This window comes from Acanthopagrus latus, chromosome 16 (genome assembly GCF_904848185.1).
Source record: "Acanthopagrus latus isolate v.2019 chromosome 16, fAcaLat1.1, whole genome shotgun sequence".
NCBI classification, from domain to species: Eukaryota; Metazoa; Chordata; class Actinopteri; order Spariformes; family Sparidae; genus Acanthopagrus; species Acanthopagrus latus.
This window is the reverse complement of record NC_051054.1, coordinates 20,601,408-20,889,765: the sequence shown is the minus strand read 5'-3', so window position 1 is coordinate 20,889,765 and position 288,358 is coordinate 20,601,408. Positions and strand designations below refer to the sequence as shown.

General features: G+C 40.8%; 10 protein-coding genes and 1 long non-coding RNA gene across 27 annotated transcripts; 6 read left to right on the top strand and 5 right to left on the bottom strand.

Annotated features, from left to right (window-relative positions):
• The first annotated feature begins 12,733 nt into the window (after nt 1-12,733).
• Nucleotides 12,734-17,258, top strand: LOC119005154 (glucosamine-6-phosphate isomerase 2). Of its 2 annotated transcripts, none has more exons than XM_037072696.1 (7): nt 12,734-12,841; nt 13,219-13,354; nt 13,506-13,607; nt 14,558-14,740; nt 14,882-15,066; nt 15,268-15,442; nt 15,926-17,258. In XM_037072696.1, exons 2-7 carry the CDS (start codon nt 13,231-13,233, stop codon nt 15,982-15,984), a joined length of 828 nt encoding a protein of 275 aa, XP_036928591.1. In that variant the 5' UTR covers nt 12,734-12,841; nt 13,219-13,230; the 3' UTR covers nt 15,985-17,258. The 2 variants fall into 2 exon arrangements, with proteins under 2 accessions (XP_036928591.1, XP_036928592.1); XM_037072697.1 differs by lacking the exon at nt 12,734-12,841 and adding an exon at nt 12,852-13,046.
• Nucleotides 17,259-54,416: 37,158 nt separating this feature from the next.
• gabrg1 (gamma-aminobutyric acid type A receptor subunit gamma1) lies at nt 54,417-78,969 on the bottom strand. 2 transcript variants are annotated; one of them, XM_037072718.1, is made up of 9 exons: nt 78,028-78,969; nt 70,495-70,655; nt 69,514-69,581; nt 68,043-68,263; nt 67,660-67,742; nt 65,111-65,248; nt 64,773-64,925; nt 62,418-62,617; nt 54,417-61,920 (listed from the first exon to the last, which is right to left on the bottom strand). In XM_037072718.1, exons 1-9 carry the CDS (start codon nt 78,102-78,104, stop codon nt 61,639-61,641), a joined length of 1,383 nt encoding a protein of 460 aa, XP_036928613.1. In that variant the 5' UTR covers nt 78,105-78,969; the 3' UTR covers nt 54,417-61,638. The 2 variants fall into 2 exon arrangements, with proteins under 2 accessions (XP_036928613.1, XP_036928614.1); XM_037072719.1 differs by having other exon boundaries at nt 54,417-61,917.
• A 6,897-nt stretch (nt 78,970-85,866) lies between these two features.
• gabra2a (gamma-aminobutyric acid type A receptor subunit alpha2a) lies at nt 85,867-119,370 on the bottom strand. Its single transcript, XM_037072814.1, has 10 exons — nt 118,824-119,370; nt 118,484-118,560; nt 116,101-116,213; nt 112,286-112,353; nt 102,434-102,654; nt 95,705-95,787; nt 94,220-94,363; nt 92,645-92,797; nt 90,360-90,562; nt 85,867-87,512 (listed from the first exon to the last, which is right to left on the bottom strand). The coding sequence occupies exons 2-10, from the start codon at nt 118,549-118,551 to the stop codon at nt 87,210-87,212; spliced, it is 1,356 nt and encodes a 451-aa protein (XP_036928709.1). The 5' UTR covers nt 118,552-118,560; nt 118,824-119,370; the 3' UTR covers nt 85,867-87,209.
• Nucleotides 119,371-138,329: 18,959 nt separating this feature from the next.
• Nucleotides 138,330-192,954, top strand: gabrb1 (gamma-aminobutyric acid type A receptor subunit beta1). 2 transcript variants are annotated; one of them, XR_005070406.1, is made up of 10 exons: nt 138,330-139,088; nt 139,210-139,301; nt 139,402-139,469; nt 162,149-162,369; nt 172,808-172,890; nt 176,963-177,106; nt 177,846-177,998; nt 179,475-179,728; nt 187,028-187,471; nt 191,261-192,954. XR_005070406.1 is itself a non-coding variant. In XM_037072742.1 (9 exons), the coding sequence occupies exons 1-9, from the start codon at nt 139,009-139,011 to the stop codon at nt 187,367-187,369; spliced, it is 1,437 nt and encodes a 478-aa protein (XP_036928637.1). In that variant the 5' UTR covers nt 138,330-139,008; the 3' UTR covers nt 187,370-192,954. The 2 variants fall into 2 exon arrangements, 1 of the variants encoding a protein (XP_036928637.1); XM_037072742.1 differs by having other exon boundaries at nt 187,028-192,954.
• Nucleotides 192,955-194,633: 1,679 nt separating this feature from the next.
• On the bottom strand, nt 194,634-201,847 carry commd8 (COMM domain containing 8). The gene is made up of 5 exons (XM_037125061.1): nt 201,507-201,847; nt 200,213-200,368; nt 198,936-199,088; nt 197,950-198,105; nt 194,634-194,854 (listed from the first exon to the last, which is right to left on the bottom strand). The coding sequence occupies exons 1-5, from the start codon at nt 201,549-201,551 to the stop codon at nt 194,834-194,836; spliced, it is 531 nt and encodes a 176-aa protein (XP_036980956.1). The 5' UTR covers nt 201,552-201,847; the 3' UTR covers nt 194,634-194,833.
• A 189-nt stretch (nt 201,848-202,036) lies between these two features.
• On the top strand, nt 202,037-229,942 carry atp10d (ATPase phospholipid transporting 10D). Of its 13 annotated transcripts, none has more exons than XM_037125048.1 (27): nt 202,184-205,639; nt 206,062-206,211; nt 206,307-206,414; nt 207,042-207,379; nt 207,582-207,672; nt 207,945-208,139; nt 210,227-210,576; nt 212,454-212,658; nt 213,179-213,264; nt 214,355-214,461; nt 216,896-217,027; nt 217,155-217,267; nt 217,988-218,240; nt 218,712-218,926; nt 220,110-220,301; nt 220,702-221,365; nt 221,457-221,563; nt 222,028-222,154; nt 222,244-222,428; nt 222,944-223,244; nt 223,653-223,729; nt 223,992-224,117; nt 224,905-225,105; nt 226,522-226,602; nt 226,783-226,887; nt 227,261-227,448; nt 227,560-229,942. In XM_037125048.1, the coding sequence occupies exons 3-27, from the start codon at nt 206,343-206,345 to the stop codon at nt 227,753-227,755; spliced, it is 4,707 nt and encodes a 1,568-aa protein (XP_036980943.1). In that variant the 5' UTR covers nt 202,184-205,639; nt 206,062-206,211; nt 206,307-206,342; the 3' UTR covers nt 227,756-229,942. The 13 variants fall into 13 exon arrangements, with proteins under 13 accessions (XP_036980945.1, XP_036980943.1, XP_036980942.1 ...); XM_037125047.1 differs by having other exon boundaries at nt 202,184-205,936; XM_037125046.1 differs by having other exon boundaries at nt 202,184-206,211.
• Nucleotides 229,943-230,051: 109 nt separating this feature from the next.
• On the top strand, nt 230,052-238,057 carry dapp1 (dual adaptor of phosphotyrosine and 3-phosphoinositides). Its single transcript, XM_037125060.1, has 9 exons — nt 230,052-230,388; nt 232,225-232,347; nt 232,766-232,899; nt 233,617-233,747; nt 234,189-234,236; nt 234,388-234,450; nt 234,602-234,687; nt 236,097-236,184; nt 236,883-238,057. The coding sequence occupies exons 1-9, from the start codon at nt 230,330-230,332 to the stop codon at nt 236,904-236,906; spliced, it is 756 nt and encodes a 251-aa protein (XP_036980955.1). The 5' UTR covers nt 230,052-230,329; the 3' UTR covers nt 236,907-238,057.
• Nucleotides 238,058-238,122: 65 nt separating this feature from the next.
• lamtor3 (late endosomal/lysosomal adaptor, MAPK and MTOR activator 3) lies at nt 238,123-240,863 on the bottom strand. Its single transcript, XM_037125062.1, has 7 exons — nt 240,755-240,863; nt 240,453-240,502; nt 240,231-240,265; nt 240,073-240,131; nt 239,739-239,872; nt 239,387-239,450; nt 238,123-238,546 (listed from the first exon to the last, which is right to left on the bottom strand). Exons 2-7 carry the CDS (start codon nt 240,459-240,461, stop codon nt 238,473-238,475), a joined length of 375 nt encoding a protein of 124 aa, XP_036980957.1. The 5' UTR covers nt 240,462-240,502; nt 240,755-240,863; the 3' UTR covers nt 238,123-238,472.
• A 501-nt stretch (nt 240,864-241,364) lies between these two features.
• LOC119004650 (protein YIPF7-like) lies at nt 241,365-245,530 on the top strand. Of its 2 annotated transcripts, XM_037071759.1 has the most exons (7): nt 241,365-241,733; nt 242,423-242,509; nt 242,767-242,889; nt 243,538-243,674; nt 244,034-244,179; nt 244,310-244,491; nt 244,959-245,530. In XM_037071759.1, the coding sequence occupies exons 3-7, from the start codon at nt 242,768-242,770 to the stop codon at nt 245,119-245,121; spliced, it is 750 nt and encodes a 249-aa protein (XP_036927654.1). In that variant the 5' UTR covers nt 241,365-241,733; nt 242,423-242,509; nt 242,767; the 3' UTR covers nt 245,122-245,530. The 2 variants fall into 2 exon arrangements, with proteins under 2 accessions (XP_036927654.1, XP_036927653.1); XM_037071758.1 differs by lacking the exon at nt 242,423-242,509 and having other exon boundaries at nt 241,368-241,733.
• A 7,142-nt stretch (nt 245,531-252,672) lies between these two features.
• Nucleotides 252,673-256,410, bottom strand: LOC119005101 (retinol dehydrogenase 14-like). The gene is made up of 2 exons (XM_037072591.1): nt 255,454-256,410; nt 252,673-254,535 (listed from the first exon to the last, which is right to left on the bottom strand). Exons 1-2 carry the CDS (start codon nt 255,694-255,696, stop codon nt 253,918-253,920), a joined length of 861 nt encoding a protein of 286 aa, XP_036928486.1. The 5' UTR covers nt 255,697-256,410; the 3' UTR covers nt 252,673-253,917.
• On the top strand, nt 255,674-257,569 carry LOC119005102. Its single transcript, XR_005070380.1, has 2 exons — nt 255,674-255,812; nt 256,635-257,569. It is a non-coding gene; the product is annotated as an uncharacterized LOC119005102 (long non-coding RNA).
• Nucleotides 257,570-288,358: the final 30,789 nt, after the last annotated feature.

The following is a 288,358-nucleotide window of genomic DNA, read 5'->3' as shown; positions in this document are numbered from 1 at the left end:
GCAGCACACGCAACACACACTCATATACACACGCGCGCGCGCTCGCCTTCGCCCCCTCTGTCTTATGCACTTGAACGCACCCATACACACATATACGTACAACGATGCACTCATTCACATGCTGTGAGAGAAAGAACCAGCTCAAACCAAGCGCCCATGAAAGTTTAATACACCGGGTGTCCACTAGATTCACAAACAGTCACACCCAAACACACACACACACACACACACAGGGCCACGACTGTGCGCGCACACATACACACAACATCTCTTTCTCTTTCTCTCACAGCCATTAAAGTTTAATCTACAGGATGTCAAGCGGATTTATTTTATTGAGCTGTTTGTAGCACCTGTATTTTTACACTCCTTAAATATTTAAAACATTTTCATACTGTAGGATACAGCCCATGACATCATCATCATCATTATCATCACTGAAGGTGCAGGGCAGCCGTCGGCCCTCTTAGATGGATTCGTTTCCATCAAATGGTAAAGAGGGTGAACAGCAAGCAAGACTTCGTCTTCAGTTCTAAAATTACAACAACGCTTACGTACAAACCGAAACAATTCTACTTCTGTTTAGCGTTTACAACTACAGAGCAGGTTGCCAGATACAGTCAGTGAGCACAGGGCTCAGGCTTTTTACACCTGCCTCCAAGTCCATACCAGAAACACAGACATCAGTCCTCTCACCTCAAACTTGGAAGGAAAGCGTATCATTTATTTTTTATTTTTTATTTTTTTCCAAATGGACGGTTTCCTTTCATTCCTTTTTGCAGTACCATGCAGTAATTTAAGGCCTCCAGTCATTTCAATGGGGTAAGGACAGCAGAGGGAAAGTGGTTTTGACTGCAGTGGTAGGACTTGGAAGCAGTTGGTGCCCATGTGAATACCAAAGATTTTGCTCTTTCATCATCATGTATCATGTGTCTGAAGCAAACATGGAGCGATACAACACAGCACTAACCTCATACAAGGATGGTAAAAAAGTAAAATAAACACTGGGCTTGGGAACATTTCCACTTAGCAAGAGATCACTGGTAAAAGTGCAGTGTTGTAGGACACTAGAAGTGCCTCTCATCCAAGAGGCTTCTTCAGTTCTAACTAACAGGAGGGGAGTTGCAGAATTTTAAACTCTGGGTGGGAGTGTCCTTACAGAGTCGTTATGGACACCTGTTAGCTCTGAGTTTCATAGTCGCCCAAGCGGCCTTCATGTGGGTTGCTAAGGCTAGGTGAGCCCAGGCATGAATTGTAATGCTAAGCTTTCTGAGGAGGGAACTAAGTACTGCACTGTAAAACAGTCATAATTAATTTCTTAGTCCAGCTTCTCTGCTCAAAGACGTTCTAGATCATTCTAGTTTTACATAGGGTTTCGACAATTTTCTGCATCAGCATGTTGTTAGCACTACAAGCTACCACAAGCTGCTTCTTAGCTTCTCAGTGTAGCTGTTCTTAGCTACCCTGATCTCTTTCGTCTGTGAGATCCCAGCGTGATTGTACTGGGCCTGGTCCCCACTACTGCAGGGTTTACTGTTGTTATATGTGCAGAAGGTCTTGGTCTGCGCTCACATATCCTCACAAAACTTGATGTAAGATGTCACAGTGTCAGTGGGTTCATTTAAATCTGAGGCTGCAGCTTCAATAACACCCCAATCAGTGCAGTCAAGCAAGCCTCTTACTCATCCAGCCAGTTTAGACGCATCCCTCCATTTCTTCATGGTCCTCACTACAGGCATAGACATTTTTTTTATTTCTAACTGTAGGTCGGGCTGAGATGGAGCAGACAGTAATCAGAAAGTCCTAAGGCCGTATGGGAGAACAGAGCAGCAAGCATCCTTTAAAACTGTATAGCAATGGTCCAATTTGTTGGTGTCCATGGTGGGACACTTTGTATGCTGTTTATATTTTGGTAGTGGTAGTGAGATTTGTTGAAATCCCCAAGAATGATTCTATTTATTTATTTATTTATTTTTTCTCCATGTCTGTTATCTGATTAGCCGGCTGTTGTAATGCCTCCATTCCACAGGCTTGAGGTGAGATATAAACACCGACCAGGACAAACAAGAAGAACTCCCTCGGAGAATAACAAGGTTTGCAGTTTATGGAAAGAGTCTCCAAATGAGTTCTGCTCGACTTCTCCAACACTGTCACAATCTGTACACCAACTTTAATTTATGTCTGCTCCGCCTGCCTCTCCCACAGAGCCCATGGTGAGCTGCTGCACCTCCAACAAGAATCTTCCTAAAACTGTCCAGTTCAGTGAAAACAGCTGAAAAAGTTTAAGCAGAGGACAGTCCAATGTTTTAGAGGTGCTCTCGTAAATGGGACCAGAGAGGGGTTCAGAAAACTGAACAAATAAACAAAAACACAAAGATGGAAGATGGTTTATGTTATGAGGCGGTGTAAAAAACAGCTATAATAAGGAGTTTTGAAAGCACTATCTACTAGTGCCCATCCTGAAGTGCCCTTGACAAAAACAGTCTTTACTGTTACTTGTGGTGCTGTGTTTTTTTTTTCCAATTGTTGACCTTTCAACTTCCCTCAGGAGGGTGGTGAGCACCTTTTTTCTTCGTGGAATTGAGAGTATCACTTAAGAAGAGGCAGGTTTCAGTGAGCCACTGGTTTTAAGTGGCAGAACACAAAGGCTGTAAATGCAGGATCAAAGTGGAGGAGGAAGTCTGCTTGAAAAGGAGAGGAAAAAGTGGGACAGAGAGAGGGCACGGCAATCAAGGCGAGAGACAGGGGAAGGACGAGGCAAAGAGAGGAAAAATGAAATTACGTGGACTCAGTGAGGTTGTTACAGTGGATTCATTACAGTCTTTCATTAGCACAGCCCTTTTACAGCTATAAGCACGTCAACACAATATTTCATTTATGTTTGACATTAGAAAAAAAACACCAATGGCCTGCTGCAACAGCCTCCACTCTTTAGGTTTAGGCACGAGGCCCCCTTGGTTAGGATCAGAAAAAATATTATTTTGTCTAAAATATATGGTTTTTGTCAGTACAAACACAGTGGGACATTGTCCCGATGTCTAGTTAAAAATAACCGGTTTCGCAGCTGAAAATGTCCTGACTTCCTGTCCAAATTGTCAGTTATTTTTTTTAAACACAAACAAAGAGTCATACCAAAGTTGAAATGCAGTCTTGAGCGTTGGCTGCTGGCGTGGCAGCCTTCTTGCCTGTAACTCCACCGCCATCACCTCCACTTCCAAATCGGTTCATGAACAATGTAATGTGAATATGATATGACATGTTTTGCTGGAATGTGAATGTGTGGTATGTAGTCTATGAAACTTACAAATGTGAACATGTCAGTGGTTTGCAGAACCGACAGTTTATCCTGGTGACTGGGCTGCTAGATGAGTTACTCCAAGCAAAACTGCCTGATCCTTATCCACCCACAATATGATTTCCCATATTTAGTATTGAGGGTCAAAGCATGAAACTATGAAAACCAGCTCCTGTCCAAAGGTTCATTTTTATAATTATCCAATCTTGTTGCTGAGCTGGTGTTTGTGCGGCTGTTCATTTAACAGCCAGCTCTGAAAATTAGTTTGAAGCGACTTTCATTTGTCTTTGGTTTTAACCCACACTGTCCAGATGGAGCAGCCCACAGTAAATGTTTTTACTCTTTACATTTTCAGGACCGATTTCGAACTGTGTGTATATATATATATATATATATATATATATATATATATATATATATATATATATATATATATATATATATATATATATATATATATATATATATATGGGCTTCACCCTTATGCGAATTCAGTAACCTCCTCTTGCGTCACATAAATTGGCTACAGCTGGAAACACCGTTAATCTTGCAGTGCCTTCTCATGTGCTGTTTGTGTCAGTCATAGAGCATTGGAAATAAAAGAAAAGTGCCTCCAGGGCTGTAAACAGACTGAAGTGAAGTGCAGAGGAAAGACGAGAAGTAAAGCGTGCACTCAAAAGTGGTTATAATTATCTTGACCAAATGGCTACAGCAAAACAGAATAATGATAATGCTGGCATCTTTCTAAAAGTACACCATAAGAACATGATATTTTGGCAAAAGCTGCCTCGGAAATGACTCACCAACCTCCTGCTACCGCCAAATAAGTCCAGCTGGTTCAGCACCTTGGACAGCTCTCTCTCTCTCTCTGTCTCTCTCTGCAGAACTCAACCTTTCTTGTGGTTTGTTTTACAAACTCAGACGCATGATGCTGACAAAACACGATGCCAGCTGTTGGCTGATAATCCTTGGTAGAGATAAGATGTTGCTTTGGGGCGGCTGTAGCTCAGTGGGTGGAGAAGTTAGGGTAGTCATCTAAAGGATGCTGGTTTAAATCCCAGCTCTGGGCTGAGCTGAGCTACATGTTGAAGTGTCCTTGAGCATAAATTTGACCAAAAAAAAAAAATACAAAAAATACAAAAAACAAACCTGTATACTGCGCCTTTCTATAAGCTCTGTAGATGTATTTTCCAAACAATTATTTGTCTACACAACAATGCTTTCTAAAAACTCTTTCAGTGTGACCTTTAAAAAGTACAGGTTTACATTTTTGCTAACAATAATAGCATGCCTGTATGCACAGTATACCTACGGAGATAGTGGTCACTGAAATGATTCCACTTGTTGTCTTGACACTGCTTCAAGAATATATGTATTTCTCTCCAAAACACATTCTGTTTGCAGTTAGATAAACAATTATGTAACCATGCTGTCCAGCTCTGCTGTCCGCTGCACCCACAAGAGCTTTAGTGTAGAACTTGGAAGCAGCAATAAGACTTTTCAGCCTTTGTTGGGACCAATTTGGGCTCACTGATTAGTATTGAGCTATTTCAGGCTGTCCATGGTCCCATTTTAAAAACTGTTTTCCGCTCATCAGCCAGCTTGGACGAGACACACAGATGGACACAGACACAGAGTAGCCGTGGGGAAGAGTGCAGGTAGACAGTGTTTGATAGTCTCCCTGCCTTTTTTTTTCCTCTCGTTCTCACATCCCTACCCTCCAAGTCTGCCCTTGTCGCTCCCTTTTTCCTTCCCATTAGTGTCACTGCCTCTTTTCCTCTGTCTCACATTTCCTGTCCTCCACTTAGCAAAGCAAGGAGCGACAACTCCACTACCTTGACATTCCCCCAGGGACCCTGTTGAAAAATAAGAGCTGATGTTGGCCTGATGCTGCTACAAACTTGCTGCTCTAAATACTGATCATTTAGTTGAAATCATAATACAGAAATGTAGAAAAAGCTTCAAATAGAATCCTGTCTGTTCCGGCTGTGTATGAGAAACTCTGTAACGAATACACAAAACATGCCTCAGCATTCCGACCAAGTGAAGCAGTTGATTTCCCTTGTGGCATATTGAGTCTCTGACCTTCCCTGTCTTGGAAACACTGCGGATATTGCATAATATTCCAAAAAGTCAGTGACACATTGGTGCCCTGTTATTAATTCTTAAAGATGCCATAAAAAAGCAGCCATTGGACATGCCTTTATCTAATTAACGTGCTATCCTGAGGGGTTGTTGGAAGCACCAGGGGCCACGGCTGAATAAATTGAACTACAGCCAAACATAAAAAGACCGGCCTTGGACATGCCTGATTAGAATTAGTTTAACATCCACATCCCAGAAGCAAACAGAAGGTGCGCATGGGACCTGAAACACTGTAGTTAGTGACCATAAAATGAAACATGCCGGGGTCGCACAGGTTTGCCCTGCAACATGCCCGAATAAAACTGATGAAATATCCAATGGAGTCATTCTGAAGAGGCCTGGGGTCTTTACGGCCAGGGACATGCACATAATACCCACAGGGAGGGTCATTCTGGGGGTCTTACTGTGCAGAGGCGGTCCCGAGCTGCCTATGGTTATGATTAATGTAACTTCCCTTATATAGCTCCCACAGTGGAGTCAGGGCAGAGAAAGAGAGAGATATAAAATATCTTGAAACTGTCCCCACATCCACATTTTTTCTCTTCCTTTCTCTGTTAAATGGTCAATGGTCTGCTCTCAGAGGTGCTATAGGTGCAGAGATCAGCTTTTTAATATCAGTCAAGTTCTGACTATTAAAATTGATTGAAGTTATCTCTGTAATCTATCATTGATAGAGGGGGAAGGCGTTCTGGGCCTGTACCCTCATTAGCAAGTTGAGGGGATTCGGATGGACAGGCAGGGAAGGAGAGGAGGAGAAAGAGGAGGAGGAGGAGAGTCACACAAAGGAGTCACATGAACAGAGAGGATGAGGGACAGACTTGTGTGAATTTGCTGCAATTGAGGTTATTTTTGCATAATTTAAATGTGTTTGACGAACAGCCGAGTCACAAGAGTGAAATGTCGCCATGTTTCTGTAATATCTCAAAATGCCTCACAGCACCATGTGATATTGCAGTGTCAGTGTTGTTCCTGGAACGTAGTGATAAATGCCACTCCAGGATCATCACTGCATGATTGGTAATGTCACAACATTGCAACTTTGTGAAAAAGACCAGAAAAAAAATCCCTTCTCACACATGTTTAACATTCTATAATTTAACAGCACTTTTTCCTAAACCTGTTTTTTTTTGTTGTTTTTTTTCTAAATCCAACCAAACAGGAACAGAAAAAACTGAACCAAGAAAATTGAATAATAAGTGATGGTGATTTGGTTCCAGGAACGGTGGTGCTGTTAAAGCTGTGTTGGAAAGCTGCCAGGCCAAAGACCACTGTTCAACTTCACCACAAAGTGGTTATTGTCCTAGCTTTTAATTGTATATGTCTACTCGCAACATGTTTTAATGTTCAAATACCACGTTGCGGTAAAAGTTGTGTGGTTTTCTGTCCAATTACGTGTGTTTCTGTGCAGTTGTATGTGTATGTGTGTGTGTTGCTGACTTGACCATTTTGAAAGGCCTTGGCATGATTCCTCAAGAGGCCCAATTTCAGTTCAAATAAATCAGCTGACTTGGTGTGTAAAGCATTATATACTGACTGCAAACATGGTAATATGCAGACCGGACATCTGAACAGCAGGCTTAAGACTGTGTTAGAGAGAACTGCTGACACACAGCTTACATGTCTGTCATTAAAACAGGCATTTTGTACCACACTGTGGTACCTTGGTGGACACACAAACTTGAGCAGATTTGGTTAAATTATATGTTAATTTCACATCAGTGATCCTAGTTGTAAAAAAACAGGAACAATGAAATGCCAGTGACATACAGAAACACTCGGACTCTTTCACTGTTTGAGAAATTGCAAAGTTTTCCATTCAGTACTCAATGTACTGTAAAGACCATATCAGGATGTGAGAGGAGGAAGGTCAGGAAGTCATGTGAGGTGCAATTCTCTCTGCCTGAGTTGTTACAGGAAGGCAGATAGGATGACATTTACTGTCCTAATAAAACATCAGAGGCTCGCTGTCCTGGGAAAGGCAACACAACACAAAACCTCAGGTGGTTATTGTTTTGGGAAGAAATGATCAACAGCTGTCGTAAATAAAAGTATGTGACGCCTTCTCTGTTGTATTTAAGCCGGAAACATTTGGAAGACTGCAGAGAACACTGTGGGTCTTCTCTCCATGCAGCATGTATTAAAGAGATCTCGACTCGCGACACAGATTCTGAAAATCTTCGGAGGATTAGCAACTCTCTACCTCAACAAGGAGCATTTCCCTCACAACTGCAATCTGTTACAAGTCAGAAGCTGATAGTTCGGAGCTGGTATTCTCTACTTCCTGCCCACCGGTTGCCTTAACAGAGTTCTTCTCTCTGTCCCACCTGATTCGGACACCTGCTGACCCGGCTGCCGCTCAATGTCAATTAGCCAGCATGTCTTTCGAGGGGCTAGCTCACACCCAAGTACTATTACAATTCAATGAGGGCAAGATTCATCTTATTATAGATTATTATAGATAGACTGATATGTATTAGCTGCTCCAGTTTCAGCTGCATGAAGGCTTGCTGTCACACTGTCGAGGCTTAATAAGACACTTGAATAGAACAAAGCCATCATTAATCATCAGTAACACCTGTACTTGTCGTGTCTGCTCTGGAAAATGACCTGGACAGCCAAAGCTAAAAAGGAGGAAACTATTCATATCCTGTAGAAGATATGTCTGCTAATGGAAGATACAGCTCTAAAATAATTATTAAGCAGACACCTTTCTGTCCTCAGTATAGATTTGTTGGCCACAGCCTCAGCTTCTTGTCTTCCGCTGTCAATTATAAGTAGTACAAGACTGCCACCTTGTGGTAGCTTGTGAATCCCCCCTCTTAAAAAACACAACCAATAGTCAGATACAGTATGTGCATATCACCAATAATTCGTACTTATTGCCTTTCTGTGTCAAATACAGTTTAAAATATAGGAAAATGTATTACCTTTGTTTTGTTTCTTAATTTCATTTCAACATATAATGGATTTGTGTAGTCAGGATACAAAAAAAGGAAACTTTACTCCACTAAAGTTTGAGAAAAAAAAAAAAAGAAAAAAAAAGAAAAAATCTGTTTCAGTGGCTTTCAGTGGAAAAGGTGAATGCAACATGATTATAATTTTTCAACCATACTCAAGGAGCCTCGCACAACATCCACGTCATCTTATTACAACTAAATAAAAGTCATCTTATTGATTTGTATTTTCACTTATCTCGAATGTTTGGTACTGAGGCAATCCAAAAGTAACAGAAGGTGACATTACTTTAATTTTGCCATACTTTGATTATGTTCCTCTCCCAGACCTCATGGTGAACACAGAGCATAACAGCATCAGTAGCACAAAACTGAATAGATTACAGCTGTGTTTTTCAATCTTGGTCCTCCTTGTCCTGCATGTTTTAGATTGTTTTTTTTTTTTTTTCTTCGCTATTACACACTTGATCTGAATAAAAAAACAGCTTGTTATCAAGCTGAACTGTGATAACAACCCATTTCAAACAGGAGTGTTGGTGCAGGGAAATATTTAAAACATGGATGACCAGGATTGAATCACACTGGGTTACAGCTCACTGGTTACTCTGTTCAAAAATGTAGCAAGTAATACAATCTCTTTACTTACTTTATTAAAGTTATGTAACTAGTTATTTTGATAACATTTGGATTACTTTTCTAACAAATATTTTAAAGAGGCACTATGTAGTTTTGGAGAAGAAATTCAAACTCAAGTGGCAGGGTCTGTCAAATATGAAATACAAAGTAAAACCATAAGAAATTGTGTTGTGTTGGTTACTGACTCATGAAAACAGAGTTTGTTTATTTAGTTTATTTAGGCATTAAAATCAGTCAGTGAAGAATTTTCTGTTCTGATTATCCTCAAAATGACATATTTCCGGGCAAAAAAGTTATTCAGTGGTTGTGAAACAGTATAAATGTCATACTGATGTCTATAGGACCTTTATCAGCAAGTGAGACCATAAATGAGAAGGTCAGCTATTTCTGAATAGTTAATGCAATTATTCTTAATTCCTGTCACCAGGTCGGATTCCAGCTGATGTTGAAAAAGCATACATTATAAGTTATTTTTAATTGTGTTGCGCCCATCCTCCCCTGACGGTGACTTTGCCTTGCACATTCCAGACAGATCAAAATCTTTATGACATGATGTGGTTGTGCTTTATCCAACTTTTGTCCAGAGCAACCGGAATTACAAAAGTCTACAAAATATGAGGCTAAATTACATTTTGAAATGCACATAGATGTAAATCAAATCAGCCAGTCAAATAAATATGGGCAATGCACTTTGATTTTAATGGCAGGCAAGGAATAAAAGTTTGAGTGTATACTGCCCTAGAACAGAGCCTACCTTGATGCTGTTATACTCAAAATGTCTTTGTTGACCCATTTTGTGTGAACATATGAAAAACACTGGCATACTGCATGGGAAACAGATGCGAAGCAACCAATTTAACAACCCACTCTCAAATGAAAATGAATATTAGCTATGTTAGTCCACAGGGCAAAATGTAGTAGATTCACAATAATGCCTCTTAAATTGTAAGATGTCTGCAATTATTTATGTTCACCTAGACTTTCTATTGCCTGCGTCCAGGTCACATGACTATCTGGCTGCAAGAAGAAGAAAAAAACATGGCTGCCATTACTTTTATTTCCAGTGAAAAATGCAACATTTTAAGATCGGTATTACATTAATATGTGTTTTGATCCCATTTTTATGGGATGTTACGTATGATATTGTTGCAATGGTGGTTAGTATAGACGATGCTGTGTGGCTATGGTGGTTGCTTTAGAAGCTGCTACAGCGGAAACCTGAACTTGCGCTTTGTTCATATTGTTTTTTTTGCTTTGTGTAGTTATCTGGGCTGTTCTATTATTTGTGTTCTTTTTAGATGTTTGATCACAATTGCTTATTTTTTCTTCTTCTGTGGATTTCCGATGGCTAGTGTAACCCTGACGTTAATTGCTATTGTCTCGCCAATGCATACATTAAATGTATACATCTCAAACCTTACCTACCACTATGTGAAAGAGAAATGGGTAGTTGGTCAATATGTAGATAGATAGATAGATAGATAGATAGATAGATAGATAGATAGATAGATAGATAGATAGATAGATAGATAGATAGATAGATAGATAGATAGATAGATATCTTTAATATAGTCAGTACAGTAAATATTTTCGGTCAGTCCTGTGGGCAATTCGTTGCCATTAGTATTAAAAAATGCTTCCAAAAGAAATAGCCATTATTCCAGTCACGCCACAGGAGGGAAGCAGACAACAATGGGCACAGGAAGTGAGAGGAAAAAGGAAAAGGACTGAGAAAGAAAGAGAATGACACAGGAGGATAGTAAAGAAAGAGAAAAAAGGGAAAAGCAGCAGACAGCATGAGAGCAGATTGATTCCCCTGAGAACTAATTATACCATCACCACAAAAACAAATGTTGTATCTCCTTCGGCCCGCACTTACTAACAAAACCCACACAGCTTCTTCACATACATCCCATGCTGCCATCTAGTATGGAGCATACATCTTAAAAGACTGATAGACGTGATAAAAGCATGTGTGAAAACCATGATGATGTAGCTCCCAACTCTCCCATCAGAACAACATTTTTTCTGGTTTATAAAATTCATGAATTCACACTGATCAGTCAATTGAATGGTGCCCTGTGCAACATTTGAAGGCAGAAAAAGGCTGCAACACATCACTGTGCTCCTCAGTATCGCAAATGTTTTTTTTTTTGTTTTTTTTCTTTGTGTCAGTTCATCTTGACAGTCAATTTTGGTTTGCATTCTCTTGGTAAAGACCACACAATGATACTCAAAAGTCATGGAGTATTCCACAGCATGCTTTGAGACAATTTGCAAAGCCTACACCAGGCATCAGTCTCTGTTTTATTGCAGTATATTGATGATTTGATGATATGTAGCCCATCATGAATATCTAGCAAACAATGGCCACAAAAACCATCCCATCTGCAATTTGCTCAGACCTGTGTTACATACCTGTGACACCTGATCGCATTTGAGGGCAAATCCAAAATACACTGAAGTTGTTTTATCAGTGCCAAAACCATTATGTCATATGTCATTCAGGACAATGGATCCCAAACAATTCAGAGGGAGGCACCCCTCTCTACCATGATTCATGGTAAAAATCTCAGTGCAGATGACAAAATGTGTTGACTTAGAAACCTCTTCACAGACTGAGCCCACATTAGGACTGCCAAAGCCTGTTTACCAAAAGAGCAGTTTTATGGCATCTCTTCTGACACAATCAGATGGTGGTATTTCTCAACTAAACTTGATCTTGTTGCAGCCGTCTCCCTGTGTCTACGAGCTGTTGCTGTGGCTGATAAAAGCTGGTGGTTACATCACGTGATATATGAGGACATGCCGAACATCAAGGTGAAAAGACGTACTTCTTAACCCTGCTGCTCTTTTTCCTGCCCCTGCAGACAGTGAGCCTTGTGACAGTGTTGATTCCATTACCCACATTTTCACACCTAGACCTGATCTTTCACGTCTCTGGCCTGCTAGACACCATTCTGCTCCCAGCCTCCATCTCTTTCATGAAATGTAATGCTCACTCTAACAGCTCTGAAACATTTCCACGCTTCAGGCTTGCTGAGTGACATGACTGTTTCTCCTATCTCTTTTAAAATTAGAATTGAAATGCATGCAAAGTAGGCAAACAAAGGATGTTTTAGAGATTTAAGTGGGAAATAAAATGGCAATATGAATTACATTAAATATTATACAAGATTTATTTGTTAGTGACAGAAAAGGTGCTGGATCCTATCAAATTGGTGCAAGTCTCAATCTGGTAGATCCTTTCCCGGCAGGATCTGCCATGGCTGTACCCATCATCGCACCTCGCATCTTTTCTCTGTCCCAACAAAACACGATACTATTAAAGAACAAACTGACATTTAAATTCTCTGAACATAAATAGAAAAATAACAAAACAAGACAAAGCATCATAACAATAATTCATAATTGAAATAGTGACAATACCGACAATTCCTTGTAGTGTAATTTTCTTTTGCAGGTGAATAAAAGTATTCAAATGTAAAATGAAAAATTATTTTGCACTTACCAAAGTCACTCAACTTTAAAACAGGAATGGGTGATTATTATTATTATTATTATTATTATTATTATTATTATTATTATTATCGTTGTAATAATAATAATAATAATAATAATAATAATAATGTTATCATTACTGTTATCATCAATGCTTTAGGAGAAATAACATTATCATTGGTGTTAGCATTTTGACCCATACGGCCCTCCATACTTTGGTGACATCACCTGACCAGCAGTTGGCAGATCACGTGACAAGACAGGCTTCGTTTAGCACGTGACTTCTCATCTTCTAAACAGCGAACTCTCGCAGGTAAAAACACATCATATTAGTACTTAATGTAAAAAAAAAAGAAGCAATAACTACTTTTAGTTGAGGTGAGTGGAGAGAGTGACTCGTCAGCAGTAACATGTACACGTAACTCGGAAGAATCTGCGTCTGTTCAAGTCGCTTCGCCTGCTAAAAGTAGCCGCTACAAAACATGCTGCAGTAATGAGGCTGACCTATATTCATCAAGGTATTCTCAATAAGTGAGCATTGTACTGTAGTTACTTTGATAACACGTTCGTCTGCGTCTGAACGGCTGTTTTCTCACACTGCCGGGTGTATCTTCAGACTTCCACGGCGCTGGTAGAACATCTGGTGATGTTTTCTGTGCTTCAAGCCCTTAACTGTTCTTATTCATTCAGTAAACTGATAGGATGAGGCTGGTCATTCTGGACGACTATAACCTGGCCAGCGAGTGGGCAGCAAAATACATCCGCAACAGAATCATCCAGTTCAAGCCGTCTGCTGACAGATACTTCACCCTGGGTTTACCTACAGGTGAGCTCCACACACACACACACACACACACACACACACACACACACACACACACACACACACACACACACAGTAATACTGTGATCAGACTGTTTCTGTCACTGCATCAGTGTTGAGCAGGCTGTGTATTAACAGGTCCCCTTTCTTTCAGGGAGTACTCCTTACGGCTGTTACCAGAAGTTGATTGAATACTACAGAAATGGCGATATTTCTTTCAAATATGTGAAAACGTTCAACATGGATGAGTACGTCGGTGAGTTACACGCAGCCATTCAACCCCAGAACCAAGCAGGACAGATTGGTTAGTCTGCCGTGACGTTTTAAAGAATATGTAAGGAGCTGGCACACTGGAGGCAAGCCAGCACCTCACTCCCTATCATCAGTTGTATGTTGTGTGGTACATGCTGTAGAGAGGATGCATAAGTGAATAAGTACTTTAACCTGCAGCATGTACTCATGCGTAGAAGGCTGTTCTGACCTGGTACCATCTGTTCTCAGTGATCAGATCACAAGTGGAGCTCTGAGTCCCGTCACTTCACACCTGGCAAAAATGATCCTGATTGCATGTCACTGGAACACAGTGATTCAAAGGTTTTTTTTTTTTTTTTTTTGTTCAAATAAAGAAAGAAAGCATTTATATAAAAACTAATGCTGGAATATAAAGGAGGCCCAGAATGATTAAGAATTTACGATAGACAGCATCTCACAAAGTTCAAAAAGCGCCTGTTGTTGTGGCTTCCTCTTGTTTCACAGAGGAGTTCTGTTTAGTAGACCGTCCCTCAGTGGGCCCAGGTCACATTCTGAGGTGTCGGTGTACAGGTGCTCACACGTGGGTTTAGAAGTCTCCACTTGTGATCGGAACGCTCAGGGTGGATGGTAAGATCAGGTCCAAAAAGCCTCAAAGTTTGATGCACTTCCCATAAAGTCACTGTCTAGTTAAACTCCCACAGAGTCACAGCAGGTGAAGTGAAAGCCCTCAGGTGCAGCACTTGACTGTGCAATGATTTAAGACCGCTATACACCTTGGATAGCAGCAGTTTTAGTGGTTTATTTCATCTCAAAATGAGTGAGGTGGTTAAGGAATTAGTGTTTAACATTCCATTAAGTTAGTACAAACACCATCTGTTTTCACAGTTGGTTTCATGGCAATTAGTAAAAGAAAGCCCCTTTTTCTTTCTTTTTTCTTTCTTTTGTTTTGTCCAGGTCTGCCTCGTGCTCATCCAGAGAGCTATCACTCCTACATGTGGAACAACTTCTTCAAGCACATTGACATCGATCCAGCCAATGCTCACATCCTGGACGGAAACGCAGAAGACCTGGAGGCAGAGTGTCAGGCTTACGAGCAGAAGATCGCAGGGGCCGGAGGAATCGAGCTGTTTGTAGGAGGTCAGGCACTTAACTTTGAATATTGTGTTGTCTACCACATCTCGCCATCAGTCAAACAGAGCCTGTTGGAGACGTCGGGGATCATTTCATCTCGTGTGTGCTCAGTCTCTGTTGGTTCCTTCCCATTGTCTCTCTCTATAGGTATCGGTCCTGACGGTCACATAGCGTTCAACGAGCCGGGTTCCAGCCTTGTTTCCAGGACCAGAGTGAAAACCCTGGCAAAGGACACCATCGTTGCCAATGCTCGTTTCTTTGGCAACAACCTCTCCAAAGTTCCCACCATGGCTCTCACTGTGGGGGTGGGAACTGTCATGGATGCCAAGGAGGTCAGGTTGAAAAGCAGCCAATTCATTCCTCCACTGTCCTGCAAAACACGCTCATGAACCATTTAAAGATAATCTGTACTATAGAGTGTATGCACTGTTTGTATTTATGTTAAAACTGGGCTTCAATGAGATCATCTGTTTAAAGACTATACAGTGTGTTTCCTGGGCCTTAACGTGTTGACGCTGCTGTCCTCTGCTCAGGTGATGATTCTGATCACAGGAGCACACAAAGCCTTCGCTCTGTACAAAGCCATAGAGGAGGGAGTGAACCACATGTGGACGGTCTCAGCCTTCCAGCAGCACCCTCGCACCATCTTCGTTTGCGATGAAGACGCCACCCTGGAGCTGCGGGTCAAAACAGTCAAATACTTCAAAGGTGCCAACGACAGCAGCTCCGTCCTTGCTGACTTAACAAGTAGCAAAAACAATTTGAGTGGCTAGCAGGCTCAGCCCAGCAGACTCTTATTTGGTGTCACCCCCTTTCATTTATTACCTCCACAAGCATACATCTTGATTGGGGGTGGAAAATCAGGTGAATTTAGGTGGCTGCTATCTGAGTGAGCACAAAAGGGTGCTGTTGTGTCTTGGCAGAGGTATGCACTCTGCTGCCGTTCTACTTTTTTATTCACTTTAACTCACCTTGCAGATCAGAATGGACAGAGAAACTCGCATTTTATTATCTCTGATTATGTAAAACTGATCTGCAGCAATTCTGAAGGATCAAGTTAAACAAACACTTTCTTATATTTCTGCAAGAGTTGACTGCAGCACACAAACTTAGCGTTGTCATTTCAGTAGCATCCTGCAGTAACTGTGCGTGCATCTAACATACTTTTTATCTTGTTTCTTTTCATTGTAGGTTTAATGCACGTTCATAACAGACTGGTGGACCCAGTGCTCAGCATAAAGGACCAGTAACACACAGATCACAGAGGAAGCGAAGTTGAGACATCAAGGTGGTCAGATCCCTGGATGCCACCTGAATGGACAGCCTTGTTACTCTGGTACCGTCGTATACCTAAGGAACTGTTGCGCCAGTGTTTCCTGTGCATATTGCTCAGTTAAAGACTTGAACTGCCTTTGGATAATGCAAGCTTCAGATCGTTCCCATCGTTAATGAGGGGCAAATACATGATCTGGTGTCTTGAATTTTAAATGTGATTATAAAAATGGCTGCGCTCCTCAACAGAAGAGTTCGTCCCTCTGAGATAGTTTGTTTCACGCTTAACATTTAAGATATTGTGCCATGTTACTGATTTGAATCTGTGCTGGTGGTTCAGGTTGGGGTGTGTAGTGAACCAAGCTTTGGCCAATCGTTGATGAAAAAAACCAAAGGAACCACCTACATGAAACATTATACCACATAGAATCTATTACACCAGTGAGCACTTAATGAACATACTTATCACAAATAAATGTTTGTTTTTTTTGTTTTTTGGTAAAGGTTTTACATTTATGTAGCACATCCACAGTGGGTACATTTCAGTACTTATGTCACAAAATGATTAGAACTGAAGGTCCACTCATTTTTCTTTATTGTCTTTATTTTTCTCAGTTGTCACCATGAAACTTCAGTCACGTGTTGAACACTACCAAGTGGTTGTACATGGTGGGAGGGGGTAACCTCCGTCTCTGTTCAAAGATAGTCTCTGGTGTCAGATGAGGATAATGGCATTAGATCTGTCATTAGATCCTTAATTTGAGTGAGGAAAAGCTGGCTGTACTGAACACAAACGATGGAAGAAATGGAAGCGGAGTGGAATGTGTCCAAATCAGAAAAATAACAGGTTACGAAAGAGTTACTCGTCTTTGGTCCAACCTTTATATCGTGTCATACTCATGTTAAGTAATATCAGACAAAATGGAAAGTAGACCTTGATGACATTATTTACTCCCAGTGACTTTTACTCGCTGTCATAGTTTCCTCTCGTAGGATCTGAATTCAACACTTCACTTGTTAGTCAGAATTCTTTTCAGCCTTTTGCTTATGTCCAGTGCAATAGTGTGACGCGCTCACAGCTGTAGTGTTGGGTTACAACATTCCTACCTGTGTTTACTTTTATCATGATGTCACTCCCTCTCTTTATCAGGTTGTTACAATGACCAGTCAGTGTTTGTGTACTAACAGTATACTGTAGTTTCTACTCTTTATTTTGTAATGACAATAAAAAAAAAAAAAACTTTGCTAAGAATCCTTGGCGTCATATTTATCTTTTATGAGGTACGTATTCAAAGTTGAAGTGGATTTTTGTCTTTTTTCTGACCGATCATTGCAGTCCGTCTGACGACAGTGTCAGAAACCACCTTCATCCGTCGACACTGTGATGCAGTTCCATTGTTCTCCACACTGGGTCAGTCATTCCTAAGACTTGAAACCAGTAGTGATCCATGTGTACTCGTTTTACTTCCTTTTCTTTTTAAATTGCGTTTTCCACAGAGGTTTGCAAGTGTACATCAATAAGTAATCTCGGCCAATAACGTAGTTACTGTTGACTCACAGGCGAATGACTAAAGCACATAATCCTTACTCTTGATGAATTCCTGACTCAATGTTTCAGTCCTGTTAATACAACCATACCATTATGTTGAAGACTGTAAGCAACAGAAAGCATACCCAGATAGCTCCTTAGCTCTGACCTACATCTTATCCCTGGGCCTGTGTTTAATTTCTACCACATATGCTTGATATTTCCCAGCAGTGTGTTGCAAAGTAAGTAAAAGTTAAAATGTATATCATAGTGCTGACTGTATTGGGTGCCTCCCTTTAGGTTTAAGACAAACCTGGCATGAATGGGGCAGTTCATCCTAACAACAGAGCTCCAAACATCTATTAAAGGGTGATTCCGCTGATGAATACAACAAGCGTGCAATGGTTGCCAGCAGTGAAGTGTATTGTGTCAGAGATAGTTGTGTTTGCAGCGACAAATACAGTACTTACAGTACATCTCACAGCATGATTGGTCAACTAAGACCAGCGGATAAACAGTTGAAAAGTGTGACTGTTGTGTAGTGTAGTCCACTTTTGGTTTCAGTCCATTGATTGAAGAGTGTGACAGCAGCAGAGACTGAAGACTGCTTGTCCCTGAAAGAGCAGCCCACGGCACTCAGCATGTCCATGGAAAAAGTGGGAGGTGTTGTTCATGATGGCCAGGAGTTTACTCTGTAGCTTTCTCCTCCTCCTTCTCCACCTCCTCTTTTTTTCCACTCAGACTCCTTTTTGATGGACCACGGGCCCCTGGGACCGCCCACCTCTCATGGCCCCCGTTTCTCACATATTGATGCATAAAGGATCACCATTTCCTGGATGATTGCTCACCTCTGTTTTGCTGTCTCCTTATATCTGCATTTCTGAAAAAAATGTGATGCCTCTTCACTCCGATCTTCTCTGTTTTACTGTGATGTATCTTGTGTGGCCTGCCCTCTTTCCTGTCACCACAGCGGAGAGGAGGTCGTGTGGCTCGGGCACCAGGAGGCCAGCTCAGTCGTCTCCTGAATCCACACACTTTACGTAAATTATTCATTATATCAGATATTCTGTCAGTGCAGTTCACAAATTGTTATTTTGTTGTTCTGTTCTGCACATGAGACATCTGCTGCATGTCTGTCTGTCCTGGGAGAGGGATCCTCATCTGTAGCTCTTCATGAGGTTTCTTCCATCTTGTTTTCCCAGTTAAATGGGTTTTGTTATTTTTTCTCAATATGGAAAATAATTTCCTAACTTGAATTGAGGTTCTAAGGACAGAGGATGTCATTCTCTTTACAGGTTGTAAAGCCCACTGAGGCAATGTGACTGTGATTTGGGGCTACAGTTGAAGTAGTTGGTGAGTTATTGAAGTATCTTTACATATCAACATTGAGGACATCACGAATGCCACTGATCATTTATCTTTTATAGCCATTTTTTTTTAACATCTTTAGGGTTTTATTTGCAATATGTGAGCCGATTGTAACATGACAATATAAATAACTTTATTGCATATACAAGCCTGTAGATGATATTTTGAAGTTGTTTCATGCTGCTGGACTGTGGGTTTCTTTGTGAAGGACTCAGGTCACATGACTGAATAGAGGAGGTGATATAGCATCAGAGGGGCAGCATTTCCATGGCTAAGAGGCTAAAAAAGTTTTATTTTCTGATGACACTTTCTTATACTGCTCTGGGAAAAGTTTGGAATGGCCTCTGGTTAAAGTGGAAAGGGAATTAAATGATTTGATATCGACAAGTTATCGCTGAATTTAACCTATCAGATTATTATGGGCCAACCAACAAGCTATTTATTACCTTACATGCTTTAAAACCTGATCTATCTGATTATAAAACCGCACAGATAATGCACATGTTCTGTTTCGTTTCTATCATGTTTTGTGTATGTACTGTATCTATAGACTATTAAAACACGAGCTGCTTATATGATATGTAAAAAGGGTAACATGAGCTAAATCTTCAGCCTACACCTTTTCAGTCAATATATTTTTGGCTGCTGCTCATTTTTTTTCTGTGAAAAAATCGAGCCCACTGTCAAGACAGAATAGCAGGTGAAAGCGAGGTTTCAAGGGAACCTATACATGGATGGGTAATCCGTATTTACTTGAGAATGAGGAATCAAAGGACAAAATGTATCTATTGCCAGTTGAGGTTGATCACACGCAGGTTCAAGGCAAACAAAGACATGTAAATATTTAGACAAAACTGTTCCTGTCATCAATGACTTAAACGTCTTTTAGACTGTGTCTGAAAGTCAAACCCAGTTTTGAAGTCTGTCCAGTAATACTGCATTGCCCACGAGGCAATCTCACTTAAATCAGATGAATATCCTCTTAAATTGCCGTGCCGTGGTGGTGAAAACGACACCGAAATATGTGTTTCAGTGAGCATAATGTCACATAATGTCGTTATCTAACCCGAACAATTCTTTGGTTGGGTGAACAGCATGCAAGACAGTTGATGTTCCAGTGCAAGCTTGATTAACATCACACCCACTGCGTTTCACTTCCATGCTTAAATAAATGTTTCCATGTGGTGTTTACTCCACTCCTATCATATCATGCAACACTATAAACGGTGATGTTTTTGCACGAAACTTGTTAGATGCCAGGTTACCCAATGTATCGTGACATACGCTGTCTCACTTGTCACTGTCCTTTCTCTTGACATTTTTCTGATTAATCAGGAAGCGGTGAAATGAAAATTATTTGTCAGATTCCCTCCATTTTCTCCCCCTCCCACTTAAACTTCCCACCTTGATTATGACATCAGAGGAAGATGGTCACTGTGTGAGTATGGTCTGTATGAAGCTTTCATTTACTGTTGCAATTACCTGACACATCTGTTGCAGTTCTATTTACCAGATGGTATCTGCGGAACATTGCACCAAAATGTAGTTTTGGTTTTATTGCACCCTACTCTATTAAATTATGGATGTAATAGAGTCGAATTATCACCAGCTACATGTCAAAGCTGTTTTAGATAAGATGACATGATATGATTCTTATTGGAAACAAAATCCCAGTCACAGTCACATTTATGTGTCTTGGGTCTTATCAGTCTTTGCAGTTACAAGACACTTAACTTTACTTCTGAGTACATGTTCTGGAGACACACTGCCACTGGGCTGCCTGGTTGGATCAGGTTCAGGAGTTCAGTGTGGCTCACAGTAGCAGTCTGACACAGTAAACAGTGCTGCATTTGCATTTCAGCACCTCTAAAATTCATGCTGCTGATTAAATATGACATATATAAATACTGACTAATTACTTTATTATGATGCAGTGAGGCCTGATTAAACAGGATGAGATCTACCCTGCCTGTGTTTTAGTTTCTCCTTTAATGGAACAATCAGAGCTTTTTGATTGTCTTATTTGAATGTGCGATAAAGCAAATAAAATACAATTGTTTTTTTGAAGGTTCCTTGTTGGCTTGTTTTTCTTGTGTGTGTGTGTGTGTGTGTGTGTGTGTGTGTGTGTGTGTGTGTGTGTGTGTGTGTGTGTGTGTGTGTGTGTGTGGGTAGGTGGGTGGGTGTGTATGAGTGGATGGTTTCAGTACAAGGTTCTATTACTGATGATTGACTGCCTGGTTGATTCTGGACAGAAAGCAGCCATGTGCTGTAGCAATTATCCAACCGTCAATTTTGGCAATCAACATCTCAGTTGTAGTTTCCAATGCATTCGCCACTGGGAAATCACACAACATGTCCTGTTGAGCAATGTGATTGATATATTTTTCAACTTAACTCACAAAAAAAATAAATGTCCGCACAATTCTGGCCTATCAGCATCACGGACATCAGACACGCCGCAGAAAATGTACATCTAATAGAAAAATGTGTTCACCATCAATGGCTACATCGACTGTGTGAGGCTGCACGTTGTCGGACACAGCATGAGGCAGGTCTCCTGTGGCTTTTCCTGAGACATCACATGGATGCTGTATATTCTATTTAAAGGCTGTGTATGACAGCAGTATGCAGCAGGTCTGTAGATATGCCTGACACAAAGTTAGCAGAAATGTTTTAGTGGCTTTCACAGAATGTAGATTTCAACAAGTATTGGGTTATGAAACAAAAAAAAAAAATTGAATGGTACCTCCACCAATTCCACCACCAACACCAAACTACCCCTGCATCGCTCTCAATGTGGAACCACCCATAACTGCTTTAAAATATCATTGGTGCTGGTGGGGTCTCTGCATTTTGTTTCGATGTCCTTTATGACAATCGGCAGGATAACTGATTTTGACTCAGCCACAAGTACACATTAAAGTCTTCAAAACTAGAACCACAGCATTAGGGTTACCTAACACCTTATTTTTGAAGAATCTTGTAAAACCACATACTCCTGGCGAGGGTTTTCTTTTGTTTCTCAGCACAGGTCATTAATATTCATTTTCCTCAGCTGCCGACACTGCTGGACCACATGGTCCATGCTTGGCACTACTGTCTACAGAATGTTATATTTCATCTGTGCTGACGCTCAAATCATTATCTTTATAGTTACTCTTACGGTGATCATACTTGTGGTGTGGACAGCATTTAAATCCCCTCAAAAGTAAAGGCAAGAGCTGCTTGCTTGTTTGTGTTCTGATTGTTAGCACCCAGATTGGGGTTAAGGTAACTTGTCATTTCAGCATGTAGGTTACTAGCTCAGAGCCTACTGTTGTTTTCTGTAGAGCCTTTGGCTTTTGAAAGGCAGGCAAAGGCAAAAGTCTACATCAGCAGAGTCAGGCTGTAGATAGGTAGTGTAGTTGCTTCTCTGAGTTTCATTTCAGAAAGTTGTGTTGTAAAAAGCATTGCAAAGGGCCTGTACATTGCTAGACATTTAACTCTTTTTGGCCTTTTTTTCGTTGCCTACAGTTATACCAGCAACTCTGTGACACATCTAAATATGATGAATAAAGGATAAGAATGGTAGATTGTAGCATCAGTTGCAGCCCTGTGGAAGCATTCAAGTGCCCTTCAGATGTTAAGTGTTATTGACATGAAACAGCCATAGAAGATGACTTGGATAACAAACCTCAGTTCATTTCCAGGAAACTGTCCACTTGACTGAACCTGGGAAAGTGAGTATTAACTCAGCATGTGGACGGGGACTCTCGGAAGTCTGACTTGCTGTAGAAATTGATCTGTGGTAGTGGGTGGCTGCAGGTGATGAGGGACGGTCAGATGAGTTTTACTTGCATGTCAGACACTGTTAGCATCCTCTCTGATCACTTGTGCAGGAGAACACCGCCACATCTCACTCCGACATCACATGCCAAGAGAAAACGTAGCAGAAACACCACAATACATTCTGATGATACATGTTTTGCAAGAAAGGGGCGGCTGGTGGAGCAGGTTGGCTAGTGATCGGAAGGTCGCTGGTTCAAATCCCAGCTCCGGGCTGAGCTGAGCTGCATGACAAAGTCTCCTTGAGGAAGATACTGAGCCCCAAGTTGCTCCTGATGTGTGGTTGGCACCTTGCATGGCGGCCTCTGCCATCAGTGAGGGCCCTGCGATGAGCTGGCGACTTGTCCAGGGAGCACCCTACCCTCGCCCAGAGACAAGCTGGGATTGGCTCCAGCAAAAACCCCCACGACCCCATTAAAAAAAAGGGATAAAATGGTTACAGACGATGGATGGATGTTTTGCAAGGATACGCTGCAGGGAAATCTTTGTCATCTTGAAAAAGCCACAGGAGTTATTCATCCATACAAATATATATTGCAAACTGCAATAGGTGACTGGGTTTGAACTGAGAAATGAAGTCATAGGGCTGAACAAATGAACAACAGCGCTGCTTCTGGTGAGAAAATGTTAAATTTATTAGCAGGGTGCATGAGCTTATTAACGTGGAACGACTTGATATCAGATTAAAGTTTAAAGATTAAAGATTACTTTATGAATAGTAAACTGACTGGTTTTATCTGTAATGCAACATTCTATACTGACTCGTACACCTGGCATCAACATTCATCCTGAGTGATCTCACCATAATTGTACTAACTTCGTCAGCTCACACCTGGTGATTACAGTGGAGTGACCACTCAGGATCAGATCTCACTTCCCTACTCTATCTTGAATAAACACATACATTACCAGGACAAAAATACTCCTCAATATTAAACTTTCCAGTCTCACATGCTGCACAGTCAGCTCCTGTTAATTCACAAGTAAAACATGACCTTTACCAAAATGAGATCGAAACATTAACAGTACTGACAGAGGGAACACTGCTACATAGGGTGATGCGTTCTCAGAAGAACAAAATAAATGATTAAATGAATGAATAAAACATTGGATGATTGTAACTTAATCATGCTTTAAATATCAAATGAAGAAAAGAAGTCCTTGATTTGTCCTTGGTTTTCTGAAAACTGAATACATTATTAGAGGACACCCAGTGTTGTCTGATTAATTATCTCTTATTGTTCTAAATTATTCCATGTCACATTAAAGACTCGCTTATGGTCAACATTAGAGGTACATACAGATACAGTAGGAGCCCTCTGTCATTACTCTGCAATGATTCTGCCCAAATGCCTGCGTGTGTGTTGGAAAGAGGGATAGAACTTTGAAAACCCTGAGGCTATTGCTGCACATAGAAGCCCTATAGCAATGGTCCTCAATATACGGCCCACCGGCCTCCTTTCTGTGGCTCCCCGAACTGTTATTTCTTTGCTATGTGTTTTGGCTGGGTCAGCACGTGCACACCGGGACTTGTCTCCATGCCAACGATACACAGACAGCCAGGTCGCTCGCTGCTGCAAGCGCAATTTTAACTTTCACTTCCGTTTTTGGAGCAGTTCACATATTGACATTTTGCCGGCTGTAGATTGCTTGAAAACGTGTATTTCTCCCTCCAACCAGCACAAGACCCGTGTGCTTAATATGCCAGGAGACTATAGCTGTGATGAAGATTTCCAATTAGAAACGGCATTATGAGGCGAAGCATAGGAATTTTGAAGAGACATTTCCTCAAAATTCAGAGGTAAGAACAACAAAAATAAATGCACTGAAATTGTCATATCAAGCTGCGAGCAGGGTTCTTGTCACATCTATGACAAAACAACAAAAAGCAACATAGTGCTGCTCACTTAGAGTGGTGTGGTGTTTGGACTAAAGTGATGGACACAATGTCATGACTCTGGATTCATGTTGTTTGTGTGTTCTTGTGTCTGGTTTTGTCTCATGGTATCTGGTATTTGATTTCCATGTCTTTGCATCATGTCTGGTGTCTCATGTTTTGTTTTTCCATGCCCTCACGTGTCCTTTAAGTTCCCCTGTGTACGTTCCTCTGTCTCCCTCTGTCTGTCAGGGTCCTCATCCATGCCTCATTATCTCACCTGTTGGTCCACCTCACCTGTTCCTCGTCTTATCGTTAGTGTCTGTGTATTTAGTCTGTGTCTTCCTTGTCCGGTCATTGTGTTCTGTCGGTCTCTGTCTGCGGCTGCCTTGCTCCATATTCCAGTCCATGTTCTTCCAGCCTCCCTATGTTTTGTTTTTTTTTGTTTTTTTTTTTTTTAATGGCTCTTTAGTTTTTGCATTTTGCATTTGTTTAATTTGAACTTTGGTTTTGATTTGTACTTTACCTTTTTCTTCATGCATTATTGCACTGTTTTCTTTGCTACTTTGGTTTTTGGTCTTTGGACTTATTTTGGTTCTTGCCCCTTGATTTTTTTTTTTTTGTGGAATTCAGCTTTTGTAAAATAAAAGCTTGCCTTTTGTTTCCCCAATCCTGCCTCCCATTCCATGAGTAACTGTATTTGGATCCACCCTCCTCTAGCCATAGTTTTCCCTCTTTGAACTCGTCCTGACACACAATGTTTGAAGGCAAACAAAAAGAGAAAATATTCAACTATGTATCTTAATTCATGTCAAAATGGAAATTACATTTTATTTGAGTTTGTATTTGTGTTGTTTTAAATGAAAAAGGACATTTTGTTTTTGAATATTACAGTATTCTTGAACGTGGCTTGACCGACCTCAATACATGGAACTTTGAGTCATTGAAAAAAAATCGTTGTGGCCCTTTAAGATTTGTATTTGAGTACACCTGCCCTATAGGATGCAAACTTGTGAATTTTCCGAGAGCAACACACTTTGACATTCAACAGTGTTGTCATGTAATCATACTATCTCCCGTCTATGATATCTTGGGGTCAGGGGTATCACTCTCTCCAAGGGGAGGAAATTTAGAGGTTTTACTTAAGAAGGAAAAGCAACTGAAACCTGCTGCCTCATGGATAGATCACTACTTGAAGTGTCTTTTGTAATGTACTCACAACCTGAGTGTTAACTGTGTTGCTTGTCTTGCGTCTCCTGCTTCGTGATGATGATTTGACAGTGCCTGACAAAGATCTCTGTTGGATGGCAGAAGTTCTGTACACAATCTACCTGTGAGAATAGTCAGTGAAAATACTAATGTTTTAGAAAAAATGTTGCTCTAACATGTACCTCATAACATTTAATTTTGTTGTTTAACTTCATGAGGATGCAATGCTGAGCTAGTTGAAATGATTAAAGTCATTAATCATTTTACACTTAAATTTTGGATATTGACTTAACCCTCTCATTACTTTCATCAAGCCAATGTTATGGATGCAATTCTAAATGCTACCCATCGTTGTTATTGAAACTAATAAGATCTTTGGCTGTGTTACAACAGAGTGTCAGGTCGTGGGTATAAAGGAACATTAGAATGTGATCAGATGTGTCGGATGTAAACAGAGCAGTGAGCAGCACCGCACTCCTCACTTATCCCTGTTGTCTGCCAGCGCAGTCTTGTCCACAATTCAAGATCCTGATCCAGCCTCCTTTCTTCCTCTCTCCTCTCTGCATCTCTGTCAGTGATTGTGGATGATGAGGATTCCCTTTGGATGGGGGTTTGGACATCCCCTTGGCAGAGTGTGGGCACTGTCATCATGGCAACTGCCAGCCTTACTGATTGGCTAGTCCTCTGCCAGTGGTTTTACACGCCCTGAGGTCTGTGGAATCTCTCTGTGCTGCGGCTCATCATATTATATCAGCAGGGGAATTACCAATTCAGATCCATGCGTGAATACCAACATAGCAAACCATCGCCTTATGATGGGCAATCACCCTCTTAAAAATAATCTGTGTTTATGTAGAATTTATCCAGATATGAAACACATTATCATTCACACCCCTCAACTCTAATGGTTTAACTCATCCACCAGTAAGCTCCAATATCATTTCATGTGGTCAAATCGTAAGCTCACTCTCTTGTTCTGATTACCGCTATAACGCTATTAGCTCTGGTGCTGGAATGTGAGTGCAGCTGGTGTAACTAGCACTTAAAGGTGCACATTAAAAGAAATCACCAGAATCCACAATTTCAGGCAGTTATCGATGAAAGCCGCTTTAAATGCTTACAATGTGGATTTGCAAGCGAGATGCCAGCGTACAAATGCCGGGTTGTTTCCTTCTGCCTAAAATTAGCCTATAGGACTAAATTGAAGTGATACTTACACCAAAAACAGAGCTGTCAGAAATGAGTGTGTATGGTCATATGACACTTAAATCAACATTGTGAGGCCTGATTCACTCAAATAAATAAATAAATAAATAAATAAATAAATAAATCTGAGGTTTACATTTCACTGCATGTTTGTACAATTACAGCGGTCATGTTCCAGCGCCTCAGGTGGACTGCTCCACTGGCAAAACCTATTTGTTGGTGAGAGTGATGCATTAATCCCGCGCTGCAAATATTTCCTCACCTTGTGTCAACCCGGGCATGATTCATCGCTACCACCGCTGTGAGTCATTATAGCTCCTCTCATAGTGCATGTGTGCAGGCTCCAACCTGATGCTCACAGCACTAGTATGCTATTCATGATCTTTGTGGCTGTCTGCTTCCATGGAAACTGAGCTTCTATGATGTGGAATGGAAAACGAAGGTGACAAGAAGTCATCCAGCACATCCGGCAGGACAGAAGGTTTACTCCAGGACAGACAAGCATTGTGTCCACCTCACATTGTGGCCTTGCTGTGGACTATAATACATTATTTCACACCCATTAGCATACTCTTGAATGTAGCCCTGGCTATCAGCTACAAGCTAATATAGTGCCATAGCCTATTGTTTTTCATCATATTTCCATGAGAATACACTGTGCCTCCTAACTCTGCTTCCATATGGATCTTACCCAATCACATTTTGCATTCGGTCTTAATCTAGAAGATCAATAATGCTATTGTGTGAGTGTTTAGGTAACTGAGGCAGTAAGGATGTGGTTAATTTACCTGTTAATTTCCCACTAGTGTGATGTGATCTGATGAATTGCCACAAAGGAAACATATTCTCATGTGTTCAATCAATGTCAGCTGCAGAGCTGAATCACACAGTGCCTGAATCATTATCCCAAGATCTGTTTCTTGGCATTTGTTGTGTGAATTAGTGCCACTGCTAATTCCAGAATTTTAAATGGTAAACAGACTTGTATTTATAAAGGGCTTTTCTAGTCTACCGACCTGTATTGCTGCACACTTGGCACACTCACCCATTCACACACATTCATACACTGATGCCATGCAAAGTGCACCTGCTCATCACAAGCGATATAGTGCTTCATATCTTAGGTTTCCCACAGAAATTCTATACCCAGCCATTCAAACACCAATGGAAAAGCCATCATGAGCAATTAGGGGTTCAGCACCTTGCCTCCAGGCATGCAGACAGGGAATCTGGGGATAACACCACAGGCCTTCTGATTACTGGGTGACCTGCTTTCCTTTCCTTTTTTTTTTTTTTTTTTTAAACATGTTTTTACTGAAGACATTTCTCATGTATAGTTACAAAAGAGAGACGACAGACAGAAAAACGAACCCTAACAAGCAAACACAGTATCCCATAAGACAAATTATCAAATAACTTCTCTATGGTTACAACCGAAAAATAAAAAAAAATACAAAAAAAATACAATCAGGTAAGGTGTGAGGTCCCAAGTGTTGATAAAACATTCATCACAAACATAAGTTAGACAGAATAATCAGTGAGGTGGGTTGATTTTATACTGACTCACTAGTTAAGTGGATGTAATGATGGTATTAAAGCCAGGATAGGAACCCCATATTTTCTCATATTTTTTCTGGATTCCTCCGCACATTAAATAAGATTTTTTATTTTTTTTTATTTTTATTTTTATTTTTTTTTTATAGGTGTGCTATATGATGTTAATTCATTTAACTATTGTCTCTGCAATGGAGGAAGATTTGATTTTCAATATTTGCATAATACACATTTTACCAGCTGTGCCTGAGATTAATGTGTTTTTTTATTTATTTATTTATTTATTTTTTGTATTCTTATTTATTTATTTCTTAGGATATTACACCAGTAATTGTTGTTATACATACAGTCAAGTTCTGATTCCCATTTATTCTTCCAATTAGGGAAGCCAAGACATTGTTATTAAAAAGGCACTGCCGTCCTCAAGAAGTGCTGTCGTTAGTTCTTCGGTTTTGTAGCATTAGACCTCGAACAAACCACGGTCCGCTGCAAAGTTTGTTTGAAGGCTGGTGCAACTAAAGGCAGCAGGCACCCAGTGATTCAGCCTCTCAAACAGACACATGCATCAGAGTGGGACACTTGTTGTTCACTACAAGATGTACAAGACCGCAGCAGCCTGCTAACACCCACTGTAAAGCAACCAACATTAGTGGAATCATTTAATAATTATGTCACGCATGACAAGAAAGGGGCCCGAGGGACAGCTTTAATGGATACAGTCACGTTGCATATCTTTAAAGACACGGTGCCTGTCTATGCAGTGGAATAGCTGGAGGTTCATCCACATGCTGAATATGTTCGATCCCAGGCTTGTGCTACGAAGCCACAACAGGGCATGATGTCTAAAGCCAGAGGTAGCAGACAGGCTCGTCTTCCTGGCCAAAAATGTGGTAATTAGAAGGCAAGCACACACCTCACGTCCTGTACCTCTACCAACATGAGATGTTTACTATGCAATGCATGCAAATGTTAGTTTACATGTCTTCAGGGATACAAATTACTGTTTGTAAAAAAAAAAAAAAAAAGGCACCTTCTGCAAAAAGAAGTATTTGATGAAAGTTACATTCACACATTTCAATACCAATATCAAAACTGCTCTGTTTTATAAAAAACGTGCAATCTGACATGTTAAATGTATGTTTACAAAAGCCTTTTATCCAAAACGGACACATTTTATATCACGTGAGTTTGAAGGTGCACTGTTTCAAATGGCAGGACAATTTTGTTTACAGTAAAAGCATTAAAATAAAAGCAATGCTTTTAATAATTTCCTTGTCATTTGTAGTTCTTGGCAGGTTGTTTTATCAAAGTAGGGTTATAGAGCTTTTTAGGTTATATTCGTTTTTTCTCAGCGGCTCAGCTAATTAGAATTCCACCAAGGTGACACAAACCACCTGATGGTTCCCTCATGCGTAATTTGTAGTTCAGCTGGATGGGGCAGGGTTTAAATGGTCACCCTCTCCTGTGGCCTTGTCTTGACATCCTTGAAGGGGTCTTTAAGGCATTGCAGACTCGGGCTGCAGTCGTGTAATATATAAATCATGTAGTTCTCATAATGAATCTCTCCCTTTTTTCAGGCCAGATGTGTAAATATTTTTTGTCCTTTCTGTGTGGAGTTTGAGTGTTGCATGTCTCCCTGTGTCTGCGTTGACTCTCTCCAGGTACTCCAGCTTCTTCCCACACTCGAAAGACACACAAAAATTAATCGGTTAGTCTAAATTATGTAACTGTGAGCGTGAATTGTCCCTATGTGTCAGCCCTGTGATGAACCCTTGACTTATCCAGGGTGTACCCCGCTGTTTGCCAGATGTCAGCTGAGATCAGCTCTGGCCCCCTGAAAAGGATAAGCAGTTGGACAGAAGATGGGTGGATGGATGGATGGATGGATGGATGGATGGGTGGTCAGCTAGTGTCAACAACTTTATTTCAGTTTTAGAAAGTGTGGACTGGATGGTCGTGGTTTTTATGTCTATTTGTCTTAAACGTTCACCCTTACTTTCCTGAATGGCCGACATAACTGCCTTAGTTGAGAGTGAGGTTTTCGGTTTTCTCTTTAAGGGGAGACGGTCGCCATTTTGGTTGTATGTGCAGGTCGGGATGTTCATTCAGACAGCGATGGACTATCTTTAATACCCCTGAAGATGTACTATGCCATACAACGCAGCAATGAAGAAATTACTTCAGAGGTGTTAATATTGTGGTTTTGAGAAATATATTGGAAAATAAAGGCAACTGTTGAAAGCTCTGGCTGCAAACTGGAAGTCTCCTGAAGCACATGTTCTACAAGGTGCTACTGTGTACAATTTATGTCACATACATAAGCAATTGAAACCCTCAACAAGAAGACTGACTGTGTTTGTATGCAATTGGTGAAGGGCAAATCTAGTCAAAGTGGCGCATACTTGCCACTTGAGAACACATTTGTCTGTAATAATGGTACATTGTTAAAGTAAAACAGCAGTCCACAACACTTTCTAATTTGGGACAAATTAGACAAAATCAAGCCATCTAAGAAATTGTTACAATGCCAATTCCTTCCATACAGTTCCTTTGAGGTAAATCAATTACCAGAAGAAAAACATTTAGTCTGGAATAAAAAAAACATGATGAGAACGCTGGAGCACAGTGTATTCTCGTACTTGGTATAGAATCAGTAAAATCAGAAGCAATGTCTCTGACTTTTACAAAGAGCGATAGTTTCAGTGGCAGGTTTGTATATGGAGTTATATGCATATTTAAAGTGACATCTGTCCTTGCATGATCTTTACTAACAGTGACACTTTGAGTGGAGTGCATGCAGAGACATCAGTGAGAAGAGTCTGACACATCAGGGGTGAAAGCGGCACTGAGGAGACAAACCAACAGGGATCAAATAATCACACATACGAAAGAGTAGGGCAGGAAAGCACAGCTGAGGCCTTTTTTTCTACTTCACAGAAACCAGAACACAGTGTACCTGACCCACTGAGACCTGTTTACCTCCCCTGACATCTGGGTGCTACACTGAGACCAACAGCGGATGATTTAACAGGAGGTAACACAGGTGAAGAGGAACCTCAGTCACTCTATCAGGGGGGCACTTCAAAAAAAAAACATAACTTTGTATTCACAGCTTTTTAGATATGTTAATTCAGAGCTTAAAGTGGAAACAGCGCTAGTACTCCCCTGACTCACAAGTTGGCACATGTATCAGCCAGTATCAGCACAAGATCAAGTATTACATTCTGAATTTCTCCAGTGAATAAAAGATACAACATTTTCGCAACAAACACTTATTAAACCAAGGAGACAATACTTTGATAATTACAGTACAAAATAACTATATAAATCTATATAAGCTATGATTTTGTTTGGTTAGGTATGATTTTAAACTGTGTAGAACTGGGTACTAAATCTGATTTAGTACCAACCTGCACACCTTTACTGTCAGCAATCAATGCTTACTGGGGAGAATTCCTGCCGGTGTCAGTGTCTTTCAAATCTGCAGATGGTTGTGTTAAGTGTGTATCTCCGTGAAGACACATCAATCTCACATCCCTCCTCTTTATTTACTGCGACATCATTCCTAAAGGTTATTTATGATGCCAATACCCAAGGGCCTCAGCTTCCATTATATCAGGAATAAAGGGGCAGTGCTACACATTGTGTCCTTTAAATAATGAACCCATATGCCTCGTTGCATTAATAAGTCATGAGCCAGCTGCCTGTGAATGTAGGGGAGTGGAGATTGATATGTCATTTGTGCAGCTGCAGGACAATATATTAATTGATCAGTATAACCATATATCAGCTGTCCTTCCAGCTACAAAAGAAATTTAAAAGCTGCTGGAGCTTCTGCATTCTCATCTGAATAATATGGGATAATGAAGCCATGTCCTCATTAACCTGTAAATGCACAAGAACACATGATAACTGCATTCTTGAATATAGGCACGCAAATAATTTTGATTTTCGACGCGTCACATCCTGAGGGGTTAAAAGTTCACTGTGCAGTGTAAACACTGTGAACAGCTGATGGCAAGTCTTCAACCTGCATTTTTTTACCTGAAAAAATAATTTAAATTCCTAGTTTGAAATGTCCAATGAGACCACATATTGTCAGGCCCATTTTTTAGCAAAATAAAAAAAAAGTTTATGTAAAAAATAAAATAAAATAATAATAATAAAAAAAAAAGTCAACTGCAAAAACAGCTTATTAAGACCTATTTTGACGTATTTGGGGGGTGACCAGGACCAGGGTCCACAGACGATTTTTCAGCCATCTCACCAAAATCCCATTCAAAAAACCCTTTGATGGATACAAGGTAACCAGAAGTGAAATTTGCAATACTATGAATACAAAAGAGATCAGCCATGGAGCAGAAAGCTTGCTCAACTGCATATCATGTGGTTCACTAAATATCTTGTCTTTATGAGCATGGTGATTTTTGAAAAAAAGAACATCTCATTGTTCTTTCAACCCAGTGTTTTTGTGGGCTCAGTCTGGAATGCATTGAACAAACTGCTGTGGGCAGGTACCCACTCTGATGAGTGGCACTCACACCTGCAGACAGTGGGCTTATATGGCTTCCCTTTGGGCTGGTGGAGGTTAGACCTTTTTGCCACAACAGAGAACACTCACTGTCCCCAATCATCATCCATGCACGGTCAGCCTCGATCACGAGGGCGATGACTTTTTATGAGACTTCATGCATTCCCTCCATGTCCTCTGGCTGGTTTTCTTCAGGAGGGTGAGGCCACTATGCACTTGCATCACCTGTACATACCTATGTAGCTGAGCCTAACAATTTCTCTCCCATTTGTCTCAAGTTCTCAAAACCCCAACCCCCCAAACCCTTATCAGTGTTCAGCAACTGATGTCATGTTTACAGGGATCATCCCTTGGCTTGCCACATCTCTGTCAATGTGTCCAGCTATCGTCAGAATTGTAGCAGTCTCGAGTGTTGGTTAAGAAATGTTATGATTTGTCCCCAGGTGCATATTCCCTCGATGCAACGTTTTTTCAGAAGGAGTGAGATGGAATCGCCCAGCCTGGAAGCGTCTGGTGCCCTCCTGGGACCTCCAGGTGTCACTCCTATGTCTGCCCCCTTTTGAGCCATTTTACATTTACATTTATTGAAGATGTGTTTGATGCAGCTGCTGGGTTATCCCTGTCTCCGTCAGACTGAACCTGGCTTCATCCACTCTTACCTGGTCTGTTCTTGGGATGGCAGTGGATGACTGAATATTTCATTTGTTACCTGTCTGGGCCCACTTTTGTGTTACATACCAGTTTGCCAGCATTGGCTCACTCGCACTCAATATATATTTATCGTTATTATTTTCTAATATTGGTCATTTAATCGTCTATCAGCTTTTTCCCTTTCCCAACTATCGTCATTATATCTATCCTATAAAAATCCACTATCTGCTGACCTGTACTGCAAAATATGCCTTTAAGTCAGTGCTCAGTGCTAGTATGAGTGATGGTTATATACTAGACAAAGATTTCTAAAAATCAAAGAGCATTTTTTCTATGTAGTCTTTCCCTAATCTATTTGTAATAACAGCCGCTGAGACATGTGTTTGTGATAATGCTCAACTGTCATATATGTCCCACTCACATTTCTGTACAGGCTATTACCTCCAAAGTGCTGGGTCTGAATGCTGTTGAGCTGAGATGGGATGGATGGAGCATTTCATTCCTTCATGCTTTAAAAAAGGAAAGGGCATCTGAGAGAGCACTTCCACTGACATATATGTGTCATACATTGTTTATGAGGCATTCCACTAAAAGAAAGACCTGCTATACTTTTCATCTGTGCGGCACATGGATAAAGACTGAAAGAGGGAGATTTCGGTTGAAATCTTCGGATGGCTCCATAGGCTGCTAAGATTAGCTTTATTATTTATTCAAGCTGATAGATTCTAAATGTCTTCATAAAAATTCTCAGAATCTATCTTTATCTGTGTGTGCGTGTGTGGCTTCTTATACTGCTGGCATTGTGAGGGGAAGATTGAGTTTAGGACCTCTGTAAAGAAGAGACATTTAAAATCCTTATGCTTCAGAGGCCTGAGTTGCCAGTTGACAAACCAACAAATATTGTGTTTAACAAACTGTAATTACTTGAAAATAAAAAAAAGAAAGCATGACGTGTTTTTTATGTTTTATTTTTTCAACTTTTGCATTTAACAGTTGCAATTTTCCTTGCCTCAAGGGTTTTGTTAATCCAGAAACAGATTTTAGTGTTGTGCTTTCTAAATGTGCCTTGATAACAGTGGTAGCAGAAATGATTAAAAAAAAATTATGCATTCACTGAAAAGTGAAAACAGACGTCTGTCTTAAAGGTACAATATGTACAAAATCTAAAGCAACTGGCTGTAAAATCATCCTAATATGCCACAGAGACTCAGGAATGATGTTCATATAACATACTGAACTCACCAGCAACAACAGTACAGCCAAAATAGGGACAGAATGAAGAATGAAGCTCTAAGTGAAATAGCAATGGATGTCACCATCTTACCAGTACCTGAGTCCACCTAGCTTCTGGCTAATCAGAAAAGGCCAAAGAGGCAAAGTGTGGATGGGGCTGAGCGAGAGCGAGGTTACTGAAACAAGAACACCTTGCTCAAAGCTACCAAGCCAGCACTGCCTTACAAGCTAAATGTGTTCACACAGAATAAAATACTAAATCACCTTGTGTCATTAATTTGACACAAGTTTCCAACTTGTCTGGGTTGTTTTTTTACACACTTCTGATTATGAATCAAGTCTCACTGAGGAAAGACTGCTCTGTAGTCTAGTGGTGCAGTTCTAAAACAATGTTTATTCGTTTGTGTAGCATTATGTCTGCTGTGCATCCTGGTTGTTCGTAGTTATTTTTAATCCATCAGTGTGGGCAAATGATCACAAGTAGGACCTGCATCCTAGTAGCATAACAAAATAGCAGCTTATCAGCTGATCAGTCAGGTTTCCCAACACAGGCAGAGCATGGATTAACACTCCAACACCGCTGCACAGGCCTGCAGCGTTTTGTTGTAGCACCTTATTTAGTCTGAATGTACCCTTAAAGGAGCAGTTGCAGAGTCCAGGGAAACCTGCTTGCTAACTGTTATACTGACAGTCAGTCTCTCAGACAGACTCTTTCTTTGTCTCTTCATAATGATTTCACACATGGTTGGTAATCGCGGTGTCAAGTATGTAACACCTCATTAATATGATAATTTTCATTGGTTGTTACCTCGCACACAGCTGCCACAGTCAGTGATTGGGCTGAGGATATCATCCCACTGTGTCATTACTATGCAGTTTATTATTATGGGCCAACATGGCTTTTTGTGTGCAGTGTTCTTGGTCTCTTGTGTGCGTTTGGGGTGTTTATCACCTGCCAGCTGTAAATTGGTATGCATCTGTTTCCCACAACAGACCTGGCCATGCCATGCATGTTATATTCAAGGGCACAGGCTTACAGCCATACACTACAAAGAATGAACACAGATATGGGATGTGCTGTGCACTGAAAACAAAAGCATCTTGGGTACTTTCACATCTGTCCTGTTCGGTTCTATTAATAAGAATCCCTGCTGCATGTGCCAGTTAGTTGACCTTGTGTGAAACCAAGGTGGGAACTAACTGGACCAAGGCAATCTCAATAGGCAGATGTCTCTCCACTGCCATTCAGACTCTAGCCTCTATCAGCAATGTATAATGTTTTGAGATTATTTGACAATCAATTATAACCTAAACCTAAAAAAGATTGTTTTTTTGTTAGCATCTTCAAATAATCTATATGTTCATCAGTAAAATGGGTCTCAATGATGGTTTTGTTTGATACTTTTTCCTTTTTTTTTTTCTTCTTTTTTTTCTTTTTTGTTTTTGCTTTGTTTGGATTTACTAAAACCGACAATTTTTCTCCATAACCTAAATAATTTGTTCTGCATTGAACCACTTGAATAAACAAACATACATCTGTAATATGTGAGAATATAGTGTGCACCAACTAAAGGCCTCTATCTTCCCTGAGCCCAGTGTAATTCACCACTGTGTAAAGTGTGAGGAAGCACCACTGAATCACAGTGTTCTTTTTTTTTTTTTTTTTTTTTTTAAACCACATGTTGTAGTAAAAAAAGCAAATCCTGTCAGCTGAGTTGTGTTGACTCAGTGTGGCAGACGGTGAACACATTTTGTTGGCTTTGCAAAAGCAGACATAGTTATTTTGCTGTGTTGCAGGATCTCCTCACCCTCAAGCTGATGACCGGTACTCTCTGGGCTGCTGATGACACAAGATACTAAGTAACTTTCTACCGAATGACGTACTTACTCCAACTGGACTGTGACTGAACATGCAAAAGTGACGAGAGAGGTATAAGTAGAGCTCCACGTTTGGAGAGAGAGCATGTTGTCCTAGAACTCCCTTTCATAGCAAGGTTATTCCATACTAGATGTATCTGCCATAGATGTAGGCTATATTGTATGAGGTAGAAACAGACAAATGGAATACGCAATTGTAAGTATATCTAACCATGAAATTGTTGGCTTTTTAAATGAATATGATGTGTATATATATTCTTATGGTGAGTGTATGACAGTTTTAACCTTATTCCTTCAGCTGTGAGCCTTGCAGTGTCAAACAGACTCAGGAGCAAAAAAAGAAACAATCTGTAAACACAATTCAAAACAGTATCTTTCCTTTAGCAAGTTCAAGGTCCCTGTGAATCAGTTTCTCTCTGTTGTATCAGTGTAGAAGAACAGAATGAAATGACTTTGCAAGGAAAAAAATGAAGATGACAGGAGGGAGCCTATGACCTGAGCACAAAACAAGCTTCACCTGATTTTCTGTTTCTTTATACATGATGATGCCATTTTCCTGAGAAGTGACCGGGTCAGAGGGCAGTTCTTTTAAATGTGTTGATCTGTTAACTGCATTGTTACAAACATAACAACAAGAGTAACAAGAGTTCAAAATAGTCAAAAAGGGTTTTTCATCAAATGAATCCAAGCTGTGGATGCTGTCATGTGAAGTCCTTCGCTCCCTGTCAACAATCTTAACCTCTCCCATTGTACAATGCCCAGGTGTCTTTCTGCAGTCATTTTGGTAAAGGTAATGCAAAAGTAGTGTAGCACATTATTTGGCACAGATTGTACAGCAATATTGTAAAGAAACATATTGGTCTGAAATGATAGTAACTAGTAATATGCATTACACTTCATTTTTGAAATAACTTGCTCAACAGTGGTTATCTGAGCAGCGGTAAAGGCTCGTTTATGCTCTACGTTAGATATGCATATGGATACAGACAAACCGTCTGCCAAAACTCTGCGTTCATTTCATCTGCATTTCTGCATGTTTTCTGAGAGCACAACCTCACAACCCGCATCATAACACTGAAAGAGCAAAGCGCTGAGAGAAACTGCAGACTTAGTGATAAGTCATCTGGGTTTGTTATTGCGAGCACAACTTTCACATTACACACGAGATTGTTTGATTTATTGTTAATATACAAATACTGATTAATGCAGCTGTATGGTAGTTGAGAGTTTCATATTGGCTGTGCACATTACTGGCTGGGCTCATATTAAATTGGGGCATGCACAAATAAAGAAATGCAGGAGATGAGAAAGAGTGGAGGAGTGGTGGTTGGCAGCTGAGTTGAAGAGTGCAGAGTCTTTACCTATAATGCCTGGCATTATGAAAGTTGTGGTAATGGGGCATGCAGTGTAACCGTTTGGCACATGGCACAGAATGAGGAAACGGTACAGCTGTACTACAGAAGTAGCAGTTCGATGAGACTCTGTGTGGTGGATGTGAGGCCAGAATATTTTGTAGAGAAAATGTGTTGAGGTAGTCTGAATGCAAATCTAATTCAATCAGCAGAGACCAGTTCATAAACTCAAAGCTCCACAGACCCATTTCAGACTAATGAGCCCTTTGTCACATAGCAACAGCTTCCCGGCAGCCATTCTCATCTACTTTTGCTGTTTGAAAAGGTAGAGGCACTGAGGGTGGAGGGGGAACAAACAGTGATTTGATCATTCACTTGGCTGTAGAATTTAAATTGAAAGTGGGGGAAAAGGTGAGGTGTGGCTCAGCAAATGAGTGAAGTAGACTTCTGCTAAGCTCCATTTATTTTGTAATCATACGAGTTATTAACTAATTCCATTAATTAGTGTCTCATTTGTTCCCACTTACATTAGAAAGCAGGAGCCATTGTTTCTAAAAGCACTATGCAAACAGTATATTAGATTACTCTGACAATTATTTTTGACAAGCAGTATTGCTGTCAGTGCAAAGGAATCTATTACAGCAACAACATGCATAACGGCCTCAAAAAATGACTTTGACCTCACTGCCTGGAACACAAAGCAGTGTTTCTTCTAGGATGAAGTTGTAGCTCAGTGGAGATGTCACACCTGCACATTTTTTTTTCTTTCTTTTTTGTACATGCACCCTGCTAGAGAAGACACTGATTAACACTGATATTGCAAACACTGGTAGTTGTGTTTACAGTGAAACACTGGAATGGGAGACCGTCCCCCCCAGGTCAAATACATGTAATGTGAAAGTGATATGATACGCTATGTACAAACATCACATTTGCATAAACCTCAGGTGCTCATGTGTTTTCCTTTTTGATACAGTACACTGATGGATTATTTTGTCGCTGTCACAAGTAATGTATGTAATGCGTTAGTTCTGCAATCCAATTAATCTGTTATTAAGTTATCTTTTCATTAAAACATAATCTGTTACTGGTAAAAAAAAAAAAAAAGAAAAAAAAAAAGGCATGCGTTATAACCACTACTTTGGACTAAAGTAAACAAGTGCGAACAGAACATTGGCTGGGTGAGTCTGTGTGTTTTGGAAATAAAAGGCAATTTTCATTGTGTTTGTACTTTTAAATTTTCTATGTTAGCACTCACTGTTTAGAGGTTCATTAGTTCCTATATTCAATATCATATATTTGGCTAAAAGAGCCTGTGTTGTATTGCCTCTGCCCAGTTTTCAGGTTGTTCGCTGAATAAAGAGCTGTGAATGTTATATTGCCTCTGTCATTTCTATTATTAGGATGCAGAGTTAGTTGACTATGGGTCATAAAAAAGGCTACAACACGATGGTAGAGTCAGTACATTCAAGGGTACCTGTACAGTTGGCTACACACCATCTGGACATTATGACCCAAATGCGCAACAAGTCCTAAAAGGGTTTTATCGCAGTTTTTTGTACTGATCTTGTAACATACTGAGTTACTTTTGAAAACGCTACCCAACACTACAGGGACATACATAAACGAGCCCATCTGTCATAAAATAGAAATGTTCTTTTTGGTGGAGTGCTGAGGATGAAGTGAGGATTCTCACAGGCTGAGGAAAAAAGCCACTCTGCAGTCGGATGGTATAAAATTACAGAAAAGTTTACTTTGTTTCATCATCATTATCTTTGTCCAAAGAGTCAGCCAGAATAAACAAAAAGTGCCTTGTATCAGCTTAAAGATTTATGGCATTCATATTTATTTCAAATTTGTATTTATCATAATTTATGAATCCACCTCGTGATGCAGACACACTGACAAACTGAAACAAAAACAAAAAACATATCCTACTTTGGTGAAGGTACAGTAACACCCAATGCTTTGTTGATGTTTCCCAGCTGAATTTCCTCTATCCATCAGTGTATCTGATTCAAAGAATTTCAACAATTATACTTAGATAATTCAATTGAATTATGACAACTGAACAAGGGATTCCAAGTATACTTCCCATTTTAACCAGCATGTACTGGGGCCTCTGGCTGCAGGGCTGTTATGGCCTCCTTTTTGATATTTTAAACACAGGGATCAACGGGGGTTGGAGGATGTAATATATTAAGGACACCATACTTAACAATTAAACAAGCAGTTATCAAAAGGAAAACTCATGAACAAACAAAAGAGGGCTGCAGACCCCGGCCAAAAAGAACAAAAAGAAGGGAAGATGTGGGACCAGCAGCGCAGTGAGCCGTCACTCCAGCACCTCCTCCTAACCTGCCTACAGGACAGCTAGCTAGATCTAACACAAGAAAACATGACCAAACACCCCAGCACCTTAAGCACCTGGGCTTTTCCAACCTGTCAGGAGCAACAGAGCCAAAAAGGGGTGAAGAGAGGAGCCTCCTCACCAGTGTGCTGCTGCCCGTCTGTGTGTAATCTCCTCTTTCCTTTGTCCCTGCACTCCGGCCATTATAACACCTCCTGCACTCCACCAGGGCACCAATTACCCACAGGTGTTCCCAGGTAGAGAAGTAGGAGGTGCTACCTGAAACAGACCGAACTACTGGGTTAGTTCGACTGTGATCAGATTTTTAAGATGCATGTATACACGGAGGGGGCTCTATTACCACTAGCTGAAATGGGTACAGCGCCACCTATCGTACCGGGGTATGCCATGCTTCGGCCAATAATTTGATTTTCTCACCGGCGTGTGTACTCAGACAATTGCAGTTGTCCGATTGAGTAGCAAAGTCGAACTATGGCTGTAATCCGACTAAGCTGTGCATGTAAACGTACTGATTGAGAGAGAGCGAGCAGAACACACACCAGGCACACGTAGCAAGGGCCAAAAAGGGCTCTGTTATCTGTTAATGCCCAGAATACTACAAACCTTTATGGATGATGACATTTAAATTAATTTGAAGCATTTTTCTCATCTGCATTGCTTTCTAGGAAGACATAAACCCTCAGGAAATAAATCACCTTCCACTTACTAACTGACTAAAGAAAGAAAATATAACTGAATAACAAATAAATGGGTATAATCTAATTTGCATGATAATTAAGTTTACAGTTAATACGTAACATCACAATAGCAATTAACTGGACAGGCTGCCGTGTGTGAGAAAGCTGAAGCTCAGGTAACAATTTTAGGGTAATGAAGAGGCAAAAAGTGACGTGACAGGCAGACTCTATTCTTTCATACCTATGACTGACATGTGGACGAGCAGTTTGATTACTAAAGATGGAAATGGCCTTTATCTATTATTCACATGGATTGTGGCTTTTCCACTGATTTCACTCTGTAAGTGAAGACAGTGAGTGAGTGTTTTTGTAAATTTTGGAAAATAATGTCGATAATAGTCCATGCATGTGTGTGTGTGTGTGTGTGTGTGTGTGTGTGTGTGTGTGTGTGTGTGTGTGTGTGTGTGTGTGTGTGTGTGTGTGTGTGTGTGTGTGTGTGTGTGTGTGTGTGTGTGTGTGTGTGTATTTGTGTGACATGTGTGTGTTCTAGACACATTTGAACCATTCAACACAAAAAGAGGAGAAGACAGGCAGCCCAAGCACATCAGCAAGAGTTATTGTTTTGAATGGTCCCCACCTTTGCATGACATGTGCAGACAGAGTTTGTCCTATTATAAAATGTGACAAAATAATCTTAAAACCTTGATTATTCAATCATATCACTGATAATGAATTGCTTTTCTGTCAGATTACAAGCTATGACATGAGAGGAGTTCAGGAGTTATTTGTAGCCCTTTTCACACAGAGACTCAGCATTATCGCCGCAATAAAGACTTGCCTTTATGCTGCCTTTTGTGGTTCACATTGAAACTGCTGCTGAACTAAAAAAAGGCTAGATCGGTACACATCATTACATTGACATGCGTGTTTTTTTTTTTTGTGTTTCCTCCAGTTTTGACCTGTTAATCTAGACATGTATCAGCTGACTGTTTATACTCATATGAAAGCTGTTACAATGTGTTACGAATTATGTTTTTTACAGGGAGGGATGCTGTTTTCTGTGGAAAAGTACACTGAAGTCTTGGTCCGGAGGGCTGACTGTTGGGGTGATTTATTTCAACACAAATTACAAGAGACAGTAAGTACAACAGCACAAGTGTTGGAGGTGACAAAGACATGGTAAGTTTTTTTATTCTAAATCATGTCATATAATCACTGTTGTTCAACTGCAGGAGCTGCCTGGCTCTGCTGCCAGGGACAGGCCCTGTTTTTTAGGCAGAAATGAGACAGAGTCAATAGGACAGACTGGATGACAGACAGGAGGATAGACAAGATGAGAGACGCTTTATGAATGCCATTTTTTTATCCTCATATAAGACGCTGAAGACACTACCAGTTACCAAATTACTGTTGTTTTGTCCTGTAAAGTTGCTTTCTGGGTTGAAATGTGGGATATTTATATTTCATTCTATTAGTGAAGGATCTGTTCAGCTGTCAGACTGTGAACACCATCAGACCAACACACCCTCATTCAGCTCCTCCAGCTTCTCCACTTACACCAATGCCATTTCTCCTCTACTGCGGCCTCAGATAGGATCAGAGCAGCAGTGAAACTGTCCATCCTATCCACATCTGTAACATTCACACAGACGATGAGGCGGAGTATTGGTGCATGATTCCCACACTGAAAAGACAGTGTGAATGGGGCTAAGGTCTTGAAAACTCTGGTGAGTTGAAGCACATGTTTCCTCTGTTGTTTTGCCATCTACCATGAGAAGAGAATAGACCAGGCATCTTGATGAAGTTCAGATACTTTTCAAAGAAGACCAATCAAATTCATGAGAAGGTTGTCTAATGTTTCCAATGTACTTTAGTGCATATTTTATCTTTGCATTAATGTTGAGAGGAATGCTAATGGTTATCGTGTGCACTAATGTGGGTTGCTAATGCTAATTGTTAACCTAAGTGTTTTTTTTTTTTTTAGTATTACTTTGCAGCAGTTATGCTTAAAGCTAGCAAATGTTAATGTGTTCTCTGAGTTTTGTGAATTCAGTGACAGGCTGCAGAGTTGGAACGCATGGAGCCAAAAAGTCCTCAAAAGTCAAAAGGTTAACTAAATATAAAGGATTACCAAATCAATAATTATTCATATAGCAAATGGAAGGCTTTGCTTGTGGCATTTTGGATTTTTTTTTTTTTTTTTTTGGGGGGGGGGGGGGATTTTGGAAGTGTTGCAGTCTATCTCTTCCGTTCATTCTAGAGCTTTGCTTAACTCTCAGTAAAAAGTAAAAACACCCAAAAAATGCCTGTTGGCCACAAGTTTTCAACCATATTCACTGATTGACTTGAATATGGTGAGCACAGCCCAGCAAGACTCTGGACAGTCATGGATGTGGTGTGGCCTACCGTAGGATCACACAGGACTTTGGATTGCACGATTCACTCATTCTGACCTCAGATATGAACACAATATTTTCCACCTGTGGCAGTAATCCATTTCACACACTTCAGGTAATCTTCTGTACTATTGAAACTCTAAAAAAATCATTATTTTAAAGGAGCATCTGAGGAGGTCAAACTCAGAGGAACTTTTTCTTTCATTATTATTATTTCTGTCCCTGATATAAATTACTTTTTTGAGGGGCTAACCATAATTGAAAAAGCATGAAACTCTGCACAAAATTCCAAACATGAACACATTATCATGCCAGTATTTTCTCACAGTCATAGCACCCCCTAGTAGCAACAGGAAATTACATGTTTTTATACTTCTTTGTACTCCTGCTAGAAAGGCTGACCAAATCCAGCTCAAATACATATACATTCTGAGGAAATCCTTCAAGCCTCGATGAAGGTATATAGTGAAGATACTGAGTTCTCTCTGGATGCCAGTGCAGTTGCAAGGAATTATACAAGGAAAGGAAAATGTGCAAATGGTCTAATCTTTCCTACTTTTAAAATTTCTACACACCAATTAGCAGGTGTGTAGTCACTGTGCCAGCTACTGTCAACAGGAAGTCTTTTCTGACAAGCATTATCTCATTTACATTTGATGGTGACAGTCTCATGGTGACAATGTTCACTATATAGTATTATGCTACATGATAATTCTAGAATTTGAAATACCCTATGTGGCCAGTATGCTAAAATTGCTCACGGCCCAGATCTGCTACTCAGAGGTATAATTTGTGCAGAACAAACTCAAAAACTGAAAGTTGTGTGTTGACCTGAATGCTGTTTTGGGTCACGAGCAAGCAATTAGTGACACTAGGGATTCTTTGTCAGCTTCTGAAGTTGAAACTTCTGATTATGTGGATGTGTTAGCAAAAACTTGAGAAAACCTCTTGCCAAAGGATTGCAGTTCAAATTTAGCCGGATGGCTGATACTTGCATAATTTTACAAATGCTGATTAAAGGGGCTCTGTGGAACTTATGTGTTGTGGTGAAGGCTGGTCATTAGTTTATGTTAGTGAACTCCATTTCTAAACTAACATTAGCTACTGTTGCTTTCTATTAGTGGAGTGAAGAGGAGCCCTGAAATGCGGCAGTCCAGAACATGCATACAGTAACATCCTTTGATCAGCAGCATCAAGCAACTTAAACAAATTAGCCTCAGGCTTGTATAGGCAACCGAGAAGGATGGAGAACGTCTAATGTTCCCTGTTAAAATCCACTCTCTTGTGGTCAAAAAAAGAAAACAATGATACATACATTTGAATTGCTAAAAACTGTTCCATAGAGTAATGTGTATGACATAAATCAAATTCTATGGAAATTCACACAAGAGTTGTTGAGGTGTTTCACAAAAAACACAGATGAAAAAACTCACTGTGAGAGCTCCCACTTGTAAGCGCATCTCAAACTTCTTGACAGATAGGAGGCAGCAGGCGAGGCTGGGGGGAGTATCATCGAGCACCTGAACAATCACCACTGTCACACCCCAGGTATGTGTACTCTGCCCTCAGAGAGGAGATCAGGGGACCCATCTGTTAAACTCCTGAAGTTTTCAGACAACACACCTAGAGCACGACACTTGTGCAGTCTTTGGGGCCGATGTTGAAACCAAATATATCTGCCTATAAAACGTTCATTATGTGTACTGATGGCTCAAATGAGCTTATCAAACAAAAACAACTAATAGGAGCAGGATATTTTACAATACACGTTATTTAAAAAGAGGCTCAAGACCCACCTTTTTAACCAGGCTTTTAATTGAAATTTAAATTCTTCTTAATTCCTTTATGCCGTACTAATTAGAGCACTTTTATTTATTTATTTACTTATTCATTCATTTATTTATTTATTCATATAAATCCTTTTTATTTTATTTTATTTTATTTTATTTTATTTTATTTACCTATTTATTTATTTCTTCTTTTACTGTTTTAATCTCTCATATTTTAACCTTTAGTCCCTCGTGCTTTTAGCCTTTATACTTTTATGTTTTAGTCCCTCGTGTTTTCAGCTTCTATGCTTTTGCTTTATTCTACTGTTTTAGTCTGTCAGTTTTTAATCTCCAGTGTTTCCTCCTGGGGGCCTGCCGGGCTGCGGGTGGTCTCTGGTCTGGCCGCGGGGGGTGCTGTCCCATGGACGGCTCCGGCCCGGGTGACCAGAGGGCTCTGCACCTTGGTGTGGGGCCTCCTGTCTGTCCGGGTTGGGGTGGTCTCTGTGGCGGTGCTCCCTGCGGCCTTGGCCCGAGATCTCTCCCAGTATGGCTGGCTCCTGAAAGGTAGCTTCCTCCATGCACCAAGTCTCGCTGTCCAGCCATGTCTCTTTAGTGACAGCTACTGCATGGGTGTGTATGAGTGTGTGTGTGTCTGTGTGCGTATGTGTGAGTGTGTGTATGAATGTGTATGTCTCTGTCCATGTCTGAAGGGGTGGGAGGGTTGGGTTCTTTTAACTATCTTCTCATTTTATTTTGCTGTTTCTACTCTTCTGCTGTTGTTTGTTTATTTCTGTGAGGCACTTTGAGCTACTTTTTTCTGTATGAAAAGCGCCATATAAATAAAGATTGATTGATTGATTGATATTGTTAAAATGACATCAGTGAACTGACACAGTAGACTTCACTGTGAATGTAATTATCATGAAACACTCCAAGCATCGTTTTCTGCACTGTGTAGCTTCCAGGTAACCCTCTGGTGTAGTGGACAATTGCTGTGTTTTTCCGGCACTGGATCTACTGTGGAAACTTTTGGGTTTCTGGGATCTACTATTCCCTGGGCCTTAAGTAGGCATCCAACATTGGCTCCTCATAGAAAAGGCTTAGTAGACAATGTAATTCCTGCAACTGTGCTGCATTGTGGACACGACCTGTTCCTAAATGTCAGTGGCTCACCAGTTGAGTTATTAGGCCTCTATTGTCTGGGAACACAACTAATAGAGTGCAGCTGTGGATCAGGGGTAGAGCCAGCGTCTTGTTGTTAAAAGGTCGCTGGTTCTATTCCCTTGGTCTGCATGGATAAGATACCAAACCCCAAACTGCTCCTGATGTGCTGGTCGACACCCTGCATGGCAGCCACTGCCATGAATGTATGAATTACTGCAAGTCACTTTGGACAAAAGCATCTAATAAATGCTCTAAATGTTAATGTGAAAATAGTTGTGATATTTATTCAGTTTGGAGACAAGCACATACAGCCTTACTGATATCCTGGCTAATGAAAGTTGATTTTTAAATCAGCACTTGACTCGTGTTGGATATTTCTTGCCTATGCCATTCTTCACTAAATTTAACCAGATTAAATTCAACATCTGTGTGAGTCATGGTTAGTAAGATCAGGCACATAGCTCTGTCCTAAGGCTGCTCGTTACATCCATTACAGATCATAGAGCTCATAATTTGGTGGAACTGGAGGAATAAAAAGAGAGATGTCTTAAAAAGTCACTACACCTAAACCTACAGGGACCGGTCCCTGTCACATTTACTCATTGTAAAAATACACATTACAAATTTACATCAAACATTACATCTTAGTTTCTTTTCATTTGTATTCATAGAGGTTGTTGCTCTCTTTGCCTTCAAGAATACCATGCATTGGATGGGAGACACCATAGACAGGTCACCAGTCCATCATGGTTCATATTTATTATCCCATCTGGTGCCAGGCAAGAGGAAGCCCACATAAACATGCATAGCGCAGGCTGAACATACCTGGACCAGCCATGAGAGACCAAAGCATGGCAACACAAAAGCAATGAGTCACTCAATCTGTACTGCTTGTAGGCTTCAGTGCATTCCTTCAGTGAGTGAAGGCTGCATTTTGGTGTAAATCAAGGAAGAGGCAGAGGGAAGGAAGAGATATTAATATATTACATGACCCTGCATTCAGTAATGTACCGCTCAGCTAATCAGCTATGTGCTGCTGCTCATCAGTGGGTCGACGACAAACCTAATCAAGTGCTACTAAAAGCTCAGTGTAGAGCAGTTCACATTTTAACTGTTAGGCATGACTATAAAACACTAGAAAAATGAATGTGAAGTACATGCCAGGTTCAACGCACCACGGGAAAAACAATCTTGTTTTAGCGTCTCTTCTTTTTTTCCATGTGTTATTTATACATCCCCTTGCACAGCAAGTCACCTTCCAGTGATTGTTTACAGAACTGAGATGAACCGAGGGAATAGCAGCCCACACACTGACCTCATCTCATTCAGGCAGGTGTGAAGTGAAAAGCATCCAGAGGCCATTAGAGCCGCAGTCATTCCTAACTCTCTATAGATTAGTCAGTCATATCTGTACATGACAGGGAGTGAGCTGGAGGGAAACACTCCAACTCGCTACTATAAAGTTCTATCTGACATTTTAGTTAAAATTTTGTTGAAGTAATATCTTTCTTTCACATGCTTTTGGATTCTGCTCATACAACTTTTAAAAAAAGCTGATGTTAGCCAATGTTAGCTAACATTAGTTAGCATTAGCTAGCAGTAACTAGTCTTAGAATGATACAAATCAAGTTGGAAATGATGTTTGGCAAGGAAATGATTGGATATGACTGAATTTCCAATTGCAGTTGCAATGTAACTTTTGGATTTTGCTGAGGACAACTTTTAGAACTAGAACCATGTTAGCTAATGCAAGCTAACGTTAGCTAACACTAACCAGTGCTAGTCTTAGCATAAAAATCTATTTTAGACTGATGTTTGGCAAGGTATTGTTTGGATGGCACTGTATTTGTTGCTCTAATGGTGTTGTAATGTGTTTGTAGAGAGGAAAACGGCAGGCGGATAGGGGAAAAAAAGAAAGATCACCTGCAAGAGGGACTGAAGCAAGTAAAAAGGTAACCATCTTGTCTGTGTGTGTGTGTCTGTTTGTGTGTTGGGGTGTGTTGTGGGGGGCACGGTGAACTGATAATGGAGGAATACATGGGCCTAAAAGGATTTTAATATTATACTTGATTTTCATTTATTCTCTATTGTGCTATATAATTACAGCAATGGTATAATATCAGTAATTTTCCCACAGACTGGTGATATTGATCCAGATGCTGAGCCAGCTAAAGATGGAGTGAGAGCAAAATTTGCAACACCGGACCACGAACCTACATGTGAGCTGGGGACTGCGGAGGACATTTCTGGGATGGTGTCGATGGATGTGCTGATGAATAAGTGGATAGCATATGATGTATGCGAATAGTAAGTGATACTGTGTATATTTTTATTGCATTGAATTATTTTCATTGCAAGTAACAGCATCTCAAATGAGCTCCGTTTTAAGTAACCAGTCTTGGGTTTGAATGCCTTGTTTATAAGCAAAACATTTCTGATTAGTTTTATCTGAATCAGTACTTGTGTCCTTCTGTCAGTATTGCTATGCGCAATGTTGTATGAAGCGCTTTGCATTTAAATTGTTTAAAATGATTTGATAAACTATCAAAATAAAGACCGATTTTTGATATTTGTTCAACTTGTTTTGCTTTTCTACCGAAAATACTTTGATAAATTGAAGGACCTGACCTGCATCAGACCATATATTTTTAAAATCATTCATTTACATTTAACTTTCTGTTATCTTGAAGAAAGATGAAAGGAAAAGTGGCACACTGGAGAAATATTGTTTTATGGCAGTAAGTGCATGAATGCATGAAGATTTAACATGTTAACAAATAAAAAGACACTTTTTATTATATAAATTGAACATTCCAACAGTATGTATAAGTAAATTGTTAAAATTATTTGATAATCATTGTTCCTTTTTCTGTTTTTGAAGATAGAACCTTGAGGATAATTCCAACACGACTGGTTTTAGTCTATAAGGTTCTATCTACAATTGACCTGTTTCAAAAACCCTAATTTACAATTCATGTAGAATTTTAATATCTTAGATGTAAAACATATTTATGCTGTATGTAACTCTGGTGCTATAAAAAATGTGCTCCATTTATCACTTTTGCTATTTCAATGCTAAAACTTTAAAACTCAGTATCTCAAAACTGATCTGAACGCAGATAGAACCTTATAATTCTAAGTAGCGAACTGTTCAAGACCAAGTCTGGCTGCTAAGACTCCTTCATGGGTAAACCAATTATAAAACACATTTTTTTTTTTTTTTTAATGAGTTGTCATGAAGCTGTACATGTTCCAGCTTTCAAAGATTGAAAGCACCAAATGGGCACTGATACCAGTTCAGGGGCACTTGATCTTGTTCCTATGCAACAGTAAAGTGTGCTGACTTGCTAAAACAGATCTAAGTATGTCACCTAAAATACTGAATATGTAATGTACAACCAATAACTTTTACACAGTTGAATTTAATGGTCAGTGGTTAATACTGAAATGATGCTTGTGCTTGGCACTATGTTTTACATGTTGCAGTATAGTCATTCATCACTTTAATTATCGACTAAGTGCATAAAACAGCCACTTTATATTACCTGTCACGGTTAAACACAAGCACAGACCATGTTCTGTGTTTGCACAGGGACCTACTAGCAGCACAGTGTTTCTCTTCATGTATCTAATCCAAAGGTTTCTCACTACGCTGTCATTTGCCAGCCAGGAGGTGGGAGCTTTTCAACTTCTCACATCTTTATACCCCATAATCACGTCGCACCGGGAGACGACAGTTGGCTTTATTTTCATCCCCTCGTCATCAACCTCATTCAGGCACCACTGACTTCCCCCATTCAGCCTACATGGTAATTGGTACCTTCCAGCAAGAAGAGAAGAAGAGAGACAGGCACAACTTAAGGGATGTGGGACCTAAACAATGAAAGAAATCTCAGAGGTTCTTTGGATAACTCACAGCCTTAAAATAGCCTTTGTAATATTGTCCCCGCCATCTGAGATGTAGAAAATTTCCCTGGAACCCAATGTTTAATAATTGAATTTAAATTAAAAACAAATCAAGAAAGAACAGTTATGAAATACTAAACAGTTTGGCAAAGCGATGTTTGTCGAGAGCTCTGACAATATGATCAGGCTCCTGGGATAATACTCAGAAAAGAATGAGTGTTTTTATATCTCTCTTCAGAGATGTGCCAGAAATCTCACTTTTTGAAAGCTCCTTAATCAAGTACTTTTTTTTCTTTTACAGTTTAACTTGGCCAACCTTTTACAAAAACAAAGTTGACAATTTAATGGCATAACAATGTTTTGATTTGTAACTTTACTAATAAAGCTAATGGCACCAGTAAGATGGTGGAGGACAGTGTGCACAGGTGCAGAAGCCCCAAAGGGCCATGTATTCATACATTTTATTTCCTCCGTTTTCCCGTGATAACAAGTTAATCTCATTTGTTTACCCAAGATAACATGATCATTTTCTCGAGATCTCAAGAAAACAAAACAATATAATTAATTTGAGATCTTGAGAAAACAAAACAATAGTGTAGTATATTAAATCATTACAGGAATGATCATTCAGTGCACCTATGTCAGAGGAGCAGGCGTATATCAATCACGGTGTCACGTACCTTTACACTTTAGCGTGTGTAATCTAATAAAAAATCTAAAAAAAAACTATCCCGTTATCTCAGGAAAACAAATGAAATTAACTCGTTAGCATAGGAAAACGGAGGAAATAAAATGCATGAATGCATGGCCTTTTAGGGCTTCTGTACACAGGGACTTTGGAGATGTGTCATTACTTTTGAGGCTAGTACCAGACATGGCATGAAATAATTTTGAGCCCATTAATCTCTATCCATGTCTAAGGTGTTAATGGTAGTCATAAGTTAGAAGGCAGAATTGACAGCCAGGAAATTAAAACTGCGTAAATGTAGTCCAGTTTGTCTGTGTTTTTAATCTTGAGCACATTCACCTTGTTAATTGATTGAACTTTATTTTCCCCAAGGAGAGAGTGATTTGTTGTGCACTCAACGAAAGAAGCTGAAGAAACAAATTAAAAACGCATGTTCACAGACACATTAGGGAGATACATTCTACACATAAAAACAGAGGAAAGTGAATGACAGGAACTGTACAGCACCAATGTGCAGCAGTTATCCAAGTACTATCACAGGCAAATGTTAACAGAAGATTCATTTATTTTGACATTTGACATTTTTACAACATAAGGTTGTATAATGAAATGAAGCTTGTTGTCCCTTAATACTACTATCAAAATTGATATTATATACATTAATTCAATAATAATAACTCTGGTGGTAGGGCAGTGGATACTTCTGTATCTTTTACCAGATAGCAGCAGGGTGAACAGACTTGCTTTTAGTTTTTGTTGGGCACTATGCAGACATCTCAGTTCACAGATATCACTGTTACTTAGTTGGATAGCAATGGTGTGCTCTGCAGTTTTAATCACCCTCTGCGTAGTCTCCCTACCCTGCTCTGTGCACAGTCCATGCCAGTTTGCAATGGACCCAGTCAGAATTTCTACTGCTCCTCTGGAAATGTTGTCAGCTTGATGCAAGACTTCTGCTTTCTGAAGTTGGACTGAGGTATAAAGCTGTTTCTGGCCATCTTTTTTTAGCCAAGGTGGGCTATTTTTACATGCAGCAGATGTGATGAAAGAATTCCTGACACTGTCACATTTGGAATGCCATATTTAATTTGCAAATGAAAGCTAAATCTAATGTTTTGTGTTGTTATTGTTTTTCTTTTCTTCATTTGCAACACACATGTGTGACTGAATAGGCATTAAACTTGCATATACAATCCATTCTGTCCTCTCCATAGAAGAGTAGACAACGTACTTACACTTGAATAGCTGTTGGAGGGTTCATTGGGGTTTGACATTCCAGTCATGTGTTTTACGGTCATGGAGCTGGGCTGTTGCAACTAGCAATCCAGTCTTAAATATAACCTGTATTTCAGTGAGGGTCTCTGTCAAGGTTGCTCAAGGTTCCTGATCCTGTTTGCAATATTCACCCAAGGAATTTAAAGGCACAGATGGGGTAAAGTGTGTTCAGTTTTTGGAAGCACAGAATCTGCTTTTTGCAGATCACTTGGTACTTATAGGATGGCTGAGCTCAGCCTTAGATATAAGGTGAGGAGCTCAGACATCCGGAAGGAGCTTGGAGCAGAGTTGCTGCTCCTTTGTGTTGAAAGGAACCAGTGTAGGTGTCCCGCGCATCTGATTAGGATGCCTCCTGGGTGCCTACCTTTTGAGACTTTCTGGGCATGCTCAATTTAGAGAATACCCAAGGGTAGCCCCAGAGGAATTACAGATCTCATTTGGCCTGGGAATGCCTCATGATCCCCCAGGAGGAACTAAAATGTGGCTGGGGAGAGGGACATCTAAAAATTCTTTGCTCAGCCTGCTGCCACCATGACCTGACCCCAGATAAGCAGACAAACATGAATGGATGGGTGAATATAGTAACCATATCATTTTGTGTGTCTAAGTTGTAGCTTTGATGCTTTGTCTTTGGTAGATGTACATTTCCATTCAGTTTTTACTACATTATTATTTTAATGGTCTGATTTTGCTCACTTATTACATGACACACCCTGCAAGTGGATCCCCCATCTGTTGCATTTTTTTTTTTTTTTTTTTGTTTCACTAATGATCGTTCCTTTTTCTTCATCTTCCTCAGGATTATGTCAGTAAATCTGGCTGAAATGAATCTGGAAGTGTGGAATGGAATTCCAGAGGTGGAAGGCCACCTTTTAAATCACAGAGGCTCCCCACTGCTCATGAGCCAAAGACACACATTAGAACAAAACTAGGTAGTGACATTGGAAACATTTCATGATTTTATGTTTCTAGAGGGGAGGATGTTAGTCAGTAAACCTGAATGGAGTCATATCTGACCATAGAACATATTGCAGGTTAATGGTCAAGTAAGTAGGATTTAGAGGCACCCAGAGGTGTGATTCTCAACGTCATAGGGGACAGATGTAAAAACCATGAATCATGTGTGACATTGCACATTCCTTGAAATATAAATTAAATAAAAGGCCCATTCTGAGGTGACAAAAACAAAAACATTCTTAGTTTCAGGTGATAATTTTCAAAGGATAAACAAAAAAAACATACAATATATGTAATACAAATATATCAGCTCAGTAAAAATGACTCCATCATCCTCACCAATTATGAGTAATAACTTTATGTATACTGTATACAACAGCACTTTTTTAAAAACTACATAGTAAAGTGCCTGACATTGTAGAATTAAAACCATGCATAAGAGCATCATATTAGAGGTATGCTCTTCAATATGAAAAGACCATTGAATGGCCATTGCATAATACTGAGGTGTAAGAAGACATTTAAAAGATGACATTGATTTTGCAAGCCTCAACTATGATGACAATCATGTACAGTTCCCCCGTTACATCACTAAAATAGCTGAATAATGTACTTTGTGTCTGTTTACTTAGTGATAATGTTCCACCACACAGACAGGATACATACTTTGAGACAAGCTATCATAAGAAACTTATGGCCTGTCTGAAGGCGTGGCTGGCCTGTAATGTTGAGTCTATTAAAGCTAATATGACTACACTGTAAAACGTCAACAAGTGCATGTGCTGATCCATTACTTAGCCTGAGTAGTTAGTATTAATAATTATATTCAAGTAGTATAACAATATGAAGTGCACTTTTATGTTTTGGAAAGCTAAATTATAGACTATGAATTCTATTTCAATTAAACATATGCCTAAAATCATTTCTGCTAAGCTTTGTGATTACTAATCATCAGTAATCAGCAAACATTGAGTCTCAGAATAACACTTTTTCCAGGCACTGCTTTATTTTCTCACAGTGTATTGAGTTAATAGTCACGATACAATATGAGCAACATTTACAGAGAATGACATACACAGATGAGAGATGGGTTTATATGGCTTGAGTTGAATGCAATACATAGTATTATGCCAATCATTAATAACTAGTACAGCAAACAACCTTGCTCTCATGTTCACCTATCTATTGAACATGTTTTTCGAGGTTGTTGGGCTGAAAAATACAGCATTCGATTTTTAAGTCATTAACTACTTAACAAGAAGGCAATACAATATGTATGAAATGTTACAGAGCAACTTTGGAATACACTAATATGTAAATGAAATACACACAAGTTGAAAAGCCATATAAACTTACATTTTACTTTTAACACAGATCATGAAAACAATCATTTTTTTGAAAGCCAAGACATAGGAGTGTTGAAGCTGAGGGAACTGAAGGCCCAATGAGACCACACTGCACTATCCTACAATGTGTAGGCAGAAGCCATCAGTGCTAAAGCTAAGACACAGCTTTGTCAAAACGTGCAAAATTCTTGGAATTATACTCTGCAATTAAATATAGTCAGCAATGTAGCTACAATATGTGGGCAAAGAAGCTCTGGAAAACAAATGGTGCTTGCATTTATTATGCTGTAAATAACTTGTATTGTAACTGTTGAGCATATTCAGTTTGTAATTTGGAAATGCACTGAGTAAACAAAATTATCCTTTGGAGGGATATATTTGACCGTCACTACTTTAAAATGCAGTCTGTTATATTTAAAAGCATCGTAATGATAAGAATCGGAATCATCAAAACATTTTTGCAAACCACGTATCGATAGAATTTCCTTTTTGGTACAGTCTCACCGGGTCTATCGAGCCTGTTATAAATTTTACATGTCTGATCAGTTCTAAGAGTAATGTGAGTGGAGGAAGGAAATCATAATTAAGGGTTTCCCCTCTGCTGAGGTTGGGACAGGAACTGGAAAGGTGCGTGTTTTGGCAGTAAAGCTAAACCACACTGTGTTGGAGCAAAACACTGATGTGTGGCGATTATTGTTCTCTATAGTTTCTGGTTAAATTTAAGATAGGCTTGCAGTGTGTGGAGAGTTTAAACCTTAAACTCAATATATTTAAACTGGCATGCCTCTCAATTTGAAAATATGACACAAACAAAAAAATCATAAAAGCTGGTTTGAAAAAAAACATTGAAGTGCGGCTGAATTACCTATACTATAATGGGTTACATAAATTCAGAATTCCACTCATAATGTACTGTACATTTCCACAGCACTAATTCCATCAGTTCAACGACAAAGCAGGGCTCCAGAACAACCTTTTTTCCACTAGAGCATGATTCCTTTCAGTAGGGCAAAGGAGCACCAGCCCAAAATTTAGGAGGACCACTTAAATTGTCACTTGGACAACAAATGGGAAGCAGAACACCTCCAATATTTATTGAAGGCAACACATTAACATTAATTCCACTGTAACTTTTATGTGTTTATTAATGTATAAGTGCATTATTAAATGTCTTGTAAACCTGGCACTTATGCAGAAAAAAACATACTGCAGGTGTTTTAGAGGACATTTTCAAGTGTCACATCAGAGTCAGAAAGACCCCTGAAGAGAGTTCATAACTGTTACTACTGCTGTGTACAGTGACTCTTGTGGGTAATTTGAAGGAGCATGCAACTTTATATAAAACATTTATTTACATAGAATATTACTCTACAGTTTTCTGGTGTGTCAGTTAAGTAAATTAACTGCAGACTGGACTCTCTTTAACAAACAGTGTGACAGTGGAGCAGGTCTAGCCTGCATTGAATAACCATCTTACTTCTTACAAGCCTCATATGAGAAATGGCTGTATCCTCTATGCTGCATTTTTATAAACTATGATAATCTGGTCATCCATCACCTCTCGCACATGTTCAGGCATCTCACTCCCTCTTCCTGTCTTTGGGTGAGAGGCCTGGTGGGTAATGAACGCACACCACAGCACAGCGTGTCATGCTTTGGTGTGCATAAAACATTGTGTTCAATTTAATTTCCTTTTATATTTTTGTAAATGTAAATGAATGTCTGTGTTTTTATGCTTTTTTTTGTTATATTAAAATGTGTGTGTATATTGGAATTGGGTCTTATTGATAATCAAGCAGAAATAGTGTCCATTCTATTAAGAAAGGTAGGTATTATGCAATCTTGAGCTGCTACAAAACTTTTCATGACAAATAACAGTGCAGGTACTGAGTTTCATTGACAGTAGTTTAACAATGACAAAAAACAGTAAAGTACAATAGAACTGCTTACAATGAGTAAGTGAGTGGGGGTAGTATTTGTCTAAGGAATAGGCTGATGGATGCAGAGTGGTGAGTACTGATAGAATTGGTGCTGTGGAATTGTTCTTTATGATAAATCTATCAACACAACACGTAATCAACAGTTTTTACCGAAATATGATCAAATCTACTTTTTGTATTTTTCACCATGAGAATACTCTCATATAGTTGCAACATTGGTGCAAGCTGCATCAATATTGCCGAAATACATGCAAACATTTCTCCCACCTATTATAAGAAAAGTCTAAGCGGTAAGAGAGATACGTTTCAAATAAAAAGTCAAATTGTAATTGGGAAGTGAACTAAGTTTGTGAAGTAGAAAATACTGTAACTCAATTTGGTTTAAACAAAGGACGTACAGACATGTCAGTCATGTCAAGCCTTCCTCATTACTCGGTGCAATCCAGACAATGTACTATGTCTTTAACATTGTTTATCAATTAAAACATTATATTGATGTACATCCCTTGTTCAGACCAAACCTAGTAAACTACCAGTTGTCACTCTAGGAGAACAATTGCAACAATGTTCATGTTTGCATAGATTAATGTTGCTTTAGGTACATTCCTTTTTAGATACTTGCATGGTTGAAAACTACTTGTGTACAGAAACCTTCTGCCATAAACATGGCATCTTGTCCACTGCAGATGCTCTTTAAGACTGTTTTTTTTTTTTTTTTATCTGATGTTTAACATATGGAAACGTGATTCAATCAGAACATATGTGCATCATGACATTTTTACGGGAGATGCAATTAAATTGTATCAAACAGTTTCTTTGGTGTTAAGTGGTAAATTCAAGAACCGCTTGTCTGCAGTTACTGAAGTGGAACATGGTGTAGTATTTTTTCTCTCTTGGTATCAGCATTGTCTGTATGTGTTACATTTCCATTCCTACATGTTAGTGTGAAATATACCTGAAGTAGTGTTCACCTTTGTTTTCTCTCTTTATCTTTTCAAATGTCATGAAAAAGCCAAGGATGTAGCAATCTATATCGATGCACAGCATAACTAGTGGATAACTAACGGGTAACTAGTGGATAAAAAAAAAAAAAAAAAAAAGAGTACAGCTGTTTAGGGCTGAAGGCTCAATATTTTTCATAGTACTATGTACATGAAATGCTAAATAACTGATTTACTTGAGTAATGGTGTGGGCTCATGACGACAATTTAACAATGTCTGGTTTGTTTAAAAGAGGCAAAGAATGTGTGTAATCCATAATATGCTTGTGTTACAAAGCTTATATACTTTCTGTACTGACCAGCAGAGACAATAATTATGATGTTTAGAGAAACATCACCAAACAAAATGTTACAGTCCGTCAGTAGCATTGGCTGATATTACCTAGACTGGGGGGTTTGTGGGGTTGACTAATTTTTGGCCTGGCCAATCATCGGGTCCTAGCAGATCGGCTTTAACAGTATTTCCTGCACTTACCTGGGCCGGTCATATTCTCAGTCTAAACAAGTTAACTCTAGTGATGTTAAAGTGTGTCTTGAAGCTGTTGTAATAGACTCTAGGAAAGACTATTTCCTAGAATGTTAGAGAGCTGCAGTTCTGTAGGATATTGTTGTTAGACACTTAAGAGTTAATGGAACTGCATCTAAGGTCTCTGTTTTTTTTAAAATCCAGTGGTGAGATAATTAGGTACATTTCCTTGAGTAGTACAATTTTACTTAAGTTGAATGCTTACATTTTGATACTTTACTTTTTTAAGATCATTACATTTTACCCCACAATCAACATATGAATTGGTGTGCTGTCATATATTGATCCATTCAGCAGTATCAAAGCAATTAATATGAGTTCTCCCTTAACCAGTTGAATTGATGACACTAGTGAGCAATGCATAAGTAACTATATTCCAGTAGTATATTATTCTGAAGTGCATTTTTTATGTTTTGGAACACTAAATGATAGACTATAAGTTCTATTTTATTGAATTGTATGCTTAAATGCACTTCTGCTGAGCTTAGTATTGGATTGTGTGGCATATCACATTCAAAATGATGACACCAAGAGTTTTATTTTGACTGTAAATGTATATTGGTTACAAATGCCAGTTATCAGTCTCAATGACTGATAACCGGTATCTATCCTGATCATTTCAGATATCTACATGTGAATGCAGATAGAAAAATATAAAAGGCTGATTGAAGTGACAAGCTCGGAAAGATGGATTCTGAGATTGCACATATGCCAATCTTTCCATCTCTTTTGCTCTTCACACGGACTGCATTTACCTGCATGCAACCAAAGCCCACTCAAACATAATCTGTCAAGACTAAAAACTGACTACAACCGGAAAGCAGATTTCTTCCAATACCAAAACCTGTCCCTTGCCCACGGATTCTACTTTCATATGTGGATAGGTGATTATAGAGAATTTATACCGTCAAACTATTTAACAACTTCAGCTTTCAGCTTTGAGTCGATCATAATTTTCCATTCCTTTATGAGATCTTCATGACTCTATGCTCTTGACAGCTGCCATTCAGACAATATAGATAAAATGCTGTGCAGAGTATTTCTTCAAAGATGCTGCTGGAAATATGATTATTTTACATGCAATAGAACTGTATAAAAGGAAATACAAGTAATTTATGACCTGTATAGTAAAGGACATTGTTTTTTCGAATCTGTTCATGGAGGAAATGCACAATTAGAGCTGGAAACTTTAAATTCAGAACACGAGTGTTTTTAAGAGTGTACGCACATTTTTTTGAACAGTGCATCAATGACAATTCTTGCACTTTGTGTAAGTTATGATACTTTAGAGTATAAAATGTGGCTGCTCGAAAATCAACCATCATTGTTTATGACAATTCACTGTTTGACAGAGGTTACAAATGAATCCCATGCACTACCATCTGAGCGAGGCTGGTCCAGTTTGACCTCACTGACCATTAAATTTGTGAGGCGCTGCCTAGAAAAATAGAACTGTACGAACAATGGAGTTTTTCAGCTATATAATGATATGCTCCATGGTTGTAATATAGTGACCAATAGTCACACACAACTGTTAATTTTTTAAATCTCAAGTGATTTTTGTAACCCAGCTGAGTTTACATAATAAGAACAACTGATCATTTTAAGAAAATCTGGGAATATACCTTTAAGAGAGGAAACAATACCCATTTATTCCACATTATAGCTACAAAGTGCAACGCACCTTTTTCGCTCTCTTTCGTTTCTTAACAATGTCAATAGCACGGTGGCAAAGAGTAAACAAACATTGGGCTTTTTTTTTTTTTTTTTCTTTGATGGCAATATCTCCTCTGTAGACTGGAGTTTTACTTCCTGCAAACATTTCTGGGGTCAGAGCTGCTATGGGTAGGGTGAGGGTTTGACAGCTTGCTAACAAATCAAATCTAATCTGTTAATTGGGTCAAAATACTTTCAACTCCTCCTTTAATCTAATGAGGTTTATATTCCACCACTGCAAAATCATTTTGTTTGTTGAAATCAACATTTCTTAGCCTCCGCTGATATTCTCCCACTGCTTACGTCTGCCATTTTAACTGCCAGATGCAATGGCATGCTGGATGAAAACGTGGACCAGATGTACCAAAACGTTTTTCACACAACCTGATACCATGGCAAATCATGTAATAAACCCACCAATCCACAGTCTATTTTTGTTAGGCCTCACCTTCTCATTCTGTGGTCAAGTTAGCAATAAAAAGACATGCCAATTTAGACAACGCAACTAGTTGGTTATGGTTAGGATAATGTTTCAGGTCATGGTTTGGAATAACAGAAAACTCTTCAATGAAGTAATCACTATTGACTATGTGCTTTACACAGGAAGCAAAGTCCTAACTCCGTGCTACACAGACATTCTGGCTCTTTATACCGTGTTCATCATTTTCTCCCTTTATTATCACCCCCTGTTTGGTACTGCATCCTCACATAAGCATGTACTTTCGCACCTAGGTGAGGCAAATCTTCACACTCACAAGCTGTCCTCAGGTAGACTGGCGGGTCTATGACACACTGTGACATGACACTGGGCTGAAGAGACACAATGAGAGTTGTCAGCTCAGTGAATCAGGGTATGTTGTCAACCTTGAACAAGATCCAAATTAGAAATTATCAACCCAACATTTACTGGTTGAGATCAACTTAAAAAACAGAGAAAAAAGGAGACTGAGGGAAAGGAAATATGAGTCGAGTTAACAATTATCATCAAGCCTTTTTGTTGTAGCTATATTCTGTAATTGAGATTACTGCAGTCATTCCTGATGTCAAGATCCCCCCTTTAACTCTGCACAAGATAAAAATATAAACCTTTAGACAAATCTGGATTTGGAGTGGTGGACAATGGATAGACGGGTAGACTGTATTATGCAGGATTTGTAAAAGTGGAAAAAAAAATCTGAGTGGCATATTTGAGATGTTTTCTTGTTGGGTATAAAAATACTCAAGGAGCGCATTTCAAAGTTGAGAGAATACCACTTTGCTGCAGCACTGTCAATTTAAGGGTCATAAAAAGGAATCAACCTTGCAACCATGAAAGTCCTCAACACATTTCATAGAAATACAGCCATTTATTTTTCTTTTTTTTTTTGATTCCTTGCTATGTTAAGTCATATCCATACTGTTCTCAATGGCATACTAGCCAGTAGCTGTTGACCAATATTGCTCTGGAACAAGGAGTTGGACAGATTGACAAACTAACTGACAGCTCTCTTTTGCATTTTGCCTCATCACTAGTATGAAAAAAAAAACAAGGCACTGCCATTCATAATTCATCTCCAGATTTCAGTTTCGTTCTTTTTTTTGCCATACATGTTTGCTGAGTAGCAATTATGTTATGCTACAAGAGCAGCTTCGCTTTAGTGAAATGTTTGCAGATGTTAAACTCCAGCTGTCCTTCTTTTGGTACTGGTTTTATAGATACAGGTAACCTATCCAATATACCAGGTTGAAAAGGCCAAAAGCCGTAGGGAAGAATATTCGTGAGTATGAATCGATCTTGGAAACCCGCACATGCATCCTGTTCTCACGCCAGGCACCTGAGCGGCAGTCGTCAAAGCAGCAGAAGAAGCTGGCACAGTCTTTACCATCCAAACACTCGTAAGCATAGTCAGGCTCCTCATGGTATGGCACAATGTTGTTCATCTGCAGCAGGGATGTGCCAGGTCGGATGTGCACCATGCTGGATGCTTTCTGCTGAGGAGGAAAACACAAATGCAGGTATTTCAGTGTGTTACTTGTTCATATAAATAAATATATATATATATATATATATATATATATATATATATATATATATATATATATACACACACACACAAACACACACACACACAAAAGTTAAGGACATTTGTGTCAGGTAGATTATTTCATTATTATAACAATGCTTCTTGGCAATAAATCTTATACAATTGGAAAGCCTGTTTATTTGCCTTTGAAATGGTGGCACATAGATTTGTAAGCAACATGCATTTGTGTGATGAGCAGTATGTGGTTGCGTCCATGAAAAAAATTGCCAAATCGATGGAGGCTGCGCAGCCATTGGCAGCTATCAGAGCCAAGTCCAGCCAACTACACCAATAGTTTGTGAAAGGACCTATCAGCGGCAATTAATCGGCTGACCTCTACTTTTTTGGTCTCAAAAGAAAATGACACATTGAAAAGAAAGAGACAAAGTAATGAGTGCCAGGTACCTGTGTGTTGTTGGCTTTTGCCTTTTTGGTCTGTCTGTTGCTGGTGAAGTAGTGCAGAGTGCCGTACTCCATGAGGGCAGCGAAGGTGAAGATGAAGCAGACAGAAACGAACAGGTCCATTGCAGTCACATAGGAAACCTTGGGCAGGGACTTCCTGGAGATGGTGCTTAGAGTTGTCATTGTGAGCACTGTGGTGATACCTAATTGGATTGTCACAAATACACATTTTTATGTAGAATATGATATGATAATTTTCCTCTATATTAATTTGAATGCTGGTGTAAATAAATACAATTACTAATGAAATTAACAGAATATGTAACATCCAAAGTGCAAAATCAATTAAATTCCATAACAATCAGGGGTATTGCATCAAAGTTGGACTGTTAAATATGTTGCTTTGTGTTTCTGAGTGTTTCTAGAATAACTGCTGCAGCTTTCATGGAACTGGTGTAGGGAGCCCTGCATAACCCACAGACCAGGCACAGCTCCAGGATTTCAGTTTCAGTCACGGTAGTGGCAGTTTTGGCTGGGCCTCATATTTACACAGCTATGTTAACAATGTTTGCCTTTCTTTGAAAGCTTCCAGTCTGTTATAACAGAGATGATATGCACTAGAGGGCAACTAGCAAATCTAGTTGATTTTGACACTATTCAACTTAAATGAGCTAGTCGGACTTTAAACAAGGGAGGGAGCTGTCATTGCTGTCAATTGATAAAGTTATCCCAATAGAAATGCTTTATGCTTTCAAAGCAACACTGAAAAAATAGAGTTGGGCAGGAATCCTCTACCTCCCGTCTTTCCTACATTGTTTTCTTAGTTTATCGAGTCTCTAGAGAAGAGCGATCAAAAGAGATTATCTAAATTTCACATCACAAAAAATAATTGTTGTGAGAGAGTGTGTAAGACCCAGAATCAGAGGGAGGAATAATGGTGCAGGACTACTGTTTGCAGAGTGGAGGCAAGAGGACAAGCAAGTTCTCATCTTTAGATTTAAATGCATTATGTTGTTACTATTGTACACAGTATTTAGTATATTGGTGAAATATATATATATATATATATATATATATATATATATATATATATATATATATATATATATATATATATATATATATATATATATATATATATATATATATATAAGATTGAGAAAGACAAATAGAATTGTACTTGATCTAATTGTACAGTCAGTTGCTGACAGCATGCAGACATTGATACAACTACTAGGCTACTTCTGTACGCCCTGCACTGAAATGTAATGCAAATTACACATTATGAGGTTCAGGACCTTTGCTCGAGGACATTCTCACTAACTCTTATAATTTTTTGTCAAATTCACTCTGCTATACAGCATAGAGCAACACAAGTTTGACCTCAAAAGATTTCTGCATTTCAAGGTTCAACAATTTCTGCATAGCTGTGGGGCAATTGTATGAAACACTCATAGCACAACTTTAAAGCCTTTGAAAATGTGGCTTCAACTGTTAGGCTTCAGAGTTTGGGTTGGCAAGTTATCCTAGAAACCCTATTTACTATATTTGTAGAACATGTCTTAACATCCCCACAACAATAAATAATTCAAATGCTCTGACAGTTAAAAGAAAAAAATCCATTATCTGCCTCTGATGCAGGCCTCTAATAAGCCCATCAAACCATTTCATTTGGCCCATATGACAAGATTGGATAGGCTACATATCTACCTATGCACCTGCCTGCCCAAGCAAGCTGGGTAAAAGAATGCAAGCGAGTCAGGCAGTGTGCAGCTGTGTTTTGGTCGCTCTGGAGGGAGGGTTACAGAAAGGGGGTGGGATTTTTTTTCTGTTGGACACTTTCAAAATTTAGCCTGCTCTTACTGGTTTCTCCAATATAAACAAACCCAGCTTTAAGTGATTCTCTACAGCGTTAGTTTTCATGACTAAATAGCAAAAATCAAATTAACAACTGGTCTGTGGGTTTTTTAAGAAGATTCATGCAAGACTCATAACCATAATTTGATCAGATTTGTGGCCAAACAACCTGCCATCTGTTTTCATTCAAATGTTGCTGAATCCTGATTGGTCCAAGGAAGTATGTTACATCACCTGTTTTCTAATCTTCTTTCTAATTCTCATTTTTAACCTTTGACATGAGGAGATAAATTACTTCACTTTCATATTTTGTCTGCTTTGGATCCCATCACTCATAGTAAGAAATGACTAAGAAAGATTGATGGTAAATTGTGTATGCTTTCAGGCCCTTACAGCCTTTATTTTGTTATGCTTTGAATATTGATGGCCGGTACACTGATTTACGGAGCAAGGCATATTTGAACTCTCTTCGACTTGGTATAAAATAATAAGATGTCAAACCTAGAGATGTGCGGGCTGGGACAGCATCCTTGTTGATCCAGAAGGATACCCAGGACAAAACCACAATCATACTGCAGGGTATGTAGGTCTGGATGGTGAAGTATCCCATTCTCCGACTCAGGTCAAAAAAGATCGTCATGATTACATATTCGCCTGAAAGTTTAAAAAAAAGACTGAATAGGAAATAAAAAAAACAAGACTGAACAGACATTTTCAAGACGTTATCTAAGGAAGTGTTAAATAGAGAACAGGCTGGGATTCCTGGGACCCAGTGCAGGCTACCCATGTTAGATGATTATGCACTCAGCATGTAACACTGCCTGCTTACAATACCTTACCTGACTGTGTGTGTGCCACATCAGAAGTATTCCTCAACCCTACAAAGGCAAACTGGTAGAGTCTCCAGTACCGCTGGTCTGCCACCTCCACTGCCCGTCTTTGCCATCGGTACATGATCTCATTCTTGGGATAACCATCTACAAAAACCACGCAACACAGACACATGACACTAAGTCTTGCTAATACCTATTACTTCCAACACGAAGCTCAGATATGTCATTCAGTGTAATGTACAGCACAAGGGAACATTGCACCATAGCAAGCCAAAGGGGAGCATTAATGATGGGTCTGACCTGCACAGTCTCATGAAATTTCTTCAAATGAGCAAGATGTCTTCAAATGCAAATAATAGGCTGTGCATTGTGGCATGTGGTAGGCAAACATGAGCTTTAATAGACATTTCTGTAACAGTCAGTGGGACATAGGTAGTTTGCACAGACGCAAGCTGGTGCTTAGTCCGAGACAATTCAGATTGGAAGCAGTTGCTCTATGTGAGGTTTACGATGATAGAAAAGAGAAATCCCCTTTGTCATTTTACTACAGGTAGACAGATTATTGGCCCTGGCCAATTTCCCACCCACAACAATATCTGATTGGTAATGCATCACAATTAATAACCTATAAACAATGAATAATATAAATGTTTCAAATAAGTGTAGTGGAGAAAAAGTCTAACTGTACTTTGGATACAAACTTGAGTAAATAGTACTTAAGTTTATTCCATCACTAGCTCAAAAATCGTCTTTTAGCTCCATAAAATCCATTTCTGTCGATGCCTAATTAAAACATTGAAGTTTGTTGATGCCGCAATACTGATTTGTCTCAAGCTTGTAGAGCTCTTAAATTTGATTATTTCACACAAAGAAGGCTCATGTCTTCCTGGCTTTATATAACAAAATCTGAAATATCCATTTTTTGGATCAATAAGCTCTCATACATTGCCTTCCGCAGTGACCTGTAAAATGCTTATTGTAAAGGTAGTCTGACATGGCACACTTAGGGTCAAGATCCTAACAAGAAAACCAATTGATTCAGGGGATATTGTGTTGTAGTTGAAGCTATGGGGAAGATTACCTCAGCAATTAAGAAATTATTCTTCCAATAAACACAAAAGAGGTTTGCTGCCTGACTGGCTCTAGGATTACTGTCCAAAAAAAAAACCAAAGAAACAAACAAAAAAACTGTATAAAATGTAGAAAAACACAACTTTATAACTCATTCAATCACACAACTTAACTGCTTTATTCACTGATTTGTTTAAGACTGGGACTATTTCCCTGGGTTTTTCCACTGTTGTCCAGCTTGTCCAGACTTAACTGTGGCTTATTTAAGCAGCACATCAAAACCCCTGTTTTGCCAGTTTTTTAACAGGTGTGTAGTTTGGTTGCACCATCACCATGTGACTGACAACAACAAATGCTGGATCCCAGCGCAGTTCTCACAAGACCGGCTCTAGTTTGCCTGTAGTAGCTCTGTCTGCTTTTCTTGCGGTCTTATAGGGGGTTCTCTGAGCCTCAGCTCCATTGGCAGACACACTGACCGTGTCGGCCTCTGTCCCAGTCTTCTGCTGCTCCTCTCAGGTTCACTCATTCTCCAGTGCGGCTCTTCACTGCAGGAGTGTCTCTGGCTCATGAGGTTGAGCAAACAGGACGGCCGTCTGCTGCTGCTGGCTGCCCTGTCACTGCTTCGCCACCTGGTCTGTTGGCTCTACCTACAAGCTAAGAGACACTGCTGCTGCGACAGCCAAGTGGTTGGTGTTTTATCGGAGTAACTACAGCTCAGAATTTGCTAAATAAGCAAACACGCAAATCAAAAAATCCAACTGTCCTTGATAAAGTGATTTAACCTCTTAGAAAAAATAAGTCCAAGAGGTTTTGCCTGGTTTTTACAGTTGTTAAAAATAGGACAGGTCATTAAAACCTGCAGCCCACAAGCCGTTTCATGAGAACTTTGAGCGTTGTGTGTTGGTCTAACAACGGATTACTCCCTGCCAGTGACAGCATCACAACTGCTGAAGGAGGCTCGTTTGTAAGCAAAATAAATGACGAGTGCTGCTCAGATTTCGTTGGCTGTTTAGTGGTTCTTGTTGGTAAAATTGCAACTGGTATGTGCTCATTTGATGACATTTAGTGCGACTGTTTTGGTCCTGATATTTGTCCTCCACACCATGAAATGGTTTTCAAAATTTTCACTCGCGTGTGGAAGATTAAAATCATGACAAGACATGAGAGGCTAAAGCACAATGCAAGAGACGAATGAAGGATGACACAGACAGCATGAATCAGACTGGGAGAGGGTGCATAATTCATTAAGTCTGTCAGAGAAAATGGGGCTGGGTGACCTCCTCTCTCCGCTGGTGAAGCATATGATAGATTGGTACAGGCTGAGAGAGGGCAGCCACAAGCAGATGGGCCTGTCGGCAAGGAGAAGGAACAAGGGCTTAGCCACTATGCTAGCCCACACAGACGCCCCACTCTGGGTGAGTAACGGAAGTTGAAGTCGAGATGGCGGGTTCGAAAATGGGAGGGGAAAGCGTTTGACCACCTACAGCTTGAAAACTCCAGTGGACACGAGTGTTCATCCATTGGAAAGTTATGCAGCTTAAGGTAACACTCCGCATTAATAGTCAACCTAACAAAAACAGAATTGTGACAGAGAAAAAGGCAGGTCTCAGCATTGACTTTTTCCCTCCTAGGTGTGACTGCACATAATAAATGTACTTCATGTTCTCTCTGTAACCATACCAGCAAATGCAGAAAACATAATGATCATTATATCATGCTTTTTATACATTTGGATCACCTAAAAGAGAACTACAAAATATAAATACAGATGCACACACTAAAGCTGCACAAACAACAAAGAGTTGATACTTAAACGTTAAAAATGGCTACCGAGTACGTCAGCAAACCAGGTGCATAACTGTCCTACCTCAGTGTGTACATGACTCTCCCATTGCTCCACAGCCTCAGCAGGCGGTTGGGAGTGGTGATCCAGTGGGCGTCTGACTTGCGGGAATTTCTGAAGAATGTGTCGGGAATCCAGATTTTGCCTACCATGTTACTATTGAGCATGAGCAGCTTCATTGAGCTGTTAAACTTGAGTCGGCTGTCATACCACGTCTGGGCAAAGAAGATGTCGATGGTGTATTCCTGCAACAGAGTTAAGAAATGAACTGATGATCATTAACTTGAGCTAAGTTTTAAAATACCAGTAAGGCTATTTAGGAGCAGTTAGAAGTTACTTTAACAACAAAGCTACCGTACTGTCCGTCAGCACTCCATAAATCACACTGGTACTGTAATTGGCCTCCATCATTCTTACAGGCTGTGTACTGCCACAGTCTGGAGGTCTTAATTGAGTGGCCACTGGTTAGAAGTAGTCGGCAAATGCTTTCACAATAGGCAGATTAAAGCTGAGGCAGAGCAGCCGGAGGACATCATAAAATATTATCTAGTTTCACCAAAATCAGTGACTAAAGGCACAAAGTTGTCTTCTGTACAGTTATGTGGTAGGCCCAGTCCCCAGAGACATTCTGCACTGACAGCATCTGTCTTTTTTTAAACATCCAGTGCAAGGTCATACATTTTAAGAGAGTATTTGTGGAATGAAAAATTTGGATATGCCCCCGAGAACAGGATCAACAATCATCATTTATTTACCGTTTTCAAGGAGATAACAAACTGTAAAATGTCTTACGAATATGAAAGTGCCTGTCTGAGCTACAAGATATGAAATTCCCTTTATCTTTAGACAAAACACACAGCCATTGTTGGGCTTGATCCTAGCGTATAAAAGATATATAGAGAAAGACACAAAGACAGTAAAACATTGATCTGACTTCATTTTAACTTTGAAGGGGTCATATTATGTTAATTTTCAGGTTCATACTTTTATTTGGAGGCCATAGTAGAACATGTTTTAATTTTCAAAAAAACACATTATTCTCATACGGTGCATTGCTGCAGCACCCATTTAGACACTGTGTTTTGAATGCGACATTTTAGCTACGGAGTGAGACATCTCACCTCTGAGCAATCTTTGGTGAGAGTTGCATATGCACATTAATTAATGGACAGGATGTAGCTAATCAGAGGCAGAGCAAGGAAAGTCATGTTGAGCAAGGTAGTGTGATCCAAAATAAAGCGCTAAAGCTGATAAGCCTGATTCTGATACTGAAACACAGGCAGAACAAACCGAACCACCTTCGCAACCAAGACAGTAGTAGCAGGACATTTCAGAGTGGTAAGTTATTATGTTTTAAGTATCTTTTATTTCAAATAAAACCTTTTAACTTTGCAATTTATCTACATCACAGTAGCAACCGTATGTCTGCTGACTGACTGGAGTGTATATATTTTATAATATATACAGAGAGATCAGAAGAAGCACCAAGTCTTACCATGTTGATAGGGTCCACTGGTCCAATGCTGTTCACATATACAGCTGTTTCAATTATTGTTGGCCTCACTGAAACATAACAGAAGACATACCACACTCAGGCAGTGACTCAGGCAGCATCAACTTTACATTGGATGTTAGCTGACATCCAGCATTCTAGCCCTGAAACTGCAGATCCCAGTGTTTACCTAAGTAAAGGCTAAGTTAGGTTAGGCCAGAAATATATTAAAGGTTTGTTACTGTTTTACATTTCCAAGTTACTTTAATATCTGAGGTCAAGTGTTGTCAGTTTGGTGCAATGTTGGTGCCAAGTGATACCACGTAAAATTTATGTAAGCATTATTGTCATTTTAGCTAACTTGCTGTCAGTTTTACAGTTAGAAATCCCCTCCCTCCTTTCTGTGTCACCACATAAATACAAAGCAGTAGTTGCCAGACATACCAGCAAACAGATGGGTGCACAGAGCAGTGTTCACTGTCCTGATTGGATAACATGGGATTGGGATACCAAAAATAATGATTTTCTCTTGTATTGCTTGAACAGAGGGAGGACAGACATGGCTTATTGACCAAACGCCATGTTTAAGTGATCAGACTGTAAGACAGTTGACATGAGTATCAATGCTAGCAGCATGATGACAGTAATAATATGCTTTGCATCCTGTGTTTTTTCAAACTGTCAATGTGGTCAAGCAATCACTTGTAGGACCAGCATGCTGGTAGCAGACCAACAGCAGTTTCTCCTTTGGTATATAATGGTCATTGGCAAACGGCTTTTAGATGCATTATGCCACCTTCTGGATAGGTGGGTTAAAGTTCTGGCATTAAGTAGGACAAACAAGCGATGAATTGAATCTCCTACACAGCTGGTAACCCAGCTGGTCTATTTGCATCTTTTTTAATTTCTTTTAACTTTTTTATGTTGTGTTTTGTGGTTACAGTTAAAACAAATGCACTTTTCCAGAGGATGAACTTCACTTGCCTCCAATGTCGGGCCGCAGTTTGTTGTCGTAACCCAGCAGCAGTTTATTTAAGATCAAAGTCACATCGCTCTCGTAGACCTTTGGTGATAGGACCCAGGTCTTATTTATGGGAACGTCTTCATAGTCCTCCTCTTCCTGTTTACTAGGGCCAAATGCTGCACTGTGTGAGGAAAGAAAAGAAACATTGTAGGAGTTACAGGTACTTACAGTATAGTGCATATAATCCAGTGGAAGCTTGGGAGTTCATCCAGATATGGGTTGGCTTTGGAGGAGGTTTTCAGCAATTTGATGGTTTTAGGGTTATTGTACTGGTTTTCAAAACTCAAAACATTTTACTCCATTTGGGGTTGAAAAACCTCGTACACAGTACTTAAGAAACCAGTACTGACTGCAGAACTGGCTGAAAGACTATTTCCTGTGATTTGTAGCTAAAGTCAACAGCCTCACAATCCCAACACCTGCATTTAGGGAAAGCCTACACCTGCGGGAAACTACCTCTGCACTCAGACAGAAATAGTCTCCCTGGCCTCTATTTACCATCCAGTCAGAAGGGAGAAGCACTGCCTGAGACAAGATCATGTCCGATGCTTTACATGGCAATGCTTGATTTAGTTCAAGATACCAGCAACAAGTCCTACACCCTTCAGAACATTGCCAATAGACCTAAATTTAAATTTATACTAATTTCTCCATCCATTTTCTGCCATTTATCTTGCTCCAAACATACTCATCAGCTTAGCCCCAAATGTCCCTTTCTCTAGACACATCCTCTAGAGGGATTCTGAAGGATACCCATGCAAGATGGCATACTTAATCCCCCGACCAGTACTCCCACTTTGAAGTGACAAGAAAACCTCCAGTCTTAAGGAATTTAAAACGGTTTTAGAATATGCACACCTGACTTGACAATTTCTATTCACTACAGCTGTCTATATTATTACTAATGGCTACATGCAAAGCTTCAACCTCACCATACTCTGTGTTTATACTCTGATGTCTTCTGACTTTTTAAATCAATTCATCCTTGAGTTCCTCAGATCTCGCTCGCAGTATTTTCTGTCAGCAACCAGCCACAGTTTATCCAGTCCGGTTCCTAATGACAACAACAGTTGTTGCCCAGTGTACCTTAATGGCCAAGTGTTTCTTCAGTTGTGTTAGTATAGACAAAGATTATTTCTGAAAATGTGTTACAACCCTTGTCTGAACAGAGGTTTTTTTTTTTTTTTTTTTTTTTAAAAAGAATAGAATAGAATATATCTTTATCATCATTGCACACTGTACAACAACATTGAGATGCAACCATTTATTAGTATGGAAGCCCTAAAGGGCCATGAGTTCATACACTTTATTTCCTCCATTTTCCCATGATAACAAGTTACTTTCCCAAGATAATGGGATACTTTTCTCAAGATAACAAAACGTTGTTTTCCTGAGATAACAGTATAATTAATTCAAGATCTTTAGAAGAAAAAAAAAAAATAAAATAAAAAAAATAAAAAAAAACGATAGTGGAGTATATCGAATTGTGTCATGTCATTAAAACAGTAGTAAAGTAACAGGCTACAGTTAAAACAAGTAGTCTATTGTCAATATCACAATAATAACAAAGAAGAAGAAAGCAACAAACAACAAATATGCATGTCCGCTGATATGTGTGTCTCTCCCTGTCTCTCAGTCTATGGCAGGCTCTCTTAGAATGCATGTCACTGTGCAAAATAAGAATATTGCCGCAGCGCAATCTAAGTGAGCCTGATGTCGATGTTAACTACATAGCTGACCAGCTACGTGGTCCGGACATTCAGTATCCATGGAGACGACTGAGACCTCGTAGCTGGTTCAGCTATGTAGTTAACATCGACACCAGACTCACTTTGATTGCACAACTGATATAGCTGACCATCTTTTTAGATTACGCACACTTACGTGTAAAAGATACGTGACACAGTGATCGACATGCTCCTGCTCCTCTGACATTGCTAAACCAAATGATGTTTCCTGCACTGTTTCCAAAAGTGCCAGTGTTCGTGTAGACTGCACTGACATTGGTAGATTGTTAATTTGTGGGCGTGCTGTGCAGATGACCATTAATGAGCTGATGACAAAATGATGTCTGGTCATCTTGAAAGTAGAAAAAAATCATTGGAAACCATCTCATACCTGAGCCTTTTGCTCACAGCAATTTTATATATAGATTCACTAGGATTATGGTTGCTATGTTGAATGTTTTTAGTCTCAATATTGACTAGAGTACATAGAGACAGAACTTTTTCAAAGTAGTAGTTAGCTCATGTTTCTCTTCTCTGTTGGTTATCTATTTGATTGAACAGCGCCCGTTAGCCCTTTCCTCACCTCACCTTTTTATTTGTGACCATTTTCTTAACTCCTGCTAATAGGTTTAATGAAGTTCACTTTAACCATTAACATCCTTTTTTTTTCATGTTGCCTCCATCTCCCTAGCGAGCTAGGTCATAACATTGTTTTGCAAAATATCATTGTGCCATAGCACTCTCCAAGGACAGAAGCAAGGTTTTGCTTATAAAGCATGTATTTGTTCTATGCTTACTTCAGCAAACAACACAGCATAAAACTGTCACTGAAAGCTATTCATTTTGTGATCACACCAAAACATTTCAATATTGCCAATTATCCTCTCTTGGGAAGCAATACATTTGTGAAGCTATAAAAAAAAATGTATAACCTGAAAAGCTATAGAGGAGTAGAATGCGTCATGAATCCCATGAAACAAGGATAGGGTTAAAGTGATTTTAGGATGTAACCTAGGAATGACACACAGCTGTAGGCAGTGTCGTGTGTTTTTTGCTGCCCTGCCATGCTGTGTCTATTACAGACAGTTCTGTGCCAAGGTGTGCCACTGCTGTTCCCTCTTAATGAACATGGACCTGATACTGTAAAGAGACCCGAGGACTTGGCATTCAGCCCAGACTTCTAATAAAAAAAGAACATGACCGCAACCTCAGCATAATAACCCAGTGCAGAAGAAATTATCCTTACTACTCTGGCCAGAAAACCGAAAGAAAAAAAAAAAAAAAATTCATAAGACTTGTCCATGTCTACTGTATGTGAATTGTCTTAAGAAAATAGCAACATTTTCAGAATTTTGGTCACTGCAAATTTAGAATTGATGTTTTGTCATTTCCCCATTATAAGTGGGGTTTAATAATAGTAGTTGTAGTCGATAATTATTTCTGCTGTCCATCCGAACAACTTGGTTGGTACCAAATGCATACTAAGGAGCAATTTCAAGTTCAGCTTGAGGACACTAACATAGGGACAAAAGGAGTCTGGGTTCAACATAGGAATATAGGATGGTCCAATCTACATCATCAACCATCCAAATACATACACATACACAGTGACTGGAACACTGGATATGCAGATTCATTGGCTATATTGCCATAGCCCACCACTTAAAATCTTCTAAGGTGTGGCTAACTATATTCAAATGTGTTTCACAAGGCGTTTTTTTTCTCCTTTAGCACTGATGGCGTTGCCATTTTTAGACTTGTATAGTCTAGGATCTTTTTTTTTTTTTTTTTTTTTTTTTTTATGCAGTGATAACTCATTAAATGTTTTAAATCTTATGTCTAAAGATGGTATAAGTGGTATCCTGAGTGAGATAATCTCCATTATTTTTTTTTGTAAAGTATCACATCAGGCCTTATTGTTAAATTTAAATAATTGATTAATAATAAAAATGTTACAACTTGTTTTACCAATGAATTAGAAATTAACTGTAAAGAAAATAAGTCACAGGGCATAACTGCCATCTCGTAACTCCTTTTGTCACTGCGGTGTGCATTCTACACAGCGGATGCCATTCAAGTTCACAACAACAAAGCATCCAATATATTGTGTTGCCTGTACATGTATATGCACGCGCATAGCAAGCAGACGGTGGTGCAGCAAAACGCCGGAGGTTGGTGCAGCGGTGTGGGAATGTTACTCCATGGTCCGTGTTTGAACCCCCTGCTGATCACTTTGCCTAAAGGGCCAACCTGCTATGTGGTTCTGCGCTTAGCATGCTGGTCTTACTAGTAACTGTTTGTCCTCAACAGATTAGAAATAACAGCTAGGTCATTACTGTCATTACTGTGTGTTTTAAACTGGGGGACAAGACTGAACCGAGGTGAAAGTGAAAATGTATCCATTCTTAATAACATACCCCGCTACTGACCGGGTGATTGTTGGCCTCCACAGATGTGTTTTAAAATGGTGAAGTAAGCAAAACTGAGTGAATACATATGACAAATGACTTTATACTCTGCTGGGGCTTCAGTTATAGTGTGATTGCCAGCCTATGATTGGCCCCTGCAACATGACTCTGTGAGGTTGACTCTGTCTCATTTTATTTGGCAAGATCTGCCAGAGCCAAAATGGACTACCCTCATTAAAATGAATGGGAAAACCTGTGTCTTTGAAAAGCCGGATCCAATGTGAACCCAATTGCAGCACTACGACATGCTCTCTGTGTTGTTTTTTCTCTCTTGGCTCACTTGTCGGACGTGACACTAGGGGTGATACTCAAACTTTGAATCAACCTTTGATTTCGAAGGTTAACACACGTCTATATCTGACTGTGACACCTCTACCTCTTAGTACTGACGTTCCTTACCATTTTCTACTTCACATAATATGGAAAAGGACATAAAAAAACGGAGCTAAAATCAATTATCACCAGCAACAGCTCCAAAATCCTACAATAGAACAAGGACTTGAATAAAATATTTAGTTTTTCAGTCTTTAGCACTGAGCCATGGTGACTGCTGTTTGAGTTGATCTGAAGTTTAAAGTCACACTGAAAGTTGGTGAAGCAGACTTCCACTGAATCTTCTCACTTTGATTCTTGATTCAACTGGAGCCCTGGAGACTTTTAAACACGAGTCACTGATTCCGTGCCAGTTCAGCCTGTCTTAGCATGTTCTTCTCAGGGACTTTTCTCCACTATTATATGTTCCAGCGGTTGCTTGGCATGCTAAAACCAACGAAGCCTGTGCTGCCACCACTTTCACACTGGACAAAGGCACACACCCACTAACATCTGGCTTCTGTGTGCAATGTGAATGTACATTGTCTGGATTTACCTCCTGGTCAATCGTTGCTATGACGTGCTGCTGGATTTTCTATATCTTTTCCTCCATCTCTGTCAAACAGAAAATTGTTCAGTGGGCACTGAGTTTGAAAGACAGGCTCAAGTCAAATATACTAAAAAAGTAACCATTGTCAGTATTTTCTGTGTGACCTGAGGCTGCCTGATCCGTACTGTGCATGTGCAACTCTCTCAACCGAGATCTGAAAGAAGTTCCTTATTTTCTTCCTAAAAGAGGATCTGTGGGTACTGACATCATCTGAGTGAAATAATTCACTACAGAGTTCACACTGTATATATCTCCACCTGATCATATCACTGTTCACTCTGTATAGTTAACTAGTCCTAACATGTTCTAATCGAAACGATGTGTCTGAACCTAACTAATTGCCTGCCACACCTTAGATTTTTAGGACTAGAATTCCATCCCCGGTGATGAATTACCACCCTCCCATTTACTCTCATCTGCAGCTGGTCTCACAGGATATTGCTTGTGTTGCGTCGAAGTCTGTTCCCTCGTTCATGTGTTCGTCCCCTTACTAGCGGCATTTGAGACAGTTCATAAACTGCATTCTTTCTACTAGATCAGTGAATAACAAAACCTGTCAATGCATTAATAAAACTGGGTGTTCACTATTCATAGCATAGAGATCATAGAGTTTTTTTTGCTTTGGACCGTAGCCACTCTGTTAGTGGTGGGTATATTACTAAAGCCATCCTTGCGACAGCAACCACAGTGTTAACAACATGTCTGTACCACAGGGAAATGCTGGGAGTGGCGAAAGTTGAAAGGTTGCTGCTGCAACTAATTCTTTAAATTACATCTACCCCTCTCCCTCACTGAAAAATACAGGAATACTTATGCAACTTTTCTTAATTTTCCATGTCATGCTCAACACAAGATGTCTCCCACATTACAGACGAGGCAATTCTCACTGTATATTTAGATATGGGAATTGCATATTAGAACAGGATTGGCATCAGCGCTTGTTATATCACAAATCATGCTGGTAGGTGCTACATGATTCAGCTGATGGTAATGAATTCAACCTCGTTTTCACATACATTATTCTGCACAGTGACGCTCAAGCTTCACAGTGAAGAGGAAAAAAAAAAAAACTACACCTATTGTTCTGTGGAGGGTGTCAGCTTTTTCGTAAAAGACATCCGAGTATCATCATCATTTTAGAGGATAAGAACCTGTCACACAGTTAGGGTTTGAGGGTTAACGCCCCCACCCCCACCAAAATGTTACATGTTAGTTTCCTAATCCCTCTCTGCCTGAGGGAACAGGTTCATAATCTCCTGTGTGCTTCTGGAGGAGTTGTGTCGAGGCTGGGAAAGTAACCTGGATGATGCCCAGTGGCCATCTCAGCCCTGGCCTCAGACTACACAGGCAACAGAAAGCTTCAGAAATAAAAACTAGGAAGAACACAGTTTGAAAGGCACAGGCAACTACTGGGCAGAGGGGGGCCTAGTAGAAAGGCAATATCAAGGTGCATTGTGGGAAATGTGCAGGAGTTTGACCTCTAGAGATTACAGATATCTCAACCTCTGCTGCTGCAATTGTGAACACAGTTCCTAGAATGACGGCAGTAGAAGCTCTGATTGGCTGTGATGGCTCTTAATGTTCAGCACTGACTACACACAGATCCCTTCATTAGAACTGTAGATAATAAAGCCAGAGACAGAGCAGTTGTGAAATGGAACAGACACACTAGTTAATACACAAGATGCCAATTTTAAGACCTCCCAGGCCCAAGTGTAACTTTTTTTTGGAAATGAGTTTGTTGGGTAAAGAAATGTGATGTCTACTCGGCTGATCTGGAGCTTTCTACATCACACCGTTACATGTTCCATCCGGAGCAGTTAGGCCTGCCCACACTTCACACCTCTGTGATCAAGTGACCCACAGAGGTTTTCCTCTGGGGCTGGTAAGTGAAGATCTGTGTCTTCCAAGCAGCAACATCACCCACCATCCCTCCATCAGCCTGCAGGACATGTTCCTGCTTTACTCAGACAGACAGAGGCTCGAGGTTTAACACAGACCCGCTGCTGAAACTACAGAACTCAGATGCCGGTGTATTAAAGCCATGCTTTTCATTCGTTTCTGTGCGCCAAAAATCACGCACAGATTTTAAAAAAATAAATAGATAAAAAAAAAAAATATGCAGACACATCACTCAAGGTTTGTTCATTTTAAGAACGTTTTCCGATGATGTGGAGGATAGTCTTTCCCTCCGCGGCCCCAGCGAACACAATGACCCTTTGTACTGCGATCAGAGACACAAGATGCAGAACGCAGCGATTCCTCACACGAAACCCCGCAGGAGGCGGCAACATCTGCAGCCGTTTCACTGTGACAAGGCGTCCTCCTCTCATCATGGAGGCACCCTGCTCCTCCACAGCAGCGCCGCACACTTACCACAGTCCGAGGAGAGCGAAGAGCAGCCAGGGATTCATGGCTCTGCGCTGCACAGCTCTGACAACCAGCCGCTTCATTCTCTCCTCCGCAGCTGGAAAAACGACCTCGGCGGCGTCCTCGGGAGCGCAGAAGGAGATCCGGACTTGGCGTCTTCGGGTTCGCCTCTAACCGCAGCCGATGAGCGTTAAATGTAGCGAGTGAAGGACGTGAGAGATGCGTCCATGATGTGCGTGTGTGTGTGTGTGTGTGTGTGTGTGTGTGTGTGTAGGTGCTGTGAGCGTGTGGGGGGGGGATGTGGCAGAGAGAGTGAGGCTGCCGGCAGAGCTGACTCTGCTCCAGTCCATCTGCAGTGCCGCTAACAGGCTGCTGACAGACTGCTCATCCAGCGGTGTCTCTGAAAAATCCCTTTATTTTTTTATTTTTTTCTCGCCATATAATGTCGTTCCCTGTTATCCACACTGATTCTTTTCTCTTTTTTATTAGCCTATATGAACATTTTTAAACAGATCTGTATGCAGATGAAGGCACCTGCTGCTGCTGCTGCTGGCCGCTCTGTACAGCCACTTCATGCATTGCATGGTGGCCGCATGGGACAATCACAGGCTGTCAGCTTCTGAGCTGCTTGACCAGTTTGGGATTGGATTAAGCGCCCTTGCTCAGGGGCACCTTGACACATGTGAGAGGAAAGCGCCACATTCAGTCCATTCTTCCATATAAGGGGTCCCTCAGTCATCCAGCAGGAGGTGAAAGTCATGAAGGCTTCACATGCAGCCTCACACCAGTTGTATGGGCACTGGATGTTGGCGCTTGATGTGTATCATGAAGCAGTCAATTGTCCATTCTTGACATAATTCCAAATGGCACTGCCCACACTTCCCTCTGAATATTGTCTTTCATCATAATGAGATGCAGTATCATATATTCAGAATGTGGGAGAGGAGATTACAGACAGGGAATAATACTTTTCAACTAAATGAGGTGTTAGAAATACTTTTTATAAAGGTTTATAAAGGTTTCGTCGCCACTTCTTGTGTCTATTGTCTTTTTTTTTTTTTTTTTTTGACTAAAAATTAATCTGACCACTCCAGTCGACATTGAAGGAGTTGCACTGCTTATTTAGGTTCAAGCTTATTTTGCACGTTTTATTTAACATTATGATTCAATCTACAGTCTCGGGGGTGGCTGTGGCTCAGGGGTCACACATTCCACCAACTCTTAGTTTGTTTTCCTCTGGTTTTGTTCACATGCCATATTATTAACTCCCCATGTCGGTTCAGATCCTGCCACGTCCTGTTGCCATGCAATCAAGTCATTCCCCTCACCTGGGTTTCCCTGCCCATCTCCTCACCTGCAGGCCACTCCCTCATTAGTTCCTCAGTATTTATACTGGTCCACTTCCACTTGTTCCCTGCCAGATTGTCTTGAGTGTTTTCACCAAGCTCTCCGGCATTCCTTATCCTGTTTTTTTTTGCCTGGTCTGCCTGTTATGTACTGGCTTACCTGTTTTTTGGACCTTGGATACCCAGCCTGCCCTGCTTCAGATTTCAGGATATCGCTGGTTAAGTTCCCCTGGTCTGCATGTCAAAGTGTCCTTGCATGACAGCCACCATCATCAGTGTATGCATGTAATTACTGTAAGTTGCTTTGGACATAAGTGTCTGATAAATGCCCTAAATGTAAATGTAGTTTTCAGATTTGATCTAAATATATGCCCATTTTATATAAATATAGACCTAATAGGCAGAATATAGTCACATCCACTGGAGTGGACAGGTATTTTCAGTTACAGTAAAGAATGTAGGCCTACATGAAAAGTCTGATTGCATTTTCTTTTTTTAACGGATGTATTTGTCAATGATTTAACAGTTCCAAAATCACTTTATATACTGCTGACAACTGCATTGGACAGATATGTCACTCCTTTAAAATAACCTATACTGAAAACAAAAGTTACTGAGATGATTTTTCACTTGTTGAAGAGCAGGACAAACTAGATGTCCTCAAACTAAGTTCTACCTACACTAAAGACAGATGTTGGATGTATTGGATAACATATGACCAGGAAGACATTACTTATACACCTGGCAGATGAAATTCATGTGTAGGCTGTAAGTATTGCAGGCAGTATGTGCTCTGGGATAATGTACATGCACTTGGAAACAGATTATAATTGCACAGGTGATCACAAATTGCAAGACAATTATAATCTAGCATAATCACTGAGATATCTTATAGAATTGCATGAAGATGAAACATTTAAGTAATAAGATGTTCATTTCTTCTGAAAGGTCCTTTCAGATGTTTGACTTATCTTCCCCAGAATAAAGACGGGGAATCACGCAGTAATATAGTTTACTGTAGCCAACGTGGTCTAGTGAAGTTCTGTAAGATGAAGGCAAAGCGTTGGCAGTCATGCACGTGCGCCATAGCTTAATTAAATTTCTCTTTGTCAATTGGTTTCACTGTCAGCAGAGAGTATGAGCTGATGAGATTAATATTTATCACGACAAGATCAAACTGTCTCTGCATCCGAACGCTCATTAGTGTTCATCCCCACATGAAAGAAAATGGAGGGAACCTCAGCACATGGTAGGGTTGTATTTTGACTGGAAAACGTAAATTGCCTCTCTAAGAAGATATATATTCAACATTATCCTTGCGTCTGCTTGATGGATCTGTGGAAGACATCACTGAAGGGATGGTTTGAAGGCTGGAGTTTGGCCTCTCACAGGAAAATGTCCACTTGCTGAATGATGAAGGCCTCCTGTTTGTCTAGTCGTCCACAAGCACTTTGGTGTTGCTGATAATGCATTTCAAGTGATTGTTGGGACACTATGTGAAGAAGCCTTCTATCTGTCCAGAAGGAGCTCTGGGCGTCTGCGACATAGTTGGAGTTGGAGGCCTGGAGTTTGGCTTTACCACCGCCAGAAAAAATAATCTGAACTGAGGAGAAAGGCGAGGTGATGATTGGATGAAGCTGATGTGGGACAGAACTGCTGCAGCAGTGTGACAGTTGGAGACAATTGTCAATAAAGTAAATGCACCAAAATGCATTCACTTTGTCTGAAGCTCAGTCTCGCTTCTTTTTGATCGAGAAAGTCATTAAAAGACATCAAATTAACTACTTTGACCTAAACTTCCTGTAGCGAGAACATGTTTCTGTTGCTAAGCAACTGTATCAACTAATTGTTCATGCCTAAATGGCATGAAAGAGATGACAGAAACCAATTTCAAGAAATCCCACTTGCTTTTATCTTTTCATCAAATGTTCCTCTCTATAGCATCAGCACTTCTGTTATAAGACCACGCAGAATCACTTTTTATTTCCAATTCTCATTCAACAAACACTAATTCAAGCATGTTGCTCATGTACATAGTGCTGTATTATTTTGGTAGGCCTGAAGCTCAGGGGATTATCATTTTCCCCTCAAATGATCTGGTTCATCCCACAATACTTTACAGGGGCAATTTGTAAAAATAGCAAGAAACTTTTACAAACATTTAAAAGTATCCTGTCGTAAACTGCGTTTACTGTTTGTAATGAACTCTTACCATTTCTTCCAAATTACACCTTTTGAACCTTTAAAAAAAACAAAAAAAAACCAAAACAAAAGTAACAATGTAGTAGTCCATCTTGGCCCATTGGTTGCTAACGAAGATTTAGACCTTGAAAAATATCCCAAAACAGCTGATGACCATTGCAGTTTCTAGCAAATGTTAATCTGTGTATTCATACCACAGCTGATCTAGCATGCACTCTCTTCCCCAGCTCCTGCATACAGAAAACAGTTCCATCTCCCCCATTAAGTTATCCAACATGGAGTTGGATTTGGCTCTGTCATACGCTCCATGCAAAGCAAAGCAGCTCAAGTGTCATTACTAGTTTTAGATCAGCGCAGCTACTCACACCCATGATTGATTTATGATTTATAAAACACACCCATGACTAATGCAGAGTCTAAATACCACCACTTTGTTCCATGCAGGGCACTTTGCGCCCAGATCTTCCGTCATTTAACTAGCAAAATAGACTTGTGCAGGCCCTGAATGTCCTAGCTCCCATGTTTTATAGACCATCTAAATAGGATAATTCGTCTTTATGTCTCTGTGTGTTCCCGACCTGTTCTTATGTAAAATGTACATGTGGCCATGAATCTTTGGGTGTAGAGCATTCAGTTAAAAACACTCACAAATTTATTGATGATTGGTTGGTAACAAGCTAAAAGACTGATTAGACATTACTCACTCATGTTCCCATCAGTTTACACTGTAAGATAGCAGCGTGTTTGTGTTTGTGGGTGCAGGGCTAAGTCCCTTGTTGCTGACTGAGGCGGCAGACAGCCCAGCGGTGAGAGAGGAAGCAGAGAGGTAAATTATTCACACATGATAAAACCATTGTGAACAGCATTGCCATCCCTGGGGCCGATGCTGTAGCTGTAATTATTTTTTAGATCTGAGTGGTGCTGCCGGGCATACACAAGGCTTCTCAGTGGCATTTTACTTTACACCAAGAAGCTGATTGTGTCAAAGGTACGGAATGTGATAAGAGCAAGCTATTAGTGCTAATTACTTAGTTGGGTTCAGAAACAATAGCCAGGTAATTAACGGCGATGTGATCCAGTGATGTGATATGAAATAACATATTCAATCTGACATTTTTAATTCTAATTAGCCACCGCCTGCAACGATCCATATCTGATTTGTATGACCTCAGTCTGCCAGATCTCACGTACATTTTCTCCAAAGACAATGGGCGCAATCTTTCGCCCAGCGTCAGGCATGGCGCAACTGTCAGTGGTAGTTCCAGAAGAAGGCGGCTGCCATTTTCAAGTCAAGTGCCCACGTTGTGTAAACAGAAAATGTGCTTGCGAACACCTCGGCACCCCTGGGCAAGTTGGTCTTAAAGTGAGGTGTGTTCAGTCGCGTTGATGGCACACTACTCTCTTGAGGCAGCCGGAAGCGACTGAGCCATAGACCAACAACAAGCCGGTCTAAAGTTATTGCATAGTATTTTTCTTGCTATTCAAAAGGCACATTATTCAGATTGTAAGATGCACAATATGCATACTTTTGCTTCAGTGTTTTTTTTCCATGAATGCAACAATGTCATGCTAACAAATACAGTGGCACATTTAAGCAGAGAATACATCTCTAGTTATTATTGTAGTGTATTGGATGGAGGTAGATACTTTTTCCATAGAGAAGTGATGCATAAGTACATTTTTTCATTGTGCAGTACATGTGTTGATTTCCAGTTCATGGGATAGTTTCCTTGGCCACAGAGCCATGATACGTAAATTTTTGTTTGTTTGTTCTGGTTAGTTTTTGATTTCGAACAAACAAACCTTGGAACAGTTTTACCTAAATTCCATCAGCATCTCCAGATCCCCACCAGAGGAAGTAATATCCTGGACCATGTGTATGCAAATATTCCTGGCAGCTACAAAGTCCTCCCAAATCCGCACTTTGGACTGTCAAATCATAATTATCTGCTTCTTCTTCCTACTTACTCTCAGTTGATAAAGCAGGTCAAACATCAGTTAAAACTGTCAAAGAGGTCATATTATGCTAATTGTCCAGTCCATACTTTTGTTTGGGGTTCCTGGTAGAATAGGTTTACATAGGTACATGAAAAGTGTGGGGAGATGAAGCAACAGCAGCCCTAAAGGAATGTTTTGGGTGCAAAATGGTGAACAGGAAAGGAGAGAGTGGGCATCCTTACCTAGTCCTGCTGTGCAATGTGAAGCTTTGTGATGTTAGCCCTTTGGTGATTACACAGGCTGCAGTGTATATCATTTTAATCCAGTTATCAAATGAGTCCCCAAAGACACATTTTTGCTTTGTGTATATGAAAAATGACCAGTTTACTCTGTGGAAGGCCTTTTTCTACTGTTACTGAATCAGTGTCTACTTTTGATTAAAAAAAAAACTGATTTGATCTGGGTGGATTATGAGACGATGCTTATTTTTATTTTCATTTTTTTTTTTCCCTATTCTGTGAGTGAGTGTGTGTTGTTGTGATTTTAATGTCCACATAGGAAGCAGGACACAGCCATCAGTGCTTTATTGTTTGCCATGAGCTTGAGGGCAGTGTAAAATGCAATCTCTGTTATCACTGAGTCAATCATGTCAATTTGTTTCTTTCTGAATGTGGTAAATTAATGTTGTTAAGTAATGAGTGCATGTCAGCCATGTTCTCACAGATTGAGGGGGTGGTGGTGGTATGACAGCTGCAAAGTGAGAGACCACTGTTTGAGACAGCATTTCAACATTAATAGGTGTGAAAACACTGGCAATTTTGAATGAGACTTTGGGTTATTGGCAACAACATCAGACAGTGTTGCCAAGACTTGAGGACAGTTTCCAGTTTGTGGTGACAGCACCCGTGAATCCAAAACATGATCTTTTCATAATCCTAATGGCTTTTGTGCAAAAACCAAAACATTGTCACAACATCAAATTCAAAAATAAACTTTAAAAAACTTAAAGTTTGAACGTAAAGTAATGCAAAGTTACAACATATCTTTGCAATATTAATTCTGGTGATTGGGTTGGGTATACGGGATGAAATGATGTGATCACACATACTCTGCGTCAGTTTTACATTTTTGTCAATAGCTGACATGTGCAGAGCTTGTGGGGTTTGAGTTTTTGTGTGAGTGGGCAGATGACGCCCAGTGAAAAGCTAGCAAGCAGTAGGGATAAGGTGATGCTGGTGCAGATCAAAGGCAGGTGGTCAAGTGCAGAGAACAGGGAAAATGTGCTGATGTGCTGTGGATGCTGCACTGGACCTGATTATAGCCCGTTCAGCAACACTCACCATTCAGCAGAACTCCTCTCTCAGCAATGCTGTGGATCTAAACACTGTTAGGATTTGGACACCTTGTGTGTGTGTGTGTGTGTGTGTGTGTGTGTGTGTGTGTGTGTGTGTGTGTGTGTGTGTGTGTGTGTGTGTATTAAGGATATATCGTCACCTTTGTGTGAAGTAACCTGCACAGTGCAAGAATTTAGCCCGAGTAGCAGTAAAGTGAAATGATGTTCAGTGTTCAGAGCCTGCAGCGTGCTGGCCATAAGCCATGCCTTCATGAAACGTTCATATATTTACATTCCCAGGAGACTGCATCTTAACACTTCTGCTAATCGTTCTTTTAATGCTGGCATCACGCTGAAATTCCCAGCTGCCAAAACTCAGCTGATGAAAATACAGATAACCTTATCCTGTGGCTTTACTAATGCAGGCGTTCAATGCAAAATTGTTGCAACCCTTCTCCACACTGTTCACCTTCACTTCATCATATCCAACGCGAGAATGAGAGAAAATATCAGAAGATAAGATAATAGCTTAGAATGAAAAACTGTGACTTGACAAAATAAGCCCAACTCAACTTCTTAACATTTTCCCATTCTTACAACTGTATCTCAAATCTTATCAAGTAACCTAATGATGGATTTTCAACCATAAGTTCAGAAACTAAAACCTAATGTCTCAGATATGAATGTCCACCTTACTCTTCCCAGTGTATGCTTTAAGGGGTTTCACTCTGGTGTAAACGAACATAGTCTAATGTGCTTATTCTTTTCTTGCTAACTAACCTATATGGTTCACAACTGTCAGATCTGAATTTATGGTCTTATAAACAGAACCTAAAATTGTGCTATCACCCTCATCCATGGCTGGTTTTCTTTTTTCTTTTTGTCAGGTTTTTTTTTTTTTTTTTTTCTTTTCGCACATGTTGGATCTGATGGTGCACCTTAGATTTGCCTAGCTAAAAACAGGAAGACACTAGGAATTTTTCACAAGTTTGTATTAGTGTTGATATGAATCAGGAGGGACTTCTCCACTCAAACATTTAAAGAAACACAAACAGGGTCAAGTGTGCAAGAAGGAAAAATATTGATCTCTAGAACAACATTCATCTAAAAGACATCTACATTGAAAAGTGTATTTAACAAAGCACGGGGTTTATATACATATATTTGTATAAGAAATGTATTTAACAAATGTGCAAGAAAAAATTAAAAAAAAAACTTTTACACAAATTGAATACACAAAATTCAATAATGCAGTATTATTGACATGGTAATGTCTTCTAATGGAGCACATTGGATGCGATTATTAAATGTGTCTAGGTCCATTGTTCCTGCTACATTGTATATAAAAAGATTACAATTCAACAAAAAAATCATTTAAATAGACACAAAGACACTGTTACAAAACACATAAAAACATATATATTTTACACACACAGACGCAGTTTCTCAGACATTTTTATCCATTCAGATTTATCTTCCACAGTGTGACACAGTCCATGTGAGGAGGCAAAGTGGAAAAAATTCTAAAAAGCTGTACAAAAGCTACAGAGTGAGCAGCAGAGCACCATGTAGCCCACAGTGAGAGAGTGGTGAAGCTGTAGTGTGCGAGAAGCAAATATTCTGATGTTAATGTGACAACCTGCAATTGTCCCAGAGAGCTAGACTACTTCCCGCAGAATCAGTTTTTGCCCAGAGATAGCTGTTCTTGTAAATCTACTGAGGAGCAATCAGGTAACAGTGGGGAGGGTACAGTTGACAATTAGTGGTGTATTTTCAAGTGCTGACTTGCTGCTGCTGCTGCCCAACTCCCTACTGCCTAGTGAACAGAGAAGTTTATTAATGACAGAAATGTCAAGAGAGCATAAAACTCATCTTAGTGCAATAAAATAGATGCAGAAAAACAAAAATCAATAAGTGTTTGGCACAGTAGGAGACATTTTCTTGTAATTATGACTTCCGTAAGACATCAGTATTACATTTCACGATTATGACGGTTACAAAAAAAGGATGACTGACATTAATTGAGAGCTGTTTCATGGACCATGTGGATGGAAATTACATTTCTTGAAATGCCCACCTTTCAGTTTAGGATCTTGTTGCAATTTTACATTTCTTTCTGTTGCAATTTTACATTTCTTTGGGTTCCATTTTACATTTTATGTCATGACAACACTGTGCTCATGGTCTGATTCAGTTTGGACATAAAGAAACACCTGATTATGGTTAGGAAAATATCATGTTTTATCTTAAAATACCTGGGATTAGGAGGGCTTTTTTCATGCATCTGAACAGCTTCTCGCAGATGAAACGAATACCAACAAATGTTTCATTCCTGAATGGGCTGTATGTTTAAATTGAGCCCTCATAGTTCATTTGGCGGGATTGAGGTCTTTAATGACTGGTTCTCTGTTCAGATAGGTGGCCCAGTAGACCAGGTTAAAGCTCCCGAACAGCACAGGGAACATGATGCGGGATATGCGGTCGATCTTACTGACGCTGTTGAAGGTTTTCTTGTTCTGCTCAGGCTTTGTCTCTGCTGTAGTCTTGTTGGCATCACTGAGAGCACACTTGGAGATGGTGGGCAGCGTGGAGTCTTTTGTGATGTTGGGAGCATAGTTAGCCACAGCAACAGCATAAGCATTGTTCTTCTTCATGATGGCCACTTCCTTTTTCTGCAAGGAGAATAGTTCAGGGTTAGAGACCTTTAGAAATAATCATTACCACTGTAATATCGTGGTGCACAAAAAAATGTGAGCATGTTAATGATTTTCTTCTTTAATTGTATTTTTTACATGGATGATGTGCGCTTGTCAGTATGGTATATTATTACCAAAAGGCTACTTTATAATCTATTTAAATAAACTAGATAACACTCACTCCTACATAGCTATTTTTTGAGTAAGTCTAAAGCTACTGTCAACAAAACTTCAAACGTCCTGCAGAATTTGACATAAAATGCCTACCAGAAAAGGATTAGTCTATGCACTGAGCTTCTGAAAGACTTTTAATGTGACACATACAGTCAGCCGGTTCTCAATCCAAACATGTTACACAGCAGCCTGAAGTTCTACACCCCTCTACCATTGCTTGTTGAAGCTCCCCTCTGGTGGAGTAGTATAAAGAATGAAAAATGTCTGAGTTGGGGTATGGATGGAATGGTTGGAGGGGTCATACATATGTCTTACCCTTGTGCGTGACCAAGTGTCAAGTCTGATTTGTTTTTTAAGTAATATAACTTATGTAACATAGTTATTTTAAGTCAAAGAATTTTTTTTTTTTTTTTTTTTTTTCCCGAAACTTAACCTCTCTTTTTTCACAACTTAATAACAGTCCAAAGATCATTATATGTTATCTGTTTGTTGGCAAGCTTTATCTTGAAAGTCTAACCAGATGTAGAATATTACATATTATTACTTGACCGTGGAGGCTGTCACGTCCAAAAGTGACACTTTGAGGTAGGTAGAGCGTCATAGTTTAAGGCTGAAATTGAAGCTGAAAGCCTGTGACTATGCTGTGTTTGAAGTGTCGGAAGTGAAAGCATGTTCCATACCGTATGTGCAGGGACTGCATCAAGCCTAACAAAGATACTGTATCAAAGCTTTTAAAAAGGCAAGTTTTCTCCCGTACTGGGCAGCCATTAGGCAAAAGACCAACATGACAGTACTGTATATTGTACATAGAGAGTGAGTGAGGAAATCGTTTCTGTCAAAAAGAGAAACTGGGAGTTGCAAAAAGATAGGTATAACCTGACTATATTGGTGTACAAATGGAATTTGTGATGCGGAAACATATATGCCACTATGTGAGAATTAATAGTGAAACTCAGGATCTCAAAGAATCCTGCTGCATCTTAACCGCTGCATCTTGGCTGAATTGAAATATGTCTCTCAAAAAACTGTGACTGCTACCAAAAAACATTAGAAATGAAATGACATTTGATTGCTGAGGCGCTTCCAGCATGCCACATACATCATCCTCTCTCTCATCTCTCCCAAGTCTCTGATAGTAACCACTTCCAGTCTCTTGCGCTTAATGCTAATGGTAGCTCAAGTGGTACTGAAATGTGCTGGCCGTCTACCTGTTTCCTGCATTGCTTTCTGGATGAATCATACTAACCTTATAGCATGTTAGTGATTAGTGCACTGTTATGTCTCTGTTCCCAAATGAATGAGAGCCGCAATTCTCTGCTGTAAAGCAGGAAATGCATCGATGGCAGGTAATAACATAAATTATGGGTAAAAACAGGCAATTACCACTGCAGTTGTTGAGTAATGTAATTGGTGACACCTGTGTTTTACAAGTCAAATGATCTGAGTGAAAAAGCTCTATTCTTTAGTACTGCTCGGTCAGACACAAGTGAGACGGAAAATCAAGGCTACAACATTTTGTCTGTAGGTGGGTGGTATTCATCCTCTGTTTTCAAGTCATAGCTCATGACATTCGTTCATTAATTCATTCAACCTTTGTTTAAATCTCAAGAAAACATTTAGGGTGAACCAGAAATCCTTTCAATATTGTGTTAGATTGGTACCATGCAGAGCAATTTCTGCAATATATCTGGCTCTTAAGAATATCATGAATTTAGTTTTGTTTGCATTCAGGACTAATTTCAGGTTAAAAATGCGGTCCTGCAGTTTGCCAAAAGCTGGAGAACTGTAATGGCTTTAGGTGCAGTCTTAGCAAAGCAGTGCAGGATTGTATCATCAAGATAATTGTGGGCCTTACAATTTGTTGTAGAGGATGTACTAGTGTTGATACTGTACATGTTGTGAATAAGGCAGGACCTAGTATATAACCTTGTGAAACCCCTGTAGACAATGGGAAAAACACAGAGTGATCATTTCCTACAGTCACACACTGTTGTCTGTGAGTAGCTCTTGAACCAGTTACAAAAACCAACATAACTTAACCTCTGTATGAGCAAAGCATGGCCAGCAGTATCAAACGCTTTTGCTGGATTCACAGAGCGGGCAGCACAGTATTTCCCTTCCAACAGCAGATATAACAACCTATCTGAGGTGATAGCAGGAACAGGACTGTGCTTAGCTCTGAAACCAGACTGGTGAGGACACAAAACAGGATATATTTCGAAGAATGAGTTGAGCTGATTGTTGACAAATAGACTCCAGGACTTTAGCAAGACAAAGCTGTTTAGAAATCAGTCTATAGTTGTTAATATTAGCTTCATCATCGCCTTTATGCAGTGGGACAACATGTGCAGTTCTCCAGATCAGAGGTATAACCCCATAAGCAATAGAGAGATTAAAAGTAATTTCATCATAAATAAATGGAGCACATAGCTTTAAAAAAAAACATGGGTCTAGTTGATCCTCCCCACAGCTCGCAGATCGAGATCTCATGATAGTACACGTATTTTCAGACTGGAGGTGTCTTACCTTTCCTCAGGATATCAATATCTATGACGGCCATTACATTAAGCATCTATAAATTCACTAGAAATCATGGGAAAATTACACTCCTGAAGAGCAATGTTCCCTCTATTTGTGTTAATGCTTTACCTTGTCATTGACAATACTCTTTCCATCCCAGGCCCAGCCTCGCTTGGTGAAGTAGTTTACGGTAGCGAATTCAATGAGTGCAGAGAAGACAAAGGCATAGCAGACAGCGATGAACCAGTCCATAGCAGTGGCGTAGGCCACCTTGGGCAGTGAATTACGGGCACTAATACTCAAGGTTGTCATCGTCAGAACTGTAGTGACACCTGGAAATAGAGGACAACATACAAATGATAAAAAAAAAAAAATCAGTATTTTTAGTAAAATTCAGGCCACATGTAACAGTGCAAGTCTATCTTGGGGCCACTACCTCAACCCAACAGGAAGTCAACCATTTTTAATTATTCTGCTAATTTTCTTGTCTTTGGGACTACATTCCCTCAACCGTACAGCCGCTGTATTCCTGTGCACAGGCACAAATGTGCAAGCCCCATACTGTATTACGCTGCTGTAAAGCACAATAAATGTTGAAAATATACAGTCCACTTAAACACACATATATATATATATATATATATATATATATATATATATATATATATATATATATATATATATATATATATATATATATATATATATATATATATATATATATTTTTTAGGTGGGCCTTCTTTTAGATGGCTAAAACATGACTTGCTGTGTGTGCTGTTTGGCAGAACAATGCTCTGCTTCTCTGTTGGTGCTACACACTGCTTGTCCACACAGGGGGAGAGCTGACGGTCACACTGTCATTATTCATCCAAATGGCAACCAAAAGTAAGTCTCATCTGTCGTTATTTTATTCACATAATATTTTCATGGTCTATCCTCGTAATTCTTAAAGTAAAGTTTATAACTCAGTGTTTATTTAGACCCTTATCCTGGGAGCCCCTGTGCCATGAATGTTTGATATTTCCCTGCTCCAACACACCTTATGGATGGGTCATTATCAGGCTTCAGCAGAGCTTGGTGATGATCTGATCATTTGAATCAGCTGTGGTGGAGCAGAGGACATCTTACGTATGCAGGGCAGGGGGCCCCATGACCAGCGTTGAAAAACTGGCACTACACATCAACATATAATAATAAACTTGTATAACTCTATAGCAGGTTGCAAAAAGTTACAAGGTGCTTTGCAGCATGTAAGAATGTGAGCTTATTAATGGCGATTTTACTCATGATGCACATCATGAATCATGAAGCAGATGTCTCTGTTACTGAGAATAAAACACAAAATGCCCTTCAACACAACCTTTCATTCCTGCCCTGTTTGTCACAACGGATAATGACCGGGCTTATTATTGTGTTTCATATTTCAGTGGATAAATGGAGAGGGAGCATTACGTTGTCCCCAGACAGGTCCCTGACATTTTAGAAAAGGGGAAATCAGAGTGTGGGTGTGGGTCCACTGTCCTTTGGCAGATAAGCAGGGTGAGGCCTCATTGGGACCCTCATCTGGTGGCCTGCCTGCAGCGTCCTGATAAAATGTTCACGTGACAGCATGAGCACAGTTTACAGTGAGGGCTGCAAACATGGGCAGGTTGAGGTGAGGATAGGATGAGTTACTGATCATGACGCACTGTTTAGCTTTATGTGCTTCTCGGTTTCATCACAATTGTGGATAAATACAACACCTACAGGTATTTCTACATAAAAGCCACAGACATAAATCAAGGTTCTCTTTTCTACCAAACACTGTGCGTTTGTAGACATAATGAACTTTTTAAAAACTTTTTATTTAACATTGTTGGTTTAAAATTCGACTCTATGCAGATAAAATGTCTAGCCTTGAGCTGAATGAATGCTTTTTTGGCATAAAATGTCTGACACAATTGACATGATCTACAGCAGAACAGGCTGTTCATCAGTAAAAGTTGGTTGACAGCTCAGCACCAAGTTAACTTGTTTACAATCACACAAACCCCTTTTTTTTCACATCCAATGATTCGTTATTCTTCCAATGTATGTCATCATGCGATCATATCATTTGATTTCGGCTTGGTCAAAAGCCTAAGACACAACTTCAAAACTAAGATTACATACAATACTAATGCAGACATTACATGACGGCCAAGGTATAAGCCTGTGTGTCTATTTGTAGCTCAGATCGTCCTACAAGGGAGAGAGGTACACCCCTACTTACACCTAATTGAACTAGTTAAACTAGAAGTTTTAAATACAATTGGGGATCATGTAAAGGTGATATGGCTGGAGAAATTCAAAACCGCCATGTGTTGGATAAATCTGCTCTCTTTCTCTGTGGAAAATGTGAATAGAGTTTGAAATGTTAAAATGAAAACCTCACCAAAGACAGTTCTGGCTGGCACTGACTCGCGATTGAGCCAGAAGGACACCTGTGAGAGGATGACCGTCATGATACAGGGCAGATATGTCTGGATCACAAAGTAGCCGATCTTCCTCTTCAGATGGAAGTGAGCTGTCATGACTGTGTATTCACCTGAAGACAAGAAGTACAATGAGAAGGAAGTCCAGAGGAGTCCAGCTGAGTGAGGATGGTCACACACAGTGGGGGAATGTAATTACAGATGTGGAAATTAAACGGTACATAAGATATATGAAGAAAAGCTTCTTATAGTTCAGTGTGGAGAATAGTCATTTGTGGTTATTGACCATTCTAACTGTTCGCTGATGGGAAATCTAAGTATACAGCGAGCAAAAAGAGTGTGTTCCTGTCGAAAGCTGCTTTGATCACTCAGCTCAGCTGCCGTTGGTGGAAGTCTTCAGCAGTCTGGTTTATGTAAAGTTCACTAGGCTATTTTCTGGCCCTGTGATGCCCTGCGACGCTGTAAACTTTGGGAGCTGCTGCAGCTGCCATCTTTCATTTCCATCCTTCACTTCCTCCAGGCTGAGAATAAAACAACTTCAAAGAGCTATGAAGAGGGTGGACTTGATGCTACACAAAACTGATAAAAAGAGGACTGTGGAACTGTGAGAACAATCTGTTTGCTCACTGGACAACAAACAATGTCATTCTCCAAGTGATGGAGATGTTAAAGGGCCCTAACTTCATGTTAGAACAAATTAACTACAACATTCTATTATAAACGGTCATTTTTAGAACATACCATAGCAGGAGCCAGATGCAGAAAACTGAGCGTAGATGCACAACTATAGCTGTGTGTATGCACAAAGACTGAAGTAGAAGGTACAACATTTTTCTCTGAAATTTAATGGAGTCAAAGTATATAGTACCATAAAACAGACATATTCAAGACCATCAGTCAAAATTGTACTTAATTACAGTACCTGAGTAGATCTCTATTACTAATGTACGTCTAGTATTTAAGTGTGCAAAGTAAGGTGTATACTGAAGGAGAAAAAGTTCAAAAATGGAACTGACCCACAAAATGGTCATAAACCATTTTCAGATGATCTATAAGTTAAAGTTTCATAGTGCGAATTGCTGCAGCTCAGTACAGAAATGCCAGAGATTTTCTGAGATGAGGAGCAATCGAATGTACTCCTACAGAGATCAGTTAATGTTAGAATGATCGAGTATTAAAAAAAAAAAAAAATTATGCTTCATACCACAATCTGAACAACAAATCGTTAAAATAGGTGATGACAGGGACTAGTGTGCTCTAAAAGGTGATAAGGTGAGTGAAGCTGAATAAAGTAACAAATAATCAAACATTACAATGTAAACATATTAACTCTCATACAATATTATAATGAAAACCAAGGGCACCACTGGCTTTCTACACTGGGGTTCCAGACATAATGTATTCTAACCATATATCATTTGTGGCTGTATAATCACTTACTTTTATCTATCTTTGGCAACCAGCATGGTTTTAGTCTCACAACTTTGGGTCAGCAGGCAATCTAAAATGGAAGTCAAACTTTTGTCAGTGCTCACCAGTGCTGGATTTAATGGTCTCTTTCCCCACAGTCTGGCCAACCAAGTCATACTGGTTGAGTCTGGATCCATCAGCCGCTACGTCCACTGATTGGGAGGCATTACGCGTCCAGATGTAAGTAACCTCTGTCTTAGTGTAGGCATCTGATGCAGAGAACACACAGACACACTGATCAAAAAAAGAAATCCTACAAATGCCTCTTCATCGTATTCAATACACAATTACCTAATTAAAGCTCTTGGCTCAAATTAAAGAGATCAAATGGTATAATTATTAAAGAGGTCTAAATAATCTTACACTAAGTGTAACAGCAAAGTGTTGATTCCATGAAGAGTAGGCGTGTAGCCCTCTATAACTATTTTTACTATAACTACACTTTAAGTGTCTGATAATTAAAATTTTCGATTATAACATTTTCGATTATAACATTTGGTCTATTTCATACTTGTTCAAACCAAATGCTAAAATTGACACTTGGATTTTATGCTTCTATCAACTTTGACAATGAAAAGAACAATAAAAACAACATTTTAGTAATCAGAGATCCAAATTAATGATGCAAGAAACACTTTAAGGTCCCTGTTATAATCATTACCTAATAGGTAGTTAAGTCCTTGTAAGATGCCTAGGTGACTTATAAGGATTATCTAGGTGTTAAAACCAGTGAAGTCATTTAAAAACAAACACAAAAGAAAGTTTGGTTCAATTTAAAAAATGTTTTTTTTCCCTTCTTGATCGGAGAGTATAGTTGTCTTGTGTTTATATTTATGTTTAGTAATATAAAAAAAAGGTTTGAAAATGTTTTGTTCCTTTTATGGATAAGAAAGGACCTTTACTTCCAATCCAATTTGGAATTTAGCAAAGTTGATATAGTTCAGCGTGCCCTGGCTGTCAGCCTTTCAGTCACATTTCCATGTTGCTCCTCATCAATCAAATATCCTTTGGGGTTTCCATTTTTGCACTTTAATTTTCACATAATTCCAACAATGTTGAGTAACAAATAAGTGTTGGGTGATCTCCAGATATAGTTAATTTAGGTAAATGTTGCAACCTATATTGATTTCATATTTTCTTTCATTTAAGGCTGAAATTGAAGCAACAGTCTGATATACAGCCTTCAAACTTTCCAACAATCTTTCTGACCTTTCTCCTCTGCTTATTTTATGTAGTATTTCATGTGTTTCTTTGCTAGCATTCTTTTTTTTAATTTACAGAACAGTGCATCTTCAGAATAACTGTTGCAATTAAAAATGGTATGTAAGCTACGTGATGCAGAGGTCTTTTACCCACAAGTTATTATAATCAAATATTGTGATTCAGCCTGTATGTGACTGATATTTGACAAGACAGACAGTTTCCAAGAACGTTTTTGACACAAAGGTGTTCATGGGGTAAAAAAAAACAATGAGCATATTATTTCAAGTCAAAATTAGGCCAAGTTTTATGCTGTACAGTATAGTTGAAGTGAAACTGTTCACACTTACAGCTGCCAAACTTGAGAGGGCAGGAGTGAGAGTCCATCGGGAAGTCTTCCAGGTGCATAGGGCACTCAGCTTGAACTGTTAACCTGGCAACACACACACACACACACACACACACACACACACTGTTTAATTAAATCCTTAGAAAGAACAAAATGCATTTCTCATCCTGCATAGTAAAATTTTAACATTTAAACATTATTTAGATGAATATGATGTGTCATTAAAGGCACAAGCCTTTCAAGCAAGGAAGAGAGCAACATAAAAGTTCACCAGGAAAATGCTTTGTTGAGCATAAAATACCTTTTGTTCTGACAGACAGCAGCACATTGAAGAGACAGACATACAACATATAATATTACGGACAATAAGAAGATCCCGCCATGACAAAGAGTTTGTTCATTGTGTCCTTGATTACATAGGGAACATAGCTCTGTCAAAGCACTGACAGCCAGATGTGCCTTCCTCCAACATCGTCAGTCTATTTCTGAAAAATACACTGTCATAAAATGTTAGGTAAGAACCTTACTGTGCTTGATTGATTTTGAGTATGAAGGTGTATTCGTTTGATGGTCCCTGATAGGCCAATACTGCTTTGTTTCTTTGTCCCCCTCATTATCAAAGTGACTTTGTCAAGGAGGCAGTCATGCTATGTGGAGTCGAGGTGAAGTCTTAACAAATGAGTCTTGAGTCTTTTGTGTTAGATAGCGAGTGATTCCGCTGTTCTGACATTTGTCAGAAGTTCGTTCCACAACTGAGGTGCCAAGACAAGAGTCAGGACTTTGCTGAGTGGGCTTTGTTTGCTCTCAGCAATGGCGGTATTAGCTGGCCAGCTGATGTAGTAAAATGAAGTACTTGTGCAAGGGCCTGTTCTGATCAGTATTTGGAGGCAGATGGGTGAAGTTCTGCTCTGGTGACGGCCTTGAAGACCAGCATCACCATCTTGAATTGGACAAAAGGGAGTAGAGGTTTTGGAGGAGGGGGGTCACGAGAATTTGGGTAGGTTGAAAATGAGGCTACCAGACATTCTGAGATGCGCTTCATGGATTTTGATGTAAACTGCAATCACATCTGTTGCTTCTCTGTGAATGAAGCGTTTGATCTCCTTTGACCGAACTCACAGTAAAGGTAGGCTAATATTGTGGTTTAATCAGAGACAGAGATGGGGCGGGTCTTTCATTCTGATTGGCTGTGGCCCAGATATGCCTGCCAGCTGGCCGGTAAACAGATAAAGAAATTGGATGATGAAAAATGAAGAAGGTTAGACACAAAGATAGCTTTTTCATCAAGGAAAGTAAGCAACAGGCAGAAACCCTGAGGAACCCAATCGTGTACTCAGATGGATGTTCTTACCAGAACAGAAACAAAGTTCTTGCCAATGGACTGCATGACTTCTGCTGCAAGACCATGAAAACATTTTTCAAAAAATTCACTCAGCTGCCTGTGAAAGAGTACTCAGGGTCAAAAAAATCGATGTCCCCAGCAACAACAAAACGTAGATAAAGAAAACCCGTCCAAAGCAGCCATACAAGTACCTGAAGCATGACTTCTTCAAAACATACAAGGATCAAACATACCATTCTACAATCCACCCTGGTCATAAGGTTGGTGATCCAATTGTCACTGACATCCATCAATTGAGATACAAAGACAGGCCTCTTGAGTACAAATTTGACAACTGTGAATCATATTTTTTTTTCCTTTGCCTAGGAGGTGTAAAGAAAACAATGGTTTGGTCAGGAAGAGATATGCAGAAACACCAAAAAATAAAAAAGTAAAAATATGATGACTTACAAGATCTGAAGGCTGTGCTTCCTGCCATGCATTCTACGATGGTTTACCTCACTACACTGCTTAAAGGAGCCATAGCATTGGACAGTACTTAAATTGACACAGTGTGAGCATGTAAGACTCTACTTGCACACACTGATTAGAGAAGATTGTTTTATGGAACCAGATTTAATCTGGGAGGCATTTTTACCTGGTGATATCCAAAACTGATGTTAATAGTTAGGAATTGCGATTTTATGCTATTCTGTTTGTTCAAAGTTCAGGGTTTAATACTTCCATGTCATACTGTAAATTGGTTAAATTCAGTGTGGCTTTAACTCAGCATTTTTTTTCTAGAAGCACACTTACTGCAGTACTGCAGGATGACTATGTCTTGCCATTGGTTACATCACTCTTTTTTTTTCATCATTGAATCTTTGAACACAATACTGTTCACTAGATGGCTCAATTTGCTCAGTATTATTGAAGGTTTTTGAATAAAATAATTAAAATAATATTACATGTACTCTTTGTCATTATTTAGTTTGCAATCACTGAACATTATGGGAAACACAGCCACATTCATTTCCAGTGGACAAGGAAGCAAATACACTGAATTTAAGGAATTTCCTATTTAAGGAATTCTGACCCCAGCATACTGCACAGTGTAGTATCTATTACATTTACTACACTGGCCAATATTTTTACTTGAAAAAATAAAAAGTTTTATTTTAAATTCAATTTTAATTGTTAACTTAATTTAGAGCATCACTTGGTAGAACCTCTTCCATCTTGCACCAAATGCAGAAGCTCCTATCTACAAAATGATCCAGGAAAAGTGGGGACTCTGCACTTTGCAAGCCACCAATACCTAGTCGGTATTGTTAACACATAATATAGTAATATAGTCCAAAAACTGTGTATTGTGTATTTGGTAACCTTAGAATTTTTTTCTTTTCTTTGTGGTTTCTCAAAAAAGTGCATTTTTTTCAGATAGGAGGTTTTGCTCTTTGACCATCGCATAGCTGGAGTAGCTGTGGACTCAGCAAGGTCTTTAATTATTGCTATTTGTCAAACTTCCACACACTTACAGTTACTAACAGGACATCATACTGAAATTGAAATAGGTTCTAAGAACCACCCACAGCAGCTGCTCAGTCAAATTACCATAACGAACACTTCCTGTGACATCCACCCATCCACCAAGAATTCAGCTGCTGTCCTACTTGGTGATGACACCTTTACCTGGTCGAGATCAGCCAGGACCACGAGGGAACCGATCCCTGGCCCTGAATGATGACATCCGGCCCACCCTTGGGGCTAAATCCAAGATGCACGCCTGCTCCACTTGATGCAACTCTGAGCTGTGGGTCCAAGTCAGGAGCAGCAAAGGTCGGGCTAAAGGCTCCCTCCAGCTGTGCACTTCTGACACGCTGCCACTGAGCAAAAAACTGTCACTGAGGATGGACTGCAATCTTCGCAACTGGATGACCATCCATCCTCCACATCAAGGCCAGTTGGTGGCTCCACTGGTTGCTGGCTTGGGTGGCTGTCACCACAGGGGCTTGAATCTTGGCTCTGTCACTCTCCTCCCTTTTGTTAGGACAACTCCCCCAGCTGAAGCTGTGTTAGTTTACTGGCCAGCTGTATATCGATTTCTTCCTCCTGACATTTTCCTTTCTTGTGGTTCTCCCCATGATGAATACCACCCAGTCCATTTCAATCTGGCCCATAAGGTTGTCTAGTCTATTTTGCAATTCTCCTGGCATGGCTTTCTTCATCTCCAGTGAAAAGGCTCTGAACAGTGGTATTGGAATTCTAGGACAGCCTCATCTGTCAGTCTTTGCTGCTGTTTGGAGGGGCACTTGTCATCCTTTGGTACCTCTGCCTCCAGCTGTGATAGATCCATTTTTTGCCTGTGTGGTGTCTTCCGAGTTCAGCTGTGTCCACCAAATCCCACACCCTCAACTGTATACCCAATCAACAGAACTGGTAATTGTGCTACATGGAAATATATTCAGTGGTGTGCTTACCAGTCTAAACATGTATGTAGTAGAGCTTTTACATCTCCTAGCACCAGTCTTAACCCTACCATGCCTCCAGTGACTTTATCCACTTGTTCGCTCCATCTGTAAGGGCAGGCAATCTTCCTGCCAGGCCTATCATCTCCATGATTGACCACAGTAAATACCAAGTTTTGCCTGGGCCCATAATTTTGAGTGAATATATGCCATCTCCTCTTCTGACCCTGTGGTGTCATCTCTTATGTCGAGCCTTCCCCAGAATAGAACTTTATTGAGAACTCCTGCTCAGGGCTCCTGCTTTTATACCATTGAAGATTCTTAGGAGTCTCCACGTCTTTTATTTAAACTCTTTCTCTTAGATGTGTTTTTAATAGTGTCTTACTTATCCTGGGATCTCCTAGTATGTCCTAACCGTGGAATGTCTGGGCATGCCTGATTTCATTATTTATGGTCCTTTCCACAATGTATTTTTAAGAAAATGTCACAGACTTAGATCTCACAGAAATGCATGAGTGCCAATATTATCCTTTTACATGCATTACATGCATTTTTTAACATCAATATTCTGTCTTCACACAAGATACATAATTCAGATTTCCCTTCACTATACTTGTTTTACAGCAGTCAACCTATTTTTAACCAATTTTTCTCCCGTGCTTAAATTGGGTAATTTCTCCCATTAATCCCCCAATTTTATAGTGAGTGAAGATTAAATGGGGGTGTCTTATTGTCTGTGTGGTATGTGTTGTAGTACTTGGCAACCCAACCCAGAGGCAGAGGTGAGCATGCAAAAATAACACTGTTGTCAGTCATCCCTAAACTTGCTAAGACACTCAACTACACTCAGTTTGCCACCGAAAATGAATGAAACCAGTGCCAAGAAGAAGAAACAGGTTTAAAATTTTCAAATTTAATTTAACTCGGTGAAAGACGTTCCTCTTCAGTGTCTCCTATCTCACTTCTGCAGTGCACATAGTAGAGGCAAGTGCTGCAGGGCACTGTCCACTTTCTTTGAGTACCCAACCAGGTACGAGTAGCAGCAATCAAAATATCCCAAAAAATTGTCCAAAATGAACTTGGATAATTTTACAGGACCCTTATATGTTATCTGTTGTTGATGATGGTGTTTATGTAAACTGACAAGACCAGACCATATTCCATCTTCAGCTGCAATGATTTCTCTTGCGTTACCGTGGCGATGTTGGTATTATCACAATACCATTCTTATGGGGACAGAAAAGCGTGGATGCTTGCAGTTCATTCACAACCTCATGCTTTTAAATAAGTCATCATATAAAGAAGAACACTGTTTCATTCCTGGGTGCTAACATTAGAACATAGGGTCAAGGCTTGGGTGTATTAGGATTGGGCTCTCATAGCTCTCATTATTATCTTGGTTGGTCATGTATCTTAGGTCACTACTTTTCATTCAAATACTACCACAACTGACGCAGACACTGCCTAGATGGTAAATGGCAATCATTTTCAGTGGTGTTCAGATCGGATACAAGTGAGTCCACAGTAATATCAAATATCTTGGATGGACCAAACATCACCAAAATATGGACTGGTTTAAGCCTTTTAAGTTAAAACAGACACAAACACTCCAGTCTGCCTCGTGTTGAAAGAAGGTGTGTCTAAAAGCCACGACCCCACTGTGGTCAGCATGTCACCTTCTCTGGAGATACAAAGCCCCTGTAAGATTTACAAGTTGTAAGTTTGACCCATGCTAATGGAAGCACTCTGTAGAGTTAGAAGTGGAAAAAAAATGCAGACACTTGCAGGTGCTCCCAATCTGGTGATTCAGGCTGCAAAATACAGACCGTTCTCCCTCTCGCTTTCTCAGTTTTTAACTGCTCCCATGGTGCAAGAAGAGACACATGAAGCTCAATATCAGCTAGCAACAAAGAGCTGGGGGTCAACTACTGGACAGAAGAGGAGTTCCTGTCGTTGTTATCATCCAGGGAGACAATGTGGAGTGGGTGGACTCATGTAAGTACCTCAGGCTCCAAATCAATACAAAAAAAAACCAAAAAACAAAAAACAGACTATTCAGGCTGGGACAAAGAACACTGTTCTTCCTGAGGGATCGCAGAAGATCTTCTGTAGCCTTTTGCACATTAATGTCAATCAATATGTACTGCAGGTGCACTGATCTTTCATGTGCTGTGCTGGAGTGGTAGAGTCATGGCCACACCCACAGATGTAATCAACAAATGGCGATTGATAGACCCTCTCAATCTCTCCATAATGGGTTAGGGTTGGGGTTTGCCTCACTGCAAAATATGTCACGTTAAAAACATTTTTTGGGGACAACTGAAGATGTTTTAATTATATTTTCTGTGAAAAAAAAAAATCATCAGATTAAACATGTGCATGAAAATGTCAGTCAGTGTTTTATCTGTGATGATTACATTACAAGATTACTGCCATTAAAAAGCACTTGTTACAGAGCAATCCAGATAGAGAAATGTTTTGCTTTTTTGTTTGTAATTTTCACAGACTGAGGTCCAGATATTGAAAACCTGTAGTATGATTATTGAAAGAACTTTCTGAATAAACGAGAATTTAAATAACAAAAAAGTAGTCAAGTGCAGTAATAAAGATTATCCAGAATGCCATAGACTGAGGTGTATCGTATGCATTGCACTGAGAAACAAATTGAATTTGAATTGTTGGCAGTTGAATAGTAATTGAAACAAATTGTGAGGCCAATGAAGATTTGCACCTCCAGTAACAGATTATGTTTATGAAAAACTAATGAAATGACATATATTATTTCCTAAATAGCAGAACCAACGTGTTGTGTTAATAGTTACAACAAAAAAGATGTAAGCACAATACAAGTGACACTGAATAGGAATTAAGTATGCAGCTATAAAACCTGGATGAATGAACATTTCATGTCATCAGTTGTAATAATGATACAACCAGCTACCTCATGGTGTAGAGCAGGGTTCCGTCCTCCATAATCCTCAGCAGCTTGTTGGGCATGGTCATGTTGTGGGCCACAGATTTCTTGCCGTTATGGAAGAAGGTGTCAGGGGTCCAGATCTTACTGGCCATCAGGTTGTTGAGAGGCAGAATGTTCATTGGTCCATGGAACTTCAACCGCTCATCCTTCCAACTCTGACGGAAGAAAACATCTACAGTGTACTCCTGAAAGAGACACAGAGGAGGGAACACAATGTAGAAGAGAGCCATGTTTGTGTATAACGACGTGTCAAAAACACAGGTGTAACTGATCAACTTGAGTTCATGATCAATGAATGTGTCAACATCAAGCAGCATCTCAATCTCTCTTCTTCCTCTCCTTTCTGTGACTTTGAGAAAAATCAAACAATATAAACACGTACAAAATATTATATGGAATATGAGGTGTAATGACGAATCACAAAACATTATTTATATAGTATTTGCACAGTCCTCTGTACAGCCACTTGTTAAAGGTATAAGTTGTAAGGAATGGCCAAAAAGGTAGGTCCAAAACTGGGCAGCAACTTCTAACTGCTGGTCTCACTACTCTTAGCCATAGTTGTCTTTGACTGTAGTGACACTAGTTTGCCTGGGTCGCGACCCTGGTTCACTGGGGTAGTCACCACACTGTGTGGTGCCCAGGAAACTTGAATTCATGTGTCAAACAGTTGGAACTCAAAACTGCCGACACGTTCTCCAGAAATCATGTTTGTTTCGTTCGGGCCCCAACAAATGTCACAGGGAAAATTTAATTTGTGATGCAAAAATTATCCTCACGAATCATGAATCATATCTCAATTATATTATCTGTCAAACTAATTCCAACATGATACGTGTAGCCTACAAATAAATCACACAAGATTCCCCAAGAGATACCGTGTCTCTGAATGTTGTCTATTCTATCCATCATAAGTGGGTCCAACAAACAGTGACAGATTTAGTCTTGTTCAGTCAAGAAATATTTATGGGCAGAGTCGCCCAAACCAACCTCACCCTTATTTGTGTTTAGTTATGCAGATACAGTTTTAGTGACCAGTCTGTTAATACATGTGATTTATGCAACTATTCCAAAACAATGAGGTAAATGTGTGATGCTCACACTATTAAAAAAAAGATAATAAAAAACCTAAACTAAAAAATAATATTAACATTAATTTTCACAAAACTGTCTCTCCATGCTGTGTTTAAACTGCTTTCTATGGGAAACATACCAACTAAACCTGTCTTACTATATAGTTGAGCAGGATCATCTCACTAACATTATACTAACATATAATAGATGTATAATAAAAGGATCCATCTGTGTTTTCTTTGAAAACATCCGTGTGTAGTACACTGTGTTTTCAAATCATTCATGTCTTGGTATCCTGGTGTGTCCTTAGCCTCTGACAGAGTTGACTGCGTGTTCGTGACCTGGCCAAGCAGCACCTGGCCGGGCGCAGACCTGTTGGTCACAGATCCAGCTGGTCCCTGAGGCAAAGTGTCAGCCACAGTTTACATCAACGTCAATCCCTCCAGCCGAGTGGAAACATCACTCCCTCGTTCTGTCTCTCTCATTACAGTATATCAGTCCAGTATTTCACTGGGCTGCACAGGAGGCTCCAGCAGTGTGTCAGCAAATCTGTGCCAGAACCAACTCCTGTGAGTTGGGTGTCCTGTCACATCTTTGATTTTGGTGCTGCAAGCAGCAATGTTTAAATGATGGCTTCTGAGGAAACAAAGGGAACACTTCATTATAATATCCACTGGTAATTTCAATGGTATCATGCGCCAAAAATTAACTTAAATTATCTGCTCATGATTTTGCATGTCTTGACAAACAATGTGTAAGTCTGAGCAGTAAGGTTCACCATCCCTTCTGTCTTCAGTAGGTATCAACACACAATTAATCCTCTTAAAGACAACCATTTTCTTGAAGTTCCAAAAACAAAATGAAACATTCAGATGACTATTCAAATGAGAACATACACACTGTTCAATTGGAGCATAACAGTACATGTATTTGTCCTGAACCATCACATCTGTCACACTATGGCAAGTCCACAATCCAATCCAGGGTGTTGGTACTGCACCTGAAAGCTGTGTTCAAACTATTAAACCAAAAAAAAAAAAAAACAGGAGACTTCACAATGAAACTACTCAAAGAACTGTGTGGAGTGTTGGAACTGATGAGGACAACGAGATTTGTCTGTGTTGTTCCACATGTCATGGGAAACAACTTCTCTGTGCTGTCTTAAGCAGCCTCGACACTTAGGAGGAACAATGTGTGACTTCTGTCTATTTAATGTTAATGTTTTTATTTCTGTAACTCTGGGAATATGATATTGCTGTAGTGAGCGGGTTAGGCGTCTTTTGGAGTTTCCTTGAAAACAAACAAAAGACAATGTTTACATTCAGTATTACTCACCAAAATGCACTATGTGTACCCTTGAGATCTAATAAATGTGTTAAGTGATGTAATACATGCATATAAAATCATTCAACAGGTTTCAAATGGCACACAGTGTCAAATAATGGGGCCTGATGGAATTTATGAAGACCAGAAAATAAAAGAATTAGGGCTGAGCAGAATAGAAACACAGAGTAACTCCGTTGTCACTGGGCAGACTGTCGGGCAAAGACTGGAACACTAAATTATTTAATGTTCTATAACATCCTTGTAGGTCAAGTCTCCATACCCTTCTGCTCAGCATCATGTGTGGTGCTCCTCTGACTGTTAAAGACCATACTTGGGGCAGCAGTTGCTGGTAAGATTCCTTGATTGCTCACCATGCAATCTCGCCATCGCTTTCATTTATTTCTGTCAAACAATGTCTTTATTATATGTATATTCATAATTTCTTCATTTGTCCTCTTCATTATTAGATCTCTATTTTCTATTGACTGTGTGTTTGTGATCTCCCTTGTATTGCACTGCACATTTGTACCTTGTGCAGGTACTAAATAAAGTAAAACAAACAAAAATGCGAGATAAACACAAGCATAGCCCAGGCAACCACTGAACATACGGTTAGGGAATAGCATGCTGGATAGCTAATTCTCGGATCTTTTGCACTCTGATTTAACAGTAAATATGTTGGGGCTCACTGATATCTCTCCCTCTCTGTACACCAGACTACCAGGTCACTTAGGGTGGTTTGGGCACAGAAGGACAGCCAGGAACAGGCACTCAGCAGTGGGCATCGGTCCCACTGATCTTCTATAACCCTTATTTGTTTTCTAACTGTACGTTCAGCGGCTGTCCGGTGTCAATGGGCTGTGCTTGGGATTTTCTTGCAGATGTTTAAAATCTACCAGCGGTCGTGGGGCTGATGCAGTGGACTGTGAGCTGTAGTTGCCCTGTTAAACTCACCACCACGGCCGGCTGTCACAGTTGCAGTGTCTTCACTTCTGTACTGCAACTAAAAGGCAAATTTAAGAAAACATTTAAAGCCAAGTCTCTCCAAGATTTTCAGTAGCCCCCTCTGGGTCCACCATTAAAAATCTCTGGGGACAACCCTGTTAGTGTGTACAGGTTTAATCCTTTTCAAGACAGAAAAATGTTCATTTCCATCTGAAAATGTAATAGAGGGCTGATGTTGCTTCCTAACAGCAAATTCTAATGGCCTCATCAGAAAAAAGGTCTCCATTTACATAAACAAATAATTAACCTTATTCCACTATGTATTTTGAATTAGTGCAAAATCGGCGGGATGTCATCAAAAAATATCAATATACATATATTATGATTGTGTTCTTCAAGAAGCAGTATGATGTAGCACAGAAAAATGCTGTTTAATTTCAGTTTCAGTTGCAGACTAATAAATGTCAACATTTTTTGTTACGCACCAGTATCATTAAAAGTAAAGGGCTTTGGAATGCAGTCATCTGCCAATCAGAATGGAGAATCCAGCACACAAAACAGGCAGGTGTATTAAGCTCCTGAACCATCTCACTGTATTTTTGCTTTCACAGTATTTGTGTGAGAAGCACATACGGGGCATTATAATCCAGAAATGAGAAACCCTCACAAACAACGAGGCAGAGGGAGCAGCAGGGGGGTCGTCCAATCTATCAGGAAAAGGGAAGAGGTGTGTGTGTGCGTGTGTGTGCGCGTGTGCGTGTGTGCGTGTGTGCGTGTTCTTGCGTGGGAGATGTATGTGTGTGTATCAGAGACGAGCTATCAAAGGCAGGGAAAAGATAGACACTGTGGTGGAGTGAAATTATCTGTTGCAAGTTTGATGGAGACATGGCATGAATTAAACATGAGACCATCTCTCTTATTTCTTTCTTTTGAAGGTGCTGTCTCAATCATCACCACTTCCATCCCTCTGCCCCGTGCTTCTGTGCCTCTTAAATATTTGAAGAAGGTCCAGGTGGGGTGAGGAGGGGGTTGGGTGGCTGTGATTGTAATGGGAAGACTGAGGGAAGCTTTTAAGGCAGGACATTGTGTTTGTGTCTTTAAATGTGCATGTGCATGACAAACTGGATGTTGATATCAAACCTACCATTTTGACATGGTTTCATGGAAAAGATCAGTAAACGATAAAGTTTGATGACAACAAAGTTTGGTCCTTGGACTTTCACAAGGTTATCTTACAACACAATGGAGGAGGCTGTCTTAAGTAGGGTTGTGGACTCACATGGCCCACACCGCATTAAAAAATCCCATCAAACACAAGGGGACCAAACAAATCTATCCAACTGAATGAAAACCCTTCAAAACATCATAACAGGTAATGTTCATATATGTTCAATGCATCTATGTTCACATTAGAGACAGTATAACAGTATAAATGTATTACAAAAGTAGGTTAGAGCTTAAGGTGTCTTCTGTCCTTGTCCAGGGCAAGGATTTCATATACAGTATGTGTAAACAAGACTTTCATTCATAAATGTGCATGTTTTTCCAATATTTAAGGACATAAAAAATCCACCCATGTCAGTGCAACCTAGACTCCATAAACTCTGGAATTATTCCTCCTGTAAATTATGACAAAGTGGGAATCCATGACAACTATGCCATAAAAGATATGGGACAAAATCCACAGCCCTTGTTCCATAAAAGAAAATGGGTATATATAGTTGTGGCAGACCGAACACAGGCAAATACGAAAAAAAAAAAAAAAAAATACTTTCATCACATTTTGATTGGTTTAATTGAACGGCTCTTTTTGCCTGTGCTGGAGTGAACGAAGACACACACACAGACCCAATGACCTCTGACCTCTTTACGGAGGAAAGATGTCAAGACCTACATGCCCCAATTTGGTGATGATACCCAACTTTAAATCAGAAAGATCCATCTGTCCACCTCACCCCCATCGTCTCCGGATGACGTCTGATCGCCTCAAATTGCACACCAATAAAACTGAGCTCATGTTTGTGGCTCCCAAGGTGCTGCTCCAGAAGGTCGGTGATTTGCTCCTCAGTGCGGATGGTTCTTGAATCTCACCATCCTCTGTCCGCATACTGGGTGTGACCCTGGACTCTTTGACTTTTGAGGACTTTTTGGCTCCATGTATTCCCACTCTGCAGCCTGTCACTGAACACAGCAAGACAGGAGAACACATGCTGTGTCTCTCCTATGTGGCCTTAGGCCTTAATTATCCTAAATAAGTGAGACCAGCTGCTTCAGTGAACCAACTGTTGTTTTACTGATCTTATTAAAGTATTCTCCTTGTTTGCTTTTTGAATGGTTTTGCTAACATTAATTAATTAATTAATTAATTAATTAATTAATTAATTATATGGGAAGTAGTTTAATACCTACATTTACAGTTCATTTATGCCTTATCATTTATCCACTCTAGTTGTATCTCAGTACAAACGTATATATGTTATTCATTATCCATGTTCCTTAGTGGTACAATAAATATCTTAAATTAAGTCATAATTATTTTTTTTTCCTTTCTGACAGTAATGGAGGTTAATGTAATCATAATTCACAACTTTCAGATATAACATTGATTCATATAATATGGTAAATTTTCCTCCAAACTATTTAATCAATTGATTCATTTATCAATGGAGGTGTTGCCCCTTCTAACGAGTGCTCAATAATATCTCATATGTGGTGGGAAGGCTCATAGTTGCATGTGTATGAAGGAGGTAATTATAAAGCAGGGCTGCCTCCTAAAAGCTGATAATTTCAAATGATTAGTCCAGGAGGGAACTATTATTTTGTCAGTGAAATCAAGCCAATCCGGCTGCTTGTACTACTTGTTATATACTGTCAGATAGGTTAGCTAAATTCCTTTCAAATCAGTCAGTGTTAAAAGCCATTCTATAGCCATCCAACATTTACTCTTTATTACTGAGTGATGAGCATGAGAATAATTGATAATTGAATCTGATGTTTGCACATCAAAGATGATGAGCAAAACCTGTAGTGTGGGACATTTGTAAGTGAATGTCAAGTCCTACAAGAGAGTCTACACAGTGCTGATTATGACAGATTTCTCTTTCCGCATTTAACAGTACAGCAGAGTTTTAAAATCTTGATGTTTTTTGTGCGGCAGTTGCACACAGTGATACGTTTCACATCAACCAGCAAATATTGGTTTGTCAGAACTGAAGGGGCAGCAACTGTAGTGATTAGGAAGACTACAGCATGGAGAGGATGGATAGAAACAGAGGCTTACTGAGAATCATGCCTCGCACAAGCTTTCAGCACTTGTAGTTTTAACATAACACCTGATACATCAGCCTTAACCTATACCTCTGACTTCACCACAATTTCAATGTCTATTGAAGGATGAAGGAGCGGGTGTTCTATCCAGATCATTGTGTGAGGTAAGTCATTAAAAGGTGAGCTAAGACAGACTCCCTGCATTCACAATCACTGGGGGGCTATGTCCATCTCTATGTTTATTTTTGTATATTATGTTTTCGATTATCAATTATCAATTATCTTAAAAAGAGAAACACATGGCCGATTATGGTCTTGGTGATATTATGTGACTAAAACCCCTCCACTAAACGAGAATAAACATATTAATCAGCCCATCCCAATTATCTCTCCCAAACTGAAAACTTCCTCTCTAGCAACTCAATCATAGCAGAGATATAAGAAACAAAAAGCCACCGTATTACCATCTCCAACCACACTACGATAAGCATTAGTTTTTATTAAGCAAACCAACTTTAAACCATCCACACGATGGTATTTTAACACATCAGTACCTGTAAATCTGTCTTCTGTCTTCAGTACATACTTGAGTAGAGAGTTGACATCATCTATTAGAACCAAATGACTCTCCAACAACCTCTCCTTATAGAATATAATATCCCTTATAATATAATATAATATAATATAATATAATATAATATAATATAATATAATATAATATAATATAATATAATATAATATAATATAATAAGAAGAAGCACCATTCTTATCCAAAAGCAACAAAAGACATCATACAATTTGTTGCAATTTCTGTAGCTGAGTGCTTTATACACCCCAAAGGATATATCAAAAACATTTCAAACCTTCTACAGCAATCTCCACACACCAGATTGTACCGCTGACTCAACTAAAGTAAACACATTATTTATAACATTCATTTACCCAAACCAGAAAATCATGCAAATCATGGGGATCCATAATGCTAGATGACTGCTTTACAAGCACTTTTGGACCACCCTATCACCACTATTTATCAACAGGTAACAGAAATGTAGAAACCCTCCAGCATCTCACCACATGTGAATTTAGCACTCATCTCAGTTCACCTCAAACTTAACAAGGATCCTACTTGCTGCACAAGCTACCACCCTACATCACTTATCAGCGAAGACATTGAATCATTTGTAAAGTTCCATCTATCTATTAGAAAAGGTCATCCATATCCTAACTCACATAGCTCAAACTGGTTTTATTAAAAGGCACTCATCAAACAACAGTTTATTCAACTGAATACATATATATTGACTTAAATATATAACAACAAGAGATTGATTCATCAAATCATAAGTTTCAGAAAAAAGAATTTGATCATGTAAACTAGACTAACAATAGACAGGTTTGGTTTTGGAGAGTCACTCATCAAATGCATCTTCCACTATTACTTAGCTAATCAATGACAGCCCAACTGCTCCAGTGGAGCTGCTCTGTGGTCAACAGATCAGGCTGTGGTTTTACTGGTCAGCTACCAGGTGTGTATATGTATATGTTTCCTGGAAAAGAGAGCAACCCGCTCAGTGAACCGACCTTAAATAAACAAAGGTTAAAATAAAACACATTCCAGAACCTGAAAGACTGGATGGGGTCAATTGCCAGTTATTCCCAATACAAAACGTATCACTGTTCCTAAAGCAATACGACCAATATTACCAGGTTGGTTAGATTTAGACTAAATTACACTAGATTAGATTTAAACACTAGGATGTTTTGGATGGTTTCAGCATTGAAAATGCTTGGAATGGTGGGGTTCCTGCTGTGCATACAAACATGTATCAATGACAACAATCAAGTGACTTTGATTTGTGGCCTCTGATCTCACTAATTTGGGGTAGGTAGGTGTCAAGTCTAGATCTTATAGTAGCCTTTGTGTAAGTACGGTATGGAAATATGAAATATAACAGGATATGAGTGGGATCAACAGAGGATAGTCAATACATGATAATGATCATTAATATGTTTAATATGTATAAAACATCAAACCTCGCCATATCAGTGCTGCATGACAATGAATGATCTGATCTTATTTTTAATAACACAGCCAACCCCTTGCCATGTCATCGCTCTCCTGGTTGGAGTGGCTGGGTTTCCAATAGCAACAGGACAAGCAGAGCTGACAGGGTCTCCGTCTGGAAGATTTTATCTGCTGGATGTGTGTAATTACATCTAAGCTGGTCCAGTAAGTCAACATGTCCACATATATCCAATATCCACAGCATATTTAATCATTAAGCCTTATCGAACACAGAGTGCTTAGTTGTTTGTAAAATTGTTTTTGAAAGTGGCACCAGAGAATCAGTTGTGGATGACATGGAAACCACTGTATCAGCTGATACTTTTATAATGTATTTTACTTCAGTCTCTCTCTCTCGAACTCAGCACCGACTGAATAATGTCTGAGCACTGCTTGAACAGAGATGGATGGAAACGTGTGAACAAGTCAGCAGCTGTAAGTCCAACCTGCATCACAGCATCGTGCCAGGCAAGGTTAGTGTGTCCACCCAGTTGATGTATTCCCACGTCATAAACACCCATAACTGTAGAGTCATTCGACTGAGAGTGAATGGCAATTGTACCCATTAACATGAAAGACAAGAGTCAGATTCTAGTGAATGTTAGTGGGGATTTTGTCTGGTGATAAAGGGCTATAAGTTGTGATACTGACACTCAAATATCAGATCAGTACCATGTGGGATGTATTAGGCTGTATGCCTTGCAGGTAGTTGGCATGTTTGTAATACAAAAGTAGAAAAAACTGCTGTTGTTGTTTTGTTCAAGAGCTGAAGCAGCACATCTTGTATGTTATGCATGAGCAAGCAATAAAGTGATTATAAAGATGGTCTTCCTGTATCATTAATATGACACCATGAATTACTCATTGATCAACCTACTCTCACTGATATTCAACTGAACCTTCAGCCATGGTGACTAATCTGCTATTGACATCTGTCCTTAACTAGGCCCGCTTTTAATCCTTATAAGTAGCATGATGACGCTTCCAACTCACTTGTGATTACTTGTGTTTTTATTTTGATTGCTTGAAACGTGCATTAGAGGCTCTCAAGGACACTGACATTTTCATTTCTCACTTTGTGTATTGTCTTGTGTCCCGAAAAGATGATGCACTATGAGACGGGGTGTGAGACTTACCATATCTGTGTCAGACACTGGACCAAAACTGGTCACATAGATGTCGGTTTTCACTTCTGTTACTCTGTCTGCAAACACAAAAAAAAAAAGAAATTCATTGCAGAAAGTTAGCTGTAATTGCAACTCTCCTATTCAGTTTTATACTCCTAAAAGGCAGGGGACTTGCTAGAAATAGATTCATAAAAGATCTGTCAAAATGTAAGTAGCAATGGCTGAGAGTTCCTGACTTTCAGAGCGTAATGTGTGTGACGCTCTAAAATTTGAGTTGGGCTCTTTAGAATGTGTGTAAAACTGCAAAGAAAATAACCGGCACCTAATGGGATTGCCATTGGTCAGTTTGGTTCTGTATTTGTAATATATTTGCTTGGGTGGATGATGCACATCAAGTGGCATCCACATGAATGCCAGGACCCAAAGTTTCCCAGCAGAGCATTGTGTTGCAACAAAATCATCAATGTTGTTCACTTCAACTGTCAATCCTTTCAGTGCTATGGCTGTTCAGTGTATATGGATGCATGTTTAGTGGGTAATTTTAGCATGAGTGAATGTACCCCAAATTAGGTCTATGGAACTGCACATACACAGGTGGGCTAAAATCAGTGAAGTCATCAAAACAGTAATACAGAAATACAGAAAATTGAAGAAATTCAAAGAAGTTGTGGATGGCTCAAACAAAAGTCTTTCACAGAGAAGACTGCACTCAAGGAGGGGAAGGTTCCTGTGAGTTTATGTGACACACTTACAAATGCATTGAAAAGCTGTGTGCATGTTTTATGAATCAGGGAGCATGCTTTATACACTGGATTTGTAAAATGAGAGTAGAGATCAAAATGACTTTTTTTTTTCTCATCTGATCTGAAGAGGGTGCTGTGTACCCCATTACATTTTGTCTTGTGCGGAGGGACCGTTCAGGCACCAAACCTAAATTAGACGTTGAGTGATTGCTGCATATGCAGGCACATACAGCAGGAATGTTGCGGTAATCAGTCAGTCTCGCATTATAGTGCCTGGGGTGTTGAACAAGGCACTGACATCATTTACTCTGCATCGCCCACAAAAAAGATGAACTCCACAAGATGTTTTATTTATTCATTTATTTGTGAAGACCACCGCATCTATCAAACACACACCAACACTCTTAGCAAAACGTTAATCCTGGAACAACTCTTAATATTACTGATACCTACAACACCAGTTTGGCTTCCTACTTTCCATTTTGAATGACTGAGTAGAGAGACCAAATGCTAAATGAGATGTAAAACTACCAAAATTCAACAGGATAAGAAATACGAAAAAAAAAAAAAAAAAATGTATTTGAAGAGGTTGAAGAGCAACATATTCTCACTGCCAGCCCATCAATTATAGCAGCGTGGTTGGTGGTCTTCAGTCTAAAACTGTGATGCTCCACCACCCCTACGGTGTCAGTTTTGTATGTGAAGATTCCAAGGTTACAGGGCACATGTATTATCTTTTTTTTTTTTAAAACAAGGGTTTAAAAAATAGAACTACGTTCTTTGTGCTGGATCTGTTTTAGAAAATAACTGTTGATTGAGAAAGTTGATTGGAAATTGATGAGTCTCAAAGTACAAAAAAAACAAAGCAGGTCTGCGTATCACTTGTTTAATTGATTTTTAATTGAGAATCCAAAATCAGAAAATGAAAAAAGTAATTTGTTATGTCATCATGAATGTGATACAAAAAAAATCATATCATGCATTGTTTTCCATTCTTTTGCCTTAATGCCCAAATCAAACATGGGGTAACACGCAAAAAAAAAAAAAAAAAAAAAAAACGGATCACAGGACATATTTGATTTTAATATTAAAATTATCTGATTTTTGTCACACAGAAGTTATTTATTTTGGTTTTAGTGACTCACACAGTAGGTCTACCCTATTACTGTCTTGTAATATGATGAATGGTGTGACCCCATGCACCCCTATCACTTGTTTCGGCATCATGTAACTTCAGTGATAGGCTAGGATCATAGCGTTGCGTACGTGTTTACTTCAAGATACAAGTTTCAAGATATAAAATTGTTTTGATTTCATTATTTTTATTTCTTCTTATTAAAAAAATCATTCTTTAAAAATGATGTGATAGGCAGTTATAGAAGAACACGTCTGTGTGGTAATTCATCACATCACAATAGCAATGAAACACCGGCGGAACTCCAGACAAATGGGAACAATGAAGCTACAACTGTCTCTCATGGACCACACATAAAATAAGAATTTCTCTGGTGACCTCTATTGTTCAGCAAACAGCTCCCATTTGTCCATGTTTGTTTGCTGCTGTTTTGCTTGTTGCCAAGGCACCAAGCTTTGATGTCAAGTCCAACCAAACAGGACAAGCCAAGCCCATCCAGCCTTACCAAACCATGGTCCCAATCACCATGATCTGCTAGCAACAGCCAATGTTATATTCCTAATGTTGAGTAAATATACTGTATATACTGTATCACTGTTTGAAAAAGAAAATACTGTTTTTAGATACCTGTGTTCATGTGATGGCTGACTGGAGTACAGACGCCACCTTGTACAACAAACCCACACACAGACACAGAATATGCAATTTGGACTGTGACTACAACTCAGCATTAAGACCCTCCTAGACAGAGTGAGGAGGAGGATAGAGAGGGAGGGGCAGCAGCAGGTCAAGTTGTGCAGTTTGTGCCATCAGGTACATGGAGTGGATGGTGAGTCAGCACTTACTACCATCATTTAACACTCCTCAACCCCCATCACCCATTAGCTTACACACAATTCAACTGTCTTTTTTTATGAAGGTATCTTAAAGGGTATACAACTTATTCATCTAAAATGCATGTTTGATGCTTTTTTTTTTTTTTTTTTTTTTCTAATTGATAACTTTCACTTTCACAAGATTCATTTACCTTTAGTTCAAAAGCCAAGAAAAGGAAAACTTGAGTTTTACCCAAAACTAGCAGTTGGTCTGTGGAATAGCTGTTGGGTTTATCAAAGATGCAAGCAAAGCAATACAGCAAATAGAATAATTACAGCAGAAGGTGTTTAACGATTCATTTTTAAATGTTACAGTTACAGCTGAAAATGACGACATGAAAAAACACCTTTGATGGTTTCACGAACCTCTGAAACGCAAATTAATCACCAGTCGTCTACTCAGAAGTGACAGCTGTTTCTAGCGCATGGTGAGAATAGTAGGCTACTTTGCAGATTCCACAGTCAAGAATAAACTTGACATAATCTGCATGCACAGAGATCCAAACGATGAGCACACCGGCTTCTACTCCATATTAGATTTGTCAAGCTTTGATTTTAAAACTCAGGACAACATTCCTTGGTCTTAATTATTGCCACTAACTATGACATTTTTTTTTATTTTTTTTTAACTCTTGTTCACCTCCATTATCTGTCCATGGCATTTCTATACATTCATGCCTTAACCAAAGTCAATTTACACATCAAAATCTGATTACTAGTCAGTTCTATTCTGCCTCTGGAAACAGCTGTATACTGGCCTCTGGGGATTGAGGTGAGCTTTGTCAATACTGAGAAAATAAGCCTGACCCGGGTTATATCAACTTGGGTTAGTACAATTTCTAACGGACAGTCTGACTTAAGACTGCAGGTTATACCAGGCAGGAGGAGTCTAATGACTGGCTCATAGGGAGGTAATGTCAAGATAAGTATATCATTCTCTGCTGGTACGATGTTTCCCTTTTTATTATTCTTATGAGCTCCCCAACATTATGAATGTGTAATAGTAAATCACCAGAGAACTCTTTTGCTGGTGCACATACACAAGTATATGTGTAGACTTCACTGTCTTACCTCCCAGGCCTGGTCTCAGTCTGTTGTCGTATCCATCCAGCAGACTGTCCAGGATCTTGGTGAAGGTTGTGATGTCTTTGGAGTTCTGTGTTGAATTGGAATCTGCTTTTGACCTAAATAAAAGACAAATGTATGATTCTCGACGAAGAGAAAGAACAATACAGACTTCGCTTAACTACCACTGAGAACTGTGGGGGTTGATACCTCTTAGTAATCCCCACCTACATAATTAAATCCATTTAACCTAGATTATTCTGCACTAAATGGATTGGATATGTTGTAGTTTTGCATTTACTGCATGTCGAATGTTGATACACATTTCAAATCAAAATATGCAAAATATTTGAAAATGCTTGAAATTTAAACCCTTCAGAACAAAGCTGATGTATTGTCATTCCAAAAAACCTTGAAGCAACAAATCATTACAGTTCTTACTGTAAGCAAGACACAATCACATTTTTTTTTTCTTCAGAATTATAGATTCCGCAGTGTTACAGTGTATTTATAAAGAATAGTTCAAGATTTTTGCAAATATGCTTATTTGCTCTGTGAGTGTTAAAAGTGGGCTCCACCAGGCTGTTGTTAGCCTAGCTTAGCACAACACATGTGTCCAAAGATGAGACACATGTGCTGGAACTATTTCTTGACAAACTATGTTGAAAATGTTAACTTAAAATTCAAATATGTAAGAAAGTTGATTTTTGAGTTTCATTCCCATCTCAATAACTACTGATGCGTTGGGATTGGAGGTTGGGCCAGCCACCATCTCAAAGCATCAGTATTTGACAGGTTCGGAATTCTTACAAATTGGACCTTTAAAAGATAAAACAGATCTACCAAACACAACATGAGAAAGTGGCACCTTCATAAAAGTTAGAAGACATGTGCAGCGTTTGAGAGTAATGAAGTTAACTGAGTTTCTCAGTGACTGTTATAATCATGTATGTTGCTGTTGATGCCGTTTACACTGTGGCAGGACAGAAAATCGGTCATCTCCTCCAACTGTCCTCAGGTTTTCACTTTTCAGACAAGAGCATCAGGTCAAAGATACCTATAGTGTAAATGATTCCTCTTGTGTATGTTAGTGCACACTGTACTGATACATCCTCAGTATGAAAATGGACACTGTAGATTGGAAAGAATAAAGATGTGCATTTCATTGTGTGCATTCCATAGTCTGAAGTGTTGCCATTGTTTTTAACAGTGATTGTGATCAACCTCATGAGTTAATTCACCCACTGTAGCTAATAGGGCAGCTTGTTACAGATCGTCCACTGAATCCACTTTAACGCTGCGACTAATGATTATTTCCTTTGTCGGTCAAACTCTTGATCAGTGTTTCCAGATCATGCCCTCAAATGTCAGCAAATCAGCAAATATTCACATTTCACAACCTTGAATTACTTCTGACTTAAACATTTTTAAAAATCACAAAAAGTAATCCATCTATTAGCAGAACAGTTGGTGATACGTTAATGGTTCACCACTACAAGATTACTACTCTTTAAAAGTGAGACATTTAATCTCATATTAAAAATTAAAGAATTGTGGTTCTCTGAGGCAGAAGATAGTCAGTGAATGAAGCCCTGCTCCTCTATTGCAGCTCTTTACTCTGCTGCAGCTTTTAAAACACACAAGTCAGAGTTGGAATTTCCTTTATTCCATTCTTTATATCTGAGTAATAAATGACCAGGACAATGAATGTCTGTAGCACGTTGGTCCTCTTTTCTATTTGATGGTTGATAAACCGAATAGATTTAATTGATCGCATTATGATTTGCATTTGCTGTTCTGTTCATGTGGAACGCAGTTTCTACGTTGTACGTGTAAAAATGTAATTCAGCACTACAGCGTTGAAGACGAATGGGGATGCAGTTCGGATTAATGTGGGTTAAAAAATAAACTTTTTAGAGGAGATTTGCTCGTTAGTCTAGAAGCAGCCCTCTCCGTCTAATTGGAACACTGACTGCCAATTCCAAAAGTTGAGATCTGTTCAAATAAATACATGTTTGGTCTAAGATACGTTTGAGATTTGTTCTCCACAAATAATCTTGTAATTGTTCGATGTTTTATTATTTTTTTTTTTAACGAGGTCTGAAATTGCGCTTTCTAGGTGGACGGAGCCGAGCGCACAGCCCGGCCGGCCGCCGGGAGGGACGTCTTATTAAAGATTCTCATATTAAAGCGCTTTATTAACAGTATTAATGAAGCGGCGGTGTCAGCACAGCTGCTCACCCAAACGCTCCGTGATCAGCCTTCAGGTCTGAACAGCCCCCGAGCCGGGTACGCTGCTGCGCGCACGGTGACAGTATTCTCTGCGTTAATGTGGAAATAAAATAAAATTAAAATAAAATAAAACACAAATCACTGATATGAAACTTACCGTGTCTGCCACAGTACGATCAAAGACACAAACACAGACATGGAACGTGAGCTCCATCGTCCTCTCATAGCTGAAGCCTGCGAACAAGACGGAGAAGGCTTTCAGTGCGCGTAATTTCATGGTAGAGCGGCACAAAGCACCTTACAGCTGTTACCGCCGCACAGACATCTCCATAAAGACAGACATTTCACCGATTTAGTTTCCTCACACCGGTGTTCTCCTCAGTTCAGTGAATCCAACACTCTGCGGAACAACTCTCTACCCAAACACCGCCTGAACAAAGAGCTTTCCTCACAACGTCCAAATAAGTGAAATCTGTCGAACGATAAACGCTGCCCACCTGAAACGCGACAGGTGTCCGCGGGGTTCGCCTGGTCGGTGGCTGGAGAGATGAACGAGCCTTCCACGCCAAAAAAAAATAAATAAATAAATAAAAAGGAGTCGTAACCCAGAGAGATGAGCGCAGTTACTGTCCGTCCATCATGTCAGCTCCTCCGACAGGGAAGTCCCCACAGCTCACCCACAGCTAACCTCAGAGTCAACTGTACAGAGAGCAGCGCCCTACTGTAGCACTGCGCGCCCACAGAGACAAACGTCTCAGGCGGAGTTGTCCGCCTGCAGGGAAGCCTTCATTTCACGGTGATGAGGTATTCGTGCGTACTGCTGCCGCTCACCGCGAGGATCAGCCGTTCAAGTTCAACCTGGAATGTGCGAACGTCACACACGGTTATTAACCGCTGTTGTGGTTACTAGAATTCCATCTCAGTTGATTGGTGTAGAAACAGGGAGAAACAAGAGGCACGGCAACATGTGGAAAACTTACAGTGGTCAAAAACAACCACTGAGAAATCCAGAGAGGGCCAGCTATGGCGTTCAGTAGAGAGTATACCTCCGCGGAGGCCCAGCAATCCCTTTTTAATACCATCAAACCTGATCGACAAACAGACTTGACGGCTCTGCATCACTCTGAATTTAAAACCACTCATTACTGCTCAGGATTAACATCAAAGTGTATTCATTCATAGATACCAGCATTACTGAGAGATGAATGAAGATGTTGAATACGTGTTTTATGTTAAAGAAAGATATTCCTGGATCCAGATCCACACCATCAGTTAATGGGGTCTGGTCTGGGCCACCCATTCTGCATCCAAATTTCACGTAAACCACTTTCGTAGTTTTGTTTTATCTAATCCTGCTGGCCATCCACCAAATCAACCAACAAGTCAGCATCAGTGAAAACACAATCTACTGGTGGAGATCATAAGAAACATTCATTACAAGGAAAACAAAAACTGTGACTGTTCTGTTATTACGAGTATTTCAACTGTTCCCCAGTGTTGTTACCATGTGTTACAAAATGAAAATGTGTTGTGCATTCAGCTTCAGGACAGATAAAGCCCTGACACCAAGGCTTAGCCCAGAACTAGCCAGTATTGGCCCACTCGTGTAACCATATTGATGGGCGGAAGCTGGCCCAGCACTGGACGGGACCAGATGCTACTAACTGGAGCAAACTCTCAGGGCAGTCTGACCATCAACAAAGCCAAATCAGACAACATGCTCACGAGCCAACTTACATCAGGCTTCTCCAATGGCTGAAATGCATTCAGCAGAGCTCAGCTGCATAAAGAATTGCAGCACTCATTTCCTAATATATAATATATATAAAATATAATATAATATAGGTCTAAATGTATGCTACAGTGACCCTGATCTCACAGTATATTTGCAAAAGGACATATTTTGTAGAGGACTCCCAAGTGTGTCAGTCGACCACACCGAGACATCACTTTCTGTTGGGTGACGGTGGAACGGAGGACAGCTCTGACATACGCATCAGGGATGCTACGAATAAGATTTTTAAGTATAAAACATCAGACATGTTTTTTTTTTTTTTTGTTTGGCATAATAAACCATGGCATTATAGATTATAGATGTTCATAAATAAATGAATAACACATGGCAAACACTTTTAGCACAGGAATATGAAATTAAAAAAAAAAAAACAGAATAAAGCTTGCTTTTGATCCCCATTTCCTGCCTCCTGTGTGCGTGTGTGTGTGTGTGTGTGTGTGTGTGTGTGTGTGTGTGTGTGTGTGTGTGTGTGTGTGTGTGTGTGTATGTAGGCAGAAATCACTGGTTAGGAGGTTATCTGAGGAGATGCTGGTGGTCCACTGTGCCTTTTTACGTGAGTGTCAAAGGACGACAGTCACAAGTGGAACGAAGGGCATAATTTCCAGAATGAAAGCTGGATTTTGTGAACACACTTTGAGAAAAAAGGAAGGAAAAGAAAAGCAGGAGATGAGCTGCAGAGGCAAAGAAAGCTGAAAGGTCGTAAATGTCTCAAGTAATAGTCCCTGATGGCAGCAACCTTCACAAACCCCCCCCCAAAAAAGGGACAGTACTAACTATTCACAACCACACAGAGAATACATTTGGGTGCGCAGCTCTCTCCTGCGAGCAGGGTTTTGGTGTCAGTAAAGGTGCTCCACGATTTGATGTCAGGGGGCGGCTGCAAGGAAGGAACAAAACACGTATATCAGATCAAAACAATGTACCTGCAAAAGGTCAAGTGCTCCAGTAATTAGGGAGGTAGCCATCTTCAGGGAAACAGTCTTGTGTCTTTGACATTTAAGATAATCCAGGGTTATAAGCTTTGTCTCATTTACAATGAACCACATAAGCCTCCAAATAAACAAGACTAAACGCCAAAAGCCCTGCTACACAGTCCTAACTGATGCAACACAAGGACAGAGGGACAAAGGTGTAAAGTTTGTGGCTGCAGAAAAGAGTCTGCAAGGTCTCAGTCTCAGTATTCCTCAAGCAAACTTTCGATACAGACATTGAGGCCCGCTTGATGCAGCAGTCGGCCAGGTGTATGGAGGAGGAGACCACCAAGTTTAACACTGAATGAGGAGGGACTGTGTATCTCCATGTGTAAATTCTGGCACTAAGAGAGCAAAGGCATTCATAAGAAGCACAGTTTGTGGAGAGATATTGGCTTTTAGTTTTGCCTTTAAACGGCCCATTCAGAAGCGTTAACATCATGGGTTGAACTGAACAGCACGCAGGAGTGAGAGTGAAGCTTGGCTCAAGTTCAATCAAGACGATCTCGCATAGATGCTGTTGTATTATGTTTGTGCAATCAGGTGATCATGAAAAGTTTCTTTTAGTTCGGTTGAATACGTTACTAGGAACAAAAATGATGTCATGCAAATTTCTCAGTCAATATCGGAACAAGGAGGATGCTGAAGCCTGAGTCTTATTTTCACCCACTCTATGATAAAATAACCAAGAACATCAGCAGTCCCAAAGAGAGAAAAATATACTATACATTATTCTTGAAATCAAAATCCTTAATTATTTTACATTTTAAAAAAATTGGATACTATGTTAGCAGCAGCAGTGTCTGTGTGGACACCTGTGTTCCCACCCTCACTGTGAGCCCAACCACCGTGCACAGGAAACTAACTGTGTCTGCTTGTAATTGCTATATCAGTCCTTCAGTTAATACCCAAAGCACAAGACCAGCAGTGATGGTTTTACCATCATTGATCGCAGAACAAATCTTGAGCTGATCTAGCAGCATGGCCATTCTCTTGCCAGCGCTGATGACTGCTCGTGATGTGGGCCGCGCATTTCCTGGCTTTGTTAGGGCAGAGCTTCTGAAAGGGTCATAGAGTGGATCCAGGCATTAAGTGCAAATGCTTAGTCATAGGCACAGTCACAGTGGCGTGAACATGGTTACAAAAGGCACAGCAGCCACACAGGCTAATGTGTGTGTGTGTGTGTGTGTGTGTGAAAGATGAGAGAAGTGATTTTGGCAGAATAAAGGAGTCTAGTGACAAGGAAGCGTACTTTGTCATGGATACTACTAACAGTCATGTTTGATTGGCAGGTGGGTATCTGTTAAAAAAACACATTCATGTGGTATGATTACTTCTTACAGTTATAGAGAAAAAACTACATTTACTCAAATTGCATACAACTAACTGACATACTGGTGTGGCTTTAAAAGATCATCGGTCCTCTATAAGGACATTTGGTACTGAAGTTCTCCCTCCTGGTTTCCAGCTACAGCAGTAAAAGTTCATACAATTTTTGAGACTAGCATAGTGGAGCAACGAAAACGAAACGAAACGAAACGAAACGAAACGAAACGAAACGAAACGAAACGAAACGAAACGAAGCATAGTGGAGCATTTGGCAGCAGGAGATGGAGCCCAAACCAGAGCTAAACGCAGTACAACAAACCAACGACCCTCTCTCAACAATGAGCAATGCTCAAACAACAAGAACACACAAGGTTTGTGAGATTGTGAGGACCAGAACAGGGATCATGTGTCTGGTTTCACCACTGTCTTCCTCAGTCTTCTTTTTTTGTCCTTTCCACTTTTGATGTTCCCCTCAGCACAAGAGATACATACATCCAACTCTGGACTGGAAGCGTGCCATCCCTCATTCAACTCCACAGTAGTTCTCATATACGTTTTATCTGTAAATGTTTTTTCAGTCAACTCCATCAAATATGTATCAAGCTCTTAGGTAACCATTTCACAGATGGCAACAACATGAACCATGATGCTCTGCTTATAGTTGAACTTGACAGCTGGATGAGTCATGACAGGTTCAGTCCAGTATGAAGAATTCTGCCTAAGGCTATCTGAAGAGCTCCATCTTGGGATCATCCTGACCCTAGAAGCTTCCAAACCGGAGGGTTAGTGACACAAAACCAGTGGAGATTTCCATTCATTCACATCTAATCCTCCACTCAGAATTTGATACAGTGGTTTTTGGTAAAGGAGCTGGATAACCCACCAAAATCATGTCATCTGCTGTAATCACAGCAACTCATTATTCATCATTTGAAAGACTCCCTCCCCTCTGGATTTACTGGACTCTGTTGTGCTGTCTTTGTGGAAGATGAAGTGAGGATCATTTTAGATCGCTTGATCCTCATCCATGATCTGATCACTACCTGACAACACAGTGGTAACATGATGCTCACACGCTGATGCTTCAGTAATAACATCCAATCATGTCATATATCATGATATATCTGTCAGTGGGATCAAACCAGTACTTTAACTTTACTGCTTTAACTACATTTTGGCTATGTTGTGGCTCAGGTGCTATTATTGGCTTCGTTTCCCCATCAGCAGCTTTAGATAATAATATAACACCCAGTGGTTACATATACTCCTCTTCTCTCTTCAGATGCACTTTTGAAATATTGTGTTCCCACACCTACAAATCCTGCAGACACCTCCACCACAAAAGAAACATTTTTTTCTTAACAGTAAAGCCATTCATTGTATTTTCTTTCTGGATTACCACTTCATATAGTGGTTTGTTATTCCTGGAAAGGACTGTCTCTGGGCAGGATTCAGCTGCATGCCCATGCACAGCTGATCAGTCTCCGCACACAAGGAGTGCACGCGCTGGACATGGAAGACACAAGCTGACCCATTCATGCATGTAATGCAGAAGACAACAGCTGTTGCCGAGCATTTGTCATGTTCTTTCCAAACTCTTGGTTCTGTGCGCACAGTCCTCAAAAGTTAACGTGTCCGTGCTCACACAGTTCACGCTTGAAGTCTTGCAGGATTTGGCCATTACTCACTGACACTGTAGTCAGTGCTATGGTGCTATGGCTTTTTGATGATGTAGCCCTTGTAAAGCACTTTACTGCTGTTTAGAAATCCATTGGGCTGCAGGTATGTGTTTCTGAAGAGGATGTGGGGGGGGTGTGAGAGACCAATGAGTCTGTCTCAATGAGCCAGATCACAGAAGGTTTGCAAGACTGTGAGGACCATTACAAGGATTATGTTCAGTTTAACGTGTTGGGTAATGGTTTTCTTCAATACAACACTGCGACACAGGAATCCTTTCAGTTTAGGCGTTTTCTAGCTGGGCTGTAACAACATACAGCAGTTTGCATTTTTGTTGTTGTATTTCTGACAAAAGAGGGGCTCAGGTAGGTTTAGAGGGTCATTCCAAACTAAAATCTGGGACTTGCGTTATCAAAATTGTACAACATATGTGGTTTACACCAGGTGTCCTAAAATCAACCAGGACTAAAACCTTAAGGTGAAGAGTCAAGAGTTCAACAATAGACTTGACTTTTTTTTTGTTGTTGTTTTGCTTTTACTAGTCATAATGAAATAAATAGTGATTGCGCAGTGTAATGGCTATAGAAAAACAACACCAACCATATATAGACTGGTTATACACCTTGCTTTCACGATGCCATGCAGTCTGCCAATTTCTCCTCGAAAAATTTAGATTGCGTTACGGCACAAAGGACGTGCTTCTGCCATTGTGCAGCCAAAACAGGAAGAGGCTTTGAGGCAAAGAACATGAAGAGGGAGAGAGATAGAAACTGAGGTAAAACAAGGGTGAACAGATGGAAATTAACTTGATGGTTTGCTCCCCAGTGTAGTGTCAAAGTCTGCTCCCTTGTTGATGGTAGTCTTGTGACAGTCACGCCAACAGTAATACCACAGGGAAACACAAAGAGGGGGGGAGTTGGAAAGTTGCACTACAAGAGGAGTCGATGTTATCAGCATCGTAGGATAGGAAAAATCACTGACCTGGGGTCTCATTTGTACAGCTTGCGCACACACAAAATGGGGCCTGAAATGGGTATTTTCTTTCTTGTTGTGGCCATGATTCGCTGCAAGCACCATCGATCAGCGGCTCATTTCCTGGCATTAACATTCATGAGGCACTTTGCATTGACCATTTATGGTTGAATGTGGGTGTGGAGAGGGCGGTATATGAGGCAGATCCATTTCCCAGTTGATTTGGGATTTCTAAAAGGAAACTCTGCATCTGTTTGCATCTGTTACGATTCTGAACCAAAGTTGCAAAGCATTTGATTTCTCAAATTAAGTCATCTAGAAAAATATTCGTGTCAGAAAATTGCCTCTATTTAATTTGTTCGATGCAATCTTTGTTTTCCCTTCAGTTCCACTGTACCTTAAGGGTAAATAATAAGGTTTGAATGTGGATGGTAAGAAGTAGATGCAGCTTTGTTTAACTTGGACACATTATCACTATGCTGTAGGCTGGCATTTATTGACATTAATGGCTTAGAATATTTACGGCATAGTATTGCATGCATCCTCTGTGGACAAGTGACTGTGATACTGAGGGATGATGACAGCTACACAAAGCTGGCTTGCATATGCGTGTGTGTGTGTGTCTGTGCGCATATATGTGTGTGTGGCGGTTGGGGGAGGGTGTTCATGGGAAAACAAGGTAGGTGGTCTTGACAGTTCGTGTTTGTGAAAATGCAGTGTTCCTGACAGTGAGCAGGAAGCAGGGAAGTTTTCACGGCTTCCTTCCTGTCTGTGCTCCACAGCATGGAGGTGCTTTATAGAACAGACTAAAGCTCGGTCCCAGTGACATATAGCTGTCTATTTTGACTTACATTATGTCTTTACAAGTAAATTAAAATAATGAGTCATTATCAGCGCGGGGAGTTATACAGTTGCATATGTTATGTAATTATGATACATGATTACATTATTACAATTTTACAATACATTTTGAAGAAAATACTAATACAAGATCATACACGTGCACACCTAACAAGTCCCACAAACCATTCTTGTCTCAGGTGAAGTTATAGTTAATCTTGCAGTTTTAATAATCATTCATAATCATGACCTCTGGTGTTAAAATGCTTTCACTGGGTTGGAATCCTTGCCATTATTTCAACAGAAAAGTGGAACAACTTTAGGGTACAGTAAAACATCGTCATCAACACTGTCATTCAAGTTTTCGGCGTCTGACTTTGAGACAGTCACAGGTAAAAACCAACCTCTAACGTTAGCTTTGAAAACAAACCATTCAAAGTTGGCCAGTTCGAATGAGAGCTGCGGCCACCAAGAAAGCTGTTGAGTGCATATGGCAGGAGTGAGATGGCAAGAACACAGCGGTGAATTAGGAGAATAAAAAAAAGATTTGTGTTCTGTGGCTGCAGATGTTTTGTTCTTCTGTTTGAACAGAATCCGTGAGTGGTGCCTTAGTGCTGCAAAGATAAATTCCCCTTCCGCCTTTTATACTCCAACCATCAAATTACATTCTGTTACCATCAAGTGGATTCTCCCATGTGAGCTAAAATGAGCTGTTTGGCAGATCCCAGAGTGTATGGAGGATGAACAACTTTCAGCCAGGAGAGACTCTTTAAGAGCGAACAAGTATTTATTGACATGTGCACAATAAAGATGGGAAATGTGAATAGTATTTGGCAATTAGACCCTATCATGATGCCACTGTATTCTATGGGGGAAATGACACAGAGTTTGCCATAGGATACCCCCCTGATTGAATCTAGACACAGGTGGTGGTGGCGACGGGATGATGAGAATGGCTGAGATCTAAAAAAAAAAAAAAAAATCATTATCAAGAGAATGTGAAGAAACAACTGGGGTGATTTAAGATGCCTATCAGAAAAATCTACTGAAGTTGGCATGGTGGCCCAGGTGACAGTATGACAGTCCCTCGCAGTTTCGGTTGGTAAATGTAAAAGCATTGAATTGTCCTTCCGAAAGCACCCCTGGTTCTCTCAAAATGGCTAAGAGAATATTCACAAAATAATTTGGCTGTACTGTATCCCCCGTCCTCAAAACAGGATCTGTCAGTCTCAGAGGTGCCCCAGTAAAGATCAGTATAGTGAGCAGCAGTAAGTGGATTTGCTGCCCCCTACAATTTTGGAGCTACCTTCGAATTCCTGCAAATAACAAATTTGAAAACCATTTGGTTCCATACCTCAGACTGTGACTTGAATGGAAGCACATCTATCAGTTTTCTTTTAACACTGTACGTCTGACATCACAACATCTGTCTCTGGTTTATACTCACCTTGGGTCTTTTTTCATGGCTGGTCACAGTTCACCAGTGAACAAATACATTTTCTTTAGAGTTTATTTGCAGGTAGTGTTGTCACGTGCCATTTTCAACGCCCTCTTGTGGTGTCTTTTCAAACAGACAGTTCTGGTGTTACCTAACCAAATATTCAGGTATCGTCACTGAGATTTATGACACTTTTTCAATACACTGAAAGAGAATTAAGGTATAATTTATTTCTCAGATTATATTTACAGCATTCAAAAATCAGCATCCCATATCAGGCTTAATGCTCCATGTAAGACTGTTCAGTTCTTTAGATTTTGAAAATAAAACTAATTTTTAAGAGTAGTCTTGGTCTCAGCTTCTTAGGGAAAGAAGACATGTTGAGACACATAGACTGATGGTAATGAGATCAGACTGTGATGTATGTGTCACATAAGGGTAAGGTCAAGTGTAAATTAGACATCCTTATGAGGTGACTTTGCATTAATGAGACCAGGCCTTTGAGTTGTATCGGTTATATAAGTTGTGAAATAGGCAGGATGGTTTTATTCTAGGACTGACTTTACCACATGGACAGCAGTATAGCAGAGAGACCATTTCTGACTTTCTGTTGTTTAAATGAACAGTTCATTGTTTAGAGGGAGCACATGTGGGATACAGGTTTTGGAAGGGACAGAGCTAACCTTCTAAAAAGAAAGGAGAGAAGGAGATATTAAAAACCTTGCATAGACAGGCTTACTGGGATAATATCTTGGTTGCCATGCCACCAAATGTTATGAATAACTTAATTAAAAAAAGTCAGCTGTTAGGCCTTGGCAGAGGTATGCACTCCACCATTTACCATTTTAATTTCTGTTTTTTTGTTGGATATTTTAATATTTTTTTTGCGTTTTTTTGGTGTTTCATTTTTTTCATGCCATCCTGTAAAGCATGTGTGAACATATGTAAAAGGTGCTGTATAGACACCTGTATAGATACACATACAGTTTGAAGTCAAGTTTGTGATGTTTTAAACAGCCCTTAAGATTATTTCATCAAGACTTATCTGCTATAGTAACAGACAAATCTCCAGGTGGAGGGCATATAGAAAGATGCATAGCGTTAGGACGCCATCTTCTGGTCAAATATGTTAGAACAACCCTCAACATTGGGGTGACATCAAAAACCTTTATTGATGCATATACTATATCTGTAGTGGGTTACCCTCTGCACAAAGCTTGTATCACACTTTTCATTCTGAAAATGTTTTATTTACTTAAAAAAAACTATATGATCAAGTGGTTTGTATAAATGTGTTAAATAATACTTCCTTACCCGACAAACCCACATTTCTGGGAATAGGAACAGCTTTTTTTTCCCTTTTTTTTTTTTTTTTTTTTTTTTGATTTAGTATGATTCAGATGGAGAAAAATGTCATTTAAGAAGGCCTTGGCCTTCTCTCAACACATGTAAAAAAAGCACATAGCACACAGCACATAATGTATGATTACAGTCACTCATCATCTACAGTGTGACAGCAAGTTCAACTGGTGATAAATGCCACACACACACACACACACACACACACACACACACACACACACACACACGTATGTAATATTTATATTGAGGGTTACCAACTAACTTCTGTGAGAAAAATTCAGTTTGACATAACGAAGAAAAGACAAACATTTGCGGCATGGAGTAATTGTGCTGTAACTTTATTTTCATTCCACAAGGGAACTGTTTATAGCACTAGATGGCACCAGAGCATTGACTAAAGTAAATGTATAGTGGAACAGCCCAGTGCTTTTGTGGATTGTTCCCTGAAGATGCATGTAAACATATGCTGAATTGGAGGTTGGAGACCTTGGCCTCACTTGAGCAGCTAAAACACCTGAACAAACAGAAGACATACAATGACACATAACTTCAGCTTGGGACATTAAAGACTGCAGCCATAAAACCTGGTTTAATACAATGGAATTTAATCAGTACTGTGTACACAGCTCTAAACATCTTAAACACCAAATTAGTTAATTCAGTTCAATTACCTCAAAAGGCTTTATTGGTTACAGTTGTGAAAAAATAAGGAAGGGTATTAACATGTATGTATAATATTAATGAATGATATACAATTATATGAATGTATATGAGGGGACAATGTCTCTTGTGGAGCACTCCCACTGGGTGTGACAATCTTGGAAGCCACAAAAGGGTAGGTCCAAAGTTGACAACCACAACTTTTGGCCTTGGTGCACTGGCTGTTGGAATCCTCAGAATGCTGATTGGCCGAGCGTGAGTCGAGTGAGAATTGTTCTGGCTTGGTTCAGGGTCCGATGGCAGCGGTGGATGAAGGCCTGAACAGACCGGCAAGTCACCTCCCTCTCAAAAGCCGGGAACACTGGAGGCTGGAACTGAAAGGAGCACTAGAACAGGGATAGTCCAGAGGCAGAGCTGGTCGTGGTATTCTGGGCGTATTCCTGATGATAGGCTGACTATGGCCCCAATGAGTGTACAAAACTCCCTCCAGAATCCAGAAGTGATCTGAAGACCCCGATTGGAGACCACATCAGTGGGGAGACAATGAAGTCTAAAGATGTGGACCAGAACCAGCTTGGCAGTCTCCTTGGCTGTAGAGAGTTTGGGCAGGGGAACAAAGCCATCTTGCTGAACTGATCCCCTACCATGGTGGTATGTCCAACAGATAGTGGCAGACAAGTGGTAGAAGATGTGAGACCAAATATGATGGGGCACAAGCAGAGGTTATAAGAGACCAGCAGGAGCCTGGTGGCATGGCCTATGCTGGTTGCAGACAGGACAGGCACTGACAAACTCCTGGGTGTCTTCCTCCACAGTGGCCCACCAGAACCTGTGCTGCAAGCCCTCCCCAGTCCACTGGATACCTTGGTGCCAGGTAAGTCTGGAGAACATCAGGCCTAAGCATTGGTGGAACAAACAGGTGATCAGTAAGGCAGGAGATAGGACCCGGCTGACCCTGTAGAGTGACCCTAACATGTTCTTCGATCTCCCAGGTGAGTGAGGTGAGGAGAAATATTTGATCCCCTTAAGTCAGGGGTCAAGTTGATGAACCCCAGAAACTGTTGCAGCTGCTTCAGTGATTCAGGGGTCGGCCAGGACATGACAGCTGACACCTTGGCAGTGTTCATCTGGATAATACACTGACCCATCATGTCTCCCATGAAGGAGACAGATGATGAGTGGAACTTTTACTTTTCAGCCTTCATATACGGGAGGCGTGGAAGGATTGTTGGGAAGTTGTGGACATGTTCCTCAAGGGACTTGGAAAAGATTAAGATATTGCTATCTTCAACTCCTGTAATCAATAAAGGGACTTGATGACCCAGTGACCAGGTTACAGTCTGCGGGGCTCTCCAGTATAGAGCTCCAGGGTCCCCACCCAGGACTCAGGGGTGGGTGCAGGAATAAGGAGAAATGGAACCTTAGCAGCTAGTGTAATTAGCGACTGGCATTGGACTGACATGTCTCCGGAGAGGTGATCAGACTGTGGTGAAGAGTGGGCTGGGTCCATGTCTGGCCAGATTGTATTGTAATATGTGGTGTTAAGAGCTAATCACAGCACTCGGTGAAACCAGGAATAGTTTGTAAGCAGCTTTAATATCTCTTAACAAAGTCTCTTGAAGCATTGTAGAAAAGGAGGGCTGGATCTGGACGTAACGCCAGGATGTATGTAGCAGAAACAGTCCAAACACTCCTGTAGATCAGTACAACGTTTGCCGCAGTTCCAGTGAGTGAGTGAGTTGGCAACAAGGTCGTGAAGGCAGAAGTCAACCGATGGATATCTACATGGCAAAGACACACCAGCAAGCATAGCAACGCTGTGAGAGCTTCCGTGCCACAGAGAACCACAGAGGAGCAGAAGGGGAGACTCATTCTGTAGCAAGGTGGAGGAAATGCTTTGCTGGACAGCTGCAGTCAACAGAGTATCCACAGAAGCAGCGGATAATCTCAAACCCAGGGACAGAAGGAGTTTACCATAGATCAGGTGAGATGGGTTGGTCAGAGACAGGCAGGGTCGGCATCAGGGGAGGTCCAAGGAGAAGTGCGGGAGAGTCTTGCATAGTTATGAGTGACGAACAAACTGGCAGTGAGTGTCTGTGAGACTGGAATATACAGTATATACCAGGTATGTAGTGATGAGGCACAGCTGTGTTCTGAGGTGAGTGGAGCTAGCTGATTATACGAGAGAGGCAGGTGACACAGCAGGCAGGAGTAAGCTGATGACCAGATTGCCAAACTGTGACACATTGTATAATGTATCCTGACCAGCTCTTCACTCCTCTTTTGATGATTTAGTCATGAATGTCTAGCTATGATAGCTACCTCTGATATTTGAAGAACCAGCTAAATCCTACATTACTTCATACATACTAAAAACACAAAGTAAGTCTGCAAAGTCTGCAAGTCTGTATTTTGCCTGCATAAATGTAGATGAATGTCTAAATTTGAAATGGCATGCATGTAACTTATACACATCTAAATCCATGTTCACACAGTGTTTTTACCTCTTCTACCTGTGTGTCATGCAGCAAACGTTTTCTTGACAGCATACCACTAAAATACAGTGACCAAATCTAAAAGATGATCTCTGGATAAACCTTGGTCTTAATGAATCGGCATGCTGAGGCAAGATGAGCGTACTGATTTTGCACCTAAAATGCAATCAAACATTCATTATAATTTCCTCCATTATAACAACCGCGATTATTTGCAGGACTTTTACAGATTACAGCCACGGAAGGTTTGCATGAGGTTAAGAGCACAGAGAATCTATGCAGTACTATTGAATCACATTAGGAACAAGGGAAGGCACGTTTGAATATACTTTGAGCCTGAATTTGTGTCAAGATAAAGCTGAAGGTGAATGAAGAAATGTTACAGTGGGAATGAGTCAGATACTCTGAATGAGACTGAAAAGTTCTGTGAAAAGAATCTGTGTCATAGCTTCGAATTGTTTGTTTATTTTCATCTCACTGTATTTTTTCTGTCTGACTGAATTTCTTACCAAACGTGCCTGATGTCCAAGAGAAAAAAGGTATAAAAACGTACCTACTATAGCAGACAGGACTGTTATGTAAGTCACCATATTATGTATCCTCAGAACCAGCAAATAAGAAACAGTGATCTTAATATGTTTGCACACCGGCTTTCTTGCTAGATTAGATAGATAGGTTATTCTAGCTAGCTAGCTTTGTGTGTAACTAATCAGGTCAACTCTGATGTTTCTATAGATCTTTGAAAGGTCACTACATTTGTGTTTATTCAAATAAATTTAATATGACAGAGTTTCATTTTAAAAAAAATGTGGAGAAAAGTAAAGGAGATGAGGATAACATTTTCCTAGGGAAAATTATTACATTAAAACATAAAATCATCATGATACAAGTAAAACATGGAACTATGATTACACATTACATTAAAGTTGTATATGTATAGGTTATTATGTAAGTATAAGTTTATAAATAGCAGTACATATTGTCTTGTTTGAAATTATTATATTTTAGTTCATATTTGTATATAGATAAATGGGGTCAGTGTAGCTCAAGAGGTGGAGCAGGTCATCCAGTAGTTGGAAGAATCAGGGGAATCGAACCAGGATTTGGGGAATCCTCCAGTTTCATGTCAAAGTATCTTTCAGAAAGATATCAAACCCCAAATTACTCCTGATAAGCAGCCTCTGCCAGCATCTGCCATCAGTGTGTGAATGTCAGTATGAATGGGCGAATGTGACAAGTGTTTTACCATTAAAAGGTTTATTGTATGTGTAGCAGGAGGCTACAATTGATATGTCATTGTACAACCCTGTGCTGTTAAAATACTAATAAATACTTATCTTAGTATTCATTTAGATTGGCTCTTATGTCAAAATTCCACTTTAGTAACTCATTGACTTTCACTGTTAGTTTCATAAAATGTGTAGCCCCACAGCAGGTTTATCTGGACCTGTAAGTAGCGAGTGGATATCATCAATTATAGATGTATTGGCATTGGCTGAGACTTCCTGTTTTGTTCTCGTGTAACTACATTACCTCAACCCATAATTGTTTTATAAGTGCCCCATAATTGCCCAATAATTGGAGCAGAATTAGCCCTTTACTCTAAGAAGACTGTAATCTAAAGGCTTGCTGAGTGAGTCTGGCTTCTCTGTCACCTCATACTGCATTGCAATGGCAATAATGCAATAAACTGCATAATTGACAAGCAGTATTTTTTTTTTTTTAGATCCGGAGTCAGGAGCAGGAAGTTATATCAGGAACACTTTAACACAGTGTTCATACAGAGGGAGGAGCAGGAGGAGAGGAGGCAGATGGAGGCAAAGTAGGAGCAGAAGGAGGAGCAGTGGGGGGGCAGGGGGACAGGAGGAGCAGCAGCTGGTGTTATCTGCTCATGTGGGTGACACCTCTGGGTGTCCCGCAGGGATATGGAGGAGAGAATGGAAGGAGTGTGTGTGTGTGTGGGGGGGGGCATCTTATACTGTAAGATACAATGCACAACACACACTGGAATCATAGAATGAATTTGCATGTCACAGAAATATGAAATTTAGACTGAATGGCAGAGAATATGATGCTGGGCTTTAGGAGTGTTCACCAAAATAAGGAGCAATTCGCCATGTTTTATGTGGATATCCCAATCAGTGTTGAGGGTAAATGTAATTAACTGAAGCAATACAATTCCCTGTTCATAGCGTCTTGACAGAGAAAGTTGGGTTGTATGTATTTTCCTGCTTGTACCGCCTGTATGTCCCAGGATGCATTGTATGCACCCCTCCTGATGCCCCACCCCCTAATACTTTGAAACCTGCCCATCATGTGGAGGTGGGCGTTTCAAACAGGGTTGTGTACAAAACGGCATCTGAAATGAAGTAGAGGGGAAGAAGAAGAAATTAAGCTTTTGATCTAAGTCTAGTCCTGCAGCTAGAATAATCATAGACCTGGGGGTTTGATATGGGAGGACAACTGAGAACTGGCACTAGACCAGGGGTCTCAATTGGCACATTATTATTTCCTAAGTGAATTTTCAGTGTTTTTTTTGTTTTTTTTGTATTAATGGGCTGACATGTTTTTCTCGCAGTTGGTTTGTAAAAACAAATAGCCAGTGGCCAAGCTGATACAGCAGATTGTGAGCTGCAGCTTCCCTGCCGGTAAATGGACCAACTGACTGTCGCAGCTGCAGGGTCTCTAGGCTTGTTAGGACAGTCCGGGTGGCTTAGCAGCAGGTCTGATTGTTAAGACAGCCATTACACCACACCATAGCTATTGTGGGGGTTAACAATTTTAAAATGAAAACTGAGGTGAAGTGCTCCCCACAAGACTGACTATTGACTATTTTTGGGTTTTTGACAACTGAGTTTTGGAATGGACACTGGACAATCTGTTGAGACCACCAGTTTGACTCCTGCCTAATTTAAGTCTACGATTTTTGGACTGAAACTGCACAAGCTAGTTGCCGGCGAGCTAACTAGCGGCAAGGCTAACAGCTGAAAACACATAACCATAATGGGGCAAAAGAGGAACCGGACAGCAGAAGAAGTCGATGACAATAACAAAGTCAGTAGGTAGGTCAAAAGAGTATTCTGGAACGGATGGAGGAGGTAACTTACCTAAATAACTGAGACTACAGAATGTGAAGAAAGACAGTCGACTTGTGTACCTGGAGAGCAGAGTGGATGACTGTAAAGACAAGATGCCTAATGAAATAGAAATGTGTGTGTAATATGTAGATATGTATGTTTAGGGGGTAAGTGGATGCTGGAGAATACATACTAAAATATAATTAATTATGGGTAGAAGTTTATAGAACACAAAAGAAATCAGTATAAAAGCTGTAATACACAAAATAATGTTAAAATAGATAATTTGCAGGATATATTTGGTTATAAATTATACATATTTGTATGTTTGTATGTTTGTGTAGCAGTCCCATTTTCAGCATTTACCAAAAAGACATCAGTATTCTCAAAGTTATGTGACTGTTGCTGCTTATCAGTGACACATGTATCGTACAGTTTGGTTAGAGTTAAGCACTTCAAATTATTTGTAGGGTCTAGGAGAACATTGTGGTTGAGTTAAAACCATTACATTACATCTGTAGCTTCCATATAAACTTACAAAATCAAAGTTGTAACCTATGTAACCGTATGTACAGTATGTGACATTACTTCACCACGTTTGTAAGCTAAAGGAACTCACTGTCGACGCTTTTATACCCTGAATGTCCAAGCCAAACCTCTTCCCTATACAGACTTTCACTATTGCACTACTTCTCCTCACTTCTTCCTTTTAGGCTGTAATAATCACTACTGCCACTAGAGGCGGCTGCTTATAAATAAAATAATAAGAATAAAACATGCTATGCTACGACAGCTAATCACACACGGACATACAAAAAATCATGCACGTACGATAATATTAAACTAACTTAAACTAACTCAACAACTTTTACTGCAGTTCTGTGTGTGGTTTGTCCAAGTCATCACTGTCCAAGATGGCAGACTTACTGTCGCATGCGCAACTCACATTGGATCAGGACACAGCTGCTCACGCCGTACCAATATGCCTCAGTACACCATCTGGGATTCACCGTGTCAGATGAATTGCTGATTCTTAACAAAAGTGCCCCTGAACACATGGAATGTAAAACATAAGTTATCCTCATTCAGTTGAAGCAGTTATAAGTGTTAGTACACAGTAATCACTGCGTTTGGTCAGTACCCAACGTTGCCCCTCCCCCTGCACATGCAGTGAAATAAAAAAATATATATATATATCTCTGCCAAACTTATCCAGACCAGAAAGAGAACTCTGTTTCCTGCTGTGTCTGACAATTACTGCTGCAAGTTCATGTTATGACATAGAAAAGAGGAAGGGGATTGCTAACTGCAAAATGGACAGGAAGTTTGCTAAAACAATTGACAAGCATGTATGTGCTAATTTCAGTAATTATTTTATTCTTCAGACATGCGCAGGAAATGAAAACTGCTGCACTGTTTCTACATTCTGCTTCTAGGAAACCCAAACCCCAATATTTTCTTCCAGTATGATAAACAGCAGATGTGGTGAAAAGTTGCTGTTTATTTTAGCATGCGCGACTTTACAACCAACTTTAGGGATTAACTGAATGAAAGCTGTTCAGCAGTTCAAATGTTAGTCAACTACAATAGACAGTGATAAGGGAAAACCTTATGCATTACTGCGACATACTGTAGGCTAGTGGTAGCCTGCTTACTGCCCACTGCCTTCTGGGAATCTACTGCTGCTAAGGCTGCTTCATCTCAATACCGATAGCCTCCCAACATCCAGGAGCTAATCAGGTTTCTTCTGTGCAGCTTCACACACTCATCTGAGCAGAGCCTGTGTGCTACGGCAGTGCAACGTATGAACACCACCAAAGACAACAACATGGCCAAACTACTGCGAAGAAAGCCTGTGATGCCTCCAATCATATAAGCAATTGACAAACTAGTTCTCAACTGCAGCACAAAACACTCTGATACTTGATTTAAACTTTCTGTCTGAATGTGTGTGGTTTGAACACATCCTCTCAGATGTGTTTAATCCAGTTGAAGACAAGTTAACGTCAGCACACAGAGTAGCTGGGGCCAGGCAGTGTTTTGCAGGATATGAGTAGTGGTTAATTTATGGGTCTCTGGACATACACTGATCAGCCACAGTATTAAAACCTGGCTCTGATACTCAGAGTCATGGACAAAGGACCTCTGGGGTGTCTTGTGGTCTTGTGGTACCAGGGTGTTGGAGGTCAACCCTTTAAGTCCTGTGGGTAGTGCAGTGTGGCCTCCATGGATCAGACTTTTTTTTTTTTTTTCTCCCCAGCACATCCCACAGCTGCTTGATTGCAGTGTTTACTGAACTTTTCTTTCCTGAGGTTCCACTTTTTTAAACAAGTCCATTCACAAAGAGCACATATTTGCATAAATGAACATTCCTGACCATTTGTCCTGTCATTTCCACATTGTCTTATGTTACCAGCCATTTCAAAGGGATCATTTGATAAATCACAACTGTGCGTGGTATTAAAACATAAATACATGTTTAATGCTTTAAAAGATCAAGGAAAATTAATTTAGGTGGAGTTAAAAATATATATATTATGTCCTCTGAAATGAAATGATGAAATGATGTCTGTCTGTAATCTGGTCTTTAGCTGGCCCTGTCTTTTTTTTTTCTTTTTTTTTTCAGCCAAGCAATAAGTTCAAGAAGCACACTTCAGAGAAGGTTAGCTGTCTGTTACTTGTGGCTGGCTGCAGAATCGTGGAAACCATGATGTAGTAGATATACCAATGAGCTCATTAATGTGGCTCAAAGTGTAGTGCAGGTATACATCTTACATATAAAGAAGACAGAAGGAAATCAACTGGGAATTTGGAGGCCAGGTCATCACCCTGAGCATCACATTCCTCAGGTCATTTCTGAACTGCGGAGTGTTGTGGCAGAGCACAATGTCCTGCCACCGGTGATGCCAGGAGGGAGTTCACTTTGTTTGCAGCTGTGTTTGGGCAGGTGGCGTGTGTCAAGTGGCATCCATGTGAAAGCCAAGACCCAGTGTTTCCCAGTATAATAACCACCATATAACGTATGCTTATTGGGAACTTTAAAGTTGCAGTGCATGTGCCACAGGGGACATATATGAGTTGGGAAGTCAATAGTTCCCCAACAGCAGAGGTGTCAGGGTTCAGAAGTTCCTGAAGAAGCTGCATTGCTCCTTCAGGTGATTCCAGAAGCCTTTCTTGTAAGATAGATGTTCCCAGGAGTGGCTCAAGAGTGTGCGAATCATGTTTGAGTGCTATAATAATAATAATTATCATTATTTTTATCAGAAGAAGAAGAAAACGAAGAAGAAGTGCGACCAGAGTTAAAATGCAGAATAGTTCTTCTCCACTACCTTCACGCCCTGCAGTCAGAGCAGAAGACATTTCAGCTTCCATACAGCGCATCTTATCTCCTCTCTCATCAGTTAGTCGTGCGTTTCGTTTTCTAATGCATTTTCGAGGACTTTAAACAATTAATTAAGCCTGGGTGACGCGAGCAGAATGGATTCGGCTGCCTGGCGGAGCCCGGAAAATGCGCAGCTCCTCAGATGTACTCGTGTTGCATGAAGCCTCTCTCTCTCTCTCTCTCTCTCTCTCTCTCTCTCTCTCTCTCTCTCTCTCTCTCTCTCTCTCTCTCTCCATCGCTCCGTCTCTCTCTGTCCCTCTCTCTCACCAAAGGTGACCGAGGAGCCGCGCACACTGCTCATTATTTAACGTCTTCAAATTGAGCGGCGGCGGGACGACGAGCTCGACGCGGCGGTGACTGCCGGAATAAGCTGAGAGGGCTGCCGGAGGGGGGGCGGTGGGTCGGTGCTGACATCCCCGAGGTGCAGCCTGGGAGACTTCTATGTGCCGCTTCATGCGCCAGACTCCACTCTTCAGGTGAAGCCTCCACACCTAGCTGTTATTTATTTTTTTTATTTTTTTTCTTTTCCTCACCGCGGCTCATCCAAATTCGTCTTGTCTCCTCGCCGCTGACGCTTGGATGTTGGTAAAACGGTGCGCATGCGTTGCTCTTGGAATAATTTTGCAGCCTAAGTTGCATCCGTGAGATCTTGTGTCAAAGTCGTTGGCAGGATCCGAGTTAGTGATGTGGAGTACTCTGGACCGCGGATGCTGGGGGGTCTGCTGCTTGTCCCTGCTGGCGACTGTAGTCTGCGGGGCGCAGAGGTGAGATCTGATAACAACACCATTTGTCATGTCTTATTCTGGCCAGGCCGGGTAAGACGTCCTTATGTCTGAATTAAAATGTGTTTTCTTTTCTTTTCTTTTTTTTTTTTTTTTTTCGCAGTGCCAACGAGCCTAGCAACATGTCATATGTGAAAGCCACCGTGGACAAGCTGCTGAAGGGCTATGACATCCGTCTGCGGCCTGACTTTGGAGGTAACAGCCACCGCTGTCCACTCTGTTCATGTAACCTACATGTGAAGCCCAGCGGGCTGCTGTAATGCTTACTAATACCCCGCTGTCATATTTTCCATAGGCGCCCCCGTCGATGTGGGCATGAGCATAGACATCGCCAGCATTGACATGGTGTCTGAAGTCAACATGGTAAGTTGCGCCGTGCGCATTCTCACTGGGCGCGCTGCGGGATGAGGTGACAGGCTGCGTCCGCGCCGCGGCTGCCGGCCGAGTTTCTTCTTCTGCCTTTTTTTTTTTAATTTTTTTTTTCCTCCTTTTTTTTTCACGCACGGACGAGATGGAGAGGCGAGAGATCCGTGTCAGTCCGGTTTGCCTCTGTAGGCTACTTGGTGCAGCGCCGCTCCTGAAGCAAACTAAAAAAGATTCCCCTCCTCCTCCTCCTCCTCCTCCTCCTCCTCCCCCCCGCTCCCCTTTCAGCACCATGGAGAGATCCGCAATGTGTCAAAGCCAATCCGTATGCATCAAGTACTTCCCCGCGGTGTCACAACCGGCGAGGGCTGCGAATTAACAAGACAGAGACCATCAGACATAGGGGGTGAGATGAGAAGGGGGGAGAGAGGGAGAGAAGCAGCGAGAGGAGAGGAGAGGAGAGGGGGGTGAGAGAGCCAGAGAGAGGCTGTTTAGTAATTCCGTACACGCATCTGCGGCCCCAGCATGCGTGGAGAGGCCGGTGTGTCAGAGAGGCTTCACCGAGCGGTGCGGGGAAAACGGACGCAAGGAGGAAAAGACGTTAGAAATAAGACGTCTGTGTGCAGGTTTTGGCCGTTTTTTTTGTGGGGGGGCCTGAGTGCAGTAATTACATAAGGACCACCAGTGAGTCAACATGAGCAAGGAGGCCCAGCAAAGCAGCGTGTCTGCAGAATATCATTTGACCACTTAATAACAAGGTGTCAATGCAGCCGCCAAGGTGCCCAGGGAATCCACACCGTGCTGTATGGCAGTGCTGCATGTGCAGAGGAAGTGAGTGTCTGCAGGAGAGTCAGACCTGACATCAGTAAGATATACAGTTTGTCGCTCACTGACCGCTGCTTATGTAGCACGATCTCTTTATTTTGAGTGTTCTTGCTTCATCTACCCGTTTGAGTCTTTCAGTTTACGTTCCCGTTTTTGCAGTTCATTGTATATGAATATTTGTAAATGCAGGAATGTGATGTAATTACACAGCCACAGTCAATCCTTCAATGGAACACTGAACTGTATATGCTGAGATGAACTTCTGTGAGAAAAATCCAGTTAGGTCACAAAATCGCGGTCAACAGTTAGTGCACAGCGGTACGACAGGCCATGAAAGTATCTGGAACTTCCGATTTAGAACCAGCTCCTGAGCAGCGCCCAAATATAGTTCAGTGAGCTCGTCCTCGAAGTGGGAGCACGGTGGTGGAAACAAAAGCAGAACCTGTGAGAATGTATACATATAGGTTCCGTCGGTTCCTCAGTCACCTACATATAGTAGGTGATGTAATGGGAGACTAAGGCCATTGCTGATTGGTTGTGTGAATTATGTTTTGTAATCCACCTATGCAGCGCATTCACTTTCTTGGTAAGGCATGGGATGATACGATGACTGATGCATTGAAATGTCTGAAAACGATGAGACCTTCCATTGGACGTTCAGTTGCGTTGTGTACTTACATGATCCCAGATGTTTCCAACAATGTTCGAACAAGAAGAATCCACAAGTTTACTCAGGTGACAGTGGGTTTTATTTGGCCGTCTGTCACCGTAACATCCAGGAGAGGGTGCGAAAGGGAGTCGGCGAACAGCTAGACACAAGAGGAATAAAACTTGAATACTTTACACCATGAACCCTCGTGAGTGAGTCACATCAGATAGATTCCGTCATTAGTGGTGGTTGTTCAATTGTGTGTTCACCACCAGCGACTCCTGCGTGTTTGACCGTGCTTGTGTTTATTCTCATATACAAAAAAAAGTTGTTTGAGTTAATTTCCCGCACTTGAGATCCCACATCCTGCAATGTGACTTCTGCATGTGCACACTGAGATGCTAAAATGACTGTGCAACCCTAATATTCACAATTCCACGTCATGCTGACGATGGAGATTCCCCACAAGGAATGAAGGAGTTGCTAGTTGCTTTTATTGTGATAAAAAATAAAAAATAAAAACTTTACTGTCCCATCTCTACTTGGCACTCAGATTCAATGTGGAATTCTCTCGCCTTGAGCATTGGATAACTGTTCCACCGCTGGAGTCGTTTATTCTTCTTTCACATTCTGAAAAAGGCTGTTCAATTGTGTCTCAGAATCTAGGGCAGGTGTCCTTTATTATGAGGCCAGAATGATGCCTAGTTGTTCTTCACTTTCAGTTCATGGATGTGGCTGCTTCTCAAACAGGAGCACAAGTTTAGGTGTGGCTCATATGGACAGCTGAAGGCTGACAGAGATACCAATCGTTCTGTTTGAAGCTACGATAATTACTGCCGACTTTTCATCGGCCTGAGGTGGAGCAGATAACGATCCAAATTGCATTCTTGTTAGAACTGCTCCTTTAAAACCTATCAAGTTCAACTAAGGCAGCATTTAACTATAAGAATGGAAAATAAACAGAACAAATTCAATACAGCAGACAGTAATGTTGCTGAAGTTGTTGCCTGCGTTGTCTGTGTCACCATTGGACAAGATGGGTCCTCTAACTTGTCCAGGGAGGCAGTTGGTTGGACGTCTGCTTATAGCAACTCTAACAGGCACTTGTGGAAATACCTAAGTCTGGAAATGGTGGAGTGGGTTTTTAGATTTCTCATTAATTCTACCAAAACTGCCCATATTTGAAATCTTTGCCATGAAATAGTATGAAAACTGTAAATAAAACTGTATCGTGGTAAAACTGTACCATCTGACTTGCAATCTGAAGCGACCCAGTGCATTCTGGGTTGGCTGAGTGTGTGCTTGAGCTGACGGGGCGATACCGTGCAATTAAAGGGCAATACGTGCTCAGTTGGACATCATGATTAGTATGATTAATACGTTGATGTCTCAGATTTCCTGTGCAGTTATCAACATTTCAGGTGTGCACACTTTAAGGTTTAGTGTCAGGTAAAGTGGTTTAATGATCATGATGGCGATGTCACCAGTCGTCACAATATTCACTCCAGCAAAACTAAAAAAGTAAGACTTCACTTGTAATAAACTAGGAATATCTGAAGAGGCTTCATGCATCCACAGAGGTTTGGTTTGTGAAAGCGCTCTAAGAGAGTTTGTTTGTTGGGGGGGGGGGGGGTGTAGGGTTCTGCTCACCTCTCCCTCCTCTTCATCTGCTGATCCTCTCAGTTTCTGCTTTGTCTGTCACCTCGCTCGCAGCTTCCAGCCACCATTTCTCAGTCACCTCTCATCTGGGGGGGGGGGACGTACTGCAATTCTTCAAATAACTTTCCTCACACTTCTCCATGGCGGGGCACACTTCATTGTTCTCACCTCTGAAAGGAGAAAATGTGTTTCCATCACCATCACACGATCGCAGTGCATCTGGTCGCACATTTATCATACACAGTAAAACATGATTTACCTGACAAAGCCGACTCTGCCTCGCTCCTCTCACTCATTTTCCTTCAGAGGACCTTTCTCACTCATGCTCACAGGGCACCCTTGTGTTTCTGATAGTAAGCTGACTTAAAGGTCAGACACCTTTGTCAGTTACACAGCTTCACCAGTCTAAATTCCGCGATCCTGTACAGGTGACTGAATGCACTATCGTCCTGCATACAAAGAGTTTAGAAGGAAAAGTGTCTCAGGAATATCATTGGAATTGACATCAGATGTCAACCAGCATAACATAACTAAAAACTAACTCTGCTGCTCATAACCGGCAATTATCAGAGAACAGCAGAGAGCAGCAGCTCATATACCTCATCAGACTACATCCAGTCTTAACTTCAACACATGTTATACCATCCGGCCTGCAAAGGAGAGTAAATTATTGTGTCAACCCTGGTGTTGTGTTCACATCACAGCCGAGCCGGAGCCAATAAATACATGTGACTACTGCAAGTTCAATTGACCCACGAGTAAATCACAATAATATACATTCACACTGCACACAAAAGCCAGAATTTAGTGGGTGTAAGTGCGTGTTTTGGGCAGCGTAAAAAGGGGTATCGATGAGATGCTGATTGAACCTAAAGGAAGTCCATTCAGCAATTGAACTGATTCTCAACCCAAGTGTAGGGAGATGGCCGCCACCATTGAGTCTGGTTCTGTTCAAGGTTTCTGCTCTTTAAAAGGATTGTTTGTTTTTTTTTAGTTTGTTTTTTTTACCTCACCACTGTCACCAAGTTCACTGAGAATGCTTTAGACTAGGCTCTGACTAGAAGGTTGTCATGATTGCTTTGGTTGAATAAATCCTACCGATTATACAACTACTACCTTTTATAATAGCTATATTGATATATTTGTAAAATGCATAGTTCCAAAGTGCAACAGGATAAGATATGCACAAAAAAAATAAAATAAAATCCATAAAACATACAAGTGAACAACCATACTGACATTCATTAATACAGACCAACGTACAAAACCACATACACACAGAACATACACCTGTGCATACATATGTATAATAGAGAAACATTAGAGCACAGGTCCAAAATCAACTAAACTAAAGGCAAAAAGAGTATTAATGGAAAAGGCTAACTCGTAGAAATCAGTTTTCAGCAGCCGCTTGAAAATATCAAATGTAAGATTTCTGCATTGAAATCTCTAAAAACAACTAGACTGTTAGTTATTATCCCAAATGTTTCCAATAATGTTCAGACTCAGAGAAATCCACACATTTACTGAAAGTAATTATACATTTAATTTCATTTTAGGTTATAATTTCCGGGAGAGAGCCCGCAAAAGGGACTAAACATGAAGTGAAATCATTTTGTGCATCTCCATTACTCACACAAGTCCACTGTGGGTCGCACTGAAAGATTGTGCGTCTGTGTTTGACTTCGGTTCAACCTCTGATTAAAGCCAGCACTCACCAGAGAGGCCAGTACCCAGTTTAGAGTTTTGGAGATAAAGGATGTATAAAAATAAAGGTGCATTATATGATGATGAACTATTTTTTTCATGTTTTTCTAATAAAGAAGACAAGCAGGAAATATGAAACACTATATTACTGCTCAGACATGAAGGTATTTCCCCCAGCCCAGTCATAACTTTATTTCCATCATTCTCCGACAGCCCTCTGCAGTCAGCAGGGGAACATGACTGTCCAGTTGCACTTGAACAAAATTAATGAGTTTAACAAAGGTCTGACAGGTTCAGTCATTTTACACTTATTTAATAAGTGAATATAAGACAGCAAGAATGTTTAAATCATATAGGTTTACTTCCCTCACCTTGCCTCAGCATGTACACAGTTTTTAGTTTGATGTGTTTTCAGTCAGATACAGTGTACATTAAACTAACAATTTAACTCCATGAGAAATAATATTACCCACATATATGCACATCAACATTTGCATGAGCCAGCCATTACAGACTTGTGATGTGCAGCCAAGGTCATGCATTTTGGGAAAATGCGAGTGCTCACTGCATTCCAAGGCAATCTTCAGTCATTCCCCGGGGACCATGAATATCCACAGCAGATTTCATGGGGTTGCGTCCTGTAGAATACTTTTGTTTTTCTGGGACACAGTTTTGGATCGATGGATGGACCACCTTGGCTGATTCCTGGGAGTGTTACTTTTCTCCTTGTTTATATATGGACAGTCAGTTTGAAGAAGAAGCCTCCTTCAGATTTCCTTGAGGACATTTCTAATGTCACATTGGCACAAATCAAGCGACCTTGCGCCTGACATTGACACGAGACCAGCAGACAGGGCCTGTATGCTCGTGAAGCTCTACTGAACTTGGCAGTTAGTGAACATATTACAGGGAGATTTCAGATCATTGTCAGGCCCGTACTGGCCTTAGTCATCAGACATGCTGTGCTGTCAGAAGCGAGAGCAGCTGGTGAGGTAAAGCGACAGTGACATGAGGTTTTGCTGCTCGCTCGCCGAGGTCCAGCTACTTCTCTCAGGATGCAGACTGATCGGCTGTGGCATCGTTTCTGCCTGGATGATGCACAGCGCTCTCGGTATTCATGTCTAGAGATACATTGTTATTTGTCCCGTGAATGTCAAACACGGGCATTGCAGCTCGAGCTCTAGACCATTTGCCCTCCCAGAGTTTCCTGCAAAAACACAGGGGTTCTCTGCACAGTATGGGACAGAGCTCATCTGAAGATGGACACAACTCGCGGTGGTTCCTTGCAAATAGTTTGCTTTAAATAGTGATGTTTGATGAATTTGTTGTCCATTAGCTGAACAGACCTGACACATTTTTTGGCTATCTCACTTCAAGGGGCAGTATATTGCTATTTGAATTGCCTGAGACCCTTGTAACATCAAATCACCAAGTTGGAGCTTCAGGTTACTCAACTTCTTCCACTTCAGCAAAAAACGTGTGCTTCCCAACAGAATTGAACTTTAACAAGAACATTTTAGAAATGCTGTAAGTTTAGCTCGAGTTGAAGGCAGAACTCAGTTGTGATGGTAACACTCTATAGATTATACTATATTTTTTAAGTGCTACAACTAAAAATAGTATTAACCCCCCAATTTGGGGACCTTGGGGTTTTTAACCCTGAACCTCTACCTAACCCTAGAAAATTGACTTAGGGCTTAAAATGTTTATTGTTTTGCTGGAGTATCAGGAATGTCAGAGTTCTAAAGTTATAACAAATCACCACAGAGTGTCCTAGGGAGGGTCCCTTACCTTTTAGGCATGTCCAAAATGATTCCCTTTTAATATAATTAAACAATACAGCCTGTCCTCATCAGACAAATTACCATATTTGGTGAGGGTTCGCATATGTAGGAGGTTGGGGTGGTTGGTTCATATTTATTTTGATTTACTAGCGTAGATAAGTCTGGAAATCTGGATACAGCATTGGAGGCAGATCCCTGTTCATTCCTATGAAATCTGCTCAGTAGAGCATGAAGCCAAAAAAGCTGCTTCATGTTATGGGGTCCATAGAGCATGCCTACTGGAGACTTCTGCAAGTCAAGCTGGCTAGCTGTGCCTTTGGCCACTGGCTAACTCGAGTAGGGATGAATTGACCAAATTTTGTCTGTGAAACAAGTTATTTGCTGGGCTTTTGGACATTTACCTAAAGCTAACCAACAGATTTTAGTGCTTAAACCTAACTAAGTGTTTTTCTTGCCTAACCTCAACCAAACTGCAAGTGTGCAATGGGTACAGTGGGTAATTTTGTATGGGAGTCAATGGCAAATGACTTTTTTCATCATTTAGGTATGAGGATGTTCCGCAAAGATTCCCACATTGGAAAAGAAATGGCGTCCAAAGTCCAGCAAGGAAGTTGCTGCAGTTGGTGCCGCTCTCCTTATATCAGTGCAGACTGGCAGGGTAGGAGCACAGGTTGCTTATAGTAGCCTATAAATTACCCCTAGTGGTCAGGTAATGAAGCAGTGTGTGTTTTTATTTGTTGACTGGATTGATAGTGTGAATTTGTGATCAAGAGTCCATGCGTTTCTATCCCCATCTGTTTACATGAACAGCATCGACAACAAATACTATATGAGGGTGTAGAATTAGATAGGGGGACATTTCAACCATTAACCCATTGAAAAGAAAAAAAAAGAAGGAAAGGCAGGAGTAAAACTGGAGATGGAAATAAGTGTAAGGCTGCCATTAGGTGACTTTTAGGCTGCATTCCTTCTTCCTTCTGCTATATGCTTGTTACTGTTTTGTTACATAATATCTACTGCTAAGCAAAACATAGACATTCTCCTAGCTAGCAACCTACACACTGAAAATGACAAGTTAGCCTAATGTCACCATCCTGTCAGAGCAGTCTCCCCTAGCAGAGTGATAATGGGGGCAATCAGACCCTTCTCCAGCGCTAACAAAGGTCTCGCTATGCAAGATTACTAAGCGCTAAACTCTCCAAGACATTCCTGACCCAGCTGACCAGACAAACATATCTTTACACAACCATGATGAATTTGTCTCAACTTTCACCTTCCACTTGAGGGTGGTTCTCCCAACATCAGAAAGAACGAAGGAACCCTACGTTCTGCTTTATTTTTCATTGGCTTCACTGTGCTTGAGAGAAAATATCAGGTCATTCCACCCTGGACTTTGGGTCTCTTGACACAGGAATGAAGTGGTCTCTTTATTTCTGCAGCACAGCCTTGCCCTGATCCACACGCCATTGGAACCTCTTTGCAGCTGAATTGTAGTGAAGCTGTTTGAGTTGTGTGTTTCTTTCTTTTTTTTTTTTTTTATTTTGCTGAGGAGGTAAATTAGATATGTTATCGGGGCAACCACTATGTCTGACTCATTAGTGCCATGTACTTCCTTGGTGATTTTTGAGCACATCTTTACATGAATTCTGAGTGCTGTGTGTTTTGAGGACACACCTTCTAAAAAAAAACTAAAAAAAAAAACACCGTCCCCAAGCGTGTAAACGCTTGCCACTGCCAAAATCCATCAGCAGCATCAAGCAGCTCATCCGCTTTTAATGAAAATGTTCACATTGCCTTCAGTCCCATCAGCGTCTATGTGTGCAGTACACTGACAGAGCTCTAATACAGTTACATAGTAGTCTGGATCTGATATCTTTGTCTATTAGTTGTTATTTAATCCATCTAAATATCAGCTGATGACTGGTCTGTGATTGCTTTGGTGTGGTTTTACATACAGACATGGTATGACTGCAATCTAATGAACTCATATCTGGTATAAACTAACATGAGACAGATTAATACAGTTCAATCCTACAGTATACATTTAGGAACCTGACCAGGCATAAGCAATCTGTCTTTAATTAGAATAGGTGATGATCTGTTTACAGATCTGTTTCTCTATTTAACTGACTTGGTTATTCAAAAAAAAAGACTGCCAGAAAAACCCTCCCACAGGACTGTGCATTTAGAGAGAGTCATGTGTTGTCAGTGTATGTCCTCCTAGCAGTTTTATCGATCGGCCTGGTGGAGTGATGTGTCCAGCACCACCTCAGGATTAGGATTTATGAGAAGCTCGACAGACAAGTACTTCATCTCCCCACTGAGAAGATATCAAGGTGCCAGGATGTGTCCTGCTTTCCAGCAGCTAATTCAAACCTGGTCACACAGCTTGAGTAAGGGCAGTTTCACTTTATAGAGGCATGTAAATTCAATAAGTGCTTATGACTGAAAAATGCCAGTTATATAATAATACTAACAACACTACAACATAACATATAGTAATATAATAGTACAATATTAAAGACTTGGGTCACACAAACTTCCACCACTTTACCAATGCAGGAGAATGGGATTTTATTTGTGGTGTTAGGAGCTGGTTGAGAAAAGTGACATTTGAAAAGTCCACATGAAACATTTATTTTGTGTTTATTCAACTCTGGATAAACCATAGATGACACTGTCAACAGTTTTCATTGGGAGCTTGTGTGATCAGTGAAACATGTTACCGTGTCACACATGAATTCTTCCATCTGGGAATAAAAAGGTTTTTGTTTTTTTTTTCTGATCCCATGAACAACTCTTACTTTGACTTGTTAGCCTTTCCAGAGAGCTATAAGACAAGAGGTTAATGGAGCTCCATTTGATCACATGGTCAGAGATGGCATATCGGGAAAAAAAGAAGGATGAAGAGAAGGACTGACCTAAACTGGGCAGGGAGATCAGCCAGCTGGGCAGCAGTGAAATATGTGGCTTTGGACAACACAAGGCTGCTGCTGATATATGAGCCTGTGGGTTTTACGATAAATGTTATCCTGCTCTGTATGCAAATCACACAATGGAGAAGAGATCTGTTGCACCTAACAGCTCCTCCAAAGTGTTTTTATCAAGAAAGGAAAAAAAAAAGTGGTGAGGAGCCCAGCATCCCTGAGGATTATGGTTATATTGGATGTTTCTGTACCTCTGTATGTACTCTGTATATAGTTAGGTGGACAGTATAGACAGACCATTGGTGGCAAAAGTTTGACACACATTTAGTCCCAGAATCTTCTGATATTCGCTAGTTGCTTGCAGCATAAAGTCATTAAGGGCATATATTTGTATATGAACGCTAGGGGCATGTCCACGACAGAATTGCCCCTACCAGTATCTGAGTAAACTGGCTTTCATCTTGCACAGTCTGATTTGAACTTCTTGTTACAACACTGTTAGGGTTCAGGCACACAAACCACTTGGTTAGGGTTAGGTAAAGATCATGGTTTGGCTTACCTGGTTCTGTGGCGACAAACACAGCTGGAAATTGTACTGATATCTCATTGAAAATATCCAGTTGTTTTATGATTGCATGCGCAGTTGTGTAAAAGCAGGTCAGAAATTAATTAATGGGTTTAGGTTTTTTCAGGTGAGAAAAAAAAAAAAAAACTTAAGAGATGTTTTTTGTTTATGTACCTTCATATTTTCAATACTAAGTGCATATTAAATGTGTTTTTTGGAACAACTTTATGTATTTAAAGTGCTCTTTAAGAAATGTGTGTATATATATACTCCCCAATGCTGAACGCAGTAAAAAATACCTTTCAATATATTTACATTTCAATTTTATATTACAGACCAACCATTTGTACTAACTTTAAATATATATAAAAAAAAGTTTGCTAACATGTTGATTTTACAAATTTTGACAATAAAACATTGAAGACGATTAAAAGTAATTGTACTGTAGTAAACTTTATGGTGATACACTGAATTAAGAGCAATAACATTTTTTAGACCTAACATGGTTGTAATTTGTATCAAAACAAAATACAATAAAATCATAAAGTCGTCACCACACGCAATGCTCTTGTTCATTATTCCACCTCAAGTGGATGTACAGTAGTCTACTCCACATGACAATACAGGTTTCAGGACGACATGTGCGTTTGAGTTATGATGAGCTGCTTCTGTAATCAGCTCCAGAAAATGTATAATATTAACATTATTGCTTTAACGTTTGAACTGTAAACTTTAAACGTCTACTGTTCTGTGTTCTTTTGGCATGTTTGTGATGATGAACATGACCGCACATCCTTCTCCAGTCTTGCACATGGTTACGGTATGGCATTTAATACAGTAGCCTTCGCACTGGGCCAGGAAAGCTGCGGTTCAATATTTGAATCCGTGTCTCAAGATACATATGAGATTTCCCTCATAATCAGATACTTTCTATTTGGTGACAACCTGCAGCATGTTTACCTACCATCTGTAGAGGGAGAATGTGGAGCCAAAACCGGTCGAGCCCAAGAAAAATAAAAACAGCAGAGGGAGCAGATGTTGTGCATGGACTCCACGCTCATCTGAGGAAACTTAACGATGCTTTTGTTTCTCACCTTATATCAGCACCAGTATTAAGGTCCTTAAAAAGGCCTTAGAAAGTCTTCACACGACATAAAAGCTCCCTGCAAACATGCTTGCCAACCTTAAACCGGATCGACAGTGTGAAACCTTTTAAAACGGGGCCACACACAACAACCGCCTGCCTGCCTGACTAGCTGTCTGTGCTTCATTCTACAGACCAACTTCTTACACCACAAACCCACCCAAGAAATACAGTTCAACTCTGCTGCTCAATACAGTGTGCTGCCTATATAACACTAACAAGCTTACGTTAGCACTAGCATAAGCTGCGAATGGAAAGCTGACTTCTTCAGCTGACTTAACTACACGAAACCTGTAGCTGTTTTGACTGAATTCAGACTGACCAATCACTCTGAACAAGCCACTCTGTACTGCCATCAGCCAGAGTTCACATCCTATGGTTGTATGTGCGGTTAGTGTGTGTGTGTGTGTGTGTGTGTGTGTGTGTGTGTGTGTGTGTGTGTGTGTGTGTGTGTGTGTGTGTGTTTTTGTCATGAGTATTTGCAATTTAGTATAGTTCTTAAAAGTACACTTGTGCATAGTGTCCTATTTATTATACGCTTACAAAATTATAGTTTTTATAGTTTTTCAGTACAATGAAATTGACGGCATCTATTTTGAAGTATACTTATATACTTATACTGAAGTATATACTATTATTATTATTATTATTATTATTATTATTATTATTATTATTATTATTATTAAGTAAAGTATTCATCCTCATCACACTACTCCATTCATTCTGTTACTTCCATACCAACAATACTGTACAATAACACACCAACACTAACACTCATACTACAAAAGAAAACACTAATTGTAATACAGAAAAAAGTTTAATACCTCTCAGTGTAAATTATTCACAGTACAACATGTGGAAATTTAAACTCTATGCAGCCAAAACTTCCAAATGAAGGTTTGACACCTAAGTCAGTAAGTCTCATTAACAAAGCAGTCAGACCTTCTTTCTGTCTTGTTTCTTGGTGGTGAGAGTCGTTCCTTCCGTCGTTGTGTTCACTCCTGCCAGAACCTTGACTTGTATTGAATTGTCACTTTCTACCTGTATGCGAGTGCAGGGGTTGGCATGGAAACAAGGAGAGGGAAAGGAGCATGCTGGCCGGATTGGCAACAGCAAAAGGCTTGATTCAGACACAGAGTGTTAACATCTGCGTTTTTATGGATCTGTGTTATTATTATTATTGTTGGATTTAACGCTGGAAATGTGTCCATTCTTATAAGCAGTAATTGTTTAAAAAAAAACATAGACTGTGTCTTCAGAGTGGATACAGTTTTCTGCTGAGTCAGAGGAACATGTTGTTCCATATTATGACATAACATCCAATCATCGCAGCCAACGCAATTTTATTTTGTTCTTTTAACATTATTTTTGGACAAAGCTGAGCTCTACGGCACACAGGAATAACAATATAATGATTTCAATACACACACAACTTGTAGTATCAGTTTATTGGTGGTTCAAGTCTGCACATGGAATTTGATTGCAAAAGCAGTGAATATCCTTGAATGTGTCAAAACTCTAGTAACACCTGGACCATTAAAGCTGCGTTCAGTTATGTTTGACCACTAGGGGCAGAACAACAACAACATGGTGCAAGTTAAACTCTAAAAGAGCTAGTTTAAAGTTCAGTTTATGTATATCAAAATAAAATGTTATGATCATGGTTAACAAGTTGGAATTTCGATCGCATATCACATTCCCCAAAGATGAGCTAATCCATAAATGAAGATTTTGGTAAAGTTATTACATTTCTTTTGTCATGTTACAAGTTACTGCTCAACCTCATCATCTGGGGCCCACAATGTCCTTAATAACATCAACATATGTTGTATATGACATACTAAAAGTCTCCAGGATGTTGCAAGTTATAGACTAACTTTTTATTTTAAGGATACCATTGTGCTAAGGAAGGCTCTGGTTCATCCCTTTCAGCAGCTTTCTAGACCAGCATTAAGCTGCAGTGTCTTTTGGAAACATAAAATAAATCCATAATGATAAATCCAGTGTGTTGGAGGGAGACTTGCTGCTGTTAGCAAGGTTGCAGGCAGTCCACTGGCAATGTCATGATGCCTTGAGTTGGTCTTTAAACCAATTAGAAGCTGTCTTTATGATTGTCAACAATCAAAGGCAGTGTGGGACGGTTCTTCAAGAGAAGCAATTGGATTCATGATCACCCTGCTACACAGTAAAACAGTGCATGGGCGGAGTGATTTCAGCTGCACGTCCATCAGCTGCAAACGAATGTGTTTGGTTCACTGTTCAATGAACCTGCTCTTTAACGTTTATGCACAACAGTTGTACAACACAATATTAAAGTCATGATTTTAGAAACTTGTTATGGTGTCTTGGCAAACTGTTGCATGTTGCTATTATTAGCATGTTTTTGTGCGTTTGGGTGTATGAACTGTAATTACAGTATTCCCTTTTCTGTTATTTCTGGTTGGGCTCCACTGATTCTGTAGAAATAAAAGATCTGGTTAGCTGCACCCACTATGTTCACCAGCTTGCCACTAACTGTGTCTTTTTTTTGCAAGCCACGGACACGATGAAACTTAACATTTCTTTATTTTGCAGCGTTGTGTTTCTTTAATTTCAACTTTCAATTTTATGTTGTGATGACTGTATTTACGCTCTGATTAGGTTTAGGCCCAAAAACATGACTTGACTATGACAAAAACGACTTGGTTTGGGTTAGGAAAAGATCACGTTCTGACTTAATAATACCAGGATTTGCTGCTCCAAACACAGCCGCAGATCTACCGAGGTCCCGTATAAAAATACCTGTTATTTGCTGGCGATATCCACACCTACAGATGTTGCCATGCAGTCTTGAAGAGCGGTCACTGGCCGTATCGCTGAGTTGAAACTCCACCACGATGACCTCCATCTCATGGAATGAGAGTCAGCTCATTTACATGTAATCTGAGGTATCTATGCAGGCTGCAGAAAGACTGCATTCCTCCCCCACCACCCAACTCACCCCCTTTCCTTATGATGTCTTCCGGGCTGCACCCAGAGATGGCTGTGGGAAGGGAAGAATTAGGTCAGGCAGGAGCACACTGCAGTAGGTGCCCATGTTCTGCTGTTTCTTTGCTCGCTGCTGTAAAATATTGACTCGGAGAGGTAAACAGATATGTAGACATGCAGAGAAAAGAACGAGAGGAAGTGTAGCAGCAGAGGAGAGATTGCTTTTATTACATCAATGCAGATTATTGGAGGGAAACAAACCAAGGGCATTTGTTGGCCCTGTTCTCCTGTCTGCCTTGTGCACTGCAGTGTGGTGCAGCAGCAGTAGAGCTCTGCCTCTCCCTGCCTGTGCTTTAGCACAGCTCATATGAATAACAGTATTCAGCTCACGTTAAGGCCACCGCTCTGCCGTGGAAACACCGAGGTGCCATAACGATGATGGCGAAGCGGGTGCTGGGGGGAACAGCTGTTTCTAATAATAGTCTCTTAGAAAGTTTTCATCTCCAAAGGGACTGTAACCCCCACCCACATCCAACATCAAACACACACACACACACACACACACACACACACAGGTTGTCCTCCTTCTTAATCTGTGTTCCCAGGCTTATGAGGCAGCAGAGAGAAACTGCTGCCTCATGAGAGGTGATGTCATCTCCAGTTTATTATTGGCCACTAACAGTTCCAGTGGCTGGCTAAATGGCTAATCCCTCTGTCTTATTACTCAGTGCTCTACTGGTGCGCTACACAGAGCAGGACACTTGTTCCTAACTATCTGATTTGGGCCCTGACAGTGATTTTCTGATGTCATGGAGATTCACAGGTGAATGAAATGAGACTTGCGGCACATTTACTGTGCCTTCTGCAAATTAATGTCTGGGTCGAGAGAGTGTGCATCATTGCAAATTTTGAGTCGGTGGGCTGTTTACAAAAACCACAGACAAAATGATTCCTGCCACAACCTTGAAACTTACGCTGGATTGTTTGAATCATACTCATCCGCAATCATGCAAGTCACAGAGAGATATGACATTACTAAACATGTATTCTCAGTCTGAAGAACCAGTGTGAAGTAGTGCGCAGCTGAGAAGTGTTTTTTTTTTTTTTTTCTCCCCTTCCTTCACTCAAAGAGACAAGTGCAATATCTGTTAACAGCAGACAGGACAGGAAAAGTAGATTAACGACATTAATAGAAAAATAAGAACTGAGCATGATAAAAGTACAAAAACAAGATTTTTTGGGAAACTGAAGAGAAGAAGTCAAATGCATAGCAGCCCTGGGGCAGTCGACCCTGTGTAGGTGGAGCTATATTTCATATAGTCTGTTGCCAGCTGGGCAATTTAGCACTGTGATGCTAACATTGTATCAAGATTTTGCTTTATTCCCAATATAAATGATTTTCTAATAATTTATGGCTGATTTAATAGAATAAGAGAATAACTTTGGACCATTACGACTGAATCTAATTTTATTAATTTTCTTTATCATTACCAGAGTCAGCCCATGCGTAATGCTTCTCTGGAGCTGGGCACCCTCATATCCTCTCTGACAACACATATTATTACGTAGCACCAAGTTGGCCAAATCAACATAATTCAACACACCCAGGACCATACTGACTATACTTCCATCTTTAACAACAAGATAACTTGCTTTGACAACCCCAAAATATGAAGGCTTAAGCAGCACGATGATAATACAGAGACACTTTTCAGGGGCAGAGTGCTGCTCCAGTGCCACTGACATCTTCTTCCTGCTTTTCTCATAAGAGTCACTTTGCTAAATTCATTATACGGAATAAGCTAAAAACACGATTTAATTGAAAGCATTGACTGAATATTTAACTTATGGTGAGCTAACTAAAGTTTGGACATGGTTTTCTGCTCAAGATGTTATGATTACATACTGTCACTGGGCATATAGCTAACTCTTGACTTCAGTCAGTTAGTCTATACATTGTATTTGTATTCCATGATGTTAGGCTTTGATCACTGTGGTTAGAAAATTAACAGTGGTTGTCTTTATCCTTAAACCATCAGCCTATTTGTATTTGTTGTTCCTTGACCACCCACAGAAAAAAAAAAGAAAAAGAAAAGAAAGTTTCTATATGTGCCTCAAGTACTGTACATGCTTGCCTTTTTTCACAAAGTTTGCTTCCCTCCAGCTTGTTGGGAAATGCATGCATAAGCATCTTTACAAACTGCAACGAATGCTGGAAAGCCGCGAGAGCTGAGTGGAATCTTAACTGCAGCTTTGCACCTCAGATTAGCTCGATAGAGGGGCAGTGATGCAACATTCTCCTAGCAGCGTCCTGCAAAGGTTACCTGCAGTCAACTGAAGCATTCTGATGAGTGGTTCATCAGAACACCTGCAAGGCATTTAGGAGCTAATCTAAATTACTTAAATGAAGCCTCTTTTCACAGTATTCTTGTGCCTTGTTTCTGCCTGCTTTATAACCTCTGTCATGTCTTTTTCTCAGTGACCCCATAATTGCACAGCTCCCAACTAATTATCAGCCTTGTTCTATTCATTCTGTGCATGTCTCCTGCTCGATCCTCAGAAACAATCAATATGCAAGTGAAGGTGACCAGTGATCATAGATCGGATGTTTATAAATCTGTGCATGGGTCACGTAAAAGAATATATGTCAGTGGAACTTGTAAAAGTTACAATTTCTGGAACAGCTTCTTATGAACGAAATCATGTCATGCAATTGAAAATTGTTGTGTTTTTTTTTCTTTGTTTGGCCTGTACATCTGCATCTTTAAAGTGCCAATTTGTAAGATCAGTCCATCAACTTAGTTGAAATGTTAAAAAAATATTTAAAATATATCAAAAAAAAAATAGAGTTTGACACAGCAATTATTTTCCTTCCTTTCTAAACAAACCTCAAATATTCAGGTTAACTGCCTTGTTAACTCGTCGTAAAATACATTTCATTTCAATGACAAAAAAGTCACTACAGCAGCCTTGGTTTGTGTTTCCACAATCACCTCTGGTTTGGGTGAAATAAATCTTCGACTCATCGAATAAGATGTGAAAATATCCTGAAATGCTGCTGATGCCGGACTCTCTCTCTCTCTCTCTGCTGCTTCACGCCTCTTCTGTCCGGCCTTCTCGTCCTCAAGAGTCATAGTTCTGGTCAGAGCTGCTGTAAATCACTAGGACCGTGTCTTCAGAGTGACCTCTGACAGTCACAGAGGCTGCATTAAGTTCCACTGTGTTAAGTCCAGCCGCGTTCGCTGGGTGGCAGCTGAACCCGGTCAAGCTGAGCGCTGTCGCCCGCTAGGTTGCAGCGCAGGCAGACTCCAGACAGTTAGTGGTGAGGCGCGTAGAACCGCAGCTAACTGAGCAACTCACTTATTTGGTTGCTATACAGCGAGAGGTAGCCACAGCAAAGAGTGCAGTGAGCATCTGTTAGCAGTCATGCTGCCCCTTATAGGTTTGAGCTACCGTTGGATTCTGGCCATTTCTTGCAATTTACTACTTTACTTCACCGCCCACAAACTGTTGTGCATGAACTGATTCGGGAGAGTGTCAGTGTTGCAGTGACATATGAGCCATGTTGATGGAACACTGTTAGCCTTGTTTTTGTAAAACATGTTTTGACAGTGTAAAAAGAGAAAAATTTAATGGATATTTGTCACTTGAGATCAGAATCGCAGGGTGGGTGGTTTGATATACAGTACACACAGTATGTATATGCTATAATTTGACTATGCAATTGTGTAAATCAATGCAGTTTGATAAATATGGAGAGCCATTATACTACTACAGAATAAAAAAAAAAAAAAATTCACATGATTTCTTCTTTGAAAGACAGTGCACAGTTGAAAATGTATGGGAAGAGAGAGCGCGAGTGCTGTGCCCCTGTGATGCTGAATATGTGCAGGTCATCTGAATGTTCTGTGACACAATGCATTTCACACGCTGTACAGTGTTATTGTTGAAATGCGGTGTGAGAGCGAGGGACAGCAGCAGAAACACATGTTCCCTGAGGCTCAGACATCACACATCAGCCTGCAGAGCAGCAAAACAACAACACTACAAAGAGACAATTCAGCATGTCAAAGCTCCCGAAAATCCTCTTTTTACCCTTGTTTTGTCTCCATGTTTGGAGCAGAGCGCAGGAGGAATTTTACCCTGCACTCCCTGACACCGGCATTCAGTTCAAGTCCAGTGCAAACCGGGTTTGTACCACAGCTGTGCACTGTCCTCCAAGAAGAACAACACTGTGGAGGGCTTCAAGAGACGGTTTTCATTTTGTTTAGCACCAATTCAAGTTTTAGATCTTAACTGTTTAAAGATCAAATTCCCCTCCCTGGGAGAGCCTCACTGTGTCGAACGAGTTTGTGCATGGAGCAATGAGCAGGATTTAGCAGTATTTGTGGATAAACAATAACAGACTGAAATTATGTTTAAAGAACATTGTTTATGCATCTTAAAACATAAGCAGAAGGGCTACTTATAATACAAATAGCAGAGCCCGACTCATAGTGAATCTGGGGTTGATACGATATTGATTTTTGACGGTAGCATCATGTAGTAATTTGTATTTTGTGTGATTTGGCACCCTCCACCGTTTCTGAGTGCAACAGAAATGTAGTAAATACAAATCCTAGGTCTCTGTAACAATTTGTAAACGTTATGTCTTGGAGTAAATGTAAAAATGCATGTTCAGGCATTTTTTTTGCCATGTGGCTGTAAACATTTCGCAGCGTTGTAAACAACTCAGCACAGTAACAACATGGCGGTGACACGCTACCAGTTAAATCTCTTGTTGAGGTGAGCGGATTGACTTTAGGATCAAAAACTAGTGACTTGACAGCTTTGCTGACACAGCCAAACATCAAGCAAGTGCAACAACTCAAGACATATAACTTAGCAAGCCAGCGAATATTACTTAATTTCAACAGCAACAAGTCCAGCTCTGCATGATTTAAAGAAATCACTGCTGATTCTAAGTCACCTATGGCACACAAACCATGGTGTATGACCTATCCAACCACAGGGCTCTCCATTCTACTAAACGAGGGGGGCGCCTCAACAAGTGACAGTACGTTAGAAGTGAGAATGGTCTGCAAAAACATAATGCTTTGTGTTTGTTCTACAATTTCTCCTGCATCTACACCACTGCAGTGCCTGGACTGTGAGTGAGGGGAACAGAGCTCCCATCAGTGCAGCTACAGATGATGTGAATCAATACGTCTCGTGCTTCTATTTTTAAATGTGATGAGTCCATCAGATGTCAAACTTGTATTGACATCTAACAGGTCATTGTAAAGAATAATTGGGTGTGCTGGGATATAGCACGAGGTGTAGGAGACAGCTGTCAGATGATTTGACTCAGAAAAGCAGAAGACACGAGGGCTGGCAACACTGGCTGGAGAACAGATACTTGCATTAAATCCGAGGGGCTGTCATGACTTTATGGTGGGATGAGGATGTTGGAGAGCGGCAGTGCTTCCGAGTGGAGTTTGGCAGTGGGTGAAAGAGCTGACCACAGGGCTGCGGCAAGGAACAGCTGAAGAGTTCGGGGCTGATGTGGTGACAGGAGCCACAGAAGGGCAGGTGAAGGAGGGAGCTCCGGCTCTCTAAGGAGTAGTGGAGAGAATTGGAGCGAGCAGGCCGGTGACTGTTCCTGCTGCTTAATAAGAACTGACGTTACACAACATAATCCACCTCAGCAGTTTGTGCTGCGGCTGGAACAAGTTATTTTTGAAAAGAAGGTACAGGCTGCATGTGAGGCTGCGGCACTCTGCCCTATGACAGCCCGGCCTGTGAATCATGGCGCACACCTCAGCTGTGCACACACTTCCCCTCACGTGCAAGCGCTCCGCTACTGAGGGACTGTTGCAAATTATCACATGCACACACACATTGTTACAATGCTTGTGTTATTTCAGATTGATCTAGAGCTTTCCGAAGCAAACCTGGATTCTGGTTTTACAGTAGGCTGGTATGTTAGTGGGCCGGCAGAACAGAACAGTGGTGTGATGAATCAGTGGGAGGGACCAAAACAAAAAGGAGCCATGTTCACAGCTAAGATTCAAGCCTATCTGTACAGAGCTGTTTCACTAAAAGTGAATCAAGAACATTTGTAAATTGAAAGACTTCTAACCTTCGACCATACAGTAGAATACAGTACAGAATAGAGGGATGCCAAACCAAGTTTTTCTTTCCTCTAATCTGCTGATGGTGAATCCAATCCAATACTTATATTTACCTACATAGGGGCTGGATAATATGAGTTGCTTGATAACAAGTGAAAATTGAACTACTATAGTCTGTAAAGTGTTTGTCTGTACTCGAGCCAGAGAAAACCTTTGAGGGAAGACGCTGTTATTCTAATGTGTCAAAGACATATTTTGTATTTAACACATTTAAATAACAGCTGTAGGCTATAAATCTGACAGGCCTTATTCTAACACTGAAGGTCCCTATAAGAAATAATAATAATAACTTAAATTATTGATGTTCTCTCTCTCTCTCTCTCTCTGTGTCTTCTGATATGACCAGAAGACATTTCACTCTAGACAACTACAGTTCACTCATGATTATAAAGTGGTTTTACGTAGTGGAGCGTCTTCCCTCATAGGCTATCTTTGGCTGGAGCGCAGACAAACATTTGACTTCACTACAGACTGCAGTAGTTCAGTGTTCACCTGTTATCAAGGAACTCATGGAAATAACTTCATCACTCACACACTGTAGACCCTCAGGTTCAAGGACCCTTCGGGGGTCCTCAGAGTTACTACTGAAAATGAGAAAATAAAAAGTAACATGAATTTAAGGTAGGAATTAGCATATATTCATTTGTAAAGAAAAAAACATTTTATTCACACGACGTACATTATAGTCTACCCTTCATTTCGTAATTGTGAGAAGCAAACCTAACCTTACGGTAAATTACGGTGCAGGGCCTTTCCATAAGTGCAAACTGGTCATCTGACTCAAATTATGAAAGATACTGGCCAGATATCTGTATTCTTATCCCAAGTGTGCAGCTGTTCTTCTGAGCTACAGTGGATTGATCTCTAACTTATCGGGTAAAAGGCTCAGCCTCAGACACCACAGGCTCCGAGCGTCAGCCATGATACAACTGTATGCCAACTCCATCAGCTAAAGGGTCCTTGGCCTGAAACAACTTCTAAGACCCCCGCTGAAGATTAAATTTACAGTACATCAACTTAATGCATCCATCCATACAACCACTGTGACCAACAGCAGATTCTGCTGCTGCCACAACATTCTATTAACTTTCAACTATTCAAACTATCAGTGGCAGGCATTTATTTAGTAACAACCTTTTTAATGTTATTGCACTCTATAATTGCCTTCCCATATAACATTTTTTGTTTGTTTGTTTTTTTGTCCACCTTTTTCATATGTGATTCATACTGCACACTACTCACAAGGGAGTCACAAGAAACGAGGCGTGCACTGACGTGACATGTTGAAAAAAAAGCAGCTCCCATTTCACTTCATTTGATAAAGAATAGTTCTGTATCATCATAAGCGACAACACTGTAGGCTCTTCTTTTGAGTGTTCCTTATTAAAATGTGACACAGTTAATCCTCTGACTGACAAAAACATCATTTTGACAAACATCAAGCTAAAATTCAGCAACTCTGATGGATTTCTAATTTTACTGGACTGAAACAAAGACAAAAGTGTATTAAAACTATATTATATAACTAGAAGTTCTTTTATATCATGTCTTGCCATTAATCATCTAATTCTTGGTGTGGCAGGACGCAGACCTTGCTGTTGAGTTTATCGCTGATTCAGGGTTTAACATTTCATTTCTAACATTCTGTTTTCGTCAGTGATGTGTCCTGACTCTCAACTGTTCTTATTTTGCAAATATAGGCAGTTATTTCAGTTTGGTCTGAGTTCAGCTGAAGGACTCAGGCATATGTTTAGTCTACTACAGATTTGACAGTATTTACACAGTGGCAGAATAAGGTGCATTTTAGAGTTTTGTTTTTTTTTTCCATAATTCTGAGAATTGATTTCATTGTTTACTATAATTTGCCAAATTATGTAAATGACAATTAAAGAGACCCACGGATTGAGCCTTGGGGAACTCCATAATTCCTGCCATTCGTTAGTCCGCTCAGGAGCATAGTAATTGATTGAGACCAAATAGTTCCTCTCATGGAGATCTAAACTACTTTTGGACCAACGTTTTACCTAGATTTCTAGATGATTAGTCAAAGTAATACTTTTAAAAGTTACATGATTGTCACAACAACTGGCAATAATTTTACTGACAAAAGTAAAGTTTTATGTTTGTCTGTATTTGCTACTCCCAGATGTCACAACCTGGAGGTCTGAAGGTCAAATTCAGCAAAAAGAAAAGTGCACAGGGCAGGAGAGATGAGATGAGTCACTGGTCCGTTCACATTGATGTGCTAACCTTCCTCTCCCCCTGTGACATTCCCGCAGGACTACACCATCACCATGTACTTCCAGCAGTCCTGGAGAGACAAGCGCCTCTCCTACACTGGCATCCCTCTCAACCTCACCCTGGACAACCGGGTGGCAGACCAGCTGTGGGTCCCTGACACCTACTTCATTAATGACAAGAAGTCCTTCGTCCACGGGGTGACAGTGAAGAACCGGATGATCAGACTGCACCCTGATGGAACCGTGCTCTATGGTCTCAGGTGGGAGCTGTTTCCATTTTTCACTTCATAGCACTTACTGCAGATAATTCATTACATATAAATTGGGGTTTCCCAAAATCTGAACAGAACTGTGGTATGAGGATCCTTATGATATTTCCTACCATTCACCATACATAATACATTATTTCTATTTGCTATTTGGAGAGCGAGAGCAGTTGAAGAAGTGGCCCGGATGGAACTGAGTTAATGTCACATTAATGTGGACATTATATTCAAATGAGAACCCAGGTCCCTGCTTGAGCCTGTATACGATACTAAGCGGCCCAGTGCATTTATTATTGTTTTTTTTTGTTGGTTTTTTGTTTTTGTTTTTCCATTTTGTGCACCTAAAATACACCTGTGTACATGCATGCAACGGACACATTATTGCTCGTGTCGAAGGTCAAGCGTTCCTACAGTGGCAAATTTGCTTACATAAGTCAGTTATAACTGACCCCGTGATTATATGTCATACCGAAATCATGTTGAGACGATAGGACGGCAATCACACGAGACATCTGTTTTGAATCATACTTTCAAAATTAAGTTTTTTTTTAATTTTCTTCAATGTTTGCATTTTCTTTCGATCTATGAACAGCGACAGATCTTTCCGTCACTTGCTCGGACAGTTCTCACTGCTTGTGTCTGCACAAGTGCGTGCTGGAGTGTGTGTGGCTTCGCTATGGCAACAGGAGAACATGAGCCGTCGCGTCAGCAGTCTTCGCTGTGACATAACTGCATAATTAGCCGGCCTTTGTAGTACTATCATTAATGTGAGTGTAACGTTGCCTTAGTTTTATGTAGTGCGATGTACAATGAAAAACACAACATGAGCACATCTTGCAGCAGCCCATCCTCGGGGCATGTGTGTGCCCAAGTATATCATGAGTAATTGGCACTCTTGGCATTTCCGGGCCTGTCAGCCAATCACAGAGCATAGCTGCAGCTAAGTGTTGTGTAATGAACAGTAAATTAAAAAGTCTAGTTCTGAAGCGAAAAGACTGCCCAGCGACTCTGGTTAATAATAACTCAGGCAGTAATATAGCTTTATTTCACACACAGCCTATATGCACAGAACAACCGCAGAACTGGGTTGGTAGCGGGCGATTAGAATGGCGTGCACTCCTCAAAGGCCTCTATCAGCAGCTAAGTGTTGCTATGCCGGTGTCTCCTCTGGAGCTTGGAGGGAGAACCAGCTGGTAAATCATTTATGAAGCCTCTCCTGGTGCAGTGTACACATGGCCGTGCCCTCTGCAGCAGAGCATAGTTACGATGAAGTGAGCTGCATGGAGTTAACTGAAGGAACAGTGGGCCGGTCACTGTCAATAATTCAGTCATCTGAGTTCAAAGGTATGCTGTGCTTCAGAGGAATGATGACTTGACAGTTTTCAGCTGAGAGGTTTTTTTTTTTTTTTTTTTTTTTTCCGCTTTGAGGCAAAGCTGCACATTTTAATAAGGTATTTTGGTGTACGTCAAGGCCTGTCCTGGATAAGATTCTAGTTCTGATATTTCAAATCATTTTACATACAGTGGGTGCCGGTGTTTACAGTGATTCAGTATGGTGGTTCGGTGGCTGATGTGGTGGGGTGGGGTCTCTCTGCGTGGAGGACTTTTTCCACATTACGTCAAAACCCCTGACACACAATGTATAAGAAACACATTTGATAGCATTTGGAACACACATAATAACCGTTTATCTTTCTCTCATTACTTTGGCTTTGTGCATTGAAAAAAAAAACTTTACACAAGTGCACAGTGTCTCATTACAGTTGTAATTTCATCAACATATGATCATCCTTTGCATTTGTGAATACTCATGTTTGGTTGATATGAACAGTGTGTGTCGATGGTTTTGGCTCACTTTGGTCAGCACCATCATGATGCACAGGAATTGGTGATGGTGTGGCAGGTGGCTGAGCAGCAGGCCTCTGACGCTGAGCAGCACAGGAAAAGAACCAACGTGGTTATCATGGCAACACTTCATTGAGAGGAAGACACTATAGTGACTGTAAATCCCGGGGCAGAGCTACAGAGCACATGTCACAGCACCAACACCAGATATAAAATAAGATACGGTGCAATAATTTACTGTTAGGATTGTGTATTAGTCAGCCTGGGCTACGATGTCTTTCGCTTTCCAGCCACAATCCAAATGAGAGAAGCACCAAATAAAATATGGTTGATAAAAAAAAAAAGATAAATAAGCATAAAATAAATCTGTTGCTATTTTATTTCTACCCAACTATACCAACCGTATCACCAGGCAGTGTCAAGCATCTAGACATGAGGTTCATGGTTATGGAAGGGTGGGATTTAAACATTAATGGCGGCCTCATCAGCAGGAGCCGTAACATCCTCATATGGACAATATGGGCAGCATTTGGAGAGAGGCATGAGCACCCGCAAAAAAAAAACAGTAAACAAAAGGTGAAGTCGAGGTTTGCCAAGGGGCATCATGCGAGTTAGGACCGCCACTGCAAACGCCAGCTCTCAGCCCAGTTGGCCTGGCTCATTGTTTGTGGGTAATACGTTAATTTTAACCTGCTGCACATCTGTAAAAAAAATAATAAAATCAGGTGCATCACCTTGCAGGAACTCCCTTTTGAAAGCTAGTTTTTCGCACACACGCGAAGAGTGGGAGACAATGACAAAGAGGGGGGGAGAGAGTGCCGGAGTGCTTTCCATTTAGGCCCAAACAGGAAAGAGCATGTTGAAAAGGACAGAGAGCAGTAGCTTGATTTGTCCAAAAACAACACTGGCTGGCCCTGGCTTCATGGCTCAGTGAACACAGGCCTTGTGGGCTGTCCTCAACATTCCCCTCTCCTCCAAAGTAAACACTCCTCTCTGTGTCCAGATAAGCTCGGCTTGACTCCCCCTGAGTCAGTTCACACACAACATATCCCTTCTTCCTCACCCAAACCTCCTTCCACTTTTCTCTCCTTTTTTTTTTTTTTTTTTCTCTGTCCATGTTGCTTATTTGACCTCAGCTGAATTTTTATTCCAGTGAGGAGGCTGTTTCCAGATTGACAGAAAAGCACGGCATTATCAATCCCGGTGATATTATCAGCTTGATGGCACAGTGTCCATCTGCAGCTCTGCCAGAAAACTCATATGCTACTATCCCATCAGTTCATTTATTTTTTTGTCTAAATGACAAAAAGTTGCTTCTCAGCAGCCAACATGGACCAAATGGTTGTTTAAAAAAAAAGGAACTATTCATATGCAGGGGTGTTTCTTGGAGTTGACAAGGTCTGGTGCTAAGCCCAGTCCATCTGGGACTGAGGCCAGAGTGTGTGCCAGCACAGAGAGCACACCAAATTTCTTTTGGGGATCCCTGCTGTTCTGCCTGGGACACTACTGCCTGAATTTCATTTCATTTTACTGCATTGTATGAGCATTTTATACATTACCTCCCGTTTGACTTGGAATGTTTAAGACAACTGCTCCAGAAACACTGACATCTGCAGGGGAAAGGAGAATTCTCAGCCTATCTCAACCTATCTAGTATTCAATTGCTGCTGTGCTTCTTTATTCTGTCTTCACATTTTTTATTTGACTGCCGTAATGTTAATTACTGTGTTTTTGTACAAATCCAAAAAAACAGCAGCCGGATGACAATAGACTGAATTTCATGACGTGTTTATTTGTACAATCATTTAGGGAAAATTCGGTGTTTTGACCGTCTCACGTTTAAACCAACTGCTCAAGTGTCCTTTTAAGCAGCATGTTGAAATTAGTATTTTACCTATTTACATGAGCAAAACACTAATGTCATAAACAAAAATCCCAGGTCTGTCACAATTCGTCTGATGTGATGTAACGTAACATGCTAACTACAAACAAAACTTTGGACGTCATAAAAATGTTACGCCTTGAAAACCTGACAAACTGCATGATGTATAATCAGCACAACTACGTTATCTACTTGTCTGGCTCCTGTGCCTTGACATCACTTTTTCAGATACTGGGTGGACATGTCTCTTCCCTCTCCCACTCTGGGCTCAGCTTTTCACATTTTCTGAAGGAGCACGGAAGATTTCTTTCACACTGGTGTGCTACAGAATCATTATCCCCTCCAGGCTCCCACAATTATTCATCCAGTGTGCTCGCTGCTGACACAAGGGCTAAATTTAGATTTGCCAAATGCCCTCACCACTGACTGGCACATACACATTTTGGTTGTTAGTGGTTCATCACCTTGGTTTGGCTAAGAAAACATATAACCACATGGTGTTTGTGTTTATTCTCCGCGCCCGAGCGCCATTAGACCTGTTTAGCTGTGACTGATGGAGGACGCCTGTCCTCAATAGCCAAACAAAGATGAAAGACGGACAGAGCGGCCAAGTTTAGTCTGCGCTGCTGGGCCTGTGCTGGCGGACTGTTTACAAAGCTGCTTGTCCTGGTGGTCATACATTACCGCCGCACACACTGTTAGGAAATAATAACGCATCAGTAGTCTGCGAACAAGAGGGAGGGAGATCGCTGGGAAATTTGTGATCTTCCTGAATGATGCATACGCACAGCATGAAAAGGAAGGCTCTGACTGGGTGTCCACATGGACTGACAAGGAGGGAATTTCATTGTGCGTCCATGACTACTCGAGGCTCAACATAGGCTAAAATCTAACTTTTAAACTCGCTGTGTAATCATGTCTGTCAGTGGGCTCAACACAGCCAGTGCAGAAGTGCCTTGAACTGCATTACTTCCGCAGGCTGCCAGACACTGCCGCCAACCAAACCCTGACTGAACAAATCATCGCTAAGAAGTTCTGAGAAGTTTTTTCTTTTTTTTTTTTCTTTTTCTAGTCTTTTGGCGGCATCCTGTGGTAGTTATTAGGTCTTTGATCAATGTATGCAAATCTAAATGCCAGGGAACAGGAGGTGACAGCGTGCTCAAGTCGCAATTCAAACAACAGCATTGTTGCTGGCATCACCGCCGGCTCGGGTGATAACTCTTCAACAGAAACAAAACAGCTGCCACGCCAGCCGTCTGCTAGCTTTAGACTGTGTTGACTGGCAGATGCTGTCAACTGATGCAGCAGTCATCTTTACTGAGGCTACAGTTCTGCACGACTTTGGTGTAAAAATCCTGAATGCTTAAGACTAGATCTGTTTTCAGTAGCGCAAGTTCTATTTGTTCCACCTAGCGTCCACCTGAGATAGTCGATAGAGGCTGTATTTACACATGTAAATGTGAAGTAAATGCCAGTTTATTCAGTAATATATGTGTCCCTGTCTGCCTTCAGAACTAGAGGCTGCTTAAAAAAAACAGCATGGAGAAGTTGTTGGACTCCTGTTGGGTTTTGTTTGCTATGTTTGATCAGTTGACACAGAAGCCATCTATTGTGTCTTTCCACTCACATACAGTTGTCAAACAACACTGTCCTCATCTGATCCGCGACTTACTCTCCAAGGTTTTCTCTATCTACAGTTAGTCGCGTTGTCTTCTTCTTTTTTCCTCATCTTGTTTTGTCGCTTCTTCTTCTGCTTTTGTTGTTTAACGGCCGCAAGAGAACAGCTTTTAGGTTCATTACTGCCACTTAGTAGATTAGGGTGTAGAACAGAATGGTTACAATTTCGCCAGATGATATATGCCCGACTGACTGCAAACGCAGAGCCGTGATGTCTGCGCCGCGAAGGCTTCAGCAGTGCAATACATGCTCAAATAAAACATGAACCGTGTCTTCATCTTCAGACAAACCAGACTGGCAGTTTTGATCTTAATATTTGGTTGACATCAGTGCTTCTGGTGAATTGCAGTATTGCTGCAGGGACAAAATCACATACTAACGTACTGCCGACGAAATACTCAGTCATTAAATTCCTAAATGCATGTTCTACTATGGTATTAGGTATTAGTTTAATACAAGTTTAGCAGCTACTGTCGTTATGTTTTAACTAGCGGAAGCGCAGGATGCTGAGCTAAGAGCTGGCAGCAGGATGAGGAGGTAGACTTGTATCTCTGGCACTGTGGGCTACGTCTCAGGCCGTAAAGTTCACCAAAAGCAGAAACATAACTGTAATAATGACCAATAAACAAAATAAATGCCATACAGTTTACGGAATTGTTGCTACCCACGTGGACAAAAACTTGTGGAGTTACACAACTCCAAAAACACACTTTTTTTTTTTTGTAAAACTGCTCATGTTTGAAACCCATGCTGTTGATTTCTTGTGTAAAATATTGTCAGAAGTGAAGTTAGTGATGAAATGAATATGCAAAAATGTCCTATAAAAAATGAGGGGGTTGAACTCTTTGCCTCGCATCAGATAGTCAGTCTGAACAGCTGCATACTCAATCATTTCTTGCCAATGTCGTATACATCTTGGTATATCTGATGCACACAAAATCTGTATACTGGCATGTTGGTCATTTGAAACACACTGTTTGACATAAGATAACCATGGAGGTTGACTGGCCTGTAATCTTAGGAGCTCAAGAGACGATCTCTATTCTTGTCTTGTCTTCGTGTCTTTAAAACCAAAAAAAAAAAAAAAAAAAATCAAACGTGTGAATTAAATTAAATAAAACACACATTTTTGATAAATTTAATACATATTTAACATATGTACAATTAGTTTGTCATTGTCATTTCAACTTTTATTTCACAACGAATAAAAGACGATTCGGGAATGAGAAAGCAGTGTGTGGCTACTTCATGGTCTTCCAAGTAACTGTAAAGAATTCATGGATATGTGAGCATGTGATGTTTTTTTTTTTGGTTGGTTCAAACAAAACATGTAACCAGAAAGGTCCGGTGGAGACGTAAGGACTGCGCTTATGGAATGGGTGAAGTGCTAGTGCTGAATCCTAGCAGTCCGTCCTTGACAGGTTACAGAGGTGACACTCTCTATTTTTACTGTCCATCCGCACTCTCTACACCTGCTTTATAATTAATCTAGCGCTTCCTAATGCATTCGCTGTGTCCACGATATGGATCGACAGCCCCGGAATATTCAACGAGGTAAGAAAATAATGAATATTCATGACCTGAGGGGCTTTTTGCGTCCTGACACTGTAACAGCTGAATATGTGGAGATGTGTGTGAAGCTCGACTCTCAGCAGAGTGAAGAGAGGTGACCAAGGAGTAGCATTAGTGGATCATTTTTGGCTTCCTGAGCCTTTATTTATTTGTTTATTTTTTTTTTTACCAGTGAGAGACAACTTATTTTACAATCAATGAAAGAACATTTTAATTTCAGCTTCAACTGTATTACATTTCTGCAGCTCTCAGCTCTCACCGGGACAGCCTCCTTCTGAAACATGTAGATCATACAGACACGCGCCAAGTACATTGCCAGCTGTACTTTTGTCAAGCCTACATAAAAACCATCCACCTGACCTTGAGAAGCTCTCATCAGTCTCCAAGTGAATGTGCTGTACATCATCATGCTGCTCCTGCAGTGGTTGTTCACTAATTGTCCATCCCAGCATCATGCCAAATTGTGTTATGGACCCACCGGTCCACCGGCATCGCTGTTGTATTCGGCCTAAAAAAAAAATATATGAAAGTCCGACTATTATCGGACTACGTAGGTTTCAAACCCAGATCTCCTGACTGAAAGTAGTGTGGGTGATGCAACCGTTCACCCCCGACCTCCTCCTGTTAGGGACTCTCTGGGTTTCTACGCTACGTTCATCCTTTGGCCCTGTCAACATTACCCCCTGCTGGCGCTGGACCTTTACACATTTGTATGCTTTTTTTGCACGTAGGTGAGACAAACAGTGAGAACGATCCCTCTGACTGGCAGTTCAGTGTTTAGCTAAGCAAACCGGTGCATTAAAAGTGAAACAGAAATGGACAGGTAGAGCCTGTTGCTATAGTAGCCATCATTTTACCCATTTATTGTTGTCCCACTGCATTTTTCTCTTCCCCCTGTTCACAATTGTGATTTGCAATTTTTTTTTATTCAACATGTTCTTGATTATATTAGGAACAGTAGGGAGAAAACACATTGCTTTTTCATACCTTATATAATGCTTGATCATACTGTATATCCGCAGTCCTGAGTCCTCTGGTTTCCCTTTGTGAATGACAAATACAGACGGCAGTACTATTTTTTATATTGTGCAACGTTTTACCACATCATGTCAGTAGATACCTGAATTCTCTCGCAGGGGAAAACCAATAGAGGTGTTTCTTATCCTAAATTATCTTATAATTGTCTTTATTTATAATTATCACCCCATGACTTTACCTGTATCGTCACTGCTATTACATAGTAAATAGAGAGCAGACTGACCACCCCTCGTTCTCGTTGGGCTGGCTGCTCAGATTGAGCACAGCCAGGGAGAAGTCGTCGCCACCTTCACTGCTGTCTCGCTTGTCAGCAGACCCTGGAATGGGCCCTGAGCCCGCCTTTGTTTCCAGTGATGGCATCTATGATCCTTGATGAGAACCCAGTCTTCAGGCTGCATATGGCAGGGCACTTTTTCACCTGTGAATGCAACGCTGACACAGTAGCAGACAGGTTGGCACAGTATCTTAGCATCTCATTCTCTCTTTGCCCAGATGATCTCTCCTGTGAGCTCATTTAGTTTAACAATGGAAGAAAGAGTGTGGCGAACATGGTTTACCGTCAGGACCAATCCACACTGAATTACTAAATCTAGCACCAGATTCTGACCCCAGTCCACATTCCTGGGGAGCAGAGATTGATTGAAGAACAGAAACATCATACCTCAGAGTCCAACATCAAACAGCATGGAATTAATTTGAAACCAGAGGTATCTGCAGACTTTTTAGCTGCATCAGGTGCAGCATTTCTGATAGAAATAAGGTTCAGAGCTGTTAGTGTGAGCATCATATACAATGACAGAGACTGAGGCTGGGAGCAGAATGGCGTATAGTAGGCCAGACAGGAAAAAGAGCAGGTGTAGTTGTGCAAAACTGGCCATTGGGCGCCACACAGTCATGAGTAGAAAACGGTTGCAGGCTTAAGAACAGTTCATCTTTTCACCGAGATGTCTGTCACTTCCACACGTGTCACATGATGCAACCACAGCTCCTGTGGCTGCAACAACAGCTCTTGGTCACAGAGGTGGCTGGCTGTTACAGGACCAGTCTTTGTTTGCCACCATGTGATTGTGTCAAAATAGACGTGATAAAACTTTTGGTAAAAAAAAGTGGAACATTTTTTTTTTTTCCATGAATCATGGAAGAGAGGGGTCCCTCTCCAACTGAATTGTTTGGATCGATAGTGGGCAGTATGACATCATTCATAGTAAACTCACCATTTACTATTTTGAGGTTGGTCTTGGCACAGGCTTTAATACATTTGCAAGAGATGGATTTGTGTTCATTTTTGAATGTATTTATGTATCTGTTTCTATATTTTTCCTCCTTTGCATTTTACAGCAATATATTTCCACAAACATTTGCCTTTCCAAACTATCCCTTTACAGTCCTTGTTTGAAGTCTCAGACATTGCTTGACATGCTGCCAAAATTTGGGCTGCATGAAAAAAGAGAGGTTATAAGACTGCAGTTACTGTGTGCTTATTGAGTACACTGGTGAACCCACAGCATTCATGTCCCTTACTAAAGTACAGAATGTGTTGCAGCAATCATTTGTCATGTGTATCCACTGTGCTGCCAGATTTTCAGTTGTGACTGCATGCCAACAGGAATATTGCTTGTCCATTAGCCCTGTAATATATTTCCCCATTACAGCATATTAAATGTTAAATGCTTAAATGGTTTTAGTGGTTAGCTAGGATGAGGTTTAATTGTGTTTGCTGTTTTAAACAAATGATCACGATGACTGACCCTGTCACTACACGGAAAGCAGCGGTATGAGGCTGTAAACAGGACCTGTTAATGTTCCCGGTGAATGGGACTACCACAAGGTCACCGTGAACTGTCAACAGAGCTCTGAATTTAAACAAAATACAAAACAAAATAACTCGATCACAAATGATCTCACAAACCGTCAGACTGAAGCGCGTCCTCCTCGAGATGTAAGACTTCAAACGGGGGGAAAGTCACGGGTTTCACCTGATTGCCTGGATTTTAGTATTAATTCTTAATTACTCATAGTTGTAATTAAGATTGAACACAAGGCTTTTCTCCCCTGCAGTCGTGACTTCCGCGGTGCAAAGGCAATTACGGGAGAGAAACAGATTCCGTTCCAGTCGAGATGTAAAAGGATTTGTGTGATTGAAGGCTGAGTAGGTACGAAGTGTACTGATGGATTGAACTTGTAGGAGTAAACTGTATTGTTCATTGTTTCATGGAGTGTTTTCCCACAGGCAGCAGGAAATGAAATGTTTTCCTCTTTTGAAACTTGAATGCTGATGATGCGGATGGTGTGGACCACATCCTATTATCAAGGAGTTCTAGTTTTGGAAATGCTACCATTTAATGTCACAGTGCATTAAAGATCATGATAGATTTTTCATTCGATTTCTGTATATGACATAGATCCCTCTTGTTTTAGGATCACGACAACAGCTGCCTGCATGATGGACCTGCGCAGATACCCACTGGATGAACAGAACTGCACCTTGGAGATTGAGAGCTGTAAGTGGCTGAGATTGTGTGTGCGTGTGTGTGTGTGTGTGTGTGCATAAATGTTATAGCCATGCTCAGGTGGTACGAATGCTTAACGTCTCTTTCCCACCTGTGGTTTCGTCCAGTTTGTTTCATTCATGTTCAGGGGCAGCTGTTCATGAGCGGGAGGTGGAGCACCACCCTCCTTGAACCCCCCAAAAAAGGAAAATTATTAATTTATTGTCATCTTATTATCATCATTATTACAACTTCTATTCATAATTTATTGAACGATACAAAGTGTGTCTTGTTTTCTGAATAGCCTAGAAAAGAGACTTCCATGGTAAGGCCTTTCTTTTTCTAGCTTCAGGCACAGTAAGGCAGTCTCTGTGGGTTCCGGGTGGGCTTGCACTAATACCTTTTCATCATGCCTAACCTAGTGGCATTCACATGCTCCTCAGATGGTTTTATTTCCCAACCTGGAAAGTTGTTCTTCCTTAAGAACCTTCTCCCTCCTAACTATAACAGGGAGGGTCCCACATTTTTGCATGATCTGCGTCTAGTAGATACCAATTTTACTTACGGAGGACCACTGTCACATCAGCCTGAACAGACCGAACACGGCAATGTATGATATTTAAACATAACTTGTGTAATTGGTCGCATTATTTGTACTATTCTTTGAGCAAATGTTTACTCACAACCTGAAGGGGGAATTTACCTTAAAATAGAAGGTTGTAAGTTTTGTCAGAACGTGTCAGAAAAGGCCACACTAACAACCTCCAGAAGGGTCTCTCCAATCCTCACTTGCTAGGGAATCTATAAATACACTACTTCAGGCAGAGCTTCAGCAATAGCATGACGTGAAGAGGTGTATTCATGTAGGTTGTCAGGGACATTCTAAATATACAGTTCAATAGCAAGGATCTGGATTGTGCTGCAGGGCTAGTTTGAGAAATATCTATTGTTGATTTGACATATTTTACATTGACTGAATTGCCCACATACAAGCAAAATGTCCACATATTCCATATTTTAGGCATTTTAGGCCTAAGGTGGAAGGCATTCCTTGATAATGGACAATAACCCTGAGGTCTGTCCGGAATGTGCTGATGTTCATTTTGACCAAGCTGCTGTCGCCATCACATTGTAGCTTCCGCACACAGTGACAATACATGACTCACACTGATTTGTCCCTTCTGTGGTTAAATAGGATTACTAATTAACACGCAGCTTAAGTACACAGATTTATCAGCAACAATGGGGTTGTTACATTTCATATTGCTTTAAATAGCTTGAAATGCTCCACAGATCTCTCCACCTCTTATTACACTGTACCTCAGGCCAGAAAGTCTCCTTTGCAGGGCTTTAAATGGCTCACCTATACAGTTCTATGTATTTGTCATTATACAGTGCATTATTGTATGGTGACATGTTTGCTGTACTCCTTAACCAACACACACAAAGAAAAAAATAAATATGGACCAGTTATTAAGTTACAAAGTGTTGATGGTGGGGTGTTCAGGATCGAGTCGAGTCTCACAGCCTGAAAGAAGAAGCTGCTTTGTAGTCTGGTGGTATGGCAGTGGATTGTTCTGGTTCTTTAGCCAGATTACAGCAGGGTGAACAGACCGCTGCTGGTGTGGGTGATCTCTTTCAGAGATATAAAAGGACTATGGTTTCTTGGGTTAGGGTTACTGTTAAAAGTGTGTTTTTTAAGAACAAATTTGTGATGAAATTTGTAAAAAACAGACACTATCAGGGACATTCAACTAACCAAATCATGTCAAGGTGTTGGCATTTTTTAAATAATGTAATCATGATGGTAAAGTGTTTCGTCTCACATACATACAAAAAAAATAAAAATAAAAAAATAAAACAGGGCACAATCATACCGAAGCCCCTGCAGTAATGAGAAGTAGCTAATTCCCTGAAATCCTGCAGCTGGCATTAGATAAGATGGAGAATCTAAAGACAGAGACTAGCTGGCCCAATTAAATTGGTCTAATTACTGAGAGGGCACTCTGGTTCAGGCTGTAGACATAGCCCAGAGACCTTGCGGAAAAAAGTGAAGGAGAGGTTTTATTGTTGTTCAAGTTCAGCCTGTGGGAAGCTGGAAGATGTTCAGCAGTTAAGTAGAAAATGAGAGGCCTACTTTCTGCTTTATCAGCCTCACACTAATGAATTAACAATGATTTATTGTTTCTTCAATTCCTCTTCTGGAGGACATAATGTGACATTTACTGTGGAGAGTGGATGCTGTTGGGTCTAGTTCAGTACCAGTTTTTCACTATTATCATTTGAGAGACTTGTTAATCGAGTGACTAATTGGAGTAGCTTTCAACCACCTTGACACTAGTTTTTGCCCTACCTGCCACCCTCCTATTTTGACCCTTCGATGGTGTCACCTGTGTGCCCCCCCTGCAGGATCAAATGTAAATGTCCCCCTTCCTTCCCTTCTGTTTCTTGGAATTTCATTATGTCTGATCAAGCAGATGCTACTTTTTTGTTTTGTCTATATTGGCATTAAGACTGTTCAGCACATTCCTTTTATTGAGCATTAACCACTGGTTATATATATATATATATATATATATATATATATATATATATATATATATATATATATATATATATATATATATATATGTATATGTATATATATATATATATATATATATATATATATATATATATATATATATATATATATATATATATATATACATATATACAGCAGACTTCTAATAAAGCTCACAAACTACAGCAAACCTCTGTAGATGGACTAGATGGATTATTCTTTCCTTAATGCATTTTAAGACAGTTTTTTTTTTCTCAAAATAATAAAATAATATTATAAGATATTGTTTTTGTTATCACAGTGACTCACTCCTTATGAACACAGAACCTTTTTGAGACTTTTCCTGTTCATCTTAATAGTCAAGAATTAAAATAGGCTTTCCAGTTTGATAACTGCAGTGAAACATTACATGCAATAATTTATGGAATGGGGGGGATGTGTATTAATTGTGATTTCTATTTATATGACTGTCAATTGATTCATCCATCTATTTTCTGGACCCACTCATGGTGTTCAGAGTCAAAGTCTGATGTCTTTGTCCCAGCACAATGGGCCAGAGCCATGGCACACCTAGCAACATGTAACTGTAGTTGCTCTGGTTACTCTAACACTAACCTGGTTGCTAACAGTACAAACCTATGATGACCATGAACACCAGAAACAGGAATTAGTTGATAAGATCAAGGAGGACAATTTACAGTTGATACCAGAAACTATCTTTGAGTGACTGAGGTTACAATTTTCAGTCATATAGTGCCACCTATCACCATGTGGCAATTTCCACACCGCCAAATAATGACAAAACCACCTTTAGTTACAGTCGGCTGTAGTTTAAAAACTCAAACTATAAAATTGCTTCTTTTGAGTGTCTTGACTTCTGTTTTGACTGAAAAAAAGAATTTTACCCATCAAGTTTGTAAATGGACTTGTATTTCTAAAGTGCTTCTCCAGCCTTCTGATTGCTCAAAGAACTTTCCAGCACTTGTCACATTCACCCATTCACACACACATTCATACACTGATGGCAGAGGCTGCCATGCGAGGTGCCAATCTGCTCATTAGGAGCAATTTGGGATTCAGAATCTTACTCCTGGATACGTTGATAAGCAGCCTGGGGAGCCAGGGAACTGAACCAGTAATAGTCTGACTATTTGATGACCTGCTTCACCTTCTGAGCTACAGTTCAGCTCCAGTTTGTGAATCACATTTGTATCTGAAAGACTAAGTTTGTCTCTGTCATACTGCTCGCTCCTTTTGGAGGTTCCTCAGTTTATGAATGGTTCAAGACTCTTCAAGAACATTTTTACCTCTCTACTTCCTGACATAGACTAATTTGTACATCCTATATGTACAGAGAGGAGGGGAGTGTTGTGCCTTTGTTCATTATGACGGGCTCCTGATCTCAGTAGTCAGTTTGTAATAGCACTCTGTTCATATTTACTACATTGCTCCTGAAACCTAACACGCCTGTCCTTGTTCTTCGTGGAGGTTTAACTTGTTGTGTTCTTCTGCCTCTCTCAGATGGATACACCACTGATGACATTGAGTTCTACTGGCAGGGAGGAAGCAACAGAGGCTCAGTCACCGGGGTGGAGAACATCGAGTTGCCCCAGTTCTCCATCATAGACTACCAAACCCTCTCCAAGAAAGCTGTGTTTGCCACAGGTAATACAGTAGTCACACAGTACAGTTTACCCACATTGTTTCGACGTTGCTCAAACTGTTTACATCTGCATACATTGTAAACACTGAAAAGTCATGACTGTATGATACTATCAGTTATGGTTGGAATAACGTCTTGTTTGTGAGTTTTGTACTCTCTATGTCTTTAGTTTAAAAGAACATGAAACATGATTGATACAATATGGAGCTGGAGAATTAAAAAATGTTTTCCCCTTTAGAGTTACTTGTGGTTTACTTCAGTAGAGACTTGGTGAACTTCTTGTTTTGTATATGTCGTTCGTTCTTACATATGAAACTTAACAATATAGATACAACATTATTATTGATATAAAGTGAAATATAGTGTCTGTTAGTTTCAGATATGAGCTCTGTCTTATGATAATCATCTGGTTGCAGAGTATGAATGGATGTGTTGTATATGATATACCGTGCCATGAAAATTAATGTGAATGAATACAGGTAAGGAGTTCATCCAGAAGGTGGTTGGTGAAGGTTGAAATGTATAAGAAGTCTAATTTGTATCACAAGGTAGATGTTGAGATGATTGGAATAATGCTTTATTGTTTTGGGTTATCACAAAACTGTAAGGTGGCTCAAACTCAAGTTGTTCTAACCTGCTAGTTGACATAGTTACACAAAACAAACTAAGGTCATATCATCCCATGGACCTGTTTACTGTAAAAATCAAGGAAAAAGCAATCCTGTCTTTTGTCTTACACAGGTTCTTATCCACGTCTGTCCCTAAGCTTTAAGCTGAAGAGGAACATCGGCTATTTCATCCTGCAAACATACATGCCGTCCACCCTGATCACCATCCTGTCCTGGGTCTCTTTCTGGATCAACTATGATGCCTCGGCTGCCAGAGTAGCATTAGGTCAGTGATTTAATATGTTTTAGTTTTACATTAAATGGTTTGTTGTGGTGGCAATTTTATGTTTGCTAACATAATTTTCATTCATGTTACTGTCATGGCTCTAAGTAACAGAGTGTTTCTGATGACTGGTCGATTGGTTCACCACTTTGGTCCAGACAGAATTATCTCTACATCAATCATTATGAGTATGCTATCGTTCAACCTTTTGCTCAAAACACTGTTGTGCCTATTTTTTTCATTTTGTTTCCAGTGCATGTAACAGTGGACCAGCATTGTGTCAGTTTTGATTCCTTGGTCTCTCTGCCCCAGTTTCCCAAATTTCTTAAAACATGAGCATCATGGGCTAAAGACCAAAAATTATCTGCAGGAATAATTACAATTTTATGATTTTTGATGGGAGAAAGATTGTTGCGCGCAAAACCAAGTGCCTGTTCTTGACTTTTCTAAGCTGTCCACACCCCCAGGGGTGACTGCCTGATTTACAACAAGAGAGGGAGCTCAGTGGGCTGCAAAATATTTACTGCTTAAGCAGACTACAAAACAGACAAGAACTAGCTATCTAGCGTGCTATATCCAAATGGAATGTTCAGTGGTGGCCTGCTGTTAATGGTTATGTTTTTTCTTTGCAGTTGCTTAAAACAAACAGCCAGGGGCAGTGTCAATGCTTTTTTATGAGCTGTAGTTGCCTCAGTAAAAACACAACAGCACAATGAGCTGTTACAGGTGCATCTTCTCTGAGCTCATTAGGTAAAGTGGACAGGCTGGGTGGCAGAGCAGCAGCAGGACAGCCCAGCAGCAGCCCCACCTAACGTGCCCAGAGACACAGGCGTGTTTACCGGTGGAGCAACTCTGCCACTGGCAATTTTTTACTAACCAACTGGAAGGAAATCACAAGCTCAACCCGTTAACACCAGATAGCCACGGAAAATACATTGAATAAATAGCACGACGGCAAATTCTGGTCTTGTTTGTGGTGTGATTAAACAGTGTTCATCCTGGGCCACAACTCCCCCCCTCCCTCTGGTTGTAGAGTCAAACTACCCAGGGGGAGGACAGCCATGATCAGGCCGTGTCACACCATTCTCCCTACCAGTGCAACGCAATTCTCTTTCAGTGTAGCTGATGTAATCTTATTTTCATGCTGACAGAAACCAAGACTCTCAGGGGGATGCAGACTCTGTGTTTAGCATGTTGACCATTAAAAACTTTAAAAAAGTTTTAATCATGTTGTACATGTAAAAGCCCATCTAAGGGGAAGAGTTAAATTAACAATAGCTATAAGCTATCTGTGTTGCACATCAGTTGCTTTCTCTGTATTGGAACTATGTCCACAAGGTTTGTCATGGTGATTGCCATTGTTTTGAAAGCAGCGCTGCATAGAAGAGTGTACATGACTTTTTGTGGTCCCTCAGTATGCAGTGTTGCGGGTAGATCCCCATCTAACTGTGACCTCCCTCTACGTCTGTTCATCTGCAGGCATAACCACGGTGCTGACTATGACCACCATCAACACCCACCTTAGAGAGACTCTACCCAAGATCCCCTATGTCAAAGCCATCGACATTTACCTCATGGGTTGCTTTGTCTTTGTCTTTCTGGCTTTGCTGGAGTACGCTTTCGTCAACTATATCTTTTTTGGTCGGGGACCTCACCTGCAAAAGAAGGTGGCAGAAAAGGCAGCCAAGTCAAATAATGAGAATAAAAGCAGACTGGAGAGCAACAAAGTGCAGGTGGGATGTATGTCTGTGTGTGTGTGTGTGTGTCTATATATATGCTATAAACAGTGTCTTGTTAATGATGCCAACATTTGCCTCAAGGCTGCTGGACCATTGTTACATTGCAGAATAACATATAGAGCTGCTCTATTTATAGGCAAGTTTCATTGACAAAAATGTCACGGATGAGTAAAAAGAAAATATTATATATCTTATCTGTACCTGCTAATATAATTGGTTCTTGCATTAATCTCACTGAGTGAAAGATGGCTATGCAACCTCGCAAATCAGCAGTTCACTAATTTGGCTGGTATCTTCTCACCTTTCACTTCTACAACACCTTATAATCAGGCATATTCTTCATTAGTATTATAAGCATATGATTTGAACAGAGTCAGTATTGTGTGAAAATGCTAACTTGTTTTCAACTTGGCTTGTCTTTCAATTCTTTGAGAGTAAATGGTTTGTAGTCATTTCTCCTTACAGATTTTGCATGTCAGCCATGTGAAATGCATGTGGACATAGAGTAGGCAGTGTAAAGCAGTTGACCAGTTGATCCTTGTTGGCAATAGGTCTCTGACTCAGATGTGTTGGTGCCCTTCAGGTGCTAAGTTCTTGCACACCAGAGATCCAAAAAACCAAAACTTTTTGTCAAGTTTAAACCCTACCCACAGGGTACACCACTGTACATGTGGCCTATCTATGCATAAAGTGTACATGATTGTCAGTTTCGAAAAGTCGCAAAAACTTATGCAGACATATGCAGATGTGGATGGAGGGTATTTAAAGGGTAATTCTAGTAATTTTAAACCTAGGCCTTATATTTCCATGTTTGGGTGTGTAAGTGACTCACACGTAAAAGGCTTTTGGGACTCTTCCAGTTGATCGCCTCGCGACACAGCAGCAATGGCTGCAACGTAACCTTTATAAGGCAACGCTGACCATCAAAGTTACATCCACTAAAATTGTTTTTTTTGTCTCTGAAAGACTGGTGTAGTAATTTGATATTGTTTGTGTCTTAATATTATTCCTACTGAGAGTCCGGGTCCGGGTCTGAAATTTCGGAAGCTAGATTGTCATAATCAGTTCGAAATACGTTCTTGCTGGCTCTTCCTCTATGTAGATTCCAAACAATTTACACAGGAAATTCTAAAATATAAAACAGCATACAACAGCAACATCAGTAACAACCATGAATAACATTACAACCATCATGTAACACACAGACACAAAGAAAGCTTTAAATAATACAGTCTTTTTTGTTTTGGCTTAGTTTGTGTGTATTGTTGGGTTTGTTTTCAATAGGTGTGTATGTAATTTATGATTGGTTTACAAGTGAAAGAAAAGAAAAGACAAAGTTAATTGGATGGAGGCAGATAAGTTTTTCCCCAGAGATTTAATCCATAAGTATTTTTTTGATTATGAAATACTTGTGTTGTTCTTTGATTTCCAGGTCATGAGGATAGTTTCCGTGGTGATAAGGCTATGATGAGTAATTTACCATTTGCTTGTTTCAGGTTAGTTGATGTGTCAACTAGTAAATGCAGTTAGGGGGACAGTGGGATGTGGCAGCCCAGGAAGACAGAAAGTGACTTTTTCTCCAAAATTGCTGAACAGGTGTCAGTGCCAGATGGCCTGAATGTAACTGTCAGTGTTGTTGCGAGTGCTGTTAGTACACATTTCTGATGTGACTCCCATTTTAAGTGAGTTCTGTGGAGTATCTTGTATTAGTTGTAGATTTGTATTTTTTGCCAGATTTTGTTCCAGAAGTTGGCATCAGGAGAAACAGACAGGTCTTCTCCTGGTCTGATGGTATGCTAGTGTTCAGTCTGGCTGTGATACTATTCTGTATGGTTTGTTTTTCTCTTTTCAGAATGGATGATAACTTTGAACTTAAGGAAAGGACCACATATACCATTACAGTATCTTTTTAACTTACTCTAAATTATTGAAGTTATCTTTTTAAACACCTCATTACTTGACAGATGAATCATGATACAGTAACTGTCACATCTTTTCAATATATATCCAAGTGTTTTCTGATTGGTGGGGTAAACCCATTTGAATATGTATTGAAGTTGGTTTGCTACGGACTGATGACAGTCATCCATGTCATTTTGTTTTTTTTTAAAGTTGATAATTTAATTCTTGGTGCTTTGTTTTTCAGATATAATTTGGAGATTATTGAGTCTAGAGATTTGAACCAGGTGAGGGTGGGTTGAGTATCGTCATTTCAATGATCCCTATTCTGGAGGGTTGTTCATGTAAGATGTAGTAAGCTGTATTTTTTGTCAAATTTAAGAAATAATAGAAATAGAAAATAATATTTAGAAATTGGAAATAATATGGTCTGTATTAGACAGTGAATATACACGTTATACAGTAAACTAATAAACACATTATAAGCCATCATTTGTACCAAATAAGGCAAAAACTAGAAATACTATGGCGTTATTAGATAGTGAACAAAGACGTTTAAAAGCTAAGTACACTATTCAAACATGAAAATCAATAATTTGTATTAAGATAGGCAAAAACTAGAAATATATTCTTTTTTAGAAAATAATAATAATAGTGTTGAATCCTAACTTAGTCGCAACAAGCTGAATTTACATTAAATTAGACAAAAACTACAAAATATGTAGATATTTTATGTCCTCATTATACACCATACACCTAAAAACTGGGAGTGTGTAAACTCTGCATTTACACCCGGGTCAGTTGACCCTTCAGTAGACACAAGTTTTTTTCACCTCAGCTCAGCTCAGCTTTGATGCATAGTGCATAGTGATGACGCGTTATCAAACACTTTGTCAACATCCGCAGGTGGCAAGTAAATAGAAAATGAATTTGGGATGCATCTATCCAAGGACTAGAGTTAAAAAACCTATGTAGACCTGTGCTCATTTTGGTGGAAAAGCAGTAATAATGACACATTACAAGAAAATTGTAATCTAAAATAAAGCAGAAACGTGGTTGGTCCTACCTGGGGGACCCATACAATACATTCTTAGGGGTTAATTATTGACACATTACAAGAAAATCATACTTATAAATAAAGCAGAGGACACCATAATTCCTGTTAGACCCTTATTCATTTCCAGAGGTAGAATAGTGTACAATTCTATACTTCCACTTCTATACAAACATTTCCAGCAACATGTAGTTTTAAAAGGTGGTAACAGGATGAATCATTAACTGTCCCCTTCTCCACATGTGAGGTCTCCAGCCTGGTGCGCCATCATCTCACCTTGCAGTGTGCACCCACTTACTTTGGCCAGCAGTGTGCAGTGACTGTGGGCCCAGACTAATATCTGGGTTGGGGTCAGTCTCCACCATCTCCTGTGCAGGTTGATCTGCAATGACATGAAATGCTTTTGTAGCTAAATCCTCAAGGAGAGCAAAACAAATTCATGTTCTACGTACCAGCCTACCTCTCATACTCACACAGGCCTATGTCATCCTTTGTTGTTATCTTGAGAATTAATTGTCCGACAGAGTCCGTTTTATTCCACCATGACACCTACCGGGTCATTAGCTTAACATTAGCTTGTAGCAGGAGCGGCCCACAGCAAAAAGAGGATTGAAACAGGCCAGTTTTCACACATGCAGTTTGCTCATTTAGCCTTTCCCTTTCAGAAGTACATTGTGCAGCCACCAAACAGATGGTCTGATGTGATGTGTCTAGTCCACCCCCAAAATAATAAGGGTCAAGGCATAACATGTTCTCTGCTATATTTTAATGTACGGTCTTCTTGTAATATATCACTAATTAACCTTTAAGAATATCGTATAAGGGTCCCACAGGTAGGAACTAAGATGTTCTCTGCTTTATTGTAGAGTGCAATGTTCTTGTAAAGTTCATCAATTTACACCTAAGAATGTCTAATAAGCATTTAACAAGGTTGTAATTAGTCAGACATGACCCTGTTATAAAGGGAAACTATATTGAATAAAGCCCAAATAAAGGCATTGTGCTCTGAGCACTGTTCTTTGACTGACCATTGTTAATATGGTGCTGCATTTGTCAAATTAAAGCCTGTAAATACCTATTAGGTATGTAGCTGTGTGGTTTATTATGAGGATATAAAATATCCCCTCAAAATTATTTCTATATTTAACATAAAATTCAGTTTTTTGTGACGTGGAAATAATAGTTTTGTTTTTTTTTATTTTATAGTAAACACTGAAATTGTTTTATGCCGGGAAGAAAAAAGAGGACAATTGTAGGCCTATATAGGTGGTTACTCTCTAGGCTAAATACATCCTAGAGGTGCTGATGGTGTCATTACACCTTACAGCAGAGTCCTGCATCCAACCTGTTTTCCGACAGTAGCACAAATTACATTCCGCACCTGAGAAGACACACTATAAATTGATACCAACGTCCGACCTTATCATTTTGAAATGCAGGCATATTTTTGTAGATGTGTCACTAATAATGTTTTTTTGTTTCTTTTGTTTTGTTCTTTTTGCATGTGACACCTTGAAAATCCATCCATCCAAATGGTGCGGGTCACCCACTGGGTGAGAGTGAATAAACTTGTGAAACAGAGAAGTGCCGTCATGTAATCCATTGATTTCAACAAAGTAACTGTATTCTGAGTACTAAATATTTAAATTGTAACTGTAATGGAATACAGTCACTGTTAATGCCGGTATATGTATTCCGTTACTCCCCAGCACTGTCCACAGAACATCACTTTCTTGGCTCTCTTTAAACCACAATAACTCATTTTAAGCATCTGGCCCTGATGAGACATATGTACAGTGAAGTGCAGACTCTGTCATCGGGGTCTCTGTCTGTGAGTCAGCCTGCTGTGGCTGTGCATAGGCTTGAGCCTGTTGCAACAAAGATCTGTTAATAGAACCTGGCCCTGTGCATGTGAACCTCCACTCATAAACCTACACCAACCTGACCTGACCTGTACTGCACTAACTGTGGTATATCTCGCATATGTCTCACAATTTCTATTCCTGCATTACTGGCAGCACAAAGTGAGTCCCAAAGCACACATAGGGTTGTGATAATCCAATACATCTTACTGGAAAACAGGATGAGACAATAAAGTAACGCTTAAAGGTATTGCGTATATCATCACAGACTTTTAAATTAACTGCATCATTTTGTATCCCAGTTGCTCCAATTGCTCTCATAAACCTCCCACTCATGTTTGGTTCTGGAACCGATTCCTTTTTTCCCCCTATTACTGATTTTGTTGCCCCAGAATCCACCAAAAGTTGATAGGTTGACTTGCGACGTTTGCTTGGGCATCACTTTGTATGCATCAAGTTATAACACAACATAAGGACTCTTTTTTTTTTTGCTGTTGTTGCTGGTTGCTAAATGTTTTTGCATCAGTTAGAGCACTGATGTTCTCATGAATTAATGAGTTGACGGGATCACTCACTTTTCCCGTCTTTTGTTGTGGACCGTCTCTGGCCCAGTGACTAAATGCTCCACATTTAAAGCAACCATCACTGTATCCTCTGCCCCCCTCCCCATCACCCTCCTCTTCCTTGTCCTCTGCCATGTCTTTTGCCTCTACGTTGCCATCTCTCATAAATTTGGAGTTTAGCCAGCAGAAGCCTGGTTTTAACATCTTCTTTCTTCTTTTTTTTCTCCATTTTCCTGCTTGTCCTTCATTGTCTTTTCAGCATGTTTCTCCACATACAGTGTTCTTTGACATGCTCTAGCATATCAGCAGCCACTGAATAAATCTGTCTCTCGGGTGTGTCACATGGGCTTATAGGAATCGCATTGTTATCATCAGGCTGTGATCGCAATATACCGCTATTTCTTCATAGACTTTAGTCATCCGAGTCAGATAATTACTACTGACTCATCAGACAAGTGTTTAAAAGCATCAATGTTTTCCCCAAATCCATTCTGCGCTTAAATTTGGTGTTCATCATGGCAATCAGAGCCTCAATCACAGCTCTGAGGGGAGTGCCTTGACTCAGTTATAATTATTGTAACCGACAGCCGATTCAGCTTCAACAAGACTCGATTTCAAGCACATTTGGGACCCCAGCAAAAGTTGTGGTTGGCTTGAATTGTCCAATTAATCCTCGAAGTTGAGCTCCATACTCCTCTGCCCCACCTCAGTCACTTGTGGAAGACTCCATGCTTCCTCCATATTTACCTGCGACCTCCACCAATGGCTGCTGCGGCAAACTGTCAGGAGCGTGAAGAACCACCACCTGCTCTCCTCCGTCTCTCTGGAGCATCGGCCAACATTGTCGTATGCTACTGACGCTGTCCTGAATCTCTTGTAGTATCTGGCTGTCATTCAAAGCATCGCCTGCTCCCACGGGAGCACTGGTCTGTTTTGCTTCTGCTAGCCATTCACAGTGTGTCTTCCAAACTCCCCTTAAGGGTGCACACTGTCTTATACGACACTGCATTATATTTAGCTTGATCTAACATCTCTTTACCCTTCTTCCTCTTTTAGTTCACTTAACTGTCTCATAATCGTTCTAGTGCTGAATCCAGTCGTCTCATGTCAAGTGAATCCCACTTCTGACACCAAGCTGTTGTGGTAATTTCAGATGACTGACCATAAGTGAGAATTTTCTGTAATCAGACACTTGTAAGTGTACAAATCAAACCATCATTATGAAATGCTCTGGATGAAGGCACGAAACTTCTTCTGGTTTACTCACGTGAACCTAAACCAGCCTAAACTTGCACAAATGCCTGTAGTTCATACATTACCTTGGCTCCAAGATGAGAATAAGACAAGTGGGGTTGTAACATAAAAAACAAGGAAACAACCCAAACAAACTCCTTTCCACCAGTGTCTTCCTGCAGCAAGTCACCTCTCATGAGATTCCAGAGTTCTGGTTTCAAAACAATTTCATTATTCAACACAAAGGTTTATCTTTTATGAATCAGTAATGTAATGTTGTCAGACACTTGGAATTACAACTTCAGCCTGTCAGTGGCAAAAACATTATGTTGCAGTCACTGCTGCTGAGTCGCAGCTGTGCAGCAGCTGCCATCAGAGGTGATCATCTGGAAAGGTCCTTAAACTTTTAGTAAATATGAATCATTTACAAACCCAAACATGTAAATACAGGTTTATTCACCAGAATTGTCCGTTGACATTTTGCTTCGATTGCTCTTGCTCACATACTTAAGGTTCCCAGGGACTCCAGTCTTAGCCAATGAATAGATTCGGGTTGGATTGCCTCTAGATGATTGGACACACACTTATTTTTCAAGCATTGTGATACCTGGAGTTTTGTCATTTGTCACTTTTGCCATTTAATTTTGATAAATGAATAACATCTGATGACCTCCTTCCGCAGGTTGATGCGCATGGCAACATTCTCCTAACCAACCTAACCAGTGAGATGGGTGGAGCCGACATGATGGGTGCTCTCAATGACCCTCGCGCTACCATGTTCTCCTATGATAGCGCTAGCATACAATACCGCAAGCCCATGACCAGCCGGGACCTGTACGGACGACCGGCCATCGACCGGCCAATGGGGCACAAGAAGGGCCGCTTGCGGAGGAGGGCCTCTCAGCTCAAAGTCAAGATCCCCGACCTCACGGATGTCAACGCCATAGACAAGTGGTCCCGTGTCGTTTTCCCAATCGCATTCACCTTCTTCAACCTGGTCTACTGGCTTTACTATGTCCACTAGGATGGCAGTGGCAGGCCTGTGTGGCTTCACCATTGCTCCTGATATGTTAGAAAAAACTACCTAGGTCTTGTACAGCGATGGAAATAGAGGATCATTCAGTCGGTTTGTATAAATCCTGTTTTGGAATGAGAAGTACTGGATGTCTTTTCAATGTAAATACAATTTAATATATAATATATAAATATATATATATATAAATCAGAGGTATACTTTATTAAAGATCCTATCACTTTTGCTGTACTCATCCATACAAAATAGATATAGATAAATAATATGAAAACAAAGACAGTAAAGGTATGGTACTGTATGGTATTTGCCCAAACTTGCCAAAAAGTCTTTGGTGACTCCAACATTAAGGGCAACGATCTTTCCTTTGGTCTATCTTTTGTTTCTTAATCTTCTTTTATCTCACTTCTTGCATGTGAATGGAACACAACTTTTGTTTGCTTATAAAGTCAAAAAAACAAGAGAAAAGGAAGCCCAGTGCAAAACAAGTAGATAACTGAAACAGTTTTTACATGAACTTTAAAGTTCATTCGGTGTATAAACAGAAGAAGTTTGGTTGAATTCTGTCATAATAAGGTAATTTTTATTTGGTTTAAGCTCAGTGCTCTGACTGAGGTTGTATAATTGTGTTGAACTCCTTTTGCACTGTAAACCAAACTCATTTTCCTTTCATTTCTGTACAAAAAAAAGCTTTGCATGGCTCTAATGAGCCACTCTGTACTATAATCATTATACTGTATGCTTTTGAACAATCATTGCATTTAAGGTAAGTACAGGACCGATGTTAATTGGAACTCCACTAATTTCTGAATTACAATGTAGTCAAATTTGTACGTATGATATTCTCACAATGTCTGTGAGCATGTACAATGTAATTTTCTTCAAAAGAAATCAGGTAAAAAATGACAAATGATGTCACCACTTTCAAAATCATATTAAAAACGTCAAGCCCTGATAAAACACGCTGCTGGTGTTGAAACACCTGGTGTTACAGATTATTGAAAGTTTTTTTGGTCAGATACATAAAGTTATACTGTTCATAACTGTCAGAATTGCAGACAGCTTCATCCACCTCAGTGTGGTAAATTAAGGGGGAACTATGAAATCAGTGCTACTCTAATGTATTTTCCAGTGCATTGCCTTTCAGTTTATTATCAAGGCTGATAGTAGTAGTCAGGGTTACAGATCAGTTGTGAAGACCCAAATTATAATAATTAATTATAATAATAATTAATAGGAATAAATGTATACATGTCAAGCTGCAGCTGTGCCCCTTGTATTGTGATTAGGGAAAGATCATGGTTACAGTAACTCAAAGGTTATTGTTAATTGCATGAAAGCTGAGCACACTACATGCTCATATATGGGCATGTTAAATTTATAACCTCTATAATTTACACCCGACTTCCTGCATTGACATTAACTTGAAATTGAACCTAAGTATTGACATGCAAAATTGTCCAGTTTTTGGTCTAATTTCCAGGGATTTTTAGCCTAAACATTTATAGCAGTTTACCACTGACAGGAGTGGAACCCTTTGTGGGAGTCTGCTGTCACAACCCCACAGGTAGATCGAGGCACATGAGACCCTGTTTAAATGATCTAAGGCACCTAGTCTGAAGCAAATGGCACAAGTACTTTAAGGGAATGTCCAACTCCCTTTTGGTCATTAAACAGATGGTAATCTGGGTGCATAGTGAGGCTCTCAGAAGTTGTCCTGAGACCCTGAATTAGGATGTGAGCTGTGGCTCTTGTCTTGTCTCTGCTGTTTCACAATCATCAGTCCTACCAGTAACTCTTTTTGCCTCCATTTGTGAAAATACACTGATTTTTAAGTTAGGACAGGTTACTCGCAGGGATCCTCCAGCAGCAGGAGGTGAATCTATGCCATGACGTGCTCATTTGTGCACAAAGAACAGCAGATAAACCTCACCGACAGATTCCATAGGTGTTTTATGTTAATTCATGTCCTGTGGTCTTCTACAAATGTCTTATTAATTCATTTCAGAAGATGAAAGCTGAATTATTTTACCTCTGACCAGTTTATAACTACAGCTCTCAGTTTTGCTAAATGTGCCATGATATGTGTTAGAGTGACATTACTGCACAGACATGAATGTTTAAAATAAGTGAAAGCAGACTCTCGAATCATTAAATCAGAGATTATGCACGTTTTGAACCCACCTGTGTAGGCACATCTTAACAATCTGCGTAATGCTCCTATAGATAGCAGGGAGAGCAGCTAGTCTACAGTGTAGCCGCTCTCTGCTCATCAAGACAGCAATGCGCCATCACCGCGCCTGACCACACGTCATTTTAAGACCAACATGCCTAGAGGCGCACAAGTGGGCCCAAGTACATTTGCTATCCACACAACATGAAGGCGCTGGGCATTTAAAACTGCGTTGGTCTGAGACAGCAGTGACACGTGTGCTGTGTGCCGGCCTGCGTCAGATTAGAGCCCATCGTGTGTTTGTATCATCCTTTGTATGATAACCTCCCATTTGCCGGATGGGCTTTAAGCTTTCAGCATTGAAACACACACAGATGTTAAAGGATGACTTCTTTGGTTGTGGCAGGGTTTCTATTTTGGTCATAGTTCATTGAGTGTGGATGTTCACAGTCTGAATGTTGGTGGATCAACAGCTGAATTCTCTTAAAGGATAATTCCAGTTTATTCCAACCTGGACCTTATTTTCATACCTTTGGCAATCAATCTATGATCTATGCTAGCAATTTTTCAATTTAATTCTCAAATTGGTTGCTGCAATTTTTGACCGCAGCCACAAACATGCAAGGGGTCAGAACACACTTCATTCAGTCATGCTGTCACCAAGCAGCCCGTTCTCAGTCCCAATACATCAAATACAGCAACCTGGTCAGCAGCCTTAGGCATCAAGGTTTGAAGTAGTTACCCTTGTAGCTTCAGAGTGAGAAAGTCCATGTAAGGAGGTGGATGCGTGTTTAAATGGGTTTTTAAAAATATATGTTCCCTCCAGAGACTGGAGTTTGCATCTTGTATGTGACACGAGTGATTTGTTTTAATTTTTGTAACATAAGCATGTAAGTGATGTCATGCACATTAAGTCAGTAGTGTCACAAACATAACGTTATGTGTGTTACATCACTTACAGTACGTAACTATGTTAATCATTTAAACCCAAAAAATGATATTTCCCCAACCTAACCAGGTACTTTATTTTGCCTAACCCTTTTTACAAGAAGCTAACCACACTGCATTCAGTGCGCTTACTTTTGAAAGTGTAGCGTGCTGAACATTTTAAATAACACATTGTTGCAAACTTAACCACAGAGCCGTTATTTTGAAAGTCTAACCGGAGGTCACATAACGTACATAACATTAGTGTTTAACTTTGAAGCTTAAGGCCACTGACCAAGCTGCTGAATTTGACAAATTAGAAGGGAGAATGTATTGCCACAAACTGACTGCGATGCAGATTATGGACAAAATTAAGTGGTTTATTTCTCAGTGTTAGCTTTAGGAAACCTGTCCTTTAAAACCTGTCTCCTCAAATGTTCCCACCAACCTGAGTAGTTTTACAGATACAAATATTAATGTCAAATATAAGAATAATCAAATACCAAATCTTTGTTATTTACTTCTTTAAGATTCCCCAGCTGCAGACAAACTGTGACAGTATGGTGATGGTAACTGAATGGTTAGGACAAATATGAACTGCTTGTCTTATCAGGGCTTTAAACAAAAAAACAACAAAACCAGACAGGACACAATAGTAGCAGTGTGCTCTTTCCTCATGGCTGAATATTGTGCCTTTACCAAGAATCTCAATATTTTCACAGGGTTTAACTTATCTTCTATCTAGTGAGTAGAATTTAAAACAAATCATCTTGTACTTTTTTTAGATTAAGAAGAACAAGGAGAACCAGAAACAGAAGTGGACTCTTTACAATCTCTTCTGAGGCTCTAAAGTACCATTATCGAAGCATAGAGTATAGTAAGACATTCCAGCATTACGATGACAATCTTTTGAATTCAATGCTGAAAAAAATCTCCTGCGAGGCAGGTTTCCATGCTGTCAGTGCTGCTGTTTCTGGGCGCAGCAGTGCGGACGAACAGGAGGTGAAAAAATAAAGAATAGAGAAAAAAAAAAAAATAACGTGGCTTTCTTCACAACAAAGGACCCAGAGCAGATGGACACATGTTTTCTGTGGAGGGACGAGCTAATGGACGTCCCGAACAACTGGTCTGCCCGCAGGCTGTGGAGGGGGAGGACATGTTTTGGACTCTTATTGTGTAAAATTACTGTACAATTTTCTCTCATGCTCTATATGTGCTCTCAAGGGGAATGGGGTGTGGGTGTGTTCGCGTGTGTGTGTGTGTGCGTGTGTGTGTGTCTCTCTGCTTGTTCACAGGCCAACATAAAGACACTGAGCAGGAATGGTCTTTGTGTTTGTGTGTACGTTCGCGTGGCTGTCACGGAGAGAGCGAGCGACGGAGTGAGAGGGAGCATATGGATGCATGTGAAAGGAAGAAAAAACACAAAATATTTATTTGTGTCAACTTATAGAGACTTCAAAGAATAGAGTTTAAATAAAATGCTGACATCTATACCATATATAGTGTATTTTTGCCGGCGTATCAGAACATATGTATCGGATTATCTAAGTATGTTTTATTTTGTTTTGTTATTTTTCTTTCTCAAAACCAATAAACACACTGAAGATGGCCAATGGGTTGATAATAGGAGCCTTACAAAGTGGCGTGGCCCCACAGGCTCCCTACCACATGACAATATGAACCTCATCAAGACAACATTAAATGCAGAGGTAATACCAAGCTAATCTGTGTACAAGGACATGAAAACAATCTACGCAGCCAGTCCAATTTTAATATGCCATTCAATATGTGCTCAAGTTATTGGTACATCATATGCAACCACATTTTGCAATGTATATTTCTGCAAACCATGAATATGTTGAACTATACATTTCTTTTTGATTCAGCTTTAGGCCTTCTTCAGTCATATTCTCTGTTTGTTGTGACAACGCTGTGCTGTTGGTCTGGTTAGGTTTGGGACACAATCACAATTCAGTTAGGGTTTGGGAAAGATCACGTTTTGGCTTAAAGCGAAACTCTCGCCAAAATGCAACCTGGGCATTTTTTTGTGAATGTAATCGAGTCAAACCTTTGTGTACATGCATAATTACGAAGGAAGAGGCACATTTGAGGTTTACCCCATTTTTGTTTTCGGGTCAAACTCATTTTCAATGGGAATGCTATGGGCACTTTTACGCTAGCATCAAAATCGCTATTTTTAAAACACTAAGAAGGCTCAAGAGGGCTCACGTTAGCAGTTACTTGTTCCGCTAGCCGCCATCCTGCCAGCTGAGAAGTATCGATCTCCAAATGCAATGTAACATGGCGGACAGTTAAGGTGGAACACTACTTTCTTCCGGCAACAACGCGACGCGATATCTCACGTGACTTTTGCGGCTTTTTATTTTAGTATTGTTTCTTTTATGAGGCTCTTTTTTCAACTTCAAGGTCAATATTGTTTTTCGCTAACGACAAAACAACAAATTATCCATGCAATTACATGGAACTAAGCTTTAGGAGCGGTCCACATTTACATATTAAACATTAACAGTGAAAATGAGTTTGACCCAAAAACAAAAATACAGTAAATCTTAAAAGTGCCGCTTTGATCGTATATATGCTTTTACACAAAGGTCTGACTCGGGTACATTCACAAAAAAAGCCTAGGTTGCATTTTGGCGAGAGCTTCGCTTTAAAATACCTGACGAAAATGTCCCAAACTCTCATTAAAATCACGTGGTTTTGTTGCCACCTCTGATTGTGGTCTGAGTGATCAGATCTCAGAGGCTCCCTCAATGCTTCTTGGGGTGTACTTAGAGCTGTGCAGGTGTGATCGGATCACTCAGGATGGATGTTGAGATCAAGTCTTAACAGTTTCACCATGTGCCACAGCCAGCCGTTTGAAATTCTCACTACACTGAATATACGTGTACATGTAGCTCTTGACTGGCTCAGTTCAGCTGGGAAAAGTGTATTAATTCCTGTTAAAGCATAAGTTACTGTGAGATCATTTCGCTGAGAACAGAAAAAAATGCACAGATTCTTTAACATAACTACTTGATTCAGCTCTGACTCTGCATCTTTTATATCCAGCTGCACACTGCTGACTTGCAGGACCATTGTCTTTATAGAGACTGAAGGTCTGGAGGGAAGCTGCTATGGCTGGAGGAGAATGCCATTAGTCCAGTTATCATGTCTGCTTTTGACAGCAGTGCGCATTCTCATGATTAACGTGAACCTCTGGAGTGAAGACGAATGCCATTAGCACATTTAGCATGACTGTGTCTGTCAGCAGTTGTGCCATTCTCATTATTAATCAGGGCGGCTGTCTAATCGTCTGGAAGGCCACAGCCTGGACACAAATGTCACCACACTGTGACCTCTCTGGCTTCTCTAAGATCTAATTATTTTAGTTCTCAGTTATTTATACCCGAGGTAAAGATGGCTGCAAATAGTGTCTCTGTCTTAAAATGCTGACATGAAACACGTTTAATCCTGATCATACCAGCCATTCACAGATCCCATCGATGTGCTTCTAATGTAAGCCATGGGGCAGAGACTCCAATACTCCAGTACTCTTTCTGTTGAAAAAAAAATATAGTCCAAAGTTAATCTTAAATTACATAAAGGTTTTAGCAGTGTGAGTCAATCAAATAAAGTGTGGATCTTCTAAAGTTAGTTTTCTCAGAGTCATTTCCCTTGTGTTTCCCTGCTGAGCTGCAGTTGAAGAAAATGGCTGGTACTCATACTCTCACGACTAACTTTGTGAGAGACCTGCTCACAGGGCAACATTAAGGTGTGTTTACAGCTCTTAGGGAGTAACACTGAATATGTGGAAAAAAAGGACCTTTAAACCATCTGTGATCTTCAGACGAAGCTGCGTGTAATCTGATAAATTGTAGTAATGTAGATGTTGGGCTTTGAAAAGCTTTTTCGTGAAGTTTATGAGGAGCCAGACTGAAGCAAATTGTTAAAGAAAATGATGATTACCAAACATCAATTATTACTTTAGATGAGAGGAGGGGCTTATTTACTGGACTATAGAACTAACATCTGGTAGGTAGAAACTGACAAAATTGCACTAAACAGAGTTTACTGTATTAATATTAATCTGCCCATAACAGTTTTTACGGGTGCAGAACTGAACGTCTGTAACTTTGTAAAAATGAACACAAGCAATGAAAAAGCAAAGAAGTGTTTACTTCCACATGTTCATGGTACAACAACGCATTACAAAAAAACAAAACTGAGTGTTCAACTGCACATGCACATGACTGAATTCCAAAGGACATGACTCATCAAATCATCATTATGTTTGAGAAAGACATCCATCCACTCGTTGCCAGCTTGACTGAGATCAGTCCTGCACAATCTGCCCATCACTTCAACTGCAGCACCACCTGCGTGACAGAAACACATCAACAGCACCTCAGTTTGACTGATAAAGTGAAGTCTTACTGCTCACATAAATAAAAACAAGAACAAAATGGAGGTCATAGCTTAAATGTTTGCATATGGTTTAACATTTGTGCCTGAGTCACATCAGACAGATCATCATCAGCAATGGAGGCTGTTTAACATTAAAAACAACAACTCCTATGATCCCACGCTGCATGTATCTGCAGTGTTATTTCAACTGAGAGACCCCCAGTGGCAGAATAAAATGATGTGTTCGGTAAAATGCTGCAAAATTGGACCTTTATTGTGAAGGCCTGTACCATTATGCTTTGACTGAATGACTCAGAGCCTTATGACATATTTTAATGTGGTTTAATTCATCCATGAGGATATTTAAAATTCCACTATTAAATGATTTATATTAGAAACAAATCAAGTGGCCACGCATTGGGAAAGGTATCGCTCGCACTGACGAGCTCACACAGTCTTATCAGCTCATCAGCCGATTGACTATCATTGCACGTTTACTACTTCACAGTTTTGGATTTATGCCCTCCTACAGCAGCAGCAGGCAGAACCAGAACCTGCTCAGCACCACACAGCAGATAGAGCATAGTGGAGCACTGAGGAGTGAAAGAGGCAGATATTTCTCAGCGACCAATCGCTGAGCCAAAAGGAGAGGTGAATTGGACTTCCATTTATCAGGTGGACACACAACGTGAAATGTAATGTAGTGGCATGTCAAATGTCTGGCTTTAACCCACAGCTTTAAAAAGGGATGTGATGGAGCTTTTAGATATTTTCTATTATTTTTATTTATTTATTTATTAAATAGCATGAAAGTCCAAAACCAGCAATACTCTGCGACCCCCCTACCGCGTCTACGGCCCTCATCTCCATGGAAATGCTTACCAAATATATAGTTTCTCCCTTTTTTCTTTTTAAAAACTGCAAAAGCTGCAATAACTTGATTTAAAGCATAATGTAGTTTTTTTAGTGCACCTGTACAGTCATGTTGTTTGACCAAAAGCTGACAATATCACAGATTCATTCATTTCTATATGCCTTGATCATACTGCAGAGCTCTGTGTTTACACTTGGAACAATGCCACCACCTAGTGTTCATCCTCTGTGAATGTGGGACATTTAGATGGCGGCCGTGTTTCTCATATACATTCTAATACCTTCAGGCAAGGCTGCACCAACAGAATGAACTTCTAAACCTGATTAAACCATGGTTTGAATTCTGTTGCACCAAACTTTAAAACTATCCTAAAATGAATAATGATTAAATTCAAACTTCTCTTTAAACCTGTTTATTTTTTCTCTAAACCTGGATTAAATTTATTCTGTTGCACCAAACCTTCAAACTCAATTTCAAACTGTGATCCAATATTAACTTTAAACTTACACTTGAGGGGGTTTCACTGTAAACATGGCTGTCTTATTCAAATGAACTTATCAAAATAATCAAGTGACTAAAGTGGAATAAAATGAAGAGTCAGACTCAAACCAAATGAGTTTTATGATGCTGCTGGATTTTTATCAAGGCACCAGTTCAGTAATTCTGGAGTGGGACAGGACGACAGTGAGAGAGATGCACCTGGTTAACTAGTAGTACATTTCCACATGGCTGGACACAGTTTAGCTGCAGTTAGGATTTACATCTCCATTTCAACAGGACTACCACTTAACAGGTGTGTGTTTTGGATCTGCACTAACAAATACCCAGTGATACTGTAAAACACACATTTGATTTCCTACAAATGTCCTGTGTCATATTGTTATTTACAAGCTTTTAATACAAAGCAGCAGAATATTGATAAATGTTGAGCTTTCACCAGCAGAATCATAACTTCTGAAATAGTTGAAAACCAGCATGATGTAATGAACAGTTAAACTAATATTTTAGCTAAAAAAATGTGACACTTTATTAAGAAATTGAGAGCAGTTGATTTGAGTAGCATCTCCACGTTGATTAAACTCTAGCGCTTTACAAAGCAGAGATCAATTTTTAACATTGAAACAGAGCGCTGCTTAATCTTTAATCTGATTCATACATTTGCTTCCCTTAGCTGAATCAACCTTGACCTTGTTGGTCTAACACAGAGGTTCGCAACTTTGGCCAGGGCCCTCTTCAAGGGCCACTCAATCTGCACGCAGAATAGCTGCAGAATACTAAAACTCATAGACTGATATTTGATTTTCATACATTTGTGTAGTTGTAAATATTTTGAAAACAGCCTCAAGAGAGAGGTGGGTGATGTCATCAGAAATAAATGTATGCGAGGATACCTAGATACATCCTAGGTACATCCTTGACTCCTTTCATCATAGTCCCCCACCCTCTATATGTTATAAGTTATATGAGGGTGCAATATCATTAAAGACTGTGGACAGAACACTTCCTCTGAATGCGCTGCACAGACTAAACAGCAGAAATTTAGATCACACTTTTGGTCATGTTAAATAAATATTATGACAATAATATAGATCCTCCCAGTCATGTTGAGCACTTAATGGTCACTTTCTGTAAGTCTGCATTCTTGCAGAATTACCCACAGTTCATAGATTTGTGGCATTCAACATGGAGTCACCAGGGGAAGACCAAAGAAGAAAGATAATCCAGATGATGGTGCTCTTGAATGTACGACTAATTTCCATCATTTTAAATTCAGTTCTGCACTCAGTTTTTCTGACATAACACTTACCAGGCCACTAGGTCTGTGAGGGTTCAGGGCTGACGGCCTCAGGAGGGACACTGGGCCCAAAAAATTTAACAGTTTAAAATCTGTTGTGTGTTGTTACAAAAAGCTGAGTGAACCAGATCTCTGCAGCTCAGTTCTCATCTCTGTTTTAGGCAGATGCTCTGGCTAGCAGCTACATTAGCGTATTTTAATTCTTTCTTTGATACTGTGGTAGAATTTAAAGATCTTTTAGCTACAGAAAACCAAAAGAATCAAACATGTTATTACACTAATCCACTCATTAACTAAATAAAAACTTATCAAACAGGATTGGTTTGTTTAACACTCTGTGCTAAATTCATGAGAACCAGCCAAATCTCATTTTGCTGCAGTATTTAGTGTGTGTCTACCTTATTAGCCGCCTCTAGTGAACTGACAAGTGTGTTCAACTCCTCTCTGTTCATTTCCATGGTGAAAGACCGCAGGGCACTGTTCTCTTTCACATCCAGACTGAGACTAAGCAGAGGAGTGTGGAGAGATGAGATCTTATCACTGGACAGAGCTACCTGGAGGGAGAGGATGGCAGACAGGAACAGGAAGTAGAAGAGGTGAAATTTAGACATCGCAGCAGCACAGGAGCAGCCTGGGGGACAGCGTTTCACAATACCAATACATTTTTTTTTTTTTTTTTTTTTACAACACCAGCGTTTAAAAAAATTAACTAGATTTGAGTCCTATTATTGCCTTTTTACAACAGTGTCATAGCGTGCTGAGGGTTTCTGACAGGGTTGCAGTCCGTCCACATTGACAGCTTTCAGCGAGCAACAGAATTAACTAATTCTGGGCTGCAAAACCCAACATTTTCAGCTCATGTTACTCCAGAACAAGAGACCAGTGTCTCTAGACCATCTGAGGTTTATCGTAGGTCCTTTCGCAAAATGCTATACATTCTACACGAGTATCAAACGTGGAGACTCGAATGAGCAATGTCATGCACAACAGTCGTACTGATATTTGGTATCTTCTTTGATACATGTTAATCAGTCTGGACCAGTCAAAAATGATTAACATAACTGTCGCTTGACTAGACAAAATGACATCATCGCTTTTAGTAGTCAAAATGACATCATAAATATCTTGAATAAAATCTGACCAGTCACAATGTGTTAAAGACTAGTCAATATGACGTTGTTATCAATAATCGTCAATCCAGATCATCAGACTTAGATAACAAATGTAAACAGGCTTGCCATAAACGCTACTCGACTGCCTTGACCATTCTTGTAGCTTTGTTGCTCAATCAATCATTGACAAACACATTTGCCGGGCTGGTCCTGCCGTTCCAACCAACAATAAGTAAGCCAATCAAACACTAAAGAATAAAGCATCGAGTGACCTTAAGCTGCCAGTCAAAGTCCTGCAGAGTAGCAGAGGAGATGGAGTTGGTTCTGTCCAGCAGAGAGCGGCGGATCTCCTCTCGTCGGGCTCTCATCACACTCAGCACCGCCTCTGCATGGCTGTTGCCCACCCCCGACAGCCCGGCCAGCACCTGCACACAGCCAGCAGGGGGAAAGCTGAGATTTTGACCCAAGGGCAGCCACCATACACCCTGCTGTTACAGATGCAGCGTGCCAGAGATTCCAACCTGGTTGTGAAATCAGTCTAAAAGAACCGAGTCGTCTACTGTATCAAAGGCTGCACTTAAATCAAGTAGTACTAAAACAGATGGCTTCATCCTGTTCAAATTCAACCTGAGATCAGTTTACAACTTTTACCATCATTTTGAAATATATTATCTTTAAAAGAGTTATAACATGTTTTAATAAAGGAAGTGGGAATGGGATCTAAAGTGCAGGTTGCTGGTTTTAATTGGGAAGATACTTTGCCAAGCATCTCAGCGTCAACCAGGACAAACTTCTCTAGTGTTTCCTCATGGAAAAACAGGTTCTGTAGAGATACAATCGAGATTCTGATATTTGGATGAAAGCAATCTAATATAATCTATTTGACCTCTGAAGTGATCTGCAAAATCTTAAGATTAAGTAATGAACGACTTGCTACTAGACTTCATAAAAACAGCGTTAATAAGATGGTCAATTGTTGTGAATAGGATTTTGAGGTTGTTGCGGTTGTCAGCTATCAGTTTTGAAAAAAAAGATTCTTGCATCTTAAATTGATTGTCAAATTGTTCACGGAAAATTTGGTAGTTCACTATTTATCTGTCTCTTCTCCACCTTCTTTCGGCTCTTTCTGTCATCCTGTCTGTCCTAACGACTTTATGCCACCTGAAAACAGTGAGTGTCCCCGGCAGCTCCTACTGTTGACTGGTGATTATTGCGTGACATGATTTCCAGCATTTTCAAGCCCTAGCGAACAAGTCTTCAGCAAACTGTCCCTGGAAAACAGCATTCCTCTCCCAAGTGAGAGCCAGACCAGGTACAATATTTACTGATGGCAATTATGTGACGTGATGTGCTTTTCAGCAAAAAACGTATCTTTGTCACATTCCACGACATGTAGTTCTGCAATGCTGACATGCTGTATGAAATGACATTGTGGAGCGGCTTTATGCCGGTGCTGCTTGGTCAGTTTGAACAAACGAAAGGAGGATAAAGACGAGCCTTCGGTTCTGTGATATTGCGGAAACTCTGAGTGAAAAAGCTGCTGACTCACCTCTTCATCCGAGCTGTTGTTCCCCACCGCCAGGCGGCAGACGGCAGTCAGGGAGTTGAGCAGGTCCAGCCACTCCTCTGGGCTCCAAATGGTACTGTAATCTCCCCTGGTGGGACACTCCCGCCCACACAGTCCATCCACCACCCTGTGACAAAGCTGAAACAAACACCAACCAACTTAAAAAACAAATCTAATGTTTTTAATACTTTTAAAGCTAGACCTTACAAATGTATATCATCGGCATGGAGGTGAGTAATGACTGTCTTTTCATGTTGGGTTGAACTTCATCTTTAAGACTGAACACGTCATAATATGTTCAATGAAAATTTCAATTTGAGTTTTTTATGCATACTACAAAGTGACAGTTAAATGAACCTACACATAATTGCTTCTTGAATGAAATGTATAATACGAATACAATAAAATATTATACACCGGCATCCATTTTATTTTGGTGGCACACTCAGGACAACCTGGATCGCATAAAGACACACTGAGCTGGAGATAGCGCAGGTCTAACGCCGGAAATAACACATTTACCGTTTAAACATTTTAACATTCAGCCAGATTATGCAAAGCGCTGAGTTGGCTGGCACACTTTGAACACAGGCTGGACTCTTCTTATCGGCAAAGCTCTTCGAGTACATTATGTGACACCTGCACAGGTAGAGCATCGTCCTGCCGGCCCCTCTGTGAGGCTGACACACTCAGAACAACTAAAAGAAGTAACCAGCAGTTAGAGCAGCAGCTGCCAGCAAACTGTTAACATCTAATCATTTAAAATGGGACACATCCAGGCTGTGTGCAGACTCAGTTAGTGAGTTTCTGCTCCATAGTAAAGTCACAGTGAGCAGTCAGTCAGCCCACCTGCTGTCTGACGTCACCTGCTGCACGAGCGACCCGTGCCAGGCTGTGCGCGAGCTTCTTGGTGACTGGTAAACATGGACGCCCAGTAAAGAAACGGTTGACATCAACTGGGCTTGATGAAGAAATACTCTCATGGTGCGTCATAATTATGAGATAAAACATTATGAGACGAAAGTCACGCAAGTATGGCTTGGAGTCGTAATTGTGAGATGCAAATGACATAATTATGACTTTCCAACACATTATTCTGACTTTTGACGTCATATTAACAGATCCGGAGGATGGGAACACTTCCTGCAGGCTCGCTGAATGATGGACCGAGCCTCGCCGCGGTACTCGGCTGTGAGCAGCCCCGCTGTCCCACGACACACACACTCGGACCCGCTTCATCATGAACCACGACACACGAACAAGGCTCAGTACTTACTTTGACACAGTCTGTGACGGGGACCCTGCTCAGTGTGTCCACCATGTTTCCGTCTGTTTCCGCCTGCCGGTCAGCTGACGGGAGTCACGTGGTCGAATCAGCTGCGCCCACATGACCTGGAATAAACGTCACCGTCTCCGGAGTTCTTCTGCTCACACCGTTACTAGATGCTAAGTATGTGCCGAACTCAGTAGGGGATTTATCCGAGCCTTTTCTGTTCATTCACACACAGAGACCGGGTGACAACCTGCATGTCGACATCTGTGGTCTCAGTGTGACCTTGGTATTTGGCGACAGGCACAGTGAAAACGTCTAAAAGTTATTTTCTTTTTTGCAGTTGTTCACGATGAATCCCACGGATGCCGAATGGATTACAAAAATCCACTGAACCATTACCCGCGATCGGCTTCTGCGTGCTTTGCCAATGACCGCTGATGCGAGTACAAATCTTTAAATTCATACATTTGTCAGAGATGTGTTGACGTCGCTCCACGGGGAAACGGAAGGTGCTGCTGCAGCAGAGGGGGACTCAAACCAGACTTTCACATCCTGCTTCGCACCTCAGGGTGGCAGTTCGAGAGGCGCCTCACGGTGATCAGGAGGCTCAGCGATGTGACGGGAGGCTGTTGTTCCGACGGGCAGCGTCTGGGAAACAAAGAGAAGGTACGTGTTGTGTGTGTGTGTGTGTGTGTGTGTGTGTGTGTGTGTGTGTGTGTGTGTGTGTGCGCGCGCGCTCCTCTGCTGTGTATTGACTGTATTTAGTAATGGAGAGCTGTACTCAGGAACAATAGTGTGCCGCATCCACTGCTCACTGTGGAGCAGAAATTAGAAGTTCAGAAAACTGCGATCAAGCCCATTCTCCTCATCATAATTATTATTTTAGCCTGTTTTTCTAAGCTTGGATTACATTTATAAGTGGGTCGAAGTCCTGCCAGACTCTTCCAATCAGAAACGCCAATTAATTAAACACGATGGTTAGACAGGCGTGGTTCACGCTCACAGTCCCTCTGAGTCCAGTTAAACCTTCGAGGAAGTGAATTTTATCACATCTGGTTTTGTGATGAAGAGCGTGTTGTGTTTCTCTGTCAGGCAGTGAAGCACATATCGTTTACACTTAATGTAGCTGTGAGAGGAGATGGTCTGACGCCGGTCAGGTGGACTGTGACTGTGAGGGGGATCCAGCCTCTCCGCAGATGAGCTGAGACAGCTCAGGTTGACACAAACGTGCAGCTCTTCAGTTAAATGAAGGCAAGATGCCACAGAACTCAGTGGGAGATTCATTAGATACATGCAAAAACTAAAGCAGTCCAAATACTGCAACATATTAACTTTCTATACAATAAAACATATGTCTTTTTAAAGTAGACAGGCACTGGACTGTAGAAACATTTATATGTGGTATTATTTGAGATCTTTATTTAATATCCAGAGCTAAAGTGATGATGTCAACTGACATTTGAAAACACTTGTATAATAAAGAAAAACTCAACATTTTTCAAGGAAATATAGTTAATGTTTTAATTTATTTTGCAGTACAAAGCCAACACACATTGAATTAATGAATTATATGAATCAAAAGCTTTTTTGTGGTTTATTCCAGATGAAAAACCTTTAAGTTAGTCTGGGCGACTTAAAGCACAGAGAACCACTCTGATAATATTCGGCCTATCCTTACTTACATACTCTGTGTTTGAAAGGGGTGGGTAAAATATTAACAGTTCCAACAAAAACGGAGAATAGCCCTTCAGTAACAAAGGCAAGGCAAGTTTATTTGTATTGCACAGTTCAGACACAAGGCAACTCAAAGTGCTTTACAGGGGCGTGAAATTACATTAAAAACAAGTAAGAAGGCATTGTCAAACCAAACATTAAAACAGGTGAAGAAATAGGAGTTCTAAAATAGAAAAGGTTTAAAAGAGACACAACTAAAGAATATAAGTCACAGTGCAGCTCAAAGCCTTGACATGTCTTCAGTGAAAGGCTGTGGCAAACAGAAAGATCTTCAGTCTTGATTTAAAAGAGGTGAGAGTTGGAGCAGACCTGCAGTTTTCAGGGAGTTTGTTCCAGATATGTGGCTCATAATAACTGAACGCTGCTCCTCCATGTTTAGCTCTGACTGAAAGCAGACCTGAACCTGACCACCTCAGAGGTCTGGATGGTTCAGAACGTGGCAGCAGATCACACATGTATTTTGACCCAAAACCATTAGGTCCTTTATAAACCAACAGCAGGATGTTGAAATCTGCTCTTTGACAGGCAGGAAGTGTAAAGATCTGATAACCAGAGTGATGAGATCTACTTGTTGGTTCTTCTTAGAACTTGAGCAGCAGTGTTCTGAATCAGCTGCAGTCTGATGGAGTTTTTAGAGAGTCCTGTAAAGACACTGTTATAGTAGTCAAATCTGCTGAGGGCAAACATTAAGTGCTGTATCTTAGGCAGCTAGATTTGTTTCATTTCCTTGTTCCTAGAATTACTATGACCTGGATGACTGAGAACCTTCATCAACAACCATCCTGTTTACATGCAGGGCTGGTGCTGCATTTCTCTGAACTTGTGGCTGGTTTTCAAGCTAATAACCTAATGTGATCTAAATGGAATGTGGAATCCTCCCTTGAACTCTAAGTTTCTGTTTTGGATTGAAATGGGAAGAGACAAAGCTACTCTCCTCAGTAAAACTGTGGACATCACTTGTAATTTTGTGGAGGCTTCTGTCTCTACTCTTCTGAACTTTGGGCCCAGTAGTGCTTGGTGATGACACCATCCCACCTAAAGTTCTAACAACACCAGTGAGGAAGATGTCAGTGTGGCTCAAGTGTGAGAATTGTCGGCCAGAGCCCACAACAACACAGGCAGGCCAGTGCTCAGAGTTTGGCACATACAGCTACAGCACATTACAGTCACATTTTATATATCATGATGATGTAGTGAATATGTTTCAAACCTTTATCACCTTACTTGTGGCGTAAATAAATCTAAATGGGATAAATATGTTCATAACAGAAGGTGATACAGATCAAGTGCAGTGTTGTCTCCTTCCAGTGTAAGTCACTATGTCACCCATGTGCTGAGAATGATGGTTAGCAGGTTAGACATGTCACAGAGCTCACCACTTAATGAGGTGCGCTTCTGGCTTCACTACATTCTACATGTTGTCTGGTAAAAACGTTTGTCCTACTACTGCTAAATGTAGCTACCGTGCGAATATCAGAGGAGATGCCACCGGCCTTGGCAGCATATTCAACGTGTCGTATACTTTCACTTTCACGTTAGAAACATGTTTCTTCTTGGAAAGAAAAGATTATCTTGATCCTTTTTGAGTCAGCAGTGAGAGAGTAGCTTTCGGGCTGGGTGAGATGATCCAGAGTAATGAAAGCCTGATTTAATGCATGACAGATTCTTCCAAATCCACCCCATGTCCATTTGACCCTGCATGTTGTGCCTTTTAACAGCATCACTGCCCAGAGTTGTATTCACCAAATGCAGGGCTTGACAGTGCACGCATTTCACTTGCATTTAACTGCGAGTTAAATCAAAGTTGATGCGTGCAAACTGTAAATTGCAATTAGGAGCATGTGTACACATGGAAAAGTCAGCCAAACGAGCCATTACTTTTTTCACACAACAACAAGTGACACAAAATAATGTCACTGTGCCGGAACAATGCTGTTCTGAGTCTCAGTTTCCAGTTTTCGTCCCACGCTTCCTCCTTTTGAACAACATTGTGTGAACACCGAATCAGACATTTAAAAAAAAACAACTTGTAAAGTTTCACTTGTTACTATCTCCTCATATTCCTTTTATTAGTGTAAAACATATAATTACACACTTTTTCATTGTACCCAAAAGTTTTTTGTGTTCCTATGGTGTTCTTTAACTTAGGAGTGCTGGTCCTGGTTGAGGCTCTCGACTACTGAGGACTGTACCAGTGTGAAATCCTGGGGATAACGGCTCGCCTTGCTGAGGCCTAAGAATGGTCTAAGAATGAATAAACATTCTAAGAATGTTTTTAGTCCTGGTCTGACTGCAGTGTGAAGAGACTTAGGCCTTGATCACAACAAGACTGGTTGCTTTTGTAAATTTAAGTTAGGTTTTCGCTTTGAGATGACCAAGCCAGTGTAAAAAGGAGCCGGCAGGTAGTGTGCCTGCTTTTCTCTGTGTGTAATGTTAGACTGCGCATCAGAATGAAGCATGTTGGGGCAGATGTCTCTGTCAGGCCAGCTGCTGTAGACTGTGTGTGGCTCACATGTCCTGTTGGTACAGTGCTGAGGGCATTGTCAAGATGACCTCAGTATGTGTAGAAATGTGTCAGAAAAGGAGACCTGCTGTTTCATCTGCTCATAGAGTAGTCTATTTAGCTATTTGATATTGTGCATAGCCTGCATTCCTTTGTTGTAAAGAGGGCGGTGTTTATCACGACACCGATATGTACAGTGAGTCATCTGAAAGCATTTCACACTTTCTCTCACACTCATACTGTTAGGTCATGATCACCTTTAGGTTTTTGCACCATATCAGCAGGTACATCATTTATAACAGACAATTGTATCATCAATAGATCACTAGATAAACTGCAAACTGCGGCTGACTGTAGCTGCAGTTAGTCGTGCAGGTAGTGGTTTGGACTGGGAGCTCAGGGACCAGGGGAGCGTTAGTGTTTACACTACTAGCACAGGAGTGCTGGCCCGTGATAGGCCCAGACTTGCAGGTTAGCATGCTGACTTTAGTAGACATGTCTGCCACACAATACACGGACATCAAAATGTTAAAATTCTCCTTTCTTCTTTCTGATGATCATTTCAGAAAATCGTTGGGTGTTTATTGACTGAAACACTCTACATGGTTACGTGTTGCTACATTTCCGCTCAACACCCTGACCTCTTCACCCTTACTTTAAACATCGCTACCAAGGCAAAAGTCAAACACACAAGCAAACAAACAAAGAAAAAGACCAACCTCTGTCCTTTATTGACTTTTCACCCTTTGTACTATTAAAGACGTTTATGACAGAACAGCCCGTTAAAATCAAGGTTGTCTTTTGTTGAAGCTATCAGTATTGTCACTGAACTGATGAAAGATAATTTAATGGTTCTAATACAGGAAACATTATGGCTTAGAGAGTGATAAACATTACTATACATGATTGTTTCAATGTGATTTTCCACTCAATTGTAATGAAAATTCTGTTAATATAACACATTGTGTCATCATCATCAGATCCCATGTGAAGACCAAAGCCAACAATGAAAGTGTCCTTCTAACACGGTTCTAGATTCACATAGGAATCTAGAATCTGATTTCCTGTGATCCAGAATTAATTCACAAATGTCAAAAAAATGGATTGTTTAAATGTTAATTAAAAGTGCCATCTGAAAGGGAACTAAAAAAGGCAGAACTGAACTGTGTGGGTACTGCAGAACCAGTTTGTTGACGAGTAGAGACATGCAGAATAACACTAGACTGACCCTTTAAACTGGTGGACAGCCTGGATAAGAACGACCTGATGAAAAATATGACTCTGTGGTATTCTCTCTGCAGGATGATTATGATGTGAACTCTCACAGCTCAGCTACAGCCTCTGCTGCATCGATGGAGCGGCTCCACTGGGTGCAGCATCGCTGTCGGCAGCTGCTGGCAAGAGACTCAGAGCGAGGCTGGTACTCTACCCCCAATGGCCTGCCCGCCAAAAGCTCCCAGGATGCCCACAGCTCCCCGCAGAGAGTCAGTGGGAAGCGGAGAAGGGTGTTTGCCCGCAATGGGCCCCACCAACAGGAGTATGAAGCTGTCTCCAAAGGTTACAAGGGGAACGCCATCCGCACTACCAAGTACAGCTTGTTGACTTTCATCCCCATGAACCTGTTCCAGCAGTTCCACAGGTCAGATTTCTACTTGTGCAAGCACCACAAAAGAAATGGATGAAAGAATTACATTTTTTTCGGGGGGGGGGCTAGTGAAAAACAGTCTTTCTGGTAATTGGTAGTCTGTCTGAAACCATGTTGTTGTTCCTAGAACATCATAATTATTGTTGTTCCAAGACCATCATTGAAACTGATGTATCGCACTGTTTTGATGTCATAGATTTTTGACACTTGTGTTGTTCCTGGAGCATCATGATCAAATATTGCTTAAGGACACATCTTCTGTGACAGTTTCATTTGGAGCAAACCAGGTTGGCATCATGGGTTAAGGCAGGACATTCACCAAGGAGACCAACATTTATAGTCCGGTTTGAGCATATGATTGTATATATTGTGAGTTTCAAAACCTGTGACATTACAAAAACATGATTGGTCAGTTGCAGTGATGTTCCTTGAGCAAAATGAAATATGTTGTTCCAGGTCTAGAAGTACACCTTTCAAAATGGTCTGGTAGCACATTTTGCTCTTTTGTACATTTGTAGGTTCTACACACTAATTTGCGGTACTGGGCTTTGCTTCGCAGGGCTGCCAACCTCTATTTCCTGTTCCTGGCCTTGCTAAACTGGGTGCCAGTTGTCGAGGCCTTTCAGAAAGAAATAACCATGATTCCTCTGCTGGTGGTTCTCACTGTCATCGCCATCAAAGATGCCCTGGAGGACTACAGGCGCTACTTGTCCGACAAGAAGGTCAACAACAATGTAGTGCAAGTGTTCTGTGGGTGAGTCAACCTCTATGAGCTCAACGGCCAGTTCCAGTTATCTGCCGTGAATTGTGCACAGGTGTTTCACCTACCTGTCAAACTTGGGTCTGCAGACATTGCATCATTTCATCCATGTTTGTTATGAACTGACCTCTTCAGTTTTCTGATATAACACCTTTCATATACTATTACACAAAACTGAATTAGTTTTGATACCGTTGTACTTATGTATCATAGATGGTGAAGGTCATTAACCTCCAGAAATAAAAAAAATAAAATAATTTGATTTGAGTTGAAGAATTAATCTATCCTTAGACTGAAACCTGTGACTCTAAACAAAGGGATGATCTCTTGTGGTCTTCAGGTGATTGCAAAAAGAGTGCAAAATCAAATACTCTGGCTGAAATCTGAAACTGTCTAACCACTAATCAGCAAAGTAAGTAATTATATGTCCAGAGGCCACCCTGCCACCCAGCTTCACAGAGCTGACCGGTCAGGGTTGAGCCTCAAGACTGCAACCAGCTTGTGTCTCATTCATTCAGACAGCAAACAAGCACTGGTTGTGTTGGTGTTTGAGATGGGAATTTCAGTTATGCTGTTTCAGTTATGTCGTGAAGCAAACTTTTAGCTTTATTATTTTGGATGCAACCACCTTCACTTTCTTTCTGGCGTTCTCAGCCACCCTTTCCACCTCAGGTTAAACTACAAACATATTTATGTGTATAATGTTGATTTAATGTCTTTCAGAACACTTTTTTTAGCTAAATAAAACAGTACAGGTATTTTGGGACTTTGTTCCAAAATAACCCGCATGAGCTGTTTCTTATCTTGATCCCTTAGAACCAGGACATTGTGTCAGTGGCCTCCAAAACTGTTTCAAATTCACACGATTGTTGTCTGATCTGTCACCACACAGATATATTATTGTCACAATGACTATGTTAAGGTTTGGCTGTGGTCATGGTTACAACTGGTGACACTGAGAGTTTATGGTCTGTAAACAGGAAACAGTGGTCTCCTGTCAGATACTTTGTTAACCCAAATATTACAGCAACCCATATCTTTTCCCTTCACGGTTTTGAACAGAGGTCTTTTTAGATTTATCCACAAACAACTAATTCACTCTTTTCTTCTTAGAGTCAACATTCATTTTTAGTGATTGTACCTCCAGTGTCACAGCATGGTCACACTGATATTATCTGTAAATGATGTATAACTTATAATTGATGTCAATTCTTGAATATTTTGTATTGCTTTGTTTAGGATTCTCATTTAGTTCAAGAAAAAGTTCACCCAAAAATGATAATTAATTATCAACTTACCTCCATGCTGGTGGAAAGTCGGGTGAAGTTCAGCGTAGCCAGCTGTTAAATCAAACTCGAGCAGAGGTAAATAGTTTCCATCAAGAAAATCTTCTTTGCTCTTCTTTCGATGAAATATACTCCCCAGTTCTGATATTTCTTCACCGCTTGTACCTCCTGTGCCTCGGTATAACTGTGTCCTGCTGTGGTCATGTCTGTAGCGTTACAAGTTGGAAGAGCCATCATTTCAATATGTTTGAATAGACAGTGATATGACAAAATCAGGAAGACTTCTTTCGACTGAAAGGTTTCTCAAACCATGCTGTCTAATGACTTGTGGCTACATTTGAATCCCTCTGCTGATCTGATCTCGGAGGATCGTCAGGAAATCAATAGCGGCACAATTCCCGTTGCTGCTCTCTGTCACTCCTTTCTCCTTTATCTGACACAGTCTCTTGAGGCCGTTGTAAAACTTGAACCTTGAGTTTGTTTACGCATGAGGTAGAGGAGTGGCAATGAATTCCGTCACTAAAGTAGTTAACCACCCACTCATCCCTCCCATTCCCACGTTGACTGCCATGTCTTTGCCTTTACTAAAGAGGGATAGGCAGACAGTTTCCGCGTCAGTCTGGTCTGTTGGAATCAGGGAACATCATGAAAGAGGGAGTAAAAGTACAGCTGGAGAACAGTTGCAGGTAGCAGGGGCTTTCTAAATGGAGGCGAACCGGGCGTTGGATCTGAAACCACTGGAACACTTTAATCATGTATAGCTCGAAACGTCTGTATCCTTTTCGTTTTACCAAGGAGCGCCTGCGGAAGAAGAGGACAGTAGTATCTTCCTCCACAGAGGATGAGGACCTGAGCCAACTCCTCAAGTTGTATAGTAACAACAAGATCCGGACCACAAAGTATTCTGTCCTCTCCTTCCTGCCCAAGAATCTGTTTGAACAGCTCCATCGCCTTGCCAATGTCTATTTCATCTTCCTTGCCGCGCTCAACTTTGTCCCTGTGGTGGAGGCATTTCAGCCAGAGATCGCTCTGGTGCCTGTCATACTGGTGCTGTCGGCGACGGCTGTCAAGGATATCTGGGAAGACTACCGCAGGTTTAAGTCAGATCGCTTGATCAACAGGCTTCTCTGCCATGTTTACAGCAGGTAGGCTTTTAGTCAGTGTGATGTGACCACAACAACTTCTGACATGTCTTATTCCTGTGGACCTGTATATTCCCCTTTGACATGAAAAAAAGTTCAGTCTCTTTTTTTTGTCTTTTTAGCTTTCTCTCATAGCTGTAGTTTCACAGGTGGTATTACTGATAGAAGGTGATTGAATTAACTGAAATGGATACAAAACCTATTGCCAAAAAAAAGAAAATCTAGGTTTGGAAGACATTTGATAAGTGGACCTTGAGTTTATCTTTTACCGTAATTTCCAATGTCAACAATAAACCTTCAAGCTCAATATGCAAACGACTCTGTTAAATAAAATGCAAATACAGTTATCGAGAACATTACTCTGTTGTGGTGCTATAGCATAAGTGGTCAATGGTAGCTGTTTGAAGAAACTTAGGTCAAGACGTCCAGTAAGGAAACAACAGGGAAGTTCAACAACCAGTCAGCCAGTGACCTTTTTCAAAGGATTACAAAGGACGGTCGTATACGTAGCCTACTTCTGCTAGACAAACCCTGCCCTACAAACTTATATGTGGAGTAATGTCCACTGTCCATGGTTAAAAAAGAAAATAAACTTACATGGCAGCTGTTTGTCCAGGCTATCAATAATACATAATTGTAGCTAAATGTTGATTTTAAATTACAAACAAAAAGGAGAAAATACACATCATATCAGTGCTATATTTAGATTACAGGAGCAGTTGGACTTGGACTACCTACTGACCTTACAGTGTCAATAATTGTTCACTGATGGTAATTCACCAGCTCTTCCCTGCTGCATTTCAGTCATTGTGTTGATGATTAACCACTGGTTGTATCACATTACATGTGACAAATACCTGCCAATCATAAGCGGGTTCACTAAGAGGAATGCAGACCTCATGTACTCTATAGTAAAAAAAGACCAGCACTGTTTCTGTGGTCAAAAGCCAGATAAAAGGTTCAACAGTGTAGTTAAGCAGTATCAGCCTTAACATATTGTTCAAACTAATGTTCATTATTCACATTGATTGACTTGTGAATTAGTTTTACATAGTGGACCTCCAAATTGTTGGCCATGGAGAAGTCTACGTGATATCCTAATTATATTCTGAGGACAAACAAATGTTGTCCATGGTAACCCTATATAGCTGTTCTTGATATTGCATCTTAACCTCACTCCTCAAGTGGGTTGTCAGAGCCATCTGGGAAGTTTTCCTTGGAAACTGTCTGGAAAATGGCAGATACTTTCCAAAAATACTAGCAGACTGGTTGGACAATATGTCTGTTTGCTGTCCATCTATCACTGGCTAACTTAAACCAACCAGATCAACAGGATAGGTTTTTGTGCTGCTCTTGGCTCCTCTTTCAATTGAATATACTCTCCAGTTCTGATATAACTGATGCTATTAAGCTAACTTCTTGAGGAACCACCATTGTTGTTTTTTTTTCCACTGTCACTCTTCTCACTTACCATCACTCCAAAACCACGCCGGTTTAATTTGTTTTGCAATAAATGTAAGTTTCAGTTATAACTGAATGATTATTATCATCAGTTGCTACACTGCTGGTGACAGTACTCTTTTAAACCAGGTGAAGAACATAATCTTCAGACACTTTCAAACTGTGCTGAGGATGTCAAACAGGGGATAACCAAAGATCCCTCTTATTGGTCTCAATATTTTTAGCCTTGCCTATTATAAAATAATAATGCAATAAATCTACAATGTGTCTTTATTACCTTATGTCTTAACTTTATGTGACAGCCACTGTGCCCTACCTTGGTTGCAGCTTTTTTAAGACTAAGCTGCAAGAAACATTCTGTGGTCACTTGCTCAAGATTGTGTTAATATTATTTTGTATCTACTCATATTGTCCCATAGCAAGCAGAAGGCCTACATCGACAAGTGCTGGAAGGACGTGCGAGTCGGAGACTTCATCCGTCTGTCCTGCAATGAAATCATCCCTGCTGACATGCTGTTGCTGTATTCATCTGACCCTCGTGGGGTTTGTTATATTGAGACCGCCAACCTGGACGGAGAGACCAACCTGAAACAAAGACAGGTGGTTTTGGACCTTCCATTTCAGGTAATACACGAAGGAGATTGATGAATATGAATAAGAGTGTGGCTTCCATTTGGAATGCTCTTTTTAATCTTTTAAGTCTTGCTCTATATGCCAAACTGGTTTCCATCTCCTCAGAGGCTGTGTTCACTGCAAGCTGCTTTTTTTAGAATTCCAATTACAAAATTTTCTCAACTGGGATTCTTATAGATAATGCAACAATATGTTCAACTATCCTATTAGTGGTAAAACAAATACCAACACTTTTGGTTGGTAGGCCTGCCCCCTAAACAAAGTGCCATTACAAGATGAACTTGAAATGAGTTTCAACAATCAACTCTTACAAATATGAGAAATGTGATTCATATGCTTGTGGAGTATAGACGAATACAGCTTAGTGTTAGATCCGCAGGCACTGCCCTAAAAGTTGGCGTAGACAAAAACAGGTAGTGGCAAGAAATTCCTGTGTCATGTCCCAGTTGTGGTTTGCCTTATCACGTGTGTTATCTGCAGGTTTGATGGCATTTGGTTGTGTGTGTTCCAGGGAGGAGAGATAACCCTTGAGGACTTTCACAGTCGTATCGAGTGTGAGAACCCCAACAATGATCTCAGCAGGTTCAGAGGTTACATGTGAGTTTCTTTTTTGTTTTATCTTTAGCCAGACACATGGTCCATGCCAGTAGGACAATACAAATGGAACACAAAAACTAGCAGTAGTAACACAACACAAGCACAAGCTGGACTTGCAATGTAGCCTGCTGGCACTACAGCATGATCAATGAAGCTCTCTAGCTGAACATGTCCATATGTTTCGGCATGTATATGGAACCTCTGTTCTCCTTTCTTTGTGTATTTCTTTATATCTTCCTTCTGTGCAGTAGGAACAGCAGTGAACACTCCTCCACTCATGTCATGCAGTCGTCTAGATAAGGACTGCTCTTTGTTATCTCCACCTGTGCGTTAAAGCACATATTGAGTAGGTTCACTAAGGAGGCCTGTCGTACTTGCGTCGGCCATGTTTATGACCTTAGAGTGACTGAACACATCTGGCATGCACGTGGTCTGAGTTCTGGCTGTTATTCAGTGCTATAGCTCAGGAAGAGCAACTTGACTGGTGCACGGAGGCATAAAGCTGTGAGGCAGTAATTCTAGTTTGGCTGCTATGTTGATATCTGTTTATCATTTACCAGAGCCTGACAAATGTACCAGTGCAAATGTACTGTATTGGTAACAGGGACTTTTTAAAAAAAAAAATGTTTTAACTGATAATGCAAAAAGATGTTTGAGGTAATTTGAAATGATTACATTTCCAGTGAAGTTTGCACAGTCATTTTAGATGAAAGAGTTCATTGTTAAAGTGTAACATAGGCCGCCTGTGCAAGAAAAGTGTTAATCAGCTGATGAACACAAAAATAATGTCTTCATAAAAATGTTGCCATGAAAAGATCACAGTACTGTACACTGTACAGAAACTTACAACTTGGTTGCTGACCATTTGTAATTGCTCTTATCCATGTCCTTTGAGACATCATATACGGAGGGCTCATTTATTTATGTATTCATTGATGTTTTCTTGGTATAGTAAAGGAAATGTTTATGACAAGCGTCGCTACATGTGGCTTCCACCAAACAGTGCAGTAAGGCCTGCTTTAAACCATCACCCTGCCTCAAGCGCACTTTTAGTTGACTTCCAAACATACATATGCATGTTGTTCCACAGGGAGCACCCCAATGGGGTTCGTGTTGGCCTCCACAACAGCAACCTCCTGCTTAGGAGCTGCACCATCCGCAACACTGAGACTGTAGTGGGCATCGTAGTCTACGCTGGTAAGAGCACTGAATCACTCATAAACACCTGATTACTAGTAATAACAGAGCTCTCAAATTAAAGTGTGTATTTTTATTCTCATAAATCCCGAACATGTCCTCTTATAGTGATCATCCGTTTGTACTGTAATCTGAACAACCACATACTCATTGTGTGTCCATAAGGGCATCTTGGGTATCAGTGGTGCGAATTGCCACACCTTACTAAACTCCTTGTCACAGTGAAGTTTCCACACAGAATATGAGGCGCTGGCCACGATACTTAAACCAGTGATCTGTGTAAGGCATATTTGGTAGGCCCAGCAAGGCAAGAACGGTGTGCACTTTTTTAGAAAACAAAAAAAAAAAAAAAAGAAGGAAACATCAGCCAACGGGGTCCTTTATAACCATGGAGTCCAGTACGGAGAGGAAAATCCCTCCCCCCCCGACATGTTATCAGAGGCCTCTACTTTCCTCAATTTTAGTGGAAGGTCTTGTTTGCATTTTACACACATTTGAATCTGGAGCAACATATAAACACAGTTCTTCGGATTTGCACCTGGCAATACGCCTTAATACACACTGTTATTGTCTTTATTGCGCGTGCAATCAGATTGGATCAAAATATGCAAATAAGTTAGGGATACTGCTTCATTCATTCGTTCAGTTAGTTAGTTCTCTGTGGCCTTTTAACATTTGAGGAAGGGAGATGACCTGCTGATCGATCACACAGCAGTTTGTGCAACATACTGATTTTTTTTTTAGTATCCACAGATAGATTACCGGTTTGAGATGAGATCTGTGAGTTTGAGTGAGACTTCATCTTCTGATCTCAACTGGTACACTTTATTATTTTCTGTCTGATGCTTTTTTTTTCTAAACACGGATATAATACATGAAATGCCACAAGTGCAAAGTTCATCATTATGCACAGTGTGTGACCTCCGACTCTAATGAACCCAAAAATCTCCTGTGTCTCCTTCTCCTATGTTAAATGTTGCTGTCTGTCGCTCGTCTCCCCCCTCCCATCAAATTTGTAATTAGCAAAGCAGAGCTTCTCCCAAGCAGAGATCATCTCCCTGTCACATCAATTCTTAACATTGCACATGTGAGCAGCTTGATCCCACCTCCCGCACAGAGCCCTATAGAGTATATATGGCAGGCTTTATCTCAACTTATGGAATCCCTATGTAATGCAGTGTGACCAAAAGAATACCCCAGCTGCTATGTGTCTGTTCAGAGTAGAGCTTAAACAAGTGGAACCAGTCAGGTGAGTGGGAGCAGGCATCCACCAGTACTACCAACACTGCATTGCATGCAGGTCCTGTTACAGTACTCATGTTTCATTCTCCCATCATGTAAGCAATATACTCTCTTGTGCCGCTTGTTCTAAATATAAATGGCTGCAGGTAAGTCAGAGGCCATCTTGGCATTGATCGTGTTTTAGAAAAAGGGTTAAACACAGTTGTTCCACAGTATGAAATCGTGTCTGTTTTAACAGACTGGAAACTGTCAGAAGACGGCCAACATTATTAACATAGCAAAGTAAGTATGAGGCTCAGCTGAAACTGAAATCCTGGCACCATGCCTGACACAGACTGGAGACTGATATCCATCTTCTTATCTAACTCTCTGAAATAATGAGCATGAGCTATTTCAAAAAAAATGTCAAACTGTTCGTATTAATATTGGGTTTACTGCAGACCTGTAAATTATAAATAGTATGTATATCATCGTGTATGCTCAAACCACCCCAAATGTATTGATACAGAAAATATAAATGCACAAATTGATATGCTCCAGCAGGTAGCCTCCCTTCAGAGAAGCATCATGAGGGTCATATAATGCTGCTTAACTGATTAGTAGTCTGCTGAAGTAGCAATAACCTCAGAAAGTGTGCCGATATTTCAATGCTGGGTAGAGTAGTATAGCTCCCTTTATACTTTATTGTTAAACCAGTCCCTCTAAGTTGCTACCAAGATTATCTTTATCATTCGATCATGTGTATAGTATATGAAATATACAGTAAGTTTTTTTTTGTTTGTTTGTTTTGATTTTTTCATCAACCTGCTGCGTCTTCGTTCTCTGTGCCACAGAGCCCCATTTTTATCCCAAAAAAACTATCCGGAACACATTAGTGTTGCACTGGTGACTTGTTCCTTCATTACCATAAACACACACACTCTGTTTTTTTTTTTTTTTTTTTTTAATGGCCATTATTTCCTGGCTTCCATATCCCAATGCTTGAACTACTTTGTGTGGTTGTTTGTCGTGCACTTGAATGTGATTGCCAGCTTTCACACCTGAACAAACTGCCAAGAAAGATGAAACCACGGTGAACGTCCCTGCCACGTAAAACCCCTGCGAAAGGAAGTTTGGCAGATGTACTTCCCTCAGTATGATGGTCTGTATAACTGAGCATGTCGTCTGTTCTCTTCACTGCTGTGTGCCTCAGGTCACGAGACTAAAGCCATGATGAACAACAGTGGGCCGAGGTACAAGCGGAGCCAGCTGGAGAAGCGTCTGAACACAGACGTGCTGTGGTGTGTGCTGCTGCTCATCATCATGTGTCTGACTGGTGCTGTAGGTGTGTATCCGCCCTGACTAACAAACCCACTGCTCTTACTTCACAATATCAGGGTTTCAAACTTGCCCATCTTTAATCATCCAATACTGAGAGTGATGAGCTACTCTGGTGTCTCTGTGTTTTTCAGGTCACGGCCTCTGGGTGAAGAACCTCAAGAACCCGATCTTTGAGACCGATACAGAGACGTCTCCCGCCCTTGCTGGATTCTATGTCTTCTGGACTATGATCATTGTGCTGCAGGTAGATTGTTAACCGTTTTCAGCCAAGGAAGAAATCACCATCGATAAAGTCAGAAAGAAAAAATAGAAACTATTGTCAAGCCCTCGTACATTAGTGTAAAAAAAAAAAAAAATGTAGTGTGATCACAGTTTCCCAGAAAACACTGCTGATATTGTGCGTGACTTTTGTTGCAAACTGTCTGTTTTATCTAATGTGTCACTTTTGTTTGCACTAAACATATCTCACACTGATTATTTAGAAAAAAAGAAAAATGTGTTGCATTGACGTGTTGCTTCAGGTATTGATAAGATAATGTACATTAACATTATATGTCACAGATTCAGAAGTTTGAAGACGTGATAACACTGCAAAGCGGTCTATGATATGTTGATGCTATTCAGAGTTACCACAGTGACATATTTTGAAATGAATAGAACAAATTTACACTGAGAGTGATCTGTGAGAAATGTTTGCTAGCACGTGCTTGATTGGCCGACACAGTGTCTTGCCTGAAGATGTCACATTGCATTGTGGCTAAAGCTGAGCCCGGTTCCTCTTTTTTTGTCACACGACCAGCTCCTGCATTGGCATACCAGCCATTTAGTTCAATTTATTTTGTATTACAGTATATTTTCTTTTTTACACACAGAATATAGTAGTTGTTTAATTTACTGTTTCAGAAGCACTGCTCATGTCAATAAATGCATCATGCAGATGGTGTAATCAGTTTCTGTCCAACAGGTGCTGATCCCCATTTCCCTCTACGTGTCCATTGAGATTGTGAAGCTGGGCCAGATCTACTTCATCCACAACGACTTGGCCCTGTATAACGAGCAGCTGGACTCCAGGATCCAATGCCGGGCTCTAAACATCACTGAGGACCTGGGTCAAATCCAGTATCTGTTCTCTGATAAGACGGGAACTCTGACAGAGAACAAGATGGTGTTCCGCCGTTGCAGTATATATGGGGTGGAATATCCTCATAAAGAAAATGGTAGGTATCTATCTATCTATACTGCAAATTTGAGTTTCATGCGAGCACAGATATAGTTGTGACAATGAGGCTTTTAATACAAACAAATGCGGCCAATATGGTGGGCAGACTGAAAAAAAGGGGCTGCACTGGGATTGCAATGTGTGCAGGCCAGTTGTTTGTGCGTCCATGCATATTTTAATGGGTTAGTATCAGCATTAAACATGGCTGCCATATTTGTGTATGAATAAGTGAATATAGATCTTAGAAATTATTATTGCTTATATTTGTATGTACTGACAACTGTCACTGGATTACACTGATAACTGAATGAAATGTGATGATTCCCTGGCAAGTCTTTTATCCAAATGGATTTATGGACACTTGTTGTTGATGGACATCAGAGACGGTGATATTCTCACTGGTAGTTGTATACACTTAACAAACCCGATGTGACGGACTCTGTAGTGACGTAAGTGCTCTGTGTGTCAGCTCAGAGGCTGGAGGTGTACGAGGCGGAGGAGAATGAGGCGGCCGGTCGCTCTGTGACTCTCAAATCGGGCTGCAGCCGTAAATCTCTGAGCTGTCGCTCCCTCAGCTGCAACCGCAGCTCCGTGTCTCTACACACACTCACCGCCGAGTCAGAGGAAGAGGACAGACTGTCCAATCACATCCAGTCCAGGACCAGCGCCTTCTGCAGCCGCGTGGTCAGAGACACACACACACACACACACACACACACACACACACACACACACACACAGACACCACTGACACATTATTTGTGTCTCATCCTCAATTTGAAATCTGTTGCAACTTGTGCAGCTGTATTTTGTACAGCAAGCTGATAAACCATAAAGCATTTTTATTTATTTTTGAGAATGATTTATCTCTGCTCATCTTAAATGTCAAAAAAAAAATAAATAAATAAAAAACAGGTGGAAGTCATATAAATAGATAAATACGGAGAGGATGTGAAAATGTGAAGTGTTTTGTTCATTTGTTGACTCTGGTGTACAATCAACAGTTAATTTGCATTTCTTCCACCTTTTTCTAGATTGTCATAGTTGTAAGGATGTTTATCACCTCTGATTTCCTGTAAACTGCCATACTCAGAGAACACTTCTGTGTTTTTGTTAGATTAAAATCTGTTTGAGTTAATGTGTTCCCTCCAGAGAAATCAGCAAAACCGTAAATGGGGCGTATGTATAAGTAATTTGTTCTAAATGAGCTAAAACCAACAGATACACTGGTGTGGGCCTTTCCACCGTACAGTCAATATGAAGGTATCTTAGCTTCTTTTACACTTAAGAAGTGTGGAGATGAAAATAATTGTCTGTTTAAGAGACAGGTACTATTTGATAAGAATACACTATTAGTTGCATGGTGGGAAATGTAGAACCAGTGTTTTTGGAGCTTGACCTATGCTACAAACTTGAAGTTGGGACATTTTGACCCATATATGAAGGTGCAGTACTAAATCACTGGAGTAGCTTTGAAATACCTTATTCATCTCACTCAGGAGATCAGATTTCTCATGGAATTAGTTCATCCAATAATTAAAAAAAACTCAGCCATCATCTCCTCCCTCCATGATGATAGAAAGTCAGGTGTAGTGTCATTGTCTCCACAGAAAATTTCTGGAGCTTCAGAGTAAAACAGTGTTGCAGACTTCACCTGACTTTCATCAGCACGGAGGGAGGAGATGATGATGACTGAGTTTTCATTTTTGGCTTTTGCTTTGAGCGCAATGTAAACATGTTCGGTGAGCTCTGGGTTCCCATCCATGGGTAGTCGATAATGGGTAGTTACACTTCCCCAAACTCCGCAATGCATTCATGCTCCAGCCGTGATGGATAACCTCTGCTGTTCCTGCCTCTGTGCGTCCAGGCGAGGGAGGTGGTGCCAGACCCCGAGCTGGTGAGGAAGCTGAGCTGGCTTTGTTCTCCCGCGCAGCCTCTGAGTGACGGTTCCTCTGGGACTCCATGCAGCCTGGAGCTCACCTACATCACCGACTTCTTCCTCGCCCTGGCCATCTGTAACAGCGTGGTGGTGTCGTCACCCAGCCAGCCGCGACATGTTGTGAGTAGATAACGTCTGTCGAGTGTGTTCGGGTTAGGGCTGGACTTGGATCTCCACAACTGATCAAGGTTGTATTTGTCCTTGTACAGCGTGGTCAGTTGTTTACACCATTTTTGAAGTGGTTTGTTGCAGAGACGTGTGATGCTCCTGTCAGTCGTCATGGTGATAGAGCAGAGCTGACATACATAAACGGCCTTCAGCTGAGACTAGACCAAGAATATTGAGGTTACACCTAAATTACAACGGCATCAATTATATAAAAAAGAAAGAGAGACGACATATGCCATTTATATTTCAGAATTTCACTTGAAGCTAGCATATTTTAATAGAAAAATGATTACTGAACAGCTCATCTTAGGAGATTCCTACAGGAAATGATTCCGTGTTGCTTTTTTTGCAGGTGCCTGAAGCACGAACACCTCTCAAGTCCCTGGAGGAGATCAAGCTGATGTTCCAGCGCTTCAGCTTCTCTCCTTTCTCCGCCCTCTCCACCCCTCAGATCCGAGGCAGCTTCACCAGCAGGCTGTTTTCTCGAGGGAAGACTGGCTCCTTCACTTTCTCCACTCCCCCCAACAGCACCACAGACGGGTCAGAAACAGGCCAAGAAAACAACCTGGAATCCTCCAACCTGAGGCGTAAACTGGACTTATCGTCCAGAGAGGACGGAGGAGGTGCTGGACAGACAGAGACAGAGGATGGTATTGATGATGCAAGGATAGACCCAGACGGGTTCGGGCAGAAGGTGGAGGACCTGAGCAAAGAAGATGACTGTGAAAGCGACACTGATGATGAGCTGCTGTATGAGGCGGAGAGTCCGGACGAGGCGGCTCTGGTGCATGCAGCACAGGCGTACCGCTGCACCCTGAGGGGACGCTCTCCAGAGAGCCTGCTGGTGGATCTGCCAGGAATCGGCTCTCTGGCTGTCCAGCTGCTCCACATCCTGCCCTTTGACTCCAACAGGAAGAGGATGTCAGTGGTGGTGCGCCACCCGCTCTCTGGGCAGTTAGTGGTTTACACCAAGGGAGCCGACTCTGTCATCATGGACTTAACTGAGACATCTAAAGGTAATACACAGAAGGAATGTGGGGGACAAAACTGAGATTGCGATGGTCGTCCATAACACTGTCATACTGTGCATCCCTCTGTTGTGTTCAGGTGCAGAGCAGGCTCAGGAGATCTACTCTCATGTCAGAGAACAAACACAGAAACATTTAGACAGCTATGCCAGAGAAGGACTCCGTACACTCTGCATCGCTAAAAAGGTAACTTTTCATTCCGTGGAACACATGTTTCCATCACGTTATCACTATCATGAAGGTGTGTGGTTCTAAAGAAAAAAGGAAAGGTCATTAAAGCAAATCCACCCATCCCTTTCCACCTATCACTGTCTGTCCTCAATGATCCAATCACAGTCCACCAGACTACACCTGGCAGTGCTGTGGTTGGGTCTCACATCCACCCTCTGCTTATATTTGTTATTGATTGTCTGTAGTTGAGAGGGAAAGACTGTGCTGGAGGAAGCTGTGCAAACAGTGGCAAATGTTGACAGCTAACAGTAGCTGTAACAACACACAGACGGTGGCCTCGGCTGAATCCATAGATTCATAAAACTAAAATGGACTTTGATGACCTCTATAGCCTGTACTTCTTAATATCTCCGTACTGTGATGGGGGAGCATGTTTGCTCAGGAGTGAATCCAGCCCGGTGGGTATGTGTGTGGAGCAGGTTCTGGAGGAGGAGGAGTACGAGGTATGGCTGAAGAGACACCTGCTGGCGGAGAGCAGCATAGAGAACAGAGAGGAGCTGCTGATGGACTCAGCCGAGAGACTGGAGACCAACCTCACCCTGCTGGGTAAGAGAACTGCAGCTCGCTCAGACAACTTTTGTATATGAGATCTGGGAGCAGCGGCACTTAAAGTCTATGTGACTATGTGTGTCCAGGTACCACAGGGATTTTAGACAGACTGCAGGAGGAGGTCCCGGAGACCATTGAGGCTCTGCAGAGGGCTGGGATCAAAGTGTGGGTCCTCACTGGAGACAAGAAGGAGACCGCCATCAACATTGCCTACGCCTGCAAACTCCTCCGTCCTGACGACGAGCTGCTGACAGTCAGCTGTGGAAGCAAGGTGAGCAGCTATTAAAAACCTGTTTTATTATTACGATAAAAAATATGAATGAATGGCTTATATTAACAGTATAGGCCACAAGAAGCAAGTCATTTTCAGTTTGTTTTGACTGAAAATTCCATATTGTGCATCCCAAGTGTGCGCTGATGTTAACGTTTTCTGACTCCAAGCTATCAGGCCTGGTGGTGCTGTGAGGAGGTAGGTCGAGGGCCATTTTCTGAGGAGAATGAATATCCATATCTAGTTTCATGGAAGCTGAGCCATTAGTTCAAATTAAATATCCTATTATATGTCAACTTGTTAGTCAGGGAGAAATTTCTATCTGACCGTTCAAAGACAGGTCAGAGGGTGTCGAGTAAAAGTACAGACTCATCCTGTAGTTGTCGCGCTCTATATGTTTATAACAAATTCTCTCTGTCTGACCCAACTGCTTCCTGGGAAAAATTGCAACAAAAAATGATTTCGTGCATTTATACTTTGAAAGTATGTGACATTATGGATTTCTTTTTCATCAGGATGCGTGCGCAGTTTTACTTCAGGAGCTAAAACTGGAAGTGCAGCACGGTGGAGACCGCCTGATGGAACCGTCTGCGGTGGAGAGCCGTTCGGAGTCTTCCTTGAGCAGCCCGGCCGACTTCATTTTGGTCATAGATGGCTGCACGCTGGAGTGGGCCCTGCAGGAGGAGCTGAAGAGCGATTTCCTGGAGCTGAGCTGCAGGTGCAAGGCTGTGATCTGCTGCAGGTCTACCCCGCTGCAGAAGAGCCAGGTGGTCCGGCTGGTCCGGGACCAGCTTGGTGCTATGACCCTGGCTGTGGGTAAGGACTCAGTTTTTTCACATCTTACTTGTTCTGAGCATCTTTTTTATCCTGTAGGTCCTGGAGCTACATCACATGGGAGCAGTAGTTTATGTTGGAGCTGTTAATAACTATTGGATAAGACAAAACAAAGACATGACAGTATACAGTCGAGGTCAAAACTAGCATACACTTGCAAAGAGTGTGTGACAATATGTATGTTACATGCTAAACTATAAGGATATAAAGCTCTGATCGGTGTTTATGCTTCTGCAGAGGTGTTGTAGGCTCTCATATTGGATGTCTATGGTTATGTGCCTAGACATAGAATAACTTGTGTTTAGTATTTTGTGTTATATTTGTATATATATAAAAAAAAGCCAATAGGAATTATTAAGAGGTACAGCAAACAAGTTGTTTTCCTTTAAGGTGATGGAGCCAACGATGTGAGCATGATTCAAGTGGCCGATGTGGGAATCGGGATATCTGGTCAGGAGGGAATGCAGGTGAATGACCACCAGATTGCATAAGTCGTTATTAGTATTTATTAGAACATGTTCTATTCAGCTGTTCGTTCGTGTCATGTTAAATCTAAAACTGCCACAGTGAGTGAGAGGGAACTGAAAGTTTGAAAGAAGTCCGGGGACATCGGGTAGTATGATATTATTACAGGCAGAATTAGTATGGTTTGACTTGTCAGACTGTAATTACCAAAGTGTTCATGTCTGAATCTATTCCTAAATATGTCTCATGTCCACCGTCCCCCAGGCTGTCATGTCCAGCGACTTTGCCATCTCCAGGTTTAAACACCTCAGTAAGCTGCTGCTGGTCCACGGCCGCTGGTGCTACTCTCGCCTCGCCAACATGATCCTCTACTTCTTCTACAAGAATGTGGTGAGAGCTCTTCACCAATTTTACCGAGTCTGTGGATGAAATGGCTGTAAAACAGCTTGTTTTACAGAGTCGTGTGATGCTGGGGATCACCCCCAACCACTCACTGTGGTTCTATGTAATGCTTACTGTGAACAACGCTTCTTGCTAACATGATCTCTGTTGTTTATGTATTGCTGTGTGAGCTGTTAAGACTGATCACAGTGTAAAACATGTGATTAGATATCAAACACAGCACAACTGCTCTGCAGCTCTCTCCTAAACAACTGAAGTAGATGGGCATTTGTTAGAAAATGTAAAAAAAAAAAACAACAAAACAACAGGTCTTCTGAAACCCAGAAATCCCAAATTTATTTGAAAAGACGTTATTACACCCTGGATCTGTGGTCCAGCTTGTGCACTCATGAGCCACAGTGGATTTCAGCTTTTAAGAGGGTGTAAATAACATCTTTTCAAATGCATATGGTATCTCAGGGCTTCCAGAGACTTTATTTTGTGTGATTGTTTTTCCAGTTCTTGTTTTTGTCCTTTTTGAAACGAGTCTCCAGCGACTTCAGTTGTTCAGGAGAACGCTGCACTGCAGTTTTACTGTGAAGCTCCGAAAATGTTTTGTGGACTACGAACTTAACCTAACTTAACTGTTCCTTCAAGGCCTTTTCCCTATAAGTAGAAACGTGTATTAACAAAAGAAAAGAGACGTTCATCTCAAGCAACGCTCTGTACCCAATTTAGCTGCAGTCGCTGGCGGACACAAGGACCGATCCTCACTGCTGCTTTTCTGTGTCTGCAGATGTATGTGAATCTGCTGTTCTGGTATCAGTTCTTCTGTGGTTTCTCGGGGGGCCTCATGTCCAACTCCTGGGTGCTCATCCTCTTCAACCTGCTCTTCACGTCTGTCCCTCCTATCATCTACGGTGTCCTGGACCGGGACATACCTGCAGACACTCTGATGGAGCTGCCTGAGCTCTACCGGGCTGCACAGACCTCCAAGGTGCCTCCACACCACCAAGACACCTTTCAGTCCTCCGTTTGCACTATTATTCTATTATATAACATACTACTTAAGTTATATTGGATTGTGATACTATACCGTTGAGCTGAGCAACAAATGATATTATATTGTTACCGGGATACGAGACTATATATAGTATTAGATTTCAGATATTGTTACAAAATGACAGAAGTGTTTTCTGGTTTCAAAGGGTGCATTTCAGTAAACTGATGTGCTTTGCTGAACCTACCAGACTTTACCCACTTAGTCTGTACACGTCATATTTTTTATTCTTTATTATTGTTCCAGTCATCTTTTTCTTGTTTTTTATTATCATAATTGTATTATAGAGTATTTACCGTGACATTGTCATTATATCCCTTGAAAGCGTCAGTAGTCAGCCCTACAATACTGTCAAAATATCAACATTTTGGTCACGGTATTTGGTCATAATATTGGGATCAGATGAGAAGAGCCGTCAGATAAACGCGAGACAGTTTCCTCATGCACTGCTAAAAGTGTGACAGACAGACAGACACACACACACACACACCACAGAACAGCTCGCCAGCTCTCATCCTTCAATATCAATGCACATTTTAAATGCCCTCTTGGTTTGACCAGCGCAACACATTTGCGAGGTCCTGCCAGCCAGTGTGTGCTGACAGAGCAGTGCAGAGAGAGCTAACAGTGATAACAGAGTGAGCGTTCACGCTCCGTCATGGTCAGAAGCAGTCTGCTCAGATCATCACATGGGACTGTCTGTACATTCACTGAAGTACACTTCAGTACAGTACATCCTCTGCTCAGAGGAACATGGACGTGTTAACCACTGAACTGCAGTTTAATGTGACAACACAACAAGTTTACACTGAATACATGCTCTGATGTACATGTACACTTTACATCAGTGCACATGTTATCAAACTATATAGGATGGGTAGATATAGACTGATAGCCTTAGCCCACCATTGGCGATAAAGCCTGAAAAATATTGTAATAATATGTGAAGGCCATGGTGCCGAGCTCTGCCTTCCGGACTAAAGGAGGCTATGTTGTGCCCCCTCCAGGTCTACATCAGGCAAAACGATAGCATGACTAAAGGGCAAGGTGTAGTATTTTGACCTAAAACTGATTACAATATGTTAATGTCATGGTCCACCAAATGAATAAATAAATAAATTGGTAAACACTTTGGAGAAGATCCTCAAAAAAGTTGTTACAAAAGACTCAAAGTGCTCAACAGCTCAAACTCCTTTTCTAGCTTCATATGTGGGAAAAGAAAGGCAACAGGAAACTTCATCTATTGGAGATGGCATGCATGAAGTCAGTGGTACTGATGTCTGTCTGATGATACGTCTGTTGACCCTGTTGTGTTAAGAACGACTAACAGATGAATCACGTTTTCCCCTTCAGATTTATGTTCCCTCCATGTTCTGGATCAATATCCTGGATGCGTTTTACCAAAGCCTTGTCTGCTTCTTCGTGCCTTATTTTGTAAGTATGCTTTGCCAAATCTGTCAAATAATGTGCCGTTTCTGAACCAACACAGGCCTGTTTTTTCTGACAGCCTAGACCTTATCAGATGGCATCCTATTTAATAATGCATAGTAATAAACGCTGGTAGTACAGTTCTGGTCCTATCCTAATGTATGATTGTTGTGATATGTGTTTCAGGCGCTGGCAGGATCAGACGTTGGGGATCTGTCCTTTGGCTCTCCAATCAATGCCTCAGCTCTCCTGATCATCCTGCTGCACCAAGTCATCGAGAGTCACACTCTGGTCAGACACACTGATGCACTCAAAGCTGTTATGATGTCTTTACTGAACGTGTAGCAAATTTTTGCCTTGCGTTATTCGCCTCAGCTGGTCTGCAGGATCTTTTTTTTTTCTTTATGCTACTCATACAAGTGTTCATCTGCCCCGACCAGCCAGGCGCTGAGGGTGTGTTTGTGTCAGTGGGTTTTTTTTTTTTGTTTTAATTCAGGTCACTAACTGACCTCTGCACTCAGAGGAGACTCTAAGAGTTTCTCTCTCATTGCACAACTTTGCATTGACTTTTGTAATATCAATAATATATATATGTCATCCATGGATATCAGAGCATATGTGACCAGTGGTGGTGTGGAGTCTGATCCTGTGTGTTGTTTTGCAGACGTGGATTCATGTGCTGGTGTTGGCGTTCAGTGCCGCCTCCTACTTTGGCTTTGTGCTGCTCTTCAGTTTGTTCTGCGTGACCTGCAGCCCTCCCACCAACCCTCTGGGGGTGGAGACTCTCCAGATGTCCCAGCCTCTCTTCTACATCATATGCACTCTCACTACTGTGATGGCCCTGTTACCAAGGTACACACACACACACACACACACACCCACACATACTACACCATGTATTTTCACACACGACACATATTCTTCAACCCTAACTCGCACTTTCCCACGTGGTGTCCTCTGCAGGCTGTTGGTCCGAGCCCTGCACGACACCTTGAACCCAGCCACCGCTCTGAGAACGGCTCAGATGGACAAAGTTGATTCAGAGAGGTACTGCAAAAGAATGCGCCGCTGGAACCAGAATCACTCCAGAGTCAACAGGCTGCCAGTGTCTGCTGACAACCCTGGCCTGGAGCCCAGTACAGACACAGTGGTTTCCTGACCTCCTTCTACAGAAACACACACACATGCAGAGGCAGAGGGCTGCAGACCAGACAGAGTCGTATCACTGTATCACCTGGCAGGGAAAGACCTGGTAGTTCAGAAATACCGTGGATGTTGCGATGCTGGATTCAGTGCATGTTACAGATCGTATGGATTCTTTGTACACATGTTCCACTCACCAGCTGACCAGTCTCTGGCTGTGGACAGTAGTCTTTCAGCAGCAAAGAACTCTTGGAGAGACTGATTTGCTATTGAGAAAACTGTTTGACTCGGTTCTGCTTAAGCTGGGCTCACTTTAAAGAGCTCAGAAATCCTAACCGACTGTGAAATCAGGTTGCATTATGCACATAATGAGAATCTTCACAGATTTTTTTTATTTTTTTAATCTCTAATCTCAAACCTTCCCATGCTACAAGACTTGAAAATAATGATTCATCACATACTTGAGGATATTGAACACCGTGTTTGTGATGAGCCGGCACACCTTCTCCGCCCTGTCAGTGTCGCGACAGCATGAGCTAACGCTGCTGGTGAATGAGGTTGAGATCGCCTGTTATCCCTCTCCACTAACCCTCACTCGGTCGTACAACAGCAAGTTAATATCAGGCATGCATCGAGCCAACTCACTTGAAAGAAAGCTGCAGTGTGGGTGAAGCCAAACACGGATGGAACAAAACGGGACGGTGCTCTTCTTCCAACACAAAAAAGGCAGGCGGGAACAGGAAGCAGCAATCTGATTATTATTTCCAGCCATTTAGAGCCATAGCAGTTCTGTCTGGAGGTGTCTGGCTCATGGTCTCGTTTGTGTTTACTGCAATATACTAGACTGATTTTTAAATTTTTTTTTTTTAGTAGTTCACACTGCTTGATGATGAACAAACACGCTGGCATGCCTACAAGCGCTGGGATATGTTTACAGTCTGTGGATGAAAACGAATTTGACAGCGATGTTACGATGAGCAGCCTGTTTCTGTTCGACCACCAGAGCAGGGCCGAGGGTTAATCACTGAGCCGCGCCGACATGACAATACTACATTAGAAATCAAAGAGGCTGAAGCTGAGCTGTTCTGAGTTTGGACTGACACATTTGCAAAGATAACTCTTGTGCTGAGCTGCACTAACGAGGAGAAACACGGATCAGATCAAATTAAGGTTTAAAGGATTTTGCACCCAGGAGCCCCCAGCTGGTTATACCCTCCACTTCACTGTTCACTTTATATACAAAACACTTTGAACACATGATCGAACCAAATGAAATTGAAATGTGTTTAGTCCGATCTATATTAGATTAGATTACATCATTTGACGAATGTGCAACACTCCCTTCCAAAGGCCTGTTTAAGATTAAGATGTTTTATTATTTTATTTTATTAAATTATTTGTACAGGGAACTCCAAAGATGCTCCTCCACAAGATTCACTTTGGTTTTTTTTTGTGTTTGTGGTATAAAAAATATTTTAGAATCCCTCATTATCATTTTCATAATCTGAGCATGCTGTGCAGAGTGATAATTGAGCAGGAAGTCGGTCAATGAACAGAATTTGGGATCCTTATACCATTTTGCATCTTCGCAATATAACACGTCATGTGTTTGCCTGTGGCCCAACATTCATTTTCAGTTGTGGCCCACTTAGAGGAAAAAAAGTTTGGGCGCCCCAGTTCTTGCACATCGGGGCCATGCAATAGCGCATTAAATTATTAAAACAATTCCGTTCATAGCAGACAAATAAGTTGTGTGTAGTGTTTATTGTGGATCTTGGATTTAATGACATTGTGATTAATTTTTAAATAAATACCATAATAGACCCAATCATCATCTGAGATTAGTGAGGAAATTAAAATGAAGGAGGATGGAACGTGGATCAACTAATTCTGTATGATTCCTGAGCTCATTACATTTGGTCCTTCTTGGTGCAGCCCGGCAGTGAATGCAAACCTGAGTGCAGTTCGGCCAGTGAAGAATACTGACAGTCTGAAGTGACCTTTACTGACCTGTGTGGCAGTGACCCGTCTGATCACACGACAATGTTCTTTCAGCCTTAACTGGGATTCAGATCTCATCTTTTCTACCGAAGCCTTAACGACTGCAGTGCGGTCGAACAGTCATGGATGAGCCTTTTTCATATTGTGTTATGACTGTAAATCCAACTGTTGTTATTGCAATAAACAGATAGTTGTTCACATCTGTAGAGTCGGTGCACTTCATATGCTGAAATTACTTACATTATGTCAATCTTGCACAAAAAATATATATATACACACACATTACAAGTATAATGAATTATTACACTTGGTTTATTTTTATATATGTACAAAACATTGAAATGTGATTCATAGTTACACTTACACCATGCTTTTAAAATACAACACACAGATACACAGTGAGTCAGTCAGTACAAAGCAGGTGCTGGTTCCCTCTGTATGTCTGCTGGTAGAGCTGACTGTGTGCTGACAGCCTCAGCAGACTGTTTCCTCCTGGGCGTGCCTGGCTTTCACTTCTGTCTGCTTTGCTGAACTCTTCGGCCATCGTCCAAACTTTGTGGCTTGACTGTTTGGTGACTGGATCCTCCTCATGAGTTTCTACAGCGATGCGTCCGCTGAGGACATGAGTGACGAGCTGGAGACTTTGGGGTAAGACTGTTCATCTTGTCAGACTGACCTGAGGCTGTCTGTCTGTCTGTCTGTCTGTCTGTCTGCTGCCTCTCACCTGGAACACACCGCGAGATTCTGCTCGAGGCGAACGAGTCACGAGCCCCCATGGACACAACCACGCAATCCCAGTTGTTAACGACTGCGCTTTACGGAACCTATTTTAATAGCATTTGAGCTAAATGTAGACTGTCTTGGCAAATTATAGATTAATAGGATAATAACAGGTGTAGCGGGACATATCTAGTGGTAACATACCGGGCTGAGGTTAGTTTCAGGTCGGATATTCACTCGGGTCCAGCCGCGACTTCGCTGAGGTTCGTCCCGTGTCAGCAGCAGCAGGACGGTCAGCTCACCTCCAGAGCCTCGCGCTGAACCGCTGGAGACTGATTCAGGGACCGTCAGTAAATTACGTAGCAAAATAATTGCAGTTTTTTTTCCTTTCAATATCTTACATATCATGTGACTGGAGAACTGGAGAAATAAGACACCCTTTTTGTTTTTTAAATTGTACTTGAGTGCTTCCTCTATTTTATAGTTATATTGATATGCAGAGATTGTGACTTTATTTTCTCAGTAGCTTCTCTGTCATGTGGCCCAGTGACTCCAAACCAGCATCAAATTGTATTGCTAAACTGGACGCACGGTTTTGGAGATGACACTTGCACTGTGATGTGCGCCGCTTTGCCATAAGATAGAGATTAATGTTAACCAGGCTTTGGAACCTTTTCACTGTTAATGCATTTATCCTCGTGCCCCAGAGAATGCAGCCAGTCCCCCATGTATGTATATGTATGTATGTATGTATGTATGTATGTATGTATATGTATGTATGTATGTATGTATGTATGTATTGATTTATTTAACTCCTGCTCCTCAGATAGCATCCCACCACAAAAGTGCTTTGAGTAGCAACAGTTAGTCATTTGAAAGAAAAGTTATTGACAGCTACTGTGATAACTGATTCATTGTTTCAGTCATTTTTCAAGCAAAAATGTCAAATATTTGCTGGTTCGAGCTTTGTAAATGTGAGGATTTTGGTTTCTGATCCACTCTGTTTGTTTCTGAAGATACATTTCATTACGATATTAACTCCCATCGCCACATGAATTCATGGCAGGTCTGGTTACGCTGCATTCCAGACTTCGATCTGTGGTGACACTGCACAAGTATAACCGATTAACAAAGAGCAGACTCACTGAAACACTGCAGCTGGGGCACACAGGTGACACCACAGGCAGTGAACTGATCACATCTGAAGCTGTTTTCAAAATGTGGACGGAAACGGATCCTGTTCGTATTTCTCGAGCTAAAGGCATGAATGGGTTTCAGCTCATAACGCAAATTATGGACTTTCACTTCCTTTTTACTAGTTTCCTTTACATCTGTTTTACAGTCTGAGACTAGTATTAATCTGAACATGTTTTCCACACACGTGTTACCAGTTTACATACAAATAGCATCTAGCTGCTGCGTGTCACACCTCAGCGTTCAGGTGATTCACGTGGAATAGTGTGCATTCCATACGGTGTTACAGAAACTCAAGAAAAGCAATTATATACAGCACATCTCTCACAGAAAATGAACGATGGAAGAGGTGGGGAAAGCAGAGGTGCCGCTTGACTGAGCTTCTAGAGACAAACTGTTAGATCATCCTCCTCTAGTGGCTTCATGTCATTATCGGTTATGTTTTTCCTGAACGTGGACATTTAGATTCATCTTTTTTTTTTTTTAACCATACATTTAATAGATCAACTCTGGTTCTTAGTTTACTAAAATTTGTAACTTCCAGGTTGTTTCATCTCACCTTTGTTGCAGGTGGTACCACTACGACCTGTCCCGCCATGCTGCAGAGGCCCTCCTCTTGTCCAATGGCAGTGATGGAAGTTACCTCCTGCGAAACAGTAATGAGGGACCAGGCTGCTTCGCACTGTCTGTCAGGTCAGTCTGTCTACAACACACTTGCTCTCAATGAAAATAACAGTTCTGCTTTTTGATCATTGTAACTATTAAGTGGTGGCACCATAAGCATCTCTTGTCACAGTAAATTACTGGTGTTGAAACTTCAGGCAGATCTGCCTCCCAGTCGGTTTACTATTTAATTGCTAGGTTGCACACAAAGTACACGGCTGCTTTTCACAATCATGCACTGTTTAAAGTAAACCCGTCACCAAGGGAGAAAACGATCTCAAATCAAAATACTTGTCATCTTCCTTTGAGCTGTGTCTGTGTCACTCAGATCGCTGGCTTGACCGCAAAGTGTAATGTTGTAATGTTTACTTTGATGACTGCATCTTTATCAGTGTGAACTACTTTAAAAGTGCGACATTACGTGTTGTTTGATTGTCGTGCGACACAGGGCGAAGGATTCCGTCAAGCATTTCCACGTGACACGCAAAGACCGCGGCTACGTGTTCGGCTTCAACGAGTTCACCACCCTCCACGATTTTGTCAACCATTTCGCCAACCAGCCTCTGCTGGGCAGTGACACAGGTACGCAGGACTTCAGATCTTATCCAGCAAGCACTGCATTTTTTTTTGGTGTACATACATTTTCCTCATTTGTACATACACAAAGATTTGGTATGGTTCTTACAAATGAGACCTATACTGTATATCAGTGATGACTTCCGGCTGAGACCTGGATGATTTCCTGTCTGAGCCTGATTAAAAGAAACCACATCTACATTTGTTTTCATTCTTGGCAATATCGCAAATTCCAGTGAAATATGGCCTAGATATACACATTTAATAGTGTCCAACCTGTCAGAGGCAGGGCAGACGTTGCCATTTAAATCAGTTTAATGACTTTAATTCTCTGATTTATTTCAAAATATCAGGTGGAAGAAGCAACGTGAAGAAAATGTCATTCGCTGCATCTGTTTATCAGAAAAGTCAGCACACAAACCAAGGAAGATATACAATGTTTGCATCTACACAAATAAAAAATGGTGGTACACGATTAAGAGACAAGTCTCGGCCGAGCTGTCGACTGGGCTATTACAGGATTACCACACGATATTTCACTATGTTGCGTACTACACACATGACACAATGCAGATGAAACTTTACAACACTTCCCTGCACTGGTAGAAAATCTCTGTTCCATATTCTCCATTTTACAAGAAGACGGTCCCACATGTGTGCGTTGCATTGTTGATGCTGTGTGATCCCAGTCGGGCTGTAACCTCCTCACTGCCTCTGAACCAGGAACCCTCATTGTGCTGAAGTGTCCGTATCCGTGGCGTGTGGAGGAGCCGTCCATCTACGAATCCGTGCGGGTTCACTCGGCCATACAGACGGGCCGCACGGAACACGATCTGGTGCCGAGCGCTCCATCGGTACTGTACACCCACTGTACTGCACACACCTGCGAGCAGCTGATACCAGGATGTAACCAAATACCTCCGTGATGTACAGGAGGGTTCAAATTAAGCTCATCTGCACAGCCAGCCTTAAGAGATAATTCTGTATAATTACAACATGCGTGTTATATTTTAGTTTTCAGCCATTGTTTCTCTTTTTTTTTTACCAAAGTAACTGATGGAATGTTCTGCAGTGTTCTGTTAGGAACACTTGTGTACTGGCATTTGTGTGGATGACTCATACTGACGCATAGTTTTGATCCATAGTTGATAAACCAGGAGATGTGGCTGAGAGCTCCAGCATAAAAAAAAAAAAAAAACCTTGTCATTGGACCTTGAGTTAAGGTGAATTTGCCCCAGAATCATGTCCAACACAATTTTTTGCCCACAACTAAAAAAAAAGGCTTGTCTTTTCAGCTGGGCACAAAGGAAGGCTATCTGGTGAAACAAGGAGCACTTGTAAAGGTAAGAGCGGAGGAACTGTAGAGGAGTGACACCTCACTGTGTCTGAATACAAATCCATTTATACCAGGAATGTGATGGTGGTAGATGGAGGTGATATTGAACACATCCAAACTTTTTCTTTTTCTTTTTTTTTTTTTTTTCCTTTTGGCAGAACTGGAAGCAGAGGTGGTTCACACTGAACAGATATGAGCTCAAGTACTTCAAAGACAAAACGGTGAGTCCGTCCTGGCCTTGTGCGCCAAATGTGCTACTTCACTTTCACTTGACTTTTACGATTAGATTTCACCTCCTTCAATTCACACCCGACAAACGACAAGAGGGTCTGAGCTGGTGGCCTGTAAGATGCAGAGTGTCTTCTGTTGCAGTGCGAGGAGCCAATCCGAACCCTGGACCTGAGAGCCTGCTCTGCAGTCCAGTTCGACTACTCTCAGGACAGAGTTAACTGTTTCTGGTAAGTGACGGTCAGTCAGTCTTCAGCACCGGGAGGCTGTGCTGTACCCGATGTGAAAATATCACATCAAAACACAAGAATTTCAGTTTGGTTTGGATAACTGCCAGCAGGCGTGACGTGTCCCGATCAGCTTGTTTTAGGAATGTGCAGAAGGCTGAAGGAAGGAAGTACAGACAGTCAGGTTTCATCTCCAACTCGATAAAACCTTCTTTTGTGGCGAACAGCTTTCATTTCAGTTCAGAGTTCGACAGTTAATGGTCGTTAGGTTTAACTTCCTCAGCATGCGTGCGTCCATGACCAATGAATTATTTTGTGTATACAAAAACATATTTAGTTGCTGTCTATGATGTGTACATTACTGTCTAGTTTCCCCACAGGTTTGTATTGAGTGATAGCCTTAATCAGTCTGTCATTGTAGCTTTTATTCTAGTTTATAATCTGAAGTGTGAGTCTTCTGTCCCACTCGTAAGGGTTTGGGTTGGTTAGAGAGTAAGTTTAAATATTTGTTTTCAATCATTTCAATCAAGTAATTCTTTCAATATTTTTTAAGCATAAGCATAAAGAATGACAACGTAATGTGAAAAAACCACACAAAAAGTGTAAGTGTGTGTGTGACATAATGAACAAACATGAATATGCAATAAAGACACAAACAGAGCAGCATGTGTGAAGCATGTGTCGGGTGACATCACCACAATGAAAGAAACGGCAAAGCAAAGTCCGTTCGGGTCAGGCCACAGTCACACTTCCCCATGGCAGCAAAATCTGACATCTGTTTTGTTTCAATAAGGGGAAGTTCGAAGAGCTAAATAAGAGAAGGAAAGAGGGGGAGGGAAGGAGAAGTGCGCCCATGCTGAAAGGCAGCGGTGATGTTTTAGAGGTTAGAACCACCATTTATCTTCTCACTTACTGCCCGCTGCTGCACGGGAACTGCTGATCTGGATTTAAAAAAAAGATTTCTGTTTCCTTCTTGAATTGTGGTCATTTATTTTTTTTTTACCACCAGTTACGTTTATGTTTGAATAGAAGCAGATTTTATCATCTGATTTCTTGTATTTTCTGCAGCAGTAACTGTTCAGGCTCACGATTGATGTGCAGTGCCTGAAATGCAACTGAAAGGGGAAAAAAGTTAAAAGAGCAAGCAGAAATGAGTGAACCTGTCCTTTAAACTTGAGAAACAGATCTTAACTAAACAATAACCACTTCACTATGACATTAACAAAGGTTTGTGGGAAATGACTAGCCAGTGCTGCGACACACTTTGTTCCAGATGCTGTTGTGGACAGCTGATGCTGTTATCTTGAGAGTGTGGTCACTTCTTAGCATTCAGACGACAAAACGGCACAAGCGCGTGGTGAGATTACGCACTGTACTTACGCACGGCTCTTCATATCTGTGTGCGTCCACAGCCTGGTGTTTCCAGAGAGAACATTTTATCTCTGCACAAAGACGGGCGTGGAGGCGGACGAATGGATCAAGATCCTGAGGTGGAAACTGGTGAGTGTGTTCAGACTGCGATATGGGATGGTTTTCTTTTTTCTTTTTGACCGGAAACTCAAACTCCAAGTCCTTCGCTCTTCACTCCATGTCACAGAGGGGCTACACTTAAAAGCAATATTTATAATCGATATAGACGTATAGCACATTCTAGACTTTATTACCAAATAGCATTCTGGGGGAGGAGGAAATTGTCTGGCGAGGCTGAGACGATGATGAGGCAGGTTTAGGGAAATTTGATAGAAAAGTGCAACAAAGGATTTTTTTTCTTGTGTAATATGAACCCACTTCCTTGTTACTGGAAAGTTCTCTCCTACACACTTCTGTATTTATTACAGTGTGTAGCTTAAGATCCTAACTAGAATCTTTTTGACCTGAACAAAAGGTTTGTGCTGTAAAACAATGGGAGCGAATGAAGTGCCCTCAATGTTAAGACAGCTGCATTTTAACTAAAGTCGTGTTGAATTATATATAGTTCATTAAAAGACAGATGTCTAATACGAATACTTTAATGTCATTTCTATCTTCCTCTTTCCAAGCCAGACTTGGGATCATGTTTTCGGGTCTTAACCGTAACAGTTCATAAAGAAGAATGTGAAAATGTAAATGACAGTTTGTCAGGGCTTGAAGCCAACGATCTGTTGATTGTTACGGTCAGTGCTGCAGCTGACAGTGACACTTCTGTCTCTTGTTTCCAGTCACAGATCAGAAAAGGTCAATGACCGCTGTCAGAGACACTGGAGATGGAGAAGAGGCCCGACCCCTTGTAGAGGACATCCCATTGGCTGGATGAACAATGAGCAGCAGCACCGTTCAAAAGGAGGCGTAAACTTGAACATGATTAACAACAGGGCGTTTCCCTGACTGGACTGACCAGAGGATAATGACTTGGATGTGACTCCACTCTGCTTTGTGATATATTTAATGAGTATAAAGACGCTTAATTTATCAAAATCTCTTGTTAGCAGACTTGTGCTGTTCTTTTCAACAGGATGCTTTTTACTAGCATGTTGAACATGATCATTTGCTTTTAGAACTGCTCAAGGACATTGCTTGCAATATTGTAAAACACCCAAACCAATAATGTGTCAGTCGGTCTCTTGATACTTTCTGATCTCCCTACCTGGTCTAATGGCTCCCAGCCCGAGCCCTCTGGTTTCTGCTGGTGAGGAACAGGTCAAAGACGAGCTCTTTCAAACATACACCGATCAGCCACAACATTAAAACCAGCTGCTTTATAACTTCTGGGTTCCCCTTCTGCAACCAAAGCAGTTCTCACCCATCGAGGTGTCACTCGTCCTCTGAGGAGTCCGCTGGTGTCTGGCATCGGGACGTTTGCAGTGGATCCTGTATGTCTGTCCGTGGATGTCCAGCGGATACTTAATCGAATTTGGATGTGGCTAATTTGGAGGCCGGGTCTTTGACACGTCCTTTGAGCCGTTCCTGAGCAGTTTCTGTGACGTGGAAGGGTTCATTGTCCTGCTATTGGAGGGCCATTGCCAGGCGGGGGTGTACTTGGCCCTCACAGTGTTTGAATGGGTGGTGTCCACATGAATGCCAGGATCCAGCATTTCCCAGTAGAACATTGCCTTATAATGAGAAGAGCAATGTTACTCACATCGCCTGTCAGTGGTTTTAACGTTGTGGCTGATCTGCAGTCACCGTACTGCAGTCATGCGGTTACCTGTGTTCTTGCACATGCTGTATGTCACATGTCTGAAAGGAGAGACAGACTCCTCAGCTATGGGTGATGAGTGATGCATGAGACTTTACTGAGGACATTAATGACTGTATTGATTTTAAATAAAAACAACAAAGTGAAGGATTATCACTCAGTCCTTCATGGGGTGAGTGGATAATGACTGCATACTCATTTTTGGATGCCCTGTTCCTTTAACAATGTAAAAAAAAAAGAAGAAAAAACACAGGGAAAACACGTTAGGTGCAAAAACTTAACATTTATTCAGACTTCATGACATTTGATTCGACATATAAACTCTGTCTTAGCTGTGAAAATGCTGATGAGGAGCACCTAAAGTCTATAGAAAATGGCAGAAAGCAAAGTCAACAGAAATAAATGTGTACAGGAAAATTGAATCATAACGTAAACAGGTCAGGAGATGCTAACACTTCCAAGAAATTATTTGGAAGTGTGAAGACCTCGGGACAGGTTTTCCCCACAGGACATGAATGCACCCTTTTAGAGACAGAGATTCCATGGGCAGGACGCGATCCAGACGAGTGATTTTGCTGTGGGTCCTGCAAAGCGTCGGTCTGTCCGTTGGAGCTTATGTCACCTCCACCACCTGCCTCAGCTCCTCTATTAGAGGAGCCAGCTCCTTCTCCAGGCTCATGATGAGACCTGAGGACACACAGAGCAGACTGTTCTTACCTACGCAGTCAAGGAGATGCTCAACAAAGGAGAGGAGCACATGTGAGAGATCACACATGTTCAACACAAGGTGATGTGCCACGTCTGTGTTGAACACCTGATCTCTCTGATGACACCAGCAGCAGCACAAGCTAACAGCTCCACACAGATCGCTGACTACAGCAGGCAGATATAACTTAATGAGCTTATTGTCCCTCAGAAATTTAAACCCTCTAACTCCACAACCTTTCCACTACAGTACTAAACTTAGGTCCTACTGATCGGCAGCTAAAACATCATTATTGTGTTCATTTTGTTTTACAATTTAATGCAGATCTGTTCTCTGACATCTGGAGAGCTTCTGTGCAGGGTGCAGTTCTAATTCTATACTAGGTAACTGCTGAGTAGCTAAAAGAAAGTGTAACACCAGCAGTAGGCTGAGACCAAGCACTCCTCCTTTTCAAGTTTTTTTTTTTTTTTTTTTCACAATGTCATACTTTAAATTCTCCCCTCTGGTGTGAGTTCCCCTCACCCACAAATATCTGAACAACTGTGTTGCTCAGTTAGCAAGTCTCACCATTTTTTTTGCACAAAATGTCACAAAAGGGAAAGAGATGATCTACAAGAGTTTTACAGGTCCGGTTATCTTACCAACTTGGATCCAAAATAGAACCAGCTATCTGATCACATACTTATATTTATTCCTAAGAGTATCTCTGCTTCCTGGTTTTTAGTATGTGCGGCTTTTAGACAAACAACAGAAACTAAGTGCTCTTACAGCAGACTGAGGGGAACAACATTCAGTGATTATCGACAGATGTGGTTGGTTACCTGTGTTGGCGCTGCTGCTGGCAATGAAACTGATGACCAGAGGTAACCGATTGAACTGCACAATCTGTTCAGCACACAGACACAACAGACATGTTGGACATAAACATGAAAAGGGGATCACATCCACAGCTCACCACGTGTTGGGTGGTGGGGTGGGGCTCTATATGAAACAGATCTAAAGCGGAGTAGAGCTTCTGCAGAAACAGGCTATGTAGTATTTATAGTTGTGACGAAATGTTCAATCATCATTATACATCATTTTGGTGGGTGGAGCTGACTTGAAAAAGCAAAGACTTTGCATCGTTTATCAGACAAATCTATCACATGTGATCGTTGGAATCTGTTGTCCCACCTGGTAAGTATTGTAGTAGCAGATGATGCTCTTGTTCTTGGAGAGGCCCAGCTTGCTGCCCTGATCTGTGGCCAGAGCGAACGTGGACAGGAAGCCAGGTCTCAGCGCGTGGACCGGGGCGTTATCATTGGCAACTACAGGGACACAGAAACAATGACAGCGATGACTCTCAAGCGAGTGACCCAACAGGACCACCATGGATCAGTGTGGTTCCCCCTTTGGCGTGGGGTTGTAGTGGAAATGCAGACAAGTATGGTATGACATAAAGGGTGCGTATGAATAATTTGGCCTGACATACCAATGAGGATAGATGGATTCAGGGACAGTGCCTTACCTTTGATAACCGGAACACCGTCCCTGTCTGTCACTACAATAGCATGAAGACCTTCAACACTGAAGGAGAAAAAACAGTATCTGTTAACAAATGACTCAACACTAATATTATGAACTAATTCCACAACCTCACCAGCCTGTCACATCACATGTACACACCTCTGCAGCTGTTTATACAGGTATCTCTTCAAATCCTGCAAAGAAGACAATGTTATAGAGGTTTTCCCGCAAGCTGTGTGTTGCTAGAACATTGTATACACCACACATGTGCCACTTTTTATTTGTTTTTTTCAATATAAATATTCCATAATGTGTTTCTCTCTCTGTGACAGAGAAGGGCAGGGCTGACCAGAAGACGAGAGACGGACAGGCCACACTCACATCAGCCATGGCGGCCAGTCTTCTATCGTGTTCTCCAGACCGCTGAGCTACTGTGGAGAGAAAACAGGCTCCATTAAGAGAAACTCCACCGGCTGTCAATGAACAAACGTAGGGCTCCTCAAAGTGAATTAAAGCCTGCTAACATGGCAGCTAGTAAGCTAGATAACTGACGGTACTTAGGAAGTTGTTACTTCCTGTATTCTGTTAAAGGCCAACTCTACCCCTGCCCGCCGAGCGACTCTATAAAGACAGAGTGACAGATAAACGTGGATACACACACAACAAGTCAAAGGCTCACGAACCTTCTCTGAATCAGTTAACATCGAGCAGCAACATAACAGCCAGGAGCTAACAGCAGGAATCACATGACACGCTTGTTTTGTTTCCGGCTCGCGAGGAAGTGTTGAGGACGGTCAGCGCTGCGCGGCATTCCTGCACCGCGTGACGTACTGCGCACTGACGCAGCACACAGCAACAGCTAGACCTCTCTTTTTTTTCTTTCTTTCTTTCTTTCTTTCTTTCTTTCTTTCTTTCTTTCTTTCTTTCTTTCTTTCTTTCTTTTTTAATAATGGTAGCTTCTTCTATCTCGACACACTCGATAGGAGACAATTCTTTTTGTTTTTTTTTTAGGTGAGGATTTTTTATTTTTTTTCCTAATTATGAATGGAGACTTTTAACTTCTGTATGACTGCTGATCAGCCCTGTACACAAGCAATACATGCTGAAACTGTTAAACGGGTGCTTTTCTTTTGGCTTTGTACAACAATAGGTACCACTGTTTGCATTATAATCACCTGGAGTCAATCATTTTGATAGATCCAAAAACTTCTATTCTGTCTTTTCAATTATTCCACAAGCAAAATCATGAATATAAACTAGAAACTGGAATTCAGATAGTTCACCAAGCCACTGAATCCAAATCGTGTAAGAAGGCTTTGGCAGTTGTTCAGCTATGTGTTCTACAAATACAATGTAAATACAGGGTGAAGGAGTGGTCTGGGAACCTATTATACATGGTGTTTTGACAAGGTTTGTTGTTTGGAGTAAATACAAGACATATCAAACATGGACGGGGATAGGAGAGCTGCTCAGTGCCTCTTGATTCTGTTTCAACTAGTAGTGCAAGGTCTCTGAGACCACGTCTAAATATAGCCAACTATTAATAGTATATTCTAACAGACTGGGCTTCACATGATGTCTGTCCCTGACAACACCACACAACTCTGTGAAGCGTCTGGGAGGAAGCCTTCCACACTGTTGGCTGAGCACTTCAAACTTCAGGTGAGTTTATTGAGGAGGAATGAAGAGGTAGCTACATGGCCTGTAAGCCTATACGCTCTTTATTGCTCTTCTACTTTTAGATTGTTTGTCGTAAGCCAGAGGTCTCATGACTCACAGTGATTTTGCATAATAATTCAAAGAACATATTTTAAGCATTATATTGATAATCATAAGTGTTCTGATTCAAACAGGAATTAAAATGTTTCAGAAATTAAAACGATACATTTGGTACATGATGGACAGATGTGTGACAGAGAAGAAAATAACAAGACTAGGTAGAAAACGTCTTGACTGTGTATGGTTGATGTGCTCTTGAGGATGCAGACCCTCTAATGGAAAGTGAATCATATTTGATATAGACGTTCTGGAGACTTCTGCATCATCAGTGTAAAAAAAAATAGTTGCATGCGATCACATACGTGCAGCTCACAGATACTTCTACCTGGGGTTAGATGTAATATCATTCTGAAAGAGTGTGTATCAGATCAGATACCGGAAGTATTACGATCATGTTACTGTGAATCCATTAGTCTTCATTTTCTTGCCTTTTAATGCATCATAAATTCCACAAAGCAACACAACCTCTATTGATTACTGCAATGATGTCTTGTGTAAGTATAAAAAAAAAAACATTAATGCCTCCTCTGGATGTATTTGTATTTTTATTTCTCCACCTATCACTGTAACAGTTAACTGGAAATCTCCAGCACTGGACCGGCCAATGGCATAGCCTCATCACTTCATCAGATCACACACTCAATAATTCAGTGACAGACGTGAGTCTCTATAGGGCTGCTGTGATCCAGCAAAAACTGCCGACGGTCATTAATCCAAACCAAAGTATGAAGAAGCCCATCTTCACTTTCTTCACTGTCATCATACCATGGCTACAGGAGAACTCTGGATTCTGATGGTTATCAGATGTCTGATGTTCTAGTAACCCAAGGCACTGATGAAGGCCTCTCTGTTCTTATTGTAGCTCATTTCACTGTTGTGTCATGTTATTTTGTCTCAACTTTGTTCCTCTGTTCAGGATGGGGGACTTCCAGCAGTTAGACCAGGACTTTTACCAGACAGGATATTACATAGATGACCAGGGTCAACCTGTGGCCTACTATGAAACCTACAATTCCCAAAGCCCTGCTTATTATAATGAGTAAGTACACAGCTGTTTGAGGATGCCCCTACATTTCAGTCTAGGTAATATGTGAAAAAAAAAATGTTGTAACATGCTGACCAGTAGTCATTACTGTGTGTTTCTCCATGCATCTCCTAATGACTTTAATACAGCTGTCACCCCAGTCTGGCCCTAAAGCAAGATTGCAGTGACGTAATGACCCTTCCTTCATTTTTAAGGTCCTTGTTATGGTGAAGATTTGCTGTAGATGACTCTTTATGTCAGCGTGTGTCCACTTTAGGGCGCCAGAAGTTCAAGCCTTTTCACTAGGGCTGTCAAAATGCATTCTGGGACATCTAGGAATTGCACTAACCTGAAGGTCCTATTTGTAAGAGCAGTTGATTTTTGAGTCTCATTTCCACCTCATCACCTCAATTTTTTGTGATGGCAGCCAACCAAAACTACAATCCCAAAGTTTTGGGACTGGACGAGGTGTGAACGACACACAAAAATCAACTTTTCTTACAAATTGAACCTTCGGGTAAAGGCAGGGGAGGCAGAGTTTGGAAAAGAGTGTACATTTTTCCTGCCTTTAAATCATACACAACATTATCATATGGCTAAATTGATGCTACTTCTGTGAGGTTTTATATGAATATTCTGTTCTTGCAACTGTGTTGTTTCCAGTGGAACGCAGGCTTTTACACCAGGTGATGTGGATCATTCCATGGAGCAGCAGTACACTGGACAGTTCTACCATCCTGCTGGGACTGTGGATAGCACGGGAACAGTTCCTCTTGAAGAGGAACCTCCCCTTCTTGAGGGTACAAAGAGCTTTTGTTTCCTCGTGGCAAGATTTGTACTTTTTACAAAATACGTTTTCATTTGTTAATCATAACTACCCATGTTGTATTAATTTAAATGCAGCCAGCAATCATCCAGGCATATAGAGGTCAAATGTGTTGACCCCAGGAAAACAGCTGAGGGACCACCTCATGACTGCATGTAACATTCCTGTATCCGCGCAAAATGAAAGCCACATGTAGCTGGAACTTTACTCAGCAACAAACAGCGAGCACAAGTCGTTGACCTGGAGGAACATTTTGTGCGCTGCACGCAGACAACACGCAAAGATCGGATTTTGAATTATTTCTTCTTTCCTTTCTTTCTGTACACTGTGCAGAGCTGGGCATCAATTTGGACCACATCTGGCAGAAGGCGCTGACAGTGCTGAACCCTTTTAAACCTGCAGACGGCAGCATTATGAATGAGACTGATCTGACAGGCCCTATTGTCTTCTGCATTGCACTAGGGGTCACTTTAATGATGGTGGGTTACAAACATGACGCTGCTGCCAATCTCAATGTATATGACCGATACGAGAGACGCTATTCAGCGTTCAGTGCTGTGCTGTGTACGGTTAACAGGTGTGTTTATTCCTTTATTCTCACATGTTTAGGCAGGTAAAGTTCACTTCGGTTATGTGTATGGGACCAGTGCCACAGCCTGTATTGGGATGTACGTTCTGCTGAGTCTGATGAGTTCCCTGTCAGTGTCTTACGGCTGTGTGGCCAGTGTCCTGGGCTACTGCCTGCTGCCCATGGTGGCCATCTCTGCATTTGCTGTCTTCTACTCTCTGCAGTGAGTACATTCAGTGGGTGGTTATAGTTTCTATGACCATGATCCCAAAACAAGTTGTGTGGAATAAAAAAATTTAAAAAAAAAACACAAACAGAAAGCAACCAGTAGCATACAAACATGTAGCAGTCACAGTTTGTAGTATTTGTTTTTTTTTTTTTCTTGGCTGAATTTCAAAATCTCTCTGGATTGACTGCAGTGGATTCAGATCACCTGTGCCCAGCCCAGCACAACTGCTGGAGTACTCATGAGCAAGTCACTCATGTTTAAGGCGTAATGTAAAAGGTAGAACTCAAGGATCCAACCCATAACAGGCCAGGCCAATCATCGGCCGACAGTGTATAATTTACTGTTACTTGTACTTTTGATCCTTAGGTACATACAAATATGTCTTTGTGTAACTTTTTTTTGATAAACCTGGATTTAGTTTGACAAAGAAGACTAAAGACCTGTCTTTTTTGTTTTCACAGAGGCATCCTGGGTACAGTTCTGGTCTTATTAGGGGTTGGTTGGTGTAGTTTCTCTGCCTCCAAGATCTTTACCTCCACCCTGGCTCTGGAGGGTCAGCAGCTGTTGGTAGCTTACCCATGTGCCCTGCTTTATGGAGTTTTTGCATTGTTCACTGTATTTTAACTCTTACTGGATTAAACCCACGGTGAAATATTTGTATTTTAAGTTACTGTACAATATTGGTTATTATTATTATTATTATTATTATTATTATTATTATTATTATTATTATTATTATGTTACTTAGTTTACAAAGTTAAAGGGAGGTTTTGGTTTCAACCCAGGCTGAGGCTCTTAAACCAGTCAGAAGAAATTATGCAAATTTCCTCTATCTTCTCATAAAGGAAGCTGAACATATGTTTGCAGATGCACTATATAAGGTTTCTCATATGATTTCATCATTGTTCTACTCAGAATTTGTTGTAATATTTCATTAAACTATATCTCATACTTACATGTTACAGTACTTTGATGCTCTTTATGTGATTTATTTTGTCCTCATGGATTTTAATGGATAAAGATTTCCTGGTATAAGATTTTGTCCTTGTCATCTTTCATTTAGTCCTTAATTCTTAGGTTCTCTCACAGTTTGGATCTAGCTTAGCCTTTGAACCGTAACAGACAGTCTTCATCCAAAAAGGGCCAGAGGTAAATGTCCAACAAAACAAGTCCACCCTCAGCATGGGTGTATGTTATTCCATTGAACAAGCATAATAGTAAGTTGCTTTGACATCCCTGCAATGGTTGAAATTTCCTCGTCTTCTTTTCTTTATCTTTAGTGTGCTGTGAAACGTTTGCCTTCTCAACGATCTTGGAGACATTTTCCAGGACACTGCATGTTAGCGTTGATGTTAATTCCTCAATTGTCCGGTCAGTCTTAGCAATGAGTGCAGCTATGGTGAAATTAGTCACTGGTTATACTCCCATACCAGTTGAAGGGAATCTCTCCCACAGTGGTAACCATGGGCAACTGGACATGTGTCAGTTACTTGAAGACATTTTCACCTCCCATCCATCTAACTAAGTTAGTTAGAACTGCACTGTTAGCAAGTGATGTCATTTTTACAGTAAATCTTTTTTTTTTTTTTTTTTTTACTGTTTTTACTGTTACTGTTAATGTAAGTGGCAATGCATCATGGGAAATGTATGGACAGTCCTGTATTATTATTATTGTAACTTCACTGTACAAGCAGAGTTTTACACTGGTTTTTAAAAGATCCTTTTCATAAAAAATCAATGACAAGGGCCTATTTTTGATTCCTACCTATCGCAACGAAGTAGCTATTCCCAGTTATTGCAGGAGAGGGAGCCACAACATCATAGTTTTGCAATGTCACAACCATTTTCACCACTGAGTCAGAGTACATTTGTCTCCTGACCCACGTCTAGCAGTGTTATGAACTAAGGAAATGAATGTGGATCTGACAGAAAGGTGTTACGTGGTTAAAAAACAATGTCTTTAAGCCATTTCTAACACACTGCTTGGTCCTACACTGTGCGGAAACATTGCAGTATTGTTCCTGCTACTGTCCTTTTCTAAGCTTAGTATGAAAAAAGGACAACAAACTGCAGATGTGCATGTGAAACGAGGAGGATGTTAACAGTCAGAGTCCACAGAGATGTGGAGCATTCAGTGGAAGAGAGGGAACTAATTTTTCACACAGCCACAATGATGTATGGGCGTCTGAGCGGACGCTGACAACTGCCAAGCCAGTGATGTTCTGCAGACAACTTGCTTTAAGAGCAGGGAGAGCGGGCAGGGGAAGGGGAGGGGTGAACACGGATGTCGACACAATTTGCTGTGATATTAACAACTGGCAACTTCTAAAGGGTCCCACTCCAATCAGGGCGGTGGATCCAGTCCCTCGGGTGCTGCCCACGCTGACAGGGTCCACCTCTGAGGGGACTGAATGCCAAGGCCGTGATCTCTCTCTGCTCTGTGTTTCTGCTCAGTTGCGGGACCAAGACGGAGCTCCGTCACAGTGAGTCAGACAGAAACACCACAGCGCCGCTTCAAGCATGAGGCCATGCTGAAGGATGGTAACATTTCATGCTGCACTGGAAAAAATGGTTAAAAAAAAATACTTTGTACATAATTAATCTGTTATTAACCACTTAAAGGACAACAAATACTTCTTTGTTATAGTCAGGGATCATTTAATCACACAGGTTGGAAACAAAATATGGTCAGTCAGACTTATTTGAATAAAAGCTGAGCAGTAAAGTTAATACCTCAACTGTCTGTTGTAAACATTCATCACAGCTTCCAGACCCACTTCCTGCTTTAACTTCAAACTGCTGCACTTACTGTAGCTAGCTGTGTGCCCACAAAAAGCTGTCTTTACAATGGGAGTTAACTAGCAACAGATCAGCTGTGATGACCTCAGAATAAAGTGGTTTATGTAATGTGGATAAACTGTTGGCTCTCTTATCATTACATCTCATTTTTTCTTGACCCATCATACGTAATTGTCACAAGTCCTTAACCAAACAACAGAAAAAAGCTGTTTTTCATTTCCTTCACATAATACAAAACTGACCTGAGTATTTTCATTCAATAGGACAATGTTTGTTCATTCCTTTCAAATAGGTTACAATTTACACAGAAATGATTCTGATAATATTCATATCCTGATTTTTCGCCTCTGCTTTGTTTACAGAAATATGATATGGACACAGGGCCTGTGAGCTGTCACTGACAGCATTGCTCCCCAGTAGGTTTCACTGTAAAACTGTGCAGCACACAGTATCCCTACACTTTGTTTTTTGCTCCTTGCCAGAACATTCACATGCTCCTCTGATGGCACCATTTCTCAAGGTGGAAGTTTTTCTTCTGACTTTAGTGTGGTGATGATCATAATGTGGGAACAACATGCTACAAAGATGATGTGCTGTATTACAAAGCAACTTTGTCCCAGCTACACTAATATATTCCTCAAAGATCACTCCACATGGTTAATATTAAATCACAAATAACATACACAAAATTTACAAAAGAAAAAAAACAAAAAACAAAAACATATGCAATATGTAAAAGTTCACCCTAATTTTCAGGAACCTCTTGAGACTGTTTTCTCGTTTGGATTTCAGTCCCTCATTCCAGGGAGGTGCTTAATAATAATTATTATTACTTTTAATAATTTGTATGATTATTTTTAATGATTACTATTAGAAATTATGAACTGATTGTAACCAAACCTGTCCTAGTTGTTGGGTACAGCAATGTTTAGCAAGTAATAGTATTAGCATCCTCCTAAGGATGTGGCTGATGGGATGTCATTAGTTTTGGTCATGAGTATTGACAACATGGTGGCGCAGTGGTAAGCCATGGTTGCCTGCATGGGTTTTCTCCTGGTCCTCCTGCTTCCACCCACAGTCCAAAGACATGAAAGTGAGGTTAATTGGTGTGAACCAGTGACTTGTTCAGTGAGTACCCCGCTGCTCGCCCAGTGTCAGCTGGGATTGGCTAAGGGTAAGTGGTAACAGATGATGGATGGGTGGACAAGATGATGGCAGGAGCGAAGTGAAGGGATCGCCAAAGTTAATACAACTTATTCTGAGGGGGACATGAGAATCTGAACCAAATGGCATGGCACATAAAAACTTCAACCTGGGGCTTTGCTGCATGTTGTCCCTCTGCTTTCTCATCCCATTTCCTATCAATCTCAAGCTTTCCTGTCATATACAGTAAAGTAACTAAGGCCAAAATGATGATACATGAAAAAACAACAGACTTCCAGCTTGTGGTAGCAGGAGGATCACCCAAATTGTTTAGATTCATCCTCTGGTAATATTAAATTTATCATTGCTAAAAAATAAAGGTGTGCTTTATCTAAATTCTACCTACAGGTGGGCCCAAATTAAAAGTTATTGACATGCTGAAGAGCTTTACAAAGAACTTTCTGCTGAGAACTCTCAAAGAGAACTTCCGTTCAGACTAATTCTTTGGTGTTATTGGCGGAGCCTAACCTCAAGTGCTGCCCTCAACCTTAACCCTGGTGTAACCTAAACCACAGCACAACCCTGTAATTGTTTAATTCTGGTTTAGGCCTTGTGAGCATACAACATTCTTCCTTTAGTTACAAGACAGTTAGCTGAGGTGATGGCATAAACAATAGCCAGGGAGTGTTTATATTAATGAGAATACACCGTCTTACAGAGCGGCTGTATGTGAGAGAACATGTGTGAGTGTTTGACAGCAACAGAAGGGAAAAGGGAAGGAGCAGGCCCAGTCTCTCTTCTCGTGACTGGTTAAAGAAAACAAATCCCTCTGGCCAAGCGGTAGGCTGAAGACAAGCACTCCTTGGGCCCCCGCCTCTCCCGCTACTTTACACTAAACTCTTCCAGATGATTTATGGGCTTTCTCCTCGCGAGGAGACCAGCTCCTGCTCACCTTTCATTCACCAGCGCACGGGCTGACGGGGATCCCCGCTCGGTGCGGTGCAGCCCGTCATTACCCAGTGTACCCCATGTGACAAATAACCAGAGGTGGGCAGAGTAGCCAGAAACTGTACGAGAGAGAGAGTGAGAGGGAGGGAACATTACAGGTATGTAGTGGAGATCAGAATGAAGGTCTGGTTAGAAGATGGCTGCGGTTCCGCCTATGAGCACTGAGTACTAATGTAATAATGTAGTAATGACTTCTGCGTACTCCTGTTACATGTTAGAGGACGTCACAGCTTGTGTCATCCCATCTCTGGTTACATCAGTACTCAGTACTCATTGGTCGGACCAGACCCACCTTCAAACTCTGGAACACACACACACACACACACACACACACACACACACACACACACACACACACACACACACACACACACACACACACACAGTGAAAACAATCCTGGCCGTGCTGTTGGCGGTTTTTGTTCTTTGTCAATAGCAGTTTGATGTTTTTCCCACTTGTTGTCCATCTTGAGTGTGTTTGGCTTCACGTGGTCTTACCAAAGCATGTGTGATAGGATTAAGGCACACTGCCTCCCAACCTTTAAGTCCCCATCTAAAGACATAATATATAAACCAGTTTGGGTAATACTAACCTTAGATTAGACTAAACTGGATTATCATCCATTGAAGCTGGTAGTGGATTTCTTTAGTATCAGTCTCAAAACTAGCAAGTCTTCTCCACATCATTGGAGTTACTGTGGATGTATTACCAGAGCTGCTGATGACAGAAACATCATCCTTTATTCACTTTCACCAGAAGTCCAGTGACGTTTGGCACAGCTGATTGTGTCAGTTTGACAGGTGAGCAGAGGCTGTCACACAGCGGGTTCTACTCAGCAGTGTTCACGAACCAAGCAGGCCATATAACAACCGTGCAGGTGTTTGTTTGCTTTGCCATCAGGTCGAGACTAGATGAATAGCAAAAGTTATTAGGAGTGAGCATTTAGAACATTTAGCATTTGGTCGTTACATGGTGACAGAGCAGCTGCTCACTGATTTGAGGGAACCATCCCCGAACTGTTTAATGCATAAATGACATGATGAGCACTCTGAAGCATGATCCAAAGTACACTTATAGGTCTTATAGGTAAATTACCTAGAAATTGTGTGTACACAGATTGATTTTTAAGAACTATGTAATGTACATATATATGCATAATGAAGCAAATGTAAGTGACTTTCTAGTCTCAACAGCTTACATACAAGTAATTCAATTGTGGCCATTTCTTTCAAATTACACCTTTATGACAGATATGTTTTGTGGAAAAAGTTTAATAGGTTTGAAAGCTCTTGGAAATGTTATTTCCAATAGTGGTTGATAGATTTCAATTTGGACTATAGCGATGGATGACGGACTACGCATGTCACCCATCGGGCTGTGTGGCTGTAAACTATACTGCAACAGCCAGTATTACAGTCAAGCATGTCAAAATGTAAATAATCAAAGGACGGCACAGTTTGACTAAAAAAAACAGGTGTAGTGGTCCTTAACATTTTGCTTTTGTTTCAGTTTATAGGTTGATTTTGCTGGAGACGTATACACAGTGAGCAGTCCAACAGAAGCTGAGGAAAAGACAGATTTAATGCGCCTTTAACTGAACCATTATGTGTTGGACCTTGGGGGCATGAGCAGCCCGAGTGCAGCCCTCACATCTGTATCAGCATTGCGGTACCTATCAATATTACTGTGCCGATTAAGGACATTAAACTCTGTAATTGCGCTAATTGGAGTTATTTGTAAAGTAAATAGAATGGGGCTGCCATTGCAAAAGGCCGAGGAGCATTCTGTGTGAGATGGAGTCATAGCATTCGCTCTGTTTGCCTCTGCGTTTCTACCTTGTGTTCCAGCTCTCTATAAATGATCCAGAAAATGTCCTAATGAACAGTACAGGTGGGAAAGTCATTATGTATCCTCGGGGTCTCCCACTTCATGTAGGGGAGAAGTGCTCTATCTATGGGTGACCTGGAGAGCAAACATTCCCAGCTAATAACCACACTCAGAGCAACCAGCATGGCTGACTGAAGCCTAAATAACCCCTGACAAAGTTGGATTTCTCACCCCCCCCTTCTTCCTCCTCTTCCTCCCCCTCCCCTGGAGCCTGTGTGTAAATGAGGCAGTCTGTAAATGAAGCAAGTCGCTGGGCATTATTCTATTACAGACACCTGATTATAGAGGCTTAAAGCGCAATAAGATAACAGACCTACCTCTGAGTGCTGCTGTACGGGTCCTTGACAGAGCGAGGTTATGTAAGGAAACACGAGAGACAATCGTTTATTGGTCAGTCTTCTCGGTTAAAGCCGCTGACTGAGACTCTGGTTACCTGGACGCTTTTCAGATTGTTGTTGTTTTAATTTTCACAATATTTTAGGTTGCTGGCAGTTGAATTACCAGTAATCAGAATCAACGTTAGGGGGGAAAAAAAGCAGAAATCTTCATCCCGACGAGTCACTTACATACTCACATACAATTGTGTTGATTGTTTTTCCTGCGAACACATCGAAAAAACCTTAAGTGAGAATTTTTCAACCCTGTTTCTAATATAAATCTGCTTGTTTCAAATTATATACAGAATACATAAATCTTTAAAGTAAAGCAGATCAAATAAATGAAATATATGAATATATAGTAAATATCTGAATATATAAAACTAAAATAAACTAAACTTTTATTTCTAATCACTTGATCATAATTAAAGGTCCATTAGTGTCCGCCATTATTCTTATTGTGGTATTTTTTTTTTCATATATACTTTAATATTTGAATTCTATGCTGAGCCCCAGAAACAAAATTTCATCCTGTGCTTATTTGTTGCACACTGAATGATAATAAAGTCTGCCTAAGTCTAAGTCTATGTTATGTGTTACTGCCATGTTTCTGCTGTAGCCCTGAGCGGACAACCAAACACTGGCTCCAGAGAGGGTCTTTTCTGTTTCCTGTGGCCACTGTAGAGGAGGGTGAAGTGAGGAGTGTTCAGTCGGTTGCAATCTGCAACCACATGACTAAATCCAGAACACTGGACCTTTAAATGCTACATTCAGTAGTTATCCAAGGACACAGGAAACACAAGTCGAAACATGACATGACACATCTCTCCATCTGTTTGCTGCTATGTCAGAAAAGACATAAATATGCAATGTGAAGTGGACTGATGATATGCAATGCTGTGGTTAGATGTGGAGCTAGGAGTGGATCATTTTAATAAGGACTAAAATGTTCATTCTCAGTCAAATAAATCAAACGTCTAGTCAGATTTATTATTTTGTTTACTTGTGCTATGATTAGCCGGCTCAAGATTCAAAATGTTTAACATTTGAGAAAGAAATCGAATCCACCATCATGACATTTTGATTCAAATGCAACTAAACAATGACTGGTACATGAAAAAAACACAACATCATCACATTTTACAAAAAGAAACGGGACTCTCCACTGTGTTTCAGCTTTGGCAGGAAGTAGTGCGCTCATGTTCCATTCAATGACTTGAGGAAGAAACTCATTTAAAAAATACATATCATTTAAATAGCCCTTTAAACGAAAACATGGTTTTCCAGGAAAGCATGGACATATTCCTAAAAGCAAAGCAATAAAAAAGAAGGATACAATGCCAGTCATCTGTGAGTCAGCCCGACAATTTGAAAATATAAAGACGACTATAACAGATGTGAAACTGTGAATCACACAAGTTCTGTTCTGTCAGCTCCCTGCTGTTACCTCCTGCTATACCTGCAGCCATATTGTGTATTATTATTTCCAGCTTACACCATGGTAACCATACCGATAGCCAGTGAATTAAAGGTGCAATTTGTAAAATATAGCTAGAATACAAAGTTGCTACAAAAATACGGGGGGCCAGTGGCAATAGAGTTTGCCTGGGCTGAGACATTGCAAGTAATGGGGATTTAGCAGCCCGAGAGTGACTGGACACTGAAGTGGGTCTGCACATAGCCTCCAAGACCACATGAGGTCAGTTTGAATAGATAACAGATTTTTAAAAAAAATGTTTCCTTTCTTGACACATGGGTGAGTGAGTTTATTTTGGTCATTTGATTACACGTAAAGCCAAGTGAGTTCATGAAATGTTGCGGACTCAAGGTCAAACTGTGGGGGCTGTATAACTCATTGGTGCACACTGCTCTTACAAGAGAGAGCGGGCCGGTGAACATGCCAATGCCACACTCTGTATAGACATCTCTGGCATAACATCAGCGCTGTTGTTTCTTCTCATTCTGTTGATAATGTTAGTTTTTTTTTGTTTCAAACTAAAACTTTGGCCATATTTTACAAAGTGCATCCATAGCTGGCAGAAAAAGCATCTCTGTGACATCAGTGTGCTTTGTGACTGATGTCAACACTCCACGTTGTCCAGGAAAAAGGAACTGAATATGTAGAATATTTCAGGAATACAGCAATTCACCTGTCTCTGTCAGGTTAGGTTTACCGAGTGAACATGCTTGAATTGAATTCAAATCTTATGTGGTTATGCCCACCATGACTTCGCTGATGTCCCACAGTTTACTGGCCACTTCCTGGTCAGTGGCCTTGTCCAGCAGAGTCTGAGGCCGACAATCTGCGAAGCACTTGCCCTGCACACCGTCTACGTCCGGGCTGCAGGCCAAATACACTGAAGTCTGAGCTCCTTCCTCGGGGCTCTTGAACAAGCCCCAGGAGAGCAGGTTGAACAGCGGCTTCGCTAACACTGGGACGTGAACGTGCCTCCCCAGGTTCGTCCTCACGATGCCTGGAGTCAGGGCGTTCACCGTAACACCGCTGCCCTCCAGCCGACGGGCCAGCTCACAGGTGAACAGCAGGTTGGCTAGCTTGCTGCGACTGTACGCAGACGCCTTGTCGTAGCTCTGCTCACTGTTCAAGTCCTCAAAGTTAATGTGACCGCTCTTGTAGAGTTTGGAGGAGACGACCACGACGCGACTAGGGGCCGAGTGTTTCAGCAGGTCCAGCAGCAGGTGGGTGAGCAGGAAATGTCCCAGGTGGTTCACCCCGAACTGCATCTCGAAGCCATCCTCCGTCTTGGTGTAAGGACACTGGTAGATACCTGCATTGTTGATCAGCACGTCTAAGCGAGGTTCCTCCTGTTCAGCAGCACAGAGGACAAAGCATTATGAGACACACCTGGTGACAGTCCTCTCATTTCAACTTTAAGATGTGAATTACATTCAGACTGCGTGACTTTCTTGAATTGACTACTTTAATGCACCAGACAGTGGAATCAAAGCATGCAAACTGGTATCTCACTTCTAGATGTTTGCAGAAGCTGCACAGGATGAACTCTACTGGCAGTTAGTCTGCAGAATATTAATGCCAAGTTTGTTTTTAAACAGAACAATAGAAGGCAGGGAGGCATTTGATTAGCCTGCAACTTGTAGTCAAACTATGAAATAAAACTTTTTTGGCTGAGACAACAAATATTTAAGTGTGTGATATACTTTGTTGTTTATTATAATATACAATGGATTTTTTTTTTTGATTGTATCATATTTTTCACCATTCAGAAATATTACTGTCATTCAACTTCAAGCATTCAGTAATTCCAAATTGATTTTTTTAGAACTCACAAAGTCAAAGAGTAACACACTGACTGTTTTCACTGACACACATGCAGTAACTCCTGAGCTGTGTGAGGTTTTCTTCAAGTTGCCTTCACTGAACCCACTGAGCGGCACCTGACTGACTAGAACGTCCTGCGTCACATTTTGCCGGCATCTATCACTGGGAAAGACAAGCTGATAAAATTGGAATTGTACCTAAATGCGTGATATTTGTGAAATCAAACGCATGCCGAATGTTTTTTCTCGTACATTTGGAATATATCGCCGACTTTCTTGCGGTACATAACCCTTCTTTGACACATTCTTGGTCACTTCTCTAAAAAAATGCACAATTTTGAATGACGTTTGGCACGTGACGTTCTTTTCACGCAGGCACGCTGAGTTGTACAGCCTAGAAAAAGCGAACGTCGCTTTGTAGGCATCTCTCTCCGCAGCAGCTACCTTTATTATGTCCTGACAGAAAGCGTGGACAGATGTGAGTGAGGCCAGGTCCAGCTGTTTGACGACTAGCTGTGTGCTGTCTGCTCCGGTCTCCTGCCGGACCTGCTGAGCTGCCTCCTCTGCCCGGCTCATGTCCCGACAGGCCATTATCACGCGGCCCTGGAGCTTCACAATGCCGGCTGCGGTGGCTCTCCCTATGCCGCTGTTAGCGCCGGTCACTATCACTGTCTTCCCCTTCATCATCCTGCCTCATGCGGAGCTGCCGTTCCCAGTCAACATCGACGGTGTTAGCTTCGCGACTTCACAACATAGAAACACTGCATTACCCAGAGTTCACAGCGGGTGACAGTTGCCTTTGGGTAAGCTCGTAAAAGTGGCCTACATTCGACGGGACATTTTGCTTGCCTGTCTCATCATATCATTTCCCCCCTTTAATCCGCCATTTTAACACCAAATGTAATATCATAATATTCTAAATTTGGAAGTCAAAGGTGTTGTTTTTTTTCAGATTTTTAAACTATTTCCAGTAAGCAAACTTGATTACAGGCAATAAAAGAAAAATAAATGTTCTAAAGTTTCAGTATCAGATAATTGACACATTAATAAGTGTTTTCTGAAAACCCCTGCTTTTGCGGCACCATAAAAAAGGACATTCTTAAAAACAAATTTTAACATGTTAAGTGCTATATTGTAGGCAGCTGGACTGGTTTTAGTCTATCCAAGAAGCTTCCTTAGCTCTGGAACCTGTCATAGAATGGAATGGTGGGTGATGTTATGTGTCAAAAGAGTTGAGATCCCTACTCATCCCTATAGGACATTATAGAGCTCTGTTATTAGCGTATTTTACTAATACTGAAATGTATGATGATTGTTGTCATGATTGAAAACTAAGTTATTATGAAGTTGTTATGAAGCTATACAAATGGAAAAAAAAACATCTTAAAAAATCAAATTAAGGAATTTTCAGAAGTGTCGTGGAATTTTGTGGAATGTGTGATCAGACTTTTTGAGTCCTATGCTTGATCCAACCATGCATTCCCGACCTCGTCCCCACGTGCTCTTTGCACTTTTGCTTCACGTGACTTCCTCCTTTGCTTTTATAATAATTACTACGGACACACTATGTCTATATGCGTCATGATAAGCTGCTTTCACAGTCGACCTGTGTGGTTATTTTTCAGACGAAGAGTCAGAGACAGGACATAGGCTACAGTATTATACAACATGTAGCTGGGCTTATCAGACTCCCAGCACTCCCACAAAACACTCCTGGCTGACCCTCCACTGATTCAGCTTCGCTCCACAAATTTGGGGGAGAACTGTCCAAAAGGCCATCCACTCATCACATGCGCTTATCGTGAATGGACAGTGGCAGAACCCATCAACCCTCTGCACTAATTAAGCTCTCCGTTCACCTGTCAATCACAATCAGCTGCTGATGTTTCAGTGAAGAAAAAGTTATCGAGATAAAAGACGAGGGAAAGGACTCATTGCTCATCGCTGCATTATTGTGGACATCGTCATTGACTGCAGCAATTTTTCTGGATTCTAACTCACATAGTGTCTGTTCACCTGGTTTCCTCCTCTCCATGCGTCCATGAGGGTGTCAGTATTTGTTTTGTTCTGTTATTAATCCACTGTAGTCTGCATTGCATTGCCACAATAATGTTTCGAGTGACAAGGCACAAGTGAACAAAGTCAGATGATAACACAACAGATGTAACTAAGGGCATCTTGGCCTGATGACTTCACAGCACTTAAACTAGTGTATACAGTCAGTTTCTTTTACAGTAACAGTTATGGTTCTCCTCTTGGTTATGTAGATTCATGTTTTGTATATTTTCAGTATCTCCTTGCATCTTCTATTCACTGTAGGAAATCAAAATGTCTTATACTGAAAATGACATAGAACAGTATGGCATGATGATGTGGTTTGTATGGCGTGCTTGTACGGTATATCCCCCCACTTAGTCCTTTTCAATATAGTATCTTCAAATCTTGTCTTTTTACCTGCCTATGTTGCACTATATTGTCCAAAGAGAGTATTATTCTGTATCTGCCATGTCCTAGTTGTGATGACAATAAAGTTCTAGTTGACTTAAATTTGATTTGAAAATGTAATACTTAATGATTTGTTGTTACCAGACGATACACACGGCACCACGATACACCACGACACATGCAGTGTTTTCCACTTCATGCACTGCGTCTGCACACAACAACTGTGTAGCTTAGGTCGCTTCAGCAAGATCCCGAAGAAGTGATTTGTTGACATCAAACACACAGAAAGTGGCTCTTACATAGACCTTAATGCACTGCAGATATAGTATATACACCAAGCATCAGAGTCTCTACACCTTCAACATGCTACTGGAAATCCTCATTATCTCCCTGCCCCAGTCTCAGATCTCCTGATAAATCAACGAAAGCCTTTAGAGGCCCTGGAGGCCTGTAACCAAAAGAAACAACAGCAAGTCAAACTCTTCAACTTCCACCAGCAGTACTGAGGCTCAGCCTGTTATGGTTGGTTTCACAGTTGGGGCTCTACCAGCCGCAATAATGTGTTCATAACATCTGTAACATCTGGAATAGATCTGAGTTAAAGCCGAGCTTGTAACAGACAAATAATGGTGGGTCCGGTCCGCTGCTCTGCTCCAGAGAGAGAAGCTTCTGCAGCGTCCCATCGGTAGCTGCTGCTGAGCTGCCTATAGAGAAGAATAAAAGCTGTTATACCCTTATACAAACTATGACGGGAATATGAACACATTTATGGCTGCGCAGTGAACAGCAAGGGAAACAATAAAAGCTGTGCAAAGCAGCTCCTTGGAGGAGCAGTCCAAGTATATGAACATTACAGAACTGCATCAAATCCACAGATGGTCAGAGCAAAGACGGTTTAGCAAAAAGAGGATGCAACAAATGTAAATAAATTACAGTAACAAGCTTTCCTTGAATGCAAATACTTAAATACTTACATTACTCTTATTACCGCAGTGAGTGACTTGTCATTATAGCATATAATAGCGAGGGCTTTAAACAATAATTCCAAATTTGGGTCTTACATTGTCCTTTCCTATCATGTCTGTTGAGATCGCGACATCACTGAGCATGATCTCATGTCTCCTGACCCATCTGATTTGGCTGTGTTGAGGCCCCTGTATTCCCAGATCTTGTAATTTGATACAATTATAGTGTTATTATTACTAATTGAAACAATGCACCTAACTACAAAAGTTAGAGCAATGTTCTGTTTAAGTGGAATTATGCTTTAGTAATACCTCAGTAAGCCTGCACTGTGTCTGTTGGTACAACTGCATTGATTGTGGTCTGACAGTAAAGATCATGGGGTCACCAAAATCATAGTGCTGGTCTACATAAGCCTCAGGTGGCTCACCAGGCTCTAATCACTGGCTCGTATGACAACACTTATATGATATTACAGCCAATATCCATAATTCCTAAAATACTTTTCACACATAATGACAGTCTAGCCTACAAATATGTTGCCCATCCGAAATCACTGCTGTGTTGCCAGTTTTGGCAGCCCTTTGAAATGCCACAATGGTGAAGTGAAGTGTTGTTGGACGGGTAAATAAATAGTGGGCTGGTGTAGGATAATTTGAGGTGATTCTACATGTAAATATACAGTATACGTATATATCGACTTTTACCAAATTGCTAAACATAAACGCATGGTATAGGATTAAAAAGGAGGAAACTGTCACCAATCTGGCAACGCTGCTATCCATTGGTTTGAATAATGTAGGGTCTCATGCTCAATAACATGCAGTGCACACACAATCCATATGGATCAGTGTCAGTTCATGACCCATACACATGCAACTGAAGACGCCAGGTGACAATTAGACATTAATCCATTAAACTTGGTCACGAGACAGCAAAATAAGACACTACTGCACTGGACGAAAGTGAGATATTTGAAATATGCCGGTGATAAACTAAGGTCTTGTTTCCTAAAGGGAGAGGTGGCACTTCTCACCTCTCACCCTCAGACTCGTGTCAAAGTTTAAAGGAACATAACCTCCCCGCAACAGCGAGAGATTCAGCCCTATACGTTAATGATTTATCACGAGGCCGCCCATGTTTAAGTAAAACATGTCCCAAGAACTGGATACACCTCACTGTGCTATCAGCTCTCTGTATATCACCACTTTAGAAACCCCATCGCACACGTTCTTTAAGGCTTTCCCATTTTTCTGTCCAAACATAGCAACAGCAGAATCCACACATTCCCACGTTCGAGCCTGTGTTTTCTCACATGAAGACCAAAAAAAAAAAATTATAAAAATAACAAAACAATTAAAGAACTATCTGTCATCCAGCTAATAAAAAACAGCTTTAACTGACATAACGTATGGCCTAGATGACAAGTGCAGCCCCAGTGTGTCACTAGCCCGGGCCAAGACTTGGCTTTGATAAATGGAGGCCCGTGTTTGTTGTGAAGGTGAAGAAATAGGGACAGGTCTACCTCGGCTGTGATGCTCAACACTCAGTGGTGAGCTGCTCCCAGGACACATGTCTGTCCACACGCAGACCTGAGCAGTGTGACCCGGCAGGCCCTCCAGGTGACTGCCTCTGGCCCTGGCTACATGTCGCATGATGTTTAAACGACAGGCAGCTCTCACCTTAACCCTCAGCCATCAACAGCCGCAACGGAGTATTCCGCGGTCGAGCAGCTTAAATGTCTGAATGTTTCTTATTCAAACGGGGATAAAGCAGTAAGATGTATTGCATTTTAATTGCGTGGTGATTTTTGAGCTTTTCACGGATTTGCAGGTTTCATGGCGCGTACTGCACCATCTGACATCTGACTCCTACTTTCGCTACAAGGTTTTTACAAGGTTCGGGGTTAGGGGTTAGGTTATGGACTAGGTCTGTCTTTTCTTGGCTAGTACAGAACTGCAGAGTAACATTACCACAAATTCTGACTGCTGTATCGTCAGCAGCTAGACTTGAAGAGTTTCAGTTTCTTGAAGACATTTCACCTCTCCTCCAGAGAGTTGCTTTTAAACTCTGTGTGGGAGTGTCCTTACGGAGTCGCTAAGGACACCTGTGAGCTCGGTGTTTCAGGGCCACTTGTCGGTAGTTGTCCTCACCGGCCTTCATGTGGGTTGCTAAGGCTAGTTAAGCCCAGGTGTGAATGGTTGTTACTGTGGGTGTGTGTTGTTAGGCACACTACTCCACCCATTAAAGTATACTACTCGGGGCCTGTTCGCTTTCCCCTAGTGGTTGATGATTATGTGAGTTCAAGTGAACTCTGGGAGCTAAAGTGCATCGATCTAGGATGTTGTGGTGAATACAGGTCTCTGTAAACATGTGATTTCTGATTTCCTTTTGTCCAAGCCCGAGTCCCATTTTTTAATTTTTTTTTTTGTTTTCCCTGTGACCAGATATCAGCCAGGAGCAGCCTTGAATCCAAAGCTGAATTTGCATCTTTGCAGTCTACATCTTTTCCCAATCATCCCTGACAAACAAACATTGATTGTTTCAAATTCCACTGCTTGTTATCCGAAACCTGCACTGTTTTTCTGGAAGACTGTGTTACTGATTATGCTTTAAGTTATCATTATTTTAACTTGGTATAAAAAAAGAAAAAAAAAAAGCTGTTTGTAGTGCACCAGTGAGGTAGTTCTGGCAGTCAGCTCCAGTAGCCCTGCTGTATACACATGTGACATGCCTCACTCTCCACAACCATCAACCAAACACTCCAAATTCCCATCGCGCCGTCTGCCCTGCCGGTGCCACTGCTGCTCTGAATAACTATTGCCAGTTCATTCAGGCTCACCACCACCACACCAGAATCCACCTGCAGGCTCCTAGTAGGGGTTAACATATGTTCTCTATAATTCCCAATAATTCTATTTTAGATATGTTTGACTCTAACCATGTTTTCCTGCTGCAATAAACCTTTTAAAATGTGAGTTGTCTGAACTGATTTAATGCACCACCTGGTGAGGATGCTAAGTGACCCAAATCAAACACACCCACAATGTTGCTTGAGCAACAACCTCGTGGTTCACACGACCTCCTCATTCACATTCATAATTCTCTTTAAAAAGGAGGAGCGCAATGGGACAAGATTGAGTGGACAGGTTATGATATGCATTCAGAATGGATGAGAGGTTAGGTTTAATCTGGAGCAGATTAAGGAGGACTTTGCAGTGTGCCGGACTCAGAATGTTGCTCAGAGATGTGAGTACGACAACAATCCCTCTGAGCGTTGTAGTTCTGTCTCCAGAGGAGACTGGCCACAACGTTGCTTGCATGTGTGTTACGTGGCGTGGTCCACTTGCGTGAAAGGTTACTGTATATCCCTGTCAGTAACCGCAGGGTCGGCCAAATCAGACAGGACTGAGTGTAACTTTACTTTAGTTTGTGGTGGCAGTGTTTCTTTTCCTGCGGGTCACTGTTTCTGCCAGTCATGCCGTTTAATGCACAGCCTTCTTAACTTAGTCGAGCAATGTTGTTTTATGCTTATGAGGCTGAACAAATCAAAGTTAGTGACGTGTGCTGCAGGGATGAGGAGGCTTTTAAACGTTAAAGGGAGAAAAAAAACAATATCATCGTTCATCACGATGTTCCGCTCTACACATCGCCCAACCCTGATGTCCGCCCTTTTAAGAGGCTCAGGGATTGTGAGGTGAAGACATCAACCTCAGTGTTGCCTTATAAAAGAACTTCCCAACCCATGACCTTTCTCAAGGTACCAACAGTTTTTTTTCTCCCCCTACACACAGTAGTTGTTTCCATACACAGTCCATCTACAGGCAGTACCACCCATCAGAATACCTGTTTTTGTTCACTTGTTAACATCAGACACCAGCGAGGTATGCCGTTCTTTAATGTCAGATAAACCTCTTGATGTGAAGCACTTTAACCAAACTCTGAGAAACTCCACCCACATGCATTTAACTGATTAGTTTCCTGTGTTACAGTCATTCTCAAATTGGTCTCAGCCTCAGCCCCCAGTAGACTTCAAAAATAGCTTGGATTCTTGGCCTTTAGAGCTTCTCCTGGGAGCTAAACTGACAGGCCTGACCTCGACTAACCCTGCCTGTGATTACCATCCAGTAGTAGGAGGCCCCTGCATGGAAACATGAGATCACGGTGGATAATGTGGATTTACAGAGAAAGAGATGAGTCTGATTGTTTTTGGAGGTGTCAGATTGTAGGTGGATTGTCAAGAGTGAAACTCAGTGTTGACTCTTATGAAACATGATTCATTTGAGAATTGTTTCGTCCTCTGCTTTGTTTAGATTTCGGACCCCCTCCATTTCCTCAGGAGACCGTGTCACTTTTAAGGAATGAATGAGACATTAAAGTGGAACTCTAAACCTTTCACACAGTTTTCCTGCTACAGCTTTAATCCAGTATGGTGTAAGGGTTACAGTAGCTAATGCTAATATTAACAAACTTTAGATGATACATTTAAATATGTTGGTCTAGATTAACAGTGGAACTGTTGTGTTTGCAATCTGTATGATTTTTAGTAGTATTACAGTTGTTAGTAGCAGCATTAGTACGTCTGCTACCTGTGTTTGTTGCCGTTTTACGCTCTGGCTACACTCAACACACAACGTAAGCTGATGTGCAGCGTGATAAGTTTTTTTTCAGCGTGCGGTTTCCAGTTCATATGCCCAAACATAAAGTAATAATTAGTGGGTGTTCTCAGGCACCACAGGCGGGAGGTGATAGGCATCTCCTTCAGCAGAATTCTGTAAGAAGCGCTGCCACAGGTCAATTATTCCAACAGCTGTCAGCTGTTAACACAGAGATCTCATAACTGTAACGATGCTATTTTCTCCCTCAACATAAACCATCATACCCACCACTAACACCACAGCATGACATACATACATACATACATCTCAGATACACCTTATGTTTATTCTTTTCACAAAGTAAATGAACACACACATCACTCACATTTGAACTTTCCCGCGCCATTCTTGTTTGCTTCCTTTGCGATCATACTTTTTCTGCTTGCATTATATTTATTAATCATATTCACTTCACTATAATAAAACACACTGTGTGTGTGTTACAATTTTGAGTGCCACTGTGCCATTTTCCTCCTTGGTCATATCTGTATGTGGAAAGCGTCGATAGCCTTTATCTTAATTAACAGTTGTATTTTATGTCATGTGTTTCTGTTTGATTGTGTATTCGATATTTTTGCCTGGATTTCATCTTGTTTCAATTCCCTTATCTTCCACTCAATCTGTAAGCTGCTATAACAAGTGAATTTCTCCAGTGAGGGATTGTCTTATCTTATGTTATCTTGACCTTTATTATCTTATATTACATTGCACACGGCCAGTGAAAATATATGGTGTAGGGTTGTGTAAGTAACAGCCACAACATGACAGTGAGCTTCTGTTTGTTATTATTGATATTATTATAACAATTATGCCTCTGGTGAAGATCTTGGTCCCCTGAACACCCAGTAAATCTGAGTGTAATGTCAGGGTCCCAGACAGGGCAGTCTTCGTGAAGTGCAGGCTTGTCTATTTTGCATTCAGTTTTGTTCAAAAGTTTGTCATGATTGTTGGAACAGCTGAGAAGTTAGCAGTAATGCAGTGTTACCTGGAAAGTACAAGTAAAAAAAATCATTAAATTCTGAGGACAACTTGCATTCAAACACGCAAATAGTGTCTGGAAATGCAAGCATAGTTATGGCAACAGGACTTCTGCCTTGAGATGTGTTTGAATGACATTTTGCAGAAACTTTGAAGTAGAGTGGGCCCAAGTTGAAACAGGAAGCGGGGCCCTAAACTGCAATGAATATTAAGAAAACAGATTCCAAGGCCTCAAATGAGATCCACTCTGATAAAGTGGAATTATCCTTACGCGTGTTTCATCCTGCTTTGCACAAAACAAAAACTCCAAAGCACCAAAAATAATCATCAAACATCCATCAAACATCAGCCCTATGTTTAGCCGGGATTAAAGCATGAGTGATACATTGTAACGCACTTTGCAAAGCACAATTAGAGAGATGTAATTTGCCAGCTGCACTAATCCATCATATGGCTATGTACTGTCAGCCTGGGCTACATCAGGGTCTGCAACATTTGCCTAAATCTCTCCCTCTCTGCTCATTGATTTGCACTTATTACCCACTCCAGAGTCATTTTGGGGATATGTAAACAACTTAACAGCAGGCATGTTCCTGTACTGTGTGGATGACTGATTATGCTTGACTGGCTTTCATGCAATGCACAGGGCCATGGTCCGCTTGAACCCCCCCCCCCCCATGGTAGACCCTGTGATCTCCCACCCTCCTTCTCTCTTGTTCAGCTCAATGCAAGGGAAGTGCGACCGAGAGAAAAGTGTGGTAGTCATTTTCCGCATTAACACTCTGACCCCTTCGCTCACTGTTGGTTCTGATGTTAATCAGGTTTACAGGCCAATGAGAGAAATGGGGGAAGAGAGAAAAGAGTTTTTGGGTGTGGGACTCCAGGAGTGTAGACTCTGTGGTAGTTCGTGAAGGCCTAGAAATCACTTAGCGAGAAGATTTCATCATGATTCACAACTCCGAGTTTGGATGAAACGGGTAAAATATTGGGATGCTGGCTGACTTCCTGAACTCTGTGTCGACTCCCTCGGTGCTGCTCTGTTTATAGCCCCTCTAAGCTTGGTTGTTTTGGCACGGTCATTGGCTTATAAGCAATGAATTATAATTTCCTACATTTTCTCTCCGGAGCTCACTCACTCCATTTTAAACCCTGTTTTATAATCATTGCACTGTGTAGCCATCAAATCTTAACGTTCCCCATCTGGAGCAACAGTAGCAGTAACCCTCATGTTCCACCCCATACAGGACCAGAGACAAATACCCGTCACCTCGACCCATCCGAAGGACAGCTGGTTTTGACTTTTGTGAGTCTGATTGACATCCACCAATTTAGTCATGACAGCATTCAACACACACACACACACACACACACACACACACACACACACACACACACACACACACACACACACACACAGTGACTCATAGGCAGAATAAAGAGCATGCAGAGGTCAGTACATTCCTATGCATGTATGTATGTATGTATGTATGTATGTATGTATGTGTATATATATATATATATATATATATATATATATATATATATATATATATATATATATATATATATATAAAAATATATACATAAAGTGAGTACGAGTGCAATGTTGATGAAGTGTTGAGCGGCTGCTGTGTGAGTAAGTCTTCTTTAGAGGTCATCGGCATCTCCCGGGCTGGCAGACCCACAAAAAGCGCCCTCAAAGACAGAAATACAACTCAGCATTGTGCAGATCTTGGAAATGGGAGTTGGAGGTGAACTGAACGTGATAGAAACATGTGCTTCCGATGATCAATCACCCATCCTCAAGCTGAGCAAGCTGGACAGAAAATATCTCTATAAAGAGTGAAACCTCTATATAATTACCAATGCTATTTATTAATATTAATGATAAAGTAATTAACTATATCAATAAAAGGGGCCAACATTGCGTGTCAGAGAGACAAAGAATGGCAAGATGGCTGACCGAATCTCTTGGAAGATAGCGTCACAGAGTGTTCAATATGGCGGACGTAGCCACATCATGCCAAAGGCTGGTCAATGGAGGGGACTGTGCGAGGCTTGAAATAACATTAACTAGACAATAACTAGACTCTGGTGTTTCAACTTTGGTGTAGGTGCGACCGCAACAGATGGGTCTGATGTTATAGCAGGATTGCTAACGATTACTTTCCAAAAAGCGACTCATGAGACTATGCTTTTTTCACTCACTGCTCGTTGAATGAATTTGAATCTCCCTCGGCTGATCCTTGATCGGAACCGCGGCCTATTATATGCTCAGCAGAGTCAACGTGGGTGAAGAAAACAGGGCAAAGAGGGTGTTTTCTGAGCGGACGTCCTGCTTCTGCGGGGATGAGAGAGACTGGGTTGCGCAGTGTCTTCTGTAAACACGCAACAGAAAAGTCCTGGGCGTGTTTGGCAAACGCGGGCCAGTCTTTGGCTCGTCCAGCGGGATAAAAGACTTCAGCCTAGCCCAAGGTAAAATCCAAACCTTGTTTGCTCCCTCCCAGTAACAGCTGCGAAGATGAAAGCAACATGTTTCGATGGAACTGCTTGAGTTGGGGCCTGCTGGTGGTTGTGCGGAACTGATTATGCATTCAAATGCGCTGTCAGGCAATGAGGGAAACAGAGTTTTCAAACCTGGAGGTGACTGTGGCAACAAGGCACCACCTACTGGATATTAGGGTCTGGGGTCAAGTGGACCTCCTAATGAGAAACATTAAAGATTACATACAGTAGTGCACATGGACTTGCATTTCTATAGAACTATTCCAGTCTGACCTCTCAAAGCACTTTCACTCGTCACATTCACCCACACATTCATCACAGTCTGCCAGGCCAGGTGCCAATCTCCACATCAGGAGCAATCAGGGGTCAGTATCTTTCTCAAGGATAATTTGACATGTAGCCGAAGGTGCAAGGTATTCCAACCAGCAACCTGTCCCATTACTGGATGACTTGCTATACCTCCTGTGATACAGCCTTAAACAAATGTATGACAGCTAAAGGGAAGAGGCTGGATCAGGAATGATACAGCACTTCCTAAGGAAAACAAAGTATTTCTACGCTCACACACCGATGGAACAGCGCCCAGTAGCAATCTGGGGTTTGGTATTTTGCCAAAGGACACTTCCAGATGCAGCCGGAGGATCAAACTACCGACCTAACAAACTGCAATGAACCAACAACATACTATGTCTATTTGAAAGTCAAGCATTTCTGTACATTTTACTTAAGCTGAATAAATAGTGTAAATATATTGAATATTGATTGAAATATTGATAAAAATGACAAATTTAGCATTATCTTAGTCAGTCTGTTCAGATTTTAGCACAGCTGCCATGGAATTGCAAATATGATATAACTGCAAATTTCCAACAATTGTTACAAGAAAATGATTGAAAATGCATTGTTGATCTTAGAAACAGCAGTCTACAAAACTTAAACTGAAAAAGTTCAAAATGAATTTCAATCTCATGATACTCTGTGTTAACACCAAGTACAAACTATAAACATGTGGAACTAAAATGATGACTAAGGAGGATTTGCTCTATGTTGGATTAAAGAGCAGCCTTCCTCAGAATCTGTGGAGGTCCTCCAAACAACCGACCTTTAAGAAACCTCCAAATTAGAGTCAGATATTTTTAGTAGAGTTTCAGTATTTTATCAGCACCACCCATTTAATATGGAGTACAACCGAATCCAAACAGAGTTCAGTGGAACTGATCTATTTCTCTCTGAAGAGTCCTTTTATGGATCATTTTCAACATCATTGCAATACATATAAAAAAAATGGCTCAGCAACAGTGTAAACAGGGTAAAAGGTCTGATTCTCAATTAAGACATCTATACGAACAATATGTTAGTATATGAACTTTGAATGAAAGTTGTCTCTTGTTAATCCGGAATCATCAGCATCCTATAAACTCTGTTATCGTTTTATTATTTAATCAACACACATTGTAAATTGAAATGCTTTGCCTCCAGCACTGTGCTTGACGCAAACTGCAAATTCATATCAAATATCAAAAATTCAGTACATAAAACAAAATAAAAAGTACAGTTAAGTAATTTATGCAGATAATGTACAACAAAGAAATATGGTACAAATCCATCATCTCTTTTCTTGCATGACTGGATGATTGGCGTGGGTGTATTGCTTTAGTTAGAAGAAAGCCTCCATGGCGTTATGGTGCTTGTAGGTACTCCATGCTTCATGGAGTGTACCTGATAATGCCTTCTTCTCTTACATTACTAGGGTGTTGCAGTTGTAAGTGGGCACTCTGTCATGCAGTGGCATGCACAGATTTTTTGAAGGGCACAGGCGAAAAGATAAAAAAGGGCACATATGTGTTCTTGCCACTGAAGAGGGCACTAAGTTCCGCGTGTTCTCGAGGGCACTTAGGCATGCTTATATGTTATACAAATGGCACATTATATAGCCTTAAGACTAACTAAGCACCAAGAGGGCACCCAAGAGGGCAGTTGCATTTTGCCAACCAGGAGGGCACTTTTGCATGCGTTTTTGCCTCCCAAGAGGGCACTTTAGCGCAAGTTTTTGCCACCCAAGAGGGCACTTTAGTGTGTTTTGCCAACCAGGAGGGCACTTTAGTGCGCATTTTGGCTCCCAAGAGGGCACTTTAGCATGCATTTTTGCCACCCAAGAGGGCAGTTTATCATGTTTTAACCAGACAAGGGGGCAGTTTAGTGTGTTTTGCCAACCAAGAGGGCACTTTAGCGCATGTTTTTCAACAATTGGGCCACAAGGGGGGGGCAACCCCCTGCCGCCGGTGGTTTTCCTGTCAAAAGGTCCACTTCAATTTGTATTAAGTGGTGTGAAGTCTTAGTTGCATGAGCGTGATGAGATTGGTGGGAACTTTGGTATTGAATGAGGGGCTTTAATCAGTGCACATCATTCTCACATATAACCTTGTCCTGTTCTCCAGATGGGTTAGGGCCAGAGAAGACCTTTTAACATGGGCAGTGTTGCAACTCAGCTCCCTCACTCATTGCACTGTCCTCGATGGCTGAGCAGGCTGAAAATACCGGGAGGTTGAAGGGAATTGGGAGTCTGTTGAAATTCCTGTGGGTGGGGAGTTTAGCTGCCTGGCCAAGAAATCAATGAGTCATTGCTATTGATTAACAACCCTATCAGCGCTGTCAAATATATGATGCTCATTCAGAGCTGTGGGCCAATGAAAACCTCACAAACTGTATTTTTAGAAGAATAAGTGGTATCGTAACAACAAACCCAAACACTAGCTGTGGGAAAGGAATCAACAGCCAATGCCTTACTGATGTGACAGTACGGAGGTAATTTAGCAGAATGTGCACATTATATGAGCTTACTGTTAAAATAACACTTTCACATATCGTACTTTGCAGTTTTGAATACGTCACCATCACATTAAGCTACACCTGAAATTTTTACTGTTGCCTTTCTTTCCAAGTTCAACAGCTCATGTTTTTGCAGCTTGACTCAATTTGATGGATGATGTACCAGTGGAGCAGGCCGGTTCACTTTACATTGAAGTAAATACTCCAGTTTTCATCCATGATCAGACTGGTTTCAAATGAACATGGACAGGACACAGAAAGAACATTCAAACATGATAACATGCGATAATGTGAGATTTGACAATCTAATGTCTTAGAATAAGTCAGAATCAGAGGAGTGGCAGAATAGCAAGGACCGAATCTGTCGTAAAGACAGCAATCAAATACTTCACATATCACAGTTCTTCTCTTCTCTTAACCAGGGAAAAAGCAGGCAAAAACAGTAGCTGGAACCACAGACAGAAGATCAAACTGGCAGGTACCTCACTCTCAGCCTGCCAACACCTCACATTAATGTACAGTCTCCATACTGACTCAACTTGTTGTATAACTAAACCAGGCAGACAGAGGAAGCATCTGGACTGTTCAGTAAAGAACAATTTCTCATGAAACAGGTGGAAATGGGCCAGAAACTGCATAAATGATGAGGGAAGTTGGAGTCGAACGTGGCAGTCAGGTGATGGGGAATGGCTCAAAGAGGTTTCTGCAGATCACATTGTTGCTGCATGTTCTGCATTGTCAGTAGGCTTAGCGGGGCCATTACTGTCTTTTTTGGGGGCCCTATGCAAGATGCTGTTTTGGGGCCCCTATTCTGTCATTATGATGGATAGATTCCTAACCCTTTTTGGTGATCCACAAAGATGCAACAATCTATTACATTTTAAGAAGAAAACAGGCTAGAGTCGTGAAAACCTCTCTCAAATTAAAAGCAAACATCTTAAGTTGACCCACCCGAGCACACTGAACTGGTAGAAAATGATAATACAAGGTAAGCAATTGTCAATAAATGAATCTGCAGTGTTTCCCCCCCTTTTTTTTTTTTTTTTTAAAATTTTAAAACATTTTCAAACTTAAACATCCTGGTCCGGTGGTGCTGAAGGCGGCTACTCCTGCAAAGACAAAACTCCACAGGTTACCAAGCAAAATAGAAGCAAATGTTCATACTATATAATTGAGTTATGTTACACCAATGCAGAAATTCATCATCTGTTTTTATATGAAACTTTGCAATATACAGTACAGTGTCCCTTTAAAGCATGCACCCAATTTCAAAGTTCTCACTTTTGAGCAGTTTTCGACACATTTCAGTACGAAGTACAAAGGAATATCCCTTCAACTTTATCTTCAACCCAATCTTTCTTCATCTTGTTTCTTCCTTTTTCTTGGCTCTTTTTGATGCGATGCCGTGAATGGCTGGTACCGGCGGCTCAGCGCAACTCACCTCGCCTCTCTTTGCTTTGTCGTACTGGTCATCATAGCAAAGTGACGTGGTAGAGACCAGATCTGACCAATCAGCGGGCATACTTATCGCCTTGGCTCGCTTGGAACCTCAGCGGAGTCGCTACACTCCTTTTCACACCTTTTCCGTCAGGTCACTCCTCAGATATTGAGGCTGGACTTGCAACTTGAGGGTGCCACCTAATGTTCCCTATGCACCCACATAATCTGCATATATCAAGAAACAGATATGAGACTTAGCATGTAGGTGAATGAGCGGGCTGGAGAAGTAGCTGATATTGTGACAAGTCAAGAAACACAAAGAGTCAGGTGGTCAAACATGGTTTTTAGTGAGACTATATTCCAAGAGCAGATGAGCCAAAATTACATGTTGCAAAGTATGAGGAGAACAATCTTTATTCCTTTATTTTGGATTTTCTTCTAATGTCTGTCTCAAATTTCTTCTGGCCCACATCATTTATGTCATGTAAAACAGAAAAAAAAACAAAACAGACAGAACTTTGAACTTTGAAAATAATCCCCCAGATCATTAAAAAAGTGATTGTGATTTAATTCAGCTGGTGCTTCATTTCTTTTGACTTGCTGTTGTAAAACATATCACCTTTTTTTTTTTTTTTTTTTTTTAAAGCTACAGGCTTTTTTTCAGACACTTTCAGCAGCAGGGATCAACAGCAGGCTTAGTTGTGAATCTGAATCTGAAATCTGACATTTTAAATGAATTTGCCAAATACCTTCAGAGGTCTTGTCCCTTTTGCAAACAAGCATTCATATAGAAAAATGCCCTTATAAGAAACCACTTAAGTAATTTCTGACAGATAAGACCTATCTGATTCCAAGATGGAGGTCTAAGTCTAATAGAGCTGGAATGCATCATTTCCTCACTGTTGTTTCCCATGTTACCATGCCAGGCATTTGCACTTACATATCTGATGTAATAAGAAGTAGAGGGTGACAAAATGGCAGAGTGATATGGAGTGTGGAGACCCCACAAAATACAGGCAGTGATTTATGCAGAAAACGTAAATTACCTGAAACAAAAAAAGGTGATGGATCCAAACTGCTTCTACCTTGCACCTTAAATAACTTTAATGGGAAATCGTGTCAAACGTTTGCCCGCCGGGCTCACTTTGTTAATACCAAGCAGAAAACTAAGCAAAACACACCTTTGAATTGTCAGGTTGTTGGCCTTGGCAGTTCGTCTGTTTTGTTTAATTGTGCCGATGTGAAGGAGGAGGAGTAAAGAGTGAGAAGAATGAGCTCAACTATACATACAGCACGCATGCAAGGAAACTGTGGTTGAACCAAACAATGCCAAATACATTACTGAGAAAACCATAAGGAGTTGTTGAGTAACCATTAACACCAACATTAAGCCCACTGAAGCATCAGACCACTCTAATGAAGTGCATTTCTGTTGTTGTGCAGTTCTTTTTCATACATGTCTGTGTTGTAAGGTCTTATCCCTTTTCTCCCCTAATTTGGAGCAATGAGCTTAACTAAGAGGGTGGAATGCATGGGAGGTTCACACACCATCTACCACTGTTCCAGCCACCCAAGTATCAAAGTTCCATCATGCATGTACCCAGACCAACCAGTGAGAGTTACTTATGCTGCAACAAGGCTTAGAACCATCAGCAGCTTTTCCACTCACAAACAAAGCAATGTATGCGTATTGATACCAATCTGTACAACCTGGAAATGACCGTTTTGACCGGTTTTATTAAGGCAGGTGGAAACGTTTCCCAGCACCACCTGTGTGCTACTTACTACTCCCAAGCACGATGCTGCGGAAAACATAAACATGATTAAATCGTTAAGTCATTGCCTAGATATTTAAATATGTAGTTTATTAATGGGTATTGGCAGGTAGTAATTGATTAAAATCATGAATGTTAAAAGTGCACCATATAAGCACAACTTGAAATACTGAATCTCTGCCAACAATGCCAAACTGTTTGCCATAAGAACAGTGTCTTGTCATCTGCACCTTGCCTCATTAACAAAGTCCATCACCCCACTGAAACATTTCAGAGGAAATGTTTTTTGGGTACACGTCTAAATAAATATATCAATTAGGGGTGAGCGAGTCCTTGGCTGAATCAAGTATTCATTAAGGATAAGGCACTTAAGTGTCATCCAGGTAAAATGTGTCGATATTTGTACTCGTGATGAAGGAAAATCCTCATTGTGTAGCTGACTGTTCATTCATTCCAGTTCATAAAAATCTTGATCTGTAAACACTGATCTGAATCTCTTCAACTGCTGATGAACCCATATCAGGCTTCAGTTAACAAGTTCTAGTTAGCACCAACCACTGCCGCCCATTTAGAGTACAGATATGGATACAGTTTATTAAATTAGTGAACAGATTAAGATAATGGTGTACTCGTGCATCCCTATTATCAACCTTTTTATTGTGCTCCAGTGACCTGTAATTACCATAACACATATCCCTAATAAACTGAACATGCTTATTAGAGCAGCGACTGAGTGTAATCCATTCAGTCTACTGAGTTTACAATCAGTTGTGATATGATGAGAAGGTTTAATATCCGACTGTAAAGTCTGATGACTGAAGAAACTTGTGAATGAAAACCATCTTTTTTAAATGCACACTGTCTAGAATCTAAACCAGCCTAACTTGATAGTTGTGGGTGGAGCTGGCTGTGGACCTCCCACACATCCACACTTCTGACTGAGGATTTTATCAAAGTGGCCAGAAGGTGAGAGGAAAGTGCTTTCAAACGGGACAGCAAAGGATCTTCTGGTAATAAAAGACAGTGTTTGTGACTTTAATACCTGCCACTGGGGGCAGAGAAGGTCCATTTCCATTTAAAAGGCTTCTGCTCTGAATGTCTTTCTCTTTCTAAAAGGCTACCTTTTGCCAAATGGATCTGTCTGACATCCAGTGATACATCTCAGGCTGTTTCTCATTTGGTTAAACATCTTCGGAGTTAGAGCACATGGAAGAGGACTGACAGGCAAGTATTTCAGGCTGATTTTCAGTCTCTGTTCTCATGCTGGAAGAGCATCCCAAATTGGCACTCTGCGGAGAGCTGGGAGGATGCGATAAAACAAGCTGACATCATCATCATCATCAATGGAACACAATCACCTCATCTCAGGGGGCTTGCTTGCAACACTGCGGCGGAGCAATCCAAGAATCCAGAGAAAAGAAATGCAGCTGAGCTTGATTCTCTGGTGTGAGCTCTCGGAGCTGAAGTGCAACAGTTAACTGAGTGGCTGTTGGGTTACATGTGATGAATGTCAGTAGATATTCAGAGTTAGGATCTTTAAAAGGCCCCTTTATAACCATCATGGATTATTGAAACCATTTGGATGAGTGGACCGAGAGAGAGGGGGGTCATTGTCTGAGGTGAAGTCCATGCAGGCAGCTCAGTGAATGGTTTCCCCTCATAGTGTCCATGTGATCAGTAGGTGACTTTCCAAACAAGGCAGCTCAGCAGCATTGTGTCAACATCAGACGGCTCGCGGAGATGAGAGAGTGGCTAATATCTGAGAGGTACCACATGCTGGGTTGGGTTGTATTTCAAATGAAAGCAGCACCAAGACGGCTCCGTTCCACCTCCACTGGTCAAACGGAGCTGCTTGGAACTGCCTCATCCACTTCATGGGAGACATGCTTCCCATAGAAAGTCTTGAGAAAGCAGCTGTGTGCTGCTTTTTATTAAAGGTTGGAATGTTAACCAGATGTTTATTTGCCAAATCAACCGGTTTTCTTCTCATCCTTAAAGCCTTTCCCTTGTAAAAGTGAACCACTCTGTCAGAATACACTTCTGATGAAGCCTGACGTGTTAAGTATTTTTCATAGAACTAGGTCACATAAATATAAAGGTGTGTATATGAATATATTATTTCTAAAAACAGAAATTAGTGAACAGTGTTACCTGCCTGCCTGTTTTAGACCATTTTTTTAATCTTATTAATTCATGTAATTTAAGTAAGTCAACATAAGTCAATGATGTTGCATATGTGATGTTAGTGATATCACATAATTTGACATGTATTACATCACTTACATAATTTACTTCACTTATTCTAAGTCAAAGAATGATCTTGGCCCACCCTAAGCTATTACTTAATTTTGCCAGACCCTAACAAAGAAGTTTGTTTTTGTGTAAACTTATGTATCTGTATTGTATATTGTATGTATTATGTATTGTTTCAAACTTGATCGTATAGCTTTTATTTTGAAGTTGCACTTCAAGTATTAATGCTAAGTTTCCTGGGGCTCCCTTTGCATCAAAAATTGACTTGGGAGGGGAAAACAAACCATTATACTTTGAAGCTTAAGACCAAGCTGCTGAATTTAGAAGTGAGAACATGTTGTCTGATTCACATTAAAAGGTACAAAGTGAAATTTTGAGCTGATCATGATCACCCACGTTCTGATGATTCATCCTATGCATAAATATCTGCACGAAATGTAATGCCAGTCCATCCATAGTTGTCTGGACTTTTCACTCTCAGCCTAAAATGTTAAAATGTTAGTGGCTGTGGCTGAAAAGTAAAAGATTAACCAAAGTAAATAGGATTAATCACCCTGGAAATCTCCACCAAATATGTTATTTGTTGAGATACTGAAGTTGGACACAAGTCATAGACCAACTGACTAACGGACCAGCATGGCTAGCTCTAGATCCATGCTGCTGGTGCGGCTAACAAGAAAAATCTGTATTCTAGCAATTCAGTGTGACCATAAATACTTAAGGATCAATAGTTTAAAATGTGGAGGACATTAAAATAATAAAGAGGGTCATAAAAATAAAAAGATTATCTAAAACCTAGTATTTTCCATGATTAGCTTCATGACAGGGCCCACCTCCCCAACCACAGATGTGAGCTGGGTGTATTGTTTCTCTACTTCATCATTATGTTGTCAAGAAACAGCAGTCCTGATCATAAAAACACTCGTGTTATCTTGAGGATGGAGCTGACTACACCCCCTCAGCTGTGTTTCAGGTCACAAGTTATTCCCATTACACACAAAAATGAAACGATTTGGCCTCTGAGAAGCAGAAATGCCACAGACGTCTGCAGAAAAGGTTGCACTTGATAGATTCCCCCCCTCCCCTCCAAAAAAAGAAAACTCTTAAAGAATGAGAAGCAGCTCCCATGGATGGATGAGATGATAAAAGCAGCTGTTTGTAAATTAACCAGTCGGAATGACCAAGTTTACTTCAAACTTGGGGCAAAAGGATTTTCTTCACAAATCTTATAAAATAATGATATTATGATGAACAGAAGTACTAGAAATGAACATGTCCTTTATAAATACAGCTTTATACACTTGGTCTTGGTTGCCAGATGCAACGATTGACTGAAAAGCTTTTCATGTCATGTGACTTCCCCCCCCAGCTAAGACCGACAGGGTCTTTTTTTGGATTTATCAATATTTTCCTCTGTGTTCTGGTGGCTATACATAGGTGAGTGAACCGTGGACATCAAAGCAAGAGTGTGTGTGTTTTGTTAACCCTTTCCCTCGGCGGCGTTTGAAAAGGTCCCCCGGGAGCAGAGCGGGAATGCCCTGCTACAGTCTGACGTCTCGGCCCGACGCGGAGAGCGCAGCAGCTGACGTGGTGCGGCTCTCCGTTTGACTCCAGATGGCAAGGCTTTCACCAGCCGCGCCACTTTGAATGGACACGCTTTAAGCAGCGTTACTTTAATCAGCCCTTTATGAACTTGAACATGTCATCTGGATCGCTCCGGGCCACATCCACCCCCTGCCCGCCCCCTGTCCCACACACAAGATCGGTTCCTCGGGGATTGCTTTGGATGGGAGGAAGCTGAATCAACACGGAGGCTTTAACTCCTGTCAGTTTTCTCCGGCGGGCCTCACACCAGAGGCAGAGGAGCAGGTGGAAAAACTTATGAAGTTTCTGTGACATTCAGCTCTGAGGAGGAAGTGACATGATGCCCCACAGAGGGACTGGGGGAGAGGTTTGGGAGACGATCAGACTATCACGGTTCACTCTGTCTTTGATAAAGCACAAAAATGTGATCAAGTTTACAGTACAGCAGTAAGAAGCCAGTCCCCTTCATTGCTTTGTGGATCAGCTTTCTTACTTGCTGAAGATATCTCTGCTGTTTTTCAACTTTCTGAATGGAGGGGTTATCATGTTGGTAAGACATGGCCAGAATTCAAAGTAGCTTCAAAAATATTGGTGCAGCATCACTGTAGCTATTTGGTGGTCAACTCTGGAGATAGTGGACTTATCAGATATTTGGAGTTTACCTGGTCATCTGAGGACAATGTGGATCAGTTCAGCTGGGCTCAGCAGCCTCCTAGTGAACATGGCTGGACCCCAGACTGGAACTAAGCACAGTCTCAGAGACTGAAGACAGGGGACACAGCACAGAGGTGATTTACTATCATTATGGGGTTGACAGGCAAGAGAGTTAAGCCTCAGCGACGAAACACTGTGTAAAGCTGCAATATTTTCACATCTTACAAGGTCGGTTAATTCAAACCAGAGTTGATTTGTAAAAACACAAACCAAGATTGTTTTGATGAGTTTTAATTCATTTATGTCAATTTTTTGTGTTTGAGGATGAGTCAAGGAGGTAGTTAGGTTCAGTGGAGGAGAGGAACAGTATTGTTTTTGTTCTTACACAGGTGTAAGAAAATGGACCATGTTGTTAGTTTATTTATTAGACTAATTTTTGATCTCGCTGCTCACGTACATCTCCCAGCTGAAACTGCTCGGGCTAACACACTTTCACCTCTTGAGGTACACAATGGTATGTCGACACAGGACGGACTCAGCGAGCTGGTTATCATGCTAACTTCAATAGACATCACTGGGACACAGTACATAGACGTCTTTGACATAATATCAGCACAATTGCTTCTTCACACTTTGTTGATAAAGGTAGTTTTTTTTTAAAATTCTAGCCTTATCTTTAAAATGGACTCAAGGGCCATAGCATCTATATATATATATATATATATATATATATATATATATATATATATATATATATATATATATATATATATATATATATATATATATATATAAAGGGCTTCTCATGCATGTTGTGCATTCTTTATTGCAAGTGTGTAGGCCTCAGTCTGTTCAACATGTGGCTTATGTTGTGATAAGTCTTGAAGCTCATCTTGCTTAAAAAGAGTGGCTTTTGACGGTTTTAATCGTTCCAAGGGGAAGGGGCAACTGTTCGACTTTCCTTTCATTTGCAAGAAATCACGACAAGTTTATCTGTCTGTCTCTGAAGAATCACTTCTGTACAAATATATTTCACCACTTTGCCTCCATTCAAAGTGCAGACTTCAAAAACAACATTCCACAGGTGCAGAGACGTTTTGTGTACAACTCCAAGTTCACCATCAGATCTTGAATCAGAGCGTCACAGGCAGTAGGACCCCATTGAGGGTTCGGCTGGAGCACATGAGCACTCCGGCCCCAGAAGATTCAGCTGTCCAACTGCTAGAAACAGTCTGACACAAAGGCATGTGAACCGACCGGTGGAGGAACAGCTTACTGATGCAACTGACGAAAACAAAGGCCCTCTAAATACAAATAAACCTTTGTAACATCTGCAGAAAGAGAGAGGGGAGGCATGGGGAAGCTAACTGCTTCTGCCAGAGCTGCTGCGACCAAGCAGGGACCATGTGACCAGAGAGTAAATAAAGTAAACAGCATGAGGCGGGGATGCAGCGTGGGGTTCAGACCCCTCAGGCAGACGGATGCTCTGGCCTCCACGGTAGAGGTCTGGCCTGTCAGAGGACTGGACAGCCACAGCTGTGTTTTCACTGTGTTTGTTCCTGAGGGCCACATGGAGGGGCTTCAATAACCAACCGGTCCTCCACGACGACTGTGCTCCATCATGGAGACACACACACGCACACACTGAAAAGAAACAGCTATGTGGTTGATTCACTTTGATTTCATTACAGAGTCAAATTTGCTGCTATAGTCTCTCATTACTAGTCACTAGTAGAAGCATTAAGGGGAAACGTGTGAGTATTATGTGAGTGTGGGTGTGTATGCAAATGAATAGTGTTAAACTTGTTGAACAACATTTTGCCCGCACCAAATGCTTCCTGGGAGAAGTCCAATGTCAGCCAAGGCGACACGTTCTGACTGCGGATCGCACTTCTATCGTATGCTCACTGTCACAGACACAGAGCATCAAACGAGTGAGAAAGCTCAGAAACCGACTGCCAAAACAAGGCAGTGCTGGTCAAACATGAATGAAGATTATGGGGGAGATAGAAAAGTCGATAAACAGACAGATGGACAGACAGACTTCCATGACTGCATGTGCGAATCATGTTACGTTTACATTTCAGCAAAAAAGACAATACAAAACAGTATGCTCATCCACCACTGCGACTTCCACGCCCTTACTTTGCTACAAAAAAGACACTGAATTCTGAATTGATACTGTATGTTGGCACGAATTATTAATCTTACTGTCTGATCCAAAATGACTCTCCAGTTTTCCTGCCATTTATGATTTGTTCAGACGCACACTGGTGGGTGTCCAGTCCTTGGAGAGCGGTATTGATGATCCTGGGCTGAGGAGATGAGATGTGTGCTTGCTTTGACGATCTGTCAGTCTCATGCCACTGACGTCTCACTGTGTGCATACCAGCGCAGGCAGACGCAGCCGGTGCAGCTCTGATGAAGCTACATGGCGTCCTGCGTTGCCACCCTGGGCCTCAGCTGTCATTTACTCTTCTATTACAATTGTTATCTAATGGAGCATGATGAGAATTCAGACAGCTTAAAGAGTTGTGTTGGAGGAAAAATATGAAGCACTACCCAACCTATCCTGTAAAACAACAACCAAAAACCAAAAAAAAAAAGAGGTTATAATGTAACACGCATGACAAGTCAAACTCCAGTTAATACAGTCTGGAGGTACATCTCTTTTCATTGCTATTTCTGTCTTCTACATAAGTGCTGCTGTCTGGAAGTCATTGTTGTTATCAGCTGTGTGAGGCGGTTACATTTCAACAGCTGAGGGCAGCCTTTCCCACAGTTTGAAGGCTGTCAGCCTTTCCTGAGTCAGAACACTCACGCAGATGGAAACATACGACAACCATATCACGGTGCTGTAGCTGCAGGACAGATCTGTTCCTGGGTGTCTACCATGAGCGAGACCGTAACTCTTTCTTGGGTACACAATGTCAGAAAATGACCGTCACGCAAATTTGTGCAGGTCGCGTTGCACAGAGCGCAGCAGCAGCATCTGCGGCGAGAGAGACACCCCCAACTTTCCCTTCTCCTCCACTTCCAAGCTGCCAGCAGCGCTCTGCTTTATTTGTTATTGTTGAGAGCGGTCCAAAGGGGGATCTCTCTCGCTAACTATCCATTTCACTTGCTCCATTTATACACAAGATTGATGCTCAATTGAGGATGAGAACTCCCGTTTCCCTCCACTCCAGAATGTAGACAGCGACTGGAGACCGCCCCGTGGTGACATTTGCCAGCGTGTAAATCTTGAAGAAGAGAAAAAATCTGCTGGGTGCATGTGGGTGGAAAAGGAGAGGAACATCCTTCCTGTTCAGCTGGAATCAATACAGCAACAGTTTTCATGCTGTAGCTGTCTGGTGATGTGACAATGATCATCAGGCTGTATGAATCTTTCACATCCTTCCACATATGTGCAAAGAAACACAGCATCAGGTGTTACAGAAACCAGTCTCTAGTCACTTTACTCATGAGAGTCATGCAGGTTTCCTCCGGCTAGGTTTGTGCTGTGCAGCTATGTCATGAGCAGAAAAATGAATAGAAATGTGACAATGTTAAATATTACACTCTGTTGAGTGTCAGCAGATAGCAAGGTGAAACGATCAGGAGGGAAAAAAACACCCCCCCCCCCCCCCAAAAAAAAAAAAAAAAAACAACAACAAAAAAAACCCACCAGGACCAGAGCATCCTTTGGACCAGAACTTCTCAAAGACCCGGGTCCACATCCAGAATGAACTGCAAGTCAGCCCACACCTGGGGTTATGAAAACAACAGAAGGCCTTCATGTGTTGCTTCTGCTCTACGACTTCAACTAGTGCAAATGTAGTTCCAAGAATGTTTCTGATTCTGAAACATAATCTGCAACATCTCTGCTGTGCGTCTCTGCCATGTCTTGGTGCTGTTCATGTCTATAGATGGATTTATGCTTCTCTCGTCTGCCGTTGGTCTTTGCCAGAGTTCAGTCTAACTCATCATAGGGATGCAGACGACAACCTCTGTCACTTTTCAGATGATGAAGATAGCCAAATACTGATGTTTCTCCAGTCATCCGCTGACTCATGGTCGATGACAGTTGACCTCTTCACAGTGGATGCTGTGATTGGCTCTGGCTCTGGAACTCGATGTCTGTTCCTGGTGTTCATTCAACCTCTTGTTCAGATTCCTTGTTGTTTCACTGATACAGGGTTGCAAACAGCTCACATGTTGCATGACTTTAAGATGCCTGTCGTTTAAGGAGTAAAATTGTGTGAGGTTCATTAAGTGTTCAGTAAAGCACTTTTTTGTCTCCACTCTCTGGATGTGCGGATGGACTTAATAGAGTTCACTGCAGTGAGGCCTTTCAATCTGAGTTATTTTAAATGGCAGAAGGACATTAAAATAATCTGCAATTATCCTTTGGAAACCAAGACTGTGCATGTTATGGAATACAATTTAATCTTCCATTTAGATTTAGATGTTTCTCAAGTGCAAGTCGATCTTTTTCTAATAGCCAAACAGAAGGTCAGAAGAAAACCAACAATCACAGCAAAAGAGGCTGCAGAAGGTTTGTAGTTTTATCCCTCACAAATGATAAGCAACCTTATGTTATTTCTAGTTTGGTAATTCCATAATGATACTAGTTCAAAGCCTAGAATGCAGATGGACTGTCAGTCAGTCAGTCAGTCAGACAGACTCAAGACAATGATATCACCAGCTTCTGGATGCATGTTTCTGAAGACATTTAGGGTCCCCACAGAAAGAACAGCAATAACTCTGGTGATCCCTTTTACGTTTAATCAAAAATTCAGTGTGAAAAAAACTTCAGCTGTACTTACAATTCAAAATATTACCTGCTTAACATCAGCATGTTACCAGTGTCATGTTAGCATGCTAATGTCAGCATTCGGTGATGACATATTTTTGAATACAGTTTAAATATTTTTATAAGTGACTGAACAACTCCATTGCCTTTAAGAATGTACACCACAGGGGGCAGCACATTGACATTCCCTCCCGCTTGTTGATATTTTGTAGGCTTATGCGATCTCCCCGCGGACAGCGAAGAAAATGTGAAATGACATCTTTTAAAAGCTACCCTGTTGGAATGATTTCATAGAAATAAAAATGCTTCAGATCCCGTGGGAGATAGAGTCTGCTCTCTGGAATTGGGAGTGGGCAGCTGCTTGCAATTGAGACCAAAGAGCTGAGTGCCAGGAATGTCCCCAGTGCCTCAAAAACAGAACAGAAAACACAACATAACATTAAAAGCAGCAGAGCATGGGGCTGGGAGGCTTTGGTTCCCTCATCTACTTCATCACCATTTTTTTTCTCTGTTGGCTGAAGGGATGGAGAGGGTGGGGTAGGTGGACCTTGAGAGGACTTCAATTAAGTTTGCAACAGAAAGAGAATTTATGTCATAACACTGCATGACAAGCATGAAGAAACAATACATGCATTTCACTTTCCCATTGTTCTGACTGTTGTTCTTATTGACTTATAACCTTTTTTTAATCTCTTCCTTTGTTTTCCAAGCACGTGCAGTCTTTTACCTGTTTCCCATTTCCCCCCAATGTATTCAATGTAGCACCGTCATTTTCATCACAGTTTCATTCTTTTTCTTTTTTTCTTATAGGTTAGCATTTCATGTTTCTTAAAACTGCAGATACATCCATAAGTATATGTGCTGTACCATACTGACATTTGTCTCATATCATATCCACATTACATGTTTATGACCTGACCCGTCATATTAGGAGGTGGTGGGGATGTCGGTGCATTCACGGGCGGCAAGCAGGTAAACACAGTTTGCATCTGCAACTCAGCACTTGACAGTGTGACACCAATGGATTTCTCTACCTCTGGTTTATTTGCAGCAGTTTATATGGCAACAAAAAAGAGGCAATCTTTCACAGGAAGTTAGGTCATCTCCAGCTGTATTTACGGACACGAAAAGGTATCTCAAGCCAAACCACAATTTTCTCCTAACCGTAACTGGTGGTTAATACACCATTAAATGACAACCGCCGCTGATGAAAATCTATCTGGCGTGACTCAGGCTCACATGTCAACAGGATTAGCGACGGCGATCTAAAAAAACCGCACCGTTACCTTGAGTAGACAAGTGGATTTCACCGGAAGGCTGAACGGATGAACTCATCAGGCGGAATGATTTAAAGGGTTCCTGTTGGCCTTGGTGGAGGTATGCACTCTTGTGCCATTCTAGTTGATATAACCGAAGCAACTTTCGACTCATCAGAAGTATTAATCTGTTGATAACGCTTGTTGACACTAAGTCACCTCTTGGATTCCATATGCAGCGTTCAACCAGTGTTTGCTTTTTCTCGCAACCCATCCGTCTATATCATCGTAACAAGTGCGGCTATTATTATTTGTCGAGCCGCTGACGTGTTGATTGCTCTTGGTGCTAATGGCTGAACTGGAGGATATCCCCCTGCTCGCATACAGGTGGGGGGCCTCAGAGCAGCCCTGACATCCAGAGCCTGTTACTAAGGGACAAAAGGTCAAAGAGAGAACAGATTAGGCCTGTGTAATTCGTCTGTCAACTCCATGTTTAACCTCTAACACCAAAATTTGCGCAATGCAGTGCAATAAATCTTGTCTGGGGTGAGAGAGAGAGAGAGAGAGAGAGAGAGAAAAACAAAAAAAACCCCACACATTTAAAATCATATCTGAGATGTGAGTTGATTGGTGAGCTCGGAGAGGAGTGAACACATCGCTGCTATTCCTGCCCTCCGCAGTTCCAACATAAAATCTTGTTTTGATTGAGTATTTTTTAAAGCAATTCCAACTATCCCATCTGTTTTCTGGAAAAAAAGAAAAAAAAAAAAAAAAAAGGAAACACTTTGCTTTCATCTCTGGTGAAAGGAACAGCTTAAATTTTTCCTGCATTTGTAAGTCAGCGCTTTGGAAGCAGTTTGTGCAGCCCGTGAGATTCTGAGGCGAACTGTATTATGTTACGCGAGCGCTCGACAAGACAGCTGGCACCGGGAGGGACTTTGATTTCCCTAACTGTACTACTGCGATGACTGGCAGTGCCGCACTGACCAGTCTACTGTTACAGAACGTCCAGGCCTGACTTGGACGGGCCATCAGCCCCTGCATCGCCACCAGCGGATGAAGCAATTACCAATAATGCCTCTGACGTTTAACTATTTGTTTTGAAATCAATATTGCCCCGTTCTGGAGCCTGCAGCTGTTGTTTCGGGCATGTTTATTATTTTTACAGCTTGCTTAAAAGCTCTCAGCGTGTTGGCGTGATAAAAAAAAAACTAAAAAAAAAAACAGTCGAGCAGGGAGGGATATAGAGAGAGGAGAACTCACTTAAGTGCTAGTTAAGCTCCGGCTCTTCTCTTTCAGTCGCTCGTATATCATGACAGCAGATACTGCCTCGGTATTGATGTTGGAGAGGCGTGAGCGCTCGACTTCTTCTGCTGCGCCGTTGAACAGAGGAAAAACAGATGTCTCCGTGAAGTGGGGCGCATCACTGGAAACCGAGTCGGGCGTTAAGCCACTCATACTCTCCTCTAGAAGTGGTAATATCTCTAGGTGCAGGGGGACAGGGTGGGGGTCGCGCCTCCCCAAAGTGATAAGGACAAGCACTGTGGGCACTGACGAGGAGATAAATGGCAGTTTGCTGAATCTGAGGAAATTGGTGATTGATTGTAAAGAATGTTCTCTCTATATATATTGCACATGCTGTCAACACTGGATTTCACTGTGACATCACTACAGCCACACGCCTCCAAGAAGGAGCTAGATCCATGATCCAGCAAGAGTTGAGGTTCATCGTACAGTACGTGCTTTTTTTGTGATTAAACTAACTGGAAACTGCTGTGTGCATCTGTGTGCCTCCCTATCTGTCAGTAAGCAGTATGTATTGCGATTATAACTATTTTGCGAAATGCATTTGTGCTCAATCAAAGTTCCGCTAACAAACTAACAAACACAACGCACCAGAAAGAGAGTGAAATGAGTTGGGCCCCGAAGTTTATAAATCAGCCAAAAAAAAAAATCCAGCCATGGAAAAATATTAGGCCGTTACCTCTACTGGACTGTCACAATGCAGCAGTTTCTAACATCACAGAGATATCGATGTATAAAACCATTTTTCATACCAGGGAGCAAATGTTTTAGGAAAATCAAACTGCTGCGAACTGACTGTAGTAAACATCACGTATCACACTCTTTGAAACAGGGAGGAGGGGCTGCTAGAACACTCACCAGTGTCTGGTGATGAGGTGTACCTTTTTAATCAACTGATACCCTTGGCTGGAACTTTAATTCTCATACATGTTGTTGTAGGTACATTTGCTGACATGGTGTGTGTCTGTTACGATTACACACATTTATTTACACGTCCACGGGGTTATAAAATGGAACCTAATTGCAAAAAAAAAAAAAAAAAACATGACACATTTCTCTGTACCTTTGCTCCAAACACAAGATGTTTTTCTGGCTAATTATAATGAAATACCACAAATGGCTCAGGGCCACCGCCACTAAAAGCAAAACAATTTTCAACATCAGACATAAATGTTTTCTTTTGGTTATTAACAATGGAAATTGTTGCTTGGCAGCCTCTCTGACTGCAATCAGCTCCTCTAATTGTCAGGCATTTTATTTGCAGTTGAGCTCACAGCGAACGCACCGCGGCGAGGCCGGGTTCTCTCCGCTAAACATGCCATTACTCAGCACAGTTTGAGCCGTACGGACTTTTCTTAGTACACGGCTCCCGTCATTACCCGACATTAACAGGGTAAATGACACTTTGACTGATGCTCCTAATTTAGAGGCTTTTCTTTCAAGCAGAAACGTTTGCTTCTGCTCTTGGAATGGATAGTTAATGAAAGGCAGGCAACATCATTTTTCCTTTCATATGTGCAGCTCCAGCATGTATAGCTGGATAAACTGTCAAACACTGACTCAGAGCTGAGGACTTCAAGACGTGCCTCTGGCAAAGAAAGCAGCTTGTTTCTGCTGCTGGGAGAGTTCGAACTCACATTCTTATATATGGGATATGTGTGATAACACGGAGGAGATCTGGATATTCATTCAACTCCTAACATAGTGTTGATAATATAAAGGCACAGTGATAGTATTCCAGATACCATATACCATACCATGCAGTAGTAATGCAGTTATTGTTTTCTTTTTTTTTTCTTTTTTTTTTCTTTTTTATTGTGATGTACAGTAACTTAAATAATTCAACATCAGGAACAAGGTGCAGGCATATTGTCATCAATAGTTTGTTACAATCTGTGAACTTAAGCCAACGACTGGTTTACAGGTGGAGAGAGACGAGTGGTGTGCATAATAATGCAGATGGTGAGACTGTATCCAGTACATAAAAAAAAACAAACAAAAAAAAAAACAGATGTGCATCTAACTGATACAGATGTTTTATCCTAAAAATGTCCCAAAAATTATAATAAAGGGATCCTGAAATATCAGTTATCATTTCTTTTGAGTCAGACCCTCACATCAGACTCATCTCTGATCCAGAGCTGTTTACTGACAGGAGCTGAGCTCACAGATGACTTTTTAACTTTTGGCGATTAAAAAAAAATGGATTTCTCTTCACTCCTGCTTGTCAGCCTGGACGCAGCAGCAGGAGACCTCCAGTGTCACGTGTTTTCTGCCCTGCGATGTTGACGGCCAATTGGAGCTGGAGCGGAAATGTACTTCACTTCATATACAAAACAGAGAGGAGAGATGGGGGGAATCTGGAGAGAGAACCAGAGTCTCTGGTTAGTGCGGTGAGAGGGTGACATGAAATTCAAACACACAGAAACACACACACACACACACACACACACACACACACACACACACACCCTCGCTGCATGCCGTTGCTCAGTAGCTGAGGGCTAATGCACAGTAAATCCATCTGGCTGTTTGGGGTGAATAAACACTTGTGCGAGTAATGAGAATAAACAAATGATCCCGAGAACAAACCGGTGTGAGTAATGCAGAGCAAAATGATCGCTTCACTGGTGGTGAACATGCCATCAAACAACCGCCACTGCTGATGAAAATCCATCTGAAATGACTCAGGCACAAATGTTCCCGGGCGAAGAAAAGTGCATTTCACTCACGTTACGTTCTCTGACCTCTCCCAGAGGAAGACAAATGAGAAGCAGTGTCACCTTGAGAACATTGTTGGAAGCGTTTGGAAATAACTAAGTATACCAACAAATGAAATATATATAGTAAATGGACAGAGGATTCGTAGCACTTTTCCAGGTTAATGATCGCTCGAAGCAATTTACAAAACTCTTCACTTCCCCTCATTCACACTCTGATGACAGAGGCTGGTGTTGACCTGCTCATCAGGAGCATTTGTGGGGCTCAGTTTCTCACTCAAGGTAATGGAATTGAACTGGTGATCTTCGGATTCCTACATATGATATATTTAAAGCTCAACAGCTACTGGATGGACCCACAAAATGTGTTGGCCATTTTGGAGAATATCTCTTGAGCTTTTTATAACTCTAAACTCAACAATCCTCTCTGTAGTTACTCCTCTCTTGATTTAGGAAGCATCCCTTTATTTAAATGTTCTTGTAGCCCACTGCATCATCACGCTGTTCATCATATCACAAGCCCTGCTGGAGTATGATAATATGCAGAGAGTGAACGGTCGGACCATATGTTTCTCTGACTTTTGTTTCATGTTTGAACCGTCAGCGCTTACTCATAATTGTTTTCTGGCAAGCAAAATGATTGATGAGTGATTGAGTAGCCTCTCTCTCCCCATCTGTGTGTGTGTGTGTGTTAAGAGAGGGCGCAGCAGAGCCTGAGACATTGCTAAGTGAAGAAATTATTAAGAAAACAGTCATTTGGCGAGTGCAACTTCACATGTGCAACTAAACAGAGCGAATGTTTAGGGTAGGATAATTTCGCCGTCTTGATGTTCTCTGCCAAGGCCCAGCCTTGAGAATGCTGCATTTCAAATGGTTAACATTTCTTGGCCGTTATGGCAGAGACCTGAATTAACAATATGTGAAACTTTAAATAAATATCCCACATGTAGCCAATCTTGCTTGTCAGCGCCCCTCAGAGCTGTAATGCTCCCCCGAGTCCAATGTTTGTCTAAACCCAAAGCTTTGCAGCCCTTAGCTGCCCTGGCCTGAGGTCATCAAAAGACCATTAAATCCCTCCAGAGGCTCCCAGTGAGCAAACACAACAACTGCTTCTTCCAGGTTCTGGATTGATGGAGGTTATTTTCAGGTGTACCATGAGTCTCATGTTTAAATTTTTCTTATGTTAAAC

Bases quoted from the DNA above. Each gene is read 5' to 3' on its own strand.
- LOC119005154 (XM_037072696.1), top strand. From the start codon at position 13,231: ATGAGGCTGGTCATTCTGGACGACTATAACCTGGCCAGCGAGTGGGCA. The intron at 15,067-15,267 runs GTCAGGTTGAAA...TCCTCTGCTCAG, and splicing joins CTGTCATGGATGCCAAGGAG to GTGATGATTCTGATCACAGG. The intron at 15,443-15,925 runs GTGCCAACGACA...TTTTCATTGTAG, and splicing joins AACAGTCAAATACTTCAAAG to GTTTAATGCACGTTCATAAC.
- LOC119005101 (XM_037072591.1), bottom strand. From the start codon at position 255,696: ATGATGAAGGGGAAGACAGTGATAGTGACCGGCGCTAACAGCGGCATA. The intron at 254,536-255,453 runs GTAGCTGCTGCG...GCTGCTGAACAG, and splicing joins TCTGTCAGGACATAATAAAG to GAGGAACCTCGCTTAGACGT.
- dapp1 (XM_037125060.1), top strand. From the start codon at position 230,330: ATGAGTTTCTACAGCGATGCGTCCGCTGAGGACATGAGTGACGAGCTG. The intron at 230,389-232,224 runs GTAAGACTGTTC...CCTTTGTTGCAG, and splicing joins GACGAGCTGGAGACTTTGGG to GTGGTACCACTACGACCTGT. The intron at 236,185-236,882 runs GTGAGTGTGTTC...TCTTGTTTCCAG, and splicing joins AGATCCTGAGGTGGAAACTG to TCACAGATCAGAAAAGGTCA.
- lamtor3 (XM_037125062.1), bottom strand. The intron at 240,132-240,230 runs GTGTGTACATGT...TTTCTCCTTCAG, and splicing joins CTGTATAAACAGCTGCAGAG to TGTTGAAGGTCTTCATGCTA. The intron at 239,451-239,738 runs GTGGGACAACAG...TGTGCTGAACAG, and splicing joins GCTACTACAATACTTACCAG to ATTGTGCAGTTCAATCGGTT.
- LOC119004650 (XM_037071759.1), top strand. From the start codon at position 242,768: ATGGGGGACTTCCAGCAGTTAGACCAGGACTTTTACCAGACAGGATAT. The intron at 243,675-244,033 runs GTACAAAGAGCT...TACACTGTGCAG, and splicing joins GGAACCTCCCCTTCTTGAGG to AGCTGGGCATCAATTTGGAC. The intron at 244,180-244,309 runs GTGGGTTACAAA...TCACATGTTTAG, and splicing joins TAGGGGTCACTTTAATGATG to GCAGGTAAAGTTCACTTCGG.
- gabrg1 (XM_037072718.1), bottom strand. From the start codon at position 78,104: ATGAAGCGGCTGGTTGTCAGAGCTGTGCAGCGCAGAGCCATGAATCCC. The intron at 67,743-68,042 runs GTAGGACAGTTA...TGTTTTTGTTAG, and splicing joins AGAGTCATGTACACACTGAG to GTTGACTATTAATGCGGAGT. The intron at 65,249-67,659 runs GTAGGTGGTCAA...TGGTTTTTGTAG, and splicing joins TCCACTGGAGTTTTCAAGCT to ATGGTTATCCCAAGAATGAG.
- gabrb1 (XM_037072742.1), top strand. From the start codon at position 139,009: ATGTGGAGTACTCTGGACCGCGGATGCTGGGGGGTCTGCTGCTTGTCC. The intron at 162,370-172,807 runs GTGGGAGCTGTT...CTCTTGTTTTAG, and splicing joins ACCGTGCTCTATGGTCTCAG to GATCACGACAACAGCTGCCT. The intron at 179,729-187,027 runs GTGGGATGTATG...CTCCTTCCGCAG, and splicing joins TGGAGAGCAACAAAGTGCAG to GTTGATGCGCATGGCAACAT.
- commd8 (XM_037125061.1), bottom strand. From the start codon at position 201,551: ATGGTGGACACACTGAGCAGGGTCCCCGTCACAGACTGTGTCAAA. The intron at 199,089-200,212 runs GTGAGTCAGCAG...GGCTGTGTGCAG, and splicing joins ACAACAGCTCGGATGAAGAG to GTGCTGGCCGGGCTGTCGGG. The intron at 198,106-198,935 runs GTCACTCGATGC...CTCTCCCTCCAG, and splicing joins ACTTTGACTGGCAGCTTAAG to GTAGCTCTGTCCAGTGATAA.
- gabra2a (XM_037072814.1), bottom strand. From the start codon at position 118,551: ATGAGAGGACGATGGAGCTCACGTTCCATGTCTGTGTTTGTGTCTTTG. The intron at 112,354-116,100 runs GTAAGACAGTGA...TTGTGTTTGCAG, and splicing joins ACTGAGACCAGGCCTGGGAG to ACAGAGTAACAGAAGTGAAA. The intron at 87,513-90,359 runs GTAAAGCATTAA...TTCTCCTTGCAG, and splicing joins AGAGTATTGTCAATGACAAG to AAAAAGGAAGTGGCCATCAT.
- atp10d (XM_037125048.1), top strand. From the start codon at position 206,343: ATGGTTACGTGTTGCTACATTTCCGCTCAACACCCTGACCTCTTCACC. The intron at 210,577-212,453 runs GTAGGCTTTTAG...ATTGTCCCATAG, and splicing joins CTCTGCCATGTTTACAGCAG to CAAGCAGAAGGCCTACATCG. The intron at 217,028-217,154 runs GTGTGTATCCGC...TGTGTTTTTCAG, and splicing joins GTGTCTGACTGGTGCTGTAG to GTCACGGCCTCTGGGTGAAG.